This window comes from Taudactylus pleione, unplaced genomic scaffold (genome assembly GCF_031769625.1).
Source record: "Taudactylus pleione unplaced genomic scaffold, aTauple2 ptg000120l, whole genome shotgun sequence".
NCBI lineage: Eukaryota > Metazoa > Chordata > Amphibia > Anura > Myobatrachidae > Taudactylus > Taudactylus pleione.
This window is the reverse complement of record NW_028284522.1, coordinates 7716396-8004753: the sequence shown is the minus strand read 5'-3', so window position 1 is coordinate 8004753 and position 288358 is coordinate 7716396. Positions and strand designations below refer to the sequence as shown.

The 288358-nt window shown below is 43.9% G+C and overlaps 3 protein-coding genes across 5 annotated transcripts; all 3 read left to right on the top strand.

The window, feature by feature from the left end:
• The first annotated feature begins 68775 nt into the window (after positions 1–68775).
• Positions 68776–227740, top strand: LOC148524217 (uncharacterized). Of its 3 annotated transcripts, XM_088472061.1 has the most exons (13): positions 68776–68856; positions 98689–98824; positions 107093–107246; positions 108644–108797; positions 113109–113315; positions 129773–129925; positions 136556–136643; positions 140212–140383; positions 158865–159027; positions 178460–178630; positions 196389–196473; positions 205592–205876; positions 227696–227740. In XM_088472061.1, exons 2-12 carry the CDS (start codon positions 98725–98727, stop codon positions 205837–205839), a joined length of 1695 nt encoding a protein of 564 aa, XP_088328187.1. In that variant the 5' UTR covers positions 68776–68856; positions 98689–98724; the 3' UTR covers positions 205840–205876; positions 227696–227740. The 3 variants fall into 3 exon arrangements, with proteins under 3 accessions (XP_088328187.1, XP_088328186.1, XP_088328188.1); XM_088472060.1 differs by lacking the exon at positions 227696–227740 and having other exon boundaries at positions 205592–207656; XM_088472062.1 differs by lacking the exons at positions 129773–129925; positions 227696–227740 and having other exon boundaries at positions 205592–207656.
• LOC148524216 (transmembrane 4 L6 family member 1-like) lies at positions 224843–233917 on the top strand. The gene is made up of 5 exons (XM_088472063.1): positions 224843–225158; positions 227696–227785; positions 228347–228489; positions 231600–231786; positions 232682–233917. Exons 1-5 carry the CDS (start codon positions 224982–224984, stop codon positions 232694–232696), a joined length of 612 nt encoding a protein of 203 aa, XP_088328189.1. The 5' UTR covers positions 224843–224981; the 3' UTR covers positions 232697–233917.
• Positions 233918–259796: 25879 nt separating this feature from the next.
• LOC148524215 (transmembrane 4 L6 family member 1-like) lies at positions 259797–282972 on the top strand. The gene is made up of 6 exons (XM_088472074.1): positions 259797–259973; positions 268443–268532; positions 268618–268755; positions 279106–279113; positions 279222–279405; positions 282889–282972. The coding sequence occupies exons 1-6, from the start codon at positions 259797–259799 to the stop codon at positions 282970–282972; spliced, it is 681 nt and encodes a 226-aa protein (XP_088328200.1).
• Positions 282973–288358: the final 5386 nt, after the last annotated feature.

The window sequence follows — 288358 nt, the reverse complement described above, 5'->3', positions numbered from 1 at the left end:
AAAATTGTTTGTGTTTTCTCGGTAGCATTTGTTGCTTACATTTGGCCTCAATTTGACGTAGTGTGCGCAACGTCGTTTTGCTCTTTGCCCAAATGTGTGTGTCTCCCCTTTTATGTTTTGTCTTGCTTAAATTTTTGGAACAGAAATGGCCAGCATAAAATGATGTATATTTATGTTGTGATTATTTCCAGTTTCCACATATCATGACAATACCCCGGCATGTAAGCATCAATGGATGGTATCTTCAAGCTAAGTCAAAATTTTTATTTTTGGGGGGGTTAAAAAGCCTGACATTCAAATCTTGCCATTTCAGGTTGATATGGGTCGGATTGTTCTGGCCCTGCTCCCGGAAGACGACCAACCTCAATCTCGTCCCAGGCATAGGCATCGTAGGCGTGCAAGGCCCCAGATATTTCGGACACGTGTCACCCTTTTTGGAATGCCCGATGATGAGGTTTTAAGACGCTACCGTCTTCCTCCCAAAATCATTATAGACACTCTCTCATTAATAGTGATCTTGAGTGGCAAATTGACAGTCCTACAGCAATACCACCACTTACGCAATTTATGGCGGTGTTAAATTTCTGTGCCTCAGGATCGTTCCAAACAACGGTGGGAATAGTGGCGGGCATATCACAATCCTCCTTTTCCCGGATCCTGAGGGCAGTGATGGAGGCACTTTTCAAGCACCTCCATCATTTTATTCAAATGCCTTTGGATATGGGTGCCCTTAGTGTGGCCAAGGCCAATTTTTACCAAATATCTGGCTTCCCACACATCATAGGGGTTGTGGATGGTACTCACATACCACTTCAGCCTCCAGCATGGCTGGAGGCAATCTTTAGAAACCGGAAACACTATCACTCCCTCAATGTAATGGTGGTATGTGATGCCTCCCTCCAGATCCTGTCCCTGAATGCAAAATTACCAGGAAGTGCACATGACTCCTTCGTCATCCGACAATCAGGGATATGGCACAAATTAACCAACCTACAAGCTGGTGATGCGTGGCTTCTGGGTAAGTGGAGACCTTTAGTACATAACAATGTTAAGCTTCATACAGAGTGATCCTGATGTTGACTATTCTTTTTCACAGGAGACAGTGGCTACCCTTGCACGCCCTGGCTGCTCACTCCTTATTTGGCTCCCACACCAGGGCCACAAAGTGAGTATAATTCCACACTTACAGCCACCAGGCAAGTGGTGGAGCGCTGTATTGGCCTTTTAAAAGGCCGATTCAGATGCCTCCACCGCTCTGGTGGCGAGCTCATGTATTTGCCGGATATGGTTTCGAAAATTGTGGTCCTGTGTGGGATATTTCACAACATCGCCATAAGGAGTGGTGTCCCAATGCAGCCAGAGGATGCCTTACCTGAGGATTGCCCCCCCAAGGTTGGTCGGAGGTCAGTATATGGGGGGGCCATACGCGATGATGTGGTGGCCAGATTTTTTAGGTAATTATTGACAAAACAACAGTGTTTATACCTAATGTGGTAGGGTTTGTTTGAGAACATCTAATTTTTTATTTTTATTTTCTCCATCTTCTGTTTTTTCACATAATCTTTGGCACTCCAACGATGACTACTTCCTGCTACCCTTAAAAAACCTGTATGTGGACATTTTGGGGATATATTATGGAACCCATATTGCAACGCCATATTTGTGGAATCATGTTGGCATGGTCCTTCGTCAACCAGTTCTTGATTTGTTGTTTTTTTATTTGATTTTGTTGGTATGTGTTGTATTTGTGATTATCACTGTGTGTTTTGTTTGTGAGTGACCACTTTGATTTTTCAGTTATGTTGTGAATAAATGTTTTGAGAGTGAAATGTTGTACCTTTTTTGGAACGTTACAAGCAAGTGTAACCAGGTTCACACACGTTACATTTGACTAAGGGGTAATCCAGTACTGACGCCAGTTGAGCTAAAATGTAATATGTTTTCAGGGTCCAAACCAACACCCAAAGGAAGCCTGTACAATCATTTGGCTTCATAAGATTGGCCTAAGCAGCTTGCACCCCAACTAGGAACCTGTAAAATGTAGTAATATCTAATTGTGACTACACCAAAAAAGGGAAATGAGATTGTTACTGTTAGGTGTTTCTTGTGGCTGTTTTACATAAAAATACAACACAATCTTAGTGTCAAAAATTGGTAATCCTTGCAGGAACAGTCTACTTATGTCAGGGTAAACAATCTGTGATTTAGAAAAAACAAATGAGCCAGAACGTTACTTAGAAAATAACACTTTATTTATAAAATGTGCAAAAAAAAAAAAATCCCTAAGGAGGACCGACATATGGTCAAGGACCACCAGCACACCGATTATATTGTGGCGCATCCGGGCCACACAGGCGGATAATTCTGCCCGACACCTCTGTTCCTCTGTGGGTTAGAAAAGTGTGGGGATTAATAAAACAATACTGAAACCACATTAAAAAACAAGCCAAAACCAAAAACCAACAAAAATTTAAAAAATAAAAAAACATAATTACACCATTAAAACACATCAACCAAAAATGGTGTAGGCCAAAAATACAAGGCCAATGTACAAATTCCGACAGGTGTGATATGTGTATGTTGAAATCAGCAGTAACAGGTAAAGGCAATCGGCAAAATCCCCAAAAGTGTAGCCAAAAACCCCCAAAAAAGGAACCACACATGATTACATACAAACAGTTTGTGTCGATAAAAAATCGCAAAGAAAAACATACCGGAAGATACAACGCCAGCTCCGGAAGGCCCTCCATCGTCCTCCTCGGAGGTGCCTCCATTCCTCAAAGATTGGGGCGGGGTAATTACCGACTCTGGGGAGGGGGTAATTCTAAGACGGGTGGTTGGAGGAGAGGGGGAATTGGGACGGAGGGGAAGGAGCCCCGAAATTTCTGCCAGAGGGTCTTGGAAGGCTGGGGAGGAGTGGGGAATAGGGGAATTAGTGGTAGTGGAGTGTTGGCTGGGGGTTGGGGAGAGTGGCCGTGAGCGCCGTCTGGCCGGACGATGACGGCGTAGTCTTCGCTGGGCCCTAAAAGATGTGAAACAAATTGTGGTTAGTTTCAACACAAATCCATGAAAAACACCATTTTCGAATCCCCCCCCCAAAAAAAGGACCATGCAGATATGAGTACAATGAATAAATATGAAATACAGGGAAAACATGCACACGCAGTTAGGGCCACAAAGACAAACATGAAAACCACAGTCCATAAAACTTACTTTCGGCGATCTGCATGCGAAAGCATGCCAGCAAGCGGGGCATCCACCGTTGCAGGTCCGACCACCTGCGCTCCAGCTGCCCGATCTGGTGGCGTGAGCCGAAGGAGCGCAGGCGGGCCCGTACCTCCGCAAATGCGGAACGCTTTTCGCGGTTGGTGATGGGTGGAGGCTGGCTGGTGATCCGCCTATCCATGACCTCCGTTAGCACCAGCAGCTCGCGCCTGGTTGAATGCGGAGGCTCTCATGATGGCAATGGTGTTTTTAATAAAAATCATTTTTAATAAAGTGCCCCCAAATTTTTTGATTGGCTAATGTATTTGGGTAATTAACAGGACCAATTCTATTGGTTAGTGTATGAGTCATGTGTTCGACAGGGCCAGAAATCTCTTGAGACTTATGATAGGCTTGATGCAGTGACATGCGTAAGCAAATTTAAATAAAGAAATGAACTCCGGGAAATATGCGGGTAGAAAAACAAATAGAACAATTATTTAATTGGGGCTAACATGTATTTTGACAATTAAAAGCGAATGTTTAAGCCGTACGTATTCTGCGGGTAAACACAAACACGGACATGAATAAAGTTTATTGCATTGTGTTAAAAAAAAAAAAAAAAACAATTTAGCGAATTGATATATTGATTGGCATGATACGATTGAGGGAGGTAGGCAGAATAAACGAGCAGTTAATCGAAATCTGACAGTCCAACTTCCGGGTAGTACTAGTGCGTGCGTTCCTTTCAAGCCACTTCGGGGATGTATGCTCGCTATTTGGCACGCTCGTTAGTTAGAGGAGGGGTCGCTTGAGTTTGGGGAGGATGTTTGGCTGCGTGCGAAAATACGAGCGAGTGCTTGAATTTAAATATTTTTTTACGTACGCCGAACGTACGAACGGCCACTTGCGTCCGGGTCTGAATGAGGGCCTAAGAGAACAACTCAAAATAACCCCACATTCAATCTCAATAAGCAAAAACACATTCCAACCGGAAATAAAATAACCACTCCAATCTACAAATGATTAAACCTTACGTATCAACAATATATGTCTAAATTACACACCAATAACCACACAAAAAACACAATACCCTCCAGGACAGAGCAATACCCGATTGAAGATATAACGACATCAGAATCAGATTTCTCATTTTCAGTTTACGAGATAGAAGAAGTTCAACATTATGAGGGTTTAGCCAGGCTATCCTTAGAGAAAGGATGAACTAACAGTAGTCTACTAATCAATAAAAACACTGAACCAGATAATCTACTAGAAACAGCAACAACAATACTGACATCAGACATAGAGAGAGAGACACACACCAAGATTCATTACAGTCCCTCAAGGCAGGACAATATCCAATAATATCATTGGAAAAGAATGTGCCTCCCAAGCTTTTTTAGAGGCACGCCCACAAACACACACTCCCCCATACACACCTCCAATCACAGGGAAAAGAAAATTAGAAAGACAAGAAGAGGATGTAGGGAGAAGAAAAGAATAAAGAAAACAATAGACGACACAGAACAGAACTTTGGGTAGGGATTTTCAACCTAAGTGACGTGACACTTACACAATAACAGATCAAATTGCTTGATAAAGGACTAAAATTCACCCCTGTTAACAAACTAGACAAATTCCATACATATCTGGATTTACAGAGTTTCGAACGGAAACTCACATTGAGAAAATTCTTTGCTTCTACAACACCAGCCCCAACTAGGAATGATCCATGGACAGCCACATGTAAACATACGCACCATAGGGCACCATCTAACTTTTATCCTAATCGTGTACAAGGAGCCCAAATTGAAACATTTGTTAGAATGGTAGAGAAAGACATTGAAAAAATGAGCATTCAAACAAACAAACAAAATAATTTAACCTACAAAGAGAGATCAGCCTTGCAAGAACTACAGTATAATCACCAAATCATAATTAAACCAGCAGACAAGGGGGGAGGGACAGTAATCCTTAATAAAAATGATTACTTAAAAAAAGCACATAGACTTCTAGATGATGAAACCACCTACATAATACTTAAACAGGACCCAACGACAAATTTCAAAGCTCAACTAGATAAACTTTTGCAAAAAGGTTTGAATTTAGGCATACTAACCAACAAGGAACATAAATTCATACAACCACACCATCCAATAATTCCGGTATTCTACTATCTTCCAAAATTTCCTAAAAACTCCACCACCCCACCAGGCAGACCCATCATATCGGGAATAGGGTCATTAACATCTAATCTATCAGAATATTTGGATCACATCCTACAGCCATATGTACAAAAACAGCAGTCATACCTAAGAGACACCACATCTGCCCTGAACTGTTTGAAATATATCAAATGGGATGATGATCTTTGGCTAATTACAGCCGATATTACATCTCTCTCTCTGCCTGCTCCCATCTTGCCCACCTCATTAACCTCTCCCTCTCATCAGGCACTGTTCCTTCTGCATTCAAACATGCCCTTGTCTCCCCCATTCTTAAAAAACCTACCCTTGATCCTAACCTTCTTTCTAACTACCGACCCATCTCTCTCCTCCCCTATGCCTCCAAACTCCATGAGCAGATTGTCTACAACCGCCTTACCACTTTCTTTCCTCCCACTCCCTCCTTGACCCTTTTCAGTCTGGCTTCTTTTCTCTCCACTCCACTGAAACTGCCCTCACAAAAGTCAGCAATGACCTCCTTGCTGCCAAATCCCAAGGCCACTACTCTCTTCTCAGTCTCCTTGATCTCTCTGCTGCTTTTGACACTGTGGATCACCCTCTCCTGCTGAATATCCTTCACTCCCTTGGTCTACATGAATTTGCCCTCTCCTGGCTGTCGTCCTACCTCTCTGACCGATCTTTCTCAGTTTCCTCTCACGACTCCACTTCCCCCCACAGCCTCTTACAGTAGGTGTTCCCCAAGGTTCTGTTCTTGGTCCTCTCCTATTCTCCCTCTATACTTCCTCTCTAGGTGAACTCATCAGCTCTTTTGACCTCCATTATCATCTCTATGCTGATGATACTCAAATCTACCTTTCCTCCCCTGATCTCTCCCCCTTTCTGACTCGTATCTCCAACTGTCTCTCTGCTGTCTCTTCCTGGATGTTCCCAGTGTTTTCTTAAACTTAATATGTCTAAGACAGAGCTGATCATCTTCCCACCCTGCCACATCACCTCACTTCCCACTATTTCTTTATCAATTGATGGAATAACTATCTCATCTAGTCCTAAGGTGCGCTGTCTTGGAGTTATCCTGGACTCATCCCTCTCCTTCAAACCACATATCCAGAACCCTTCACAGTCCTGTCATTTCCATCTCAAAAATATTTCTAAGATCAGACCCTATCTCACCCAGGATGCTACTAAAACCCTCATACACTCACTGGTCATCTCCAGATTGGACTATTGTAACTTCCTCCTATCTGGCCTCCCCAAATCCCATCTCTCTCCTCTCCAGTCTATCCTTAATGCTGCTGCATGGCTTATCTTCCTCTCCAAGCGCTCTACATCTGCCTCCGATCTCCTACAAGCTCTACACTGGCTCCCCTTCCCTTTTAGAACCCAATTTAAGGTTCTCACGCTTGCTCACAAAGCCCTCACCCAATCTTCTCCCATATACATCTCTGATCTCATCTCCCTTCATGCTCCTCTCCGCCCTCTTCGCTCAACTAATGCACGCCGCCTTTCATGCCAGCTGATTCCTTCCTCCCACTCCCGCTTCCAAGATTTTGCCCGCACTGCTCCCCACCTCTGGAACTCTCTCCCACTCCCCATCAGACTCTCCACCTGTTTGCAATCCTTCAAACGGGCTCTCAAGACCCACTACTTCATCAAAGCCTTCCAGCTATCATTCTAACTCCTTGCTACATGCTCCTTCGTCCCCATCTACCCCATCTGTGTCAACCCAGTTTGTCTTCCCCCACCTTTTCAGAATGCAAGCTCTCACGAGCAGGGCCATCTACCCTCTTGTGCTTCTCCTTACTATAGTGTCATTTACTTCTTACTCACCACTAGGGCACCTAACACTTGGTTGCTTATGCTCTGTTGCTTATCTGGGTGATATGGTCGCTAATGTAGCAATATATATTATCCATGTCCTGTATTGTATTGTTCTGTAAGTCACTTGTATACAATTTGTTTTTGTACTTTGTAAGGCGCTGCAGAACACTTGTGGTGCCATATAAATAAATGATAATAATAATAATAATTATTATACTCTATTATAGATCATGAACAAGGAATCACTAGCATTATGTACCATCTGAACAAAGACACAGAAATGGAAGAAACACAATGAAAATTCACACTTGAATGTATCAATTTCATCCTCAAACTCAACTTCGTCTGGTTCGAGGACCAATTCTATTTGCATACTACTGGAACCGTGATGGGTACGAGATTCGCCCTGTTACGCCAACTTATTTATGAGTTGGTGGGAAGACCACCATATTTGGCCTGACCAAACACTTGGGGTGAATCTCGTACTCTGGAAGAGATATATTGACAATATATTGATTATCTGGTGCGGAGATGAACAACAACTACAGTCTTTCTTGAACAGACTAAATAACAATGACAACCATCTTAATTTTACCGCCACCTTCAGTAAAACACAAGTAGCCTTTTTAGATTTAGACATCTATGTAGTAAACAATGAAATACACACAAAAACATAAAACAAGAAAGTTGACGTCAACAGTTATATTTTATCCAGCAGCTGGCATCATCCATGCTGGCTAAAATCAATCCTGAAAAGTCAATTCATTAGATTACAAAGGAATTGATCCACAAAAGAGATGTTCGATACACAAAGTCAAGACTTGAAAAACAGGTTCCTAGAGAAAGAGTACAACCCCATCATTATTGATCAAGCCCTAAATGAGGTAGGAACCCTAAACAGAGACCAACTTCTTAAATACAAAGCCAAAAATGCTAAAGAAACACATACCCTTTTCATCACAGATTTTTCCAGACAATATATAGATCTTCAAACAATCCTGAAAAAACATTGGCCTATTCTGTTAACAGATGAGATACTAACAGACTTTATACCATCACAACCTACTATAATATACAGAAAAGCCCCTAATCTTAAGAAAAAGCTAGTTCACAATCATATCCCCCTGAAACAATATAAACAAACAACAATTTATGGTAAAGATCCCACCAATGGCTTTTTCTACTGTGGGACATGTGTAGAATGCTGCACTGGAAAGAAACAAAGCACTAAACCAATCAAGACCTTTTCGTCCAATCAAACGACAAATACATACACAATTAATACAATAAACTGTAACAGCAAAGGACTAATATACCTTCTAGAATGCAGATGTCAAAAATAGTATGTGGGTCGTACACTGAGATCTCTGAAAGTGTGAGTATATGAACATATACGCAATATAAAAAAGGACAAGATGAGCATAATTTATTCAGACATTTCAAAGAACAACACAACAGTGAGCCTTCCACACTACAATTCATAGGTATACAAGAGGTCCCTCACAATTGGAGAGGGGGTGATTACCTAAATAAAATCAATAAACTTGAATGTAAATGGATGTATGAACTAAAAACATTTGCTCCACGTGGTCTTAACAAAGATAATGAGTTCAAATCAATTATTTGTAAATAAGCTTAACTTTCCTGACCAATATGATTGACCATTGATATATGATTATCATACACATTCTCAATATTAATATTATAAGAGTTATGAAGTACCCGACTTTGGAGATAGATCTATAGTAATATAGGTCATACATACAGAAAGACTCATAAACTTTAACTGTTAATATGAGAGCATACCCAATATATCATATTATGTTCCCAATAAGACAGCATTATATTTGTTTCTTGATTTCTTTTCAATTAACTGCTATAATAGCATTTACCCCTCCCCTTTTGATATTGCATCTTTTTAGTTTCTATGCAGAGAAAAAGTTCTTTTCACTTTTCATATTTTCACTTTCAATTTGTCCTTATGCATGTTGGAATGTAATAAATTTATTAGCAATTTTTTTTCTACTATGCAATTTTTTTCAATTTATCATGGACTATGTTATATTTCAATTACTTAATCAGCTCATTTATACTTTTCCGTTAATTCTGTTGTTATTCACTTTACTCTGAGGAGAGCAGAGCCAGTATATATCTTTGCTGATTAAATGACCATCCAGAACTAATATAACAGACAGAATGAATGCCCAATTAGAACATAGGGTTGTCAACCTATCAGAGGCAGACACTACTAATTTGCATAGCCTGAAGCAGGACTTGACTATAAATGTCCATTAATATATCCATTATACACACCAACTCCCAGAGGAAGGCCGCAAGAGGCTGAAATGCATTGGGGTATCCACAATTGAGTACTCGTGCACACACAGAGGGAGAAGCTCTTTGCCGGCATCCAGACAGCTGAGCGCTCATCGGCTGACGCACTTACCCGGAAGTACGGAGGATCACCACAAGCAGACGCCTGAAAAAAGAAGACGGTAAGGAATGAGGAGATCAGTAGAGGACACCTTAGAGGATCGAGTGCAAGGGTAAGTCTCTGTCAGGCAGTGGTTCGTCTGGCAATCAGGTCCGGTGGAGCTCTTAGTCACGACTGAACCCCCTCAGACCATAGCCGGCCAGCTGTAGAGTCAAGGTCCCAGTGTTAGGCCTGTGACCAGGCTTAGCACAGTGACCGGACCTACAGTTACACCCAGCTTGGCCCGGAGCACCTACCACCATCCAGGGTCCAATCGAGAAGGGGGTGGTCTCCCATTGCTGAGAACATCACCAGCTGCAACGGTATGTGCACGGACTTTAACAAGCACTGAACAAACTAGCGGGATGCCGCAGTCTATGCTAATATCTGCAGTGCTACACATTGACATCTCATTGAGCTCCCCTAAGAAGTATTGTCTCAGAACCTGATCGTATTTCAATAATTTTTTGTCGCATCCAATCAATAATCAAGAGTTCGGGACTATACTATTGATTTATTTTGATTGGTTTCAATTGTTTCCATTCTATTTCCATCTTTATTTTTATGAATGTATTGTATCTTAACCCAAACAAGCTACCTTATTTCCTAAGTTATCTTGAGGACCTCTACTGCTTTTATCTTTTTCAAGTGTTATTCAATATTATTATAGTTTCAGTAAAGTATCTGTACTAGATCCTCATTGCATTCACTATTTTTTCATATAGAGGGATTAAGAGGAACACATTCCAGCCATCACTAGGTTGAGCACCACACTTAGTTATTATTTGTCGTTGAATTTATACCTGTAGGCAGAGGGTAGCCTACAAGTGTGAGCAGCTCAATACCAATCTACTTGCTCAGTGCGCAGAAACCATCATGTTTATAATAATAATAATAATAATTTTATTTATATAGCGCTTTTCTCCTAAAGGACTCAAAGTGCTTTACATTTACAGTACAAAATACAAAACAAGCTTAAACAAGGGACATTAGTGAAATGCTTGGGTGAATAGGTGAGTCTTGAGTCTATTTTTGAAGGATTCTAGAGTGGAGGCCTCTCGAACTGTGCGGGGAAGTGAGTTCAATAAGGTTGGAGCCACAAAACTGAAAGCTCGACCCCCAGACGAATTCCGTGACATTCTCGGTACTGTTAATAGTCCTTCGTCAACGGATCGCAGTAATCGAGTGGGACAGTAGGGAATCAGAAGCTGCTTCAGGTACCCTGGGCCATGGTCATGAAGGGCTTTGTAAGTTATTAATCCAATCTTGAAAGCAATTCGCCATCTGACAGGCAGCCAGTGAAGGGAGTAGAGAATGGGTGTTATGTGGCTGGAACGGGGCTGGTTGGTTAATAGCCTGGCAGCTGCATTTTGTACCATCTGCAAGCGGTGTAATTCTTTTGCTGGGAGACCGAGGTAGAGGGCATTGCAGTAGTCTAGGCGTGATGATATAAATGCATGTATGACTTTAGGCAGATCTTCTGAGGGAATTAAGTGCTTGATTCTGGCTATGTTCCTCAGATGATAGAATGAGGATTTGATTGTGGCTGATACCTGATGTTTAAGTGTCAAGCCACTATCCAGGACAACACCAAGATTCCGCACATGTTTAGTGTTTTGTAATTCTGAACCCCCAAGCGTAAGTCCTGTTGGTTGGCTATGCTGTAGCCCTGTCCTGTGACCTATCATAAGAACCTCTGTTTTATCAGGGTTCAGTCGCAGCCAACTGGCACTCATCCACTCCTGAAGCTCAGCTAGGCAGCCATTTAGGATTGTTATTGGGTCATTTGTACCTGGAGCAAAGGACAGGTACAGTTGTGTATCATCTGCATAGCAGTGGTAAACCAGGCCATGATGTCTGATTATTTCACCCATTGGCAGCATGTATACTGCAAAAAGAATGGGAGATAGTATAGAACCCTGTGGGACACCGCATGGAAGTGACACTGGTGATGAAGAGTTTACTCCAGAAGAAACTCTCTGTGACCTGCCAGTGAGAAATGATTTGAACCATCTAAGGACTGTGCCATCCAGTCCATAGAAATTTTTCAGGCGCTCAATTAGAATCCCATGGTCCACAGTATCAAATGCTGCTGAGAGATTCAGAAGGATTAAGATTGAACAATCACCTCTGTCTCTTGCCATCAGAAGATCATTAAGCACACATACCAGGGCTGTTTCAGTGCTATGTCTTCTCCTGAATCCTGACTGGAATGGATCATAAATATCATGGGTAGACAGGTGGGTTTCCAGTTGCATTGCCACCACTTTCTCAATGACCTTTCCTAGAAAAGGAAGGTTTGATACTGGTCTATAGTTGGTCATGCAGTCGGGGTCTAAATTAGGTTTTTTAAGAAGTGGTCTAACAATTGCTTCCTTTAGTGGTTCTGGAAAAATGGCTGTTTGCAAAGAGCATTGAACTATTTTTGCAATTACAGGGCCAATAATGTCTATACACCCTATGAGAAGCTTGGTTGAGGCAGGGTCCAGATCACAGGTGGTGGGTCGCAATATTTTGATAATTTTAGCAATGTCTTTTGCATCCATTATGTCAAAGCTGTTCCAGGGAGACTGATGGCTTACCTTGGCAGGCTTGGTAGTTTGGCACTCCTTTGATGGCACTGTGGGGATTCCAGCCCGGATGGAGGATACTTTATCTGCAAAGAATTTTGCAAACTCATTGCATCTTGACTGGGAGAGGGTTTCATCATGCTGCAGGCATGCTGGTTTGCAAAGCATCTCCACTGTACAGAAAAGCTGAGCCGGCCTATTGTTTGCTGCCTTGATCTCATTTGAAAGGAACTCTGTTTTCTTACGGGTGATTGTTGATTGATATTCTCTTATATGTTTGATTAGTGTTAACTTATCCTCTACCAGGTTCGTCTTCCTCCATCGTCTTTCAAATCTACGCCCCCTTTTCTTGAGTTCACTAACACTATTGTCAAACCAAGGGGCTTGACGGTGTGGTATGAGGGGTCGTATATGCACAGGGGCAATTATATCCATTGCAGCTGTCACATCCCTGTTATAGTAATGGACAAGAGAACAAGGATCTTCACAGGCCCCCATTACCGCAGAAAGATCCAGGTTTGCTGCAAGAGCCTGGGGAGTCATGCCCCTCCTTGGACGATACCTTGTCAACTCCATGGGTAAAGTTCTATTTTGAGGGGTTACAACTGAGAAGTGAATTGAGTGGTGGTCTGACCACGTGACTGGGTTTATATTTAGGTCAGAGACATCTAATCCAATCTGGAAGACAAGATCAAGAGTGTGACCACTTATATGAGTAGCCGAAGGGATGACTTGTGTGAGGCCCAGAGCATTCATTGTGCACAGGAGATCTTGGCCAAGGTGTGAGAGCTCATCATCAACCCATGCATTGAAATCCCCAAGGATCAGCCATCTTTGATGCTCCAGAACTAGTCCAGCAACAATATCTGCAAATTCTTGTAGAAATATCTTTCCATCTCCAGGGGGGCGGTAAATGAGAAGTACTCTGAATCCTAATTCTGTAGAACTCCGAGCAGCGATGCACTCAAATGAGTGAGTCATTTCCATTGGGTGGACCCTAAGTTTAAGTGCTTTTCTAAAGCAGATGGCCACTCCCCCTCCCCTGCGGTTAAGTCTTGGGTTGTGAATGACAGAATAATTTGTTGGAACTGCAGCTTCCAAGATAGGTGCTGCATTTTCATCTAGCCAAGTCTCTGTAATACAGGCAAGATCTGCAGATTCAATAAGGTCAGCAATTGTGGCAGTCTTGTTTCTTATAGATCTGGCATTACAAAGGACAGACCTGATTGGGCATACCGGAGTGCCTGTAGTTTTCTTTATATTGAGTGTGGGAGCTCTGGGGATGTCAGTCACAGAGCGGGAGTTTAATGATCTGTTCTTCCAAGCACAGGGCCGTTTGATAGGTACCACTTCTATTTGTCTCCTATATGAGACTGGTGAACCTGAAGGCAAGGAACTTACGTGGTTACAGCGAATAAGAGATTTTTGTCCTCGCTTCCCACGACTGCCCCGTTGAGTTTTTTTGAAAATGCCAAGGGATTTAAGAATGGAAGCCTGTGCTGGATCAATAGGAACTGCTGCTCGTGGTGGGCGGAGTGAAAGCATAAAGCTGGGGGTGTAAAAAATACATTGGGTCATCGATGAGAGAGCATGAATTACATTTGATGATGAGAGAAGATCAAGTAGTTTTCATTTTTCTGTTTTCTCAACTCTGTGTATGATCCAGAAGTTATAATGGGATTCATGAGCAGACTAATATAATTTGGCCATTGCTATGTCCAGTTGCTTCTCTCTGCCTTTACATTTACATACTAAACCATTTTCCTAATATACATAATATACCTGGCCATGTCCTCTATGCATTTCTGCTGACACATTTGCTCATATGTTATTATGTGGAATGTTAAGCAGACACATGATGGCTGTGTAACTATACATACACATACCAGACACTATTATAGGCTTCTCAGTTTATGATTTAGTTACACAAAGTATTCCAGGGCAAAGCAGGCTTGTGGAAAGGTGTTAGAAGCCATTCCTATTGTATAGGTGTGAAAATCCCAGTGTGAGACTCCTTTTGAAGTAGATATTCTGTGCAAGGGTAAAGATAACATGTCTCCAGGGGAAAAATAAAAAAAATGGGATCCTGTGTTTTAAAATGACCAGACTTCCAGATTTCAGAGACTGGGGATACTGTATTTTAGATTATTCGTGCAAAAAAAATCAGTTATATGCTGAGCAGAGAACAGAGGTGAATGATGTCTTAGGGGGGAGCTGGAGCCAAAGATAATTTGTATTCCACAGTACCTTGCTCTGGGGTGTCCACTGCAGAGGTAATGCCAGTCTGGGTTCTGGTGGAGAGGGCAGAGGTTTCAATCCAATCCAATGTGAATCTCAGTGCAGGGATGCAATCCGTTGATTTTGGAGAGATGTCCATGTAGTGCAGTACAAGATAAAGGTAAGTCCTTGGATATTTCTTGTGCTTCTAATGTCACTTTTGTAGAATTTAAGCTGTTTTATGGAGATGTTCAGGAGCATGTAAAAGGTGAGGCAGCCATCTTGGGCGCCTGTCTGTAAGTTGGGTGCCTGTGATGTTTAAGATTAAAAAAAAAAACTTTTTGTAACCCTATAACTTAAAAAAAAGGTTTTCATTGCAATATTTTTGCAGTACTTTGACAGACAGCAACACAGCACCCAAACGCAGCTATGCCGATGACAGGTGTGGCTGACCCGCACACAAAAAAAATGTTTATTTATTATTTTGGGCAACAGCCCCTCGACAGACAGGAGCACAGCACCCCTGCACGCCGATGACAGTGACAGCCATGTGTAAAATTGATAATAAATTAATTAAAAAACAATTCGTTGAGTGCAGCCACTAGCTGTTAAATTGATCATAAATTAATTTAAAAACAATTCATTGGGTGCAGCCCCTGGCTGTAAAATTGATAATAAATTAATTTAAAAATAAATCATTGGTTCCTAAACCAACCATAACATTAATTTAAAATGTCAGGCAACAATGCCCCAACCAGCACATAATGGAAAGGAAAAAGGTGCAAGAAGGAATAGTCCTTGGGCCCTCCCACCCACTCTTATGTTGTATACGAAACAGGACAGTTTAACAAACCAATCATTTCAGCGACAAGGACTGCCAATTGTGGCTGAAATGATTGGTTTGTTTGGACCCCATAAAACAAGCTGCCAATGTGCATTGGACATGGAAATGAAAATGATCCCATACACAAACTGGCTTTACATTACAAGTTGTCCTCGTCCTTGTCCTCATCATCCCCATCAGTGTGTACATCCTCTCCTTCACACAATATTAATTCATCCCCACTGGAATCCACTATCGATTCCTACCTATCTACACACTCTAAAATGTCGCTATTTAGCGTTATAAGTCGCACAAGAAATAATTACTCTTCAGACTTTGATTGTGTTTCCAAAGCACAAAAAGATATTATTCACCAAAAAGCAGATAGTTACACGCTGTGATCTAAGTACAATTAGCGCAAACAAATTATACACTCACAAGGTACAGTCGCTCTGGATCCAGATTTCCAGCATCAAATGTGAAGCCTCCATCAGAAGAAAGAACAAGCAGACTAACTACTGGAAATAGAGCGTCCGTATATGTACCCTTACAGAGAAAGGCAATGCAATATAACAAGTTGGCATAATCCCATTGGTTCTTCCTCCTGGTTCTTCTGTTACAATACAGTACATAGGTCAGTTTGTATGATCACAGTCCAGCCTCCAACAGCCCTTTGTGTCCATTTTCCCACTGAGGAACAAGTCTATACTGGCTGCATTACAGAGTACATTTTAATGCCTAACTCTCTATAATCCATAATTCCCAGCACATGTTGCGATTTCTTTGCCGATGGGACCAGAAGCCTGTAAATACATAGTGGTTTAGAATAGCACCAAACACGGTCTGTTTATCATGTACTAAACCTGAGATCTTAAATACAGTCACTTTATTACATACTTAATAATAAATAAAACCTTGAATATAAACCTTTATGCTAGGGAACATTTTTATGTAAGTGTGCAGTGTGTAAGTGTAAGGATATTGAATATAGTCACAAGTTAGTGTTGTGCATCTATGTGTTTGTGAAGTACACTGTGGTACGTGTTTTGCAGGGTTGTTCATATTATATGTTTCAGTAAATGTATGTATTTGTATAATGAGGACTTTAACATGGGGCAGTTGCGGACGCACGACGCTAATAATCATAACAGCGTCGTACACGGGGTATTGGATAGTCGCTACCATGTGTGTTGTGTTAACAGTGCAACTGTGCATCTGGTATATCGTATGTATAATTTAATGTGCATATAGGGCATGGTGGGATGTTAAACAATATGCGGTAGCAGTGTAATCGCACGATGCTAATAATAGCATCGCCGTATGTACTGATATTGCGAGATTCGCTAAAATGGCGCTGGGCGGCCACTCGCAAAATGGTGTCTTGTTGCCATTCGCAAAATGGCGTCGTGCAGATTTTAATTTTAACAGATTCTGTCTCAGCCAATCATCTGGCTTCGACACCACCATAGGCGCCTCTGTAATTTTTTAATGAAATTGTTGGTAGAGGTCTTCCTCGTGGAATTTGCAAGTCATTTTAATGAACATCATCTTTTCCATATTTTGAGGAAGTAACCTCCTACGCCGATCACTGACAAGGTTGCCAGCTGCACTGAAAACTCTTTTGGAGTACACACTGGAGGGTAGGCAACTGAAGTAATGCAAAGCCAGTTTGTGTATGGGACTCCAAATTGCCTCTTTTTCCTGCCAGTACTGAAAGGGACTGTCTGACATGTCTATTAGGATGTTATCTCTGAAATAGTCCTCCACCATTCTGTGAATGGAGACCGTAACACACATAGTCACGGTAGCAGACATGTCACTAGTAGGCAGTTCTCTCAGGCCCGACCAGATGTCATTTTTTGGTGAATGATCTGCATGACCAGCAGGCATTCTGAAAGGAAACTTGAGTTTTTTTCCTGGCAGCTGTTGAAACTGTAGAAGGAGATGATGGCGTTTCACATGTGGCTGCAGCTGACAATATTTTGACCAACAGCTCTTTGCATAGTTTTAGATTTTGGTCTGTTGGAAAAAAACTCACAAGGTAGGACTTAAACCTAGGATCCAGAATGGTGGTCAAAATATATTTTTCAGATTTCAATAGATTGATGACTCTTGGATCCTGGTGAAATGAATTAAGGGCTTGATCCACGAGTACGACATACTTTGCGCAATCGCTCCGTTTCAGCTCCTCCTTCAGTTTCTCCAGCTGTTTTTGCAAAAGTCTGATAAGGGGAATGACCTGACTCAAGCTGGCAGTGTCTGAAATAACTTCACGTAAGGCAAGTTCAAAGGGTTTGAGAACCTTGGACAACACGGAAATTATTTTCCACTGCACTTGAGTTAGGTGCTTTCCCCCTCCACGGCCTATGTCATAGTCCATTGTATAGCCCTGGATGGCCTTTTGCTGTTCCTCCATCTGCTGAAATATATAGAGGGTAGAATTCCACTGAGTTACTACCTCTTTCTTCAGCTGATGGAAGGGCAAATATAACAGTACCTGCTGGTCATTCAATCTTCGACAAGCGGTCGCCGAATGTCTAAAATGTCAGGATATTTTGCGGGCCACTGAGAGCATCTCCTGCACGCCCCTGTCATTTTTAAAAAAATGTTGCACCACCAAATTAATTGTGTGAGCAAAACATGGGACGTGTTTGAATTTGCCCACATGTAATGCTCTCACAATATTGGTGGCATTGTCCGAAATCACAAATCCCGAGGAGAGTCCAAATGGGGTAAGCCATTTAGCAATGATTTCCCTGAGTTTTTCTAAGAGGTTCTCAGCGGTATGCCTCTTAGTAAAACCTATTATACAAAGAGTAACCTGCCTCTGTATCCGCTGTCTTTTGGTAGATGTTGCTGCTGCTGTTGCTGTTGTAGGCAATACACCTACCCAGTGGGCTGTCACAGTCATGTAATCCTTAGTTTGCCCTGTCCCACTTGTCCACATATCAGTGGTCAAGTGGACATTGGGTACAGCAGCATTTCTGAGGACATTAATAAGGTTTTTTTTAATGTCCTTGTACAGACTTGGAATTGCTGTTCTAGCGAAGTGGAATCTAGAAGGGATCTGGTAACAAGGACACAGGACCTTATTTAACTGTTGAAAACCCACTGCGGTAATGGCGGATACTGGACACACATCTAATACCAGCAAAGCTGTTATGGCGTCAGTAATCTGCTGTGCAAATGGGTGATTGCTGTCATACTTGTTTGCCCTTGCAAACGATTGTTTGACAGGTAATTGTTTTTTGGAGTATACGCTACAAGTAGTCTTCTTCCTGGTCCCCTTCTGGAATGAAGATCCACTCACAGCAACAGCAGCAGCAACAGGCATAGTCATCAAGGATCCTTCTGAGGAATCATGGATAGGAGAGGAGTCAATCATGCTTCGAATACCAACATTGGATGCAGCAGGACTACTTCCGATGATGAATGAGGAAGTTGATGATGCAGGTGTTGGTGTTGGAGATCAAAGGCACTTGGATCTTCCAGAGAGGGAGCAGGTAGGTGACACTGGACTTGTTACGTTTTGAGTTTTGGAACTTGGCGACGTCCACTTTGATATTTGATGAATGCGCTCCAAGTGACGTAACTTGGAGGAGGTTCCTAGGTGGTTTAGGTCCCTCCCTCTACTCACTCTTTCATGGCAACAGTCACATATGGCTTGACAACTGTTGTCAGAATGGAAATAATTCCACACGTAAGAAGTAGATTTTTTTGTCTTTTGTCCCGGCATGACAACAATGGGCTTTGGCTTTTTCAAACCTTGGGCAACAGCTGTTGCCTTACTTACACAAAGGACATCCTCGGCATCAACATCCTCATCACCAACATCTTCATCATCAACATCCTCATTATCCTTAGCACCTTCAACTACCAAAATATCCTCCTCCTCCATGTGCAATTCCACAGAAGCATCCTCAATGGCTATGTGTGCAAGATGTTGACTGCCCTTCCCCACATTTACAGAGGGCACACAAATGTTGGAACTTGGAGGATCCTCCAGTACACTAGTATGTAGTTCGGGCTCACACACGGTAAGCGCGGACACACTTGCACTCTCCTCGGGGATTTGTGATTTCGATTTCTCAGGGCACACAGTTGGTTTTTCCAGAGCTGTTTTAACAACTTTCACATTTTTTATTGGACCACCACTACTACTACTACAAGCAGAAGGGCTATCAGCATCAGCAGTCTTCATAAAGAAAGGCCAAGGCCTTATCCTTTCCTTGCCACTTCGTGTAGTGAATGGCATATTGCCAATTTTTTTTTTATCTAAAGGCAAATATCCTTTAATGTTTTTTTTCTTAACTTCAGTAAAACTTGCTTTACTATATCGATGGCGTGACTTAAGCCCTGGGGCATGGGCCTTCATAGAGGAGAAGGACATTGATGGCCTTGCACTGCATTGCTCTCCTGTCATGTGACAGCCCTCCATTTTTTCTGCAGTCTTGAAGCAGTGTCACAATCATCAATAGTGTAGCCAAGGTGCAGTTACAAAATTTACACACATGCACCCTCCCTGTTCAGTCTCCACAGATGGAGTGAAATGGCATCCGTCGTGTGGTCTACATTGATCATAGAGATGAAGGCTCGCGAACTGCGAGATTTCCGACTCTATGGTTTTGCCTCGGTTTCGAGATCCGAGTCATTCGGGAATGCCAAACCTACTTGGATCCGACTTGGTTATGCTAAATTCGGGTGGGTTTGGATCTCTGGAATCCGAACCCTACACATCACAACCTACCATCTGCATCATCCCTTACAGGGTTAAATTCCAATCTACAAGAATAATATATTGCAATTGTGTTGAGAGAAGGAATCAAATATCCTCTTATTTGCATAAACCGTTGTCAACACTGCTGGAATGTAAATAAAGATCTTGTATACTGAATAGTGTGGAAAGTTCCACTGTAGAATAGATCAAAGTATATGCTTTACAGACAACATGGAATGAGGCGTCCCTCAGATAACAATATTTTCAGTTGAGCACCGTAACAGATGTTAAGAATCGAATAAAGCTATAGAGAATAGTAAATAAATAGGCCATGTATTTACACTCACTGGGATCTGCTTTTTCCAGTCTTGCTAAGCATCTAACTGGAAATGAGAGTCCCGTGCAATGGCACGGTGAAGAAAGATAGACCCGTTTCTGCAGCCAGCTTTAGATTATGAGCTGAATTCTGTTGCCAAGCATTGCAGGATAATTGCCCATATCACAGCTGGTGAGAGAACAGGGGAAACTTAATCATGTATCTAAGGGATAGCAGACAATTCCAAGTGTGACAACAGTCAGAGATGTATGCATTTTAACCCCAATATTATTCTGGGTTTATAATCACATTCATGTGCAATAAATGTAGACAATCCATGGCGAAATATTCACTATCAATTATAAAATAGTATGAAGCAAAATCGCTAACATGTATACATCGGTTTGTACCCTCTATATGTTACCAACATAAAAGGTTGCGCCTGTAAAAGACGCAGTTGGTAAAAAACTTCTAATTGGTCATGAGAGATTGAGAGGTTAATCCACCCTTGGTGATCACCCATACTCGCAATGATCCTGTACATCCTTCAATTATGTGGCCACTAATCGGCTGTAAGTGGTATGGAGATGAAATTCCGGGTATTTCCTATTGAGAAAAAAACCTCTAATTTCAACAAGGAAAACCACCTATCATGTGAAAAAAAGAAAGGTGGATGTTTTAATGCTTATCCAGCAGTATCAATATTTGTTTTAACAGACCAATATTAATGTATTATAAATGTAGCAAATGAAATAATACCACGTGTAACAATTCAAGTTTGGTTGTGAATAGAAACAATCAGTTGATACATTGAATTGTGATGTACAACATTTCACATAAATGTATTTGACCAACCAATATGGTCCAGTCTTAGTTTCATGATACTAAACTCAAACTGGCAATCTATTAAGTAGTTAACAAAAACAGTTGCTGGTATACAGCGCACTATTAAACCATGACACTCACGCTGTGTCTGTTGAATGCCCACATGTCAGATCGCAGATCTATCAAGTAGTGCATATATCGTAAAACAAAGAGGTGTACAAACTGTTTGCTGGGGTGTCCCATGCTACGCAGCCATGGACACCCTTCCCCGATGCGCGTTTTGCCATTCTGGCTTGCTCACGGAGAGATGATGTGTACACGGAGTTGCCCGTGAGCCTGGACTTTAGGCAGTGAGGCAGCCAATGACCAGCCTGCTCACCTAGACTGCCATTTCCTGCAACCTATCATACTTTGTCACAGTGACATCCAATTGGAGTAGGAGATCCCTCCTTCCTTTGAAGCTAATCAAAGGGAAACTCCCTGGTTAGTACAGCCTGTTAAGGGGTATATGTGTTACATCTACACTCTCTCATTCATCTCATTAACCATGTAACGGATGAGTTAAAGTGAGAAACGGACTATAATAAAGCTGGTTGATGAATATATTGTTACATCTGCACTCTCTCATGTTATATTGTTACATCTACATTCTCTCATTCATTGCATTAACCATGTAACGGATGAGTTAAAGTAAGAAACGGAGCTACAGTAAAGCTGGTTGAGAAATATATTGTTACATTTGCGGAGGACTAGTTCTTAATAGGTGATGTCCATATGACAATGATAGGATTGTCATAAAGATAAGTTGCAAATAAGATCAATATTTGGTTGAAATAATAAAATAGAATGTAAAAATAACAGAATATCCAAAATAGGAATATTTCTTAGTATCATAATCATAGAAAATCTCAATGTTAAATATATATTAAGTGTTTACCAACTAGGTAACACACACTCTGCTGATATATAAATCGTGTGTACCCTGAAACTTACAAGGTAAAGGTGCCTTGAGGGAATAATAAGTGTATGTATTTACCTTTTAATGACTAAGGGGTATTGGTTAGAGCTATTGTGATCCTTGTGATATCTGTGTATAAGAAAAGGGGATATAATTAAAGTAAGCGCTATACTTAGAGTGGGGTGAAAACGTGAAGTGCAATATTACTTAAGTGTTGAAACATAAAATTAAAATATAGAAGTGAGATCAAGTTTGTGTAATGTGAATGTGTTAGGGGAAAATATATTTAGTGGTTATGTGTGAAGCCTTATATAAAAAGGTGAGAAAACTAAATGATCTGACTATATTAGATCTCATAAATGAAATCAAATAAATATCTTAATAGATCATACATACATATAGGTGTCCTAAACAATTATTATTATCTTACTGCCGATCTATGTATACTAATATGTGTTCAACCTACATTTGTATAATTACTTATCTAATTAAATGTTTCTAGTTGGTTAGATGTAGATCAACCTATCAATGTTAGATTACTACCAATAATAGATTGTAAGAGAAGAAAAATTGCCATATTATAGAAAGGGGCTGAAGCTGTTGTACTCATTTAGTCCTTCCGGTGTTAGGGTTCCCAATTTGAATATCCATTCCATTTCCCTTTTGAGGGTAGTGTTGAGATCCCCTCCTCTAATACCTGTCACAAGCCTGCCGAGACCTCCGCAACAGACCCCGCTGCTTACCTGTCCGGGCGCTGTCCTGCAGTGCTCCGACTCACCGCTGATCCTCTGCTGCTGCTGCCCCTGCACTTGCTCCTGGCTGGCCGCTGTTCTCTCCATTCCCCGCCGGCACCTGCACTCCATTTTCCTCTGCTGGGCTATCATCCACGAGTGCTCCGACTGCTCTCCCAGTGGACATGGGTGCAGCCATCTTGGCCCTAGACATGTGATGCTGTCTCCACCAATGGAGCAGCTCCCCTTCTGGATCTGGCAAGTCAACTTCCAGCAGCTGGTATAAAGGGACCTCCTGTCCCTCTAGCAAATTGCCAGTGCAACTAGTTTCTTAGTTTACTAAGTGAGCCTTCCCACTGCGCTCCATAGGTGTTTATTGCTATCCAGCTTAGTATTCACCTTACGGCTACCAAGCCGCTCCAAGTAGCGTCTGAGCTGCCACTGTCACCTTATGGCTACCCAGCCACTTCAAGCAGCGTCCGAGCTACCACCGTCACCTTATGGTTACCCAGCCGCTCCAAGTAGTGTCCGAGCTACCACCATCACCATACGGCTACCCAGCCGCTCCAAGTAGCGTCCACGCTACCACCATCTCCATACAGCTCCCTAACTGCTCCAAGTAGCTTCCACGCTACCACCTCATGGCTTCTCAGCCACTCCAAGCAGTCCATACTGCCACCTCGCCCCTCACGGCTTCTCAGCCGCTCCAAGCAGTCTGTACTGCCTCCTCGCCCCTCATGGCTTCGCAGCCGCTCCAAGTAGTCCGCACTGCCACCTTGCCCCTCACGGCTTCTCAGCCACTACAAACAGTCCATACTGCCACCTCTCACCTCATGGCTTCTCAGCCGTTCCAAGCAGCCAATACTGCCACCCTTCACCTAGTAGCTGCCCAGTTGCATCAAGCAATCTCCAAGTTGAACCAAACTCTCCACCAGTCATCTGTATCCTCTCATGCAGAGAAACTTCATAAAATCAAGGCTCCTCCAGAGAGCACCTGAGTTGAGTAATCCAGGTCCAAGGCCCAGCCCGGGAACACAGCCTCAAAATCCCACGATTATGACAATACCCATTCTCATCCTTTATAAGTAAACTGTTTAAATGACATTGGGTTAGCTTGATGTATATGTAAAAAATGCCTCACTACTGAAGTAAGTTTCTTCATCTTATCAGCATCTTTTTTAGCATTTCATATGTTGCCCACATGCTCTAAAATGCGGGATTTGAAAGCTCTCATTGTCATCCCAACGTATTTGAATCCACACTCAGCACAGACAATAGACGACTCCCACTGTTTTACAATTAAAGAAATCTGATTGTCACACGAGGATTGAGTTCTTGTAGAGAGTTTATAGGAGCAGACATCTGATATTGAAAAGACGCTGGTCTGAGATGTGTGTTGCTCATGGATGGCCCACTGATGAGGAATAGATACAGGTGACGAGATACACTCAGAGCGGACTGTGGATACACACAACAGGTAACTGGGACATCTGGGAGGGTCACAGACAGTCAGGATAGCTAAAGCAGGGCTCCCTCTGGGGGGTGGTAGTAGAACCGCTGGTATGCAGAGTGTCTTGGAGGCTGAAACCTGGAGCAATATATATGTGAGACTCAGCAGGAACAAGGTATAGCAAGGAGCTCAGAGAACTAACACCCAGCTTGGCTGGGAACAACATTGCACTGGCAATGAAAGGACTGCAGATCAGCCCTTAAATACCCGGAGGAAGTGCAGGATTGGTTACTAGGGACTCCCAGGAATGCTCTAACTGGATTGGCCTAAAGGAGTCATCTGACCACATCCAAGATGTCGGTGCCCATGTTGAGCTGCAGTGCTGCCAAGGTGTGCAGTGCTCACACTAGCAGCCAGGACACTATGCCTCCAGACCCCTGTAGCATGCAATGCGGACCTCCATGTGCCTGCACCCCTGCCAGAAGGACCCCCAGCCAGAGTGTCCAGACAGGTAAGTGCCGCTGACCCCGACCCCTCACAGCCCTGGTCGTGACACTTATATTTGTGTCTTCTTGCCAAACCTGTCCTGTACTCCTGTAGTTTTACTGAGCTTGTGCGACAATCCTTCCCCATTTTTTCCCTTTCCCCATTTTTACAATTTATATTTCTGAGTCATCTCAGTTTCTTTTTGTCAGCACAGCACCTAATATCAGGTGACGCTTTCCCATCATAATTAATGTTTACACCATGGCAGGCTTTAATCTAAAAGAAGAATTATATACTAAACGGAGAACAGCCGAAGACTTTATCAAACTGAAAAATTTATTACATAAAGAGCTAAGAGTGAATTGGGACCTGTCCTCATTGGAAAATTACCAAAAACATAAGATCTCACCAAGAGGTTTGAAACCTAAGGTCTTTCCCTCTTTTAACCAATTTACCACTAATTTACAAAAAGAATGGGAGTCCTGTCTCATTAAATGCTCTCAGGATTTGATGCTGGTACTCATCAAACATAGGGCCTGATTCAGAGCCGCTCGTAAGCGGCCGCTCGTTCGCTCCGAGAGATGTTTGCCCAACTGCGCATGCGTAGGGATCATTATACGCATGCGCGAACCAGTCAGTGCGGTAGAAATTCATGTGCTCGCAAAATAGCGAATGCCTGATAATTTGAGTGACAGAATGAGGCGTATGTGGGTGGTAACAGGGGAAGGTGCTTAAAAACGGGGAGTGGAGATCCGAACGCAGGCATGCTTAAAGGTCAAAACGGGCGTTTTATGGGTGTGCATAATTAAAATAGCAGCGTCATTGACCATGTCACTGGGTTTTTTTATAGCCAGAACTGCTCGCAAGATTGTGGTAGCAAAAACCAACCACAAGAATAGCGAGCAGTTCATACGCTGGTCGATGTACTCGATTAATCTAATAAATAGCGGACATGACGTAGGATGCGAGCGGCCAAGGGGCGTTATTTTTTTAAAAAACGACCGCACGTTTTGTTCGCTCGTTCATGCATAGAGGCGTGAACAGACCGCAAAGAGCGAATGGTTCATTTGACTAGCCACCCCCTTTTCCTGAATGACCGTCCGCAAATTGCGTCCGGCTCTGAATCAGGCCCATAATCTGTTAATACTAGAAAAATATGACAAGGAAATAGAACATTTGGGAAAAAGACTGTCGCAATGGGAACAGGATAAGCACTTTAAGAAGTGCTTTGACAAAAACATAAAGGATCTGGAGAACTTTGAAAAGATTATTATAGAACGGAAACACACCAAATTTAGGTGTGTTTCCAATCAGACAGGAGGGATTTCTCCACAGGTAGAGTGTTTTAATGGAGTCAAAATGTTAAACCCATGAATATAAGACATGACAATTACACCTCACATTATTCTGCATCAGACGTAGAATCCTCTGAAACTGATGAATTTCCAGACACACATAAAGATTTGAGATCTTCCTCACTAAGCTCTGCGGTCTCTTTTTTAGAAGATATGAGGGACTCCAGAGGGAGATACCACATAGGAGGGCAACGAAGATGGGAAGAAGAGGAAGGAGTACCCAAGAATGGGACCTGCCACTACCCCCACGACAATCAGCCAGGACAAGCAGAAGGAGGTAACAGATCCCACATTCGAATCTGAACTTGAAATTATTAACCTTACCGACCAAGTACTCACATTGGCACAAATTTCTTTGCTGAAGAAAGGACTTTTTCTCCCAATGTGAGCTTCAATAGATTCCTTTGGGAGAAAGATTTACACCTGTTTGGCAGGAAACTTCTCCTGACCAAATTTTTCTCAAATCAAGAAAAGACGAAGGAACTGAATAAGAATCTACAACTGGATATGGATGGTGATATTACAACATCACAACTTGCACAAGAAACCTGGACACTGAGATGAGATCCTAGAAGAATTAGCAGAGCAATCTACATTGACCCTTACATCCACTATAGAAAGTAAAAGGCCAACATGTAAAAAGAAATCAACTTTTTTCCTCCAGTAAATACATGTTTACTGGTACAAATTTTCATGGATCTAGTGTCTCAAGATTTTGACAGAATATTGGTAACAAGATTGCAAAACTGCCAGGTGAGTCAAAATCTGACTGAAGATGAGAAAATTGCTCTACAACAGATGCAGGTTTGGAATTCTGTCATAATAAAACCCTTAGAAAAAGGGGGCAATTTTGTCCTATGGCCAAGGGACAGGTATGTTAAAGAAATCTTAAGACAATTACAGGACAAATCCTGCTATTCTCTACTAATGTTCGATCCAACAGACAACTTCCACTCCCTATACAATATTATGATTAAAAAAGCTTATCAGGAGGGAATAATCACAAGATGATTATGATTATGAGTTTTTACAAATCCAAACTCCTAGGATACTTACATTCTATGCACTCCCCAAAGTGCATAAGAACACAAGGCATCCTCCTGGGAGAACTATAGTCTCTGGTATAGGGAGTTTGATGGAACAAGGCAGCAAATTTGTAGACCTACACTTAAGGGAACATGTACTGTCTCTTCCCTCTTATCTGAAGGATACCAGGGATGTGCTCCAAATTATACATGGTATTGTGTTGTAATAACATCATCTCCTTGTATCAATAGATGTAGAATCCATATATACCTCAATCGGGCACCAGGATGGCTAAAGACCAATCAGGTATTTCTTGGAGATGGCAGGTACTAGTGAATTTAATTCATTTATTATAGACCTGCTATCATTTGTTCTTCATAAAAACTATTTTACATTCCAGGATAAATATTACCTGCAAACAAGGGGAACGGCGATGGGTTCCACGTGTGCCCCCACCTATGCAAATTTATTCTATTTGGTAGTGGGAAAGAGAAATAGTCTTTTCAGAGTCCAACGAGAGATACACACAACAAATTGTGCAATGGCTAATGTACATTGATGATGTATTTGTAATATGGGCCGGTAGTGCATAGGAATTTCTGGATTTTATGACTATACTAAACACCAACCAAATCAACTTGAAATTCACATGGGAACTCAGTGAAGAGAGTATCTCATTTTTGGACTTCAAGATACTCAAAGAGAATAATGGAGAGATTACTACCAACTTATATAGGAAATCCACGGAAAAAAAAAAGTTGCCATTTTCCACCCACAATTTCAAACTTACCAAAAGAGGAATTTCTTCGACTCAGACACAGCTGTTTCAATTAGGAAGAATTCAAGATCCAGTGTGAAGATCTTTCTTTTAGGTTTAGAAAGAGGGGTTAGAGCAACCGCTTGGTCAAGAAGGCCAGGCACATTGGCCCTCATTCAAAGTTGGTCGCAAGATGCGATCAGTCACCTGCAAAAAGGGGCCGGGTATGCAAATCAAGCAATCGCTTTTTGCGCTGTAAGGATGCCCTCTATGTCTTTGTGAGCGATGGCAGTTAGTGTACGCTGGACTATGAAACCTCCCACCTGTCACTCGCAGCACACATCATCTCTGAGAAGAGTCTGATTAATCGTGGACATCGAGGGCCATTGGAGCTGCTCGCAGTGCTTAGGGTTGACCTAACCTACCCCAAGCACTGCGAGCAGTTCAGGCTAAAAAACAACCAAGTCACATGTGCAATGATGCTACTTTGCTAATTATGCACACCCATCAAATGCCGTTCTGAAGGTCAGACACACCTGCGTTCGCACAACCACTCCCCCATTCACAAGCACCTTCCCCTGTTACCACCCACAAACGGTGCTATCTGTCACTCAAAGCAGTGACCTGAAAGTGGCTTGCGAGCTAGCAAGATCAGATCACAATGAATGACATGTGCATGCACACTGCGAATTATATGCATGCGCATATGTGTGATTATCGCTCCCTGCGAGCGAGCGTGCCCTAACAAGAGACTCTGAATGAGGTCCATAGTGTCACAGATTGATAGGGACTCCTTAGTGTTTCCCAAATCTAAAATAACTGATGAAAAGACAGGGATCAGATTTTTAGGAGATTACTGTAGAGAGTGGGAACAATTACATGGTATTATACAAAGTCACTGGAAAGTATTACTTTTAGATCCAGACCTAGGGACCCGATTAGGGAATAACATTTCAATGAGTTGGAGGAGAGCTAAGAATTTAGGAGACCTCCTCACTCACAGCCACTATGAACATCTTCCTAAGAGCCTACCTAAGATACAAGGGAATTGCCCCTGTGGAAAATGCAAGGCCTACATTTACATCAGCAAAACTACAGAAGTACAGGAAAGGTTTGGCAAGAAGACACAAATATGAGATTTCTTTGATTGTAATACAGTGGGAGACGTCTATTGTCTGCACTATGAGTGTCGACTCAAATACATTGGGATGACAACGAGAGCTTTTAAATCCTGCATTTTAGAGCATGAGGGCAACATATGAAATGCTAAAAAGAATGCTGAGAAGATGAAGAAACTTACCTCAGTAGCGAGGCATTTTTTACATAAACATCAAGGTAACCCAATGTCACTCAAAGCATTTTGCTTAGAAAGGGTGAGAATGGGTATTAGAGGATTGGATCTAAACACTACCCTCCTCAAAAGGGAAATGGAATGGATATTCAAATTGGGCACACTAACACCGGGAGAACTAAATGAGTACAACAGCTTCAGCCCCTTTCTATAAGCTGGCAAATTTTCTTCTCTTACAATCTATTATTGGTAGTAATCTAACATTGATAGGTTGATCTACATCTGACCAACTAGAAACATTTAATTAGATACGTTATTATGCAATTGTAGGTTGAACACTTATATTAATATACATACAAAGGCAGTAAGATGTTAATAATTGTTTAGGACACCTATATGTATGTATGATCTATTAAGATATTTATTTTATTTCATTTATGAGATCTAATATAGTCAGATCAATTAGTTTTCTCACCTTTTTACTTAAGGCTTCACACATAACCACTAAATATATTTTCCCCTAACACATTCACATTACACATATTTGATCTCACTTCTATATTTTAATTTAAATTTTATGTTTCAACACTTAAGTAATATTGCACTTCACGTTTTCACCCCACTCTAAGTATAGCGCTTACTTTAATTATATCCCCTTTTCTTATACACAGATATCACATGGCTCACAATAGCTCTAACCAATACCCCTTAGTTATTAAAAGGTAAATACATACACTTATTATTCCCTCAAGGCACCTTTACCTTGTAAGTTTCAGGGTACACACGATTTATATATCAGCAGAGTGTGTGTTACCTAGTTGCTAAACACTTTATATATATTTAACATTGAGATTCTCTATGATTATGACACTAAGAAATATGCCTATTTTGGATATTCAGTTATTTTTACATTCTATTTTATTATTTCAACCAAATATTGATCTTATTTGCAACTTATGTATATGACAATCCTATCATTGTCATATGGACATCACCTATTAAGAACAAGTCCTCCGCAAATGTAACAATATATTCATCAACCAGCTTTACTGTAGTTCCGTTTCTTACTTTAACTCATCCGTTACATGGTTAATGCAATGAATGAGAGAATGTAGATGTAACAATATAACATGAGAGAGTGCAGATGTAACAATATATTCATCAACCAGCTTTATTATAGTCCGTTTCTCACTTTAACTCATCCATTACATGGTTAATGAGATGAATGAGAGAGTGTAGATGTAACACATATACCCCTTAACAGGCTGTACTAACCAGGGAGTTTCCCTTTGATTAGCTTCAAAGGAAGGAGGGATCTCCTACTCCAATTGGATGTCACTGTGACAAAGTATGATAGGTTGCAGGAAATGGCAGTCTATGTGAGCAGACTTTTGATTGGCTGCCTCACTGCCTAAAGTCCAGGCTCACGGGCAACTCCGTGTACACATCATCTCTCCGTGAGCAAGCCAGAATGGCAAAACGCGCATCGGGGAAGGGTGTCCATGGCTGCGTAGCATGGGACACCCCAGCAAACAGTTTGTACACCTCTTTGTTTTACGATTTATGTACTAATTGATAGATCTGCGATCTGACATGAGGGCATTCAACAGACACAGCATGAGTGTCATGGTTAATAGTGCGCTGTATACCAGCAACTGTTTTTGTTAACTACTTTATAGTTTGCCAGTTTGAGTTCAGTATCTTGAAACTAAGACTGGACCATATCAGTTGGTCAAATACATTTACAGTATGTGAAATGTTTTACAACACAATTCAATGTATCAACTGATTGTTTCTATTCACAACCATGTGATGTGTTGTCTTTTACAAATAAGCCAATGTGATATGAATTTTGGTGTTTAGAGGCAATATTTTATTTCACTTCTATATTAAAAGTTATGTTTTAGATATATAATTATTCAGTATCAAGAGTACTCACATAACAGAGTTTCTTTTCCTCTTTATTTGCATTCTCCATAGTAATTGTATTAGTCACTATGGTTATACTTGCAAGTCGCAACCATGGTACTATAAAATATAATGATCTCTAGTTATAAATTTCTCATAAGTATAGTTCCTTTTACAAATGGAGGGTGTGGCCCCTGGCTCATGTCTTCTTCCCCTAAATATATTGCTTTTGCAAGATTTGGGGACTGCTTGGCTTACTCATATTAATTTTCTTCTAGAGGAAGAAGTAGCATATTATAGGGGTCTATTTACTAAGCAGTGTTAGGAGACAGAGTGAAAAGTGATAAGGTGCCAGCCAACCAGCTCCCAACTGTCATTTTTCAAACCCAGCCTGTGAGATGACAGTTGGGAGCTGATTTGCTGGCACCTTATCACTTTTCACTCTGTCTCCTAACACTGCTTAGTAAATAGACCCCTAATTCCTTAAGTATTGCCCACAGATTTATGAGTAGATATAAATTTCAGACTCTTGCCATTGTGAATTGTATTATATACATGGCATATTAAGTAAGGGGAATGAACTCCAATTACCCTGCTAGGATAACTGGCAGCGGTGGCTCTTACCATCTTTGAGGGGGACTGCTGCTGCTCACTGGCTCCTGCCTCCTCCTGGCTGGGTCTCGGTGCCTGCACAATCGATCTGTCAGGCACTGGAACCTGCACATGCGCACTAGTGGTGGGGAACCGCCATGTGCATGTCACCGACTTCCAAAAGGCTGCACTGTCTGCAGCCCCAAGGAGACAGTTAGGGCTTGTGGAAAGGCAGAGTAGCGGATTACTCCTGGATTCCTCCTGGGCACCCACAGCTTAGAGAGCGGACAGGAAAAAAATAAATACAAAATACTCCCCGCCCTGATTCAGAGCGTGCGCTCGCAAAGAGCTAGCGGCTCTGAATCAGGCCCAATATACTGTACAATGTATAATGTCAATGTAAATCATAACAATATATATCATACACATCGTATAGGGTGCACGCCAGACTGCACGTTCACAAGGGTCAATCTTAGTATCTCCTGTGTTGCACAGCAGATGGAACGTTGCAGTGAATGATGCCAGTGCTGTTGCATGGAGCATGTAATGATACATTTCACTGTTGTACACCGGATCAAGCAGTGGGTACAGCGCACACAATGTATCATTACATTGCATCGCACCGTTGCTGGGTGCACACATTGTATAGTGTGTACCTAGTTTAAGCTAGGGGTTCTCAACCTCAACCCTCGAGTTTTCCTAACAGGTCATGTTTTGAGGATTTCTCTCTGTGGAAGCAGGTGAGATAATTACTGACCTGTTAAAATAGATTAACTAACATGTGCATGATTAAATGAATCCAAAAAACATGGCCTGTTGGTGGTAATTAAGGATTGGCATTGAGAACCACTGATCTAAGTGAAATCTGGCCAGGTCAAGAGAGTTTTGGGGCAGGATACATGATGCATCGCACTCAGAATGGCAAGCATCCCGTCGGTCTTTGCATGCATACCGGCATTGGTAACACCGGCATGCATGATGATAGCCACAAAGGATCGCTCTCTCGGTAAGAGTGGCCCTTTGCGATAGAGGGACTTCCGGGTCTATGACCCAGAAGCCCCTCTGGCGTCCTTCTGCGCATGCAGAGATGGATGTGTGCACCGTGGGGGTGCTGGGAGGTATCCGATTGGATCCCTCTCACTGCACTCTGTGGAAAGAAGCCCATAGGCTTCTATGGGTAACACCATCAGGAAGCTTTCGTTACCCACCGCAACCAAGCCCCAAAGTGCATTGCATTCCGTGGCTTGGTGCATATGAGAAATGCAGTCAAATTGTCATTTTCATGGTTTGACCACATTTCTCACCATGCTGCATCCCGCACTAGAGGTAAGAGATAAGTGAGAGAAGGGGGTTTTATGGTGTGTGAGGTTTTGCATGTTAAGGGAATTTAGATTTTCATTGGAGGAGCAGAAATAATTGAATCAAGATGTTGTATATGAACAAATGGTGATCCAAGAACTGGAAGGAGCAGTTAGTGATGGAGAAAGTAGAGCAAAGGAGATTGATCATGCAATAAAGAGAGTGGCCATCTTCTTGTGTATGAAAATTAGTTTATTTGGGAAGTTCAAAAAGGTTATTGAAAGTATTTTGAGACAGTTGAGTGATATGTATTATTATTTGGATATAAATTGTTCCCATTATAATGCTATGGTCAGGAACGCAACCACCAGGTCCCGATGCAAAGCCCAGTCTGCTGCGTACCTCCGGTCTCTGGTTCATGGGGCTGAGCGGCCGTATGTCATCTTCGCGGCAACACCCCAGGTGATCGGGTGCAGGTCTCTTCATCTCTGATCTCCTCTCCTATGCCGACTGGAGTTTCTCGTGCAGTATAGAGTCATCCTCCAATACTACGAGCGGGGTCTCTGGTTCATGGGCGTGGCCATCTTGATTTAGTCACAAGATTCAGGATCTTCCAGTCAAATCAGGTTCTCAGGTCAGCTGAGAGTCAGTCGCCAATCAGCAACTGGCACTGCGCATATAAACTCTTCATGGACGTTCATTCAGTGCCTCTATATGTACTTTATCGCTTCCACTTTTTCTCTCTCCAAGCTTGATACATCTCTCCCTTGGCTTGAAGAATGAGTGTAAAAAACTCAAGGGGAGGGCAGCATATTTATTATTACATTTTTACACATTACCCATTAATTTTAAAGATGCTGTACAGGGTACAGTGGAATACTCCATCCATTAATCATATAGACCAGTTTGAAATAGTGGATGGGATTATTAGAATATTTACTTTCAAGCACTTTTTAATACGGGCCTGATTTTAATGATTGTGCATTTTTATACATATGCGGTTTTGTATGACTGCATGCTACAAGTCGTTTTTTAATTGACATACTCCTGGGGGGTATTACTGTGTTAAATGAATAAAAATTATCTTTTTTATTGGAACATGTTTTGTGCCAGCGCATGTATAAGCGCCACCTAGATTTGTAATTTATTTCCATACCTCTCCTAGATGTGCTGCTATTATCACACCCTATTAAATGATTATTAACCTGTCTGGCACCTCAATTATATACATATTTTTGCTTTTCTCAAAATACTATAGATGGTTTATTCCCTCCTCATAAATCAAGATGATTAATTGATCACCTCATGCATTACAAGCCTTTAATTCTTTTAAGAATATGTCTTAGCTCCAGTAATTCATCACCGTAATAGCCATTCACCCTTCTTTATGGAAGTGGATGCTTCTGAAGTTGTTATCTCTAAATTTGATCCAGTCACTCAGAAACATTACCCCTGTGCCTATATTTCTATAAACCTTTCCACAGCCAAACACAATTACAATGTTGATAACCAAGAATTGCTGGCAGTTAAGTGGGCTCTTCAATAATGGTGCCACTGGTTGTAGGGCACAAAACACACTATTACCATTTTAACTAATCATAAGAAACAGATGTTTATTAAATCTACAAAGAAACTCTCCCCCAGTGGTTTTTATTGTTTACAAGATTCAACTTTGTCATTACTTATTGACCTGCTTCCAAAAAATCTTTATTGTCATGCCATTACACCAGGCGATAAGACTATTCTTCCATTAAGCACAATGCAAGTAGCCCTGACTCCTGATCTTTCTGATACATTAAGCAGATGTAAAAGCTGGTTCCATCTGAGACTACTAGGAATCTGCTGTTTTCTGTATGCTATGCCGATGTTCAATTAGTTGAGCAATTATTTGCTACATCGCATGCGCAAAACCATGGGCGTTCCTGGGTGGACTCAGGGAGGTGACCAAAAGTGTTCATTAAAGGAGGCCGTTCCGTTGGTGTATTATGGGAGTTCCAAGGGTGTGTCTGCAATCACGGCTGCTTTCCCAATCACAGAACCAGAGTCTCAGAGGCCAGTTTTAGATTGAAAGTTGACCCGGAATCTATGCATTTAATAAATATAGAGTAGTGGGTACAGGCGCCTAACACTTTATTGCTGCAGATAGGAAGTCACCGCAGTACCACCCTTAGATACTGAATAATAGCAAATAACATAGGTTGTGATGACTGTATGTGCGCACAGTGTTATGATGGAAAATAAATATATAATATTTCCCAAATATAGTAAGGTATGTAGATCTTGCAAATAGATGTCAATAGATGGTATCTCCGTGGACATGAAAAACATTAAAATATGTACACAAAGTGTGATATAGTACAAACAAATTTATTTCAAATTCACACTGAAGAAAAATAAAAATAAAAATAAAATGAAATAAAATAAATGGTGTCTTTCAAGACAAACTTGATAAATAATTCAATAATTTGTATACCAAGTGTATGAAAAAATGGTATGCATATATGATATCCTTTTGTGATATTCAATATAGAATTACCAGAAGTCCAACTTTCTGAGGGCTCGTAGATTTTAAAGGTGGAGGTTTTCCGGATAACCTCACGTCAACTCCTCGTCAGGGGGTTTCATGTAGTGTGAGTCTCACAGGTCAGAAGATCCTGCCACTAGATGCCCATGATTGTGCATTTTTATACATATGCGGTTTTGTATGACTGCATGCTACAAGTCATTTTTTATTTGACATACTCCTGGGGGATATTACTGTGTTAAATGAATAAAAATTATCTTTTTTATTGGAACATGTTTTGTGCCAGCGCATGTATAAGCGCCACCTAGATTTGTAATTTATTTCCATACATCTCCTAGATGTGCTGCTATTATCACACCCTGTTAAATGATTGTTAACCTGTCTGGCACCTCAATTATATACATATTTTTGCTTTTCTCAAAATACTATAGATGGTTTATTCCCTCCTTCTCTTAAATCGAGATGATTAATTGATCACCTCATGCATTACAACTCAAGCCTTTAATTCTTTTAAGAATTTGTCTTAGCTCCAGTATTTCATCACCTTAATAGCCATTCACCCTTCTTTATGGAAGTGGATGCTTCTGAAGTTGTTATCTCTAAATTTGATCCAGTCACTCAGAAACATTACCCCTGTGCCTATGTTTCTAAAAACCTTTCCACAGCCAAACACAATTACCATGTTGATAACCGAGAATTGCTGGCAGTTAAGTGGGCTCTTCAATAATGGTGCCACTGGTTGTAGGGCACAAAACACACTATTACCATTTTAACTAATCATAAGAAACAGATGTTTATTAAATCTATAAAGAAACTCTCCCCCAGTGGGTTTTATTGTTTACAAGATTCAACTTTGTCATTACTTATTGACCTGCTTCCAAAAAATCTTTATTGTCATGCCATTACACCAGGCGATAAGACTATTCTTCCATTAAGCACAATGCAAGTAGCCCTGACTCCTGATCTTTCTGATACATTAAGCAGATGTAAAAGCTGGTTCCATCTGAGACCACTAGGAATCTGCTGTTTTCTGTATGCTATGCCGATGTTCAATTAGTTGAGCAATTATTTGCTACATCGCATGCGCAAAACCATGGGCGTTCCTGGGTGGACTCAGGGAGGTGACCAAAAGTGTTCATAAAAGGAGGCCGTTCTGTTGGTGTATTATGGGAGTTCCAAGGGTGTGTCTGCAATCACGGCTGCTTTCCCAATCACAGAACCAGAGTCTCAGAGGCCAGTTTTTGATTGAAAGTTGACCCGGAATCTATGCAGCCCAGGACTTACTCAAGGAGTGGGTACTACGTTGTTGGTTTTGTGTTCTCTACCTCCAGAGTATCTGCACACTATGCAGATAGGGGAAGTGGGTGTAGCAACATTTGCTCAGTCCATCGCACACTATTTCGGGTGAGGAGTCTGTTAGCAGACATAAGTTTTGAGCGCAATCGCAGCTGTGAATGCAATAGCATACAACTATGATTCAGGCCCTATGTTCTGCAATGAGATATGTTACCTCAATAAAGTTCTTTGAACCATTCCTTATGGTCTGTTGATTCTTCTACCAGTTCCAAAAGGTCCGTGGTTGCATCTGTCCAGGATTTGTATCGATGAATTTGGAGCCTCGAAAGAGTTCACAATTATTTGAGTATTGTCGACAGAATAAACAAATTGGCTCAATTCGTACCACTCTGTTGAATTCCAACTGTTAAGCTGTTAGCTTCTTTATTTGTTCGTATTGTTTTAAGAATATATGGAATTACTATAAATATTATTTTTGGTAGAGGAGTACAATTTCTGGAAAACTTTTGCATGAATTTTCTCATAACATGCACAGTCCAACAACCCAATGGAGAAGGTTCCTGGAGCAGTTTCTGAGATGTTATACACAACTTTAGGATGATTAGGTGGAACATCTGCCATGGGCTGAATTTGACCATAAAAATTCCCCATATTCTGCTTTATGCATTACTCAATTTTACTGCAATTATGGCTACATCCTAAACACCCTAATTCTCCACCTATTATCCTGTCAGTTCATCTAAAAGTTTTGAAATTGCTTAAGTCCATAAGTTGTTTGCATGGAAATTTAGAAGGTTTTGTCACGTACTGCAGTTCAGGCCAAACATTTTTTGACCAGCATCACAGACAATTTAGGTTTAGTATTGGTGATTATGTCTGGTTATCCACCAAGGACATTTGAAAGAGAACTGAAAAACTAGGACCCAAGTTTTTTGAGCTTTACAAGATCAATAAAATATTAACATTATTACTGTGCAATTAACTTTGCCCAGGACTTTAAACATTCCTAGCTCTTTCTCCTGTTCATGTCTGAAATCTGCTTACTGATCCAGAATTTTCAATTGAAGACTAGCTTCCATGTAGCCTTAACCAGTTTTGATGGAAATATCTATTGAGTTCAATGTTGAAAAAATTATTGATTATTTATAAGAGATCTACATTCCAGTACTTGTTCATTTGAAGAGCTATGGCTAAGAATAAAGGTCATGCAGTGTTGTCCTGCCAGAGATATCCATGCAGACAGGTTAAAAACCAAATTCCATCAGTTATTCCTGGGTAAGCCTTGTTAGACTGCTAAAATCTGCATATGATTTGAATATGATATTTTTCTATTTTTACTCCAGGCATTATTGATCATATGCTTTTTTTTGTCTTCTATTTTTTTATGGTCACTTGCTCTTTACATCTCAAGTGTTCAGTTCTTGAAAGCATTTCTTGTTCCTGTGACTTCTGACTTTGGATTTCAATATCTTCTGGTTCTGACTACTAATATTGGATTTGGTGACCTTTGGCTCTGACTTAAGTTTTTGGATTTGGTGAGTTCTTGCACTGACTGCTGGTTTTGGATTTTGGTGACCTTTGGCTTTGACTACTGGTTTTTGGATTTGGCGAGTTCTGGGTCTGACTACTGGCTTTGGATTTGGTGAGTTCTGGCTCTGGGTACTGGCTTTGGATTTGGTGAGTTCTGGCTGTGAGTTCTGGCTCTGACTAATGGTTTGAATTTGGTGAGTTCTGGTTCTGACTACTGGTTTTGGATTTGGATCTCTTTGATTCTGGCTCTGGCTGCTTGGCTTAATGTTCATACTTCCACTAATTTCTTTCATACTTGCATTAATACTTGCATACTTTCATACTTGCATTAATTATCCACATGCATTACCAATACAGTAATTTATCCAATCTTTAAGCTGTGCCAGTATTCCTCGTGGTTCATACTGAGGAAGGGGCATATCTATAATGGGTGCAGGGTGTGCAGTGCACACGGGCCCCTGGGTCCATGGGGTGCCCACACCACATACCATGCACCCATATTTTTTACTACTTACCTCTCCGAAGTCCTGCGTCGGCTGTAGTAGCACTGCGTTCATTTTCCCAATATTTTGCGCATGCGCAGTGGGGAAATCATGCGTAGTAAACTCTGGGCACAGACTAGTGCTCAGAGTCTACTACTGCGGTCAGTGCGCTGCCAGCCCCAGGGGAAAGAGGAGGGTGCCCCAGATGGGGAATGCACATGGCCCCCTCCTCTCTTAATACGCCCCTGCACTGTGGGGTCTCATGTTTGTCTCAGTCAAATTCACTGCATTACTCTGCTCGATTGACTTATGGGGATGTAGTCATGTAACAATCCCGACAGCGGGATGCTGGCTAGGGATTTATAATAGGTATCAAAATACCAACGCCTATCATAATCCCGATGCCGGAATGCCGATGCCGAAATCCCGGACGAAGGTCTGGGGCGTCCTTAGCATTAGCCGCGGGGGGAGGATTGGGATTAGGTAGGCTAGCGGGTTTAGGGTTAGGGTTGGGGGGGAGATTAGGGTTAGGCACCCCTAGGGGGGAGGGTTAGGGTTAGGCACTCCCAGGGAGAGGTTAGGGTTAGTAACCCCCCTCCCTCGGGAGGGTTAGGTTTAGGGAGCGGTAAGGGGGTGTTACGGTTAGACACCTCCGGGGGTAGGTTAGGGTTAGGCACTAGGGGGGAGGTTAGGTTTAGGCACCACTAATGGAGGGTTAGGGGGGGCAGGGGAGGTTAGGGTACTTACTGCCTCTGTCAGGATCTTGATCCTGTCGGGCATCTGGTGTCGGGATTTAAACCGGCGGCTAAACAGCCACCGGCATTTCAATCCCATTCCAAATTATGCATCTTACAAGTTGGGTTTCGGCCCTCAATTTATGAACTAAGGCCCTCATTCAGAGCCGGACGCTCTGAGCAGAGCGCTCGCTCTGAATGAGGGCCGTCCTCCATAAAAATGGAGCGTCCTCCTGGACGCTCGTATAGCTGTGGGTCACCACCCACAGCACATACGAGCGTGCAGGATGATGGTCGCGATGGTCTTGACCATCGCGACCATCGCCAGTGCGACTAGAAGCGACTAGAGCCAAAATCACTCCCACTGACATCACTAGTGATGTCAGTGGGGCCGGCTTCTGACGGTAGGCGTTCCCTTGGGAACGCCTCCGTCTGGCAGGCACGCCCTCGGCACGCCCACCAAAGGGGGTGTGTTGTCAATCAACATCGACAGTACGCCCCCTTTGATCAGACACAACGAGCGAAGGAAAGTCCTTCGCTCGTCGCGTCTGGCACATGCGCACCATCGACCCACTTGCGAGCGGACAGCCGCTTGCGAGTGGGTCTGAATGAGGCCCTATATTACTATTGCCTTTACCAGTCATACTGTGAATACATCATCACCATAGTGTCTACAGTATACAGCACAGTCAGTGTGCTATCCAGATTCTGACAGATTTCCATATTGCCTTGCCTGTAATGTATGCATATTGATTACCAGTCATTGGGAAATCTGCCTTGACCATCTTTTATATTGTATTATATATCTTCCATTAAATTAATATTGTTTTTGCATTTTTCAACTTCCTAATATACCTTGCCTACTTCTACCTATCAGCTATGTCCCTTAAATAAATACGTTATATAAATTGCCTTTCTGTGATGTTCTGTGTCATTATAAAGGATCAGATACAGTATAATTGTGCTAAGATGTATGACTAGCTGCTGTTCAAGGCCATGTTACTGTGCAATGTTGGTATTACTCATCTGTTGCTATTTTTGCTTATCACACTCACATATAGGTCATTAACTATATATATTTGTCACAAGGAATGACAGGACTATGTGCTATGCACGAAGCATAATTATCTCGATAAGGGAAACCATGTCACATTTGGGAGTCAAATGGTTCTAAGCACCAGCTTCTCAAAACCGAAATAAACAATGTATGTGCAAATTAATGTTATGCCATTTAATATTAATTTTTATTATTGAGCAAAACTAACTTATAATCAAGTTTATTCAGGCTACAGCTTTCAATTAATTTTGAAACAGTCAGGGTGATAAATACTAAATATATTAAAATAATAATATATTAAAATATATATATATATATATATATATATATATATTAAAATATATAACTATATTTGGATTAAACATACTAAAACATTTTGATGGTAAGATAGAGTTCAGCTAAAAATGATATGTCCGAGCCAGCATCGGTGCAACATATGCGACTGGATTACACCAAGTCACCATCATCACCGTGCGTGTGCTGCTGCTCCCTAGCAGGTGCTAAAGATATGCATCGCAACGGGCATATTTATGTATCACCATGAGACTCATTTGTGTGAACACACCCTTACTCTACTCAGCCAGACTGAGACCTCCCCTTCCACCCCTAGTTATATCTCTCCAGTCAAGGAAGCACAAGTGTTAGAGGAAGCACTCGGGAAGCCGACGGACGGAATCCCGACCACCGGCTTCCCGACTGTCTAATCCCGGCAAGGCACTAATGACAGGCGTCAAAATCCCGACGCCTGTCATTAGACCTATGCCAGGAGCCCGACACCCGGCTTACCGATCGAAGGTAACCCGGGCGCCGGGTACGGACAGCCGTGGGGGGAGAGGGTTAGGTTAGAAGCTCCCGGGGGGGACATAGGGTTAAGCACCCCCCCCGGGGGTTAGGGTTAGGCTCCCCCGGGAGAAGGTTAGGGAAAGGCAACCCCTGGAGGATTTAGGTTTAGACTGCGGGGAGGGGGGGTTAGGTTTAGGCACTTACGGGGGGTTAGGGTTAGGTACTTGGGAGGGAGGTTAGGGTTAGGCACCCCTAAGGGAGGGTTAGGGTTAGGGGATAGAATATAATTAGTGAATACTTACCTTATTATGATGATTTGGATTTTCACCCCTGCCGTGCTTCCACTGTCGGGCTGATGCGGCCGGCGGTAATTCATACTGATTCCAGTCTTAGATATGCGCAAGTCTGTATTGGCACATTTGTGTCCGTTCCCTTTATGAACAAGCACAGTGTGAATTTGTGTAATTCATTCTGCACAAACTGTCATAATATAAAATGAGCATTTTATGTACAACAGACCGTTCTATGGGCTAAATGTAATAGAGTTTGAATTTGTTAAAAATGTGAGTTTAGCACTAAACTCACATTTTTTACTCACTAGCACATGTAATAGGGTGGGATTATAGTAGGGGTGTGCACCGGCCACTTTTCGTGTTTTGGTTTTGGATCTGGATCTTTCTTCGTGTTTTGGATCTGGATTGGTTTTGCCAAAACCACCCTTCCGTGTTTTGGGTTCTGGGTTTTGTGTTTGGATCTGTATTTTTTTTTAAAAAGCATGAAAACAGCTAAAATCACAGAATTTGTGGGTTTTTCTGCTCCTATGCTATTATTAACCTCAATAACCTTAATTTCCACTCATTTACAGTCTATTCTGAACAACCTCACACCTCACAATAGTGTTTTTATGTCCAAAAGGTTGCACCGAGGTAGCTGGATGACTATGCTAAGAGATACGAGTGGGCGGCACAAACACGTAGTCCATCTAGGAGTGACACTGCAGTGGCAGACAGGATGGCAGTTTGAAAAACTAGGCCCCAAAGAGTACATAATTCAAAGAAAAAAAAGAGGTGCAAGATGGAATTGTCCTTGGTCCCTCCCACCCACCCTTATGTTGTATAAACAGGACATGCTCACTTTAACAAACCAATCATTTCAGCGCCAGGGTTTGCCACACGACTGTGGCTGAAATGATTGGTTCGTTTGGGCCCCCACAAAACAAGCTGGCAATTAATCTGTCCCTGCACAAACTGGCTCTACGGAGGCAAGATGTCGTCCTCATCCTCCTCATCCACCGATTCCTCACCCTCTTCAGTGTTGTGTACATCCTCATCCTGACAGAGTATTAATTCTTCCCCGCTGGAATCCACAACCACAGGTCCCTCTGTACGTTCTGGAGGCTGGCCTCCCTGGAAGAGTTGATAATTCATTTTATAAACATCATCTTCTCCACATTTTGTGGAAGCAACCTCCTACACCTTTCGCTGACAAGGTTCCCGGCTGCACTAAACACTCTTTTGGAGTACACACGGGAGGGGGGGCAACTCAGGTAAAATAGAGCCAGTTTGTACAGTGACCTCCAAATTGCCTCTTTTTCCTGCCAGTACAGGTACGGACAGTCTGACATGCCTACTTGGATGCTGTCACCGATGTAATCCTTTAACAGACAGATGCATGCTTGTCGTTGCTGCTTTGAGGATGCAGGTGCGGCTACAGCCCACACAATTCACAAAGACAGAAAAAAAATAAGAATTTTTTTATTGTTTGTGGAGCGCACTTTGAGACTTTGAGGGTTACACCACCCTTTAACAGACAGACGCACGCTTGTCGCTGCTACTTTGAGGATGCTGGTGCGGCTACTGCGCATACATTTCACACACAAACACAGAAAAAAAGAAGATTATTTTATTTTGTTGGAGCGCACTTTGGGGGTAACACCACCCTTTAACAGTCAGACGCACACTTGTCGCTGCTGCTTTGAGGACAGTATCATATGCAGTGACAGTAGACTTGTCAGAAATTGTTGGCACGTCCTTCAGTCCGGACCAGATGTCCAAACCGGCCCTTGACTTATGACACAGGCGTACGCTTGGCGCTGCTACTGTGTTGATGCACGTGCGGCTACATCACACACAAGTCACAAACACAGAAAAAAAAATGTTTTTTTATTTTTGGAGCACTTTGGGGGTTACACCACCCTTTAACAGACTTATGGGACACAGGCGCACGCTTGGCGCTGCTCCTTTGTTGATGCACGTGCAGCTACAGCCCACACAATTCACAAAGACAGAAAAAAAATAATTTTTTATTGTTTGTGGAGCGCACTTTGAGGGTTACACCACCCTTTAACAGACAGACGCACGCTTGTCGCTGCTGCTTTAAGGATGCAGGTGCGGCTACAGCCCACACATTTCACAAAGACAGAAAAAAAATGAAGAATTTTTTTATTGTTTGTGGAGCGCACTTTGAGGGTTACACCACCCTTTAACAGACAGACGCACGCTTGTCGCTGCTGCTTTGAGGATGCAGGTGGAATATAGACGGGATTTGGAACTGGGGACACACTACCTCCATCAGTTGTCTAAATCCCACTGCTCTAATGGCGGATACCGGACGCACATCTAACACCAACATAGCAGTCAAGGCCTCAGTTATACATTTTACTTCAGGATGACTGCTGTCGTACTTCATCCTCCTCAATAGGGACTGTTGGAGGGTCAATTGTTTAGTAAAAGTAGTGGTGTTCCTACTTCCTCTCTGGGATGATGAACAACTCCCAGCAACAGCAACAGCACTAGGAGGAAGTGGTTCTTGATCTTTCCCTATTTTATTTTTATCGGAGAAAGTTTGGTCCTCCATTTATGTTATATTGATATATACGTGCGGCTAAGGCGCACACAAACGCAGAAAATATTTTTTTATTTTGTTTGGAGTGTACTTTGGGGGTTACAGCACCCTTTAACGGACAAGCCAGCCGGCCCTTTACTTATGACACAGGCGCACGCTTGGCACTACTTTGTTGATGCACGTGCGGCTACTGCGCACACAATTCACAAACACAAAAAAATATATTTTTTTATTTTGTTTGGAGTGCCCTTTGGGGGTTACAGCACCCTTTAGCGGTCAATCCAGCCGGCCCTTTATTTATGGGACACAGGCACACGCTTGGCACTACTTTGTTGATGCACGTGCAGCTACTGCGCACACAATTCACAAACACAGAAAACATTTTTTTATTTTGTTTGGAGTGTACTTTGGGGGTTACAGCACCCTTTAGCGGTCAATCCAGCCGGCCCTTTATTTATGGGACACAGGCGCACACTTGGCACTACTTTGTTGGTGCACGTGCGGCTACTGCGCACACAATTCACAAAAACAAAAAAATATATTTTTTTATTTTGTTTGGAGTGCCCTTTGGGGGTTCCAGCACCCTTTAACGGACAAGCCAGCCGGCCTTTTACTTGTGGGACACAGGCGCATGCTTGGCGCTGCTCCTTTGTTGATGCACGTGCAGCCACAGTGCACACAATTCACAAACACAGAAAAAATATTTATTTTTTTAGCATTTGGGGGGAGCACCCCTGACGGACAGAGCACCCCCTGGACAACACTACAGCACCCCTTTAGGACTGGGACACTGCACAGGACTTTGGTGTGGACACAGCCCCTATGGACAACTGACTGCACAACACAGTCCAGCCAGCCCCTATGGACTTTGAAGTAGTGGACACAGCCCCTATGGACAACAGCAGCACAGCGCAGCACAGCACAGCACAACACTACACTGCACTACACTACACTACACTACAACACTACACTACACAGCCCAGCCAGCCCTAACTCCCACCCTCCCTCTTCACTGTCCACAGCCGAGTGAGAAAATGGCGCCGACGAGGGTACCTTATATAGGATCCAAAACCCACGAGACCCGGAAGGCGGGATGATGACGTTTTGCCTCGATTTCAGATCCGAGTCAGGCGGGAAAAGTCGAGCCTGACTCGGATCGGCCTCGGATCGGGGGGGCTCGGGGGGTTCGGATTTCAGAAATCCGAACCTGCTCACCCCTAGATTATAGTAAAACTCGCATTTTTCAGACTTTACTATAATTTGCAAAAAAGCATCTCGCATGTTTTCCCTTTCTGTGTGTACATATGAAAAAAAACATTTTGTAAAAAAAAAAATTACATGCACCCCCTTCCAAGAGCATAACCAGCCCAGGACTCTGTAGAGCCTGTGCTGGTTTTTAAAATACAGGGGACAAATTGCGTAGGGGTCACCTGTATTTTAAGTACCAGCACAGGGCTTTTCTGAGCTGGTCCTGGTTGTGGAAGTACAGGGGACAAAATTAGTAGGGGTCCCCTGTATTTTCCATAACCGTCACTGGACTATTTCTAGCTGGGGAGTAATGCCACAGCCTCTGGAACCTTTCACTGGGTCCACCGGCCAAAGCATTACCCCTAACCGCTAGTCAGCCCTGGCCGGGGATCCATGGGGAGGTGGGGACCCTCCCCAATAAAGGGGTCCCCCTCTCCAGGAACCCCAGGCCAGGGCCGATAGCCCGGTACTATCCCCAGCACCCCTGGCCGGTGGGTGCCGGGTTGATAGTGTCTTGATAAAAGAGCTTCTATCTCTGAAACATTGGCTATTACAATAGTGGCATCGCCTGTGTTCTATTAAAATTGCTGAGACCCCGAGTGCCATCCAGGGCAAATATAGACAAATCTCAAATCTGGCACTCACCCTTCCAGAGGTATTGAACATTAGTGCTCTGCCAGAAAAACAGACAAACAATCCCCAAATAGAGGCACCCCAGGACTTGCAATAGAATAAACAGCAGCACTGCTTTGCAATGTTTCTGTTTATTGTTTAATAAAGGCATGGTGACGATTTAAACAATAAACCAAAAAGTTGCAAAGCAGTTTATATATATATATATATATATATATAAAAAACAACACATTTAGATATATATTATACATAACACATACACACTTCTTTCTGATGCAGCTCAGCAGCTGCTGCAGGTTGCTGACAGGGACGGGCAACTTGCATACTTAGGCCCCGCCCCTCACAGCATAATCCCGCGATTCACAAAGAAACAGGAAGGAGCTAGCCATATGGGCTCCACCCCCTGCATGTGGTCAGCGTATGGGGACAAAAAAAAGTGTGTCCTTTCCGCCCCTGCCACTCCCATACCTGTGCCAGCAACCTGTGTTCATGCAGGTGAGCTCCTTGTAAGTGTTCCCAGTCGGCGCTGCCATCTTTCCGTTGCTGTTCGGAGACATGGCACATGCGTAGTAGAGAGAAAAGAGTCTGGAACAGTGCCACAGCCTTTGCTTTCTGTTCTGACGGCACCATATTTCCGCATACATTATGGAAAGATGGTGCACGCGGATTATGTTATTGGTGTAGGGTGTGTGGTGTGGGGCTCTGCTGGACACAGGGGCTTACACCCTGCACACATTGTAGCTACATCACTGCCTGGGCCCCTCCAGCAAGCCTGGGCCAGGGTAATTGCCATCACCTCCCCCCTCTCGGCACCCCTGGCTATTGCTTAATAATACAGGAAGCATTTTTATTATTTTTCTACTATGAATAATACTATTCACAGGTTTTTAATCAGTTACTTGCAGACAGAATCTATTATGGGACAAGCAACGATGATACTATTGGGAACAGTTTACATAAATCATATGGAGTTTCTAATGCATTGGATATAGGACATGGTGAATGTGTATATGAATAATAAAAGACATTGCTGAGGTGTATATGTATAATATAAGACACGGTTGATGTGTATAGATGATACATAACTTTCTTTTTTTTTTTTTTTTAAATGTATTCATTGAATTTTTTTCAATTATATATAATATACAGATAAACAGTTGAAAATAAAATGGACAATATGAGAAAATACAAATACATTAACAAAATATAGTTAATGGAAGATAAAATATACAAAAAAAAAATTGGCAGATGTAAGTTGTATTACAACAATTAATAAACTGTATTTTCAATAAGAAAAAAGAAATTTAGTATTGGGGAAGGGTGAGAAAAAGGAAAAATGGGGGGAAAGCGAGGGAGAAGAGCAGTCGGTGCATGTCATATAGAAATACAGAAAGCGAACAAAGTTAAATTATGGATAAAGGAGGTTCGGCCTCAAAATAATTTGTCCATGGAGTCCAGATTTTAATAAATGTAGTAGGGGTGTCATGTAGGAACGATGTGATTCTTTCCATTCTATAGACGGACCATATAGCTTTAATTGTAGCTGAAATAGAGGGAGGTGCAGTAATTACAAGCCCATTACTTAGAAAATTTCATTTTTTCCAAATACAAAAAAGACAATGTATCAAAAACTTATTTTTATAATCTCACTTCATGGAATCATCTCTAAGGCTACTACATCCTTTACTCTTCCTGCAGCTCACCCTTCTGTACATATTGCTACCTCTTTAATCTACTCACCACTTATGAACACACATGAGCTTTTAACTTATCTATACACACTGACAATAACATCCACAACCTGTCGCCATAAAAATCTTTCAGACAAATCCAACAATTATATTTATATGTCTCTCCTGCTGCTTCTATTAGCTGGTGACATATCACCAAATCCAGGCCCAACCCACAATCCACACCCACAACGAACTATAAATCCAGCTAACCTCATAAACATTGCGTGCCTCCCTTCACCATCCAAGTCACTAAAATGTGCCTTATGGAATGCACGCTCTGTCTGCAATAAGCTAACCTCCATCCACGACCTCTTTATTTCAACCAACCTCAACCTTCTGGCAATAACAGAAACATGGCTTACACAATTAGACACTGTCTCTCCTGCTGCACTTTCACATGGTAACCTACACTTCTCACACTCCCCAGGCCTGGTAATTGTAAAGGATGTGGGGTAGGAATATTACTCTCCCAATCTTTCACATACACAATTCTCCCACAGGTACATCCACTCACATTTACATCATTTGAAGTACATTCTATCAGGACTTTCACCCCTTTCTCTCTGCGAGTTGCTGTTATCTGTCGCCCACCTGGGCCACCTCAACAATTTCTGGAACATTTTTCAGCCTGGCTCCCTCACTTTCTATCCTCAGACATCTCCACCATCATTATGGGTGATTTCAATATCCCCATTGACAGTCCACAATCTCCTCATGCCTCCAAACTACTCTCTTTAACATCCTCTCTTGGCCTCTCACAATGGACTGACTCCTCTACTCATCAGGAGGGCCACTGTCTTGATCTTGTATTCACCAGACTATGCTCAGTTTCTGATTTCACTAATGCTCCTTTCCCTCTCTCAGATCACAACCTTATCACCTGCACACTCTCCTCCATTACATCAACATCATTGAAATCAACCAAACCTAAACCTAAATCCCGTAGAAATATTAATGCCATTAACCTTCAACAACTATCTACCTCTCTACAACAACAACTTTCACCAATTTCTACATTCACTTCTGCTGAGACTGCTGCATCACACCTAAACCAGATTCTAGAAAAAGCCCTCGATGAAGTAGCTCCAGCTACCCATCACACACCACGTAGAGTTAGACGTCAACCGTGGCATTCTAGCTTAACAAGGCATCTACAAAAACTCTTGTGTGAAGTTGAACGTCAGTGGCGAAAGTCTCATACTCCAAGTGACTTCCTCACATATAAGACTATCTACAACTCTTATCATAATGCTCTGGACACTGCCAAACAAACATATTTCCAATCTCTAATCTCTGCTCAAGCTTCTAACCCAAAGCAACTTTTTAATACATTTAAACTGCTTCTTACCCCTCCATCACCCAAACCACCTGCTACTATCTATGCACAAGATCTTGCCTCCTATTTTAGGGACAAGATTGATAAGATCAGAAAGGAAATGGTAGACTCTTTCTTAGCTAGTGACCTGCTCAATTCCCTACCTGAACCCTCTGGCACATTCTCTTCATTTGATCTCACAAACGAAGATGAAGTATCTACACTCTTCTCATCCTCCTACTCTATTACCTCTCCTCTAGATCCTATACCCTCACAAATCAGTAAAGCTCTGTCTCCTGTGCTTATCCCAACCCTAACTAAAATCTGTAATCTCTCTCTCTACTGGCAACTTTCCATCACTGTTCAAGCATGCAGTGATTACTCCCATTCTGAAAAAACAAAATTCTGACCCTAATACTCTCTCTGAAATTATTGTCCTATCTCCCAGCTCCCATGCCCCTCTAAGCTCCTTGAGAGACTTGTCTACACCCGCCTCACACACTTTCTTAACTCGCACAACTTATTGGACCCACTTCAGTCCTGCTTTCGTTCCCAACACTCCACAGAGACAGCGCTGACTAAGATAGTAAATGATCTTGTCACTGCCAAGGCTAAAGGCCATTACTCACTCCTAATTCTTCTAGATCTCTCTGCTGCTTTTGACACTGTTGACCACTCTCTTCTCATACAAACACTGCAATCCCTAGGTCTTAAGGACACAGCTCTTTCTTGGTTTTCTTCCTACCTATCTGATCGCTCTTTTACTGTTCGTTTTTCTGATTTTGCCTCCTCTTCGCTACCTCTATCAGTTGGAGTACCGCAAGGCTCTGTCTTAGGTCCTTTACTATTCGCAATCTATACCACCTCTCTTGGCAAACTAATCCGCTCTTTTGGATTTCAGTACCATCTGTATGCGGATGATACTCAAATCTACCTATCCTCTCCAGATTTTATCTCCATCTGTATTGGTCCATGTCACTGAATGTCTTTCTGCCATTTCATCTTGGATGTCATCTCGCCACCTGAAACTTAATATTTCTAAAACAGAATTAATTATATTTCCACCGGCCAATAACAGTTACCACCTGATCTCTCTATCACTGTTGATACCTCGACCATCCACCCCACCCCACAAGCTCACTGCCTTGGTGTCATCCTTGACTCTGAACTGTACTTTGTTCCCCATATTCAATCTGTGTCAAAATCATGTTACACACACTTAAAAAACATATCCAAAATTCGACCATATCTCACACAAGACACTGCAAAAACTCTAATCCATGCACTTATTATTTCCCGCATTGACTATTGCAATAGCCTCCTTACTGGTCTTCCCAAAAACAGACTATCACCATTACAATCCATTATGAATGCAGCTGCAAGGCTTATCTTCCTTGTGAAACGTTCTTCTTCTGCTGCCCCGCTCTGTCAGTCCCTCCATTGGTTGCCAGTTTTCTACCATATTCAATACAAAATACTTTCACTTACACATAAGGCTATTAACCAAACCACACCAACATACATCTCTTCACTCATCTCAAAATATTTCCCAACCCGACCTCTCTGCTCAGCACAAGATCTACATCTATCATCCCCGTGCATTACTTGCTCCCATTCACGGTTACAGGACTTTCTTTGCGCTGCACCCACTCTATGGAATAACCTACCTCGCACAATAAGACTTTCCTCTAGTCTCCAATCCTTCATGCGTTCCCTGAAAACTCACCTCTTCGGGCAAGCTTATCAGATTCCAGAACCTCCCACATAACCTTCATAGCTTCCATATTTAATTACATCCCCTTCTACAGTCCACACACAATATCACACATCGTCTTTCTCTCACATCCTCTTGACATTTGGTTGACATTCCTGTGTGACTGGATCATGTAGCCAACCAAGAAACTGTGCATTCTGGCTGGACCAAAATGCAATATATAGCACCTATCCTTGTGTACCAATGCCTATTTCCCTATAGATTGTAAGCTTGCGAGCAGGGCCTTCCTATCTATATATCTGTCTGTTATTATCCAGTTTTGTTCTATTAATGCGTACAATTGAAAAGCGCAACAGAATATGCTGCGCTATATAAGAAACTGTTAATAAATAAAAATAAAAATAAATTTCCATTGCGCTGCAATATGACATTTGGCTGCATTTAATATATGTCTAATCAATCTCTGTGTGTGGCATGGGAAAGATGGAATAGGTGTAGATAGTAAGAAATAGAGAGGGGTATCTGGCATTTGCAGTCCAGTTATGTATAATTTTCCAAAAAGGTTGGATGCAGGGGCATGTCCACCAGATGTGCAACAGGGTTCCCGGCTGGCCGCACTGTCACCAACAGAGGCTGGAAGTAATAGGATATATTGAGTGAAGGCGAGTGGGTACTAAATACCAACGGAAGTATAGTTTAAAATAATTTTCTTTAATATGAACAGAAATGGAGCTTTTGGCAACAGCCAGTCTAATTTTGGACCACTCCTCGGGGGTTAGAACCTCACCAACGTCATGCTCCCATGCCAACTCATGTGCCTCCTTCAGAGGTTGATTGTGGGATAGTAACAATTGGTATATGAAAGAGATAAGCCCCTTAGTATTCTGAGAATGTCTGCATAGGTATTCTATGGGGGAACTAGAGATGGGGAGAGAGCCCCGTGGGAGTGTTTAATAAAAATGTCTTATTTGTAGAAATTGATAGAAAATTCTATGTGGGAAAGAATAGCATGTTTGTAAACTAGCAAATTCTGGGAAAATATTTAAAGGTGCAATGTCTAAAGGGAAAAGAATATTCTGGCGGGTCCAGAAATAAAATACTCTATGGTCCATGCCTGGTGGAAAGGCAGGGTTATTCCAGAGAGGAGTTAATAGGGGATGGAAAGATCGAAGATTATATAATCTAGTGCAAAGATCCCAAATGGTCAATGTAAAATGAAGTCGGTAACATAGATCTGGTGATGGGGCGGCTAGTAGGAGGACACCAAAGGAGGCTAGATGGTGAGTTTAATGATGACACATTGACTTCAATATATGTCCAAATTTTTTGTTCCGGTGGGACATGCCATTGTATACATGATGCGAGGTGTGTTAGTCGATAATATTTGAGAAGACCTGGCATTCCCGCACCTCCAGAAGTATGGTGTTTTTGTAGCAAGCGCATCTTAACTCTAGGTTTCCTACCCGCCCAGATGAATTCAGATAATTCGCCTTGTAGAAGTTTTAATGTTTTTGTGGGTATATGTATTGGGAGTATTTGCCAAAGGTAAAGCAGATGGGGTAGAACATTCATTTTCACCGCGGCCATACGACCGAACCATGATTTAAATGACTTGTTCCAGGTTGATAAATCGGATCTGAGAGAAGCTATAAGCCTCGGAAAATTGGCAGCATATAGATCAGTGTAATATTTGGTTAAATAGACCCCCAAGTACTTAAGTTTATGAGGTTGCAATTTGAATGGGTAAGAGGTTTGGAGGGCAATGAGGTCTATGGAGGAGATATTGAGGTCTAATATTTCAGATTTGTCAGTATTTATTTTATAGTTGGAAAGCCAACTACTGTATATGTCTCTATTTTGTCAAACAAACTGGAAAGAGATTGTCGGGGATTAGTCAGAGTTAATATTACATCATCAGCATATAGCGCTATTTTATGGTCGTATCTGTCAATGATACCCGAGATTGTAGGGTTGAGTCTGATTCTAGCAGCCAGTGGCTCCATTACTAAGGCAAACAGGAGAGGGGAAAGGGGGCAACCCTAGCGAGTGCCATTTCCTATGGTAAAGGAGTCAGAAGACAAGCCATGGACTAGCACACTCACCGAAGGGTTACGGTATAGAGATATAATACCCTTATAAAATGGACCTGTAATTCCCATACATTGAAGTGTTTGATGCATGAAAAGCCAGGCGACCCTGTCAAAGGCCTTTTCTGCGTCAAGAGCCACCACCAGGGCCGACAAAGACCTCTGTTGCGCAATATGAATAAGATTAATCAGACGTCTTGTATTGTCTGAAGCTTGTCTATTTGGGATGAAACCCACTTGGTCTGGGTGAATAAGAGATGGCACCAATGGGGCCAATCTGTTGGCAAGAATCTTAGCATATAATTTAAGATCAACATTTAAAAGGGATATTGGTCTATAATTACCCATAGATAGTGTGTCGCGATCTGGTTTGGGGATAACTACTATGTCGGCCCTAGTGGTGGCGTCATCAAATGAGTTACCCTCAAATAAGGAATTAAACAGTGATCGGAGCATAGGTAGGAGAGGGGCAGTAAATTTCTTATAGTACAGGGCTGTGAATCCGTCAGGACCTGGGGCAGCAGATCTGCGGAGTTGTTTAATTGCCGCAGTGATCTCCTCTTCAGTAATAGAAGAGTTAAGAGCAGTCATTTGGGTTTCAGTGAATTTAGGGAGGGAGCAGGAATTTAAATATTGATTAATAGTAGCTGTGGAAGAAGGTGAAGCTGGGGCTATAGAAGGTAAGTTATATAGCGATTCATAGAAGCTGCAAAATTGTTTGGCCATCTCGCAAGGATCATGAGTAGTGGAGCCATCTAAGCATTTTAAGGCATGTATGCGATTATGAGTACGTTTGGCCAGCAATTTTTGGGCTAGCAATGCATCTGCCCTATTAGATTTCTCATAAAACCTCTGTTGTGTCCATAAGAGTATTTATGCAGCTTTTTTGGATAGTATTTGAGATAATTGCCCTTTAATTGCTAAGAATTTTTAAGTAGGTACGTCTCTTGGGATTGTGCTGATGGAGCTGGGTTAATGTAATAAGGGTAGATTCTAGGTCTAAGAGGCGTGTAGTCTCAGCTTTTTTGTGCGCGGCTGATAGGCTGATGAATATCCCCCGCATAGTGGCTTTGTGAGATTCCCAGAGTGTGGAGAGGGAAATTTCAGGAGTAGCATTAATTGAGTAAAAGTCAGACACTTCTTTGGTAAGGTCATGAATATTGGACGGTTTAGATAATAAAAGATCATTTAGGCGCCATTTACGGGTGGACGTCAGAATTCGCGGGACGACAACTTCTAATTCTATGGCAGAATGGTCGAACCAAGAAATAGGAAGAGTCTGAGCCCCGGGGAGATTTTGTGTAGTCGCTCTATCAACAAAAAAGTAATCTATACGCGTATAAAGGCTATGGGATGGGGAGTAATGAGTAAATGCCCTGGCAGAAGGGTAAGTGATTCGCCAAACGTCATATAGATCATAAAGGGAGAGTTGGGACAGAAGAGATTTGGAGAGTTTAGCATGCGCAGGGAGAGAAGAGTTTGTGTGAGATCTATCTAGAGAGGGATTCAAAGTGGCATTGAAGTCACCTCCAATAATAGTAAGACAGCGAGGGAGATGAGCGAGGTGACTAAAAAAGGCGGAGTATAGGGAACCCTGCTGCACAGGTGGGGTATAAACGGAAGCCAGTATAATTGATGTGTGATTATAAGTTCCTGTCAGAATAAGAAAACGGCCCTGGGCATCAGAAATGGAATCTTGTATAATAATAGGGAGGTTGTGGTGGAGCATGATAGCAGTACCTCGGCGTTTGGCCTACATAGAAGAGTAGTAGACGTGAGGATATCGCTTACAGGCCAGCGAGGGGTGCGGGTCTTTGAGATGAGTCTCCTGTAGCATAACGATATCAGAGTTACATCTGGAAAAATACTGAATAGCCATGGCACGTTTAGTAGGGGAGGTGAGACCGTTAACGTTAAGGGTAAGAATTTTCAATTTGATACATAACTTTCTCGAGAATGTAAATGTTAATTATAGAGCAATGCTGTATATAATTATGGAGTTGTAGTAACACAGTGAAGTGTAATCATGTATTTTACAATCTACACTAAAATGTTTTATATTACGTGTACGTTTGTAATTGAGCATTGTTATGTTAATGAGAAAATATTATATCTTAAGTGAAGCTCCACATCTTCATGCTTTCTTTCCTGATATACAGATATGGACAGATTTGTTTGTACTCATACAGCTCATTGAAACAGTGCATCATTTATAAAAGTGATGAAATTAAAAGCTGTTGTCTCATATATACTTAGAATAAAGCAAAGTAACTGTGCAAAGAGATAAATTATTTCTTAAGCTGCATACACACAACGATTTTCTAAATGAACAATTTTAGTAAACGATTTTCATTCATTTTTTCAAGGGAAAAATGAATTAAAATCGTTTACTAAAATCGTTTATTTACAAAATCTAATGAACGATTTTTTTGAACTACATACGATTTTTGTAACTTTCCCTTAATGAAAATCGTTAAGTTGTTCAGTCAGAATGGACGATGAACAACAAACTACAAATGTGAACGCGAATGAACGATAATCGTTCATTTTGTAGGCTAAAAAATACAACAATTTTTTTAAACGATTGAACAATAACGATGTCGTTATAGTTAAATTGTTCAAAAAATCATTGTGTGTGTACACATCTTCATCCTTCAAAGATATTGTAAACTCGCCTGGACAGATGTGTCAGTACCCCTTAAGCTGGGCATCCACTATACAATTATCTGTCAGATATCTGTCCAATCTGGCTGGTTGGAATGAAAACCTGGTAATGTATGGGAGCAAATGACAGTCGTCCATTTGCTCACAAACACTGGAAAACAGACAAAAGTGATTGTTCAGACAAATTGGTTAAAACTAGGGGTGAGCGGGTTCGGATTTCTGAAATCCGAACCCCCCCGAGCCCCCCCGATCCGAGTCCGATCCGAATCAGGCTCGACTTTTCCCGCCTGACTCGGATCTGAAATCGAGGCAAAACGTCATCATCCCGCCTTCCGAGTCTCGCGGGTTTTGGCTCCTATATAAGGTACCCGCGTTGGCGCCATTTTCTCACTCGGCTGTGGACAGTGAAGAGGGAGGGTGGGAGTTAGGGCTGTGTAGTGTAGTGTAGTGTAGTGCTGCTGTTGTCCACTACTTCAAAGTCCATAGGGGCTGGCTGTGTTGTGCTGTGCTGCTGTTGTTAATAGGGGCTGTGTCCACTACTTCAAAGTCCATAGGGGCTGGCTGGACTGTATTGTGCAGTCAGTTCTCCATAGGGGCTGTGTCCACTCCAAAGTCCTGTGCAGTGTCCCAGTCCTAAAGGGGTGCTGTAGTGTTGTCCAGGGGGTGCTCTGTCCATCAGGGGTGCTCCCCCCAAGTGCTAAAAAAATAATATATTTTCTGTGTTTGTGAATTGTGTGCGCAGTAGCCGCACGTGCATCAACAAAGTAGTGCCAAGCGTGCGCCTGTGTCATAAGTAAAGGGCCGGCTGGCTTGACCGTTAAAGGGTGCTGTAACCCCCGAAAGTACACTCCAGTCCAAACCAAAAAAAAAATTATTTTCTGTGTTTGTGAATTGTGTGCGCAGTAGCCGCACGTGCATCAACAAAGTAGTGCCAAGCGTGCGCCTGTGTCATAAGTAAAGGGCCGGCTGGCTTGACCGTTAAGGGTGCTGTAACCCCCGAAAGTACACTCCAGTCCAAACCAAAAAAAAAATTATTTTCTGTGTTTGTGAATTGTGTGCGCAGTAGCCGCACGTGCATCAACAAAGTAGTGCCAAGCGTGCGCCTGTGTCATAAGTAAAGGGCCGGCTGGCTTGACTGTTAAAGGGTGCTGTAACCCCCAAAGTACACTCCAGTCCAAACCAAAAAAAAATGATTTTCTGTGTTTGTGAATTGTGTGCGCAGTAGCCGCACGTGCATCAACAAAGTAGTGCCAAGCGTGCGCCTGTGTCATAAGTAAAGGGCCGGCTGGCTTGACCGTTAAGGGTGCTGTAACCCCCGAAAGTACACTCCAGTCCAAACCAAAAAAAAAATTATTTTCTGTGTTTGTGAATTGTGTGCGCAGTAGCCGCACGTGCATCAACAAAGTAGTGCCAAGCGTGCGCCTGTGTAATAAGTAAAGGGCCGGCTGGCTTGACCGTTAAGGGTGCTGTAACCCCCGAAAGTACACTCCAGTCCAAACCAAAAAAAAAATTATTTTCTGTGTTTGTGAATTGTGTGCGCAGTAGCCGCACGTGCATCAACAAAGTAGTGCCAAGCGTGCGCCTGTGTCATAAGTAAAGGGCCGGCTGGCTTGACCGTTAAGGGTGCTGTAACCCCCGAAAGTACACTCCAGTCCAAACCAAAAAAAAAATTATTTTCTGTGTTTGTGAATTGTGTGCGCAGTAGCCGCACGTGCATCAACAAAGTAGTGCCAAGCGTGCGCCTGTGTCATAAGTAAAGGGCCGGCTGGCTTGACCGTTAAGGGTGCTGTAACCCCCGAAAGTACACTCCAGTCCAAACAAAAAAAAAATTATTTTCTGTGTTTGTGAATTGTGTGCGCAGTAGCCGCATGTGCATCAACAAAGTAGTGCCAAGCGTGCGCCTGTGTCATAAGTAAAGGGCCGGCTGGCTTGACCGTTAAAGGGTGCTGTAACCCCCAAAGTACACTCCAGTCCAAACCAAAAAAAAAATTATTTTCTGTGTTTGTGAATTGTGTGCGCAGTAGCCGCACGTGCATCAACAAAGTAGTGCCAAGTGTGCGCCTGTGTCATAAGTAAAGGGCCGGCTGGCTTGACCGTTAAAGGGTGCTGTAACCCCCAAAAGTACAGTCCAGTCCAAACCAAAAAAAAAATTATTTTCTGTGTTTGTGAATTGTGTGCGCAGTAGCCGCACGTGCATCAACAAAGTAGTGCCAAGCGTGCGCTTGTGTCATAAGTAAAGGGCCGGCTGGCTTGACCGTTAAAGGGTGCTGTAACCCCCAAAGTACACTCCAGTCCAAACCAAAAAAAAAATTATTTTCTGTGTTTGTGAATTGTGTGCGCAGTAGCCGCACGTGCATCAACAAAGTAGTGTAAAGCGTGCGCCTGTGTCATAAGTAAAGGGCCGGCTGGCTTGACCGTTAAAGGGTTCTGTAACCCCCAAAGTACACTCCAAACCAAAAAAATATATATTTTCTGTGTTTGTGACTTGTGTGCACTGTGGCTGCACGTGCATCAACAAAGGAGCAGCGCCAAGCGTGCGCCTGTGTCCCATAAGTAAAGAGCCGGCTGGCTCATTTCTTAAAGGGTGGTGTAACCCACAAAGTGCACTACTCTCCAGCAAAAATAAAAAAATATTTTCTGTGTTTGTGTGCGCTTTAGCCGCACGTATATATATCAATATAACATAAATGGAGGACCAAACTTTCTCCGATAAAAATAAAATAGGGAAAGATCAAGAACCACTTCCTCCTAGTGCTGTTGCTGCTGCTGGGAGTTGTTCATCATCCCAGAGAGGAAGTAGGAACATCACTACTTTTACTAAACAATTGACCCTCCAACAGTCCCTAGCGATGAGGATGAAGTACGACAGCAGTCATCCTGAAGCAAAACGTATAACTGAGGCCTTGACTGCTATGTTGGTGTTAGACGTGCGTCCGGTATCCGACATTAGTGCAGTGGGATTTAGACAATTGATGGAGGTAGTGTGTCCTCGGTTCCAAATCCCGTCTAGATTCCACCTGCATCCTCAAAGCAGCAGCGACAAGCGTGCGTCTGTCTGTTAAAGGGTGGTGACACCCTCAAAGTGTGCTACACAAACAATAAAAATATTCTTCTTCTTTTTTCTGTCTTTGTGAATTGTGTGGGCTGTAGCCGCACCTGCATCCTTAAAGCAGCAGCGACAAGCGTGCGTCTGTCTGTTAAAGGGTGGTGACACCCTCACAGTGTGCTACACAAACAATTAAAATATTGTTCTTTTTTTTTCGGTCTTTGTGAAATGTGTGGGCTGTAGCCGCAGCTGCATCCTTAAAGCAGCAGCGACAAGCGTGCGTCTGTCTGTTAAAGGGTGGTGTAACTCTCAAAGTGCTCCAAAAAATAAAAAACTATTTTTTTAATGTGTTTGTGACTTGTGTGCGATGTAGCTGCACTTGCATCCTCAAAGCAGCAGCGACAAGCGTGCGTCTGTCTGTTAAAGGGTGGTGACACCCTCAAAGTGTGCTACACAAACAATAAAAATATTCTTCTTTTTTCTGTCTTTGTGAATTGTGTGGGCTGTAGCCGCACCTGCATCCTTAAAGCAGCAGCGACAAGCGTGCGTCTGTCTGTTAAAGGGTGGTGACACCCTCAAAGTGTGCTACACAAACAATTAAAATATTGTTCTTTTTTCTGTCTTTGTGAATTGTGTGGGCTGTAGCCGCACCTGCATCCTTAAAGCAGCAGCGACAAGCGTGCGTCTGTCTGTTAAAGGGTGGTGACACCCTCAAAGTGTGCTACACAAACAATTAAAATATTGTTCTTTTTTCTGTCTTTGTGAATTGTGTGGGCTGTAGCCGCACCTGCATCCTTAAAGCAGCAGCGACAAGCGTGCATCTGTCTGTTAAAGGGTGGTGACACCCTCAAAGTGTGCTACACAAACAATTAAAATATTGTTCTTTTTTTTTCGGTCTTTGTGAAATGTGTGGGCTGTAGCCGCACCTGCATCCTTAAAGCAGCAGCGACAAGCGTGCATCTGTCTGTTAAAGGGTGGTGACACCCTCAAAGTGTTCTACACAAGCAATTAAAATATTGTTCTTTTTTTTTCGGTCTTTGTGAAATGTGTGGGCTGTAGCCGCACCTGCATCCTTAAAGCAGCAGCGACAAGCGTGCGTCTGTCTGTTAAAGGGTGGTGTAACTCTCAAAGTGCTCCAAAAAATAAAAAACTATTTTTTTATTGTGTTTGTGACTTGGGTGCGATGTAGCCGCACTTGCATCCTCAAAGCAGCAGCGACAAGCGTGCGTCTGTCTGTTAAAGGGTGGTGACACCCTCAAAGTGTGCTACACAAACAATAAAAATATTCTTCTTTTTTCTGTCTTTGTGAATTGTGTGGGCTGTAGCCGCACCTGCATCCTTAAAGCAGCAGCGACAAGCGTGCGTCTGTCTGTTAAAGGGTGGTGACACCCTCAAAGTGTGCTACACAAACAATTAAAATATTGTTCTTTTTTTTTCGGTCTTTGTGAAATGTGTGGGCTGTAGCCGCACCTGCATCCTTAAAGCAGCAGCGACAAGCGTGCGTCTGTCTGTTAAAGGGTGGTGACACCCTCAAAGTGTGCTACACAAACAATAAAAATATTCTTCTTTTTTTTTCTGTCTTTGTGAATTGTGTGGGCTGTAGCCGCACTTGCATCCTCAAAGCAGCAGCGACAAGCGTGCGTCTGTCTGTTAAAGGGTGGTGTAACCCTCAAAGTGTGCTCCACAAACAATAAAAATATTCTTTTTTTTTTTCTGTCTTTGTGAATTGTGTGGGCTGTAGCCGCACTTGAATCCTCAAAGCAGCAGCGACAAGCGTGCGTCTGTCTGTTAAAGGATAACATCGGTGACAGCATCCAAGTAGGCATGTCAGACAGTCCGTACCTGTACTGGCAGGAAAAAGAAGCAATTTGGAGGTCCCTGTACAAACTGGCTCTATTTTACCTGAGTTGCCCCCCCTCCAGTGTGTACTCCGAAAAAGTGTTTAGTGCAGCCGGGAACCTTGTCAGCGAAAGGCGTAGGAGGTTGCTTCCACAAAATGTGGAGAAGATGATGTTCATAAAATGAATTATCAACTCTTCCAGGGAGACCAGCCTCCAGAACGTACAGAGGGACCTGTGGTTCCAGCAGGGACGAATTAATACTCTGTGAGGATGAGGATGTACACACTGAAGAGGGTGAGGAATCGGTGGATGAGGAGGATGAGGATGACATCTTGCCTCCGTAGAGCCAGTTTGTGCAGGGACAGATTAATTGCCAGCTTGTTTTGTGGGGGCCCAAACGAACCAATCATTTCAGCCACAGTTGTGTGGCAGACCCTGGCGCTGAAATGATTGGTTTGTTAAAATGTGCATGTCCTGTTTATACAACATAAGGGTGGGTGGGAGGGCCCAAGGACAATTCCATCTTGCACCTCTTTTTTTTCTTTGCATTATGTACAGTTTGGGGCCTAGTTTTTCAATCCCATCCTGTCTGCCACTGCAGTTTCACGCCTAGATGGGTCATGTGTTTGTGCCGCCCACTCGTGTCGCTTAGCATAGTCATCCAGCTACCTCGGTGCAACCTTTTGGACATAAAAACACTATTGTGAGGTGTGAGGTATTCAGAATAGACTGGAAATGAGTGGAAATTAAGGTTATTGAGGTTAATAATAGCATAGGAGCAGAAAAACCTACAAATTCTGTGATTTTAGCTGTTTTTATGCTTTTTTTCAAAAAAATACAGATCCAAAACACAAAACCCAGAACCCAAAACACGGAAGGGTGGTTTTGGCAAAACCAATCCAGATCCAAAACACGAAGAAAGATCCAGATCCAAAACCAAAACGCAAAACACGAAAAGTGGCCGGTGCACACCCCTAATTAAAACACACAAATTTAACCAATGTGAACAATTTTTTGTCCTTTTTTTGAGTGTTTAAAACCATATGATCGATTGTCATTTGCTCCCATACATTACCAGGTTTTCATTGCAAACAGCCAGATTGGTCAGATATCTGACAGATAATTGTACAATGGATGGCCAGCTTTTGAGATAAGCAAAACTATTTGGTTTATACTGGTATTTAAAACTAATTGCTTTTTAAATTAGCGTCACACATGGCTTCAGTCTTCTAATGAGTTATTTAGCCTATTTAACTGGAGAAAAGAAGTCACTCTGCTGTTTACTATAATTGTGTGCATCACACTGAACATGCACCAGAGAAGCAAAGGAGAGACAAGCATGTTAAAGGTAAAGGCTAAAAGACCATCTCCAAGCAGTGTCTCATCGCACCATCCAACAGTGGGCTCCAAAGAAAAAGACCAAAGAGGACTCCACTTTTGAAAAACAACATAAAAAAGCAAGAATGGACTTTGCAAAAATGCATATTTACAATAAGCCACAATGCTTTTGGGAAAATGTCCTTAGGACAGATGAGTCAAAATTGCAGCTTTTTGGCAAGTCACATCAGCTCTATGGGCCTGATTCAGACCCGGTCGCAAGCGATGAACGCTCGCAACCGGGTCGATGGTGGCCCAGAGCGCATGCGCACGACGGAGCCAGCTCCATCGTGCGCATGCGTGAGACCCGGCAATCCGTCGCTCGGGGTCTCGCACCAAAGGGGGCGTGCTGTCAATGTTGAGTGACAGCACACCCCCTTTGGTGGGCGGGCCTGGGGGTGGCTGCCCAGACGGAGGCATTCCCATGAGGATGCCTACTGTTTGGGGGCGGTCCCACTGACATCACAAGTGATATCAGTGGGAGAGCTTTCGGCTGTGTGTGAGCCGAAATCTCTCTGGGGCTTGCGGCCACGAGACCCTACCACAAGGGTATTGTCGCAAGCCCGATGGTCGCAATGGTTTTGACCATCGCGACCATCATCCTGGCCGCTCGAATTAGCTGTGGGTGGTAACCCACAGCAATGCGAGCGGCCTGAAGGCCACTCCATAAAAAAAAAAAGATGCCCTAATTCAGAGCGAGCGCTCTCTCAGACCGTCCGGCTCTGAATCAGGGCCTATGGGCCTGATTCAGAGCCGGATGCTCTGACCAGAGCGCTCGCTCTGAATCAGGGCCCTCCTACCTAAACTTGGAGTGGCCTCTTGGATGCTCGCATAGCTGTGGGTTACCACCCACAGCTTATGCAAGCGTCCATGATGATGGTCGCGATGGTCAAGACCATCGCGACCATCGGGCTTGCGACGAGACCCTGCTTTCGGCTGTGTGTGAGCCGAAATCTCTCTGGGGCTTGCGGCCACGAGACCCTACCACAAGGGTATTGTCACAAGCCCGATGGTCGCAATGGTCTTGACCATCGCGACCATCATCCTGGCCGCTCGAATTAGCTGTGGGTGGTAACCCACAGCAATGCGAGCGGCCTGAAGGCCGCTCCATAAAAAAAAAAAAGATGCCCTAATTCAGAGCGAGCGCTCTCTCAGACCGTCCGGCTCTGAATCAGGGCCTATGGGCCTGATTCATAGCCGGATGCTCTGACCAGAGCGCTCGCTCTGAATCAGGGCCCTCCTACCTAAACTTGGAGTGGCCTCTTGGATGCTCGCATAGCTGTGGGTTACCACCCACAGCTTATGCAAGCGTCCATGATGATGGTCGCGATGGTCAAGACCATCGCGACCATCGGGCTTGCGACGAGACCCTGCGGTAGTGTCTCGGTGACCGCAAGCCCTGGAGTGATTTTGGCTCTATCAGAGCCAAAATCACTCCCACTGACATCACTAGTGATGTCAGTGGGGCCGGACCCAGACGGTAGGCGTTCCCATGGGAACGCCTCCGTCTGGCAGCCACGCGCCCGGCACGCCCACCAAAGGGGGCGTGCTGTCAATCAACATCGACAGCACGCCCCATTTGGTGCGTGACCTGGAGCGACGGCTTCCCCGTCGCTCCCCGGGTCTCGCGCATGCGCACGACGGAGTTCCCTCCGTCATGCGCATGCGCAATAGGGCACCATCGACCCGCTTGCGAGCGCTCAGCGCTCGCGAGCGGGTCTGAAACAGGTCCAATGTTCACAGACAAAAAAAACCGAAGCTTTCAAAGAAAAGAACACCATACCTACTGTGGGACATGGAGGAGGCTAGGTTATGTTTTGGGACTATTTTTTGCATATAGCACTGGGTGCCCTGAATTTGTGTAGGGCACAATGAAATCTCCAGACTATCAAGGCATTTTGGAGCAAAACATACTGTCCAGTGTCAGAAAGTTCTGTCTCAGTTGCAGGACATGGGTCCTCCAAAAGAATAATGACCCACAACACACAGCTAATAGTACCCAAGAATGGACAAGAACAAAGCATTGGACTTTTCAGAAAGTGGCCTTCTATGAGCCCTGATCTGAATCCCTTCAAACACCTATGGAAAGAGCTCAAAAATGCAGTCTGGAGAATGAAACCTGAGACAGCTGGAGCGGTTTGCTTAGGAAGAGTGGGACAAACTACCTGTTGATGGGTGCAGATATCTCATTGAGAGCTACAGAAATAGCGTGATTGCAGTGATCACCTTTAAAAGGTGGATCTACAGAATACCCAGACCGTGACAGGGGGCAGTACCATGGCAGGATGACTGCATCATGTAATTTAATTTAGTGGCCAGACGTGAACTGATGTAATGTTGAACATTGAGCATGGTGTATGTAAACTATCTTTCCACTTACCAAATCAATGCTGGAGTTTCTCCCACATCATCTTCCTCTTCTTCGACTAACCTTGGGTCCTGCTGCTAACGTGAACGTCATTAAGTTATAGTACCATAGCATTGATGACTTTAACAGCCTAACGACCAAATGACGCACGATATATTGTTTGATCATTTGGAAGATTGCACAGTGTGTATGCACTATGGTCCTCATTCAGACCCGGTCGAAAGCGCTGTGCACTCACAACCGGGTCGATGTTTATGCCCTGTGAACGTGCAGCGGCCGCACTGCGCGTCTGCAAGCCCTGCAGCGAGAGAGAATTTTTCTCGCTCCGGAGCTCACTGTAGGCGTGGCGGGGGCTGGTTTCACAAACGGAGACGTTCCTTAAGGAATGCCTGCCATTTTGTGGGCGGCCGCACTGACATCAGCAGTGATGTCAGTGGGGAGCTTCCTGCTTGATCAGAGCAGGAAGCTCCCTCGAAATCGGGATGACCATTCTGTTGTTTGCACATCGTCTAATGTTTACTTTGCTTAATTATCATTATCCCTGTGATGCATTATTTGTGTCTAAGGGACCCATTTATCTATCTATATAAAATCAAATGTCCTGACTGACTGATTCACTGACTGACTCACTGACTCATTAACGCCCAGACAAACTCCTGGACCTAGAAACATGAATATTGGGGAGAATATTCCTTCCATGACGTAGGTACCCACTAAGAAGTGATTTTTTGAAATTTGACTCCTAAGGGGATGAAAATGGCTAAAATATTTCCATCTCCTGTGCACTGTCCCGATTGTCTCATCGTAGCTACAGCAGAGTTCAATATTCAAACACCAACTGTCATCACAATTGCTGCCAAACATCACTGGCAGTTGGTGTAGCTCCCCTTTTTGAATAGTAAGAGGAGAGAATGTGTTACTACAGAGGTGAGGGAGGGGAATGTGTTAATACGCAGGTGAGGGAGGGAAATGTGTTACTACACAGAGGTGAGGGAGGGGAATGTGTTACTATAGAGGTGATGGAGGGGAATATGTTACCATAGAGGTGATGGAGGGGAATGTGTTACTATGCAGGTGAAGGAGGGAAATGTGTTACTATACAAGTGAAGGAAGGGAATGTCAATTGTGTTACTACAGGGTGAGGGAAGGCAATGATACAACACGGGCGAGGGAGGGGATTATGTGACTACAAGGCTGAGCTTGGGTAATGTATTACTACAGAGGTGAGGGAGGGGAATGTGTAAGTCCAGAGGTGAGGGAGGGGAATGTGTAACTCCAGAGGTGAGGGAGGGGAATAAGTTACTACAGGGGTGAGTGAGGGTAATTTGTTACTACAGGTGTGAGGGAGGGATTGTATTTCTATACAGGTGAGGAAGGGGAATGTTGAATGTGTTATAACACGGGCGAGGGAGCGAAATGTGTTACTACAGAGGTGAGTGAGGATAATGTGTGACTACAGAGGTGAGGTAGTGGAATGTGTTAGTACACAGGTGAGGGAGGGTAATGTCTTACTTTAGCAGTGAGGGAAGGGATGCATTACTATAGAGGTGAAGGATTAATGTGTTACTGGAGTGGTGAGATGGAAATGGTAATATGAAATATCTAAGGTCTACTTGGGTGACACCGGATACATTAGCTAGTCCTTGTATATTTACAGCTTAATCCCATAAAACGGGTGTTAACCACAAATATTAAGTTTCCCCCAGATGTACTCTATTACAGAGGGACCTCTCCGATACCTGTTGCGATCCCTCCATTCTCGCTGGCAACGATGCTGCCATATTTATCAACTTCCGGAATGTGAGGAATGGCCCCCACAGTTACCGTCACCTGAAGAGTGCGGTAGCCCCTTGTAGCCTACTGGCTACACATCGTGGATCCAGCTGGTAGAGGGTTTCCCTGGAACCCTCCCCAGAAATGTACGCTGTATATGTGTGGTCAGCGGGGCCGCTCATGCGCAGCAATCCTGGTCCCTGCAGGTGCTCTATAATACATCCCGCCGATGTAATCATATTCTGCAATGTCATAATGGAAGCTAATATCACGACCAGATCGCATTGAAAATGTGATTAATAATAAATGCAACCCTAAGTGTACATGGTTATTCATCCTTACTGTATAATGTATAGCAGAATATGTGTGTAAGTGTCTGGAATTAATTATATGAACTTTTTATATGATTGTAAGTCTGATAACATGGAGCATAAGTTCATGCCAGATGCATGGATGCAAAATAGGTGGTGGTGCCCCCATAGGTGGCTCCAGACAGCCACTTTCTGTCTCTCCAGATCACCAGTGACTCTCCAGGCCGCACCAGTTTCTCTCCAGCTCCAGCCAGTACTGTTATGTCTTTCCAGCTCCACAGTGTCTCTTCAGCTCCAGACAGTCCCCTACTGTCTCTCCAGCCACACAGTGGGGATGATTCAGCAGTGTATGCAAGTGTAATGCTAAAAGCAGATTCCCGATTATCGGGAATCTGCAAGTGAGCAGGAGCCATTCTGCGAGTGAGAATTACGCAGAATGGATTCTGCGTAATTGCACGCAGCCCCTTCAATGCCTCTGCCTGATTGACAGGCAGAGGCATTTAAGGGGCAGTGCGGGGATGGGCGATGTTCTTGGAAACGGGGACATGTCCGCCCTGTTTTCCGGGAGTGACAAGGCCAGGGACTGTGTCGTTGAACAGAATTTCCAAATCTTCCAAGCCGACCAGCCTGAGTAAGCTGAGGCTTACTCAGCTGGCTGGAGGCTCGGCACCTTCCACCATCACGACTATTGACCAGCGATGGTCTCGAGGGTGACCCCAGCCTACGTCCTTGGTCGCAGTGCTGGGATTGCAAATGCAGCAGGTGGTGTCATGTGTGCAGCTTTGCAATTCCGTCCAAGGCTGAATCACCCTAGTGTCTTTCCAGCTCCAGTGAGCCCCATAGTGTCTTTCCAGCCCCAATCCCTGCATCTCTCATGCTCCAGCTCAGACACCTTCTTCTGACTGCTGCTCTCAGCACCGTGGGTTTGATATGTGACATTACCAGGGCCGGACTGACCATCGAGCACTTCTGGCAAATGGGCCAGATGGGCCAGTCTGGCCGAGCGCAGGCTTACCCGGCTGTTGTTCACCTGTTTTTTTACTATGTGCTGTGGCCGCATCATTGCGTGATAATGTTGAAGAAGATTAGATAGTGTTCACTGGTGGAGGTTGGAGGCTGGATAGTGTCACGTGCGGCCACTGTGATGTCAGGACATGGCCGGCCCAGGTATAAAAAGCACTGTGTGGGCGGGAATCTGTGTGGGTGCCATCTGCAGACCTCATGATGCCAGGGTATTACTGTGTGTGGCATAATGTGTTATAAGGGGCATTATAGTGTGTGGCATAATGTATAAGGAGCATTACTGTGTAGTATACTGTATAAGGGGCACTACTAATGCATGGCATAATGTATAAGGGGCACTACTACTGTGTGGCATAACGTGAATGGGCTCTGGGTGGCATAACGTGACTATGGGGCTCTACTGTGTGGAGTAATCTGAATAAGGGACACTACTGTGTGACGTAACGTGAAGGGACACTGTGATGTAACATGAAAAAGGCACACTACTGTGTGACGTAAAGTGAAAAAGGGACACTACTGTGTGATGTAACGTGAAAAAGGGACACTACTGACTCCCTGCTGCTTATTTTGACCGTTATGATCTCTAATGCTGCATTAATATTCTTGTCATGTATTGTATTGTACTGTAAGTCACTGGTTTCTTGTTCACTTATTTGTTTATGTACTTTGTAAGGCACTGCAGAACACTTGTGGCGCCATATAAATAGAGGATAATAATAATGTGACTAATGGTGCGTACACACGGGATGATCGACAACAATAACAATATCGTTGTTGGATCTCCCAGGTGTGCTGGATGATCAATATCAATCATCCAGCACACCACTAACTCATCAACGTCTATAACGATCGCGGGTCTCTATAATAACCTGGTCGATATCGACCAGGTTGGCCTGCATGCACGGGCGATGGACGATATCAATATCGTCCATACGTGCCCACGCATCACAGATTGTTGGGCACCAAAAAATGTACGATATGAACGATAACGATATGATCGATATAGTTATCGTTACATAGATACATATAGATACATATAGTATATTCTAATTATTGACCAACAATGAAAAAATATCAAATTGCTAAATCGTAACTGGGAATGTATGGTCTGAAAAACATACACCCTAAATTATATTGTGTCTTAAACTGTAAAACAAATGCTCACTAATCAACCTGGGTTTGATCTTTAAATGACTGCTACTTTAAAACATCGGGCAGTCTCGCAAGGAACTCACCGATGCCTGCAGTCCTCAGACTGTTACATTTACTCCTATAACTGCTTGAATATTGGAGTTCTCCTGCCTCAAAAACTGTCTGTAGTCCTCAATACAGCAGTGTTTGTTCAGTGGTCAGTACAAGCTGAAACACTAGTTAAATTAACGGAGTTAATTGGAGCTACGTATTTCCTCCTCAGTGTCAGCTTACCACACAAACTGAGGGCAAAGTGCGTTGTGCTGTCTGAAACATTGGTAAGTTGTTTTCGGTATGTATTTGCATGTGGATTAAACTAACATAATGAAAAGATAAAAGTGTATGAGCTGCATAATCAAAACACAGGCCTCAATCTGTGACTAATGATTTGTTCTGCCACTGGTCTGTATGCTACAATGACATTGGAAAGTCTGCTATAAATTCATGCTTATTTTACTTTCATTCAGCGCAAAACATTTTCTGTAACAATATTTGTTTCTATTACCGAATGTCCTGTATCATGTGACTTCCTGTGCCTAATGCATCTATTAATAATATAATTCAGCATAGGGAAGTTTTTGTTAAAAACAAACTCAAATACAGACTTGTTTATGTGCTCTTGATATAATGCTGCCCTTCTAAATATATATCTTTATTATCTATATGCATTAATTTAACAAGGAATGCCAGAAAGCAAGGACCTGATTGCAGACAGGGGTGTAGAATAGCCATAGCAGTACATTCAGCTGCTGTGGGCCATGTGAGTTTTAAGTCCCTAAAGCTAACTGCATACTGCTACTTTGCATGCCATGTTTAATATCCTAGGAAACCCTGCACTTTTACGCTGCTTTTCCTTCTTATAGCAGCCAGTGTAAGGCCTTCCTGACACTGTCGACAGTTCTTGCAGAACAAATTGTGCTCAATGGTGAGTGTGTGTGTGTTCACAGCTGACTTGCTTTGGGCACTCTGCGGCATTGGGTCCTGTCACTCGCAGGTGCCTTGCCTATGCATTAATTGTTGTATGTGATATTTTCAGATGTTTGTTTTTTCTGGCTGTCATGTGATGGTGACTTTGCAATAGGGCCCTAGGGTACTGATGGCAGCATGGGAATAAAACAAACAATATTTTATAAGGACACCTCCCAACCAAATTCATGTTGACATTGTGATAATACTCTGATTCGCCTCATTTATTTTTCAACTAAATTAACCTGGTTGAATTAAGTAATGATTAAGCCAGGCTAGACGACAATCTGGCTGCCTCTTACGGGAGAGGCAACCAGCTCGGCACAGCTGGGGGGGGCGTGTCACTGTTTTGAGGGGGCGTGGTGGGGGGGGGCGTGATAACGCGATCCCATCATCGTGGCCCCGGTACACAATGGCGAGATTACCGGCATTGTGTTGCCGGGGGTGGGGCCACAATGACGCGATTCTGCACGAATCGCGTCATCAGCTGCCCCTGGTTTGGCTAGTTATCAAAGGCAGGAGCAGATGCAGGCGGGGGTTGCTGGCGGGCGGCGCCGCCCAGGAGACTTGCTCACTTTTCCGGAATGCCAGGACTGACATTCGATTTTCGGGAGGCTCCCAACCAGTTCGGGAGAGTAGGCAAGTATGGATTAAGCATTCATTCAATCTATTGATAGGTTGGAAAATAGGTGGGAAAAGCAGAAGCATACCGTTAGAGCACAGTGAAGAGGTGTTAGGGTGACACGTATATAACTGCATAAAGCTATGAGTTATTTCTAGCTTTTAAAGTCACCTCTCAAAACATTTTTTTTACTCTTTAATGCTGAAGAAATTACTTATTCGCAAACTCAACTGTGTTGGTTTGCTTTTCCAGTTATACTGTGTTTACCAAGGATTAATATGCTGCATAAAAATGGACATATCACCAGACCCAAATTAGTAGAAAGGCCACATACAGTATGGGTGTGATAGAATTACAGTGCCCGCAGGCTGCTCCTTAACTTACTGCTCGCAGATTATGGCCCTGATTCAGAGCCGGACGCAAGTGGCTGCTCGTTCGCTCCGAGCGATGTTTGCCCAACTGCGCATGCGTATGGATCGAAATACGCATGCGCGAACCACTCAGTGTGGCCGAAAATCGTGTGCTCGCAAAATAGCGAATGCCTGCTATTTTGAGTGACAGAATGAGGCGTATGTGGGTGGTAACAGGGGAAGGTGCTTGAAAACGGGGAGTGGAGATCCGATCGCAGGTGTGCTTAAAGGTCAAAATGGGCGTTTTATGGGTGTGCATATTTAAAACAGCAGCGTCATTGACCACGTCACTGGGTTAATTTAAAGCCAGAACTGCTCGCAAAATTGTGGTAGCAAAAACCAACCACAAGAATAGCGAGCAGCTCATACCCTCTTCGATGTATTCGATTAATCTAATAAATAGCGGACATGACGTAGGATGCGAGCGGCCAGGGGGCGTATTTTTCCAAAAAACGAACGCAAGTTTTGTTCGCTCGTTCAGACCTAGAGGCGTGAACAGACCGCAAACAGCGAACGGTTCATTTGAATAGCCCCCCCTTGTTTTAGAACGAACGACCGCAAATAGCGAGTGGCTCTGAATGAGGGCCTATGATTCAATATCTTTTATTTTTATTATTCTTTCTTTCCTTTGTCCTGACATCAAAAACAATTGATTGTTTTTACATTACACCGTTCTAAATGCAGGAAAAAAGGGGATGCAGTACCCATTTCATTAGATATAGCAATGAATCACATAGGCCTATTTATGAAGCTTTTCAGGCCCAAAAATAATGCAGAAACAATAGTTACTGCAGGTTTTTATTCATAATTAAGTATACATTATTTCCTATTTACCAAGTGTTTAATGCAGGAGATACCACAGATATCTCCTGTGTTAATGTCAGCATTGGGGCACTGAAGCACACCACCACCCCATGCAATCTATAGGAAGGCTGCAATGGTGCTATTTATCAAGCTAAAAAAAAATGAAAATGATTCAGAGCTTGGGGCCTATTTCTAAAATAATATTTGCAGGATATCTCCTGAAAACATAATTTTCGGCAGGTACCCACAAATATATTAAGGATCCCTTGGATGTACCAAAGCAGATATCTCTAATATTTGGCGAGGTCATTCCATTTCCGACAGCAGAACAGCCCCCAATGCTTTCTATGGGGCAGCTAGGCTGTCTGCTTTACAAAGCTCTGGAATGCTTTGCATTACGTAGCTGGGTCTTGTCAGCTAACGCTATCTTTAGATGGGCTACATTCGCAAAATGTATAGAGAAAGGGATCCGTAGGATGCCTCCATGCTGCTGGATGAAAATTCAAATAATAACGTAACGTCCTCCTATAATCAAACATCCAAACATTGGAGAAAGCAAATTGAGATGGGGGGCATGGGGCCTGATTCAGCAAGGATCGCAAGTGCAAAAATGCATACACCCGGTCGATTGTTGCATTCTGTGCATGTGTATGCATCGCAGGGCGCGTGCGCGAACTAGCCATTGCGATCGGGACTGCAATTGCAGTGACTAGGCAGACTCGTTGCAGAGTGATTGCCAGGAAATACCGTTTAGGGGTGGTGACGGGGGAGTGGTCCGGGAAATGCAGGAGTGCCAGTGCATTTCAACGCTGTTACAGGGGTGTGCATTAATTAGCCACAGCGTCGGCATACGCTGCATGAGCTCTTGCTGCATACAGGAAGTTTAGCAATTTCTGGGTAAGGTCTGATCTGCCTTAATTGTGCGTGAGGCTCAGATGGTACTCGATGGTACTGATGTTTTCGCAGACTTGCAAGGTATTACGGATGTGAGTAAAGGGAAGTGGGCATCTTTATGTGCTGTGATGGCAGTGCAATCGCAGTCATTTGCATAATTTTGCAGCAGACCTGTGTACGCACTTGCTGCCATGCTCGCATCAGCGATCCTTGCTGAATCAGGCCCATGACCTCTTAATAAGAGTAGCCATGCCATACTTGCCTACATCCTGGCTGCTTCCTCTGGGAGGAAGCAGCCAGGTCAGTGTAGCAGGGGGGCGGGGCCTGTATAGAGGGGCGTGGCTGGACACTTTACCAGCATTTAGGGGTGGGACTGGGGCGGAGCCACACGATAGCGTCATTTAGGCTCCGCCCCCCACAACAAAATGCCGATATTTCCGGCATTGCTATGCGGGGGGTGGGGTTATGATGACGTGATTCAGCGCGAATCGCGTCATCAGCCCCTCCGCAGCGGGGGTTTACCACTGCATTGCGGGGGGGACTGGAAAAGTCGGGAGGCCTGCCTATTTTTCCGGGGGGCCGGGAGCGGCACCCGATTTTCGGGAGGCTCCCGGCCAAATCTGGAGAGTAGGCATGTATGAGCCATGCCTCAGGTGGATGTGGGTCACCCCGACAGGCACTTTCACAATAAAAATGCCTTATTTCCTGCTTCGTTTATTGGAATGCCTACTCCCCTCCACCGTGAATAAGGATGGAATGCTGACATAAGCCTGGAGTGGCTTAAACCACAAAGCAGGGGCTGACTTGAGTGATGATCACCTCTTATGTTTGTAATAAAATAGTGTTAGGGGTGTGATTTGTTAATGTTATCTAAGCCACTGGCTTCAGGGCTCAGGCATCGTTCCTTGAAGAATATTCCCCAACCTCCCTCTTATTTCTTTGTCATTGAAGTTGTTAGCTATTAGGAAAGTATGGCTAATGGTTGGGTGCACTCACCTTCATGGAGATTGTATGGAAAGTCAGGAACACTCTCACGGGGACAGCAAATACAACTTACCGGGTGGAATAGTTATGGTGGAAGGTTGAGTTGGATACACTAGTTTTGGTTTTAAAGGTACCCATTGCGTGGTCACCACATGCAATTGTGGTTGTTGGATTTTGCATTTTTTGGGCTGTGTTGATTGTGGACAATTCTTTCATTGTCGCCATACATTTCTTGATTTATTATAAAAAAATATTATTACGTAAAAAAAAAAGATAGATTATTTATTATAAAAAAACAGCTGTCCTATTTAGACTTTATTTGTTGCATCATGCAGATCCAGAGGGAAGTGGGGGGGGGTGATCAGGGGTTTGCATAATGCACAACCCTTCTCCTTTTGGTGACCGCAGCCTCCCCCTTCTCCCTGGAGCCGTGCTCTCAGAGAAGCTGACTGAAATCTTGGCCCTAGAGAGAAATAAGGGGTGATCTTCCTGATCCCCCCTCCCCCGACCAGTTCCACCTCTGTGTGTTTGTTACATACACACACAACATGCCATTAGTGGGTTTATTGTGTGGTGAGAGGGGTGGCCTCTCACCTGAATTGCCCACTTTCTGGTGGGATCAGCTCCCTCCAAGAGAGAGGAAAACAAGACTGGCACATTCTGCACCTGCAATAGTAGTTTGGATCTCCGGGTTTTCTGGACTGCACAGCTCAAACTGGATATATAGAATTCCTCCAGGTTTTCCAGGTCGCCCAGAGCCAGCAGGAAGTCAACAGCACAGGAAGGGTTTAAAACTCTCTCACACACCTCTTTGCTCTTTGCCCTGATGCTGTCTAGCGGCCAGGTAGTAGGATTATGTGTTTGTAGTGCCTGGGAAAGGGCTATGCTGGGAGAGCATGGTCGATTGTGGCTGCAAGCCACTACTGACTACTAAGCACGAGGAGTGCTGGGAACTTTTGTTTTTATTCATTTATTTTCTGTTATGTGCCTGTGTGTGTCCAGGCCTATACTCATGTATGCTACAGTGCAGTGTCTGCTGCCATTAAAAGATGCTTCTTTACCAAATACCTGCCTGTCTGAATTTTTATTTCTACACTCCATGTTACATTTGGTGGCCCGTATGGGGAACTGCACTGCTGTGTCGCAGCACAATCGCTAGACTCCTATGGCGTAGTGAAGGAACTGACAAGACAGAATGGTCGGTATATGTGAGTACAGTTGGCGATCCATAAAAACTGCAGTTATATTAAGGATTCTGTGTAACTCAATATGCATTGTAAGAAAGGCTGTTTGTGTGTATACTAACAAAACTGACAAAAAGTTACTTTCCTTTTGTTTGTTTTTTACTAGGGTACTTGAGACATATAAAATGCTGATTAGTGTTTACAACAGCTAGTGTTCATGCTGTGTAATTAACTTCACCTGTTGTTTAGCAAGGCTCACATACTGCAGTGTTGTTAAGGTACGGGTATTATCCTTTGAAGGTATAGTCCTGCAACAGCCTTGAGGGCTGGATCACTTGGCTAGCTGTGGCCGTGGAGCAGCCTTGAGGGCTGGTAAGTCTTTGACTAGTCGAGACCCGAGGGTAGTGACATAAGATGCGGCCTTTGAGCTGTGTAGCAGCCTTGGCAGGCTGTGGCCTGTGTGCCGTAGAACAATATGTGGCCTTTGGGCCATGTAACAGCCTTGGCAGACTGTGGTCTGTGGGCCATAGAACAATATGCAGGCTTTGGGCATTGATGCGGGCTTTGACACAACCGGTGGTACCCTGGATTTCGTACTTTGGATGCTGGGTTGCGGCCTGTGTCGCCGGGATGACACAAGCAGTGGTACACTGGATAGCGTACTTTGGACGCTGGATTGCAGCCTGTGCCGCCGTGTTGACACAAGCAATTGGACTCTGGAGTGCGGCCTGTGCCCCCGGGTTGACACAAGCAGCTGGACGCTGATGTGTGGCCTGTGTCGCTGGATTAACACAAACGGCAGAGCTTGGATATGCAGACCGTGCTGCCTAGATGACAATAACGGCAGGTAACAAAAGTAGACAGGACAACTGGGTACTCAACTGGATAACAGGAGACATCACCAAAACTGGAAACACTATCACCAGCATCAGAGCAGCGTTCGCACCAGAAGGAAATAGCCGCAGGAACCAATTCAGAACAGAGCCGGGATGATGGACAGTTGATGGGAGGAGTTTAGTGAATGGTCCCCCACATTCGCATAAGCATCTTGTGACAGTAACCCCCCTTGACGATGGGTTAAGGAACCACTTAACCATGGTTTCCCAGGAAAGTTCTCAAAAAACTTTTTCTTCAGGATAGGAGCATGTAAGGCTCTTTCGGGAATCCAGGAGCACTCCTCTGGTTCATAGCCCTTCCAGTGGACTAAGAATTGAAGGCTGCCCTGTAGGAGTCTGGAATCAAGGATCTTCTCCATCACAAACTCCTGGCAACCCTGGACGAGGACTGGGGGAGGTCTGACTGAACATCTATGGAGAAAACCTGTAGGAGAAGCACACAAGCTTAAGAAGTGTAGAGTGAAATGTATTATTAATCCTGAGTGTCCTGGGTAACTGTAATCGAAATGCAACTGGAGTGATTTGTGTGAAATGATCCTGAATGGGCCAATTAATTTGGGAACCAGTTTTTGTGATCTTTGATGAAGATTAATGTTCCTTGAGGACAGCCACACCAAGTCTCCCACTTTGAACTTACATGGTCTACGATGCTTGTCAGCCCAGTGCTTGGAACGACCAGTCGCTTGGAGAAAGGTGTGCTGTACATTCTTCCAGACTGATTGAAATCTTGAAACAGATGAAGATGGTGGAGCTCCAGTTGAAGTGATTTCAAAAGAGTTACTTCTAGGATGAGTCCCATGATTACAGAAAAACAGAGAAATAGAAGAAGCAGAATGCCAGGAATTGTTGAAGAAAAATTCGGTAAATGGCAACAGAGGAACTCAGTCATTTTGATATTTCGAGACGAAACAGTGGAGGTACTGTTTCAAGGACTGATTGGCCGCTCCATCTGTCTGTTGGATTGTGGATGATAACCCAAGGAAAGACTCACATTGATACCCAGGTCGGAACAAAAACATCTCCAAAAAATGGGCAACAAATTGAGATCCACGATCTTGGACAATGTCTGATGGAAGCCCATGAAGTCTGAAGACATGCTGTAGAAATAATACAGACAATTCCTTAGCTGATGGTAATTTGGTAAGAGGCACAAAATGAACCATTTTGGAGAATTGGTCAACAATCGTCCACATGACAGAACAGCGGGAAGGCAATGGCAGGTCAATGACAAAGTCCATAGCAATATGGGTCCAAGGCTTATAAGACACAGGTAAAGGACATAGCAGCCCTGAAGGAGTAGTCCAGAGAGTCTTATTCCTGGAACAGTAGGAGTGATGTTTTTTTCCAAAGTAATTGAAGGCTGGTTGAAGGATAAACTTTGGGAAAGGGCGTACACCTTTATATTCTTAGACCCGGGCAGGAAGGAGATAATATAATTAAACCAGGTGAAGAACAGAGCCCAACAAGCCTGCCTTGTGTTCAACCTCTTGGCCATTTCAATGTAGACCAGATTCTTATGGTCCATGAGAACCATCACCACATGATTAGCCCCCTCTAACCAGTGCCTCCAGACCTCAAATGCCCATTTAATGACTAGAAGCTCCCAGTTGCCAACATCATAGTTCCTCTCTGTGAAGTAAAATTTCCAGAATGCTCACGGATGAAACTTGCCATCTTTGAGATCCTTCTGAGAGAGGATAATACCCTCTCCAATCTCAGATGTGTCCACCTCAACGACAAATGGCAGTTCTATTTTGGGATGCCGAAGAACAGGAGCGGACACAAAAGTGCTTTGAAGGCTTGAATGTCAGTAGTTGACCAATTAGCAACCTCTGCTCCTTTTTAAGTTAATTCTACGATGGGCAAGACCATGGAGGAGAAGGCTTTAATGAATCTGCGATAGTAATTCGTGAAACCCAAAAAACGCTGGATGACCTTTAATGTAGTGGGTTTACCCCAATACAAGATGGCCTTCATTTTGCCAAGGTCCATGGAGAAACCTTACGACTAAATAATGTAGCCCAAGAATGAGACCTCCTCCACGGCATTTCTCCAGCTTGGCATACAAGTTGTCCAATAATCTTTGCAGGACCTGCCTCACATGCCTATGATGTTCTTTCAGGGACTTGGAATAGATGAGGATGTCATCTAAATAGACCACTGCAAAGACTCCCAGAAAATCCCTTAACACCTCATTGATAAAATCTTGAAAGATTGCTGGGGCGTTGGAGAGGTCAAACGGCATAACTAGATATTCAAAATGTCCAGAATGGGTATTAAATGCCGTCTTTAACTCATCTACTTCTCTGATATAAATGAGGTTATAGGCGCTTCTAAGATCAATCTTTAAAAAATGGAAGCCTCATGCAGTTGGTCAAAGAGAACTTAGATGAGCGGCAAGGGCTACGCTTTCTTGACTGTGATCTTATTCAGTCCATGGAAGTCAATGCAGGGTCGGAGTGATCCATCCTTCTTCTGGACAAAAAAAAAACCTGCTCCTACTGGGGATTTAGAAGGATGAATGAATCCCTTGTCCAGAGCCCCCTGAATATATTCCTGCATGGCTTTATCCTCCGGGATGGACAATGCATACAATCTACCCTTTTGAAGTCTGGTACCCAGTAACAGATCAATGGCGCAATCAAATGATCGGTGAGGTGGAAGGATGTCAGCTTTTTTTCTTTGAAAACACTTTGGCTAGGTCACGATAAGGAGCAGGAATGGATGACTGTTCTGACAAGATGGCAGCAGCAAGGCGAATGGGGTGAGAAAGGCACTGGGCGAAATAAGTCAATCCCCACTTGAGAATTTCTCTGGTTTGCCATTGGATGCTTTTTCAGCCAAGGTAATCCCAACACAACTGTACCCAGTGGACATTGGAGTAGGAGGAAAGGCAACTTTTCCAGATGCAGAGCCCCACTGGATAATTGTAATGGAGGAGTCCGAAAGGCAACTGAAACTTTAGAAAGACTTTCGCCATCCAGACCAATAACAGACACAGGACTGGATAAGGACTTGGCATTCAGTCACAATGTTCTGAAAAAAGAAAGGTCCATAAAATTATCCACAGCACCGCTATCCATGAAGGCAGGGATGGAAATTTGAGCATTGGGCAAATTGATCACTGTGGTGATAAGGACAGAATTTTCAGGGGAGATGGATACAAGGCCTAGATGTACCTCCCCTAGCTCATCTAGACCTTGCCTTTTCCTGACTTTACTGGGCAAAGTTGGGCTAAATGTCCTTTACCACCACAGTAGAGGCAAAGACCCAATGAACGTCTCCTACGTTTCTCTTCGGCCGGAAGACGAAAACGCTCCCAGTTGCATGGGTTCTTCAGGCTCAGATGAAACCATCCATACCGGAAATTGTGGAGCCAGAGAAGGCAAGTTCTGTTCTACTCTGCGCTCCCAGAGTCGCCGGTCAATACGAATGGCCAAACTCATGAGGGTCATCTAAGGAATCCGGAGAAGGATGTTGGACTAGGATATCCTTTGTTTGATCAGACAGACCAAAACAAAACTGTCTTTGAAAAGCTGGGTAATTCCAACCCACATCAACGGCCCATTTCCGGAATTCCATGCAATAGTTCTCGGCTGCTATTTTCCCCTGTTTCAAGGACCTGAGACTCGCCTACGCCATTGCCGCTTTATTGGGGTCATCATAAAGTAGACCCAATGCAACGAAAAAGGAGTCCACAGTCTGTAATGCCATACTAGTGGAGGGAAGACCAAAGGCCCAAGTCTGAGGGTCTCCCTGTAATAGGGAAATTATGATTCCAACTTTTTGGACCTGCAAGGCCGAGGATCTGGGCTGGAGCTTAAAATAGAGTTTGCAACTCTCCTTGAAATTTAAGAAATCCTTCAGATTCCCTGAAAACCGGTTAGACAGATTAAGCTTGGGTTCAATCACTGCTGGGGCTGGAGCACCTCGAGTCTCCTCAACACGAAGAGAAAGCTTCTGCACTTTCTGAGTTAGTGCCTGAATCTGTATGGCCAGAATTTGAGCAGGATTTTGTGAGGGATCCATGCTTGATGAACAAAAGAAGAATACCCTAATATGACAAAAAGTCTCTGTTTGGCCGGTGATAATGTTAGGGTATGGGTATTATATTTTGAAGGTATAGTTCTGCAACAGCCTTGAGGGCTGGATCACCTGGCTAGCTGTGGCCATGGAGCAGCCTTGAGGGCTGGTAAGTCTTTGACTAGTCGGGGCCTGAGGGTAGTGTGATATGATGCGGCCTTTGGGCTGTGTAGCAGCCTTGGCAGGCTGTAGCCTGTGGTCTGTAGAACAAGATGTGGCCTTTGGGCCATGTAGCAGCCTTGGCAGGCTGTGGCCTGTGGGCAGTAGACTGAGATGTGGCCTTTGGGCCATGTAGCAGCCTTGGCAGGCTGTGGCCTTTGGGCTGTAGAACGAGATGCTGTCTTTGGGCCGTGTAGCAGCTTTTGCAGGCTGTGGGTTGTAGAACCAGATGCTGCTTTTGGGCCATGTAGCAGGCTTGGCAGGCTGTGGCCTGTGGGCCATAGAACAAGAAGCGGCCTTTGGGCCGTGTATCAGCCTTGGCTGTGGTGGTCTGAAGAAGGAGCTGTGCCGTTGGGTTGACACAGGTGGTGGTACGCAGGATTGTAGCCTGTGCCGTCGGGATGACACAAGCGGTGGTACACTGGATTGCATACATTGGATGCTGGATTGCGGCCTGTGCCGCTGCGATGACACACCAGCGGTGGTACACTAGGTTGCATACTTTGGATGCTGGATTGTGACCTGTGCCGAAAGGTTGACACAAGCAGGTGGATGCTGTCATGTGGCTTGTGCTGCGGGGTTGACACAGCTGGATGCTGAACAGCGCACTCTGGACACTGAGCGCTGTCTGTGCCACCTAGATGATGCAAACAGCAGGTAACAAGTTGACAGGACAACTGGGTACACAACTGGATAACAGAAGACAACACCAAAACTGGAAACACGTGAAATGGTATCACTGGCATCAGAGCAGCACTTGCACCAGAAGGAAATAGCGCAGGAACCAAACCAGAACAGAGCAGGGATGATGGACAGTTGATGGGAGGAGTTCAGCAAATGGTTCCCCGGCGTTTGCATGAGCGGCTTGTGACAAGTGCTGAAAGAGAAAATTTTTTTTTTCCTTGTGTTCTGTTTAACCCCTGCATTGCTGAAGGCAAAAAAACCCAGTGTTTTCTTTTTCTGTGTTAAACTTGAATAACAGTTGCTTTGCTGAAAGAAATAGATATATTCATTTGTGTAACTGGCGTGTTCTCTAAAAGCTCCCAGACTTGTGTATACACCTTCTACTGTAAAAATTAAGGAAGTTTTCTGTACTATAGCAACTTTGTTGGCCTCTCATCAAAAGGCAGAGGAACAAATGTTGCAGCTGATGACCCAGTCAGTGGGCACGACAAGTGCAGGGCTTTTTAAGAAAATGTCTGCCTCAGATGACCCAGAGGCATATTTGCTGATATTTGAAAGGGTGAAACATCGCTTAATCTGGCCAGCAGACACGGCTGATATACCTGCCCCCTATCTCACTGGTGAGGCTCAGAAAGCCTATGCTGATTTGTCCTCTGCTGATACGGAGAAATATGACCTAGTCATAAGTGCCATTCTGGCCAGGTCAGGTCTCACTCCTTCTGGGAATTTACAGAGCTTCCACAAATGGGCCCTTCTACCAGGGGTACCTATTCGGAAGCAGGTTGCAGAACTCTCCAGACAGGGGCAAAGTTGGCTCCAGCCAGAAGGACACACTGCTGCTCAGATTGTAGAGATGGTGGTTGTTGACCAGTGTATAAGATTCCTAGGGCGGAATATGCAGCGCTGGGTCATACACGCAGATCCTCAGAATTAAGAGGAAGTAATTACAGTATTGGAGAGGTATGAGACCACTGTAGATATGACAAAAATGCCAAAAAAGAAGCCAGGGAATGGGAGAACCATTAATATGGCACCCCATTGGCCTGTGACCCGACTGTCACTCCCTCTCAAGGAAACACCGATGGAGATGCCAGGGTCATTTCCTATGAATGCCGAGAGCTAGGTCATGGACTGTCCCAAAAAAACAGTGCCTATTGAGTGTGGTGTCACTAGTAAGGGTGCTACATACCCGACTTTTTGCACGATGGTACCCCTGGATTGCAGACCCTCATTAATGTGGGAAACTGTGTTACTGAATGGCTGAAAACTCCCAGCTATTAAAGACTCAGGGAGTGAGCTAACCCTGATCTCAGAGGCTGTCCTGCCCAGGGCAGTAGAAAAGGTTCCAGGGTTAGTTGAAGTACACTGTGTTCATGGATCCACAGAAAACTTCTCCCAGGTGCAAGTGAGCCTTGCCATAAAGGGGTGCGCTTATGAGGTGGTTGCAGCGGTTGGTCCTAAGCTCCCCTTTCCTGTCATATTGAGATGCAATTTCCCAGGATTTGATGAGTTCGTAAGGGAAGCACAGAGACAAAGCCAATGGAGTCTCCAAGGCCCTACCTCGGAAAAGGGAGAAGAGTGCAAAAGCACAGTCAGTCCTCTTTGGAGAGGAAAACTCTGCAAAATTAATGTCTGAGGAAAGAGATCCGCAACACTTTGCCCGGTTACAGCCAGACAAAAATATTGTCAGAGATGTTCTTCCCAATACAGATGTTGTCATGGATGTGCTGGAAACTGTTCCTGGTGCCGCTGTAGTTTGTCTGGCCCTACAGAAGTTCAGCTGGTGGACGACTTAGCAAAACAGCGAAAAGAGCCGAAAGCCTTAATTTGCAATAATCTAGATGTGTTTTCCTCCCTGCCAGGGCGCACTGCCTTAATAGCGCACAAGATAAATACCCCTGCAGGAGTGGGTGTAAAGCCACGACCGTATCACATTCCAGAGGCACGGCAGCAAGCTATCCGGCAAGAAGAAAGTCCAGTTCCTGTACTTCTAGCTAGACCGCTCGGATGTCGCACTGATTCTTTGAGGGATACTTTGTCTGCGGGGCAGCAGAAAAGAGCAGAATCCGATGTCCGCAAGAAAAAAAGGATGGTTGCTCCTCTGCCAGAACACACCATGTTCAGGGGGTATGAAGAAGACACACCTGGAAAGGTGGTTTGGAAGGCTGAATGGGCTTGGCTGTCATGAAAGGGAAAGTGTGCTTCCCCAAGCTTGGAAAAGCAAAAGGTAGGGATATGTGGTGAGAGTGGTGGTCTCTCACCTGTATTGCCCACATCCTGGTGGGATCAGCTCCCTCCAAGGGAGAGGAAAACAAGACTGGCACATTCTGCACCTGCAATAGTAGTTTGGAACTCTGGATTTTCTGGGCTGCACAGCTTAAGCTGGAAATATAGAATTCTGGGTTTTCCAGGTCACCCAGTGCCAGCAGGAAATCAGCAGCACAGGAAGGGTTTAAAACTCTCACACACCTTTTGCTCTTTGCCCTGATGCTGTCTAGCAGCCAGGTAGTAGGATTATGTGTTTGTAGTGCCAGGGAAAGGGCTATGCTGGGAGAGCATGGCCGATTGTGGCTGCAAGCCACTGCTGACTACTAAGCATGAGGAGTGCAGCGAACTTTTGTGTTTATTTATTTATTTTCTGTTATGTGTCTGTGTGTGTCCAGCCCTATACTCATGTATGCTAAAGTGCAGTGTCTGCTGCCATTAAAAGACACTGCTTTACTGAATACCTGCATGTCTGAATCCTCATTTCTACACCACGTGTTACAATATATATTTATCTCATACTCTGAATTTATCACCTCTTCTTTCCACACATGTTGTTTGAGATGTACAGTCAGATATTGTTATTGATCCAATCTCCATTGACATATCCTTCTCTATGGTATCTACAGCACTTCTGATGTTGTGTTAAACTGTCTTATGGATGTATGATTCCTAGGGGTAAATTTACTAAAGTGAGAGTTTTTAGAAGTGAAGATATTGCCCCTAGCAACCAATTAGATCCTAGCTATTATCTAGAATGTGCTAGTTAAATGTTAAGTAAAATCTGATTGGTTGCTATGGGCAACATCTCCACTTTTAAAAACTCTCACTTACCCCCTAGTGTTTTCTGTAGTCTGCTAAGTACATATATCCTCACATAGATGTGTCCTCAGACATCTTTGCTGCAGTCGAAACACTACCCCTCTTGGTGCGCCAGGTCCTGTGAGACTCTGTTAGAACCGGGCGTGTTTTTACATCTTTTTTTGTCGAAAATGACCCAGCACAGAGATTCATCTTAGCCTGTTTGTGAAGCCTGTCAGCAGAGAGCCAGACGGGCATTTGCTTCACACTCCGGCCAGGTGCTTGCAGATCCCGACTACACGAACCTTATATACTGTACTACATCAGCAAACAGAAAAAGCCCAGCATATCAGCGCTACTCCGCTTCCCTGGGATATACCGATTTAGCGCCAAGAGCATTCAACCCTGCCAGAGAAGACTGTTAGCAGAGGATCACATTGACATCTGTTCCAGCACTCCGGCCAAGTGCTCACAGCTCTCCTCTACTTGCACTTTGCATATCGTATTAGTGATCAGGTCAGTGATTTTTATGCCACCACACCATTGCCTGCATCACTAATTATAGAGACTTGTTGAGTCCGTATTATACTAATAGACAATGGCTGTGGGCAGCGCAGTTATAAACTGACTGTTATACGGAGAGCGGTATACACTGAGATACTGTTGCCAACTAGGCTATTACATTGTTTCAAAGGAGCATAGCGCCTGATTCAGCAAGCAACACAAAGGAGAGAACGCACGCACTTGGCCGATGGTTTTGTACTGCACATGCGTGTGCATCGCACTGCGTGTACGCAAACTGGTCAGTGCGAATGGGTAAGTGTATGCAGACTACATGCAGTGTGCACTCAGACCCCTTCCAATATTGATTGACAGGAAGTTCCGTTTGTGGGTGGCGACAGGGGGTGGTCGGGCGAACGCAAGCTTCCCTGTGCATTGGGAAGCATTTTAGGGTCGTCCATAATTAAGCCAGTGCGGCAAAGGACGCAGTGATGAGACTTCGTGCACACAGGAAGTTGCCAAGATCCTGTGCAAGGTCTGGTCAACCACTATTATGCAATGTGGTCGATGGTTCTCGATGTTACCGATGCATACGCTATCTTGCGTACTGATCAGGCTTTGCGTAAAGGGAGATGGGCGGGTTAATATAAGTCTGGGCGTCCGCATCTTGTGCTGCTGTCTCCGTGCATATGCATTGATTAGCATATCTTCACAGCGGATGGGTGCGTGCGTTCTCTCCTTTGTGTTCCTTGCTGATCAGGCCCATAGTCTCATAACTTCTGCAGTCATTTAGCACTACAATAAAAGTATCTGGTGATTGGGACTAGAGACTTGCTCCTCACCAGTGGAGTAACTAGGGTGAGTTGAGCAGGGTGCCGTCGGCCTGGGTCCAGGACACTGTTGTCAGTGTAGTGCTGACCGGACAGATTTCGGTCAGCACTACACAGTAACAAATACACAGCCGCCGGTGCTAGAGGCTGTGTGTTTGTTTAAATAAGCAGCAAATGAGAGTCAGACAGACTCTCATTGACTGCTGCGCCCACTGCCAGAGCGGGGCTGTAACTCACTCATGAGCTCTACCTCCTGCAGTGGGTGATGGGAGAGACGTCATGACATCTCTCCCATAATGCAGAGCGGGCCGGCCTGGCAGGACGAAGGAGCGGATGGTCGCAGGAGCCGGAATTCAGGTAAGTGTTTTTTCCCTTTTTTTACACGTGTCTTTTTCTGCACTGCTGGGGGAACTACCACTGGGGGCACTACATCGGGGAACCAATACCAGGGGGACTGCATAGAGGGGGACTACTACTGGGGGCACTACATAGGGGAGGACTACTACTGGGGGTACTGCATTGGTGGGGACTACTACTGGGGGGGCTACTACTGGGTGCACTGAATGGGGGGACTACTACTGGGGGACTACTACTGGGGGGCACTGCATCAGGGGACCACTATTGGGGAGACTACTGCTGGGGGGACTATAAAAGGGGCACTGCATAGGGGGGACCACTACTGGGGGCACTATATAAGGGGCTTACTACTGGGGGCACAATGGGCACTGCACAGGGGGGACCACTACTGGGTGCACTGTTTAAGGGGCACTGCATAGGGGGGTATCCCTACTGGGGGCCTGAATAAGGGGGACCACTACTGGGGGCACTGCATAGGGGGATCACTACTGGGGACCTGCATAAGGGGGACCACTACTGGGGGCCTGCATAAGGGGGACCATTACTGGGGGCACTGTATAAGGGGCATTGTATAGGGGGGATCACTACTGGGGTCCTATCTAAGGAGGACCACTACTTGGACCCTTGTGACCACGCACATAGGGGGAGCTCCATTTTTCAATTTGCCATCGGCTCCAAATACCTTTCTTACGCCACTGCTCCTCATTGAGAACTTTTAAACAGACTTTTTTTTCTCAACTAGTAGAGTATAACACTTAAAGAAATATTCCATCTTGCCACTGTTTCCTTATTTTTATCATTGCAACTATATTTTTTGTCTAGGTACCTAGCATGTGAGCAGTACTATATTACTCTACATCCACAAGATATGTCATTTTCTGATACTAAATTATTGCCCTGTGAAAGGTTTTTTACTATTGTGTGTGTGTGTATATGTATGTGTGTGTGTGTGTGTGTGTGTGTGTGTGTGTGTGTGTGTGTGTGTGTGTATTTTACTAATGTTGTCATTAAATAGTATGTTTTTTAACATCAGAGAGTCTGGGTAATTACCCTGAATTTAGTTGATGAATCAATTAAAACATTTAAGGTCTCAATAATGTTAGTACAATTATATGTCAATTACATAAAAACACAAATATAAAAAGCATCCGTAAAGAACACTCTGTATGATGCAGCAGAAAAAACCTGTATATAGAAGGTCTCTGAATATTGAAAAGGGTGTAAATAAGTATTGCACTGAGGGCCTGATTCAGAGCCGGACGCAAGTGGCTGCTCGAGCGATGTTTGCCCAACTGCGCATGAGTACGGATCATAATACGCATGCGCGAACCAGTCATTGCGGCCGAAAATCGTTTGTTCGCTATATTGCGAATGCCTGCTATTTTGAGTGACAGAATGAGGCGTTTGTGGGTGGTAACAGGGGAAGGTGCTTGAAAACGGGGAGTGGAGATCCGAACGCAGGCGTGCTTAAAGGTCAAAATGGGCGTTTTATGGGTGTGCATAATTAATACAGCAGCGTCATTGACCACGTCACTGGGTTGTTTTATAGTCAGAACGGCTCGCAAAATTGTGGTAGGAAACAACAACCACAAGAATAGCGAGCAGTTCATACCCTGGTCGATGTACTCGATTAATCTAATAAATAGCGGACATGACGTATGATGCGAGTGGCCAGGGGGCGTAGTTATCCAAAAAACGACCGCAAGTTTTGTTCGCTCGTTCAGACATAGAGGCGTGAACAGACCGCAAAGAACGAACGGTTCATTTGAATAGCCACCCCCTTTTCCTGAACGACCTTCAGCAAATTGCGTCCGGCTCTGAATCAGGCCCTAAATCAGGTATATTGCAACAATATATTCTCTCACTTGTAACATACCGTATATTCATTTCTGCAGTAACACTGATACGATGTATAGCTTATATGATATTATGAGCAGAAACCCTTCAAACAGGGAGTAAGCTGATTATCCTTTAAGCTTTGGTAACAGTGGACCTGATTCAGACCCACTCGCAAGCGGGTCGATGGCCGGGCAGTGCACACGCGCGAGCGAGAAATCACTTGCTCCGGCACTCGCATCCAAAAGGGGCAGCTGACGATGTTGATCGACAGCTCGCCCCATTTGCCAGGTGGGTCAGGGGGGTGGCCTGCCGTTTGGGGGTGGCCCCATTAACATCACGAGTGATGTCAGTGGTGAGCTTCCGGCTCTATTAGAGCCGGAAGCTCACTGGGGCTTGCGGCAGACGAGACCCTACCACAAGGGTCTCGTCACAAACCCTGATGGTCGCGACCATCACCTGGCCGCTCACTAAAGCTGTGGGTGGTCACCCACAGCTTAGCGAGCGTCCAGGGGGCCGAACTGAAAAAAAAAAAACGCCCTTGAGACCTGCAAGCTCTGAATCAGGGCCAGGGTTCCTATACAGGAAAATAAAAAGCAGCCAGAGAAAGTTCCACTGTTGGTGTAATAGTAGTGAACACTCCCTATTAGCGCAGTCACTTTAAGGTATAGAGTCTAAGGGGCATATTCAATTTGAGGCGAAAAGTCCGTTGCCGGACTTTTCGCCGTCATCGGAGGTTTTGGAAGTGAAAATTTATCGTGCTCATCCCCGCGATTCCACATGTTCAATTTAATTTCTGCGAACACGGGACCCAGCAAAAAGAAAATCGTCAAAGTCCTGTAATTTTAGGGGAAAGCAGCATGACACCCCCCAAAAGATTCTCTGACAAGGGGTATCACTATGGGTACCCCCGAATAGCCCTGCTAAAGGTATGTGGGGTCTTTAAAAGGTCTAAATAGGTGCTGTATAGCGTCTTTGGGAAAGTGGTGAAGAATAGCATTTAGCAACTTTTTTGGGGAAAAATAAGGTGTCTCATCAAATTTTGGGTACATGAAAATGGGTACTAGCATATTTTAAAGTGGCTAATGTGAAGTTTTAAAAATCATGAAAAATCCACCAGCCGCAACCACCTGCAATAAAAAAAACACCAGCAGCATACTTGGGGAACCCCCACCCCCCTGAGTCTATTTAGCTAGTGTAGAAGTTTGTCCCCCAATTTTTTTTCACTCCCAAAATGAAATTTACCTTTTTTGGGGTGTCCTGTTGTCCTTTTTAAAAATATTTTGACACAAAATAACTTTGGAGGACTGTCCAAGGGGTGCAGGGTGGTTTTTGGAAGTCTACACCCCAAAACCCCAATTCTGCACTTGTTCTCGCCACCTATTCAGTAGTGATACTTTATCGCAGGTCCCAAAGCATAGACTTTTTGCTCCGGCGAAAAGTCGGGAACATTGAATAAGGGGATAACTCAAACCTGCGAAAGTGATGTCACCGGCGATAAAGGATCACCAATAACGGGTTTTCGCAGTCTAACTGAATATGGCCCATAGTCCAAATGTTCTCTGGTACATAGAAAATATTTCTGTCCTGTGAGCAGTCACTTACGTAGCCACTTGGCACTCCTGTTTAAATACGTTGGCTCAATTCTTTGCAGTTCACCGTGATGCTATTAGCAATCAGGTAATTCCATGGAGGGTTCCGCCGATAACAGCTGTCCTGGGGTGAACGGCTGAGCGGACAGACAGACAGGATCCCGGTAAAGTGCAAAGCAAAATCCTAGATGTTCCTGTAATCTTAACGTGTTTCTTGGGGTATTATGACCCCCGGTTTCATCAGAAGGCAAGATACTGTGTATTAGCCAGAAAGAGATATTTATAGCAAAGACCTCCTCCCTCATTTAAATAAGGAACAAGTAGTACCTGTGTTTAAAGGACGTGTGCTTGGATATCAGAGTTATAAGGGTATTTTCTCACATTATTAGACATTTTATACACCATGCAATAAAACATTAAAACATTCTTATGCATGTAAACAGATGTAAATATAAATAAAAATATAAATTAATTTTTTGTGCTTTTTGTGGGGAGCAGATCTGATTAGTGGTCTGTGAAGTTGATACAGAGCGCACCATTACTCCTTGTGTCTGGTTAATTGTTCATATAGAAGCAAGTATGCACTAGTGCAGTTAATACTTTTCTAGAATTACTTATGCCGAAAATGAGTCTACGTCGCGATGCGACTAGGTCGTACCAGGAGACTGTGCTGATTAATTTGATATATGACACTTTCTGCACATAAATGATCCTTGGCTAAAATGTAGTTGGGGGAGACTCTCAAATTATATGAGACAAATGATAGACCGTTACGAGAACATTTCTTGTGTGCAATTGTCAATTCTATGAGAATGGAGTGTGTGAGAGGCTCTATACAGAGGGCCTGATTCAGCAAGGATCGCAGATGCTTTTACGTACGCAGATGGCCGATGTTTGCTTTCTGGGCATGCATCAGAGTGTAAGTGCGCAAGCGGCTCACTGCGAACGGGAAAGCGATTGCAGAGATCATGCAGATTCATTGTAAAGTGATTGACAGGAAGTGGCGTTTGTGGGTTGTTACGGGGCGTGGTCGGCCGAACGTAGGTGTCAGTGTGTTTGAACGCCGTTACAGGGAGTACATAAATTAGCCACTGCGATGCCATACATAGCTTGAGTGTTCACTGCGTACATGAATGCTACCAATTTATAAGTGAGGTCTGATCTGCATTAATTGTGCGAGTGGCTCCAATGGTACTCGATGGTACTGATGTTTTGGCTGGATTGCAAGGTATTACGGATGTGCGAGAGGGGAAGTGGGTGTCTGCATGTTGTCCATGTGAGTGCTTTGCAATTGCAAACATTAGCATACTCTCACAGCAGATTTGCATACGTGCTTGATGCCGCGATCGCATAAGCAATCCTTGCTGAATCAGTCCCCAGATATTTTAAGAGAGGAAGATTTCCAAACTATCAAAGGTACTATCTGAGATGCCAAAGGTACAATGCAGAATTCATTGACTAACACACATTGCCAAAGCCTTCCACACTTGTTATCTATCACCGTGCAATCTCTTGCCAATTCAATCTGGCCAATATATCACAGCAGATAATTGTCAATCTGTCAAGGATTTCCTCAGCACCTATAACACCCTGAGTTTAGTTCAGGCAGACTTGAGTTCCTCTCTGCTTGACATCTGTTCTTCAAGTTCAATTTGTTTTGCCAAAGGAGGACAAGGGTTGAACATAGCGCTTCAGTTATCTCCCCTTCCTACTATTAAATGTAGACTTTTTTTAGATTGCTAGCCAATACAATGAAGCCGATTTTGCTGTCATTGTTACACCTGGATCAGGCATGCATTGTGCTTAGCCTTAAGTAGGAAAGACAGGGATAAAACCATAAGGACATTGAACCTGTAACACTATGAGCTTAACCAAGGACTTGAGGTCAGCCTCTTGTCAACATCTGCTGAAATGGTAGTCTTAGACGTTATGTCACTTCAGAGATTTATGTTGTGGAATCCTACGTTGGAATGGATCATTGCGTTCTTCTCATGTCCGTATGCCAGAGTCTGTATGAATGGGCTGTATGAATAGGAGTCCATAAAATCTCTCTAGATTTCTTTGACATGGTCTCCAAGCAGCAAATCCATGTACACAGGGTACAAGCAGGAATAATTATGTCACAATCATTGTTTTATTCTAACACTATCGTGTGGATGTCAGAACTAATTTTATGAAGACTGTAGTAGCATCTAATATTGTGATGTATATATTTATTTATGGTTTACAAAGCTGTAAATGTAATATACAAAACAGAAACGTAGTGATTAATGTTGTCATTAGAACAAAACAGAAACATAGTAATAACAAGTAATAAAACTGGTGACCGCAAAATACAGTAATTGAGCTTGTAACATTTTAGCTGTGAGAAATAGAAAAGTAAAGAAAAGGAAAGAAAAAGAAAGTGTATGTATGAGGGGGCTCTATTAATAATTAAGCCCAAATCCGAAAATTAGCATTACTTTTGATTGAAATACCGGCAGCTGTTTACTCCCGACAGCGGATGCCCGACTAGGGGCAGGTCAGTACTCTAACCCTCCCCTGTCCCCGCCCCTAACCCTCCATTAGTGGTGCCTAACCCTAACCTCCCCCCGGGGGTGCCTAACCCTAAACCCTTCTTACCACTCCCTAAACCTAACCCTTCTGGGGGGGGGGGGGTTGCCTAACCCTAATCTTTCCATGGGGGTGCCTAACCCTAACTCTCCCCCCTAGGGGTTCCTAACCCTAATCTCACTCCCCAAACCTAACCCCGCCAGACTCCCTTATCCTAAGACCCACAGATAACGCTAAGGGCACCCCATATTTACTATTGTTCTGGCTGGCATCATCGGCGTTCTGGCGTTGGGATTAACATATGTATCGGTATTTCGACGCCTATGTTATATCCCTTGCCGGGATTCCACTGTCATAACTACATCCCATAGGGGGAGATGTAATAAGCTCTAGAGAGAGATAAAGTGGAGAGAGTTATAAAGTACCAACCAATCAACTTCTGTCATTTTTCAAACAGCCTATAAAATTACAGTTAGGAACTGAATAGCTGGTACTGTGGGACTCATTCAGCTTGGACCGCAACTGCTAAAGCGCACGCAGATGGGCGATTGTTTTGCACTGCGCATGCGTATGCATCGCAGTGTGCGAATGCCTCACTGTGTTTGGGACTGTGATGTGTGTACACAAACTCATAGAATGATTGACAGGAAGTGCCATTTGGGGGTGGTCACAGGGGGTGGTCGGGTGAATGTAGGCGTGCCAGTGCGTTTCATCGCCGTTGCAGGGGGGGTGGTCGGGTGAACGCAGGCGTGCCAGTACATTTCATCACCGTTGCAGGGGGGGTGCTCGGGTGAACGCAGGCGTGCCAGTGCATTTCATTGCCGTTGCAGGGGCGTGCATAAGTTTGCTACTGCGATGGTCTCCGCAGTCTGAGTTCTCATAGCGTGCCTGGTTGTTAGCTATTTAGTGGTATGGTCAGACCTGCCTTAAATGCGTGAGTGGCTCCGATGTACTTCGATGTTACTGATGTTTTGGCTGGATTGCAAGGTATTACGGATGTGCGAGAGGAGAAGTGAGTTTATGCATGTTCTGTGTGCGAGTGCTTTGCGATTGAACATACAGTATTAGCATACTTTCGCAGCAGACCTGCATGCGCGATTGCAGCCACAATCGCATCAGCGATCCATGCTGAATCAGGCCCTATATCTCTCACCAATTTATCTCTGTACAAGGTTTGATACATCTCGCCCTTAGCAGTGATTTTGAATGTTTTTCATAGTTGTTTAATAAGGGGCTCATGTCAGAGGCCCAGATGAGAGCATCTCCCTGCAAAGAGAAAATAGTCAAGTGATATTAATTTTACTGCTGGGTTGAGACCTGGCTTGTCTAATGGAAATAAGCAGCCATTAGGTTGTGTATGTGAAAGTAAAAAAATGCCTTTAAAAAGTAGCCGTACCTGTGGCCTGATTCAGAGTTGGATGGAATTGCAGAGATGCACACAAGCGGCTGTGCAAATCCGCCCATCTCGGATGCAAATAGAGATGGAGGTGTCAGACACCTCCTTGCTGCATGTGCGATCCCAGCACTGTGACCAACGTCGCAGGCTGGGATCACAATTGCAACCATTGTGACTGATGGTAGCAATGACTTTTGGTTAGGCTGCAGGAGCTGAAGCTTCCCACAACCTGACCGGGTATTGGTCATGTAAGAGGCCAGGAATCTGTTTCCGCCGACGCACACCCTGATCTCGTCCTTCCCAGAAAATGGGGCCGACACACCACCATTTCCAGTTATTGTGACATCCTGCGCACACCCGGAAACATTAGAGATGTACGAACATCATTGGATGAAAGTATTGTACATCTCTGAATCAGGCTCACTATATATAGATGGCATTAGCCATCAGGGGGGTCAAGCTCCAAAAAGCTTGGAGAAGCACATATTTGAAGCTGCACTGGAGACGACCGCAGTTCCCGTAGTAAAAAATGGGGACTGCAATAACCGGCAATACTTAAGTGAATATAGGAGGAGATCTCTGAGATATCCTGTGAACAGTTCTTGGCAAATAGAAGTGATACAAAAATCATGTGGAAACTACAGTAGGGGAAAGTTTAATAAATATGACCCTATGGGCTTGATTCTGAGTCTCATACAAAAGTGAACAAGAGACTTTATGCTAATGCTAGTATCAGCTCTTCCCCTGGTGCACAAGCGTGCAAGGACTGGGACGCCTACTTTCTGCATTTAGATGCTTTAGTATAGCTTACTGTGTCTTTAGACACCATCATAAGTCGCACCATTGAAACTTGCACCAGTCCTATGGCAGGTGCAGACTGTCCATGAAAGTATGGCCTCCAATGTGAGCAATTAAGCTTCTGTGTACACAGCCACTTCGGTGACACGCCTGCGACACTCCCGTAACCCGCCCATAAGACGGACCATTTACGTGCATCAGAATAGCCACTGCCTGGAAACACCTAGCGCATTTCCAGTGCATTTCTGATACTGTGCATCTCAATTGCAACTGCGTCTCTGAGCACACACACAGTGTAACGCATGCACCGTACCAGTTTACGTGATTTTCATGCACACTCAGAAGCAAAATAATTGCTCATCTGTGTGAACATCGGCATTGTGTGCATCTCAGAATCAAGCCCTACAGTACGTGTTCTCAGGAGTACCCCACCCACCACACCCTGCAGAATGAGTTCACCACTGTCATCCCAGCTGTTTTTCATAGGGCCTGATTCAGAGATGCATGGAATGCAGATATTTACACAGATTGAGGGATTGTTTGCCAATGTGCATGCGAGTAAGGCGCACTACGCCCGCGCAGTGATTGCTTTGTGATTACGCTCGCACAGAGGAGTCAATCGCAAAGTGAGTGACAGTCAGCATTTGGGGTCAGTAACGGGTGGTGGCTAGGCAAAGGCTGGCGTGTCTGACCATTAAATGCCAATCCGGGGGTATGCATAAATCTGCCAATCTGCCATTGCAATCTCCTACGCTGCATGAGAGCTCTCTGCATGTTAGGATAGATCAGGGGCGTTTCTAGAGAGGAGGGGCCCATGTGCAGTCTCCGACACTGGCCCCCTCCTTTCTGCCTGGTGGCCGGCAGCTCGGCCAGCGCCGGAGTTATAGACTCTGGGCACTAGAGTGTGCCCAGAGTCTATAGTGTATGCACAGATCACCGGGAAAATGGCCGTGATGGCCATTTTCCCTGTAGTGCACATGCGCAAACGACGGGAAAACAACCAGCGCCGACTTGGGACACCGGACAGGTAAGTAATATTATGGGTGTGCAGTGCGGGGCCCCCTGGACCCAGGGGCCCGTGTTCCCCGCACATCCTGCACCCATTGTAGATACGCCCCTGGGATAGATACAGTGTATGAGACAAGTCAGACTTGCCGCATATGCTGCATGGCTGCCCGATCTGCGTCGATGTTACGGCTTGCGTGCGATGTTGGACGGATATGAGAAGGCAGCAGTGGGAGTCCTTATGCTCGGGCAAGCTTTGGTAATATTAGCATATTTTAATTGTGGGCAGCTGCGATTACATTACCGTACATCTCTGAATCAGGTCCATAGACAGTATATTACACAAAATGTGAAATTACAAATACAGGTATTAGGGTTAGGCTAGGGAAAGGGGGGTTAGAGTTAGGTGCCACTGGGGAGAGGTTAGGGTTAGGCACCCCCCTCCCCGGAGGGTTAGGTTTAGGGTACGGGAATGGGCGGTTAGGTTTATGCACCCCCGTGGGGACTTAGGGTTAGGCACTACCCCGGGAGTTTTAGGGTTAGGCACCCCCAAGGGAGGGTTAGGGTTGGGTGGGGGGAGGCGAGGGTGATGATACTTACCAGCCAGCGTCGGGATCTCCTCCTGTCGGGCTTCCACAGTCAGCATTTTCAATCCCATTCCATCAGGAACATTGAGTAACATTGGCCCCTCACGCACGATTACAACAGGTCTGACCTTACTCAGAAATTGCTAACTTCATCGCACGCAGTGAGTATTCAAGCCGCGTATGCCGTTCAAATGGACAGACACGCCTACGTTTCTCCGACCACTCCCCTGTCAGCACCCCCAAACGCTGACCTGACGTCACTCACTCTGCGATGGCTTTGTATCTGCGTGAGTGATAGCAGATAGGGGTGTGCACCGGCCACTTTTCGTGTTTTGGTTTTGGATCTGGATCTTTCTTCGTGTTTTGGATCTGGATTGGTTTTGCCAAAACCACCCTTCCGTGTTTTGGGTTCTGGGTTTTGTGTTTTGGATCTGTATTTTTTTTTAAAAAAAGCATAAAAACAGCTTAAATCACAGAATTTGTGGGTTTTTCTGCTCCTATGATATTATTAACCTCAATAACCTTAATTTCCACTCATTTCCAGTCTATTCTGAACACCTCACACCTCACAATAGTGTTTTTATGTCCAAAAGGTTGCACCAAGGTAGCTGGATGACTATGCTAAGAGATACGAGTGGGCGGCAAAAACACGTGGCCCATCTAGGAGTGGCACTGCAGTGGCAGACAGGATGGCAGTTTGAAAAACTAGGCCCCAAACAGAAAATAATGCAAAGAAAAAAAAGAGGTGCAAGATGGAATTGTCCTTGGGCCCTCCCACCCACCCTTAAGATAACCGAGGTTCGGATAGATCAGAGGGCACATAAAACCCCTAGGCAGGGATGCGTGGGGTTAATAAAGTTAGGTAGGGGAGTGTTAGTTTTTTATGGTCAGATTGTCATTAGGTTAGGATTGGTGGAGTGTTGTGTAAGGAGTGTGGTTAATAGGAGTGTAGGTAGGTCAGAAATGTTACACTGCCTCTTTGGAAACTGATCTCCCACCCTCCCTCCCCCTTTTTTCCTCTTGTGTCTTGTGTCGGCTTTATTTCAAGAGCGGGAAAGAACGGCAGTATCTATAAAGCGTCCACCTTGCTGCAGTATGAGCGGCGCGCCCCCTTCTATGCATTGGTTAGGCTGATTTTACCCTACGGGGGTCAGCGGCACCTCTCGTCGGAGAGGGATAAAATAGTGCATTGGGATGGGGCTGGATACCGTCTCACTTGCCAGAGAGGGATATCGGCCCTTGCAAGTTTTATATCACTATTACACTTGAATTGGGATAGTGGCCCGTTCAGTGAGTGTTTTACATCTTTGCCTAAGTCAAGTGTGGGCGTCAGATTTCTGGCCGTTCTTTCTTATGCCACCATACTCTGATTGTAAAATAAATAAAGCTGACCATATATTTTTGATCGCATATATACTTGGTCTGTCTCTTTATTTTATTTAAGTTGGTTAAATAACTTTAAGATTGCACGCATTATCTGCCGATGGGGATTTTATGTTGTATAAACAGGACATTCACACTTTAACAAACCAATCATTTCAGTGCCAGGGTCTGCCACACGACTGTGGCTGAAATCATTGGTTCGTTTGGGCCCCCACAAAACAAGCTGGCAATTAATCTGTCCCTGCATAAACTGGCTCTACGGAGGCAAGATGTCGTCCTCATCCTCCTCATCCACCGGTTCCTCACCCTCTTCAGTGTTGTGTACATCCTCATCCTCACAGAGTATTAACTCGTCTCCGCTGGAATCCACCACTACAGGTCCCTCTGTATGTTCTGGAGGCTGGTCTCCCTGGAAGAGTTGATAATTCATTTTTATGAACATCATCTTCTCCACATTTTGTGGAAGCAACCTCCTACGCCTTTTGCTGACAAGGTTCCCGGCTGCACTAAACACTCTTTCGGAGTGCACACTGGAGGGGGGGCATCTCAGGTAAAATAGAGCCAGTTTGTACAGGGGCCTCCAAATTGCCTCTTTTTCCTGCCAGTACATGTACGGACTGTCTGACATGCCTACTTGGATGCTGTCACCGATGTAATCCTTTAACAGACAGACGCACGCTTGTTGCTGCTGCTTTGAGGATGCAGGTGCGGCTACAGCCCACACAATTCACAAAGACAGAAAAAAAAAGAAGAATTTTTTTATTGTTTGTGGAGTGCACTTTGAGGGTTACACCACCCTTTAACAGAGAGACGCACGCTTGTCGCTGCTGCTTTAAGGATGCAGGTGCGGCTACAGCCCACATATTTCACAAAGACAGAAAAAAAAAGAAGAATTTTTTTATTGTTTGTGGAGCGCACTTTGAGGGTTACACCACCCTTTAACAGACAGACGCACGTTTGTCGCTGCTGCTTTGAAGATGCAGGTGGAATCTAGCCGGGATTTGGAACCGGGGACACACTACCTCCATCAATTGTCTAAATCCCACTGCACTAATAGCGGATACCGGACGCACGTCTATCACCAACATAGCAGTCAAGGCCTCAGTTATACGTTTTGCTTCAGGATGACTGCTGTCGTACTTCATCCTCCTCGCTAGGGACTGTTGGAGGGTCAATTGTTTAGTAAAAGTAGTGGTGTTCCTACTTCCTCTATGGGATGATGAACAACTCCCAGCAGCAGCAACAGCACTAGGAGGAAGTGGTTCTTGATCTTTCCCTATTTTATTTTTATCGGAGAAAGTTTGGTGCTCCATTTATGTTATATTGATATATACGTGCGGCTAAGGCGCACACAAACACAGAAATATTTTTTTATTTTTGCTGGAGAGTAGTGCACTTTGTGGGTTACACCACCCTTTAAGAAATGAGCCAGCCGGCCCTTTACTTATGGGACACAGGCGCATGCATGGCGCTGCTCCTTTGTTGATGCACTTGCAACCACAGTGCACACAATTCACAAACACAGAAAATATTATTTTATTTTGTTTGGAGTGCCCTTTGGGGGTTACAGCACCCTTTAACGGACAAGCCAGCCGGCCTTTTACTTATGGGACACAGGCGCACGCTTGGCGCTGCTCCTTTGTTGATGCACGTGCAGCCACAGTGCACACAATTCACAAACACAGAAAAATATATTTATTTTTAGCACTTGGGGGGAGCACCCCTGATGGACAGAGCACCCCCTGGACAACACTACAGCACCCCTTTAGGACTGGGACACTGCACAGGACTTTGGAGTGGACACAGCCCCTATGGACAACTGACTGCACAACACAGTCCAGCCAGCCCCTATGGACTTTGAAGTAGTGGACACAGCCCCTATGGACAACAGCAGCACAGCGCAGCACAGCACAACACTGCACTGCACTACACTACACTACAACACTACACTACACTACACTACACAGCCCAGCCAGCCCTAACTCCCACCCTCCCTCTTCACTGTCCACAGCCGAGTGAGAAATTGGTGCCGACGCGGGTACCTTATATAGGATCCAAAACCCGCGAGACCCGGAAGGCGGGATGATGACGTTTTGCCTCGATTTCAGATCCGAGTCAGGCGGGAAAAGTCGAGCCTGACTCGGATCGGCCGCGGATCGGGGGGGCCCGGGGGGGTTCGGATTTCAGAAATCCGAACCCGCTCACCCCTAATAGCAGAGCAATCGCAATGATAACTCAGGCATGCGCAGTACGCAACAATCGGCCGTCTATAATTCACTATAGCAATAGCGACCAATGCTGTATCAGGCCCACAGTGCAGAATGGTATTCTGTAAAGGAAAAAGTCATCTGATTTTCTACCATTGCCCTAATAATCCTGCAAAGATTAGTGACACAGTGCAAGTAGAGATGTGTATAAAAGCATTTTAGTAACACCATCATATTATACATGTTTAGTATCAACATATTTTAATTTCTGTTCCTGTTTCTATTTTGTTTGTTTTTTTGGTCCTTATTACAGGATTTATTGTTACCAGATTTCGCAGCTTGACTTGCAATGATGTCTACATCTGACTTCATTTCCAGAAGATCTCCCATTGTCTGCACTGGGGGATGTGTAGCGTCCAGCCAGCCACTTGCCACTTACATCGGCCTAGGTATTCTTTATCATTTATATTTACATATATTTTGGACAAATGGAAACTATATCCTAGAGCTACTCATACACAACAAAGTTAATGTGGTAGTTTATAACCAAACTGACAACTCTGTCAATGGCTTACATACTTCTCTTTGTTACATATACCAATAGATTATAGCTATCTATCGTAAGATTTATCTGTGTATCCCACAAAATTCAGACATGCAGAATCAGGACAAAATAAGCACTCCACCCTTATTCCCCCATCCAGATCATCCCGCAAATACCCACTATTGGTGGAAACTGCTTATTTTTGAGCAAGCCTTCTGTAGTTTGAGGTTTGTGATGCAGATGAAATTCACTGTTATTAAAAACATTAAATAGTTACTACCGTCATCTATAACCTTTCTATTATATACCTTTTTATTATATAGCAATTTAACAGATCTAACACACACATTTTTCTTAATGATATTAGTATATCTTTGGTGTCTAAAGCAGCCTTTAGGTACAGTCCTCAAGCAACAATAGTGCAGATCTCCTCCGAACACAGGTTCTCAAATTCTGTCCTCAGGACCCCAAACAGTGCATGTTTTCTAGGTCTCCTCACAGAATCACAAGTGAAATAATTATAATCATCTGTGGATCTTTTAAAATGTCAGTCAATAATGAATACACATGTTCTCCAGCAAGAAGTTATGGAAAACATGCACTGTTAGGGATCCCTGAGGACAGGATGTAGTCATTAGGTCGACATGCATATTGTTGACAGTGATGTCGATGTGTTATTGAAAGGCAACATTTCGACGTTCTTAGAATGTCGAGATGTGAAATGTTGCCATCTTCAGAATGTCGATATTAGGGTTAAACTGCAGGACGTGAGGGTTAGAGTAAGCCTTTGGCTGAAGATTAGTGTTTGGTTATGTGGGGTTAGTGTGAAGCATTGGAGGGATTGTCAGGGTTAGGCTTATGGGGAAGGTTAGCATTAGGTTATTGAGGGGAGGGTTAGGCTTTAGGGAAAGTTTAGTGTTAGGTTATGGGGCGTTAGTGTGAGGCATGAGAGAGCACCACTCTGTAAGATGCTTCCGTGGAGCCGCTGCAATCATTGGAAGTGGGTAAGTCACTGCTGGCCCACCAGGGACGATATGTTGAAATGTCATCAGTGTCTACATGATGAATGTCGACATGGTCAGTGTCGACATTATGTCGACATATCATACCACACACCCTGATGACTGGTGCTGAGAAACACTTATCTAAAGCAGTGCATCTCAAATCCAGTTCTTGTGACACACTAACAGTGCATGTTTTCCATATCTCCTTGCTGAAGCACAGGTGTATTCATTACTGACTGACACATTATAAAAGATCCACAGGTGGTTCTAATTATTTTACTTCTCTCTGATTCTCTGAGGAGACCAGGAAAACATGCACTGATAGTATGTACTGAGGACTGGATTGGAGAAATCCTGGCCTAAAGTATAATCCTGCATTTTTCCTGTATTTCCAATATTTTGAATTTATGTAAGTATAGAAAGTTAATATTTGTCATTGTGCCTGGGAACCATTGTCCACATTTCTCTGCTATAGGAGAACAAACAGAACTTTGTATCAGTAGATAGTGAGATAAAACTGACACCTGCAGTCTGACATAAGCAGCCATTGTTCTCTCCGTGTTATATAACTTCTCCCTATCACCAGGTTAATAATATACTATAATCCCAATAATAGCCATGTTCTTGAATTAAGTTTGATAAAGGAACTGTGCTTAAAACATGTAAAAGAATCATCTGTTTGTTATAGAGATTGATCTGATTTACAAAGGCTGCATATTCACATAAGGGAATTGTTAATCTAATCTTCTCCTATGTGACTGGATCTATATACTAATATCCCAAATAATAAAATAATTTTCTTGCTTTAAATTTGGAAAAGGATTTGTGCTTAAAATCATGTCAAAGGTTTATTATATAGATGGGTATTGATTTTCAAAAGTTGAATATTAATAATATTATAGTGAAATTTGATAGAGCAGTGTTGCTATAAGACCCACAGGAGTACGACTAAAGCCCAAATCACTACCCTGTGCTGTTACTAACATTTACATGGCTAAAACTCAGTGCATTTGGACATGACCAGTGGGATAACATGGTACTCGATTGGAGCAAAAATTGAATACCTCCACTTCCTTAGATGGCAATAACAGAACAAGTTTTGCAGCCACTATCTTTATTAAATAGGGTTCACGTTTGCTACAAGATGAAGTTGTTGACTGTCAAACACAACAAATGTTATTGCTGGAGGTAACCCCTTCATAAATAACATAAATCCCCATCGTTGGTGAAAACACTGGGCTTCCAAGTAATTTATCTAGATCCACTCCCATCCTCCTCCTAGGAATTAAAAAAATACTTTTGCCATGTTGCAGCTATAGAACAAAGTGACAGTGGCATGCCATCTCCATGATAAGGGACACTTCTTTGAATAGGTCAGAGAAAACTAAACTTCCTCCTGCTTGAATACTCCTATCTTATTTTTCCCCATGAGAACCCTCTTGGACGTTTCTCCTTCCCTATTACATGGGAAATGTTACACTGTTCTCTAGGGTCTAAACTACAAGGCAAAACCATAGAGTCACTCCGTAAGACTTACTGTCACAGTACCTGCTGTGCAAGTCTTGACGGAAGGCCTCATCCCCTCCTCCCTGTTGTTACCTGTGAATAAGAGGCTGTGGGTTATATTTACTAAAGTGCAGGATTTTAGAAGTTGAGATGTTGCCCATAGAAACCAATCAGATTCTATCTATTATCTTGTATAAAGTGCTAGATAAATGTAAAGTAGAATCTGATTGGTTGCTATGGGCAACATTTCCACTTCTACAAACCCACACATTAGTAAATATACACCAGTGACTTCACATCGGTACAACATCTTGGCCTGAGTGTGTGTGTGTGTCCCCAGCGAGAAGAGGACGCACAAGAGAAGCCATCTAGCCAGTGGCAGCCCTGCTAGTATGCTACGGATCACTTAGGTATTGCTCACTCAGTCCCTCCTCCTCCCTCTGATCATTCACTTTGCAATATTTCCGGGGAGTACAGCTGACAGTGGGCAGTTGGAGGAAGTAGGTCTTGGCATGTGCTGCTCATGGCTTGAGGGGAAAGGGACAAGCGGGGGGGGGATTGCCGGGACTGGAGTCCCAGGCCCGGACAAGCGGGGGGGCGCTCCGTACCCCCTGCTACTGCACTGTAAATGTGTGTGCCGGCTGCCCTCCCGCTCTTCCTTCCTACACCGTGGTTGGCACAAACATCCCTTGGAAAAAAGTGAGTTACAGGCCCGGCATTGGCCCGCTCCTGCCAACACATTGTGGCCACCTACCACTACCCCCAGAGGCTGCCATGGTGCCGCCAGTACTCTGTAGCCAGATGCTGCACACACGTGCAGGACCCAGCCTTCAGTGTAAGTGAACACGCCGGCAATCACATCTGCCACCGCGGCCTGGAGAAGCTGATTCAGAGAGGGGGCTGAGCACTGTGAGCAGGACTGGAGATTACTCCTCGGATATTTAAGTCAGTGACCCGAGGAGTCTTAAGTAAATTGAGCTGTTTGCTTCAGACTCCTCTGATCACTGACTGAGAGAATCAATGAATCATCAGGAAGCTCCGCCCCCACCACAGTCAGTGCGGTGTTCAACTTCTCCGAGGACAACGGCAGCCAGCGTCAGGCATAACAGCACAGCAGACTCTGCATGCTGAGGAGCCAACTGCCAGGGAGCAGGACTGGCCACCGTTGTTGTAGGCAAATGTTGGAGGGTTCCGCAGATCACAACAATCAGACTGCTGTTTGAGTGCCCCCTGCTGTCTTTGGTGCCAATAAAGCATCTTCAAGTAATCTATATGCAGACATAGACTAAAGGCCTATTGTTTATGAATCTCCTGTCTAGGAAATTGCTTTTCCTGCTAACAGGATACCATAAGGGATGAACTACACCAGCCTCCAACTGGTTTACTGAGTGTGATTAACTTCTAATTACCTGTGTGGATTGAATTTTAACAGAACATCACAAGAACATAACTTGCAATATCCTGAGATATACCCATAATTTCTGCAGGGACTTGTCTCATATCTAAGAGCTGATTATAGATATCATTTTGAAGATGGATATTTTGGAACTACACTGAGGTGTGAAGGGGTGCATGAAATTGGGGGACAGGTAATATATTGGAGAATTGGGTGATAAGGTGCAAAGTGACTGGTATTAACTTGGAGAGGTAAGTGGAGTATTATGGGTACAGGAATCTGGAAACACATGTTACATGTGGCAGGATCTTATAGGGACAGGTATGCCCTGGGAGTGGTGACTAGGGGTGAAGGGACTCTGGAATCTGATGGTGCCTTTATAGATAATATGTAACAATATGTTACAAAAATACATAAAATACAACAATACAGAAAATAGGTGCCCTGGTAGCAGTGAAAGTGTGTTGGGGGGATCCACCTGGGCTCACCACTCACTGGTTCCTCCAATATTGTCTATATTTAGGTGTTGATTCAAGTGCACGCAAGATACTGCCAGAACTGATTTTGAAATGTTCTCTTGCTCGTTTCTGCTCACGGAGATGCGAGCAGAAATTCAGGAACATTTCCTGAATAGGAAACAGAGCTCCAATGGCACATTGCGTGTAATTAAATCTGTCCCCTAGTCTAGTTTGTCTAGACTGGCGTTTTGTGTTATTTATTTTACAAATATATAGTCATTCATTGTGTCTGTTGAGAGAATTAATTTGGCTTGCCTGTCTGTTATAGTGTGTTTATATGAAGAAGCCGGGGAAACCATCACTGTGAGTCCAGCCGTGACCACCCCTTGAACCTTGCTTATGTAAAACCTGTATCTTAATTACAAGTTATACTTAGAACAAAGGAATCCAGGGCGTTACAAGGACAGTGGGGTCTTTTCATGAAGTAATGAAAAGTCCTGTTTAACTGAAAACAGGGCTTATCACTGCTTTGTTCTATACATGAAGCAGATTACCATAGAAAAGTTAATGATATCTCCATCTGCGCCCCCCCGCTCTGTGGCTTGATCACTTCCCCATGGGGAGAGCGATTCATAGAAGTATGGAAAGCTTAGCTTTCTGTTTCTCTGCTGTGTACAGATCCGCCATCTCAGGATGGCGTAATCTGTACTGTGAAATAAAAAGAGCAGGGAAGTTGAATACTTCCCTGCTCTCTGTCTGGCACCTGGTACTGGCTCCGCCCCCTTTAGACCAGCGGCCTTTGCAGCATGTCTGATGTAACCTGCTGATCTCAGACGCAAACAGTAGGAAGAAAACATATCTGGGTCCCGATATTTCTGCCTTCGCACTACCGGTGATATTATTGCCAGTATGTACCCGATAAGTGGCAAAATGTACAGCATCATGGATGCGATTCTTAGCTCATCCCGCTCTTACACTGATAACAAAAGTAGTGATAAGCTGACCTGGGGGTACTATAGTGGGTATTTACTCTGAAGGACCAAGAAGTAGGTTTGTGGCAATGGTTCTGGCACCATTTCTTACTGTGGTGAAAAATTAATGTGGAAATGTAGCTTAATAATTAATGATATTTATGTACAAAGTACAAAGAGCTCACAGTTATCTTCTGATATATCCAAACAGAATGATTCAATGTGTGCTGTTTCCTGCTACTGTGTACTGATACGCCATATGCACATATATTGACAAGGCACTTAACTCCAAGTAGATAATTATACAGATGGCAGTTATAACAAAAATGCAGTAATTAGCATTATTTTTTAATATGACTATTTTTTTAATGGTAGTTGTTATCTATGGACTTGATACAGAATGGGTACTATACCAGGTGCTGTAGCGTATTTTGCATGATTTTGAACTGGACATGCTCAGAAGTGAACACGCGTAAATGCTCTATTGCAGACCTGCACGCATTGGGCATGTAGAGAAGTAACGGGGAAGGAAAGGGGCATTTTTATTCATGCTAAGTGCATCAAGGCCATTTTAATACAAACCTGCATATACATGTCCACTACTAGTAAGTGTATCTGTTGTGGGTGCCTAAGCCCTGGTACAAAGATCTACACTAATGATGATAATCATCAAGCATCCTTGCTGATAGGTTTTAAAAATGTGCCCATGTCTGTTCAGCACAGGGCCGAACTCCCATTGGCCCCCTCTCATATAAAAACCCATTCTATCTGACGTCTCTCCAATTGGCTTGAAGAAGCTAAACCAATGTGGGGTTTAGCTGCAATGAAGAACTTGTACTTTATTCACATGGATACAAGGTAAATTGTGGCTTCGTTTGCGTCCACATATTTTGGGCATAACATACATTTATCTTGCAGCTGTCTCTACGTCAGCTCCTATATGTGTAAATTGCATTTTCATAATGCTATACATCATGTATTATTGTGCTTTACATTTTCAATGAAGTGCAAAAAACAGACCTGGAGAGTCCTCAAAATAAACCACCTGCACACAACTAATGAAAAGGGCAATTTTAAAATCTGGGAAGCCCGAGACTCTGCTTCCTTGCTAACCAGTCACATTGGTCTCTTGTGATTGGCTGTCAGTGAAGGGGGAGTGCTGGGGGCTCCAGGCTTATGAAATTTGACTTCAGAAGAAAGGAAAATGTTATTTTAGGTTTAATAACATTTAGTAAGGTCGTGAACAAGGTTCTTTATACTCTTTTTTTTTTTTTGGTATAAGCCGTATATACGGGACCCTGTCCACTATTGTGAAAACAATGTTTCTACCCAAGTCTCCATGGACAAGGGGGAGTCCTAAAGATGAATAACACATTTCACTTTTGCACTGGTACCTGTGGCTGGCATCAAGCCCTGACCAAATTGTTGGTGGCTTTCACTATAGTGGAGGACTTTATACTTGTGGTCTCCCTGTTGTAATGCGGACCAACAAGGCCAGTCTGTCTACCTCTGGGGCTGATTGACAGTGGAAATCTTGCCATTTTTTTAAAATTAAATCTGTTTTTTTCTACTTGCTGTACTTGGGGACTTGTGAAGCTGAACCATACTTGCCAGCTTTTTACTTGCTTCCTCTGGAGTGGCGTAGCCAAATTGACAGTGTGGAGAGCATGGTACCACGATCGGATCACCATGGCCCCCCCACCCCTGCTATACATTGCCACTTGCATTATTAAGGTTACGGACAAGACTACAATGATGTGATTCAGCACAAATTGCATCTTCAAGCTACAGAGATCACTCCCTTCACTCTGGGAGACTTGCCTAATTTACCAGGTGTCCGGGGGAGAGATCCTCAAGACATGGGAGTTCTGGTAGATTAGTCAAGTACTGCATGAGCTAAAGTGGAATTCACACTATTACAAAATGTTCTGTTCCCCCCACAAAAGTTGGTTTATGCAATATTTAGCCCCAGTGCTCCAATCTCTAGCTAACTGGGTCACACTTGTTACAGTCAACCCACTTTACCTGTCTGTTAGTGCACAAGCATGCTTATTATTATTAGGTAATTGTTTACATCCTGGCAGATGAATTCGGATTTAATTGGCTCTAGTATTATTGCTTACTTTACTTGTAACTTCTTGTAACTTCTTGCTACTTTACTGATGGTTAGACTATTTCACGTTTTATGTGGTAACAGGTGAGAGGGCAAGAACTCCACAGCTCCAAAAGCTTTAACCCATGGGGTAAATTTACTAAAGTGAAAGTTTTTAGAAGTGAGTTTTAAAAGTGATGTTGCCCATAGCAACCAATCAGATTCTAGCTATTATCTTCTAGAAGGTGCTAGTTAAATGTTAAGTAGAATCTGATTGGTTGCTATGGGCAACATCACTTTTAAAATTCACTTGTAAAAAGTCTCACTTTAGTAAATTTACCCCATGGAGTCTTTTATTTACTTATAATTGAAAAACTTGGCTTCTTCTTGTTATATGTTTTGTTACATGTTTGTTTTATTTCCTAAATACTGATTACTGTTTATCACTGCTGTTTCCTGCTTCTTTGGTTCTAATAAAGAAAATGTTACTTCACATAAGCCAGCAGCTCTCCCAGAAGCCGAAGGATAACCTGCATAATGAGCATATTGATATAACTGTATTTGCTTTCACAGAGGTCACTGAAGGACTAAAAACAGACCAGTAAACTAATTGTGTCTGCTAACTATAAATACAGTATGAGCTGGAAACAAAGACTCGCTGTCTATTCTGCATTCCCAATAAATAAAATTAATTTCCGTGTACATAATTGGGTTATACAGTAATGACATTTTGTACCATTTTGTAGATATTCTGAAGAAAGGTGGGAATGCTTCTGATGCTGCAGTAGCTGTAGCTGCTGCCCTTAATGTCACTGAACCCACCAGCACTGGGATCGGTGGCGATTGCTTCTGTTTGTATTACGCAGCAGACACCAAAAAGGTCTATGGACTTAATGGAAGGTACAGTTCACCAATCCTTGCATTTCATTAGGCCTTTGTTATACATGAAACAACCTGAACACTAAACCTAAAATAACATATAATCCATAATGACGGGGCATCTTGTAACATTCACAAATATATAGCTAAAAGGTAAAATGTTTGATGCTGTTCACAGTCTGATGTGCATAGAACAAAATGTTCCTCCACAGTCAGAGCTCTATTTCAAATTCCCTTATGTATGATAAGCTCCTGAAAGCTTCACATAGGATGTATACAGTATATGTTACTAGTATCTCATTGTACTGTGGATTTTATTTAGCATTTGATAAGTCAGTGATTAGGTGACCCTTTTTTCATATTGCAGGCTATATAGTGCCTGATTCTGTCATATACAAGTTAAAAATATATATATATATACATCTAGTGAGAATATGCAAATAGTTTATGCACCACACCATGCGTATACACCTTGATGGAGGTTACAACCGCGGCCGGTTCCCTCTTTTCATGAAATGGGAATTTCTAGGTGTCAACAGGGCAGCTACCTTGTGCAACCATGGGAGTGTGGCGGGCATGTAGCCATATTCTGTGCTACTCTTAAGGCATGCGTATGGCGGGCCGCCTGTTTCAGAGAAATCTCTTGCGCCCAGCATGGGCTATGTTATGTATGTGTTAATATTAATGATGCGGTTGTGAATAGAAAAACAGTGGGTGATGCCACTATACTGCAGTAAGCATGATGCCATGTTGATAGCAACATGAGCATTTGGTACTAAGGGGGAGATTTATTACAGCTTGGAGAGAGATAAAACTGGAGATAAATAGCACCAACCAATCAACTCCTAACTAATTTTTTAAATACAGCCTGTAAAGTGACTGTTAAGAGCTGATTGGTTGGTGCTATTTACCTCCAATTTTATCTCTCTCCAAGCTTTATTAAATCTCCCCCTTAATCTGGCCGTGCAGCGTTTCAGACTTCCCGCCAATTTGTGTGCTATGGCATAACAAATTTTACCTTCCATCCAACTCTAAAGGTGCGTACACATACAACGATGTAGGTAATGAACGATTTTTGTTGAACGAAGTTGGTTTACTTTACATAATAATAAACGATTTTCTGTGTGTTGAAGGAAAAATGTTGAAACTTCTATTGAAAATCGTTCAGTTGGTCAGTCTGACTAAACTACAAACTACAATCGACAAACTTGAACGCGCGTGAACGATAATCATTCATCATTTATCGTTTTATACTGAACGATTTTTTGAACAATAACGACGTCGTTATAGTAAAATCGTTCAAAAAAAATCGTTGTGTGTGTACGCACCTTTTATTATTAAGCCATTTTAATTAGTTCAGTCACTTGTCATTAAACAATTATATTCTCTAATCCAGGCATTTGTTTACTTTTGTGCAGTGGAAGGTGTCCAAGGGCACTGAACCTGGAAGCTTTGAGTCAGCAAGGTTTTAATGAGGACAACCCTCTCCCTCCCACTCATGCTCACAATGTTACTGTGCCGGGTGCTGCAGCTGCCTGGGCTGACACGGTCTCTCTCTTTGGAAGTAAGAAGGTAATCTGCCATACAGCATGTTCTATCAAATATGTAAGGTTGCAATCATTTGGTTTTACAATAACCTCAACAATATATTAAACAACACTTAACTCGTAAAGGCCTACATTTGGGAAAAGCCCACAAAGACCTATGCCCAAGGCACTGGCAGGAGGTTTGCCAGGGCGGCACCCAGGGAAGTAAAAAAAAATATAGTGAATCCCGTACTTTAGGTGGCCTTGGCCACTTGTGTAGAGGGTATGGCTAAACCTGACATGGCCACATCACGCTTTAGGAGACCTAGCCAGGCCTGGCCTGTGGAGATTTGGCCTATTAATAGCAAAGGCTGAGAGGGGGAGGCATGTAGCAGCCCAGAGAGAGTGACCCTGATAAGCTGTATGCATTGTGTACCTTTCAGGATATGCGTTGCTTTTAGGCTGCAGTGCATCTATCGCCGTAGGTGCATCAAAACCTTAGGTTTTACAGGATACTGTACATATGTGAATAGTTCTTTCTTCTTAGGGCCTTATTTATTAACGAGTTTTATCACCAAAACGAGTGATAAATGTCACTGTGTATGATAAATGGTGCTCCAGCCAATCAGCTCCCAACTGTCAACTGTTAGAAAAATGACAGTTGGGGGCTGATTGGCTGGAGCACCATTTATCATACACAGTGACATTTATCACTCGTTTTGGTGATAAAACTCGTTGATAAATGGGGGCATAAATATATACCACTGTAGCTGAAGAACCTAATTTCTTTAATGTCACACTGAATGGTTTAAAATATAATGAATTCTTGCTTATAGAGCTTGTGGACGAGGCTGAATTTATACCATTTTGCATAGTGTAAAATCCACAAATTAGTTCTGCTCATGCCTGCAAACAGGCCATATGCAAGTATGCAGATTTTCTTGTAATCTCACAATTGTGTCTGCTCCCGACTGGAGAGGTAGGAATGGGGTGGCAATTTTCAGTCTAATATAGACAAGGTACTGTAAAGCTGGGTACACATTGTGCAGACTGATCCTCTAATGGGCGGGTCCAACAACACAGTGGCCGATCAGATAAGCGATACAGACTCACTAATTGGCCGCTTGATGTGTGTTCCCGGACATTCACAACTGGGCAGGCATTTCAATTTGCCCGCCCAATTGAGCAGCCAGTCAATGGCGGTTCCTGACAGAGTATACAGGCTGCCGGAGCATCAGAGCAGAAGCGATAGGTCTGTGAACTACAACGTTGTACACAGACATATTGTGTGTTGGCAGGGGTACACACCCGCCGACATGCTCGCGATATATTTCCCACTGTGTACCCAGTTTAAGAATGTGTTTGCGTAATTACGAGAAGATACAAATCTGCACAGAGAAGCATATTCAAAACCTTATCAATTGCAAGAGCCTGAGGCAGGTACAAATACACACTGATGATGACATATGAAGTAAACCTGGCACATGTGACACTACTGCAGATCTGCATGCATCTTGTGATTTGACCATCTCTGTATATGCACAACATATCCAAGCTCAGCATAAGACCTCTTATTTAGGACCATTATTAGAGTTGATACTACCTTAGACATTTCTACTTAACACTAAATTATTAGAGCTATAACCATCTAATGGCTATTAATATGGTATGCATTCGGGAAGCCGTCGGACCTAATCCCGACTGCTTAATCCCGGCAAGGCACTAATGACAGGCGTCGAAATCCAGACGCCTGTCATTAGACCTACGCATGGGAGCCCGACATCCAGCTTACCGATCAAAGGTAAGCCAGGCGCGGACACCCGCGGGGAGGGGAGGGTTAGGTTTAGGGCTCCCAGGGGGGACTTAGGGTTAGGCACCCCCCCGGGAGGTTAGGTTTAGGCTAGGGGAAGGGGAGGTTAGGGTTAGGCACCCCCAGGGGGAGGTTAGGGTTAGGCCCCCCCACCTGGGTGACTTAGGTTTAGACTGCGGGGAAGGGTGGGTTAAGTTTAGGCACTTGGGGAGGAGGTTAGACACCCCTAAGGGAGGGTTAGGGTTAAGGGGTAGAATTAGGTTAGTTAGTACTTATCTTAGGAGGATCGGTATTTCCTCCTGTGTCGGGCAGCCGCTGTCGGGATTTGTCGGTAAATCATACTGATTCCGTTAATACAGAGTTGCTAAAAAATCCCTTTGTGCGGTCCAGTGGAGCCTGTATGGCACCATATATAAATAGTGAAACTTAACAAGTGCATGAACAATATGTTGATTGGTTTCTTTGGAACTTGTATATATCAATGCAGTTTAAATTTAAAGACTGAATTTAATATTTTAGAATGTAACGAAGAGCCTGATTCAGTACAGATCGCAATAGTGATTACGCACGCAGTCTCACTGCGAAGATATGCTAATGTCTGCGATCGCTATGCCATACGCAGCCTAACACAAGGAAGCCCACGTTACCTTACACACATCCGTAATACTTAGCAAGACTGCAAAATCATCAGTAACTTAGAGTACCATTGCAGCCTCACACACTATTGCACAAGGTCTGACCTTACTCGGGAATTGCTAACACCATCGCACGTAGTGTAATACCAAACTGCGTATGGCATCACAGTGGCTAATTTATGCACGCCCCTGTAACTGCTTTCAAATGCACTGGCATGCCTGCATTACGCTGACCACCCCCCCCCAGGGGCTGTGAGTGTGACCCTGTAATTGTCCCTATTGCTCGGTGCTATCCAAATGCACAATATGCTTTCTCATTTTCTGCTAGATAGATGTCATTTGAAATATATTCTTATTCTCTAACTTTTGTAAGCTATTATTTATTGAAAAGGGTATTTAAAACAGAAAAAGGTAATTTAAATCAAACTATATCAAACTTAATGGCATGGGGCTTATAGTGATCCCATATTTATTTCACGAAGGACACCCACACTGCATCTCTGGATGTTTACTGTAAGAGGTTACACATGATTCAGCAAATGTGCCTTCAACTTCCACATATATTCTATATTGACTGAATCACCTCTAAACAATTTTTTTTTAACACCCATACACACCTATTTCTGCCACCACTTATTGAATGAGGGCTCTTAAAACCGTTATAAAATGGTACATACTATAGACAATGTGCTCTTTCTTTCTTAACAATTAACACAGCAGCAGGTCTGTGATTGTACGTACATAACAGCATTTAATGTCCTAGCATGCCATGATTATAACAAGGTTAGCATGATGAAGCTGTTATTCTCTTCATAAAAGACATGGATGTTTTGGAGTAACAAGAACAAGACTTATTATATTTTAGATTTAATATAACAAGGTGCAGGACATTATATATAATAAATGACATACAAATGTGCAGATGCACCCATAAATAATAATGATGTAAAACAAAACTACAAAAGTGTAACACATACCTAGTGTAATATGTATACCTGTGGCAAGGTGGAATCAAATGGACACTTGTTCGATCCAATTTTATTCACAAGGTATATAAACATTTTTGAATATGGCAGACAATTAGAAAGGTAGGGGCAGATTTAATGGCCACTATGTGTGCTGTGAACCATAGTTGTTCAAAATTTAGTACAAAACCTTCTCATTGTATAACTTTCCTTTGATATTTCAAAGACATGACTCCCCCATCAATACAATGGGCATAAACTCCCACACACTTTTGATATAAAAAATTTATTTTTATGGCAGTAATAAGCTTAATTCCAGAAGCTATGGGGTTACTACGAGTTCTCTATATATCAGTCAGTTAAAATTCATACATGTCTGTATTTGAATATAAATTGGCCCCTGATTTTCCAAATTCTGAAAGATCATATTTTCTCAATTAATGTATAAAGCCACCATATTTTGTGTAGTTCCCACACATCTCCTTGTTAGTTGGCAGGAAGGACACTGGCTGATAATGCTACTGTTACAAATCATTGGGAAACTGATTTGAAATCACAGGCCTGTGGATGTACAGCACAGTGTGGCCAATTGACAGAGATATGTACCCGACCACTTGCTCTTCTTTGGAATGGCTAGCTATGGTAAGAGAACATTAGACTTTAATAATCTTGTTGATATTGTGACATTCAGATGTGAGTTTTTGGAAAGTATTTAGCATTCAGTTAACTGCTGGTTTGCTGGAAGATGGCAAAAAGAACATCTATGGACTTTTTTGTCAGTCCCTGAAGATAGTTTGGTGCTTACTTTCACAAGCTAAGCAAAAAGTGGTGCTAGAAATTATTCTGAAATTTGCCAAGTGTGTGAAATGCATTAATAAAAACATTAGAGGAAAAATAAAGTGAATAGTATACACACGCTGTTCCATTATTTCATGCTTTCTTTATAGTTGAGTCTGGAAGAGATTTTACATCCAGCTATTGAATTAGCAGAATTCGGCTTTCCAGTGTCTGAACTTACTGCTTTCATATGGAATAAAGTCTCCTACAAGCTCCAGGCTGTCAATAACAAGTATGGGGCAGACCTGCTGATCAATGGACAGGCTCCGAAACATGGACAACTCTTCAGAAATCCCTCACTGGCAAACACATTCAAGGTACAGGTTTCTTATACAATTATTTGCTATTATTACATTTAAGTACATTTTTCAAACAAGGTGAGCCCATGAGCCTAGCAGTGTTAATGAAAAAAATAGTGTATATGTGACTGACTGTACAAAAAAGGTGCTGCATCCCATAGCAAGTAGTTAGATGATTACAGTTACTGTGGATTGCCACATAGAGTGGCACTGTTAAATGGGCATTACCTGTGCACTAGTATTGAAGATGCCAGCTCCACAAATATTTTTTTTAAATATATCATACAAAGAAGTACGATGTGTAACTTAGCTAGGAAAAGTGGTTCCCTGTACTGGCTCAGGGGTTGGGAGAGGAGCAGCGGGATGTTGGACTTTGAGATATGGGATAATGAACTCGTGCCACTGAAAAGTGCTGAGCGAGGCTCAGTGGGCCTGGATCGGCTAGTACTGATGATGATTGCCGCGATGGACTCGGTAACGACTGGACTGGCTAGTAATGGTGGTAGTAGTTGCCGTGATGGACTCGGTGACGACTTGACTGGCTGATACCAGAATAGTTGCAGAGGTGGACACGGTGACAACTGAGGCAGAACCAAGAATAACAGCAGGCTCTCTGAATGAAGAGTTACAGACTGCAACACTGTAGCCTAATAACGTGGCGAGAAGTGACGTTGCACAGGTACCTTCCTGCTGACCAGAGATCCCTTAAATACTCCCTGCTGATATGTGATGGGATGGGCAGAATTTGCTTATTCATAGTGACTGAGCCATTGGTTCAGATGCTGTCAGGTGATCAAAGGAAGCTGGCGATGTTCATGGAGTGGAGCTGCCAGGGAGTTCCTGCGGTCCGCCGGCAGAGTCCTCTCTCCAGTAGTGGGAAGATCGCGGCCGTCGGAGTCCAGAAGGAAGATGCGGCCAGAAGATACTCCGTAGAGGTAGCAGGGTGCGCAGCAGTGTGCACTCAGCTGCTGAGGCCTAACATACCGCCGGGGAGTAAGAGGCGGCTGCTGGGACCTGACATGCCCCCCGGGAAATGAGAGGCGGCTGCTGGGTTCTGACATGGTTAGTTCTAGAACATACATGATGTTCATGATGTCACAACCAAGTGACCCATGACAAAAGGGAGAGGGGCAAAGTTCAGAATGGGTGCCAAAAGTGTCCCCTCGTGGACTAGCTTCGCTCGCCATGCTTTGGGCACGGTGGCTCGATTCGCTCACCACAGGTTAATATTCCCCCTCTATGCCCACGTGGATAGTAACACTGGTAGCCGACCGGCCCTGCTGCAGCAGTCGCGTGGTTGTGATGTCAGAGGTCCTTTCTTCAACTTGGATCTAGCAACAACCATCCCGACATGCCGCTGGGAAGTGAGAGACAGCTGCCGGGACGTAACACGATGTAGTGAAGAGGACAAGGATGTGTAGATGTATTCACAAAATTGATTTAGAATACTTAATCATGTGTACTAAAAGTATTCTTAGTTTTGATCTAATATACTGTACTTTAGGCAATTACAGCATCTTATTAGTTTAACATACGCCTGATTAGTTGTTATGGGTTACTGTACATTTGCAGTTTACAATAGAACTAACACCCCAAAGTCTATTTAAAGAATTTGTTGTCCTAACAAGAACTACTTATAAATGTATTGTAGTACATAAGGGATATTAAAATAGCTGTGGGATCTTGGGCACTTTACCTGGGAGCTGAAGCCACACGGTAAAACCTGTGATTAATTGAATCTTCCCCATCATAGTGTTACTACTGTACTTCTGTGGACTTGATAATACCAGCAGTGATCAGAGCACTAGCATTCCTATAATACCACTTGGCACATTCCCTGCATGGCCACCAAACTCTTAATACAGCAAAAAAGACCTAAATCCATTATGATTACTACCACTTACAACCACCTTGTATAAAGAATATAGAAACGGCACTAAACTTTGTGCATCATGCACCAATCAATAAAGAGTTATTATTTACACTCCCCAGACAACCACAGGCCTTGCTAACAACCATAGAGCTCAAGCTTTTATGAAGGCTAATCTTCTCTAGGACAGCCACTGACCTATTTCTGTTGTCTACCCCTGAAAATAACTGGCTTCGTCCCTTCCCGTGTAAACTGACTACTCACTCCCTGACAACCATTAAACATCTCCCTCATAAATTTACTTCGGAATCAAAAAATGAAATTACATTTTCTACCAATCAACCCTTCCTGGCCCTGCCTTCAACTACATACATACTCCAACTCCCTCAGGCCTCTCTTGAATAATAAAAACATTTTGTTTCCTAATGTGCCATGTTGGAAGTTGAACTGCCACATGTTTGTGCTGCCCACTGCTGCCGCTTAGCTTCGTCAGCCATCTAGCTTGGTGCAAATTTTGGGCCTAAACAGGATGAAAACAATATAGTGAGCTGTGAGGTGGTCAAAATTGACTGAAAACGAGTGGAAATAAATGTTATTGAGGTTAATAATACTGTAGGAACAAAAACAGACCCAAATGATGTGATTTTAGCTGTTTTTAGAGGCGATCCAGATCCAAAACCAAAACACGGGGGTTGGCACACATCCCATATATATATATATATATATATATATATATATATATATATATATATATATATAATTTTTTTTTTTAGGGGTGTGCACCGGCCACTTTTCGTGTTTTGGTTTTGAATCTGGATCATTCTTCGTGTTTTGGATCTGGATTGGTTTTGCCAAAACCACCCTTCCATGTTTTGGGTTCTGGGTTTTGTTTTTGGATCTGTATTTTTTTTTAAAAAAGCATAAAAACAGCTAAAATCACAGAATTTGTGGGTTTTTCTGCTCCTATGCTATTATTAACCTCAATAACCTTAATTTCCACTCATTTCCAGTCTATTCTTCACACCTCACACCTCACAGTAGTGTTTTTATGTCCAAAAGCTTGCACCGAGGTAGCTGGATGAGGATGCTAAGCGACACGAGTGGGCGGCACAAACACGTGGCCCATCTAGGAGTGACACTGCAGTGGCAGACAGGATGGCAGTTTGAAAAACTAGGCCCCAAATAGTACATAATGCAAAGAAAAAAAAGAGGTGCAAGGTGGAATTGTCCTTGTCCCTCCCACCCACCCTTATGTTGTATAAACAGGACATGCACACTTTAACAAATCAATCATTTCAGCACCAGGGTCTACCACACAACTGTGGCTGAAATGATTGGTTCGTTTGGGCCCCCATAAAACAAGCTGGCAATTAATCTGTCCCTGCACAAACTGGCTCTACGGAGGCAAGATGTCGTCCTCATCCTCCTCATCCACCGATTCCTCATCCTCTTCAGTGTTGTGTACATCCTCATACTCACAGACTATTAATTCGTCCCCGCTGGAATCCACCACCACAGGTCCCTCTGTACGTTCTGGAGGCTGGTGTCCCTGAAAGAGTTGATAATTCATTTTTATGAACATCATCTTCTCCACATTTTGTGGAAGCAACCTCCTATGCCTTTCGCTGACAAGGTTCCCGGCTGCTCTAAACACTCTTTCGTAGTAAAAACTCTGGAGGGGGGGCAACTCAGGTAAAATAGAGCCAGTTTGTACAGGGGCCTCCAAATTGCCTCTTTTTCCTGCCAGTACAGGTACGGACTGTGTGACATGCCAACTTGGATGCTGTCACCGATGTAATCCTCCACCATTCTGTCAATGGTGACAGTATCATATGCAGTGACAGTAGACATGTCAGAAATTGTTGCCAGGTCCTTCAGTCCGGACCAGATGTCCAAACTTGGTCCTGCCTGCCCTGCATCACCGCCAGTGGGTTGCTTAGGATACCTAAGTTTTTTCCTGGCAGCCCCAGTTGTGGGAGAAAATGAAGAAGGAGCTGTTGACGTGTCACGTTCCGCTTCAGCTGACAGTGTTTTCACAAGCAGGTCTTTGCACCTCTGCAGGCTTGTGTCGGCCGGAAAGAGAGACACCACATAGGCTTTAAACCTAGGATTGAGCACGGTGGCCAAAATGTAGTGGTCTGATTTCAACAGATTGACCACCCTGGATTCCTGGCAAAGCGAATGAAGGGCTTCATCCACAAGTCTCACATGCCGAGCGGAATCGCTCCGTGTTAGCTCCTCCTTCACTTTCTCCAGCTGCTTCTGCAAAAGCCTGATGAGGGGATTGACCTGACTCAAACTGGCAGTGTCTGAACTGACTTCACGTGTGGCAAGTTCGAAGGGCTGGAGAACCTTGCACAACACGGAAATCATTACCACTGTGCTTGAGTCAGGTGCATACCCCCTTCTTTGCCTATTATATAGGTGGATGTATAGGCTTGAATAGCCTTTTATTGCTCCTCCATCCTCTGAAGCATATAGAGGGTTGAGTTCTACCACGTCACAACCTCTTGCTTCAGGTGATGGCGGGGCAGGTTCAAGAGTGTTTGCTGGTGCTCCAGTCTTCGGCATGCAGTCGCTGAATGGCGAAAGTGGCCAGAAATTTTTCGGGCCATCCAAAGTGTCTCCTGCACGCCCCTGTCGCTTTTCAGAAAATTATGCACCACCAAGTTTATTGTGTGAGCAAAACATGGGACGTGCTGGAATTTGCCCAGATGTAATGCCCGCACAATATTGGTGGCGTTGTCAGATATCGCAAATCCCCAGGAGAGTCTACGTGGGGTAAGCCACTGGGCGATGATTTCCCTCAGTTTCTCTAAGAGGTTGTCGGCGGTGTGCCTCTTACTGAAACCGGTGATACACAGCGTAGCCTGCATTGAAACCAGCTGGCGTTTCTGAGATGCTGCTACTGGTGACGCTGCTGTTATTGCTGCGTAAGGCGATACATCTACCCAGTGGGCTGTCACAGTCATGTAGTTCTTAGTCTGCCCTGTTCCACATGTCCGTGGTTGAGGGGACATTGGGTACAACCGCATTTTTCAGGACACTGAGGACACTTTTTCTGATGTTTCTTTACAGTCTCAGTATTGCCTGCCTAGTGAAGTGGAATCTAGATGGGATTTGGAACCGGGGAAACACTACCTCCATCAATTGTCTAAATCCCACTACACTAATGGCGGATACCAGATTCACGTCTAACACCAACATAGCAGTCAAGGCCTCAGTTATACGTTTTGCTTCAGGATGACTGCTGTCGTACTTCATCCTCCTCGCTAAGGACTGTTGGAGGGTCAATTGTTTAGTAAAAGTGGTGGTGTTCCTACTTCCTCTCTGAGATGATGAATGACTCCCAGCAGCAACAGCAGCAGCGGCAGCAGTAGGCATAGCAATGCAGGATCCTTTGGAGGAATCCCGGATAGGAGAGTCAGTCATGCCAGTGACATGGCCTGCAGGACTACTTACGATCCTGGCTAAGGAGGAAATTGACGAGAAGGGAGTTGACGGTGTGGTTTGCAGACGCTTGGATACAACAGGACAACGGGATTTAGGTGTCCCTGGACTGCTTACGGTCTTAGCCAAAGTTTCTGAACTTGACAGTAACTTTTTATGAATGCGCTGCAGGTGACGTATAAGGGAGGATGTTCCTAGGTGGTTAACGTCCCTACCCCTATTTATTTCACCTTTACATATGGTAGATATGGCAAGACAGTTGTTTTCCGGATTTGGATAGAAATATTGCCAGACCAAAGAGGTGGAATGTTTGGTATTCTGCCCAGGCATGACCGTGATGGGCATTTTCATCCCACGGACAACAACTGTCTCCCCTGGAGCCTGATTTAAGCAAACCACATCACCATCAGAATCCTCCTCGCCAACTTCCTCCTCAGCGCCAGCTACACCAGTATCCTCATCCTGTTGTACTTCAACAGTGACATCTTCAATTTGCATATCAGCAAGTGGACTGTGGGTGCTCCTTTCAGCACTTGCAGAGGGCGTGCATATGGTAGAAAGAGCCACCTCTTCCCGTCCAGTGCTGGGAAGGTCAGGCATCGCAACCGCCACCACACTTGGACTCTAATTGGGGATTTGTGATATCTTCTTAGAACGCACAGTTCTTCGCAGTGCTTTTGCCAGCTTAACTCGTTTGATTTTTTTAGCGGGATGAGGGCTTCCATCGTCATGTGATGCTGAACCACTAGTCATGAACATAGGGAAAGACCTTAGCCGTTCCTTGCCACTCCGTGTCGTAAATGGCATATTGGCAAGTTTACGTTTCTCCTCAGATGATTTAAATGTTTTTTTAAGGTCATTTTGCTGAACTTTGTCATTTGGGATTGTATATTCCCACTACTATGACATTGGGCATCGGCCTAGGCAGACGACGTTGATGGCATGTTATCGTCTATTTCATGACTAGTGGCAGCAGCTTCAGCACTAGGAGAAAGTGGTTCTTGATCTTTCCCTATTTTATTTTTATCGGAGAAAGTTTGGTCCTCCATTTATGTTATATTGATATATACGTGCGGCTAAGGCGCACACAAACACAGAAAATATTTTTTTATTATTGTTGGAGACTAGTGCACTTTGTGGGTTACACCACCCTTTAAGAAATGAGCCAGCCGGATCTTTACTTATGGGACACAGGCTCATGCTTGGCGCTGCTCCTTTGTTGATGCACGTGCAGCTACAGTGCACACAATTCCCAAAGACAGAAAAAATTTATTTTTTTATTTTTTGTGGAGTGCACTTTGGGGGTTACAGCACCCTTTAACGGACGAGCCAACTGGCCCTTTACTTATGACACAGGCGCACGCTTGGCGCTACTTTGTTATTGCATGTGCGGCTACTGCGCACACAATTCACAAACACAAACAATATTTTTTTATTTTGTTTGGAGTGCACTTTGGGGGTTACAGCACCCTTTAATGGACAAGCCAGCCTGCCCTTTACTTATGGGACACAGGCGCACGCTTGGCGCTAGTTTGTTGATGCATGTGCGGCTACTGCGCACACAATTCACAAACACAAAAATATTTTTTTATTTTGTTTGGAGTGCACTTTGGGGGTTACAGCACCCTTTAACGGTCAAGCCAGCCGCACGCTTGGCGCTACTTTGTTGATGCACGTGCGACACAGTCTCTATTTTGTCTGGAGTGCACTTTGGGGGTTACAGCACCCTTTAACGGTCAAGCCTGCTGACCCTTTACGTATGACACAGGCGCACGCTTGGCGCTACTTTGTTGATAATCGTGCGGCCACAGTGCACACATTTCACAAACACAGAAAATATTTTTTTATTTTGTTTGGAGTGCACTTTGGGGGTTACAGTACCCTTTAACGGTCAAGCCAGCCAGCCCTTTACTTATGACACAGGCGCATGCTTGGCGCTACTTTGTTGATGCACATGCAGCTACTGCGCACACAATTCACAAACACAGAAAAAAAAAATATTATTTGGAGTGCACTTTGGGGGTTACAGCACCCTTTAACGGATGAGCCAGCCGGCCCTTTACTTATGACACAGGCACACGCTTGGCACTACTTTGTTGATGCATGTGCAGCTACTGCGCACACAATTCACAAACACAGAAAAAATATTTTTTTTTTACACTTGGGGGAGCACCCCTGATGGAGAGAGCACCCCCTGGACAACACTAAAGCACCCCTTTAGGACTGTGACACTGCACAGAACTTTGGAGTGGACACAGCCCATATGGACAACTGACAGCACAACACAGCCCAGCCAGCCCCTATGGACTTTGGAGGAGTGGACACAGCCCCTATGGACAACAGCAGCACAGCACAACACAGCCAGCCCCTATGGACTTTGGAGGAGTGGACACAGCCCCTATGGACAACAGCAGCACAGCACAACACAGCCCAGCCCCTATGGACTTTGGAGGAGTGGACACAGCCCCTGTGGACAACAGCAGCACAACACTACACTACACAGCCCAGCCAGCCCAAACTCCCTCCCTCCCTCTTCACTGTCCACAGCCGAGTGAGAAAATGGTGCCAACGCGGGTACCTTATATAGAATCCAAAACCCACGAGACCCGGAAGGCGGGATGATGACGTTTTGCCTTGATTTCAGATCCGAGTCAGGCGGGAAAGGTCGAGCCTGACTCGAATCGGCCTCGGATCGGGGGGGTTCGGATTTCAGAAATCCGAACCCGCTCACCCCTAATATATAATATATATGTACATATATATATATAGATATATATATACAATCAGGTCCATAAATATTGGGACATTGACAGAATTTTCAGATTTTGGCCTCTATTCACCACCACAATGGTTTTGAAATGAAACAAACAAGATGTGCTCTAACTGCAGACTTTCAGATTTAATTTGAGGGTAATTACATCCAAATCAGGTGAACGGTGTAGGAATTACAACGGTTTCTATATGTGCCTCCCACTTTTTAAGGGGCCAAAAGTAATGGGACTATCAACTCAAAAGCTATTTCATGGACAGGCGTGGGCTATTCCCTCATTAGTTAATTATCAATTAAGCAGGTAAAAGGTCTGGAGTTGACTCTAGGTGTGACATTTGCATTTGGAATCAGTTGCTGTCAACTCTCAATATGAGATCCAAAGAGCTGTCACTATCAGTGAAGCAAGCCATCATTAGGCTGAAAAATCAAAACAAACCCATCAGAGAGATAGCAAAAACATTAGGTGTGGCCAAATCAACTGTTTGGAACATTCTTAAAAAGAAAGAATGCACCAGAGAGCTCAGCAACACCAAAAGACCCGGAAGACCACGGAAAACAACTGTGCTGGATGACAAAATAATTATTTCCCTGGTGAAGAAAAACCCCTTCACAACAGTTGGCCAAATCAAGAACACTCTCCAGGAGGTAGGTGTATATGTGTCAAAGTCAACAATCAAGAGAAGACTTCACAAGAGTGAATATAGAGGGTACACCACAAGATGCAAACCATTGGTGAGCCACAAAAACAGGAAGACCAGATTAGAGTTTGCCAAACAACATCTAAAAAAGCCATTACAGTTCTGGAACAACATCCTATGGACAGATGAGACAAAGATCAACTTGTACCAGAGTGAGGGGAAGAGAAGAGTATGGAGAAGGAAAGGAACTGCTCATCCAAAACATACCACCTCATCATTGAAGCATGGTGGTGGTAGTGTGATGGCGTGGGCATGTATGGCTGCCAATGTAACTGGTTCCCTTGTATTTAATGATGATGTGATTGCTGACAAAAGCAGCAGAATGAGTTCTGAAGTGTTTTGGGCAATATTATATGCTCATATTCAGTCAAATGCTTCAGAACTCATTGGACGGCGCTTCACAGTACAGATGGACAATGACCCGAAGCATACTGCAAAAGCAACCAAAGAGTTTTTTTAAGGCTAAAAAGTGGAATGTTATGCAATGGCCAAGTCAATACCCTGACCTGAATCCGACTGAGCATGCATTTCACTTGATGAAGACAAAACTGAAGAGAAAATGCCCCAAGAACAAGCAGGAACTGAAGACATTTGCAGTAGAGGCCTGGCAGAGCATCACCAGGAATGAAACCCAGTGTCTGGTGATGTCTGTGTTCCAGACTTAAGGCTGTAATTGCCTGCAAAGGATTTGCAACAAAGTATTAAAAAGTGAAAGTTAGATTTAGGATTGTTTAGTTTGTCCCATTACTTTTGGCCCCTTAAAATGTGGGAGGCACATATAGAAACCGTTGTAATTCCTACACCGTTCACATGATTTGGATGTAATTACCCTCAAATTAAATCTGAAAGTCTGCAGTTAAATCACATCTTGTTTGTTTAATTTCAAAGCCATTGTGGTGGTGAATAGAGGCCAAAATATGAAAATTCTGTCAATGTCCCAATATTTATGGACCTGACTGTGTGTATATGTGTGTATGTATATATATATAGATATAGATATAGATAGATATATATATATATATATATATATATATATATATATATATCTATCTAACACCATATTTAAACTTTTAAGTCAGAGAGGGCACTCACCACGTTTAGAAGAAAAATTTCTTTTAAAATAGATAATCCATCTCACCAAGACAGTGTTTCAATCGATGTTTCAACCCCACTGGGTCTTTATCAATACAAGTCACCGTGTGTCATCCATCCAGCATGCTGACCCATGGTCATGCATACCATATTGAAATGTTTTAGGAATAGGGCCCAAATCTAAACACAGAATGCATTTATGTTTTATATGCACCTTATACACACAGGGCCTGATTCAGAGCCGCTCGTAAGCGGCTGCTCGTTCGCTCCGAGCAATGTTCGCACATCTGCGCATGCATATGGGTTGTAAAGCGCATGCGCCAACCAGTCAGTGCGGTCGGAAATCGTGTGCTCGCAAAATAGCGAATGCCTGCTAATTTGAGTGACAGGATGAGGCGATTGTGGGTGGTAACAGGGGAAGGTGCTTGAAAACGGGGAGTGGAGATCCGAACGCAGGAAACGGGCGTTTTAAGGGTGTGCATAATTAATAAAGCGGCGTCATCGACCACGTCACTTGGTTGTCTTTTAGCCTGAACTGCTCGCATGATTGCGGTAGGAAAATGCTACCACAAGAATAGCGAGCAGTTCATACGCCTTTCGATGTACTCGATTAATCTAATAAATAGCGGAGATGACGTATGATGCGAGCGGCCAGGGTGCGTCTTTACAAAATAGCGAGCGCATGTTTCGTTCGCTCGTTCAGACATAGAGGCGTCAACAGACCGCAAAGAGCGAGCGCTCAATTTAAATAGCCAGCCCCTTTTTCAGAGCGAACGTCCGCTAATAGCGTCCGGCTCTGAATCAGGCCCACAGTCTGAAGATAATTTTATACAATATTTTCAATAATTTTGTGGCTCAAACAAAGTTTGTGTACATACATGAAATTCATTTATGTTTCATATACACCTTATACACATAGCCTATAGGTCATTTTATACTTTATTTTGTAACAATTTTGTGCCTTAAACAAAGTTTGTGTACATTGAATCATCAAAAAGTAAAGGTTTCACTATCTCAGTCATGTTAAAAATATTACGTATTTCGGAATATTCCGTATTTCGGAATATTTGGATATGTGAGACTCAACCCGTATACACACAGTACTGTGCAAAAGTTTTAGGCAGGTGTGGAAAAAATGCTGCAAAGTAAGAATGCTTTCAAAATATAAGTGTTAATAGTTTATTTTTAGCAATTAACAAAAGCTGGATTCATGCTTTTAGCAGAATGGATAAATATGCATGCATTTGTGTGTCTAAATGTATACCAAATATAAGGCACTATCACAATGTTGCACAAATCGTAACATAAAATGTAAAAAATAATTACTTTATTGGGTAAATGTTAAAAACACTTCAGATTAGGACATGAATAAAAGTCTCATTAAAACCAATGATTCCCTTATACTCACCAACTAAACATAATAATTTACACATTATAACAGTGTTTCCCAAACTCATTCCTCAGGGAGCAATAACAGTGCATGTTTTCTAGGTCTCCTCACAGAATCACAAGTCAAATAATTAGCTCCACCAGTGGATATTTTAAAATGTGTCAGTTAGTAATGAATACACTTGTGCACCAACTAGAAATAATTAAAACCATGCACTGGTAAGCTGGCCACACACTAGACCAACATTCATCCAACCATCCAACTCGTGATTTGTTCTAATTGATAAGTATTTGAGTAGGATTAAACAAGACAGGAGTAGAGGGGGTTCTCTGTTTTTCCAATTCCCAGCTATAGAGAAATTTAGCGCTTTTGAAATTGACCTAGAGAGAAGGGAGAAAGAGAGACATGAAGGGTACGAAATCCGGGATGCCGGCAGTCAGAATACAGTCAGCGGCATCCTGACAGTCCAGAATCCCGACACCCGAAGGGAAGTCCCTTTACCCTAACCACTAACACTCCCCCTAACCATCCTTTTCTGCAGCATAACCTTCCCGCTAGTGCCTAACTTTAACCCCTAACCCTCCCCCTAACCCTAATACTTACTGTCGGGATACTGGTGTCGGTAGTCCAGCTCCTTCTGCCAGATGTCAGGGCTATTGAGCGCATACGTGACCTGTATGCGCACTAGCGCTCCGAAAGGAGCAGTGAAGCTGTTCGTGGGACAGCTGATTTTCAGATCAGCTGTCTCATCGTCGTAGTAATGCTGAACTGCTCTGGATTCCGCGGCCAGTTAGACTGCTAATTATTCCCAATAATTAACATCATGAATAGACCTCTAAATGTGATGTTATTCTCTTTCCTAGTAAACCCACCATTAGAGGATAACCAGTGCCAATCCATGTTCTTTTCAAGCATGAGGGGGTCGAGGTTTCAGTGAATAGTAAAATGTAATTATTGCACCTAACTGGTCATGCGCCATGGTAAACCATCAGGTGCCAGTTTGTATCTGTATTTTCGTTCCTTAACATAACATTAACTGTACATTGACATGTGCTGCCAGTAAAAGATTACTTATTTACTTTAGACTCAATACTTCTCACGACAGAAGTGGAATGTCACCTACAATACAAGATTCAAACGGAAATCCCACAGTTTGCCTGTTGTGTAGAATGTTATCTTATATTCACTATCTAAAGCAGTTCCCCTAAGGAGTATCACCGCTGAATCACAGTTGTTGCAATTAGTGCACAGATAAAATATGCTATCTGAAGAACAAAGCCATATATATGTATGGATAGCAGGAGAAATATGTTGATGAGCAAATTCCTTGTAAATCCTGTGGCAATTTTCTGTTTCAACAGTATAGGATTCTTTATGTAGAGTGAAGCTGCTATTATTGTGCAATTAATCATATGGCCTGTACAGTTATCTTAAATTAATGTTATCTGGAAGACCTTAGTACTATTAAATGTTAAAGTCTAATTTTCATGTTTATTCATCACCTACGTGTTCACAAACTCAATTATAACAGCCATAATGTGAATCATTTGCTCCAGACATAGCGTGAGGAGTTAAGGAAAATGCTGATCAATGCTGATATCAGAATGAGTGCAACTCTTTTATTACCATGTATAGAAGAGATTATCAATTCATCTCTGTCCCTAAAACTAGATGATTGTCAATTATTATTTAGATTAAAAAAAAATAATCCTCAAACCTAGTAATACAATCTGTACCTTCAACTCCTGACTAATAATATAAGAGGCAATAACGCATAAACTCTCTAATGGCTGATGCCGGTATGTTTAACCCCTTTAATTCAACACTTGAACATAACCTCTTATCTAATTAATATAATACACCACAACAGTACTTGGATTCAAATTAGATCAAATTTATTTGATATAATTAATATGATGTTACTTAAGGTTAGTAAGATGACAGACAACAAGAACCGACCACATAAAACATAAAACATTCATGCATTCCAAAATCAGTCATTGGTGTACAAGTCCCCAAATCAGACACACCCAGATGGGCAGTGCCAAATGCCCTGATGGAAGTAATCAATATAACTATATACCATTGGTAAAGGAGAGCGCACCCACAAAAGGAATTAACTATGAACTCAACACAACCGTTCTTACAGCCACCACATAAAGATAAAAAACACCCAGCGAAAATGTGGTGAGAGAGGGAGATTTTTCCACAAAGGCAAGAGACCTAAAATGGATGCCTGACACTCAAAACATTCACATAAACATGCCTACCTAACTGTGAGGCCGTTCCCCCTCCCCATATTCATATTTCAGTTAACTAATACAAATCTCTTAAAGGGTCCATACACTAACAGCCTCGTGGTTTAATCTTGCTCAGACCTAATTGTTCCTATGCACCAATTCCAAAAGGATGTTACAGGGCTATAGATCAGGAGTTACCTCGTTTTCAGTAATTAATATAGAAGGTTTTATTAACTGAAGGGAAGATTGTATGATTTAAATGTGCGATATAGGTAACAAGTGAAGTGATATCTGGTAGATGATAGCAATCTGTTTTAAAACACTATAATAATGTGTCACATATTCAAGGAGTTGTATTCTGTGAATAAATTGTTGCTGCAGGTTTTGTTTTACCATATATCAACATGTAATGATATGTATAAAAAAACGAATGCATAGAACTATGAAATATCACTGAACTACAACTCAAAACGATTCCAACAACTTTGCTATCTAATTGTTTTGTCTCTACCTTTCCCCCTGTACTTTTCTGAAGCTGGGTAGCAGGGGTGTATTTATAATGGGTGCAGGGTGTGCGGTGCACACGGGCCCCTGAGTCCAGGGGGGGCCCGCACCGCACACCCAGCACCCACATTATACTTACCTCTCGAGTTCCGCGTCGGTGCTGGTGTCTGCGCTGTAAAAAACAGCTGGAAAATGGCCGCTACGGCCATTTTCCCAGTGACCTGCGCATGCGATGTAGACTCTGGGCACACTCTAGTGCCCAGAGCCTATAAGTGCGGTACTGGCCACGCACCGTTCAGACCCAATGACGGAGACTGCACATGGGCCCCCTCCTCTCTAGAAACACCCCTGCTGGGTAGACACCGTTCATCCCAGCAATGCAACATTATGATACATCACGCTTGCCGTACACAGTTCACAAACCCGTGTTATGGTGCATAGACACTGTCAGACTTGCTAGATGAACAATTTTACCAAGGATTTAATTAACGATGAACGATTTCTGACAGCATTTAAATGAATGAAATCATCAAAATCTGACTGCAAACACAGTCAATGTCAGATATCGTAATCTGACATGCGGGCACGCACATCGTTGGTCGATCATGCCATACATGTCAAAGATATGAACGATTTTTACAGTCGTTATCGTTCATATCTGATAAGAAATCTGACCGTGTGTATGCAGCATAAGATGGCGCAATGGAATGTTACATGCTAATGTGCAGAACAGCAGTTGGGCTGATGTTATTATCAACTGCCATGGACAACGAAACGGGCCTACACACTATACAATGTGTACAATATAATGTTCTGATCCATGACGGAATGATACAGTATATCATATTATACATTGTATAGTGTGTACCCAGCTTAAGTTCTGTAATATTCCTCCATCTGTCTAGCTGTCAACTTCCTCCACACCATTCTCTTCTTTATCTAGTAGTGGCTCAAACCTTCTGAGACTTCAGACATTTGAGAAGAGGCTAATTAAAAAGCATATGGGGCTTGCGGTTCTCGGTAGCAGTTCCATAATGTCGAGATGGGGTATTTTATCCTTATTTTTGCTGCCTTATAGCTACAACATCATTCATCATATTTGTTTACCTAGTAATCACAATTTTAAATACTAGTTGTATGTTATGGTAACATTTGTGAATCTGGTAAGTAGAATATGTTAGGGGTATGCACCGGCCACTTTTCGTGTTTTGGATCTGGATCTTTCTTCTTGTTTTGGATGTGGATTGGTTTTGCCAAAACCACCCTTCCGTGTTTTGGGTTCTGGGTTTTGTGTTTTGGATCTGTATTTTTTTGGAAAAAAGCATAAAAACAGCTAAAATCACAGAATTTCGTTTTTTTTTTTTGTTCCTATGCAATTATTAACCTCAATAACATTAATTTCCACTAATTTCCAGTCTATTCTGAACACCTCACAATATTGTTTTTAGGCCAAAAGGTTGCACCAAGGTAGTTGGATGACTATGCTAAGCGACACAAGTGGGCGGCACAAACACGTGGCCCATCTAGGAGTGGCACTGCAGTGGAAGACAGGATGGCAGTTTGAAAAACTAAGCCCCAAATAGTACATACTTGGCGCTGCTACTTTGCACTTGTGGCTAACGTGCACACAAACACAGAGAAATAAATAATTTTTAATTCTTTAATTTTTGGGGGCACTTTGGGGGTTACACCGCCCTTCAACAGACCAGTCGGCCCTTGACTTATGACACAGGTGCACGCTTGGTGCTGCTACTTTGTTGATACACGTGCGACTACAGCGCACACAAGTCACAAACACAGAAAAACATTTTTTTTTCAGGGACTTTGGGGGTTAGACCACCCTTCAACAGACGAGCCAGCCGGCCCTTTACTTATGACACAGGCGCACGCTTCTTTGTTGATGCACATACGGGTAATGCGCACACAAACAGAAAAAAAATATGTAATTTTTTTGCACTTGGGGGGAGCACCCCTGATGGACAGAGCACCCCCTGGACAACACTACAGCACCCCTTTAGGACTACAGCCTTTATGGGACACTGCACAACACAGCCCAGCCAGCCCCTATGGACTTTGGAGTGACACAGCCCCTATGGACAATAGCAGCACCAGCACAGCAAACTCCCACCCTCCCTCTTCACTGTCCACAGCCGGACTGAGAAATGTCGGGGACCTTTTATAGAATCCAAAACCCGCGAGAATCAGACAGCGGGATGATGACGTTTTGCCTCGGTGTCAGATCCGAGCCAGGTGGGAAAACTCAAACCTGACTCGGATCCGGCTCGGCTCCAGGAGGTTCGGTTTTCAGAAATCCGAACACGCTCATCCCTTGAATATATACATAATGTAATAGCATAATAACTAATAATAACAATAATAATGACAAAATAAAAACTCACAAAGAACTGTATCAGGCGTGCAAGTTCTTTTTCATCCAAGTTTCACAATCATGTCATTACAGGCATTGTCTACAGGGGGGAAAAAGGGATTCTATGAAGGGCAAATTGCGCACGCCATTGTCCAAGTTGTACAGAGCAATGGTGGGGTTTTGGAGCTCAACGACTTGTCAAGACATGAGACAGAAAAAGTGCAACCAGTTTGCACAACATACAAGGTAAATGAAAGACAAATTAGTATTAATAGAATTAAAGGTCAGAAATAACCCATTTGACTTGTAAGGCATAATCATTGATACCTTCATTGTGGAACCCTGCAATGTCTTAGGGACACCATCCCCTGCAAGTCTAGACTCTGATGTACCAAAGGAGATGCTTATGTTCAGCATGCACAGCTTATGTCTTTAGAATCCTGATAAAACAATTGTAGGTGGCAGATTTTTATACAGCACTAGCCAGGGCCGGCCCTAGCCCAAATTTTTTGGTAAGCGAGTATATTTTTGGCGCCCCCCTATGCTTTGCCCCTTTTACAGTGCCCACAGTAGTGGTCCCCCTGTGCAGTGCCCCTTGTGCCCCCAGTAGTAAGCCCCTTATATAGTGCCCCCAGTAGTAGTCCTCCTATGCAGTGCCCCCAGTAGTGGTACCCCCTATGCGCAGTGCCCCTTATATTGTGCCCCAGTAGTGGACCCCCTGTGCAGTGCCACTTGTGCCCGCAGTAGTAAGCCCCTTATATAGTGCCCCCAGTAGTACTCCCCCCATGCAGTGCCTCCAGTAGTGGTACCCCCTATGCAGTGCCCCTTAAATAGTGCCCCCAGTAGTAGTCCACCCATGCAATGCCCCCAATAGTGGTACTCCTTATGCAGTGTCCTTTAAACAGTGGCCCCAGGTGTAGTCCCCCCCCCCTATGCAGTACCCCCAGTATTGGACTATAAATAGTGCCCCCAGTAGTGGTCCCTCGATGCAGTGCCCCCAGTGGTACTCCACCCCTTGTAGTGGTTCCCCCCTTTCAGTGTCCCTAATAGTAGTCCCCCCCTTGTTGTGCTCCCAGTGGAGGCTCCCCCCCTATGCAGTGCCCCAGTGGTAGCCACCCCCTTGTAGTAGCCCCCCCTTGTTGTGCCCCCAGTGGAGATTCCCCCCCTATGCAGTGCCCCAGTATTGCCCTTTATATAGTGCCCTCTTGTAGTGGTCCCTCGATGCAGTGCCCCCAGTGGTAGTCCCCCCTTACAGTGCCCCCAGTGGTAGTCCCCACCCTTGTAGTGGTCCTCTCTTCTAGTAGTTCCCTCCTTGTTGTGCCCACAGTGGAGGTTCCACTCCTATGCAGTGCCCCAGTAGTAGCCACCCCCTTGTAGTAGTCCACCCTTTGTAGTAGTCCCCCCCTTGTTGTGCCCCCAGTGGAGGTCCCCCCTTATGCAGTGCCCCAATAGTAGCCACCCCCTTGTAGCAGTCCCCCCTTTGTAGTAGCCCCCCCCTTGTTATGCCCCCAGTGGAGGCTCCCCCCTATGCAGTGCCCCAGTAGTAATCCCCCTCCAGAGTAGACACACATGTAATACAAATTAAAACACTTACCTGTGTCCCCACTCCCGCTCCGGCCACCGCCATCCGCTCCTGAGGAGTCCTCAGTCCGTCCTCCCGGGCCAGGCCACTCTGCATTATGGGAGAGATATCGTGACTTCATGACATCTCTCCCATTACCCACTACGGGAGCTGGAAAGCTCCAGCCCAGCTCTGGCAGTGAGCGCAGTAGCCAATGAGAGTCTGACTGACTCTCATTGGCTGCTAATCAAAACAAACACACGGCGCCGGCGGCTGTGTGTTTGTCCCTGTGTAGTGCTGACCGAACTCCGTCCGCAGAGACACAGTCTACCCGCAGCCCGTATGGTCGCAGCTGAGGCGCCCTCCACTATGTGGCGCCCTACTCAGCTGCATACCATGTGTAATGGTAGAACCAGCCCTGGCACTAGCTGATGTACCTGGTTTCACCCAGGTAGACCTTAGATACTTACTATTTCTATTTCCATCTCACCACTCTAGTTACACATTAATCCTTCACCTCTATAGTAATTCATCACTGATTTAGTAAGACATTACCCTCCCTCACCTGTGTACTAACACATTCCACTCTTTCACATCTGTAGTAACACATTATCCCCGCTCACCCCTGGGGTAACATATTCCCCTCCCTCGCCCATGTTGTAACATATTCCTTTCCCACACCTTTAAAGAAAAACAATCCTTCACTCACACCTGTAGAAATTTATGCCTTTCACTCACACCTGTTCATACTTGTAGTAACTTATTCCCCTACCTCACCTCTGGAGTAACACATTCCCCTACCTCACCTCTGTTGTAACATATTACCCCCGCTCACCCTGTAGAAAAACATTCCCCTCCCTCATCTCTGTAGTAACACATTCCCTTCCTGCATCCGTGTTGTAACACATTCCCCACCCTCAACTCAGTAGTACCACATTCTCCTCCTTCACCTCTGTAGAAACGCATTACCCCGCTAACCCCTGTAGTATCACATTTTCCTCTGTAGTAACATATTCCTTCTCTCACTCCTTTACTAACACATTCCTTTCCCTCACCCGTGTTATAACACATTCCCTTCGCTCACCCCATAGTAACACATTTGACATTCCCCTCCCTCACCTGTGTAGTAACACATTCCCTTCCCTCTACTCTATTGTAACACATTACCCTCCCTTGCCTCTATTCTCCTCTTACTACTGTTGTAACACATTTTCCTTTCTCACCTCTGTAGTAGCACATTCTCCTCTCTCACTACTCAAATAGGGGAGCCACACCTACTGCCAGTGATGTTGGCAGCACTTGGGATGACAGTTGATGAATATTCAACTGTGCTGCATCCACAATGGCTGTGATTCAATTGAATGCGATGTTGAATAGCTCGGGAGGGAGCTCCCGGGTCTATTCAATTTAGCGCGCTGTTAAGTCGGAGAATGCCGGTTCTGGGTGTTTAGTCATAAAAACCAGCATTCTCTGACTAATTTGCCAGCCACCCAGAGAGAGAGAGACTCACTCTCTGTAATAAAAGTGTGTAATCTCTAATACCAGCATCAGTAGTGTCAGGATTCTAAGCAAACAGTAAGATTTTACAGCATGAAAAGCATCAGTCGCTCACCAAGTCTCCCCATTTTATTGCCTATTTTTTTCTTCTATGGTGGAGATGACCTAATAATAGCCTAATGTTTGTTCCTAGCATTTTTAATTTGTTTACTCTATAAGGATCAGGTTAGTTGTGTGTGTACCAAGAATAGAGTTCTAGTCAGTCTGATCTATATCATTTTTATGACAAACGTAAAAATATAAATAATCTTTTCTTTATACATTAGTTCTTCTTTAATCATTTATTTTTTATATTGAACTAAGATCATATATTGAGCTAAGATCATATATTGATATTGATTTATATTGAGCTAAGATCATATATTGATATTAATTTATATTGAGCTAAGATCATATATTGATTTATATTGAGCTAAGATCATATATTGATATTGATTTATATTGAGCTAAGATCATATGTTGATTTATATTGAGCTAAGATCATATATTGATATTGATTATATTGAGCTAATTACAGACCGGAGAAAGATTCAGAAGGTGCACAGACCATAAAAATTGTTATTACAGTAACTTGATCCTTTTTAGTTACATGTTATAAATATGCACTACATACATACTTTGAGAGGTAAAGCAAACCACTCTGAGAGGTAAAGCATACCATAATTTTGTATTAAATAATCTAACCTCTTCTCATGCCAGAGACTCTCATTTGTCACCCAGGCACATGGGATAGACACACCCAGCTTGATTCCCTTGATACTGCTGTCTCCGTGGTCAGAATACAATAGGAATGTAAAAGTAACATAGCAACCAATTGGAATTCATTACAATATCCATGGAGGAATATTAAAGGCTAGTTTTGGCTGGGATTACAATGCACCTGATTACAATGACAGTTTTGTCTTGAGTACAAACTGTCTGAGTCAGAGTATCGGCTTCTACATCCACAAAACAACCTGTTATTTCAATAGCCACACCTACCAAGGGTAGTGTATGAAGTTTCATCATCAGGACATAGAAGTGAGCATTTGTCAGATTAAAACAAACGTTTAATATTACACTAAAATGTCAAAGTGGTGACCATTTTTTTACATAAAAGAATTTACATTGTAAACATTATAATGCACACACACAATTAGATAAACTTATTGCTATTGTTGCATTTAGCCATGAAGGTGCTTTGCATAAGCAGATTGTGCTTCCTTTAGACAATAAACTGGCCATGGTAACTGATTACACAACTCATGAAGAGAAAATGTGCCAGAGTAAACCTGAGTATATCTCATCCTATTTATAAACTGGTGTGAATTGACCTGTAAAATGCATACTTCCAAATCAGCAGTAATTCAGTTACTTTCTGGTCACAACTGTATTTTATTTGTAATATTCTCAGAACAGTATAGAATGCAGAAATTAGTCTGTAAATTGTGTGTTGCAATCCACTAAAGTTGATTTTCCAACATTTTTACATTTTATTAATATCACTGGAAATCAGTGATATTCTCTCTCAAGACTCTAATCTATAAATAATGATTTTTCAATGATTTCCATTTATGAATTTGCAAGTTATGAAAACATGCCGCAATAAACCTGAGTATATAGATTTTATCTCCTAATATTAAATCTAGTAGCTTTACGCATTCATTTCAATGTGCTCCATATTTTAATGGTGTTTCCACCCCATTGAAAAATGTGACTGTATAAGAACAGTTCCATCAATGGAATTCTCCATTAACAGCCAAAGGGCTAGTTATAGAATGATATGACATTTGAACATATTTTTATATTTGTCAGGTGACTACTAAATTATCTTACTTTTTATGTTTGTGTTTCCATATACTCTGAGCTCCGCAGTAGTATTGATTTTTTCCCTACTTCAGTTCAGATTTGGAAGTCTATAATTCAGTGGTTAAATCAGTTGTTAACGATTTGTGATTTATGCTAAATACTAGCTTATGTACTCGGTTTTACTTGGGTAGACCTTACTGTTTCCATTTCCATCTCACTACTCCAGTAACACATTAATCCTTCACCTCTATATTAATGCATCCCCTTCCTCCCTGATATAGTAAGACATTACCCTATCTCACCTGTGTACTAACACATTCCACTCCTTCACCTCTGTAGTAACACATTAGTCTCACTCACCTTTGTAGTAACACATTTCCCTCCCTCGCCCATGTTGTAACACTTTCGACATTCCACACCCTCACCTGTCTAGAAAGACAATCCCTCCCTCACCTCTGTAGTAGCACATTCCCCTCCCTCACCTCTGTAGTAACACATTCTCCTCCCCGTCCATGCTGTAACACAAGCCCTTCCCTCACCCCATAGTAACACATTTGACATTCCCCTTTCTCACCTGTGTAGTAACACATTCCCTTCCTTCACCTGTGTAGTAACACATTCCCCTCCTATACCGGTGTAGGAAAACATTCCCTTCCCTCACCTCTATAGTGGTACTCTCATCTGTGTAGTAACACATTCTCCTACCTCATCTCTATAGTAACACATTCCCCTCTCACTGCTGTAGTAACACATTTTCCTCTCACACCTTTGTAGTAACACATTCCTTTCACTCACTTTTCAAATACGGGAGCCACACCAACTGCCAGTGTTTGTCAGCACTTGGGGTGACAGTTTGAATATTGAACTATGCTGCAACCAAGCTGAGTCAGTCAGGACATTGCACAGGAAAAGGAAACATTTTCGCCCTTTTCACCCCATAGGAGTCGAATTTCAAAAAATCCATGCTTAGTGGGTACCTACATCATGGAGGGAGTATACTCCCCAATTTTCATGTTTCTAGGTACAGGGCATTGATAGTCAATGAGTCAATCAGGACTATATATATATATATATATATATATATATATATATATATATATATATTAGATAGATTGAAAGCATTTACTGCCAATACATTACAGAATTAATAGTAATGTTTTCAAAGTTTACAAATTATTTAACTACTAAATGATGTGGATAAAAAAGACTTAACACTGCTGGGTCCTTTGCCCAAAAGTTGCCAGCCCTCCCCCTTGTATATGCATATGAGTATTTTTTTTGTTTTCATCTCGCTAGTTTTAAATTCATCAAGATCATACAATCTCAGTGAAAACAGTTTTGGGGCTACTAGATTAATTGTTAGATTCGCCTGTTTATATATTTTGCAATTAAAAAGTGATGTCAGTAACTTTGATATATATTGCAATTTTTGGGAAGATTTTGAATATTGGTGAATTGTGGGTTTAGTGATTAGGAAATCTCTAATTTACAGTGATTTTATTATATTATTACTTTTGCATAGCAACCTTTAGTAGATGACCCATTATTTTTATTATATACATTTCCACAGGGGAAGTATTTCATTTTTTCAGTTCTTCAAACTCAATATACTAAGCACATACAAATGAACAGTGTAGTATTACTGATAATACAATTGGGCAGTTTGTCAGTGAAGAGTACTGTGAATGAAGGTCTCCTTTGGGAATGGATTGTCTTTTACTGTTATCTCTAGATCTTTACTTTACTTTAACTGTTGTTCGGAAGTTTTTTTCATGCTGATAAATGTAAAATATTAGAATTGCTGCAGTAAAGATACTGCATATCACATATAATTACAGTTCACAATGATAACATAAAGAAGATCTTGTTGAGCAATACTGATCCTGCAATAGCTGTATATACACATACCATACACACAAAACAGGACCAGTTAATAATACTGATGATATTTATTATAATATTTTTCATAGGGAATAAAAGTTTGGGAATTACCACCCAACAGTCAAGGCATCACTGCTCTAATGGCTTTGAATATGTTGGAAAACTTCTGCGTCACAGGTATATTATAAATAAGTAAAAACCACCACAGTAAATGTTTGTTTGTTGAACTTCCCCAAAACTAAGAAAATTATAGCGGTTCAACATCCTAATGCACAGAAACTTCTGTACTGACTCAACTGGAAAGGGAAACTTGACTGACTCATTCAGAGTTTTTTTTTTTATAAATGCCAATGCTTATTAATTACCTCTCAGTTAATTGAGGAAGAGTACCCAATAATGATAACTGTTTTTACTGTATTACAATTATTTTAGATTACTCATGGTATGTTTGTTATATCAACCCACTGCTTCCAGAATGTAACCATTTTTGCCTACTCTACCGGAATGTCCAGGAGACTCATGATTTCAGAATGGTCTCTGGGAATAACAGACAGGGCCTGATTAAGAGTTCCAGCTGCCCTAGCCTAATACACTCGTAGTGACCTCATAAATATTTTCATTTGAAGTCACACCAACATAGAAATGTTAGGGCCCTATACACAATAGAACTAGCATCCCTGAGACAACCATGCAATAGAGAGAGCAAAGCAGAGACCACCACACAATAGGGAGAGCATCATAGTGACCACTATACAATATTTAGAGCATTCAAACAATAGAGATACCACCCTAGTGACCAGTATACAATACAAAGAGTATCATAGTGATGATATACATTACATAGAGAATAAGGAGTACCAGTCTTTTCTATTTAATAAACTTTGAGGTATATTAGGTCCACTATTTTATGTACATTGTTATGCATTGGAACATTTGGTGCTTGAATAAAATGGGTAGTACATTTCATTCATCCACTGAGGGTACGCTTATTAAGCTATTTTAACAATTTTAAGCACTGTCTTTAATTTTCATAATGGAAAAGAGCATTGACAATTCTGCTAATAGTTTAATTTAAAAAATCCTGACCCACCTAGGAGACAGGATCTCCTGCACAGAACAACTGGCAGCAGCACAAGACTTTAGCTTATCTCACTTAAAATACAATTTTTAGATTTTAGTTCAGGAACACAATGGTTAAATTATGATAGGTGTACTAATGTTTCCTTTTATATCATGCTCCCACCAACCACCACCTCCACATCCCCCTAGCTCTCAAAAGCAATTCCATGATTCAACTGCTACGTTCAGGTAAACCACCCCAGATCAATCCTCCAATCAAATCCCCTCCCCCTATTGCTGTTACCTAAACCAATGTGATACTTTTAATATCATTTGAAATCACTTATAGTGCCCACATTGCTCTATGTTTTGATTATTTATATTCCCAGCTTCTCAGGCTCCTCTGCACAGCACAAGGACAGCAATGCACCATAATTAGAAGACCTTGACTGTGACTCTGAAATGTACAGGCCATGAAACCAGATGTTCCCCCACCTTACCATCTCCGTCTTCCATCTGTATCTCTCATCTCTGTCCTCCCTTTGTCTTTCTTTCATCTCTCTTCCCATATCTGCCATTTTTCCTTCTCATCTGCCCAACCTCTCCCATTTCACTTTAATTTCTGCCCCCCTTGTCTGTCTCTTTCATCTTTCTCCCCTCTCGTCACCCTCTCTCACATCTGTCCCTCCTCATCTCTCTCTCATCCCTGTCCCGCTAACATCAACTCTTAAGTCTGCCCCCATCTCTCTTTCTCATTGCTGTCCCCCTGGTTCACCTACTCCCTTTGTCTCTCTCCCATCTTGGTCACTCTCCCCCAATATGTCTCATCTCTGTCCCCCTTCCCAGTCTCTCTTTCATCTTTGTTCCCCTTTCCCTCCATTCTCTCATCTGTGTCGACCCCCATGGAAGCTGCTGGTATGGGTGTCTTGGGTGGTGGGAGGGGCATGGGCGAACTGGTTACGGGTGCTAACAGCAGGGAACAGACCTTTATATCCATACACCATTGAGGGAAGAAGAGAGGCTGTGTCCAGGCATCAAGCATCCATTCTCTTTTCTTCAGTGTATGTGAACTGGGGCAAGACCTCACTCCATTTCATGCCTAGCAGTCAGAGAGCTGTGAGAGGGGCAAGGCCTCCCCTAGGCTCTAGTGTGCAAATGTTAGACAGTTATTTTAGCCTATTATATTATATTATAGATTTTTAACTTTTTTTAAAAGGCACCATAAAAAGTCTGCAGTGCTTTATAGGGTTAATATAGTAACATTTTAAATTAACAGAGTATCAGAGCATAAAGGCAAACCACAGTGGTAGACCACTGCATAAGTACAGTGCATAGCAAAGGTAATAAACACTAAATAAACAAAAAGTGGGTAAGACAGAATACAGGGCATGAGTGAGGCAACTTGCTGCAGCCAGCTAGTGTCACAGATAGGAATCGATTCAGTACTCCTATGATCCTGAACCCAGTATGGGTTGGCATGAGAGCAAGTAATTGTGCACCTGAACAAACCATGTTACAATGCAAGAGGTGCAAATACATTTTTTTTTTGCATGCAGGGTAAGTACTGGCTGATTTTGCATGTAGCCCTCACAATCGGGACAGCTTTATTTTTACGCTGCAATTTAGATTTGAGTTTTGACACTTTTTTAAATCTAAATCTCTATACACATTTTAAAGCTGCCCTGCCTGCAGTGCAACATGACTTTGACCAAGTGCACAGTTACTTGCTCACTTTTACCTCACAATCAGGCCCAGAGTTGGTTAAGGAAAGAAGGATTATGCTAGAGAAGAACTCCAGAGGGGAAGGCCCTCCCAGTAAGAGACCATATACTGTACTAAGGGGAACAGGTGGCAGGGCCAGATCCAAGATGGGGTGATCACAAGCCATAACTAGGGCACAGTGCACCGCAGTGAAGGGGGCCATGTTCGGCTGCAGATGTCAATTTTCCTGTTTTTATAATGATTCTCACTTGGAGATTTCTCTTCTTTGATCCCTGGCATCTCCAGGCCATCCCTGATTCCTCTCTGTCTGACTCCCCTTCCATCTGGCCACCTCCCCTACAGTCACATCCTCCTTTATTTAACGCACACATTTCAAAATGCTGTCACACTCGGGACTCACTCATCGCCCATAATTATTGTGTATTATCACTGCAGCCATTGGACTCACACTGTATTTCTCAGTGACACCTGGATAACAATGGGTCTGCTAGTTTGTACAAAGGGATCAGTACCCCTTCATCATAGTATGGGGCAAATCTGATTTATCATGCTCCTTCCTCGTGAGGCCATGCCCCTTTTTTTGGGTGTGCGCCTTATGTCCCTATTTGAAAAATTGGGAGGGGTGGTGCAAATGCTCTTACAGGCCCAGGGCACCAAAAAAGTCTGGTTAAGGCTCTAGGCTATCAGTGCAATTGCCCCCTCCCCTAACACCGTCTACCCCTTCACTGCCACTGGCTGCTGTATACTAGCGCACTAGCACATCATGCAGGGAGAGAGGAGACTGCTGCTACACAGTGACGGCAGCTTCCCAGCCCAGGGTTGATCCAAGAAACACATGATCCACAAAGGTTGAAAACACTGAAATGTATTAAGCCTGGCTTACATAGACAGTTAAGGTTTTAGAACATTTGTATTTTAACTCATTCCATAATATAATTTTGATAACTAATTTATCATTTTACAGAGATGGGACATAATACTGCAGACTATGTTCATGTCATAACTGAAGTTCTAAAACTAAGTGTTTCAGATTGCCAGTGGTACAGTGCCGATCCTGCATTTTATCCCGTGCCCATAAATGACCTCATTAGTAAGGTGTATGCTGCAAGACAAGCAACAAAAATTGATTTGCAAAAGTAAGTGTTACTGTATATATAAGAGCTACTAATAATCTTTACAAATACATCAGGCCGTTATTAGATGATTTGTCTACTGAATGACACATAGGGCCTAATTTAGAGGTACCAGCAGTTGCCTCAAGATGACCACTGGTTGCAGCCCTAATCCTTCTCAATGTGCCTTTAGACGCACCATCAGTCGTACTATGAAGCTTGCACCAGCTCTAGGCATGTGCAATTTCTCCATCTGACCATGGCATACTGTGCCAGCACAGTCGCTCTCGGTGACATGCCCGTGTCTACCTAATCACGCCCCTGTCCTCCCAGAAACCCCCACTGAAATCCCAGGCTCTTGCATCCAAATTCGCTCTGCGTCTCCCTGTGGTAACCATAGAGACACATGAGCATCGTGACTCAGGTGCATGCACAGTACTACCAACATTGACTAACTACATGAATATCCGCACTGCGTGCCGTTACAGTAGTGTGCGCCCCTGAATACTGCCAGAGACTTTTAGAGATTGAGATGCCGGAAAGCACCGGACAATGACATGCAACTAGGTGGAAAGTTTTACATACAATATAAAATATCTGAACTCTCTTCAGGGTATATAATGATTTATATATCCCACATGTTCTCAAACGGTCCTCAGGACCCCACACAGTGCATGTTTTCCAGGTCTCTTCACAGAATCAAGACTGAAATAATTATAACCACCTATGGATCTTTTAACCTGTGCTCCGGCTAGGTGACCTGGAAAACGTGACCTGTGTGGGGTCCTGAGGACCGAGTTTGAGAACCACTGGTATATCCTTTAAAAATAAAAAGTTTAAAACTTTTATTTTTTCAATGGTTCTAATTTATTTTAAGCATAGTTTCTTTTTAAAGTAAAGGAAATATTTTTGTTTACCAGCCTCTAAAAGATAGCAATACTTTTGCATATGTTTTCATGTTTTTCTCACAATTGTGTGCCATAGGATATGAGGATAGCACTGTTATGTTGGGTACACACTAGTAGATACATTGGCCCTGATTCAGAGCCGGACGCTCTGACCAGAGCGCTCGCTCTGAATCAGGGCCCACCTCCATTAAAATGGAGCGTCCTCCTGGACGCTCGTATAGCTGTGGGTCACCTCCCACAGCATATACGAGCGTCCAAAAAGATGGTCGCGATGGTCTTGACCATCGCGACCATCGGACTTGCGAATGAAACCCTGTGGTCGGGTTTCTCAACCGCAAGGCCAGGAGTGATTTTGGCTCTATCAGAGCCAAAATCACTCCCACTGACATTACTAGTGATGTCAGTGGGGCCGGCTTGAGACGGTAGGCGTTCCCATAGGAACGCCTCCGTCTGGCAGGCACGCCCCCGGAACGCCTACCAAAGGGGGCGTGCTGTCAATCAACATCGACAGCACGTCCCCTTTGGTGCGAGACCCGGAGCGATGGAAAGCCCTTCGCTCGCCGGGTCTCGCGCATGCGCACGACGGAGCTCCCTCCGTCGTGCGCATGCGCAGTGGGGAACATCGACCGCTCGCGAGTGGGTCTGAATGACCCCCATTGTTCATTCCAGCGATGAACGATATATCTGTAGTGCATCGGCGGGTGGGCGCACCTGATATGTCTGTGAACAATGTAGTTCACAGACATATCAGGTTGACCTTGCAGCACTTCCAATGCTGATATATAATGCAGATACATTGGTGCATCTGCATGTGTGTATGGGTGCCCCACCGGCCACCCATACACTGGCCTCGGGGACCGCCCACACTGATATCACAACTAGGCGGTCAACTTTAAATGCCCACCCAGTTGAGATGTCTGGCCAGACATATCGAGTGGTAAGTGTATATAGCTTACCAAATCGGTTGCTCAGTCGACCGCTAAGTAGAGTGTGTACCCGTAACCAGGGTTGGACAGGCCCACAGCTGTACAGGGGAAATCTGTGGTGGGCTCCACTGCCTGAGGGCCGCACCTCCTCTTCTAATGTTAGGTTTCAGACAGTGCACTTGAATATACTCTTTTGCAGGGTCAGTTACCCGATAGAACAGGAACATGGATAAACAGTCAATGCACTGTAGTATCCATACTCTCTGCAGGCTATGTCCTCTATAATGGTTGGCCAAGCCTCTTTGGTGGCTTGCCACAACCTTTAAGCATGGGGCCCCTACCATTGCCCATCCCTGGGGGGCCCTTCCTGCCCCAGTCGCACACTGCCCGTAATCCAACTTTACTTCCTTACTACTCTTTGTTTCATTGCTCCTGTTTATGGACAGGTCCACTGAGTACCACAGCAAAGCAGCATCTACAGTAATGCAGGATGAGCAACTGTTTGCAGAGTATGATGAAGGGGTTGGGTACGAAATCCCAGCAGTGACCATCTCGACAGTTACAATACCTGCAGCGGAATCCTGGCTGTCAAAACCCAGACAAATATTAGTGTGTATTCTAGCCCGAAACCCTAACCCTAATCCACCCCTTCCACAGCCTAACCCTAACCATCCCCTACTGCAGCTTAACCCAAACATTCGCCGCCGTCTGGATTCTGCTGCTGGTATTGTGTCCCAAAAAAAATAGTTATGGCACAGGCACCTATTGCCATCCAACACAAATAATTAACAGGGCGCTGGCGAATTACTATAGGAGGTACCAAAATGTAGAAATAAATCTAATAATGAGAATTTCCATTCGCTGCAGGTCCAAAAGAACCAGCTGTGAGGGTTCTAAGGCAATTGAAAACAACAGAAGGAAATATAAGACCTGCGCATAGGAAATTCACATAAACAGAAGTGTCTCATAAGTATATTAATTTAATAAACAGAAAAAAGAAAAGTTATCAAATAAATAACATACAATCCAAAATAAAATTATATAGACATCTCAAGAAGGTATGAAAAAAAAAATTAAAAAAATTACCAGCAGTCTGCTAAACCAGAGATATCCTGAAAAAAAAAAAAGTTCAAGTGTTCATGAGTCAAAAAATAAGCAAGATGTCATGGCCTCATCAGCGGCATTGATATAAATATATTCCAATGTATCTGGACTGAAGTATAAATGGATTAAAACTGTGGGTATGAGTAAGAAAGTCTCTCTATTATCAGCAAATGGCAATAGGTGTATAGTTCCTCCGTAAAGATCTAAGGTTCCAGTGTTAATAGGCAGACTTGTTAAAACAGTCTCACAGTTTTTATCCCCTCCGTCTGTCTCTGGAGTCCCACTCATGGAATTGAGCAATCCAGCGCTTGTTGTAGCGGGAAACCGGCTGCCTTAATAACTGCAGCCGGCTTTTCGACTGTCATATCCCGGTGAGGGTGAAATGCTAGACGTCTAGATGTAGACGATGTATTTATTTGATAACTTTTCTTTTTTTCTGTTTATTAAATTAATATATTTATGAAACACCTATTGCCATCCCCTGATTGAACTCTGCCACTACTTTCAGTGGGTCAAAAATTCCTTAACAAGGGTGCATTTTCAGAATAAAAGCATTTAGATGTGCACTTACTGTACAAAAATCAGTACATTATAACTAGATATATGAAATGTTATCATTTGAAATAAGTCAATGACTTCTGTATGTTTTAAGTCAAGAGTTATTTAAAATATTTTTGAGTATGAAATGGTCAGCATTTATGGAGAATTTTTTTTTCTTATTATCCAGGAATTGGTCCAAATGTGTTTGTATGTGACATGTGAGATTGTATATGCCATTTATATGTAGTGGGGTGATGTAGCATATGTATGTGATATGTGAGATTGTATACGCCATTTATATGTAGTGAGTTGATATAGCCTAAGTATTTGTCATATTACATTGCATGAAACATTTATATGCTGTGCTGACCTCCACATACCCACACTTTTTGTGGTCCCTGAATCCCCTCCATATGGCCCAAATTTCCAATTCTTCCTTGACGTGGACCTACTACATGAAATATCCTGTCAGTCTCCTGGCTGGTACAGTACTGGCTATCAGGGCTGCCACCAGAAATTGGGGCCCGGTACTAATAAAATATTCTGGGCCCCCCTGGGGAAGAGCATAGGGCAGGGAAGGCTGAACCTTATTGGGGAGAGACAGGTTAAGAAAGGCTGGAGAAGGGGGAGGCACATGGGAGGGAGGGCTGTTAGGAGGGGGGGACAGATGCACAGTGAAAGGCTGGCTGCATTAGGACGACCTATGTACTTACTTCAGCTGGTCCGGATAGAGCGGGGGCCCAGGTTGCAGGGCTGCAGCAGTGCAGTTATGCACCGGCAGCTATCAAGAAAGCGTTGGTGGCATTTCAAATAAGGCACTGGCCGCGAGCCAATCACAGCTCGTGGACTGGCAGCCAATCAGGAGCGTCCACTGTTGATTGGCTGCTCGTGGACCGACAGCCAATCAGGGGCTGCCGCTGCTGATTGGCTGCTCGCAGGACCCCCTCTCTCTCCGAGCTCGGGACTATAGGGCCGGCAGTCTCTCCCCTGATGGTGGCCCCTATTGTACTTTATAATTTTTTTTATGGCAGGTTTCAAAAATTTGCAAATGAGACCCAAAGGCTATCTGTTACAAATCTGATCTTAGATCTAACTACTATTGCCTGAATAGGATTCTCGTTCTTAGGGAAGTTGAGTGTAGGTCAACCTAGAGAAGCTGGGTGTAGGTTGGGTACAGGGCCTGATTCTGAGTTGCACACAATGTTGATGCGGTTTTCTATACTGCGCATGCATTTAAGTATTTAAGTCGTACTACGCATGTATCCACAGTCTGTACACATGGAGTCGCAGTTGCTATTGAGACATATAATCTAAGAAATACCTTGCAAATGTACAGGGCATTCCAGGGAGGTGAGAGGGAAGTGGCTAAGTGGTCGCAAGTAGATGGTCCATCTTATGGGCTTGTTATAGGAGTGTCGCAGGCGTGTCACTAAAGTGTTTGTGAACTCAGAAGCATAATCGCTCACACCGGAGGTCATTCTGCACCTAGCATGAGGCTGGTGCAGGTTTCGATGGCATGACCGATGGTTAAATGTAATGATGCACCAAATGGTATTTGAGCGTCTAAGGATGCTCAAAGTGGGTGCCTCAGTCCTTGCACATGCTGACGCATGGATGTACACCAGGGACGGGCTTGTAGTGGTATATGCATAAAGTCACAGAAGCAATACCAGTAGAAATAGCGCACATGGACGCTGCAGAGTCCAACTCAGAATCAGGCCTCCAGTATGTGGAGTGGAAACCAAAAATGTAAGTAAAAGTTGGCACCTATGGAAACCACAAGTGACTTATTGGGTGTCTCAGTATATTAAATAATAAGTGAAAGGGATCCGGTCAAAATACAGACAGTCAGGATGGCGGTGCTTAGAATGCCTGCGACGGGTAACTGACTGCTTTTAAAATCCCAGCGACGGCATCCCGACAGTAAGTACTGAGGGTAAGGGCTAGGGTTAAGCACTAAGGGTGGAGGGTTAGGTTTAGGGTGCATCGAGGGGAAGGTTAGGTTTAGGCACTGGGGGAGGGTTAGGTTTAGGCACTGGGGAAGGTTAGGCTTAGGCACTGAGGGAGGGTTAGGCTTAGGCACTAGGGGGAGGTTAGGCTTAGGCACTGGGGGAGGTTAGGCTTAGGCACGGGGGGAGAGTTAGGCTTAGGCACTGGGGGAGGGTTAGGGTTAGGCACTAGGGGGAGGGCTAGGCTTAGGCACTGGGGGAGGTTAGGCTTAGGCACTGGGGGAGAGTTAGGCTTAGGCACTGGGGGAGGGTTAGGGTTAGGCACTAGGGGGAGGGCTAGGCTTAGGCACTGGGGGAGGGTTAGGGTTAGGCACTAAGGGTGGAGGGTTAGGTTTAGGGTGCGTCGAGGGGAAGGTTAGGTTTAGGTACTGGGGGAGGGTTAGGTTTAGGCACTGGGGAAAGTTAGGTTTAGGCACTGAGGGAGGCTAGGCTTAGGCACTGGGGGAGGTTAGGCTTAGGCACTGGGGGAGAGTTAGGCTTAGGCACTGGGGGAGGGTTAGGGTTAGGCACTGGGGGAGGGCTAGGCTTATGCACTGGGGGAGGGTTAGGGTTAGGCACTAAGGGTGGAGGGTTAGGTTTAGGGTGCGTCGAGGGGAAGGTTAGGTTTAGGCACTGGGGGACAGGCACTGGGGAAGGTTAGCCTTAGGCACTGGGGGAGGGTTAGGGTAAGGCACTAGGGGGAGGTTAGGCTTAGGCACTGGGGGAGGGTTAGGCTTAGGCACTGGGGGAGGGTTAGGCTTAGGCACTGGGGGAGGGTTAGGCTTAGGCACTGGGGGAGGTTAGGTTTAGGCACTGGAGGAGGTTAAGTTTAAGCACTGGGGGAGGGTTAGGCTTAGGCACTGGGGGAGGTTAGGTTTAGGGAGAGGGTTAGGGTACTGACCGACAGATGTCGGTATCCTAACCCTGTCTGGATGTCGGTTTTAGGATTCTGTCCACCGGGATCCCAAGCATCGGCATCCCGTTCCCAACCCAAGTGAAATACTATATTTCGTTTAAAGCCATTTTAACTCTGGTGTTATGGAAGTCTCTTGAGAGTCGTATGAAGCTGCTGTAAGCAGTGTACTTTCAATAATTACATCAACCTGCTTACTTTTATTTGTATTAAGAGGAAATTAGGAGAATATGACCTCTATGTACTTATTTAAAAAAAAAAAAAAAAGTCTTGGAAAGAGATTTTTTTAACCAAATTCTTTGGAATAAATGTAATTAAATGTCATCATTTTGTACTAAACACATAAACCTTACTGAAAGGTAAATTGTTGTTCTACCTTCTGCCCTTTAGAGCTGTTACATTTTACAGGAGGATGACTGTATGATCACAGAGTGCCCTGTGATGCTGGTACCAGTGTGTGTAAGACAGCTTTGTGTGCTTTAGATAAAAATGTTTACTCAACCTAACTAACTGGGTTGCACCATGTAAATTACATGGTCATAAATGGACTGCAGACTTTGGAACCTCTTTGCTTTTAGGTCAGAGAACAGACCTTTTTTGTGACGAGCCAAAACATGAGACTGCAGTGCCACCTAGGAACTCCACCCAAACAGCAGAAACATTTAGTCCATTTCTACATTCTTAATTACATTTGTATTTAAACATTTGCTTTGTGTGTTGTGTGTGTGTGTGTATATATGTGTATATATATAATATAATAAGGGCACGGTAGTGCCCTTATATTAAGGCTGAATAAAAAGAAAACTGAACTCTCCATAGAGAATTCTGGAGGAAGGGGGGGGGGTGTTTAAGGGGCTACATCTTAAAAGCTATTGGATGTACCGAGCTGAAATTTGGCATGGACGGGTAGTACTGTCTCTCGGTTCTGCATGCCAAAGGTAAAAACATAAAAAATTAGGATTTGGGAGTAATCTAAAGTTCCAACTCTCAGTTTTTTCTGACACTTATCAGTTAGTACCACATTTCTGCTGTCCTCTATGGGGGATTTAGGGTTATGCACCCCCGGGTGGAGGATAGAGTTAGGCACCCCCCTGGGAGACTTAGGTTTAGGCTGTGGGAAAGGGGGGGGTTAGGGTTAGGTAGGCACCCCTAAGGGAGGGTTAGGGTTTAGGGGGGGGGATAGGGTTAGTTTTACTTACCTAAATCCCCTGTTGGGATCCTCAATGCTGCCGGTCTTCCGTCGTCGGGATTTAAACATACTCATTCTGTTCCAGGGTAGGGCCTTTTTGGGTTTAGGTAATTGAGAAATTTGCAGTTTTTAAACTATTACCTCACAATTGCACCATTAAAGAGATAGGAAGCTTCAATTCGATGCACAGCCTCAGTAGGTGCCTTCAGCAGGTGTGGTCACTGTGGCTTCACCTGGGTGCACCAAGATGGCTGCCTTTTGTTGGTGTAAGCGGCGGGGTGACGTGGCAATGCCAGCAGCGGAACCGATGGCAGGGAGCCGGCGGCTGTGTGGGTGTTGGCAGTGGGCCTGGATCTGAGAGGATACAATCCCTGCCAGCCATTCTGCCGAATTCAGCAGCGGAGCCCATTTATATAAGCCAGCACGAGGAATCGGCATGACAGTCTGGCAGAGGAGCGGGAGCAATGAGGAGCTCCTGAAGAAAGAAGACTTCGGAAGTCCTAGTGGGCGGCAGCCATGCAAAAGAGCTTACACAGGCTGCCACCCACTAGGTGAAGAGGACAACAGAAGCCCTAGGGAGGTGGCAGCCATGGAAAAGAGCTAACTGGCTGCCACCCCCTAGGTAAAGACGATGAAGCCCTGGCAGGTTGGTGCTGGCCAGGCGAAGACTCCGAAGTCCTGGGGTGGTGGTGGCTGTGCAAAAGGGCTTAAAGGTCGCTGCTCCCCAGACGAAGAAGCTGGGGCCCTGGCAGGTTGGTGCCACAGGCGAAGATGCCGAAGCCCTGGCAGATTGCCGTTTGCCAGGCGAAGTCGCTGAAATCCTGGGGTGGCGATGGCTGTGCAAAAGATCTTAAAGGCTACCGCGCACCAGACAAAGACGCCGAAGCCCTGGCGGGTTGGCGCCTGCCAGGTGAAGACACCGAAGTCCTGGGGTGGTGGCGACTGCACAAAAAAGCTTAAAGGTTGCCGCCCCCCAGGTGAATGTGCTGACTACAGCAAATTTTTTTTAAATAATTTATTTAGTCTGTTTATTTTAATACTTCTTTTACAGGTGTACCAGTGGGCCCTAAATGACCTGCTTGCTAGCACTTGTGGTTCTTCAAGTACCAGCATTCGGGGAGGCTTGCTGGGACCTATAGTTTACCGCAAAAGACAATGGGCCTGATTCAGAGCCGCTCGTAAGCGGCCGCTCGTTCGTTCCAGGCAATGTTTGCCCAACTGCGCATGCGTACGAATCGTTATACGCATGCACGAACCAGTCAGTGTGGCCGAAAATAGTTTGTTCGCTAAATAGCGAATGCCTGCTAATATGAGTGACAGGAGGAGGCGTATGTGGGTGGTAACAGGGGAAGGTGCTTGAAAACGGGGAGTGGAAATCAGAACGCAGGCATGCTTAAAGGTCAAAACGGGCGTTTTAAGGGTGTGCATAATTACTACTGGAGTGTCATTGACCACGTCACTGAGTTATTTTATAGCCAGAACTGCTCACACATTTGTGGTAGCAAACACCAGCCCCAAGAATAGCGAGCAGTTCATATGCTGTTCGATGTACTTGATTAATCTAATAAATAGCGGACATGACGTATGGTTCGAGCGGCCAGGGGGCGTCTTTTTCAAAATTACAACCGCAAGTTTTGTTCGCTCATTCAGACATAGAGGCTTTAACAGACCGCAAAGAGCGAACGGTTCATTTGAATAGCCATTCCTTTTTGTTGAACGAATGACCGCAAATAGCGACCGGCTCTGAATCAGGCCCAATATTCTTACAAATGCACCACATTACACAATCAACCAGGCACCCACTGCCCAGGGGTGCCAGGGATAGCCCCGGGCTATCAGCCTAGGCCTGGAGTGCCCTGGAGAGTTGGACAACTTTTTTTGGTGGGTCCTCTGCTCCCCAGGCATCCCTGGCCTAGGCGGTCAAGGTTGATGCAAGGCTCCCATTGCTGTGGCATTAGCCCCCCACTAAAAAAAAGTCTGGTTCTGGACAATACAGGGGGGCCCTACTCTTTTTTCCCCCTGTATTTCCAGAAAAAGGACGGGCTCAGAGCCCAGTTCTGGTTGCGCTGAATACGGGGGACCCCTACATTGTTTGTCCCCTGTATTTTGGCAACCAGGACAGGTTCTGATTAGACCAGTGCTGGTTGTGTTAAATACAGGGGACCCCTATATCATTTGTCCCCTGTATTTTCACAACCAGGACCGGCAGTGAAGAGCCCGGGGCTGGTTGTGCTTTATGGGGAGGGGGCCACTTTACACAATCAACCTGGCACCCACTGCCCAGGGGTGTTGGGTATAGCCCTGGGCTATCAGCCTAGGCCTGGGGTGCCATGGAGAGGGGAACCCTTTTTTGGGCGGTCCTCTGCTCTACAGGGATCCCCGGCCTGGGCTGACTAGCTGTCAGGGTTGATGCTTCGGCTGAGGGACCCGGTGAAAGGGCTCCCCTGTCTTTAGCATTAGCCCCCACTAGAAATCTTGGTGCTGGTTATGGAAAATACAGGGGACCCCTATGCTTTTTATCTTCTGTATTTCCAAAACCAGGATCGGCTCAGCTGAGCCCAGTGCTGGTTGTGCTAAGTGCAGGACCCATATGTCTTTTGTCCCCTGCATTTTGACAACCAGGGCTGGCTCTAAAAAGCCCAGTGCTGGTTGTGCTAAATGCAGGGGTCCCCTATGCTTTTTGTCCCCTGTACTTTTACAACCATGACTGGCAGTGAAAAGCCTGGGGCTAGTTGTGCATTGGGACAGGGGCACATGTCCTTTTTTATGTTACATATATTCAATATTTAACATAGATAGATCTCACTGATACATCCATGCATCTGAATTTTATTGATTTTATTTTCTCAGATGCATCCCAGCACCAGTGAGCCCCTCTGTTGCCTGCTGATGCCCCTGTGCACTGCCCCACTCCTCTGCACCCCTGCTGTTACCGCTACCCCGCACACCTGCAGCCCGCCTCCGCAGCCATCTCTCCCTGTGCACCCCCAAAACAACTGTGTGACGGCCTTCCTCCACCTGCGTTACTGTATCATTTTGTTGCCCTTCTCCCCTGCAGGTGGCCCGGGATGCTACGCCAAACCCTGTTAGTTAATAAATTTTAAAAAAGCAATAAAATTCCATAGCCAAAGAACCTTACGGTTTCATATGTCCCATTAAGGTTTCTTAGCCACGATCTGAAATTTCACACAACCTAGTGTGTGTTCCCTCATCCACACCAATCTGTCTTTCCCCATCTGCACCACCCTGCATCTGTATCACTCTGTTTCCTTCTGCACCGCTTCCTTCCCCCCCCAGCCATGATTCTCTGTCTTCTCCCATCTGTGCCACTCTATCTTCCTTCATCTGCACCACTCTGTCCCTCCCAACCGTGCTTTTCTGTCTCCCCCCCATCTGCACCAATCTGTCTTCGCCAATCCCTACTGTTGTGTGTTCTCCCATTTGTGCTAATCTGTATTCCCTCCTCTGCACCAGTCTGTCTTTATCCATCTGCACTGCTCTGTATTCCCTTGTTCATGCCACTCTGTACCTCCCATCCAGGTCACTCTGTCCCCCCAAACTGTGCCACTCTGTTTCCCCCCATCTGCACCACTGTTTTCCACTCACCTGCATCACTTTGGCTCCCCCCCTCTGTACTGCATAATCTTTCCCCCTCTACATGCCTTTATGTCTCACCCATCCATGCCGCTCGTTCTCCTCCCCCCATCCACACCAGTCTTATCCCATCTGCGCAGCTCTTTATTCTGCTCAGACCTCAGTAGCATAGACTGCATGTGTGTATTCCAATGAGCACACAATTCTGGGATTTAGCAGCTCCACTATTTTGTGAGTAACGGCAATCTCACTCCGTTGGATTGCTGAATCTTCAGTTAACCACAGGGTGTGATGGCATACTATATCTGTATTGCGCAAGGAACATGTCTATTAAGCCGTCATCCTTTATGATCAGAATTTCATTGTTTTTTTAAGTCTGAGTGGCAGAAATTCAGTAGGTTTTGAGAAATTTTCAGATCATGTCTAAGAAGCCTTAATGCAGGGGTGAGGAACCTTTTTTTCTGTCGAGGGCCATTTTGATATATTTAACATTATTTGCAGGCCTGGTGCAGGCTACACCCCATTTGTGTGATGTCACATGGGGGCGGGGCCACAATCGCTGGTGATTACAGCAATGCCCGGCTCCGGGGAGCAGTAAGGGCAGCGTTGTGACCATCTGAAGTGTCCTAAGGACACTCCAGGTGGCACTGCTGCATAGATTCTGGCTGCAGGATGTCATTCTAGGCACCCTGCTAGCCAGATGAGGCTAGCAGAAAATAGCTCCAAGGGCCAGACCAAATGATTCCGCAGGCCTTATATGGTCCCCAGGCCTGAGGTTCCCCATCCCTGCCTTAATGGGACATTTGAAACCGTAAGTTTTTTTGTCTATGGAATATACAGTATATATCCTTTAAGAGCTCAACAAATATTGGGAAATTGCATCCCAACTTAGGACCAACCGCGGTGACCACCTCATAAGCGTACCCCTGTATGGTGAGGCTCACTCGCACTCTGTAATAGTTTTCTGTGGATCCATGAATACAGAGTACTTTAACTAACCCTGGCACCTTTCCACTGGCTTGGGCAGGACAGCCTCTGAGATCAGGGATAGCTCACTCCCTGAGTCATTCAGTACTACAGTTTCCCACATTAACGGGGTTCTGGAATCTAAGGGTACATTTATGCAAAAGCAGGAGTATGTAGCACTCATACTAGCAACCCCATACTCCATAGGCTCTGTTTTTCTGGGACAGCCCCACCTTATATGACCTGGCTCTCTTCACCCATAGGAAATTACTCTGGCATCTCCAGTGACGTTTCCTTGAGGAGGGATGACAGTCGGGGTCACAGGCCAATGGGGTGCCATCTTAACAGGTTGCTCAATCCCTGGTTTCTTTTCTGGAATCTTTCTTTTCTACAGTCTCATACCGCTCCAATACTGTAATTAATTCTGCTAAATTCTGGGAATCAGCGTGTATGACCCAGCGCTGCATATTCCGCCCTGGGATCTTATACACTGTTCAACAACCATCTTCTCTACAATCTGAATGTCAGTGCAGTCTTCTGGCTGAAGTCAACTCTGCCCCTCTCTGGCGAGTTCTGCAACCTGCTTCCGAATAGAGACCCCTTGTACTAGGGCCCATTCTTGGAAGAGCTGCGCTTTCCCAGAAGGAGTGAGACCTGACCGAGCTAGAATGGCACCTTTGACTAGGTCATATTTCTCTGCATCAGCAGAGGATAAGTCAGCATAGGCTTTCTGAGTAGAGATGACGGGTTCGGTTCCCAGAGAACCGAACCCACCCGAATTTACAATATACGAGTCGGAGGTTCCCGTCTTACTCGGTTCTCGAAACTGAGGCAAAACCATAGAGACAGATATCTCGCGGTTCACAAGCTTTCGTCTCTATGATCAATGTAGTATATAAGGGACCACGCGACGGACGCCATTTCCACTCCGGCTGTGGAAAGTGAACAGGGAAGATGGGTAGTGTAGGGCTGGGAGAGGTGCTGGTGCTATCTGCTGTGTCCTGGGCTGGTGACTGCTGATCCATTCTGGTCTCTGGTCACGGTGCTGTCACTGTCACTGTGCTGTCTGGTGATCCATCTGGGCTGTCTGCTGTGTCCTTGGCTTGTGCTGTTTCCATCTCTGGGCCCAAGTTCTGGACTCCAAAAAAAAAAAAAAGTAAAAAAAAAAAAATCTAAGTGTCTTTAAAGTTTTTATATTTTTCTGTGTGTGTATGCGCCGTTAACAGGCTTAACCACAGTAGCGCACAAGAGCCAGCCAGTAACGTAAGTTGCAACTTTGTGCTGCCTGACTCCAGTCGTTCTTAAAAAAAAAACAATAAAAATGTCATATTTTTTTCTTGGTTGTGTGGGTGGGTTTTCGCCATAACCGCAGTAGTGCACAAGATCCAGCCAGTAACGCAAGTTGGAACCTTGTGCTGCCTGACTCCAGTCGTTCTAAAAAAAAAATACAATAAAAAATGTCATTTTTTTCTTGTTTGTGAGGGTGGGTTTTCGCCATAACCGCAGTAGTGCTCAAGATCCAGCCAGTAACGCACGTTGCAAGCTTGTGCTGCCTGACTCCAGTCATTCTCAAAAAGAAACAATAATAAAAGTGTCATTTTTTTTATTGTTTGTGTGGGTGGGTTTTCGCATTAAACGCAATAGTGCACAAGAGTCAGCCAGCAACGCAAGTTGCAACCTTGTGCTGCCCGACTACAGTCGTGATCAATCGTTACTCTGGGGCCAAGTTCTTCTGGAGCTGACAAAAAATATAAATCATCATTTGTCATTTTTTCTAATATTTTTGTGTGTGCGCACGACTGCACGTGTGTGAATTTTGTAACCGCACCTTGGCTACACTATTGGTGATTGTGACACTGCTTGTAGACTGCAGAAAAAATATGGAGGGCTGTCACATGACAGGAGAGCAAGGCCAAGAACCAAATGTTTTAGCTGCCGCCAGCAGTGCATGGCCGTCAACTTCCTCGATCTCTAGGAAGGCCCATGCCTCAGGGCTTAAGTCACGCCATTGATATGGTAGTAATAGTAAAGCAGGTTTTAATGAAAATAAGAAAAAAAATTGAAAGGATATTTGACTTTAGATAAACAAAAAATTGGCAATATGCCATTCACTACACGAAGTGGCAAGGAAAGAATAAGGCTTTGGCCTTCTTACTTTATGAAGAAGACTGCTGATTCTGATCGCCCTTCTGCTTGTAGTAGTAGTGGTCCAATTAAAAATGTGAAAGTTGTTAAGACTGCTCCGGAAAAACCAACTGTGTGCCCTGAGAAATCTAAATCACAAATCCCTGAGGAGAGTAAAAGTGTGTCTGCAGTTGCCATGTGTGAGCCCAACCTAAATACTAGTGTACTGGAGGATCCTCCAAGTTCCAACATTTGTGTGCCCTCTGTAAATGTGAGGAAGGGCAGTCAACATCTTGCACACGTAGTCATTGAGGATGCTTCTGTGGAATTGCACATGGAGGGGGACCCTCTCAAATATCAGCAAACACTCTGGGTCAACTGAGGCAGACATTTTCTTCAGATGCCCAGCACCTATTGTGCCCATTGACTGGGTCACTAGCTGTAACATTTGTTACTCTGTCTTTTGGTGATAGGCCAACAAATTTACTATAGTGCAAAAAACTTTCTCCATTTTTATTGTGGGAGGGGTATGTACAAGTGTAGATGCTTTTAGATAACAAGCCAGTTGATACAAATAAATATATCTCTTTCTTTCTTCAAAGCAGTTGTAATTCATTAACACAGAAAAAGAAAACACTGATTTTTATTTCCAGCAATGCAGGAGTTAAACAGAACACAGGAAAAATATCCAGACCCCCATTAATATGGGAAACTGTGTTTCTGAATGGCCCAGTAGTCCCAGTGGACACAGGGTCTCATTCAGACCCGCTCGCAAGCGCTGAGCACTCGCAAGCAGGTCGATGTTGAGGCCCTGCGCACGCGCAGTGGCCACACTGCGCGTGCGCAAGCCACAGAGTGAGAGAAAAATTATCTCGCTCCGGGGCTCCCTACAAAAGGGACGGCTGTCGATGGTGATTGACAGCTCGCCCCGTTTTGTAGGCGGGGTGGGGGGGTGGCTGTCCAAACGGAGGCATTCCCGAAGGAATGCCTGTAATTTGGGGGCGGCCCCACTGACATCACTCGTGATGTCAGTGGTGAGCTTCCGGCTCTATTAGAGCTGAAAGCTCACTGGGGCTTGCGGCAGATGAGACCCTACCACAAGGGTCTAGTCGCAAGCCCCGATGGTCGCGATGGTCTTGACCATCACGACCATCAACCTGGCCTCACGCTAAAGCTGTGGGTGGTCACCCACATCTTAGCGAACGGCCAGGAGGCCGGCTCTTTACAGAGAAGCGGCCACCCTCATTCAGAGTGAGCGCTCGCATTTTGCGAGCGGCTCTGAATGAGGTTCACAGTGTTGTAGTGCCAGGGTCCAAGGGCTATGCTGGGAGGGCATGCCTAAATTGTAGGCTGCAAACCACTGCTGACTGATTAGCAAATGGAGTGCTGAGACTTTAATGTTTGATTGTTTGTTTGTGTATTTTATGTTATGTGCCTGTATGTGTGCAGGCCTATGCTCACGTATGCTAAAGTGCAGTGTCTGCTGCTATTAAAAAGACACTGCCTCACTAAGTACCTGCCTGTCTGGAGTCCTCATTTAAATACCCTGTGATATATATATATATATATATATATATATATATATAGTTGTCCAGTGCGTTTTAAAGACATCACTTTTTATAGTCATAAGTGGGAAAATTAAGATTGCTTGAAAAATTAATTCTAAAAATAAAAACGTCATGTTTGTGTTTGTCAAGACATATGAATTAATTGTAGAACCCTAATCCTGGACTTTCTCAATGAACAGATGTTTATAAACATTCAATAGAGATACTGTAGTTGCCATGTGCACCTGACTGTTTCACAATGGGACTTCTGCTGAGGCATCAGTTAGGGGCAACAAACTGTTTTACTGCCTGGGTAGCTGTTCATGACATCCAGCATTCATGTACTTCCACGTCCTGCAGGGGGAGCACTGTGACATCACATTGTATACACTTTGAGGTAGACCCAGGAATATGAGCCTGGTCTCCCTTATATAAGTATTATATTATTAATCTAGCGAAATATACTGTATCTATGAGAAATTGGCATAAGATGTTACAAGCTTGTTTCTTCTCAGTCACTAATAGTTGCAGTTAACAGTTATTATAATTAGTTCACCCTGAATTAACTAGAGCTGGAGATAGGAGAGACCGAATTGAGTCTCCCTTGGTTATAACTAAAAATGGTTTAAAAACATATAGTACTAAAAAAGTCTAAGGACTGGATGTATTATGTATCAAATGCAAATGCCTTGTAATACATCACGCCCCTATTCGCCGGGACAGCTCATCCAACAGAAAGCTGATGCAGCAAAGAATTGACTTCTGGTTCTATGACCCATGAGTCCTTATGTGCATGGGTGGCCATCGGCGCGGGGGACGGAGATGGATTCTTTTGAAAGGAAGCTCATAGGCTTCTACATTCAACGCCATCTATAAATTTAGTTGCCAACGGGCTAAAGATTTCCACATCTTGCTGCATATTGGTACATCGCAGTCCCATAAAATCCTATGGGTACTGCTGTGCCAGCAGATATCTTTTTAATACTGTAACTTTTTAATACATATGGGGATCCATATTTATTTTGCGGGAGTCCTCAGAAAATTTAAATTTTCTGAGGTTTTACCGCATTTTACACTTTGATGCCTCCCACCCTAAAACTGAAAAGTGATTTCCATAAACTTGGCTCTGGACTCCTAACTTTAGCATTGAGTATTGCAGTTATATAACAGCATCCACATGCCTTTTTTCCTCAACACTGGAACATGTTCAGCTGATAATATATAGCTGCAGAACTGTGGGAGAGATGTATTCTCTCCCCCTATCATAAGTGGCTTACCAGTCTTTGTGTCCGCCAGCAAGTAACAAGTTCTTCTTACCGGGAAAACTCTTCCGATATCCAGCTGTCCCGGTAATGGAATAACTTCAGGGTTTCTGAACGTGTAGTTGAAATGCACAAGTGCAGCACTCGGCATGCGCTAGCGGCAGGTTACAGTACATTTTGTGGAAAGTAGCCCATAGGTTACATTAGTTAATGCCATCTAAAGACAAAGCAATGCTTTTTTGAGCTTAAAATGTATGTTCAGATCATAGCCCCCTATGGGGATTGCTCCACAGCAGGACCACAGCGGACCTTAATAATACATATGGAGATCCATAAGTGATGCAGTAATCTTCTGAAGAGAAAACAAAAACCACTGTTAACCAAATAACAAGGAGCGCAGAGTACAGTTTTCTGTGAAAAAACCACAATCATGCATTTGAAACATATCGCCCTGTGTCTGGAAAGCCATTCAGCCAGTGGTCCATGCTTGCTGACATTCTGACGGTCCCCTCCGGGAGAGGGCAGCCTGGTCAGCATATTGGAGAGGTGTGGCGCATTATAGAGGGCATTGCCGGAGACATTACCCGGCATTAGGGGCAGAGAGGAGGGCATGACCAGGCAATTGTGTCATTATGGCTCCGCCCCCGCTACACAATGCCCAGATTACTGGCACTGTGAAGCAGGTGGTGGGGCCATGATAACGCGATTCAGTCCGAAACGTATCATGGCCCCCCGCTGCGAGGGTGTGTGCGGGGAGGTCGGGGGTGAAGGCGGCCGGCCAGGAAACTTGCCTGCTTTTCCGGGTGGCCGGGAGGGCGCCATGATTTTAGGGAGCCTCGTGGTTGTTCTGGGAGACTAGGTAAGTATATAATGGACCCAATACCCATTGTGGGCTCGTTAAGAAACCAGAATAGCTTCTGAGCAGTGGCGGCTCCAGAGGTGGGTCTGCAGCATAGTCCAAAATTCAAATAGGGGAGCCACACCAACTGCCTTTCCAACCGTTGCCAAACATCGCCAGCCAGGACTCACTGCTAGTTGTTGTGGCTCCCTTTTTTGAATTTTGCACTGTGCTGCAGCCCCACCTCTGGAACCACCATTGCTTCTGAGTACATTCCTCTAGGCTGTAAGCTCTCTCGCAGACTCTCTCCTATTGTCTCATCTACGTAATTATGGAACTTGAGGGTTGTAATTATGTTTACTTGTAAACTTGTCTGCAGTAGCCTTTTGTAATGTTATTGTGTTGTATATTCTGTCTGCTATGTACAACGCTATGGAAACCTGGTGTTGCATATAAGTAAAAGATAATAATTATTCCTGTAAATAAACTGGAATATTAGTAGGCTTTGACAATATTACCTTTAATATACAGTATTCATGATTATTAGAATAGTTAAATTTATGTATGTATGTAGTATGTTCACATTGTACTTATCTGTTTCATTAGAGCATCAGAAGGCAATGAACATGGAAACCCTTTTGAAACGGGGAGTGACACAGTTTACTTTTCTGTGGTGGATTCACATGGCAATGCCTGTTCATTTATCAATAGCAATTACATGGATTTTGGTACAGGACTTGTGCCACGAGGCTGTGGGTTTACTTTGCAGGCAAGTCACATAGTATATTAACAGTTTTGTCTAGGTAAATATGCATATCTGAAAGAGCACTGATATACTGATGTACATTTTTATGAAGTTGCCCTTAGAAAATAATTACTATGACCCTATATAATACTCCTTTGGGTCTGTTTATGGACCTACAGTGCCAGGACTGATTCTCTGTCACTGCTTGTTGTTGCTTTATCTCACATGTGCAATGTACTGGAAGCCCTGACGAGCTTTCAGCTGCAGGTTCATTACAAAATTAAAATTAGAAAAAGTTCAAATAATAATAGAAAAATATTTTTTTATATATTTTCAAAAGGAAATAATGCTTTATTTTAATAACTATGCATTTGTTATGGAACAGGGTTCTCTGCTAGCATCATTTCAGGATAGGAGCCTAGGAGGACAGCTGATGATATTTGTTCCCAAGGCTGCCATTAGATATGAAGAGGGAACATGGGCCCCTTTTCACAGATGCGGCACCGCCTGTGGTGCTGAAGGGGGCATGTCTACATAAACACAATTCCCAGTAAGCGCTTAGCCAGTGATTGAGAGAAGCACTATATCATTAGTGTCAATTCAGCAGCTGCTCTGAAATGGAACTCTGCAAGACCACAAAAAACAATCCTACAGTACAAACTAAATAAGAGCTGCGCTGATTTGACCATAAAATGAAGTGCACATAACATATAAAGAATATAACAATTTATTAAAATATACACTTGTTAAATGATATAAGATGCATGGGTCCAAGCATAAAAATAAAAATAATAAAGAAAAAACTTAGACAATATAAATGTATGCAGATAATGAGTGTGCAAATATCTTCACAGAGAGGACCCTTGCTCTATTCCAATCAGTAATACGGAGTACTGAGATATAAATGTCCTTTAGATGTCCAAAATGAGTAAGTAATCCTGCATTACCAGAGTTCCAAATGTTGGATACAATTAAACAGTTGTTTAGAGATCTTTATTTTACGTAGAAGAGAGACAATTCTCTAATGAATATCAGCTCCACTAAATTGCAACAAAGTTATAACATTGGCCCTCATTCAGAGCCGTATGCTCTGAGCAGAGCGCACGCTCTGAGCAGAGAGCACGCTCTGAGCAGAGCGCACGCTCTGAGCAGAGCGCACGCTCTGAATGAGGGCCGCCCCCCATAATTATGGAGCGTCCTCCTGGACGCTCGTATAGCTGTTGGTCACCACCCACAGCCTATACGAGCGTGCAGTTTGATGGCCACGATGGTCTTGACCATCGCGACCATCGCCACTGCGAGCCCGAGCCTGCGGTTGAGTTTTTCAACCGCAAGGCCCGGAGTGATTTTGGCTCTATCAGAGCCAAAATCACTCCCACTGACATCACTAGTGATGTCAGTGGGCCAGCTTCTGACGGTAGGCATTCCCTTGGGAACGCCCCCGTCAGGGAGGCACGCCCCCGGCACGCCCACCAAAGGGGGTGTGCTGTCAATCAACATCGACAGCACGCCCCCTTTGATCAGACACAACGAGCGAAGGAAAGTCCTTCGCTCGTCGCGTCTGGCGCATGCGCACGACGGAGCTCCCGCTGTTGTGCGCATGCACAGTGCACAACATCGACCCACTTGCGAGCGGACAGCCGCTTGCGAGTGGGTCTGAATCAGGCACATAGATTCCAACACGAATGTGTCACTATGAGTATGGGTAAATGTTCCAGGTTGCTTACCCAGAAGATGGATGTACTGTGTTCCCGTTTCTCTTCCGTCTCCTTTATATTGATTATATATGCTGCCTCCAGGGTCCGTGTACAGCGTTGGTGTCTCCGTATGCTCACTAGGATGAGACCGCCATCTCTATCCTGTGGGGGAAAGTGACAGCCAGATGATCACGTATTCCACCGGAGTTCCCGAGTTTCATGGGGAACTTGTATAGTTTGCAGCAGAATCAGTTTGATGGTGATGGTGAGGATTCCGAACAGCCACTTGTGCTTATCGCGGTGGGTGCAAGTACTGCAGATCAAATTTAGGGGCCTATTCATCATTGGAGGCCATAAGGCCCCTACTAATTAAGGAATGTTCTCACTGCAAGGGATACTTAAATATCCAACTCACAGCGGGGGAAACTTGACACCGGCGCAATTTATTATTGCTCCGATGCGGGGACACCTGGTACGAAAAGCAGCTGTCCCCTTTGTTAGTATCGCAGCTACAGAAGTCATGCTACAGAAGACCCGAGGTCACGCATGCACAAATCCGCCAGGGAGGTAGTGAGGAGGCAGCAGAAGGATCCTCTCTGATCCCTCTTCGCATCCCCAGAACTGTTTCCCATAGGAAGGAGCGGGGATCCAAGAACAAGCGCCGTCTGAAGATGGCGATTGTTCTCAGCAGTATACTCCGAAAACTTTCATTTGCGGAGTTTGCTGAATACCAAGGGGGTCCTACCGGACCCTGATGATGTATAGCCTGGTAACCTAAATTTGCGGAAACTAGCATTTATCGTTTGATGAAAAGGCCCCTTAGACTCTTGGTAGCACAAATAGGAGGGGCATTCCTGGACAGTGACTGGGAGGTAAAAGGGGGTGGCTTAAAAAAAAAATGTATGGAGAGGTTACGTCTTATAGGAGTGTTGCGGGTGTGTCACGGTCATGTCGATGAAAGTGGTTGCAATCAAAAAATCCAAGCTGCTCACATAGGAGGACATACTTAGATGTCCTCCTATGTCCATGGCTGTACTGCACCTGCCATGGACCTGGTGCAAGTTTCAATGATGTGACTGATGGTGGTGTCTAAAGGTGATGGTGGTGTCTAGCGGTATTTCAGATTCCATGGACGCTGACAATGGCCGGCTCAGTCCTTGCGCATTCGGATGCATGGATTTGTACTAGGAAAGGACACTGTAGCAGCAAAAGCAGAACTACTGTGGCAAAGACTCAGAATCAGGCCCTATATTGGTTGTGTAACTATACTTTAACAACCTCAAGTACTCATTCAAATCCATCTTGTAGTCTGTATTTAAACCTCACCTCCCTCCAGTCCTATCCCCCCGCATGTGCAGTCCTTTTGAAGTAGTCATTCACTGGGAATAATTGCTAGAGGTAGTCAGACATATCGGTTTAATAAATATACCCTTTATGTCTTGAACATTCATGTACCTCCAGTTTTGAAAGGGAAGTGTTTTATATGCAGATATTAACAATGGTCTCTATAGGAGCTAAGTAGAAGACCTTTGTCTCCCACTATATCACTCTACACAGAACAAAGTAAAGACAAAATGGCCCCTGCACATGCTCTAGTGATCTCGGCAGCCATCTTGGAACAGGGCATGAAGCCTCCCTGGAGGGACAGGAAGACTGGAGTCTGTGCAGTAGTACACTTTTAAAGCTGTACATTTGCACAAAAACACACTAACCTCAAGATAGTTGGCTGCACAGGTTCCAGTGCTGTCAGCTGGTCCATGTCCTACTTCTTCTGCTGAATTTGGTCTAGAGGTTCTCTCCCGCCTGCACACCTGATTGCCAGTGGCTGCTCCTTTCTCCATCCAGGACTCTGAGTCTACCTCTCTCATTCAAACAACAATATACTTACCAGCTCTCCTTTGTCCCATGTGCTCTCTCCTCCATCCTTTAGCTTTATCTCCTGCTCTTTCCCTTCTTTATCTTTCTGTTCTCCCCAGCTCTCAATGTCCCCCCCCCCTTATTGTTCTCTTTATCCTCTCCCCCCTCCCCTCTAGCTAAACCTCTCAGTTCTGGTTGTAACCCGCCTGCTGCCTCTCCCGCACCTGCTAACCCTCTCTCTTCTCCTGTCACAAACCCCCAACCAGGGCAGGATTAAGGGGGGGGGGGCGACAGGGGCGGTCGTCCCTGGGCCCCCACACACGGAAGGGCCCCCACTAGCAGCGGTGCGCTGTCTGCGCCCACCGCTAGTGTCCCCTCCGCTAGTGTAGTGTAGACCGCGCAGTGAGCGCGGCCACACTACACAGTGACATACACACAGCCACCAACGGCAGCTGTGTGTATGTTACAGCAGCCGATGAGAGTCACACAGATTGGCTGCTGCACAACAGGCAGGAGCCGGCTCCCCCCCGCAACTGGTGATGATGGGAGAGATGTCATGACGCTGACGTCTCTCCCAACTGTGCAACAGAACAGCCGGGACTCGCGTCAGGAGCGGGGATTCAGGTAAGCTTTTTAAAAAAAAATTATTTTGTGTGTGTGTGGGGGGGGGGGGGCACTGTCACTGCATATTGGGAGCATTACAGGCGTCCCTGTATAGGGGGGCCACCTCATGGGGGCACTGTATAGAGGGGGTGTTTGCTACTGGGGGCAATGCATAGGGGGGGCTACTACTGGGGCACTGTATAGGGTGGGGGCTACTACTGTGGGCAGAGCATGGGGGACTACAACTGGGACACTGTATGGGGGGACTACTACTGGGGGCACTGTAAAGGGGAGGACTACTACTGGGGGCAGAGAATGGGGGGGACTACTACTGGGGGCAATGCTTTTGGGGGAATTCTACTGGGGGCACTATATAAAGGACACTGCATAGGGGTGGATTATTACTGGGGGCATTATATAGAGGTGGACTACTACTGCGGGTGATGCATAGGGGGGAACTACTACTGAGGGCATTGCATAGGGGGGAACTACTACTGAGGGGACTGTATAGGGGGGACCACTACTGTGGGCATTATATAAGAGGCACTGCATAGGGAAGACCAATACTGGGGGCACTGCATAAGGGGCACTACTACAGGGGGCACTGCATAGGGGGAACCACTACAGGGGGCACTGCATAAGGAGCACTGTATAGGGGGGACCATTACTGGGGACATTACAAGAGGGGCATTAAGGTGAATAGAAAGAAAAAAAATCCTAGGGTGACGAGAAACGGTGGTATATAGGGGCCCCCACAAGTTTGTTGCCCAGGGGCCCCCACAGACCTTAATCCGGCCCTGCCCCCAACCCCCTCCATGCTGCTCTCCCTCTCTCCCCTCAGCCTAATTTCTCCAATTACAGAAGCCTCAGCTTTATAACAGCGAGTCACTCTGCAGGGGAGGGCTGTCTGTCTGTCTGAATATGTATAAATGTGTGACTATGTATGTGTGTGACCTATGTAGGTTTATGATCATCTGTGTTATAGTATGTATGTATAGATGTGTGACTGTACTGTATGTGTGTGTGTGAATGTATGTGTACATGTGTTTGACTATATATGTATGTGTGTGTATATGTGTATGTATGTGTATATATATATAGATATATATATATATATATATATACACATAACCCCCAACCTGTTGACATGTAATTAAATGGTTAAACTCTACAAGCTGTCTCTTAGCTGAGTGTTATTGTGCATGACTCATCAGTCGCAATAACATAACATGTCTGAGTTACCAGACTTAAAGGTCAGGCTAATTTAAACCTACACCCACACCTCCTCCTCATTCCTTCCGTCCAGGAGCAGCTCCGCCTCATCTGCCTCCTTTCTGCCCTATCACTGCTGGTCACAGTGATTGGGCAGTAAAGAAACAGTATATATATATATTATACATATATATATGCAGTGTGTGTATGTGTGTGTATATATATATATATATATTGTGATAGGATCACTGGTAAAGTAGTCTGTGGCAGGTACATTTGTCCCAGATTCCTGTCTTATGTGTTTTAAACCCCCAGGAGAAAGTCTGCAGTGTAGCAGGCTTGAGTTTCGGCTTTTTGAAAAGCCGGTTTGGGACCTGGGGGTTGTGGGTGAGAGGAGAGGGAGGGCTCCACCCACGGCCACTCCAGGTTTTGGTTCTCGCAGCCTGGTAACAGGCTTGTTAGGGTTCCCACCTGAGGGTGTCCAATTTAAGCCTTGTGTGTTTAGGGCTGAGTGTCTCACCTGGGAGAGCAGACAGGGAGTTTGCTCAGAGAGACTTGAAAACCTATCTGTGAGTGTTGTGCTGTGCCTTTGTTGCTGGTGAGGGCATTAGGCCCTGCCAGGTTCTGGTAGTGAGGGAACTACCTGTGAAGTTAGTGCCCCGACAGGGCTAGGATTTATGTTTATGTTTTCTTTGTGTTATTTCTGACGTTGTACAATAAAGACTGGCGCCGACCAGCTTGTTCTCGCATCCAGACTGGTGTGCTGCTTCCCTGCTGCTGTGTGTGTGTGTAAGGAAGGAGACCCCTACCCAGGAGAGGGACCTCCTAATCTGACTGTGTCACAATATGGTGGAGAATGCGGGCATTCACACACACTGAAGTTGCAGCAAGAGGAAAACTTTCCGGTTTAAAATTAAAGGGACAGACACCCAATTTGTAAGTGTGGAAATAACGCTGTGTCCTTGGAGTCCCATAGAGGAGGCGTCAGCTAATGCTCAGAGAGGCAAGGTTCAGCTTCCAACCTACACCCCAGGACAAAATGGAGGACATTATTAAGGCCTTGCTCCAAGCTACAGCAGCTCAGCAGGAGACTAACAGACTTCAACAGGTCGCCATTGAGGAAACCCGCCAGGCCTTATCGGAAAACAGCCAGGCCATAAAAGAGGTGTTACAGCACCTGGTGCCCGGCCCAGAGATGTTACTACTGGTCCTCCCACCACCACTCACTCCATACGAGCCAGTCACTTCCTCCAAAAGATGACTTCGAGCGATGATGTGGAGGCCTACCTCACCGCATTTGAAAGAACGGCCGAAAGGGAGAGTTGGCCCAAGGAGCAGTGGGCAAGTCTGGTGGCACCTTTTCTGTCGGGGGAGCCACAAAAGGCCTATTTCGACTTATGCCTGGCTGATGCCAAGGACTATAAAAAACTAAAACAGGAGATCCTAACTCGCTTGGGAGTCACCACCTTTGTTCGTGCCCAACGGGTCCACCGCTGGGAGTTCCATATGGACAAGCCTCCACGTTCGCAGATGCATGACCTCGTCCATCTGTCCTCAAAATGGCTACAGCCCGAGACGCTGATGGGACCACAGATCGTGGAAAGGGTCGTGATGGACCGGTACCTGCGATCGTTACCTGCGACTCTGCGCAAGTGGGTGAGCCATGCAGACCCTAAGTCCGTGGACCAGTTGGTCGAGCTGGTGGAGAGGTACGTGGCGGCTGAGGAGCTGATGAGTATGCCCCACCGAGCCCCGATGGTGCACCGGCGAACTCCCACAGACACTGGTAAGACTGTTCCAGGGGAGAAGGGTGCTGGGCGGTGGAATGTACCTAAGACTGAGGGTGTAGAACCTGGAGACAGGCCTGCCAGGCCGGGAAGGTTCTTGCCCCGTAAACGACTAGACATTAATATGACTCAGTGTTTCCGATGTGGTGGCTTCGGCCATATTGCCGCTAATTGTTCACTTACAACTGAACCTATGCAATGTGATACTGCTCATGTCTACCGCAGGGGGTCGTTCTTTGCACAGATAGCCTGTACGGCTGACCGGCAGGCTGAGACTGATAAGCACATGTGTGTACTCACTGTAGATGGCAACCGAGTAGAGGCACTGTTAGACTCTGGTAGCTTGGTGACACTTATAAAAGCTGAGCTGGTGAACCCCTTGCGGCATGAGGGGAAAACTGTTGGTGTGACCTGCATACATGGGGATACTCGATATTATGTTACTGCCGAGGTGAACATCGAGACACCATGTGGTTCTGCTATAGTTTCTGTAGGTTTGGTGCATGGTCTGATGTACTATGCAATATTGGGGAGAGACTTTGCTCACTTCTGGAAGTTGTGGGAAAGCCGTTTTGTTCCAGAGGTGAACAACCCTGATCCATTTGAGAAGGTTGTCGATGTAGTGGAGGAGGGAGTTTCTTCTGAGTCAGAGTTATTCCCTTTTTCTACTATGATTGGCGAACTAGGGAATGCGGAGCGTGACGGTGGCCCGCCAACTGATGTGCCTCCCATTGAGGTGGGAAGTGTTGTTGGGCCAGGTGATCGTCTGCCTGATTTAGAGGTCAGAAGAGAGGTCTTTGCCGTGGAGCAGTTGAATGACCCTACTTTGGTAAAAGCCAGGGAGAATGTAAAAGTAGTTGATGGTAAACCCGTAGACCCTGATAGTCCTTTGTCCTATCCCCACATGGCAATGTGGCAGGATTTGTTATATCAGGTGACTAAGAAGGGGGAAGATGTTGTGGAACAACTAATAGTTCCCAAAGCCTACAGAAGAACAGTGTTGGATCTGGCCCATGGTCATATAACGGCAGGCCATCTAGGGGTAGAGAAAACCACTGAGCGAATAATGCAGAGGTTTTTCTGGCCCGGGCTTCATAAAGAGGTATCTGACTTTTGCGCATCCTGCCCTGAGTGTCAGTATCATGCTCCCAGGCCACATTTTAAGGGTCCACTAGTTCCATTGCCTATTATAGAGGTGCCGTTTGAAAGAATAGCGATGGATTTGGTTGGACCCTTAATGAAGTCTGCCAGGGGACACCAGTATATTCTGGTCATAATGGATTATGCTACCAGGTACCTGGAAGCGATCCCATTGCGCAATACGTCAACCAAGACCATTGCCAGAGAGCTAGTTCATGTCTTTAGCAGGCTGGGTATTCCTAAGGAGATACTAACTGACCAGGGTACACCGTTTATGTCCAAAGTCATGAAAGAGTTATGCCGCCTGTTCAAAATCGAACAGTTAAGAACTTCGGTTTATCACCCCCAAACCGATGGGCTGGTCGAGAGGTTTAACAAGACGTTAAAACACATGCTTAGGAAAGTGGTCGACAAGGATGGTAGGGATTGGGATTACTTATTGCCGTATTTATTGTTGGCCATAAGAGAAGTTCCCCAGTCCTCCACCGGGTTTTCACCCTTCGACTTGTTGTATGGGAGACACTCAAGGGGGTTACTAGACATTGCCAAAGAGACATGGGAGGGGCAGTCTAGTCCTTACAAAACGGTGATTGAGTATGTTTCTCAAATGCAGGAGAGAATTGCTGCGGTAGTGCCGATAGTGAGAGAGCACCTGGAACAGGCTCAACAGGCACAGCAGAGGGTATACAACCGCAATGCTCGGTTACGCAGCTTTGCTCCTGGGGACAGAGTGTTAGTATTGGTTCCCACTGTGGAAAATAAACTTTTGACTAAATGGCAAGGGCCCTTTGAAATCTTAGAAAGAGTGGGGCAGGTCAATTACAAAGTTTACCAGCCGGGGAAAAGAAAGCCGGAACAGATATACCATATAAATCTGTTAAAGCCCTGGAAAGATAGAACGGTACTGTCGACCGTCTGAGACCCTCCAGTAAATCCAGGGCCCTTAGTTCCCGAAGTGACAGTGGCAAAAACCCTGTCGGCAATTCAACAACAAGAGGTCAAGGAGTTTCTGATCAGACAAAGGGTGCTGTTCTCTGACGTACCTGGGAAAACCTCGGTCATTAAACATGACATCATCACTGACCCAGGGGTTAAAGTTAATCTAAAGCCCTATAGGTTACCAGAAGCACAAAGAGAATCGGTGTCGAAAGAAATTAAAAATATGCTAGAGTTAGGGGTTATTGAAGAATCACATAGTGAATGGTCAAGTCCCATTGTGTTGATTCCAAAGCCCGATGGGAGTGTGCGTTTCTGCAATGACTTCCGAAAGTTGAACAGTGTTTCAAAATTCGATGCCTACCCGATGCCAAGAGTGGATGAACTGATTGAGAGACTAGGGACGGCAAGGTATTTAACCACTCTTGACCAAACCAAAGGGTATTGGCAAGTACCGTTAACCGAGAGCGCCAAACAAGACAGCTTTTTCAGCGCCAGAGGGCTTGTTTCAGTACAAGATGTTGCCTTCGGGCTACATGGGGCACCTGCTACCTTCCAAAGAATGATGGACAGGATTCTAAGGCCCCATAGACGGTATGCGGCTGCTTATCTGGATGACGTGGTCGTTCATAGTCCTGATTGGCAGTCTCACTTACCCAGGGTACAAGCAGTGTTGGACTCCATCTATAAGGCAGGTTTGACAGCCAACCCAAAAGAGTGTTGTCTAGGCATGGAGGAAGTAAAATATCTGGGATACACCATTGGCAGAGGCCTGATAAAGCCTCAGCTCAATAAAGTTGATGCCATACAAAACTGGCCATGGCCTCTGAATAAGAAGCAGGTGAGAGCCTTCTTGGGAACTACGGGGTACTACAGGAGGTTTATACCCAACTTTGCCACCATGGCAGTCCCACTGACTGACCTGACCAAAGGCAAACAAAAAGTCATGGTAGAATGGAGTCCTGAGGCAGAGAAAGCTTTTCAGGAGTTGAAAGTAGCGTTGTGTTCCCAACCAGTCCTGATGACTCCTAATTTTGAAAGGGAATTCATAGTACAAACCGATGCATCAGAAGTAGGTATAGGAGAGGTCCTGTCCCAGAACAAGGAGGGTGAGGAACACCCTATTTTCTATCTTAGCAGAAAGTTGAATGTACATGAGAGAAACTATGCCACAGTGGAGAAGGAGGCGTTGGCCATAAAGTGGGCGTTAGAGGCTCTCAGGTACTACTTGGTCAGAAGAAAGTTCAAATTGATCACTGACCATGCCCCTCTGAAGTGAATGTCTGAAAATAAGGACAGTAATGCGAGAATTACGAGATGGTTCTTGGTGTTACAAACTTTTACATTTTCAGTGGAACACAGGCCGGGAAGCCAGCTGGCCAATGCAGATGCGTTGTCACGCGATCATTGTTTGGTGGGCTTCAGTTGTTCCACCCCACAGGTCGAAACAAAGGGGGGGGATATGTGATAGGATCACTGGTAAAGTGGTCTGTGGCAGGTACATTTGTCCCAGATTCCTGTCTTATGTGTTTTAAACCCCCAGGAGAAAGTCTGCAGTGTAGCAGGCTTGAGTTTCGGCTTTTTGAAAAGCCGGTTTGGGACCTGGGGGTTGTGGGTGAGAGGAGAGGGAGGGCTCCACCCACGGCCACTCCAGGTTTTGGTTCTCGCAGCCTGGTAACAGGCTTGTTAGGGTTCCCACCTGAGAGTGTCCAATTTAAGCCTTGTGTGTTTAGGGCTGAGTGTCTCACCTGGGAGAGCCGACAGGGAGTTTGCTCAGAGACACTTGAAAATCTATCTGTGAGTGTTGTGCTGTGCCTTTGTTGCTGGTGAGGGCATTAGGCCCTGCCAGGTTCTGGTAGTGAGGGAACTACCTGTGAAGTTAGTGCCCCGACAGGGCTAGGATTTATGTTTATGTTTTCTTTGTGTTATTTCTGACGTTGTACAATAAAGACTGGCGCCGGCCAGCTTGTTCCCGAATCCAGACTGGTGTGCTGCTTCCCTGCTGCTGTGTGTGTGTGTGTAAGGAAGGAGTCCCCTACCCAGGAGAGGGACCTCCTAATCTGACTGTGTCACAATATATATATACAGTCAGGTCCATAAATATTGGGACATTGACAGAATTTTCATATTTTGGCCTCTATTCACCACCACAATGGTTTTGAAATGAAACAAACAAGATGTGCTTTAACTGCAGACTTTCAGATTTAATTTGAGGGTAATTACATCCAAATCAGGTGAACGGTGTAGGAATTACAACAGTTTCTATATGTGCCTCCCACTTTTTAAGGGGCCAAAAGTAATGGGACTATCAACTCAAAAGCTATTTCATGGACAGGTGTGGGCTATTCCCTCGTTATTTCATTATCAATTAAGCAGGTAAAAGGTCTGGAGTTGATTCTAGGTGTGACATTTGCATTTGGAATCAGTTGCTGTCAACTCTCAATATGAGATCCAAAGAGCTGTCACTATCAGTGAAGCAAGCCATCATTAGGCTGAAAAATCAAAACAAACCCATCAGAGAGATAGCAAAAACATTAGGTGTGGCCAAATCAACTGTTTGGAACATTCTTAAAACACCAAAAGACCCGGAAGACCACAGAAAACAACTGTGGTGGATGACAAAAGAATTATTTCCCTGGTGAAGAAAAACCCCTTCACAACAGTTGGCCAAATCAAGAACACTCTCCAGGTGGTAGATGTATATGTGTCAAAGTCAACAATCAAGAGAAGACTTCACAAGAGTGAATATAGAGGGTACACCACAAGATGCAAACCATTAGTGAGCCACAAAAACAGGAAGACTAGATTAGAGTTTGCCAAACAACATCTAAAAAAGCCATTACAGTTCTGGAACAACATTCTATGGACAGATGAGACAAAGATCAACTTGTACGAGAGTGATGGGAAGAGAAGAGAAGGAAAGGAACTGCCCATGATCCAAAACATACCACCTCATCAGTGAAGCATGGTGGTGGTAGTGTCATGGCGTAGGCATGTATGGTTGCCAATGGAACTGGTTCCCTTGTATTTATTGATGATGTGACTGCTGATAAAAGCAGCAGAATTAATTCTGAAGTGTTTCGGGCAATATTATATGCTCATATTCAGTCAAATGCTTGAGAACTCATTGGACGGCGCTTCACAGTGCAGATGGACAATGACCCGAAGCATACTTCAAAAGCAACCAAAGAGTTTTTTAAGGCTAAAAAGTGGAATGTTATGCAATGGCCAAGTCAATCCCCTGACCTGAATCCGATTGAGCATGCATTTCACTTGATGAAGACAAAACTGAAGGGAAAATGCCCCAAGAACAAGCAGGAACTGAAGACATTTGCAGTAGAGGCCTGGCAGAGCATCACCAGGGATGAAACCCAGCGTCTAGTGATGTCTATGCCTTCCACACTTAGTATATATCTATATGTATATGTGTGTATATATATATATATATATATATATATATATATTATACAGACCCAGTATATCTGTATATTAATACAGTATGTGTGTATATATATATATATATATATATATATATACACACACACACAGTATGGGCCTGATTCAGAGCCGAATGCTCGCTCTGAATCAGGGCCCTCCTCCCTAAAAATGGAGCGGCCCCTTGGACGCTTGCATAGCTGTGGGTTACCACCCACAGCTTATGCGAGCGTCCATGATGATGGTCGCGATGGTCAAGATCATTGGAGACCATCGGGCTTGTGACGAGACCCTGCGGTAGGGTCTCGCTGCCGCAAGCCCTGGAGTGATTTTGGCTCTATCAGAGCCAAAATCACTCCCACTGACATCACTAGTGATGTCAGTGGGGCCGGCCTCAGACGGTAGGCATTCCCATGGGAACGCCTCAGTCTGGCAGCCACGCCCCCGGCACGCCCACCAAAGGGGGCGTGCTGTCACAAACCATCGACAGCACGCCCCCTTTGATGTGAGACCCCGAGCAACGTATTCCTCGTCGCTCGCCGGGTCTCGCGCATACGCACGACGGAGCTCCCTCCGTCATGCGCATGCACATTCGGGCACCATCGACCCGCTTGCGAGCGTCCTTCGCTCGCGTGCGGGTCTGAATTAGGCCCTATGTGTGTATGTGAATGATATATGTGTGAGTGTATATATCTATATATATTAGGGGTGTGCACCGGCCACTTTTCGTGTTTTGGTTTTGGATCTGGATCTTTCTTCGTGTTTTGGATCTGGATTGGTTTTGCCAAAACCACCCTTCCGTGTTTTGGGTTCTGGGTTTTGTGTTTTGGATCTGTATTTTTTTGAAAAAAAGCATAAAAACAGCTAAAATCACAGAATTTGTGTGTTTTTCTGCTCCTATGCTATTATTAACCTCAATAACCTTAATTTCCACTCATTTCCAGTCTATTCTGAACACCTCACAATAGTGTTTTTATGTCCAAAAGGTTGCACCGAGGTAGCTGGATGACTATGCTAAGAGATACGAGTGGGCGGCACAAACACGTGGTCCATCTAGGAGTGGCACTGCAGTGGCAGACAGGATGGCAGTTTGAAAAACTAGGCCTCAAACTATCCATAATGCAAAGAAAAAAAAGAGGTGCAAGATGGACTTGTCCTTTGGCCCTCCCACCCACCCTTATGTTGTATAAACAGGACATGCACACTTTAACAAACCAAACATTTCAGCGCCAGGGTCTGCCACACGACTGTGGCTGAAATGATTGGTTCGTTTGGGCCCCCACAAAACAAGCTGGCAATTAATCTGTCCCTGCACAAACTGGCTCTACGGAGGCAAGATGTCGTCCTCATCCTCCTCATCCACCGATTCCTCACCCTCTTCAGTGTTGTGTACATCCTCATCCTCACAGAGTATTAATTCATCCCCGCTGGAATCCACAACCACAGGTCCCTCTGTACATTCTTGAGGCTGGTCTCCCTGGAAGAGTTGATAATTCATTTTATGAACATCATCTTCTCCACATTTTGTGGAAGCAACCTCCTACGCCTTTCGCTGACAAGGTTCCCGGCTGCACTAAACACTCTTTCGGAGTACACACTGGAGGGGGGGCAACTCAGGTAAAATAGAGCCAGTTTGTACAGGGACCTCCAAATTGCTTCTTTTTCCTGCCAGTACAGGTACGGACTGTCTGACATGCCAACTTGGATGCTGTCACCGATGTAATCCTTTAACAGACAGACGCACGCTTGTCGCTGCTGCTTTGAGGATGCAAGTGCGGCTACAGCCCACACAATTCACAGAGACAGAAAAAAGAAGAAGAATATTTTTATTGTTTGTGTAGCACACTTTGAGGGTGTCAGCACCCTTTAACAGACAGACGCACGCTTGTCGCTGCTGCTTTGAGGATGCAAGTGCGGCTACAGCCCACACAATTCGCAAAGACAGAAAAAAAAGAACAATATTTTTATTGTTTGTGTAGCACACTTTGAGGGTGTCACCACCCTTTAACAGACAGACGCACGCTTGTTGCTGCTGCTTTGAGGACAGTATCATATGCAGTGACAGTAGACTTGTCAGAAATTGTTGGCACGTCCTTCAGTCCGGACCAGATGTCCAAACCAGCCCTTGACTTATGACACAGGCGCACGCTTGGCGCTGCTACTATGTTGATGTACGTGCGGCTACATCGCACACAAGTCACAAACACATTAAAAAAATAGTTTTTTATTTTTTGGAGCACTTTGAGAGTTACACCACCCTTTAACAGACAGACGCACGCTTGTCGCTGCTGCTTTGAGGATGCAAGTGCGGCTACAGCCCACACAATTCACAAACACAGAAAATTATTTTTTTTTGGTTTGGACTGGAGTGTACTTTGGGGGTTACAGCACCCTTTAATGGTCAAGCCAGCCGGCCCTTTACTTATGACACAGGCGCACGCTTGGCACTACTTTGTTGATGCACGTGCGGCTACTGCGCACACAATTCACAAACACAGAAAATAATTTTTGTTTTGGTTTGAACTGGAGTGTACTTTGGGAGTTACAGCACCCTTTAACGGTCAAGCCAGCCGGCCCTTTACTTATGACTAGGGGTGTGCACCTGCCACTTTTCGTGTTTTGTGTTTTGGTTTTGGATCTGGATCTTTCTTCGTGTTTTGGATCTGGATTGGTTTTGCCAAAACCACCCTTGCGTGTTTTGGGTTCTGGGTTTTGTGTTTTGGATCTGTATTTTTTTGAAAAAAAGCATAAAAACAGCTAAAATCACAGAATTTGTAGGTTTTTCTGCTCCTATGCTATTATTAACCTCAATAACCTTAATTTCCACTCATTTCCAGTCTATTCTGAATACCTCACACCTCACAATAGTGTTTTTATGTCCAAAAGGTTGCACCGAGGTAGCTTGATGACTATGCTAAGCGACACAAGTGGGCGGCACAAACACGTGACCCATCTAGGCGTGAAACTGCAGTGGCAGACAGGATGGCATTGAAAAACTAGGCCCCAAACTGTACATAATGCAAAGAAAAAAAAGAGGTGCAAGATGGAATTGTCCTTGGGCCCTCCCACCCACCCTTATGTTGTATAAACAGGACATGCACACTTTAACAAACCAATCATTTCAGCGCCAGGGTCTGCCACACAACTGTGGCTGAAATGATTGGTTCGTTTGGGCCCCCACAAAACAAGCTGGCAATTTATCTGTCCCTGCACAAACTGGCTCTACGGAGGCAAGATGTCATCCTCATCCTCCTCATCCACCGATTCCTCACCCTCTTCAGTGTGTACATCCTCATCCTCACAGAGTATTAATTCGTCCCTGCTGGAACCACAGGTCCCTCTGTACGTTCTGGAGGCTGGTCTCCCTGGAAGAGTTGATAATTCATTTTATGAACATCATCTTCTCCACATTTTGTGGAAGCAACCTCCTACGCCTTTCGCTGACAAGGTTCCCGGCTGCACTAAACACTCTTTCGGAGTACACACTGGAGGGGGGGCAACTCAGGTAAAATAGAGCCAGTTTGTACAGGGACCTCCAAATTGCTTCTTTTTCCTGCCAGTACAGGTACGGACTGTCTGACATGCCTACTTGGATGCTGTCACCGATGTAATCCTTTAACAGACAGACGCACGCTTGTCGCTGCTGCTTTGAGGATTCAAGTGCGGCTACAGCCCACACAATTCACAAAGACAGAAAAAAAAAAGAATATTTTTATTGTTTGTGGAGCACACTTTGAGGGTTACACCACCCTTTAACAGACAGACGCACGCTTGTCGCTGCTGCTTTGAGGATGCAAGTGCGGCTACAGCCCACACAATTCACAAAGACAGAAAAAAGAAGAAGAATATTTTAATTGTTTGTGTAGAACACTTTGAGGGTGTCACCACCCTTTAACAGACAGACGCACGCTTGTCGCTGCTGCTTTAAGGATGCAGGTGCGGCTACAGCCCACACATTTCACAAAGACCAAAAAAAAAAAGAACAATATTTTAATTGTTTGTGTAGCACACTTTGAGGGTGTCACCACCCTTTAACAGACAGACGCACGCTTGTCGCTGCTGCTTTGAGGATGCAGGTGGAATCTAGACGGGATTTGGAACCGAGGACACACTACCTCCATCAATTGTCTAAATCCCACTGCACTAATGTCGGATACCGGACGCACGTCTAACACCAACATAGCAGTCAAGGCCTCAGTTATACGTTTTGCTTCAGGATGACTGCTGTCGTACTTCATCCTCATCGCTAGGGACTGTTGGAGGGTCAATTGTTTAGTAAAAGTAGTGATGTTCCTACTTCCTCTCTGGGATGATGAACAACTCCCAGCAGCAGCAACAGCACTAGGAGGAAGTGGTTCTTGATCTTTCCCTATTTTATTTTTATCGGAGAAAGTTTGGTCCTCCATTTATGTTATATTGATATATATACGTGCGGCTAAAGCGCACAGAAACACAGAAAATATTATTTTATTTTTGCTGGAGAGTAGTGCACTTTGTGGGTTACACCACCCTTTAAGAAATGAGCCAGCCGGCTCTTTACTTATGGGACACAGGCGCACGCTTGGCGCTGCTCCTTTGTTGATGCACGTGCAGCCACAGTGCACACAATTCACAAACACAGAAAATATTTTTTTTTTTGGTTTTGACTGGAGTGTACTTTGGGGGTTACAGCACCCTTTAACGGTCAAGCCAGCCGGCCCTTTACTTATGACACAGGCGCACGCTTGGCACTACTTTGTTGATGCACGTGCGGCTACTGCGCACACAATTCACAAACACACAAAAAATATTATTTTTTTAGCCCTTGGGGGGAGCACCCCTGATGGACAGAGCACCCCCTGGACAACACTACAGCACCCCTTTAGGACTGGGACACTGCACAGGACTTTGGAGTGGACACAGCCCCTATGGAGAACTGACTGCACAACACAGTCCAGCCAGCCCCTATGGACTTTGAAGTAGTGGACACAGCCCCTATTAACAACAGCAGCACAGCACAACGCAGCCAGCCCCTATGGACTTTGAAGTAGTGGACAACAGCAGCACAGCGCAGCACAGCACAACACTACTCTGCACTACACTACGCTACACTACACAGCCCAGCCAGCCCTAACTCCCACCCTCCCTCTTCACTGTCCACAGCCGAGTGAGAAAATGGCGCCGACGCGGGTACCTTATATAGGATCCAAACCCCGCGAGACTCGGAAGGCGGGATGATGACGTTTTGCCTCGATTTCAGATCCGAGTCAGGCCGGAAAAGTCGAGCCTCACTCGGATCTGCCTCGGATCGGGGGGGTTCGGATTTCAGAAATCCGAACCCGCTCACCCCTAATATATATATATCTATATATATATATATATATATAGATATATGTATATATCTATATATATATCTATTTATACATATACACACACATTAGGGATGGCTATTGACCATCGATGTTTTGCAAACCATCGATGGTCTAAAAAAAAAAGTAGTTTTGCCCTGCTGACAGGCACCAATGCTGCACATCGATATCAGCAACATCGATTGCTGTGGTCTCAAATAATCAATGAACTTTTTATTGATGGTTTCCCCGTTGACCATCGATGATACACTTGTCAATAGCTACCATTACAATATACCATAAAAATTGCTATTGTGATGGTATACTGTGTTAAAAAAAAATAAAAAATTATAAAATCGCTTTAGATAAGTCTTAAAAAAGATGTTCTTGACCTAATTCAAGCATAAAAAAACCCGACAATTTCTGAGCTGTTTTTGGAAAAATAATTTGTCAGTTAAGTGGTTAAGGGCATTGGTCTGGTGCATGTCAGAGTGACAGGCTGCACAGCTCAATATTAAACTTATAAATTAAGAGAAAGGGTTGTGCCTTTGTTAGTGTCCTACATACTGTACAGTTTTCCTTTAACATCCTGTCGGTATATTGACACAATTTACAATGTTGAATAAACATGATAAGTTGGAACCTGGGAGTGGTCTGATATCATTCAGCTGATGATTGCCCCAAAAGTAACATACACAAGTGCACATACCTATTTACCTCCTCCTAAGTCTACACAGTAATGAAAATAATGAAGGATTTGATTGCCATTTTATGAACAAAATACATATGAAATTAAAGGATCAATAGCCTAGAGAGCAAATTGTTCCAGTACTAAATCTGAAAAATATATGTACAGTAGGACTTACTGTAACGTTATAGGAGAGAATATATTTGATTCTGCAAAGCTATTTAACAGGATTTGATGCCCCAAAAGGTTTAAACAAATGTATAGTAATGCATGCTTTGCATAGGGAAACTTCACAGGAGTCCCCCAGCAACAGTTAACACCAGATAACCTGTGACATTGGTCAGCACACAGAATGGAGATTTTATAAAGACTATAGGCAAAATCCTGCGAAAATGTCTGGCTACGTCATCCAAATTAACATTAGTGTGGGCACTCGTATAAATAAAGCGGGATACACAAATTAGAGTTATATTAGCGCTTGTGGTCCTGAACACTTAGCACATCCAAGGATATAATCAAAATTGTTCAGATTATATTTGAATTAGCCTGAAAATCCGGCGACCTTCTTTTGATACATTGTACTCTGACTGAATGAATAAGACCTACATGTCGTCTGGCCACTAGGGACGAGTAGCAGCATATACCTTATGAGCAATGTTCAGACTGTATAGATATCCCAGAGACAGCAAGGGAAACTATTTGTTAACAAAGGGAAAATATCAATAGCTTTTTCTTTGTAACATTGCCATTCTAATATTGTGTATGATATTACAGAACCGAGGGAACAATTTCTCTCTGTCTCCTGCACATCCCAATTGTCTGTCACCTGGAAAACGTCCTTTTCACACAATCATCCCAGCTCTGGCCACCGCTGCCCATAATGATGACTTGTTATGCACCTTTGGTGTGATGGGTGGCTTCATGCAACCACAAGGTCATGTGCAGGTAAGCCTGGCTCTACTGAGTATAAAAAAAGCTTTTGTAAATTAAAACAGCTCATATAACATTGACAAACTCCCTCACACTCTATATGTAATGGCTCTGTAATTGTATGTAACCACTATAAGATTTTGTGTGGATCTGTTTCATTAGATCCATACCGTACTAATTAAATTGTTGGAATCACCTCACTGCTGCGGATTGGGTACGGGATGCAGGCGCTCGGGATCCTGGCAGGCAGAATCCCAATGGTGGCAACCCACAGGGTTAGGATACCAACACCTGTCGGTAAGTATCCTAACCCTACCCCTAAACCTAACCCTCTCTCCGCGCAGCCTAACTCTCCCCCCCCACAGCCTAACTCTCCCGCTCTGCAGCCTAACCCTAACCATGCCTCCGTAGTGCCTAACCCTGCTCCCCTAGTGCCAAACACTAACCCTCCCCCTAGTGCCTAATCTTAACCCCGCCCCTACTTACCTTCAGGATGCTGGCGCTGGTAATCTGACTGCTGCCTGGATTCCGGCACGGGCATCCCGACAGCCGGGTTATAAAGTAGGGGTGTGCACCGGCCACTTCTCGTGTTTTGTGTTTTGGATCTGGATCTTTCTTTGTGTTTTGGATCTGGATTGGTTTTGCCAAAACCACCCTTCCGTGTTTTGGGTTCTGGGTTTTGTGTTTTGGATCTGTATTTTTTTGAAAAAAAGCATAAAAACAGCTAAAATCACAGAATTTGTGGGTTTTTCTGCTCCTATGCTATTATTAACCGCAATAACCTTAATTTCCACTCATTTCCAGTCTATTCTGAACACCTCACAATAGTGTTTTTATGTCCAAAAGGTTGCACCGAGGTAGCTGGATGACTATGCTAAGAGATACGAGTGGGCGGCACAAACACGTGGCCCATCTAGGAGTGATACTGCAGTGGCAGACAGGATGGCAGTTTGAAAAACTAGGCCCCAAACAGTACATAATGCAAAGAAAAAAAAGAGGTGCAAGATGGAATTGTCCTTGTCCCTCCCACCCACCCTTATGTTGTATAAACAGGACATGCACACTTTAACAAACCAATCATTTCAGTGGCAGGGTCTGCCACACGACTGTGGCTGAAATGATTGGTTCGTTTGGGCCCCCACAAAACAAGCTGGCAATTAATCTGTCCCTGCACAAACTGGCTCTACGGAGGCAAGATGTCGTCCTCATCCTCCTCATCCACCGATTCCTCACCCTCTTCAGTGTTGTGTACATCCTCATCCTCACAGAGTATTAATTTGTCCCTGCTGGAATCCACCACCATAGGTCCCTCTGTACGTTCTGGAGGCTGGTCTCCCTGGAAGAGTTGATAATTAATTTTTATGAACATTATCTTCTCCACATTTTGTGGAAGCAACCTCCTACGCCTTTCGCTGACAAGGTTCCTGGCTGCACTAAACACTCTTTCGGAGTACACACTGGAGGGGGGGCAACTCAGTTAAAATAGGGCCAGTCTGTACAGGGGCCTCCAAATTGCCTCTTTTTCCTGCCAGTACAGGTACAAACTGTCTGACATGCCTACTTGGATGCTGTCACCGATGTAATCCTCCACCATTCTGTCAATGGTGACAGTATCATATGCAGTGACAGTAGACATGTCAGAAATTGTTGCCAGGTCCTTCAGTCCGGACCAGATGTCCAAACTTGGTCCTGCCTGCCCTGCATCACCGCCAGCGGGTTGCTTAGGATACCTAAGTTTTTTCCTGGCAACCCCAGTTGCGGGAGAAAATGAAGAAGGAGCTGTTGACGTGTCACATTCCGCTTCAGCTGACAGTGTTTTCACAAGCAGGTCTTTGCACCTCTGCAGGCTTGTGTCGGCTGGAAAGAGAGACACCACATAGGCTTTAAACCTAGGATCGAGCACGGTGGCCAAAATGTAGTGGTCTGATTTCAACAGATTGACCACCCTGGAATCCTGGCAAAGCGAATGAAGGGCTTCATCCACAAGTACCACATGCCGAGCGAAATCGCTCCGTCTTAGCTCCTCCTTCACTTTCTCCAGCTGCTTCTGCAAAAGCCTGATGAGGGCAATGACCTGACTCAAACTGGCAGTGTCTGAACTGACTTCATGTGTGGCAAGTTCGAAGGGCTGGAGAACCTTGCACAACACGGAAATCATTCTCCACTGCGCTTGAGTCAGGTGCATACCCCCTCCTTTGCCTATGTCATAGGTGGATGTATAGGCTTGAATGGCCTTTTGCTGCTCCTCCATCCTCTGAAGCATATAGAGGGTTGAGTTCCACCAAGTCACAACCTCTTGCTTCAGATGATGGCGGGGCAGGTTCAAGAGTGTTTGCTGGCGCTCCAGTCTTCGGCACGCAGTTACTGAATGGTGAAAGTGGCCAGAAATTTTTCAGGCCACGAAAAGCGTCTCCTGCACGCCCCTGTCGCTTTTCAGAAAATTCTGCACAACCAAGTTTATTGTGTGAGCAAAACATGGGACGTGCTAGAATTTGCCCAGATGTAATGCCCGTACAATATTGGTGGCATTGTCAGATATCACAAATCCCCAGGAGAGTCTAAGTGAGGTATGCCACTGGGCGATGATTTTCCCCAGTTTCTCTAAGAGGTTGTCGGTGGTGTGCCTCTTACTGAAACCGGTGATACACAGCGTAGCCTGCCTTGGAACGAGCTGGCGTTTCTGAGATGCTGCTACTGGTGACGCTGCTGTTGTTTGTTGCTGCGTAAGGTGATACATCTACCCAGTGGGCTGTCACAGTCATATAGTCCTTAGTCTGCCCTGTTCCACTTGTCCACATGTCCGTGGTTAAGTGGACATTGGGTACAACCGCATTTTTCAGGACACTGAGGACACTTTTTCTGACGTTTCTGTACAGTCTCGGTATCGCCTGCCTAGTGAAGTAGAATCTAGATGGGATTTGGTACCGGGGACACACTACCTCCATCAATTGTCTAAATCCCACTGCACTAATGGCGGATACCGGACGCACGTCTAAAACCAACATAGCAGTCAAGGCCTCAGTTATACGTTTTGCTTCAGGATGACTGCTGTCGTACTTCATCCTCCTCGCTAAGGACTGTTGGAGGGTCAATTGTTTAGTAAAAGTAGTGGTGTTCCTACTTCCTCTCTGGGATGATGAACGACTCCCAGCAGCAACAGCAGCAGCGGCAGCAATAGGCGTAGCAATGCAGGATCCTCCGGAGGAATCCCGGATAGGAGAGTCAGTCATGCCAGTGACATGGCCTGCAGGACTACTTCCGATCCTGACTAAGGAGGAAATTGACGGTGTGGTTTGCAGGCACTTGGATACAACGGGATTTAGGTGTCCCTGGACTGCTTATGGTCTTAGCCAAAGTTTCTGAACTTGACAGTAACTTTTTATGAACGCGCTGCAGGTGCCGTATAAGGGAGGATGTTCCTAGGTGGTTAACGTCCCTACCCCTACTTATTTCACCTTTACATATGGTACATATGGCAAGACAGTTGTTGTCTGGATTTGGATAGAAATATTGCCAGACCAAAGAGGTGGAATGTTTGGTCTTCTGCCCAGGCATGACCGTGATGGGTTTTTTCCTCCCACGGACAACAACTGTCTCCCCCGGAACCTGATTTAAACAAACCACATCACCATCAGAATCCTCCTCGCCAACTTCCTCCTCAGCGCCAGCTACACCAGTATCCTCATCCTGTTGTACTTCAACAGTGACATCTTCAATTTGCATATCAGCAAGTGGACTGTGGGTGCTCCTTTCAGCACTTGCAGGCAGCGTCCAAATTGTGGAAAGAGCCACCTCTTCCCGTCCAGTGCTGGGAAGGTCAGGCATCACAACCGCCACCACACTTGGACTCTCCTTGGGGATTTGTGATATCTTCTTAGAACGCACAGTTCTTCGCTGTGCTTTTGCCAGCTTAACTCGTTTGATTTTTTCAGCGGGAGGAGGGCTTCCATCGTCATGTGAAGCTGAACCACTAGTCATGAACATAGGGAAAGACCTTAGCCGTGTCATAAATGGCATATTGGCAAGTTGACGTTTCTCCTCAGATGATTTAAATGTTTTTTTTAAGGTCATTTTCCTGAACTTTGTCATTTGGGATTGTATGTGCCCTCTACTATGACATTGGGCATCGGCCTTGGCAGATGTCGTTGATGGCATGTTATCGTCTATGTCATGACTAGTGGCAGCAGCTTCAGCACTAAGAGGAAGTGGTTCTTGATCTTTCCCTATTTTATTTTTATCGGAGAAAGTTTGGTCCTCCATTTATGTTATATTGATATATAGGTGCGGCTAAGGCGCACACAAACACAGAAAATAATTTTTTATTTTTGTTGGAGACTAGTGCACTTTGTGGGTTACACCACCCTTTAAGAAATGAGCCAGCCGGCTCTTTACTTATGGGACACAGGCGCACGCTTGGCGCTGCTCCTTTTTTGGTGCACATGCAGCTACAGTGCACACAATTCACAAAGACAGAAAAAAAAGAAGAATTTTTTATTCTTTGTGGAGCGCACTTTGAGGGTTACACCACCGTTTAACATACAGACGCATGCTAGGCGCTGCTCCTTTGTTGATGCACGTGCAGCCACAGTGCACACAATTCACAAACACAGAAAATAATTTTTTATTTTGTTTGGAGTGCACTTTGGGGGTTACAGCACCCTTTAACGGTCAAGCCAGCCGGCCCTTTATGTATGACACAGGCGCACGCTTGGCGCTACTTTTTTGATAACCGTGCGACCACAGGGCCTGATTCAGAGCCGGACGCTCTGACCAGAGCGCTCGCTCTGAATCAGGGCCCTCTTACGTCTTTTTGGAGCGGCCTCCTGGCCGCTCGTATAGCTGTGGGTGACCACCCACAGCTATAGCGAGTGGCCGTGATGAAGGTCGTGATGGTCAAGACCATCGCGACCATCGGGCTTGCGACGAGACCCTGCGGTAGGGTCTCGTGGCCACAAGCCCTGGAGTGATTTTGGCTCTATCAGAGCCAAAATCACTCCCACTGACATCACTAGTGATGTCAGTGGGGCCGGCCCCAGACGGTAGGCGTTCCCATGGGAACGCCTCCATCTGGCAGCCACGCCCCCGGCACTCCCACCAAAGGGGGCGTTCTGTCAGTCACCATCGACAGCACGCCCCCTATGGTGTGAGACCCATAACGACAGCTTGGCTGTCGCTATGCGGGTCTCACACATGCACAATCGGGCACGATCGACCCGCATGCGAGCGTCCTGCGCTTGCGAGCGGGTCTGAATTAGGCCCACAGAGCACTCAATTCTCAAACACAGAAAATATTTTTTTATTTTGTTTGGAGTGCACTTTGGGGGCTATAGCACCTTTTAACGGTCAAGCCAGCTGGCCCTTTACTTATGACACAGGCGCACGCTTGGCGCTACTTTGTTGATGCACATGCGGCTACTGCGCACACAATTCACAAACACAAAAAAATATATATATTTTTTTTTGGGAGTGCACTTTGGGGGTTACAGCACCCTTTAACGGACAAGCTAGCCGGCCCTTTACTTATGGGACACAGGCGCACGCTTGGCGCTGCTCCTTTGTTGATGCACATGCAGCCACAGTGCACACAATTCACAAACACAGAAAATAATTTTTATTTTGTTTGGAGTGCATTTTGGGGGTTACACCATCCTTTAACAGATAAGCCAGCCGGCCCTTTACTTATGGGACACAGGCGCATGCTTGGCGCTGCTCCTTTGTTGATGCACGTGCGGCCACAGTGCACACAATTCACAAACACAGAAAATATTTTTTTATTTTGTTTGGAGTGCACTTTGGGTGTTACAGCACCCTTTAACGGACGAGCCAGCCGGCCCTTTACTTATGACACAGGCGCACGCTTGGTTCTACTTTGTTGATGCACGTGCGGCTACTGCGCACTCAAACACAGAAAAAATATTTATTTTTTTGAACTTGGGGGGGAGCACCCCTGATGGACAGAGCACCCCCCTGGACAACACTACAGCACCCCTTTAGGACTGGGACACTGCACAGAACTTTGGAGTGGACACAGCCCCTATGGACAACTGACTGCACAACACAGTCCAACCAGCCCCTATGAACTTTGAAGGAGTGGACACAGCCCCTATGGACAACAGCAGCACAGCACAACACAGCCAGCCCCTATGGACTTTGGAGGAGTGGACACAGTCCCTATGGAGAACAGCAGAACAACACAGCCAGCCCCTATGGACTTTGGAGGAGTGGACTCAGCCCCTATGGACAACAGCAGCACAGCGCAGCACAGCACAACACTACACTGCTCTACACTACACTACACAGCCCAGCCAGCCCTAACTCCCACCCTCCCTCTTCACTGTCCACAGCCGAGTGAGAAAATGGCGCCGACGCGGGTACCTTATATAGAATCCAAAACCCGCGAGACCCGGAAGGCGGGATGATGATGTTTTGCCTCGATTTCAGATCCGAGTCAGGCGGGAAAAGTCGAGCCTGTCTCGGATCGGGGGGTCACGGGGGGGGGGTTCGGATTTCAGAAATCCTAACCCGCTCACCCCTTATATAAACTACTGTACATACCCTCTGCTGCTTTTAGAATACTAATACATTGAACTCTAAAATATCCCTTGTAATAATTTCTGCTCACCACTTTTAAATGGCTACTGAGTGAGGATGTGAGAGGGCCAAGGACCAATCAGAAGACTGAAATCTCCGTGATACCATGGAGAGTGTGGTTTACACTGGACTGCCCAGTATTACTCAGCCTTCATTTTCGGTCAGGGTCATGAGACCAAGCAGGAATTTTGGCAACCAATTCCGTGACTGCAAAACACTGATAAATGTAGAAACTTTAAACTTGCAGAAACAGTTTGTTCATATAAAGATAGCCCTATTATTCAAATAAGCTAGCAAAATAGTCACCCCCAAATATATACTAAGTTTGCACTGATAGAGTATTTCATAACATGCATGGCTATAACATAAATGTTATAGCCTGCAACTTATAGGAATTATTTAAAGGGCCAACCATTTAAAAATCAAAACCATCCTGGTTTTGCCTTTTATATGATTGCCCCTTTAAAACATTGGGCAGAGTCGCTGGGAATTTGCTGATGCTTGCAAGTCACAGACTATTACGTTTACCTCATCATGTGAAATTGGGTCTGTTTATGATGGTACAAATTTCCACCAATCATAACATAGCTAAAAAAAAAGTGCATTATAATTATAAGGAACAACACACAACTCAGCTGTAAATTATTACATATAGAAGCCTATTCATCATCGCTTAATTTCTACAAAAGCAGGTGAAAATGAACATTTTCACCTGCAATTGTAGAAATTAAGTTATTGGGCCATTCATCAAGAAGGTAAAGCAGGAGATATCTCAGATATCTCCTGCTTACCTTCTCTTGCGGAATGGCCGGCTTGCGAAGAGGGATCCTTTTGGATTCGCCCACCCCTGTGTGGCTCCTTCTGCCGGACTTCGGGGCTTTTGTGCTCATGCATGACCTGTAGGTCACGCATGCGCACTGGTGTCACTGCTTCGAAAGGGGCTGTGAATATATTCACTGCTCCTTCCGGAGCAGTGGAGCCACTTGCAGAGACAGCTGATCTTCGGATCAGCTGTCTCTGCGCCGGAGAAATCAGGAATTGCTCTGGTGCTTCACAGTGAGTTAGACCCTGATAATTAACATCATGAATAGATCCCGTAGGGATGCTCAAAACCACTGCAGATATTTTGTAAAAATCGGTTTGTCAAATCATTACATAAATTTGAAAAATCATTGGAATTTATTGAATTTCAGTTCAATTAAAAAAATGTAGCTAAATTTGAGAATTGTTTTTTTATCTGCAATCAGTATATAGTACATTTAAATGAAAACTTAGAACACTTTTGGGTTTGATGTTTGATTGAAATGTTAAAATAATTTTCTTATTGTTTAAAAATATCATTAAGATCGTGTTTTAAAAACAAAAATATTTAAATTACTAATTTTATTACAAGGTAAATGCAAACATTGAATGTGAATTACCTATTCAAATCTGGGTCTTTTGAAGAATTCACTGCGAGTTTGTGGCCATTGAACATTTGATAAGCTTTGTGACTTTTGCTCTTGTACTGAATATGTATTAAATCATCTGAGACTTCTCTATATTTATAAAAAAAAAACATAACTGTCCGCATATTCAATGGGCAAATACTTTTTTCCCCTTTATCATATATCATATCATTTATTGAGGCTGTTTACCAAGAAATAACAAGATGTAACATATATATATATATATATATATATATATATATACTGTGTGTGTATGTATATGTGTGTATATATATATATATATATATATATATATTCGTTGACAAATCTCAATGACACTTTCTAATTTCTAATTTGTTACATGCTATGCACTTTGAACAGAGAGCTGTGAACTTTAACTGAAAACTTTGTGACGAAATCTATGATTCATTTCCAAAATGGCATCTGCAGTAATGACACACCTATAATTACTGCAGCCCCACCTGTGTAACACTGAAATGTTTATATTTGCTCAATACATAATTGCTACTGCCAATGCTAATGGAAATTGTTATGAGATATAAGAGATGTAGAAACATGTTGGTTGTTGAACTTAACACATTAAACAAGAATTTATAAAGATCATTTATTGGATTTCACTAATGTTTTAGTAAAATAGATTCAATGTTATTTCTAATTATTTACTGTTCATAAGTAACTTTACTTTTTGTGTAGATCATTAATCTCACATGAGACAGCTAGGCCCATTAATTTATACATCTGTCTATTGTCTTGAGCCAACAGTGCTGATATTTATGAAAATTAGCAACTGTAGTTGTGGCTCCCTCCCCTTGACATACCTGGGTCTAATATGGCTGGGTGATTTCACAATGAATTCTGAAATTGCTACAAATCACAGTAAACCATGCAAACGCATTACATTTAATGTAAAATGCAAAGCTAAAGCAGATGCAGTTATATATATCTTTTATTTTTTTAATAACAATACCTTAAAATATATTTGTAGGCTTTCCCTTGCCCAAGGGAGTATGAGGCATTCGATTTGTGGAAAACAACTGTGTACTAAAGTATAAAGTCACTGTTGCAATAAGTTTAGGATTTTTGCATAAATGGGTGTATTTTCACAATGTGCGACCACTCATACTAATCATCATTATAATTACACTTACACCAGGGTCGGAGCACCCATATCTCGGACCCCTCCAGACCTCTATGTTTTTTATTTTACGTTGGTAATTATAGTCGCATTTCATGACCACACCACATCTTTACTGTACTTTTCTACATGCCCACTGCCTACATATGCATGCCCACTCCACGAAAATGCCCATTCCAGTCCTAATCCTTGGCCTGCTAGTTGTCTACAGTTATAGGTAGAGATATGAGCGGACCCCTGTGTTTTGGGTATGATTATAATTAGAGATGTGCTCCGACCCCCGTGTTTTGGTTTTGGATCTGGATTTTTCCTGGTTTTGGATCTGGATTGGTTTTGCCAAAACCTCACCTCCGTGTTTTGTTTTCGTGTTTTGGTTTTGGATCTGGATTTTTTCTTTAAAAATCAAAAAAACTGCTAAAATCACATAAAATGGGCCTTTTTTTTCCCTACAGTATTAATAACCTCAATAAAAATTTATTTCCACTCATTTCCAGTCAATTTTGACCACCTCACAGTATTGATTTTTTCATCTAGTTAAAGGGCCAAAAGGTTGCATCCAGCTTGCTTGCTCAAAACTGATTGATATAATTATTAATAGAGTTGAGGACTGTGCAAAGATGATGGTTGGGATACCCTTGAGGATTGAAGACTTGATAGTTGATAGTTGGTGCAGCCACTGGCTGTAAAATTGATAATAAATTCATTAAAAAACAATTCATTGGTGCAGCCCCGAGCTGAATAATTAATAATAATTTAATTAAAAAGTAAAAAACAATTCATTGGGTGCAGCCCCTGGCTGAATAATTAATAAAAAGAAAGTCATTGGTTTAACCCCTGGCTGTAAAATTGATAATAAATTAATTAGAAAACAATTAATTGGGTGCAGCCCCTGGCTGAATAATTAATAAAAAGAAATTCATTGGTGCAGCCCCCGGCTGTAAAATTGATAATAAATTAATTAAAAAACAATTAGTTGGTGCAGCCCCGGAATGAATAATTAATAATAATTTAATTAAAAAAGTAAAAAACAATTAATTGGGTGCAGCCCTGGTTGAATAATTAATAAAAAGAAATTCATTGGTTTAGCCCCTGGCTGTAAAATTGATAATAAGTTAATTTAAAAACAAATCACTGGTTCCTAAACCAACCATAACATTAATTTAAAATGTCAGGCAGCAATGCCCCAACCAGCACATAATGGAAAGGAAAAAGGTGCAAGATGGAATAGTCCTTGGGCCCGGCCACTCATCCATATGTTGTATACTAAACAGTACATTCACAGTTTAACAAACAAATCATTTCAGCGACAAGGACTGCCAATAGTGGCTGAAATGATTGGTTTGTTTGGACCCCATAAAACAAGCTGCCAATGTGATATGGACATGGAAATGAAAATGATCCCATACACAAACTGACTTTTCATTACTAGTTGTCGCCATCCTCGTCATCCCCATCAGTGTGTACATCCTCTTCTTCACACAATATTAATTCGTCCCCGCTGGAATCCACCATAGGCGCCTCTATAATTTTTTCATGTAATTGTTGGTAGAGGTTTTCCTCGTGGAATTTGTAATTCATTTTAATGAACATCATCTTTTCCACATTTTGAAGAAGTAACCTCCTATGCCGATCACTGACAAGGTTGCCAGTTGCACTGAAAACTCTTTCGGAGTACACATTAGAGGGTGGGCAACTTATGTAATGCAAAGCCAGTTTGTTTATGGGCCTCCAAATTGCCTCTTTTTCCTGCCAGTACTGAAAGGGACTGTCTGACATGCCTAGTAAGATGTTATCTCTGAAATAGTCCTCCACCATTCTGTGAATGGAGACCGAATCACACATAGTCATGGTAGAAGACAAGTCACTAGTAGGCAGTTCTCTCAGGCCCGAGCAGATGTTATTTTTTGGTGAATGATCTGCATGACCAGCAGGCATTCTGAAAGGAAAATTTTGTTTTTTCCTGGCAGCTGCAGAAACTGAAGGAGATGATGGCGTTTCACGTGCAGCTGCAGCTGACAATTTTTTTACTAACAGCTCTTTGCATAGTTTTAGATTTCGGTCTGTTGGAAAAAAAACTCACAAGGTAGGACTTAAACCTACGATCCAGAATGGTCGCTAAAATATATTTTTCAGATTTCAATAGATTGACGACTCTTGGATCCTGGTAAAGTGAATCAAGGGCTTGATCCACCAGTCCGACATACTTTGCGCAATAGCTCCATTTCACCTCCTCCTTCAGTTTCTCCAGCTGTTTTTTCAAAAGTCTGATGAGGGGAATGACCTGACTCAAGCTGGCAGTGTCTGAACTAACTTCACGTGTGGCAAGTTCAAAGGATTTGAGAACCTTGCACAACACAGAAATTATTATCCACTGATCTTGAGTAAGGTGCATTCCCCCTCCATGGCCTATATCATAGGCCATTGTATAGCCCTGGATGGCCTTTTGCTGTTCCTAAATCCGCTGAAGCATATAGAGGGTAGAATTCCACCGAGTTACTACCTCTTGCTTCAGCTGATGGCAGGGCAAATTTAACAGTACCTGCTTGTCATGCAATCTTCAACAAGCGTTTGCTGAATGTCTAAACTGTCCGCATATTTTGCGGGCCACGGAGAGCATCTCCTGCACGCCCCTGTCATTTTTAAAAAAAGTTGCACCACCAAATGAATTGTGTGAGAAAAACATGGGACGTGTTGGAATTTGCCCAGATGTAATGCTCTCACAATATTGGTGGCATTGTCGGAAATCACAAATCCCGAGGAGAGTCCAAGTGGGGTAAGCCATTTAGCAATGATTTCCCTGAGTTTTTCTAAGAGGTTCTCAGCAGTATGCCTCTTAGTGAAACCAGTTATACAAAGAGTAGCCTGCATTTCTGGGGACATTAATATTTTTTTAATGTCCTTGTACAAATTTGGAATTGCTGTTCTAGCGAAGTGGAATCTAGAAGGGATCTGGTAGCGAGGACACATGAACTCAATTAACTGTTGAAACCACACTGCTGTAATGGCAGATACTGGACGCACATCTAATACCAGAATAGCTGTTATGGCATCAGTAAGCCGCTGTGCAATTGTGTGACTGCTGTCATACTTGTTTGCCCTTCCAAACGATTGTTTGACAGTTAATTGTTTTTTGGAGGATACACTACAAGTAGTCTTCCTCCTGGTCCCCTTCTGGGATGAAGATCCACTGACTGCAACAGCAGCAGCAACAGGCATAGTCATCAAGGATCCTTCTGAGGAATCATGGATAGGAGAGGAGTCAATCATGCTTCCAATAACAACATTGGATGCAGCAGGACTACTCCCAATGACGAATGAGGATGTTGATGATGCAGGTGTTGGTGTTGGAGATCGAAGGTGCTTGGATCCCACAGAGAGGGAGCAGGTAGGTGACACTGGACTTGTTAAGTTTTGAAACTTGGTGACATACACTTTGATATTTGATGAATGCGCTCCAAGTGATGTAACAAGGAGGAGGTTCCTAGGTGGTTTAGGTCCCTCCCTCTACTCACTCTTGCTAGGCAACGGTTACATATGGCTTGACAACTGTTGTCCGAATTGGGGTGGAAATAATTCCACACGTGAGAAGTGGATTTTTTTGTCTTTTGCCCGGCATGACAACAATGGGCTTTGGCTTTTTCAATCCATGGGCAACAGCTGTTGCCTTACTTACACAAAGGACATCCTCGGCATCAACATCCTCATCACCAACATCTTCATCATCAACATCCTCATCATCCTTAGCGCCTTCAACTACCAAAATATCCTCCTCCTCCATGTGCAATTCCACAGAAGCATCCTCAATGACTACGTCTGCAAGATGTTGACTGCCCTTCCCCACATTTACAGAGGGGGCACAAATGTTGGCACTTGGAGGATCCTCCAGTACACTAGTATTTAGGTCTGGCTCATACATGGCAACTGCAGACACACTTGCACTCTCTTCTGGGATTTGGGATTTCGATTTCTCAGAGCACACAGTTGGTTTTTCCAGAGCTGTCTTAACTTTCAAATTTTTAATTGGACCACCACCACTACTACAAGCAGAAGGGCTATCAGAATCAGCAGTCTTCATAGGATAGGCCAAGGCCTTATCCTTTCCTTGCCACTTCATGTAGTGAATGGCATATTGCCAATTTTTTGTTTATCGAAAAGCAAATTTCCTTTCAATTTTTTTTTCTTAACTTCAGTAAAACTTGCTTTACCATATCAATGGCGTGACTTAAGCCCTGGGGCATGGGCCCTCATAAAGGATGAGGAAGTTGACGGCCTTGCACTGCTGGCAACAGCTACAACATGTGGTTCTTGAACTGGCTCTCCTGTCATGTGACAGCCCTCCATATTTTCTGCGGTCTTGAAGCAGTGTCACAAGCACCATTAGTGTAGCCAAGGTGCGGTTTCAAAATTCACACACATGCAGTTGTGCACACACAGACAAATATTAGACAAAAAAATTTATTTTTATTTTTTTTCTGGTCCAGAATTTGGGCCCAGAGCACCGATTGATGACGACTGGAGTCGGGCAGCACTAGGTTGCAACTTGCGTTGCTTGCTGGATCTTGTGCGGTTAAGCCTAACGTGCACACACACACATAAAAAAAAGACAATTTATTTTTATTTTTTTTCAGCTCCAGAACTTTGGCCCAGAGCACCGATTGATGACGATTGGAGTCAGGCAGCACTAGGTTGCAACTTCCGTTGCTGGCTGGATCTTGTGTGGTTAAGCCTAACAAGCACACACACACAGAAAAAGATTATATAAAAAAGACACTCTTAGTATTTTTTTTTACAGGTCCAGAACTTTGGCCCAGAGCACCGATTGATGATGACTAGAGTCGGGCAACACTAGGTTGCAACTGCCATTGCTGGCTGGATCTTGTTTGGTTAAGCCTAACATGCACACACACAGAAAAATATTACACAAAAAGATACTTTTATTGTTTTTTTTTTTTTTTACTATATATATATATATATATATATATATATATATATATTATTATTTTTTTTGAGTCCAGAACTTGGGTACAGATGGACGCAGCACCAGCCCAGATGGACACAGCAGACAGCACAGCAGACAGCATAGCAGACAGTACAGCACCAGCCCAGAATGGATCAGCAGTGCACCTGCCCAGAACACAGCACAGCACCCAAGCAGGAGCACGAGCACCAGCACCTGCACCTCTCCAAGCCCTACACTACCCACCCTCCCTGTTCAGTCTCCACAGCCGGAGTGAAATGGGGTCCGCCGCGTGGTCCCTATATACTACATTGATCATAGAGAGGTAAGCTCGTGAACCACGAGATATCAGACTCTATGGATTTGCCTCGGTTTTGAGATCCGAATCAGGCGGGAAACCCAGAGCCTGCTTGGATCTGGCTCGGATCTGCTAAATTCGGGTGGGTTCTGATCTCTGAGATCCGAGCCCGCTCATCTCTATAATTCATTGTCGTGTTTTGGGTTAAACAAAACCACCCTCAAGTGTTACTCATCTGGATTTATTTAAAATATTTAGTAAAACAGCTAAAATCATGTAACTTGGGCCTGTTTTTGTTCTACAGTATTATTAACCTCAATAACATTAATTTCCAGTCAATTTTGACCACCTCACAGCTCACAATATTGTTTTCACCCATATTGCCAAAGGCTGCAGTGAGCTGACCGGCTAAACTAAGCAAAAAATCAGTAACACAAGCACATTTAGCACATCTACTGTAGAAAACAGAGAGGCACATTAGTGCCAGGCAGTATGGCAGTTTAATATAAAATAAACAATGTTTAAAGTATTAATGAAAAAAAAAATTACATGGGGTCCCCCCACGCCAGGCTCTTTAACTCAGTGATGGTTCAAAAAATATGGGTTAAAATTGTGTTGGTGTCCCCTATATTAAATAAATCAGCACCGGTCTTTTTTGATCTGACAGCACTGGTCTCCACTAGTGCCCGCATGGCGGAGTAATGCCACAGCTAAGGGACACACTGAAGGGGGTTCCCCAGCCACAAAGCTTTCATCCCCCCCAACTAGTAAGTCCAGGCCAGGTATTCCTGGGGAGTTGAGGTTCCCCCTCTCCAGTGTACCCCAGGGCGGGGTGGTGGGTGCGGGGTTGATAATTGTGTAGAGAATACATTTAAATTTATTTTGTCTTTTACATTAAGACTACAGGTCCCAGAAAGCCTTTGCCACATGTCTGTATTTGGAGAACCACAAGTAACATCATGCGGGGCATTAAGGGCCCGCTAGTGCCTATAGTCTTCCAGTAAAAGAAAAATTACAATAATGACAGTACACACACACATGAAAGGTTTTATTCTTTTATTACATATGCACTCACTCATTTACTCAATCACACTTGCCCCCACTAACACTACATACTTACCTTATCCCTGGCGCCAGTCAGTTCCCAAATCCATTAGCGTCCAAGGTGAAGATTGGTCCTCTTCTCCAGTAGGCCTTCTTGGGTAAGATTATAACAAACCATGCACCTGAACCAGACAGACATAGTAGTGCTATATGTACATGCTGAACATATAGCGCTGTTCGCAAAAGTGACAGGAGCCATGTGTGTTCCTGCACTTAGAGCCCACCAGCCAATCAGTGGCTGCTGCCATGGGAACAGGCCACTGATTGGATGTGAGACTGTCTCTTGGCCAATCAGCGGGCTGGCCATTGATTGACAGAGACAGTCACTCACAGCCAATCAGCGGCCTGTTCCCATGGTAGCGACTGCTGACTGGCACCAGGGATAAGGTATGTAAGGTGTAGTCCTAATATAAAAGACAATATTGCTTTCAATCTATTCTTTACACCTATCAACCGTGCATCCACTGCCCAAGGTTTGGGGATAGCCCCAGGCTTCAGCCCCAGCCTGGGATACACTGGAGAGGGAAACCCCTTTATTGGGGGTTCCCACCTCCCCAGGAATTCCTGGCCTGGGCTAGTTGTGGGGATGAATGCTTTTCGGGGGACCCCATCAAGTGTGACCCCTGGCTGGGCATTTCCCCCCCCCTGCTAATGGAGCCTGGTGCTGGTTCTCAAAATACGGAAGACCCCTATGCAAATTTTTACCCATAATTTTAGAACCAGGACTGGATCCACGAGCCCGGTGCTGGTTCATTAAATACGGGGAGCCCTTGCATTTTTTTTTCCCTTATTTTTTGAACCAGGGACGGCTCAAAGAACCCGAGGCTGGTTATGTTTGGGAGGGGGGAACCCACGTCCTAAATAAAAATAATAAATAACACTTTAAGGCTTAAAAATAACCCTATGATCTGTGCATGCTTCTCCCAAACTCCTGCTCCTCCCAAGCCAGGGGAGGGACATAAATCCAATCCAAAGCTCGAGTTCGGTTTTAAAATCAGAGTTCCAAAGTCAATGCAGAACCAAACCGGGACTCAGTTTCGACTCAGAACCCCACAGTTCGGGTGTGTTTGTATTTCAGGAAAAAAAAACCATATATCTCTAGTTACAAATCATATGTATGCATGGAAAAAATAAGCTGAAAATTGGCACGTTTACATTAAAAAATAAAGCAGCTTGCAGCCACAAAAACCCAAAAATTCTATTTACATCTCTTAATAAGGCCACCATCTGTTTTATATACATATAATCAGTGGTGAATTAAAATTAGTGCAAGCCCTGAGATGCAATCCAAGTTTAATATCCCAACACTTGAGTTATTTTATGGGGTCCCCACAAACTAGTCTATGTCACTTGGATGCCCAATGTTTTTTTGCAACTCCTATGTATTGCCTTCACTTGCTTCTTTCCTTACCTATATGCTGGCTTCTCTGACGAAATTGAGCCTTCCTAGGCAGACACTGAGTGGCTCTCTGTCTGTGGGACTTCTGTACAGGGCCTTCCACCTACCATTAGAGGTGACGGAACTCAGTTCCATCCCATTCCTGCCCACTTTAACCCCTGGGTGTGGCTGCAAAATTAAGTGGAGGATTCTGAATTACACGGAACATACACAACAAGAGAAGTTGCACTGTACAGTTGTTGATTCACACAGCATAAGAACGGGGACTGATACTTATATTCAACAAATACAGCATAAAATATTTGCAAATTTAGGAAATGGAACCTCTAGTTCTGCCACAGTTCCAAGTCCCTTGTGCTTGGTTTGGCTCAGTAGTGGGCATATGGGCCCTGAGCAATAGTTTCCCTACTGCTCTGGGCAGTTGCTCCATCTGCCCCTACTATGATCTGACATTGTGTCCTAAAGCCATCTCCTATTTTAAGAAAATGTTGGCCTTTGTCCATCTGGATCTTTATTTAATCTGTAATCCTACTATCTATCTGGGACTGGTCTCCAAGTCTGTTACATTCATATCCGGTCCTTTCTCTTGTACTAATATTAACAAACCTTGCGCTTTGTACACTTACATCTTTATATCATCATCAGCTATTATTTGTAAGACACCACAAAACTGCACCTCCTGCAGTAGATAGCACATACAAGGTTGACATAGGTTAGTTCTAAATGAGGCCCAGAAAGTAATTCTTGTTCATGGATATTGTTGTTATAGCTCTCTGATGTACTCCAGTGGGTACAGCTTCTTTAACTCCTTTTTCACCACACTTTATTTATATTTTTATAGGTTCTTCTAAACATGTCAGAATTCGGAATGAACCCTCAACAGGCTGTTGATGCCCCACGAATTTATGTGGTGTATGTTAAAAAAGGTAAAGGTTTACAGATTCCTGGTTGAGAAGTACTGTATAATCTGTGTTAAATACTAGATTAAATATAAAAGGACTCTCATCTATCGACACTTCTACCTTATTGTTCTATTTTAATGATGTAACAAGTGTCTTCAGCGTAAACAAGTGATATTGTTAAAACTCCCAATGGGTTTCTGCAAAAACAGATTTTTGGAGTTTTCCAATGGTATAAAGTTAGTTTCCTACGGCATATACCAGAAAGCGTGGGCTATGTTAAAATAAGGGAATGGACATATTCTACCCAAAAAAATTTGGGAGCTAAAGACTGTCAGAAAATTATAACAATAAAGAACTACATTGATTGTTGCTCCAGTGACTTTAAGAACAGGTTTTTCCCCATTTCTTGCAAATAACAGACAATGCATGGGGTGGACATTGATGTTGTTGGGGAGACAAAGAGAGTTAGCAACACATCAATGCTCCTTATATGTGTGAGAAATGGGCAAATGCAAGATTTTTACGGGGGGGGGTTCTAATATTATATATAAAATTAATTGGTCTGTTTGTTTATTTGTTTGTCTGTCATGCATTCAGACACCCCATGCACCGATCGGAATGTGATCAACAATGCAAAGTGATCCAGTTAAATCCTGGCCAGGTTTTAGGGGTGTTGAGGTCCCGGTCGGTCCTCCTGGTGGTGTATGCTGGGCAGAACTTTGACCCTGGGATTCTGTTCTGAGCCTTCCACTGGATGGATGAAAATTGGATCCCAGAAAACGTACTAGGGGGTTGAGGTCCTGATTGGACCTTCTGTTGATTTATGCTGGGGAAAACTTTAACCCAGCGATGCTGGGCAGAACTTTGACATGGGGATCTTGTTCTGCACCTTCCACTGGATGGTTTTGGATGAAAACTTCACAGAGGAATTGCAATTGGCCTGGGATGTCAACTGGAGTGGTTGGAGTCTCGGTTGGACCTACTGAGGAAGTGCACTGGGCAGAACTTTGATTCAGGAAGCCTGTTCTGGACCTTCAACTGGATGGATTTGGACAACATCACATAATTTGGATGAAAACTTCAGAGTGGTAACATTGGATCACAAAAGACATAAGCTCCGCAAGGGGGCGGAGCTTAATAACATGGTGCCCGCTCTTTCGTCTGTCAGGGGAGGTGTATCTGGGTACTCAGAAACCCCCCTGTGTTCGCAACTGAGAAATGGGGTATATAAAGTTTATACATGGATTTCAATCTGGTATTCAGATGAAAACCTTATAGACTAAAATACACTGGCGCATGACCCACCTGGCTACTGTAATGGAAAGGGATCATAGCCAGTGTATGGGTTTGTCCAACTACCAAAGGAGGAGGAGCTAGTCACCAGAGAGGTGAGGCGTGGGTGTGGTCAGCCCACAGAATAAAGTTTTTATTATTGTTTTAATACTTATGGACTTATATTATATGGACGCCACTCTAGCTACTCTTAGCTTCTTTCTCCACTCGACCCGGGGCCTCAACCACTCCATTAGGCATTCCAGACCAATTGCCACCCCTCTGTGATGTTTTCATCCAAATCCATCCAGTGGTAGGTTCAGAATAGGCTACACTGGTCAAAGTTCTGCCCAGCAACCCCCGGGTCAAAGTTCTGCCCAGCATACACCAATGAGAAGTCCAACCAGGACCTCAACCCCCTAATATGTCTTCTGAGATCCAATGTTACCACTCTGTGAAGTTTTCGTCCAAATCCATCTAGTGGAAGGCACAGAACAAGATCCCTAGTTCAAAGTTCTGCCCATCATACACCAACGGGAGTTCCAACCTGGACCTCAACCACCTAGTATGTCTTCTGGGATCCAATGTTAATGAGAAGTTTTGTCCAAATTATGTGATGTCCAAATCCATCCAGTGGAACAGGCTCCCTAGGTCAAAGTTCTGCCCGGCAGACTCTGCTGTGAGATCCGACTTGGACCCCATCCACCCCATTAGGCATCCCAGACAAATCTGTGAAGTTTTCATCCAAATCCATCTAGTGAAAGGCTCAAAATAGGTAACCCAGGTCAAAGTTCTGCCCACCGTACATCAATGTGAGGTCCAACTGGGACCTAAATCCCCTAATATGTGTTACGAGATCCAATGTTACCACTCTTTGAAGTTTTCATCCAAATCCATCCAGTGGAAAGCACAGAACAAAATCCCCGGGTCAAAGTTCTGCCCATCGTACATAACCGGGAGGTCCAACCGGGATGTCAATCCGTTAGTATGTCTTCTGGGATCCAATGTTTCTACACTGAAGTTTTTGTCCAAATTATGTGACGTCGTTTTAATCCATCTAGTGGAAGGCCCAGAACAGACTCCCTCGGTCAAAGTTCTGCCCTGGGCACTCCGCTGTGAGGTCTGACCACGACCCCAACCACTCTATTAGGCATCCTAGACCAACTGCCACCACTCTGTGAAGTTTTCATCCAAATACATTCACAGGAGGTGCAGAACAGGCTCCATGGGTCAAAGTTCTACCTAGCATTCACCAAAGGGAGGTCTGACCAGGACCGTAACCTCCTAGTATGTCTTATGGTAGCCAATGTTACCACTCTGTGAAGTTTTTGTCAAAACTCAAAAAGTGGAATGACCAGAACAAGCTCCCACAATCAAAAGTTCTGCCCAGCGTACACTAATTAGAGGTCCGACCAGGACCCTAACCCTCTAAAACCTGGCCAGGATCCAACTGGACCACCTCGCATTAGTTTAACCCCAATCGGTGCAGGGGTGTCCGAATGCATAACCCGAGAGACAAACAAACAGACCAATTTTATATATAACAAAAAGATTTTGATCCTTAGAAACTTGATAGAAAAAATAAAGTGTGTGTGTGTGTATATAATATATATATATATATATATATATATATATATGCACACAAAAATATATATATATATATATATATATATATATATATTTGAGATTTTTGCAAATTAAATAAAAAAACAACTAAGAAATCACATGTACATAAGTATTCACAGCCTTAGCTCAATACTTTGTTGATGCATCTTTTGCAGCAATTACAGCCACAAGTCTTTTTGAATATGATGCCACAAGCTTGGCACACCTATCTTTGGGCAGTTTCACCCAGTCCTCTTTGCATCACCTCTCAAGCTCCATAAGGTTGGATGGGAAGCGTTGGTGCACAGTCATTTTCAGATCTCTCCAGAGATGTTCAATCGGATTCAAGTCTGGGCTCTGGCTGGGCCACTCGACATTCACAGAGTTGTCCTGAAGCCACTTCTTTGATATCTTGGCTGTGTGCTTAGGGTCGTTGTCCTGCTGAAAGATGAACCGTTGCCCCATTCTGAGGTCAATAGCGCTCTGGAGCAGGGTTTCATCCAGGATGTCTCTGTACATTGCTGCATTCATCTTTCCCTCTATCCTGACTAGTCTCCCAGTTCCTGCAGCTGAAAAACATCCCCACAGCATGATGCTGCCACCACCATGCTTCACTGTATGGATGATATTGGCCTGGTGATGAGCGGTGCCTGATTTCCTCCAAACATAACGTCTGGCATTCACACCAAAGACTTCAATCTTTGTCTCATCAGACCAGAGAATTTTGTTTCTCATGGTCTGAGAGTCCTTCAGGTGCATTTTGGCAAACTCCAGGCGGGCTGCCATGTGCTATTTACTTAGGAGTGGCTTCCGTCTGGCCACTTTACCATGCAGGCTTGATTTGTGGATTGCTGAAGAGATGGTTGTCCTTCTGGAAGGTTCTCCACTCTCCACCAAGGAATGCTGTAGCTCTGATAGAGTGACCATCGGGTTCTTGGTCACCTCCCTGACTAGGGCCCTTCTCCCCTAATCGCTCAGTTTAGACGTCCGGCCAACTCTAGGAAGAGTCCTGGTGGTTCCGAACTTCTTCCATTTACGGATGATGGAGGCCACTGTGCTCTTTGGGACCTTCAAAACCGCAGTTATTTTTCTGTAACCTTCCCGCATATTTGTGCCACGAGACAATCCTGTCTCAGAGGTCTACAGACAATTCCTTGGACTTCATGCTTGGTTTGTGCTCTGATATGCACTGTCAAGTGTGGGACCTTATATAGACAGGTGTATGCCTTTCAAAATCATGTCCAAACAACTGAATTTACCACAGGTGGATTCCAATTAAGCTGTAGGAAAATCTCAAGGATGATCAGTGAAAACGGGTTGCACCTGAGCTCAATTTTGAGCTTCATGGCAAAGGCCGTTAATACTTATTTACATGTGATTTATTTGCAAAAATCTCAAAAAAACTGTTACACATTGTCATTATGGGGTATTGCGTGTAGAATTTTGAGGACAAAAATAAATTTATTCCATTTTGGAATAAGGCTGTAGCATAGCAAAATGGGGAAAAAGTGAAGTGCTGTGAATACTTTCCGGATGTACTGTGTGTGTGTGTGTGTGTGTGTGTGTGTGTGTGTGTATATATATATATATATATATATATATATATATATATATATATATATATATATATATATATATATAATACAGTGCTCGAAGTGTGCCGGTATGAAACGGCATATCATACCGGCACTTCATTTCATCACCCGGCGCTGAGACTGTCACAGCGCCCTTTAACAAGCGGCTGTGCTGCCTGTTTACACTTGGCTCCGGCCACGAGCCAATCATGGCTCGCGGACCGGTCGCCAATCAGCAGCGACCTGCGGCATATTGAATTTGGCGCCGGCCGCAAGCCAATCAGGGGCGGCTACGTGGCCGCCCATAATTGGCTGCCGGTCCAAGGCCGAAGCTAAATTCAATATGCTGCGCCGACGAGGAGTGAGGAGAAGAGGCGGGAGTAGCGCTGGTCAGAACTTGAAGAGTGCAGAGCGGCACTGGTCAGCAGGGTGCAGCGCTGGTAAGCAGAGTGCAGAGCGGCACTGGTCAGCGGGGTGCAGCGGCGGTAAGCAGAGTGCAGAGCGGCATTGGTCAGCGGGGTGCAGCGCTGGTAAGCAGAGTGCAGAACCGCACTGGTCAGCGGGGTGCAGCACCGGTAAGCAGAGTGCAGCGCGGCACTGGTCAGCAGGGTGCAGCACCTGTAAGCAGAGTGCAGCATGGAGTAGTGTGTGCTGGAAGGGACCTGGGAGGGACTTGGAAGTGAGTTGGTAGTGGTGTGAGGGTAGGTGAGCGGGTAGTTGTAATGGGAGGTATGAGGGTAGGTGAGATGTGAAGGCAGGTAAGCTGAGAGCTGTGTTGGCGGTGCAGGAGAGCTGTGCTGTGAGGTGGGAGGGCAGGTGAGCTGGGGCTGTGGTGGGAGGGCAGGTGAGCTGGGGCTGTGCTGTGAGATGGGAGGGCAGGTGAGCTAGGAGCTGTGTTGGCGGTGCAGGAGAGCTGTGCTGTGAGGTGGGAGGGCAGGTGAGCTGGGTCTGTGGTGGGAGGGCAGGTGAGCTGGGGCTGTGCTGTGAGGTGGGAGGGCAGGTGAGCTGGGAGCTATGTTGGGGGTGCAGGATTGCTGTGCTGTGGGGTGGGAGGGCAGGTGAGCTGAGAGCTGTGCTGTGAGGTGGGAGGGCAGGTGAGCTGGGAGCTGTGTTGGGGGTGCAGGAGAGCTGTGCGGTGAGATGGGAGGGCAGGTGAGCTGGGAGCTGTGTTGGGGGTGCAGGAGAGCTGTGCTGTGAGATGGGAGGGCAGGTGAGCTGGGTCTGTGGTGGGAGGGCAGGTGAGCTGGGGCTGTGCTGTGAGGTGGGAGGGCAGGTGAGCTGGGAGCTATGTTGGGGGTGCAGGATTGCTGTGCTGTGAGGTGGGAGGGCAGGTGAGCTGAGAGCTGTGCTGTGAGGTGGGAGGGCAGGTGAGCTGGGAGCTGTGTTGGGGGTGCAGGAGAGCTGTGCGGTGAGATGGGAGGGCAGGTGAGCTGGGAGCTGTGTTGGGGGTGCAGGAGAGCTGTGCTGTGAGATGGGAGGGCAGGTGAGCTGGGGCTGTGGTGGGAGGGCAGGTGAGCTGGGGCTGTGCTGTGAGGTGGGAGGGCAGGTGAGCTGAGAGCTGTGCTGTGAGGTGGGAGGGCAGGTGAGCTGGGAGCTGTGTTGGGGTGCAGGAGAGCTGTGCTGTGAGATGGGAGGGCAGGTGAGCTGGGAGCTGTGTTGGGGGTGCAGGAGAGCTGTGCTGTGAGGTGGGAGGGCAGGTGAGCTGGGAGCTGTGCTGTGAGGTGGGAGGGCAGGTGAGCTGGGAGCTGTATTGGGAGGTGGGAGGGCAGGTGAGCTGAGAGCTGAGCTGTGAGGTGGGAGGGCAGGTGAGCTGGGAGCTGTGCTGTGAGGTGGGAGGGCAGGTGAGCTGGGAGCTGTATTGGGAGGTGGGAGGGCAGGTGAGCTGGGAGGTGTGAGGGCAGGTGAGCTGGGAGATTTGAGGGCAGGTGAGCTGGGAGATGTGAGGGCAGGTGAGGTGTGAGGGCAGGTGAGCTGTGAGGTGGGAGGGCAGGTGAACTGAGAGCTGTGCTGTGAGGTGGGAGGGCAGGTGTGCTGAGTGCTGTGCTGTGAGGTGGGAGGGCAGGTGAGCTGGGAGCTGAGCTGTGAGGTGGGAGGGCAGGTGAGCTGTGAGGTGGGAGGGCAGGTGAACTGAGAGCTGTGCTGTGAGATGGGAGGGCAGGTGAGCTGTGCTGTGAGGTGGGAGGGCAGGTGAGCTGGGAGCTGTGTTGGGGGTGCAGGAAAGCTGTGCTGTGAGGTGGGAGGGCAGGTGAGCTGGGGCTGTGGTGGGAGGGCAGGTGAGCTGGGGCTGTGCTGTGAGGTGGGAGGGCAGGTGAGCTGGGAGCTATGTTGGGGGTGCAGGATTGCTGTGCTGTGAGGTGGGAGGGCAGGTGAGCTGAGAGCTGTGCTGTGAGGTGGGAGGGCAGGTGAGCTGGGAGCTGTGTTGGGGTGCAGGAGAGCTGTGCTGTGAGATGGGAGGGCAGGTGAGCTGGGAGCTGTGTTGGGGGTGCAGGAGAGCTGTGCTGTGAGGTGGGAGGGCAGGTGAGCTGGGAGCTGTGCTGTGAGGTGGGAGGGCAGGTGAGCTGGGAGCTGTGCTGTGAGGTGGGAGGGCAGGTGAGCTGGGAGCTGTATTGGGAGGTGGGAGGGCAGGTGAGCTGAGAGCTGAGCTGTGAGGTGGGAGGGCAGGTGAGCTGGGAGCTGTGCTGTGAGGTGGGAGGGCAGGTGAGCTGGGAGCTGTATTGGGAGGTGGGAGGGCAGGTGAGCTGGGAGGTGTGAGGGCAGGTGAGCTGGGAGATGTGAGGGCAGGTGAGCTGGGAGATGTGAGGGCAGGTGAGGTGTGAGGGCAGGTGAGCTGTGAGGTGGGAGGGCAGGTGAACTGAGAGCTGTGCTGTGAGGTGGGAGGGCAGGTGTGCTGAGTGCTGTGCTGTGAGGTGGGAGGGCAGGTGAGCTGGGAGCTGAGCTGTGAGGTGGGAGGGCAGGTGAGCTGTGAGGTGGGAGGGCAGGTGAGCTGGGAGCTGTGCTGTGAGGTGGGAGGGCAGGTGTGCTGAGTGCTGTGAGATGGGAGGGCAGGTGAGTTGGGAGCTGTGCTGTGAGGTGGGAGGGCAGGTGAGCTGGGAGCTGTGCTGTGAGGTGGGAGGGTGGGTGAGCTGAGAGCTGTGCTGTGAGATGGGAGGGCAGGTGAGCTGGGAGCTGTGCTGGGAGATGGGAGGGCAGGTGAGCTGTACTGTGAGGGCAGGTGAGCTGGGAGCTGTGCTGGGAGGTATGAGGGCTGGGAGGGCAGGTGAGCTGTGCTGTGAGGTGTGAGGGCAGGTGAGCTGTGCAGTGAGGTGTGAGGGCAGGTGAGCTGGGAGCTGTGCTGTGAGGTGGGAGGGTTGGTGAGCTGAGAGCTGTGCTGTGAGATGGGAGGGCAGGTGAGCTGGGAGCTGTGCTGGGAGATGGGAGGGCAGGTGAGCTGTACTGTGAGGGCAGGTGAGCTGGGAGCTGTGCTGGGAGGTATGAGGGTGGGTGAGCTGGGAGCTGTGCTTTAAGCTGGGAGGGCAGGTGAGCTGTGCAGTGAGGTGTGAGGGCAGGTGAGCTGGGAGCTGAGGTGTGAGGGCAGGTGAGCTGGGAGGGGAGGAAGTGGGGGTATGGAAATATAAGGGGGGCTCAGGATTGGGCCTGCCTAAGTAAAGCCCCCCTGATTTTTCCATACCCCCACTTCAAAATTTCCACTTCGACCACAATATATATATATATATATATATATATATATATATATATATATATGAGAGAGAGAGAATAATGTATATATTGCTAGCAATAAACAAAAATACTGTATATGAACTTACAAAGTTAATGTCTTGTAATATCTTCTTATTATCTGTTTTGTTAGTGCAGCTATAAAAGCAGTGTGCATATTGACCATTCCAGATTCTGGTAGTGTACAATGGTGTCAGGTTAGGTGCAGCAGTCAGAAGGAGAGATGTGTTGGTGAGGCTAACGACAGCTTGGGTGACTTGCAAAGTAATCAACTGGGCAGGTTGGATATCTGACAGCAGTGAGGGGAAGTGTGGAAGTTGGGGTGTTTGGCAACATGGAGGATTAGTGTGGCAGTCTTGTAGCAAGGAGGGAGAGTGTGGCAGGTATGGTATTTGGAAACATGGAGGGGGGAGTGTGGCGTGAAGATACTTTGGTCCTTCAGGAAGGTGCCCTAGAATCTTATGTCAAGTGCTCTCTATACTGTGTACAATATGCCACTTTATATATCACTCTGTTTTTTCTACTATTACACAAGTGTCTGGAATACTGTAAGGTGATATTTTATATTACATCACGAATTTGGGCTATGTACACAAATGGATTGCTACTTGAGATGACTGCCTGTTAATGAGTGTGACATAGAGATTTCATAGATGACACCGACACTATTTTCTTAGGTTGACATTAGAACAGATTAGTGTGTAGATGCCTGTAAAGGATTGTAAGTTGTTCATAGAAACAGGCCAGACAATGTTCATGTGCTCCAGAACAATGAATCCCCTTAGGTTAAATTTGTAGGATTTAAAATGACTGTATCCAATTGTAAGCGGTTTGTACTGTTTAACAATCAGAAACATACAACTATTTTGCTGTAAATAATTACCTAATTACTAATTAGTGGATAATCTAAAACTGTCAGGTAACACTTTTTGTGTAGTCATCCATTATGTATATCCTCTGTTTTCTTTCCTGTGTAGACCAGAAATGGCACCTGTATCTTGAGGAGGGGATTGCAAGGGATGTTCAGGAGGATCTGAAGGCAAGAGGCCACGTCGTACACTGGCCAATAAGTGGCTATGACAGGAGCCTGTTTGGACGTGGACAGATTATCACCAAAGGGGAGTGGTGGAGATCACATCAAATTCCCATTAGCAGCAGTAAGGTGTGGTGGGCTGGATCTGATCCCAGAGCAGACGGCTGTGCAATGGGATATTGTGTGGAGTAGGTGCAGATAAAAGTGCTTACATAAAGGCTCAGCTTTGGTAAATGAATATTGTCAATGAAAACATGCTTTATTTACTGTACACCCAAACAGAGGTTTTAATAGCAAATGTTGCTCCGTCTAAGTAAGCAAATGCTAAGGGCCCCATGACTGTGACCCTTCCAGTTTAGGAGATTATCCCTGAGCTTTTCTAATGGTTCATTTTTCTGCCACCATAGTCATTTTTAAAATTCAGTGTTTTTGAGTCAATCATCGCTCAGGATACATGAGAAACTAATTTGAATTTAAAGCATTCATTTTCCGAAATTCCCCTCCTACTGGGCAAGTGAATCAGAGTAAGAGTGCCACCACAGGCAAGGTGGGTATCTCCTCAATGACAGAAGCCCTGGACCTCACACTTCAGGGTTTGGATGCATGCACATAATGCAGAGGCTAATTTATCTGTCACTGTGTCAGAGTCTTAGCTCTCTTCTATGCATGATGTGCCTCATTCCAGATATAGGCCCAGAAATATGGTGCTACCGGGAAGAGGTATGGGGAGAAGAGCTCTGCTCGTGGGGTACCCTTAAAACACCCCTGAAATAATGGGGTTTATTACTCAACTATATATTTGGGTGGACATTTGCTTCACACCACAGACATTTGCTTCACACCACTACATAGGAGCACAAGTAATTTAAATTAGGCATTTCATTTTATCCTAAAGTCACAGGAAAAATCTACCATCAAAGTAAGAACAAAACACTGGAAACAAAAATTAGAACAATAATGGACAGAGGGGGCGATTCAGACCCGGACGCTAAGCAGCGCACTTTCACTGCCGTCAGGGGCCAGGTATGCAAATTCCGCGATCACACAGCCAGGCTTAAGGACACCCCCTATGTCTTAGAGAGCGACGGCAGAGTGAACGCACGCCGGTATAAAGACACCCACTTTTATTTCTTAGCACACGTCATTCTCCAGGAAGTGTATGATTAATCGGTAACATCGAGAGCCATCGGAGCAGCATGCAGCCCTTGAGGTAGATCCTACCCCGCCGCAAGCACTGCGATCACTGCAGGCTGAAATCTAACCAGGTGATATGTACGATGACGCTTCCATGCTTATTATGGACGCCAATTAAACGCCGTTTTGACGCCCAGATATGCCTGCGTTCGCAGCACCGCTCCCCCGTTAACAAGCACCTTCCCCTGAAACCACCCACAAACAGCACATTCTGTCACTCAAAGTAGCGCTCAGTCTGTGTACAATGAGCGCACGATTCCCGATCACAGTGACTGGCTTGCGCACGCGCACTGTGATGCATGCGCAGACGGGCAACAACCGCCCAACCGAGCGATCGCGGCTTAGCGTCCGGGTCTGAATCAGGCCCACAATTTTGTTGATTTAAAAGCTAATTAAAACAGTTTCCCATAAAAATGTATATTTGACCGTAGACATTGTATGTAAGTTTGTTATACAAGTATTACCTAGAATGTTGTTTGAAACTTTTTTTCTCTTTACAGTTCTAACTAAAAGAGCTGTTGTGCTTTTATAGAGCGCATAAAGTATGGATTTGCAGACCTAGAGTAGAGGGTGTGGGCAGTTGGCACAGTAGTCAGTCTAAACACACAAAAAGAAAATATAGTAATCTGCAAAATCAGTAGTTTTCATTCAAGGGAATTTGGATTGTTTTCAATGCCGAGGAATTATCCTGCTGTAGGGTTACAGTGCCTTACATATACCGAATAATGTTATTTAACTCATAATTTTGAATAACCCCTACACAGGCATTTTAAATCATTTGGCACTCATCCGACCAAATGACTGGGTCACTTAAACTGGGCATCCACTATACAATTTTCTGTCAGATATCTGTCCAAACTGGCTGGTTGGAATGAAAACCTGGTAATGTATGAGAGCCAATGACAATCGCCCATTTGCTTACAAACACTGGAAAATAGCCAAAAATGGTTGTTCAGACAATTGGTTAAAATACACAAATGTAACCAATTTGAACAATTTTTTTGTCCTTTTTTCAGTGTTTAAAACCATATGATCGACTGTCATTTGCTCCCATACATTATCAGGTTTTCATTCCAACCAGCCAGATTGGACAGATATCTGACAGAAAATTGTATAGTGGATGCCCAGCTTTAGGATCCACATACATCATGGTTATTGGCCAAAAGAATGTTCTTGCTTAACCACTCAAATTATAAATGATGCAAGTCAGATTTTTGGTATAATTACTAGTATTGAATTGTTCTTCAATTTGGACCAAGACGCCACCAAGAACACGTTTTCCCCTAGATGTGTTTAATTCCAGAACAGATTAAAGTGATAATATTTCATGAACTCTTCCCTTTCCTCGTAAATTGTGATAATTACAAGTGCAGTCTTCAAATAGTGAAAACTGCTGGTGTAATCATTTCATCAGTCAATGAGGTGCTACAAATTTGTAAAAACATTGAAGACCTAAATTTCAGTGCAATGTCATCATAAATAAGTTGTAAAAACATATATGGAACATCTTTTAAATAATGACTTATTGCATTTAAGTGATTCTATAATAAAGTATTTAGCGATCCACAGCCTTAAGATTTTTTTTTGCATATACAGTAAATTATAAGATTGGACCCAGTAATTCTATAGATGACGCTTATTGAATAGAAGGGATACTCTTAGGAATATGCTTTCGGTCACACATATGGAGCCAGTGATGCCATCAGGGAGAGTACATGTGGTACACATGTATGGGGCCCTGTGGCACAGATGATTGCAACCTGTTACCGATATACTGTAGATATATATACACATATATACATTTGTCATGCTGGCAGGTCTGACCAGAGCCGTTACTAGACTTTTTGGTGCCCTGTGCCTAAAAGATCATTGCCCCCCCCTTTTTTAAATAGGGACATGAGATAGTGCACTTGAAAAAGAGCCATGGCCCCATAGGGAAGGGTCAGGGAAGAGATAGGGGAGGTCAGGAGATGCTGTGGATAAAACAAGAGGAAGCTACAAGTGAGAATGATAATAAACAGGAAAATTTACAGGCCCAAACAGCGCCTCCTGCCCTGCGGTATGGCACTGGTCGCTCCACCCTGTCTGACGATAGGTGGCAAGGTCTGAGCAGAATGCAAGGCACATGTGGGAGATCAGTAGGGATTCAGAGAGATCTGGGAAACATATGGAGAGGTCTACGGGATATGTGGGGCACACAAGTACCATGTGTGCCCCACATATCCCGTACCAGCTTCATTACATGCGTTTCCTGATCCAGGTACCAGAGCTCAACACGACATATCAGTCCACCAGGCCTTTGGGCAGAGGGGGAGGGAGGGTGTGTGGAGGGATCAGGGAGGTGGGGGCTGCATTTTTTATTTTTACTGAGCCCATGATTTCTGGTGGCAGCCCTGTATAGAGCTCTGTCTATGTTTGGCTGGAATCCCTTCATGCTTCAATCTGAATAATGTGTAGTAGTATCTCTATTCAAATCATAGGAGAGTAAAGAAAGAAAAACAACTATTGGTACTCTAGTTTTAACAATCTGTTAATGGAATTCAGCAAAAATAAAATAATCATTATAATAAAATAATAAAGTTGAATTTACAGTACATGCATTTTACACTATGCAGACCCATCGCAGAATGATTGACCGGAAGTACCATTTCGGGGAGGTGACAGGGGGGTGCTCGACGAAAAGCAGGTGTGCCAGTGTGTTTGAACGCTGTTGCAGGGGCGTGCATCAAATTAGCCACTGCGATGCCCACTGCAGCTTGGGCTTTCACTGCGTGCGATGTGGTTAGCAATTCCTGAGTAAGGTCAGACCTTGTGCAAGTGTGCTGCAATTGTACTCTATGTTACCGATGGTTTCGGAGTCTTGCTAAGTATTACGGGTGTGTGTAAGGTAAGGTGGGCGTCCTTATGTTGTGCTGCAACGGCATAGTAATCGCAGAGGATTAGCATGTCTTTGCAGTTAGACTGCGTGCGTAATTGCTATTGCTATCGCAGTTGCGATCCGTACTGAATCAGGCCCATAGTCCTTTAGCAGGGGAGAGTCTCTGAGCTCAGCTGTCATTGTATGCTAACACATAATTTAGCAATAGAAAATGTAAAATGAAATACACAGATATATGATACATCATAGATACATTATACGAGAATGGTAAACACACCTAAACATAAGTAACACATTGGTCCAGTCGGATACAAGTGGAAATGCAGATGGATGTCATGGATTTCATCATACTACGCATGCGCCAAAATAAGAAATTGGCAAGTGCGCATGCGTCAGAACAGGAATACGCACATGGACGGAGATCGCTAGTGCATACGGATTAATCCATGCGTTGATGTACCACACTTTCCATGACATGGGTGCCTCTGGGCAGTGACTGAGCGGTGACCATGCACACGTATGGAACTGTTCAATCTTGTGGAAGTGTCATGTGTGTGTGTTCCGGCTTCCGTGTTCAATTGTAGTGTGCAGATGAAAATTGGACATCTGATTCAGATAGGTAATTTTTTACACAGTGTGTGGAGTGAGCAGAGTGCTGCAGTAGGAAGTACAGAACTGCCCGAAGCATCCTTAGGATGCTGCAGGCACCTGTACAGGCTGCAGTGTGCCTGGAACGGCACCCTGCAAGGCAAATGTAGGTACTATGGGGCAACGGCTGTACCATCCCCAGGACCCTGTGCCCTTGGCGACTGCACCGCTCGGACACACCTCTAGTTACGGCCCTGTGGGTGCAAATACACATACTAATGATGACAGCTGTGGACATAAAAGAGTGGGCAGGACAGCCTTGCACATGCAGACACATGGATCTGCAGCATAGACGGGTGATTTATCGCATTACCATAAGGAGGTAAGTAACCTGTCGCGGCCAGATGAAAAAGCCGATGCGGATGTGACCAACTCAGAATTCGGCCCTTTGTTATGGCTCATAAGGTTTATTCATTTTGCATAGATTTAGATACTTTAAAAGTTACCAAATGTTGGTGGATTACAAAAGACCATTACACAAATTTCCACAGGTGGCATTTGCAGAGACCACTCAGAAAAACAAGATATGTCACCAATGTTTTAGTGCTAGAGATGTGCATGTTTGGTTTTCGGAAATCTCAACATACTCGAACTTAGGGGTCTCTGAGTTTAACTGAGATCTGGCTCGGGTCTTCCCAACAATTTTGGATCTCCGAATGAGGCAAAGCTTAATTTTCCCGGGATTGTCGGATCTAGCATGTTTTGGATTGCATATAACAGTCCCTCCCTCGTGATCATGTGCAATTTCACACAGGATAGTGTAGGGAGAGGGTGTAGGTCTGTTGTTCTAAAATAAACTGCCATTAGGAAGCCATTAGGAGGAGAAAGTGAGTTAGTAGTAGGTAGGAAGGGTGACTGGCTGCAGGCATCTTTCTCAGTGTGAGTGTTTGTGTGTTTGTCACCCCTGCTGCTAATTCCCCCCACTGTACTGGCACATTGCCAGTACAACTTGTCTCACTGTTAGTCAGTGGCTCTGTCTGCCGACTTCTCCTGTCTTTCACTCTCTGAGTCTATCCAGCATTCCTGCATATCCTTGGCACTGGCCTAGTGCTCTCCTATGGTGCGCAGCCTTTCCATACACCAGTGTGTTCCTGCCTGCATTCACCTAGATCTACTAGAAGCCTTGTCACATTACCTGTGTATCACAGCTTGTATCATCAACCTGGAATTTCCTGCACTTACCAACCCACGGACTAAAAAGTTCCCTGTGTGCAGTCTTCACCAGTATATTCCTGCAAACAGCTACCATCTTCTGCTAATTCAATGCAAATTCCTAACTACACTTCTGTGTACTGTTACTTTAGCTAAAACTCCAGCGACACCTGTATACAGACATTCAGCTTCCATTACAGATTATTCCTACAGAGGGAGCATGTAATAGAGGGTACCCTGTTCTTCATCAGATTAACACATGGTTCTTAAAGCATCACACACCTTCTAGTAGTTGAGGGTTCGGCAGTGTTCAGCCACAATCAGGCAGTTCACCAGTGCCTCTACCTAGGTATTGTCTGTCCTACTTTACTGTTCCTGTGAGCTTCACCTTTGAGTAAAAACATCGTCCATGCATCAAATTTTACAAGTTCTCACCAATTTTGCCCAGTAGTCTCAGTTCTCTGAGCACAGCATATACAGAGTTTTGACACACAGTACTTCTTTAACCACTTAACGGGCAAATTGTTTTTCTAAAAACCGCTCTAACATTATCAGGTTTTTTATATTTGCATTAGGTCAAGAACATCTAATTAATACTTATCCAACATAGTTTTATATTAAATATATATATATATGTATATATATATATATCAGAAAAAAAACGGGAGGTGCACAATGGTGAATCAATTAGAAGCAAATTTATTAAACAATATCTGAACACTCACATCATGGAGTATAACGTAGTAAGGCAATCTTATTGCTGCTCGGGCATCAGCCGCATACAACAGCGCTGCTCTCTGTGTCACTGGCGCAGTCCTACATCTTGATCCCAGTGCCGGGTCAGCTTCGTCAGCCTAGCTCACAGCCAATGGACAGTGCGATCAGCGTGATCACTCCCCCCATAGGCATAGGAGACTGCTTCGACTGCTTTAGTAGCCATGAGCAGTCTCCCAGTGCAGCCCAGCACACAGCAGCATGTGCTGGGCTGCTGTGACTTAAGAGGGATGGGGAGCAGTGCTGGACCCGGGCCCCTGCAGCAAGCCCGGGCCCAAATAATTTGTACCCGCTCCCCCCCCCCCCTCTAGGCACCCCTGGTTGTATGCGGCTGATGCCCGAGCCAGAATAAGATTGCTTTGTGACCCCACTAGTTACTCAGCCAAATGGGCGGGAGGAGGCGATCACACAGCGCAGAGGGAGCTCATAGGTAAGATCAAAATATCAAGTTCTTTTGGGTCTGTTAAAGTCATGAATGTTCAAATTGCTATATCAGCTTTTGAGAGGGAAGACCCGCGACAAGATAAGCCTGTCCTGTCAGCTTCCCTGCAGCTGTAACATGGACTGCTTCCAAAGGAGGATTCGTTCTCATCCCCAGACAAGGAGGAATATTAATTGTGCCATGCCATTTACCAGACCCAGAGTTTTTGTTTGGACATAGAGAGAATGGTTCCAGCTGAGGAAATGCTGGGTACTGAACCCCAATGCTTGCCTGCCATTGGGCAGCTGTTATTTGCACAATTAGGGGAAGTGGATAGTACCTGCTATCTTGATGAAACAGAGGTAAAAGCAGTGAAGTATGCAAACCAAGAGCTTCTATTACAGGCTGCACCACCGTTGGAACCAGCGGAAACCCCAGAGATGCACATTATGTATCAGAATTCAGAGGGGGCATCGCCAGAGTGTCCAACATCATCCCTGGGCTCAGCCTCTAAGGAGTCTCAACATTTCTCTGCAACCATTGTTGGAACGAGAAGAACCATTGATGGTATGAACCTATGCTACGTCATAACATCAATGGTTTCTACCATTGAAGTTCTGCACATGCGCAGATACCCAAAGAAGAAGAGACGCACATCCGCTGAGACTCTCTAATTGCCGCTACTCCTGCCCTGCAGTTCTGCGGGGCACAGCCAGGAATGTACTTCTGATAAGCCTCCAAACCTCCCCCCCCCACACCACACTTCACTGCACTCTTTGCAGTGGCCACCACTTCCCACTCCTCAAGTTCTCTCCTACTACCCTCAGAGTCCCGGCGTGTTACACAGAGCTGGCACTTTCCAGTGTGGCACATTACTCAGCCGCATACCTGACGTAATGGTAGAGATGGTCCATAATGACAGGGATGGAGCTGGTGATCACTATTACTTGCAATAACCCATGCCTTTGATTAGAGTGCCTTTGTAAGGATAAGTCTATATTGCAATGCAATACTTGTAGCACCACCAGACATGAAAATTATTTTTCAAAATTATCATTTGACAAAAGCATTTTTTTAATCTTTTAAAGGTTATTTTTTTAATATTATATACCTATGTCTCTTGTGGCCTGCAGTATATAGACCGCACCATATGAAAGTTGAAAACAAGGATTGGAGAGCACATACAGTAAATAACATAAGGAAAGGTTTGAAAACCCAAAGTGTCTTCAACCATTTATTGCACTATGAAAAGTACCCCAAGGACTGAAATTTCTTGCTATCAAACATGTGCAACCAAATTGGAGAGGAGGGGAATTTTTAGATAAAAATATCAAAATCTGAAACCAAATCTATATATTATTTCCATGAGACCTATTTTAGGAGAAAAGCTGTACGTATAAATAAGGTTGCAGTATCAAAGTAACGGTCTTACCATGTAGATGTGCCAATCAAACAGAAAAATTAGATTGGGATAATGGTTAGGGCATGGCGGAGTGGCAAAGTTCCCATGTAAAGTAGTTTGTTATAATGACAACATACCCACTAATATGATTGGACACATTAGATCACATGACTGTGCATTATTTCTCAATGGCCGCACAATTCCCAGCGTAACCGCTCACCTGAACTACTTCCAACTGTCACATGACCATCTGTAAACAAATCCACCTGTAAACAATAGCATTACTCATACAGACACTACTCACAGGAAAGTAGCACATCCCTGCCTCACTGACAGGGGCACATCCCTGCCTCACTGACAGGGGCACATCCCTGTCTCATTGACAGACATACACTTTTCTGTTGCATACTTATCCGTAACAGAATATTTTCCCTGCAGCAAAAAAAAACAAAACGTAAGAGCCTTACTGGAAGGCATGAGTTATCAATGGGTTGCAACTATATGTCTCAGACAAGAGATACTTAGAGATTTTCATCAAGTTCTAACCGTAGTCCCTCACTCAACACCCAGAACCATTATCGAGAACTGTCTGAAATCGTGGCCACACTTCGAAATGTATCTTCTGACACAGAACATGTGTACAAACCATAACGAGGTTGCATTCACCGAATTTTCTATCTGCGGTTGGTTCTGGCCATACCAATGTTCCATTTTCGCCTTTCATTCAAATACCAAATGAAATGTTATGCAAGGGTGACATTATTGAAATAATATATGGCATAACATTCAAAACCTGTCTGAATACGAACTGAAAGATAGAGCATTCCTTTGCCCAAAGAATTTCCACTGTTATGAGATCAACAACAATATCATTGAATAACTTCCAGACGAAGAGTGCAATTTCCAGTGTCTCGACACAGTTATTACTGAAGATGATAGTGAAAGAATTGGCTATCCAGTTGAATTTTTGCACGCGATCGAGATGAGTGGACTTTGGCCTCACATTCTACAACTGAAAAAGGGTGCAGTCATAATGCTCATTAGGAGGATACAAGGAAAGGTTTAGTCAGTGGCACACGTACAGTATGATCATAAAGTCGCTCTTCCAAAATACAATTTCTGTGGAAATTTTGAGCGGAGAACATAAGGGGTCGCTGCACACCTTGCCTCACATTCAGCTGACTCCAAGCAACAGCACTTCCCTTTTATGATCAAATGGATTCAATTTCCAATCATATTGTCCTTTGTGATGACAATGAATACGAGTCAAGGGCTGACACTTGCCAAAGTCGGAATAATCCTGCCATAACCAGTCTTCTCACGTGGTATACTCCATGTTGTTCTATCTCGAGCAAGATCAAAGGATTCTGATTCTGTTAAATATCACTCACGACAAAGCACCAGGATTACCTGTTGCAAATGGATGGACTCAAAATATTGTCTTTACTGAAGTCTTTAAATGAATTTGTAAAAAATTTTTGTCAATCAAATAAAGTTTACATTAGTTGCTTGATAGGAGTTTGTTCTTTTAAAAGAAAAAATAACCGTTGATTTTGACGGATTTTTGACTAGAGGATTTTTAAAATTGGGGAACCTAATGGACCTAATTTAGATTTAGATTTGGAAGCCTTTTAAAAGTCTGAAATATATCCATATCCTTAATATTTTAATATTTGCTAAAACCAAATTCTAAACATACAATTTCATATAATTCATTTATACTCCGTGTAAATCCAGACTTGTTGGTAAGTCTGTTACAATGTATTAATTGCTGAAGACACTCAATTTGATTAGCCACAATTATATCATATTATTTTTAACAAAGAAAAAAAAAATCCAATATATTTTTTACATTTTTATTCATATTTTTTTTAAAATAAGCCTTCTAATGCAAACATAACAAAGATTTAAATAGAATTTTATTAAGGAGATCAGAACATAAAATATACTTTTATTTTTGGTATCCACCTGGTAACCAATTAAAGGAGACATATGGGGTTAAAAGACTAGCATTAACGCAAACCAGGCACCGTGACAAAGTCACGCATTAGTGCCGAAATGCGTTGGTGAAACCTGCTTACGGACAGTCATTACATACATGCTGACGCCATACCACACGTGGAGCACAGGAAACTGGCATTGAACTACACAGGAGATTGGCTGGAGCTATGCCTGATAACCATTTGCAGCGAAGGTGACTGGCTCCTCTGGAACTGATCCAACCCCATTTATACCATCAAGGGGAGCCTGAAGCAGTGGGTATTATGTTCCGGACACCGGCGATTACAAGCAGGGGAATGTAGGGAAAGGTACAACACCCGCTTTCTGTGGACATTCAGTGTTTTGGATTTTATAATCACACAATCCTTGTACAAAGGGGCTTTAAACATTTTATTGTGTTTGCTTATATCCAGATACTTTGTCCACAGAGCACTTTCAATCTGGCTTCACACATTATATGCATTTTATACAATTATACACTTGTTGTACACATATTAATATTTGCTTTTTTTAGATAGACCAAGCGCTTCCTCTTTTTATGGATGTTGCTTGAACCAAAACCAAACCTGCGTACTCACTTATCTGTCAGCAGGTGGAAGGACCATAAGGTGCAAATTGATGTTTAAAAATAAAGGTAATTCAGAAGGGAAGGGCTAACTGGGGACAGAGGGCCTGATTCAGACCCGCTCGCGAGCGCTGAGTGCTCGCAAGCGGGTCGATGTTGCCCAAGTGTCCATGCGCACGACGGAGGCAAATCCATCGTGCGCATGCGCGAGACCCGAATAACGATGGCCAAGCTGTCGTTATGGGTCTCGCACCAAAGGGGGCGTACTGTCGATTGTGATTGACAGCACACCCCCTTTGGTGGGCCTGCCGGGGGCATGACTGCCCAGATGGTGATTGACAGCACGCCCCCTTTGGTGGGCGTGCCGGGGGCGTGACTGCCCAGATGGAGGCATTCCCATGGGAACGCCTACCGTCTGGGGACGGCCCCACTGACATCACTAGTGATGTCAGTGGGAGTGCTTTTGGCTCTGATAGGGTCAAAAGCACTCCAGGGCTTGCGGCAGCGAGACCCTACCGCAGGGTCTTGTCGCAAGCCCGATGGTCGCGATAGTCTTGACCATCGCGACCATCATTTTGGCTGCTCGCATGCGCACTTGGGCACCATCGACCCGCTTGCGAGCGCTCAGCGCTCGCGAGCGGGTCTGAATCAGGCCCAGAATTTACAAGTTATTAAGGAAATTGGGTTAAGTAGACAACGCCACAGCTATTGAGAAGGGGTGTTGGAGTATAGCAATAGGTAAAGGCTGAATATCCCTTGAGAAGCTGTACTGGAGGGACATTGGGTGGCACTGTGGACCTGATTCAGACCTGCTCGTTAGCAAGCGATCGCTCATTGCTGGCGATGTTTGCAATTGTGTGCATGAGTATAGTTCACAGTGCGCGTGCACAAACTAGTACGAGCGCGCTCACTCACCCTGCAAATACAGCCCAGTGGAATCAGTGACAGGAGAGGCCGTTTGTGGGTGGTAATAGGGGCAGGGCAGTAGTAACGGGGGGTGTGGAGTTGTGGACACAGGCGTGCCTGAGTGTTTAAATGCCGTTTCAGAGGCGTGCATAATTAACAGGCAGCGTCATAGTACACATCACCTGGTTGAATTATACACTGAAGGGATCGCAGTGCTTGCAGGCAGGTATAGTCAACCTCAAGCACTACGAGCACATCCGATGATGCTCGATGTACCAATGTTTTCATGCACTTCCTGGAGATGACGTGCACAAGTGGGCGTCTTATGAATGGCTGGTGGGCGTCTACTTACAAAGTGCAAAGTGATCGCTCGTCAAACATAGTGGTCATGCTAATGTCTTGCCGAGTGATTGCCTGCCTTGCTGGGCATGCACTGGATTTGCATACGCTGGGAGCGAGTGATTGCATCTAGCGAGCAGCTCTGAATCAGGTCCTGTGTCTTAAGTTGTTACTGTTGAAACTTCTATTTGTTGTGCATGTGTGCTCTCTTATACCAAGTTCTTTGGTAATCCTCCATGTTATGTTGTAAAGTTTTACATGTACTGGTCCCAGTAAAGTTTATCCCATAAGTCTGTTGACATTCAAGCATATAAGGCAAATGGCACATGGGTGCTTTACATCCCCATGTATATTAAGTTGCCCAAGGCTAATAAACGTGGCTATCACAGAAACGTGTTGTGTGGGGAGGTGTAGAGGAGATGGGTCCCTCTTTTATATCTAGTTTTAGCAATACCTACTTCATAGAGAACCAGGGTTGGACTAGCCCACAGGGGTACAGGGGATATCCCCGGTGGGCCCCACTGCCTGAGGGCCCACCACTTCCTCTAGAAGTCAAATCCTAGACCGTGCACTCTAATTATACATTGTTACTCTATAAAAATGCCAAATACTTGGTGGGGCAGGGCTACTAATGTACATGGGTGCTTGGTTTGCTTCTATAGAAACTACTTCAAGATACGGAGAGTGATTAGTGTAATATGAGCAGTGCTTCCGCTGGTTAACATGAACATTCTCGTGTATGACTAATAGATTAAAGGGAGTTACTTAAATGACTCAACCTTCTGCGGTCTTTCCTGAACCACTTGGCTCTACAATGTAATTTGTAGGTAAGGAAACTAATTTTGGCATAGCTAAGTCTTGTGATCTAAGCTGCACAGTCATTCAATACCATTTGTAAATTGCTTATGCTATGGATAATTACAGACCTACCAACCTGAAAGTGAGATATTTTCTATCTTTGGAACCCATGCGTAATGATATATATAATGTGGGCTGAGCTTTCTGTGTTATTATGAGCTCAATATTTCAAGGGGAAACCCCAGACTGGTCAGACAATGTAGCAGAGTAAGTATGTAAAACATATTTGTAGTAGCAGGTAATACATTTTTGCACTTTTAAATAAAATAATTCTACCAAACAAACGTAATACTGTACTACTCTATAGATGAGTGTAAATGGCCAATAGTTAACTTTTAGGGATAATATAACTATTCAGCAGTTTTGACGGGGTTTTGTAAACCACTGTTAATGTCCTTCTGTTTTATGGCAGTTTTGTGGTGGTTGTTGCCTGGGGTTTTTGTCCAAATAACCACAGAACTGCCGTAAAACCACATTAAGACCCGCATATACTGTATCTGGGCAAACAGAAGGAAAAAAATCACAATACACGTATAGGGCCTGATTCAGTGTCGCATGCAATGATATTGTTGATGGAGTTGAGCGATTTCTTGATACTGCTCGTGCACAAAAATCGATAAACCCCTACAGCACATGTGTTACACAAAGTTTACACATAGATATGCTGTTGCACTTGGGAGTTTCTGGGCAATGGCTGGGCAGTGGCTAAACATGCATATGTAGATGGTTCATCTTATGGACATGTTATGGGAATGTTGCGGGTGTGTCACTATAGTGTTTGTGTACTCAGACGATCAATCGGTCACATTGGAGGCCAAATTTAGACAATGAATCTACACCTGGTGCAAGTTTTGATGGTGCGACCGATGGTGGAGTCAAAGATACACCAGGCGGTATTACAGATTGTACGAATGCTTAAAAAATGGGAGTCTCAGTCTTACACATTTATATGCACAGATGTACACCAGGGAAGGACTATGTAACGGCATTTGCATAAATTGCAGATGGGCGATCGCTAAAAGATAGCCGCGTCTGGGTTCACCTTTGAATCAACCCTATAATGAGGGCAATTATTATGTATTGAATAATGAGGAAGATACTGTAACACTGATAATTCCCTAATAAGGGAAATACTATTTTATTAATATAAGTGGAAAATGATTGTTTAATATTATTAAGAGAGTAGTAATATTTATATTAAATGGGCAATATTAATTGTTCATTGGTCTAAAAAATATTTCTAATGATGGGGGGAGCTTTTATGATGTAAGCACATTTATATAGCATAAAAAAATAAATGTCCCACAATAAAGATATTTATGATGAATTATTTTTGCCCTTTATTATAATAAATAATTAATATTACTATTTTATTAAAATGAAACAATTTTCCTCTAATATATTAATAAAATAGTATTGCCCCATAAGAGAATTATCAATGATATCTACCCCATTATCTATACACAATAATTGCTATCTCGTCTGTCACAACCACCTCATTTTTTAGGGCGGGTTTGTGTCAGTTTGTTAGCAGGTTTGCATCAGTATCTAAACCCGCAGCTGGTAAATCAGGGGTTTCTACACTTTAGTATATGTAAATTGCATATATGCTTATACATACATATTTGCAAATTATCTTGCATCTTGTCATTTATGATTGCAAATGATGTAATGTTTGCCTGCTTAGTTGACACACAGGATTAAATTAATGTGAATTATTATATAGTCTCACTAATCCTAATTATGTATGATATATATATATTCCTTTTAAATTCCCCCATGTGCACCTTAGCTGGATATGCCAGCTCTCTGGCACACTTTGGGCGTGCAATGGATGCACATGCTCCAGGTGCTGTGGCCACAAGCTACACCTCTAACTGTGGACAATACTGTGTTTGAAGTTAGTCATTTGCTGATTGCATTTGAGGTTTGCAATTTAAGCACATGAATTAAAACAAGCTATAACATTTGTAGGCTGTTTCAAATTTAGATAAATTCAGACAAATTTTTAAACTGATTTGACAAACTTGTTTGAGAAACCATATACAACCAGTTTGAATATATGAACTCATGACCTCAGTGCTGTGAGGCAGTAATGTTAACCACTATGCTATACGTGCTGCCCGAGGACCTGCCTATGGTGCACCCAGCTCATACCGGACAACTTGATTTTCAAGGATCTTGGAAATCAGAATGCCAGAGAGGCCTGTCGATACACTGTTTGGTCTCGCTGTACCCCTTCATGGATTTCAGTGAACACTCTGGTTCTCCCTGGACCCATCTCTCCCTAGAAACCCTGTCAGCTCTCCCTGGAACCTCTGCCTGTGGATGTCCTGATTGAGCCTGCCAGTCTGTATAAGTAAGTAAGGGAAATGTAATTTATTGTGCATCTTTTACACATACTGTGTGGCCTGAATCAGATATCTACCTTAATGCAATCGCATCTGCGATTTCGCACAGAACGCAGATGAGGAAATATGCTAATGTTTACAAAACTTAGCCGAGAATAGGGCTGTCCACTGCTACCTTCTCATATCCGTCCGACATCATGCACCAGCATAAACATCTACAGTCATTGATATAAAAAGAGTCTCCCTCTATGAGCTCTTTCAATCCCTGCACCTTATAGTTCACAAATTAATAGTTCAACCATCTATTTCAAAAACACTGTAAAAATATATAACTGTCATGATCTGATGCAAGAGTTCCTCTATGGAGGACGATGAGCTGAGGAGGTTCGGATGGCTAAGGAAGTGAGAGTCCTAGTTTCCTTAATAAAGGATAAACCCAGGTGTTGGCAAGACCTAGCCAGAGGTCTGGTTTCTAACCCACTCGGTGGTCTTCACCAGTGACCCCTCCAATTGGGATGTGAGTTTCGCCACACCGAGTGAGAAGGTCGCGGCCCCATGGCTAGGTACCTGGGAGAGATGAGAAAACTAAGGAATGACACTGTAATACTTGTACACAGTAGATGAACTGAATACTTGAACACAGGAGATTAACTGAATACTTGAACACAGGAGATGAACTGAATACTATATGGATAAGCAGATGTGCTGTATGGCCACGGAACCTCACCATGGTTAGTGCTGCTGGTCTTCCTATTTTGGTACGGGACGTGGGTAACGCGGCAGCCGCTTCCTCCACTCTAAATGCCCACCGTAGGTCTGTACTCTTCAGGCAGCCTAATGATGTTAGATAAGACAAAGTCACCGTGTCCACCTTGTGCTGCTAACACGTTTCAACCCATGTGGGTCTTTCTCAAGGTATGATAGGTGAATTTCCAGTTGCCCAGAATATCCCACTGGCCCAGTCAGTGGCTGGAATCATGACTGCTATAGCAGTAGTATATAATATGATTTTATTAGAGCTGCATTATAAGGGATGGAATTGTGCTACCAAGTGGCAGCAACTTCTCCCACTAAGTCTGCTGTGTGTGGATCTAAGTGTTTATTCAGCACACCGGACCACAGATACTAGACAGCGGCTGCCTGCAAGAGACAGGAATCTTAACATGAGATGGCAGAATGTGTGCTTAGAAATCTCAGTATTGTCTCTTACTGATTTTGTTCATATGTATGTGCTATTGGTGGTAAAATGCAGAGTATAATTGCAACAGTAGCAGAGTCCAGATGTACTAGACAGCCCAAGTACTTAACCAGGTGTTAGGTTTATTTATTGAAGTGTAGTAGAAGTTGCTTGTGCAGCCATAATCACAGTTATACACTTGGTAATCTGTATGGAGCGGAGCTTGAGTGGAACATACAGGTATCTAATAGATATATGCAGGGTAATGCATGCCATATGCAGGATTACTCAACAGGGTCTCTTGAGCTAAGTGGAACACGTCTGTGTTCCAGTGTGGCATTCATAGACAGTGACAAAATGGAGTCGCGCATGTGCAGAAGACCAGATGGCGGCCATCTTGTAATGGAGAATGCTTCATGAGCACTCATTAAGGCAGCGCAATAGCACATTCCATATTTCAACAGGTTTTTTTTTTTTATTTATGTACAGTACTGTATATTTATTATACAATGTTTAATTGTTTCCTGACAACTTATGATGCTAGGTGCTTCTGGTGCTCCTCAAGACTCCCAGACTTGGTCCAATGCTCCACAGAGCAGAGGACACGTTGTAAAATGCTAACTAAATCCTGAAAAAAAACACAATATTTAGCTCAGACAGACATGACTTACCATGATCACTAACCCGTATCTGTACTTTGTATAAGGTAGATTACATCTTATTATGTGCTAATTATGCCCTCTTCTTCAAGGGCAGAGCCGGTTTAAGGGCAACATGGACATGGGGCTGAAAGTGATCAAGGAAGTTTAGGAGGTGTGGCCAGTGCTGTGTGGACGTGGCCAGTGCTGTGTGGGTGTGGCTAGTGCAGTGTGGGCGTGTACACTCCCTACACTATCAGCCTCAATATTTCCCTAAATACATAAAAATAGAAATATTGCAACATTTGGTGAGGAATACTGAAATACAGTTTTAATACTTAGAATTTATATCTGACGTGGTTGGCTAGTAATCATACTGTCATAATGATGGACCTATTTTTGTGTGGAGGCCTGGAGCTGTAGTCCTATTAGCCCCATTGTTAATCAGGCCCTGTTAATTGGCTGGCCAAACTCACTCTAAAATCAAGCATTGGAAACCTTCCCAATAGAAATCCTGCATTTGCCCCTGATATTTAATATTTCATAATATAAGCTAAATGTACGAATGGCTGGGTCTGTTCTGTACATATTACTTATCTCAACAATTGCTGGTTTTCTGGGAAAGATTGATGTGAACTTACTCTCATCCTCCACAATGTGGCATTATGTGAAGTACAATGTGTGATAATGTGAAGGTGGCACACTACAGTAGGGCTGAAGTGGGGGCACTACAATGTGGCATAATGTGAAGTGGGGGCACTACAATGTAGCATAAAGTGAAAAAGCTCTCTCTAAAAGCTTTGGTGTGGGGTTCCCTTCAGAATGTTGCTATGGGACTAACACAATTTTCATTACACCCCTGCCAGGGCACAATAAATCAATTATTGTCAAATAAAGTTTAGTTTTTCTAGAAAATCATGTTGGATAAATATTAAATAGATGTTCTTGACCTAATTCAATTATAAAAAATGACAATTTCTGAGTGTTTTTTGGAAAAATGTTGCCAGGTTAGTGGTTAAGCACTGCTTATCCCTCATAAGGAAGAAATGTGAGCAGGAACTGAGCGGTCATTGGAACTAAGCTGTTTCTCAGGATGAACTATTAGGTGAAAACAAAACTCAGATTTCTATTTGTGCACAATGTATTCCTAAAAAATAATCTGCACAAGAGAAAATTAAATGGAATCACAAATAATAATTATGAGATTATGGATGATCAAAAAAACTGTTTATTCAATGTATTTAGGTTGCATTGAGTAAAAGTTATACCTTCACCGTGAAGTAAAACATAATAATAAATACTTGGATTAAAAGTTTCAACTAGTTCATTATGGATGTATAACGAAGTTGTGAATATATACAAGTCTTGACCAATACAAAGGAGTCTATTTACTAAGAGGTGTTAGTACTCGGAGTCAGAGTGAAAAGTGATAAGGTGCCAGCCAATCAGCTCCTAACTGCCATCTCACAGGCTGTGTTTGAAAAATGACAGTTAGGAGCTGATTGGCTGGCACCTTATCACTTTCACTCTGTCTCCTAACACTGCTTAGCAACTAGACCCCAAAAGCTTGCTGAGCATTTATCACTACGTACACACTAACCATTGTTGTCAAGGGATAAAGGTAAGAAAGCTAGTAACATGTAATGTCTCTGTAAATAGCAGAGAACATTAGTAAGTATGCAAACATGCATCACATGAGAATTAATCTCATTGAAAGCTACGTAAGAGCAATGTGATGTCACGGTTTTGGCTCAGGGAAAGGTTTTGCTTAGAAATAATGCAAATAATAATTAGCCTAACTCTCCCTTCCTTTTTGTTTATATGGTAATGCCAAGTTCACAAGGAAAAAAAAAAGCTTCAGTACTGAGCAATCGGTGCTTGTACTAATACGTCTCACCCTGGTGACTAACTCCGATTTGACTTCTGGGTATTTAAGAGGTAGAACAAAGGGTTCACACTATTTCTCATTAGGTGCCAGCAGTCATCACTTTCTTGGGAAGGAGCACATCTCAGTCACAGAAGCAGCAAAGATGTGTTTTGGCAGGTGTGCGAAATGCATTGGCTATCACCTTCTCATTTTGGCAATCCTTTGCATTGTGGCAAACATCTTGCTATATTTTCCCAATGGAGAAACAAAATATGCTCATGACAACCACCTGTCTAGATTCGTCTGGTTTTTCCATGGCATTGGAGGAGCTGGAATTGTTGTAAGTATTGATTAATCCTTTGTTCAGTGTAATTACCCTGGGAAAGTGACAGTTGTAGTGTTCTGTAACTTTGTGATGTTGTGAGCATTTTGGGGCAAGTTTCATGTTTTAGCTACGTTTTACAATAGACTCTTTATTATATTCTTGAGCTATTTATTTTTTTGTATCATTTAATTAATCTAATCTGTGGAAACAATCTGTTCACACTATTACAAGCGCCCACTGGCAGCGCATCGTAGCTTATAAATTCCACCGCTCTACATGCAAACTCTACACTCCTATAGAATGCGCAGAAATTTCTGTAACGTCAATAAATGCTAGACTGGAGACTTACATATATTTTTCTGTTTAATGTTGGGCTCCTAATTATATTCAGCATTATACACAGAACAGCTCAGGCCCATTTTACATACATTTCAATGACTGTAGGGGGTGAATTTACTAAAGTTAGAGTTTTTAGAAGTGGAGATGTTGCCCATAGCAACCAAACAGATTCTACTTAGCATTTAATTAGCACCTTCTAGAAGATAATAGCTAAAATCTGATTGGTTGCTATAGGTAACATTTCCACTTCGAAAACTCTCACTTTAGAAAATTTACCCCTGTGTGTTATAGACTACTAAGGGATTGATAAAAGTGATATAATTCAGTGAATAGTGTAATTCGTTACTTATGATATTAGTATGGCAGCTAATTGCTGCTGTGCCATCATTTCTTCATCTAAAGGTGCCCATACACGGGGCGATTTTTCACACGATATGGCCACTTTCGACTGATCGTAATGACCAATCGTGTGAACAGTAGTGTTTTCATACATGATTACGATGCGGTGCGCGTCCCGGCGTCCTGTATCATTTCACTATTGCTAGTAACACCTTCACCTTTTGTCGTGCTCTTGCTCTATACTGTATTTAAAACCTACTCTGCTGCTACGGTATGTCATATAAGTTCTCCTATATACCTCCAGCTTTAGCCATGCTTATGGCACTCTGATTCCCAATTCCAGTTCTATACTGTACACAGCACACTCAAGGCAATGGTTACTGCTGGCATATTGTACAACTGGGACAAGTAGTTCTGTTATGAAAATTATGACTGGCTCATTACGTTAAGCTGTGAACAGTTTAATTCAAATGTAGCATATGCAGAATATTTTGCATTCCAGTTTAAAGCAAAAAAAAATTGTACAAAACTGATATTTGTAGATTAACATTTAAATAATGTCTGTATTTGTGTAGTGTGGATTCTTTTGTGAGTTGTTTTCCGTAAACCAAAAACATATTGCGTTATATACAATATCTAATAATGCTAAAAAGACAGACCAATACAGTTTGCAGATACATAGGCTTTGGTTGTCACACCCCGATAGGTAGATATGTAGAAAGAGCACCCGGCTTAGAAAGGCAAAGTTGTAGATGGTGACATTTTACTTTGCACATTGATTTGCATGTTTTTGTTGTCATTTGTATAGGAATAATTTATTATTTACATTATATAAATATTTAGGTTTAAAGATAAATGAGGGCAGCCTTATTAGGGTTAGGGACTTAGGGGTGGAGCCATGGCTATGCATGGTTGTAGGAGAATGTGCAGCTGTTCCATAAAAGTGGCCTGAGAGACAAAATATAACTCTGGACCTGATTGAGAGAGGAGCCCTATTTATATATTGTTTATTAACAGTTACTTATATAGCGCCTGCATATTCCGCTGGGAACCTTCTAGTCTGCAACTGTATACAATAGATTGCAGTGGTGTAGATTATTATTATTATTATCATTTATTTATATGGCGCCACAAGTGTTTTGCAGTGCCTTACAAAGTATATAAAAAAATATAAGAAACCAGTGACTTACAGTATAATATAATACAATGCAGGACAAGGACATGGATAATATGCATATCAAACCCTTATTATCAATTTGATATATTGTTATTAATTTGATATTAAATTAATTTCAAATTAATATTAATTTGATATCAAACATTATCAAAGGGGGCGTGATAATCAAAGGGGACATTACCACCTGTCACAAAAAGTTTGAAGAAAACTAGTTTTATCTACTAGTCTACTGGTACACACTAGACTAATAGATAGAACCACTAGACTAGGCATTTCTTTTCGGCTGCTATTCATACTTTATATACATTTCATATAATAATTAAAACACTATTCAGTAACAATGTAAATGTTACAATTACTGTATTTGGACTGCATTCTTTTATAACTAAAATATCTAAAATAATATCAAGTAAACATTTTGTTTTCCACATTAAACTATTGTTATTTCCATTATTTAAACTGTAATGAATGACTCTGCCAGTAGATAGGATTATTCTTTAGTTGGCCCTGTCCTCTGTTCACAGTGTTCACAGTGGAAGCTGCCTTCTCATGTATATTTGCTCAGTCTGCCTCCAGTGAGCTAAATCAATATATCAAGTGTAAATTATATAGTTTAGTGTGTACTATATAGTTTAGTATTCAGAAAAATGCTATGTACTGTATGATAATCACTATATATGTTATATCTGTGTTCTAGATGTTGCTTCCAGCGTTTGTGTTCATTGGGTTGGAGGAAGAGGATTGCTGTGGATGTTGTGGCAATGCAACCTGTGGGAGAAGCTGTGCAGTAAGTTATCTTATTGTTATAATTAGTCTTATTCAGTGGCAGATTTTACCAACGGGCTGTGGAGCTGCAGTCCCCCCGGTAAAATCTGCTACTTCAGTGAGCCAGTTGCAGTCCGTGACTGCACTGAATTCACTGTGAGTGGAGGTGGTTTCTCATCGGAAGCGCCACCTGCCAGTCACACAAAGGACAGGCAGCCCCAGGGGAAGGTGTTTCCTTGGCCTGGGACTGCCATTCCGGGCTGTGATTAGGTGAGAGCTGCTTCCAGTGGAAGCCGCAGCTCTACATTTCGGGCAGCCGTACAGTGCTTCTCGGGGCTCCAACCAATGCAGTCCCCAGAAGCCGGTGTTATGCACATGCTCAGCACCACCGCCGCTCATGTGCATGCGCCGGTCCCGGTGCCTGCCAGATTCATTGCGCAGGCTCTGGAATCCGTCCGACCATGGCCAGACCATCAGCAGCGGCAACCCCCCCTCTGGTAAGAGGGCAGGATTCGCTGCTGGTCTTATTTATTCCCTGACAGCACTGAATATCAGAGGGTCTCATTGTCATTATTTATTACAGATGCTGGGATCGGTTGTGGCAGCCATAATCGGAGTTGCTGGTGCTGGTTACTGCCTTATCATCGCTGCACTGGCGTTAGTGGAGGGACCATTGTGTCTTAAAGATGGACAGTGGGTCTATCCATTTGCAAATACCAAAGCATAGTATGTATCCATTTGTAAAGAAATTATTGTTCTCTAATAACTCACAAAATATGTTATTCATGGTGTTTTACATGATGATATTGGCTACTAACAAGCTGCAAGGGGTGTGGTAGACTCTGTCAACATTCAGAGTGTCGATATTTAGAATGTTGACACCAGAATGTAGACATGTCCTAAAATTCCTAAATGTTGACATTCAGAATGTACACATGGATGGGAGTTGACATGTCACATATTGACTTTTACATAGTATCGACATTGCCAAAATGTTGACAGGCAGCATACTGAGCATTCAGATTTCCATTCTGGAGGTGAGTATTGCTGATCCTAACCCTAAACCTAATGCAGCCGAACCCTAATCGCAACTTCACCCTAAAATTGTCCAAAAACTGTCTGTCAACATTCTATTCTGAATGTCAACATTCAGACCATGTCGACATACCAGCTGTAGGAAATGATAACACAAAGTACCAACTTTGGAGAGGAAAGTAATTTATAGCATCATAAATGTGTTGTCATGTACTGAGCCTATTTTACCCAAATCCTCCTCTCCCCACCTGATTAGCAGAACAGTGGGTCTCTCTGTGTTGGCATATAGCTTGCTGAGATGACAATGAGAATAACAGGACAATGTATTAAGTACAGTGTCCAGCATATAAATCAAGCAGACAGGATGTATTACAATGGACACTGATACCCCACATGAAGTATATTAAACAATCGGTAACATCGGACCCATACGCAGCACTTGTGGCTGACCATACCCTACAGCAAGCACTGCGAGTGCTGCTCTGTGTAATTCAGCCATGTGACATGTATGCTGATGCTGCGTCTTAATTATGCACACCCCTGAAACGGCGTTAAGATACACAGACATGCCTGCGTTCGCACCCCCTGTCACCACCCACAAATGGCTCGTCCTGTCATTCATGCTTGTGGAGCATTTGTGTACATGGTGCAAATGCTTCCCAATCACAGGGACTAGTTCGCGCACTTGCACTGTGTCTTGTATGCATGCGCAGATTGCAAACATCGGCAGGCTACGTGCGAACGCAGCCTAGTGAACGGGTCTGAATCAGACCCTTTCTTCCAAAACAGCTGCTGAGCAACTCTGCTCAACATCTGATCAAGAACAATCGCATAATAATAAAAGGGTCTTAAAACAGTTTCCATTGGTTGACTGAACTAACTGTACTGCAAATAGGCTTCCTCCCATTTGGTTACCGCTAGTTTTTCATTACTCTGAGCGAGCAGATCTGCTAATGTAAGGGCAGGTTTGCACTTTGTCTCTTCTCCAGTATTGCCAATGTAACTTGACACTGAAATCAGAGAATATCATGATTATAAGTACTTTATTTTATTGCAAGGACTACCATCATTAGCTATTCAAAGTTAATAAATGGATAATTTAATATTACGGGTTTTAATCAATTTTGTAATAGAGAAAGAGTGAGGAATATCCTTCAAAATATTAATTCAAGAGTGAACACCAATAATTACACAAATATATAAAAAAATATATATATGTAAACTGCTATTTATTTAGAAATAGAGATGCTCCAACTATTCAAGCCACTTTGAAATTTGACCCAGTAGCCCAATTTCATGAACTCAAACTTTTGGGAAAAATTAATTTTAAAGTTTGAACCCAGAGCTTTAATTTGCAGTTTGCATTGAATTCTTTAAAAAATATTTAACAGATTAACCATTTAAACTTGAATAAGCTTGATCCTGTTTGAACTGACTAAAACATGGTCAAACCTGTCCACCTTGCTCAAATTTATACATTTGTATTAGTCTACCTACAGTCCAATAATTTATTAACCATTTAGAACTTTTAGATAGATTTAATAAACAGGTTAAAAACACAATTTTAAACAGTTTCAGCATTTCTATTGATACCCAATAAGTTATATGCAGAAAATCATTGAACAGAAAGAGATACTGATGCACTCAGCAGCCCAACAACAAAAGAGAACTAGCAAAAGTAATAATAATAATAATAATAAAATAATATACGAGTAGTAATTGGCTATCTCTTAGGCAGATCATATTGGTGTAAATAACCTTTGATACATAGCTCTGAATATTAAGTGATTTGTCTATGTACATATATATTACATCACTCCTGTGCTATAGTTTTATGGCTTAGTAAAGTTATTGAGGCTTATAAGAATGTTTTCTTGCTGCTCTTGTGATTAATAGTTTGGGTGGAGCTGAATTGTGACTTTTGGCAGTCTGACAAAATGTTGCATAGAAAACCTGCAGAACCAGACTACAATGCCCACCTTTATAGATATAATGATACCACATTGTTATTTTGTCTAAAGATAAGGAGTTTCGATCAAGTGCTATTCATTATAATAGAGAGAAAGGTGGAGTAGGAGAGTAGTGAGAATAAAATAAGGTACCACAGTAGAGTCACAGAAGGAATGGGGAGAGCCCAATAAGTTTGAGGATAGTGCGGTGAACTGTAAGTGCTGGTAATGGAGAAACACGTTTGGAATAAAGTGAAGCTCATCAGCAGACGGTAGAAGCAAATGATGACAAGGTCCCTCTAGAATAAGGTCATCATACTATTAAAACTGTGCGTAAAAACAATACACATACTAAACATGTGGATCACCAGTGTATGGTCTTCCGGACAAAGAGAATAAGAATAGAACAATGCATTAGATTTTCTTTGACCTGCCCAAAGGCCATTCTTGAATGAAACAATTATGGAATTTCATGGTATTGTCTGAATGTACATTGGGGTAAATGTCATAAGTGTGAGCTGGCACTGATGTGGGAATAGATGCAAGTATTCCCATTTTTTAAACAGCAAGCATGTTAAATGCAAAACCAGCTTGCTTTTACATGTAACATGCTTGCTGTTTTAAAAAAAAAATGGGAATACTCGCATCTCTTCCCGCATCGGTGCCGGCTCACATTGTATTACATTTAGCCCATTATGTTCTAGATTACTAACTACAAGTTTGGTTTCAGGGCAGACAGAGGGAGCCACAGAAACACTATAATGTCTAATGATTTAAGTGCATGATGTTTGTTACTATTATATAGTTATGTTGGAGTAGTACAATTCCTAACTAAAATATTTTTTTCTACAGCTATTTGAGTGATCATTCTACTTGGTCACAGTGCACTGAACCACGTAATGTTGTTGTCTGGAATGTCACCCTATTCTCCATCCTGTTGGGTCTGGCTGCAATCCAGATCATTTTATGTGTAATCCAGATCATCAATGGTTTAATTGGTGGGATATGTGGTGCTTGTTGCGGTGGACAGAAAACCCAGGTAATTAAATTAGCAGTTTTTGTTTAGTCAAAAATGCAATTTTTTTTTACATGTTATTATATTTTCATTGGAGCAAGTAAATTCATGTGTGGGACTCTAATTGCATAAAAAGCATTGGGTTATGGGAAGGCATCCCTTCTTCATTGGCTACTTGCCCACACCAATCAGGAACAGTGTACATTTTCTATACACAGACATAGTCTGTGTATAAATACAGTGTAACAGAATTGTACGTGTGTAGCGGTCAGGTCATAGTGGCAATGCATGTCTTGTTTGTGCAAAGTAGGACTACCATATTTTGAAATTAAAACGTTGGACATCCATGTTACCAGAAGTGTGCATAGGCTATATAGGTACCAGATACTTTATCAAATCTTAAATAGAGCTAAATAGTTATAGAAGTCTATCCGTGTCATAATACACAGTGTTTTTCATCTGTATGCCCTTAATATGATCATCTCCAATGCTAATACTGTGTTAGGTGTATGAGTTGTCCCATGTCTACGTAGAGCATGATAAAATTCTATTATTACGTTCAGTATGAACCACGTCATGCTGGGTTTGTGTAAATGTGCAGTGGGTGGGTCATGTTGTTCAGGTGTAGTGTTCAATATAAAATACTATTGCCCACTATGAAATATATCATTATGGCAGTGACTAAACAGCAAAAGTTTATATTTCAAACCGGATGAAATTCAGTGTAACATGTATACCTCTCACATGTGTGAATAAAAATAACTTAAAATAGGAGGTTTTTTTATTTGATTTTTCTTCTAAATTTACTTTTTTTACGGCCAGTTGTCAACATATTAGAAATCCCGAGCAGAGATTATTTTCTGTTTGTATTGTGTTTCTAATTTTTTTTTTAAAACATTTTTGACATTTGTTTTCGCAGTCATACGTTTGCTGATGAAGTTTGCTGGAATAGGCGGACATGAAGAATTGCATTTTTTTTGCCTATTTAACTTGTAAATGTAATTGTACAGAAAGCTGTATTTAATAACTTTTTTTTTTCTTGGAGATGTAAAAATGCAACTTTTATATTAAAACTGTACTAGCAGCACCTATGGAAAATATTTAATGTGCCCCAGCCTCTGGCCAGAGCCTCGAGGATGCCAAACCAAGGCTTTGCCAGTTTTGTAATTACCAAATCAACAGAACTTGCCACTTAAAAATAGCAGCAGACGGAGAGTGTCAGTGGAGAACCAATCACAAGCTGTCATTACTTGATGACGGCTTGTGATTGATCATCCCAACCACTCTCTCCCCTGCACTAGTATATGGCAGGGCTATAAGAGGAGCCTCATTGTAAGGACTGCAGGTACAGTAAACGTCCTTTTTTCCCTGACTAGGGGGATAGGCATATTAGTAATGTCCTTTTCATAGATGGTAGTACCAATACTTCTAGCCAGAGGTGTAGCGTGGAGCCACAACACCCGGATCAAGTGTAGTGCCCCTTATTCACATTACACTACACAGTAGTGCCCACAAATCATGTTGTGCCACAGTAGTGCCTCTCATACACATTATGCCACAGTAATGCCCCTTATTGGCATATGGCATCAGAGACAGGCGTGACCTCACCAGACTCGCCGCTCATGCTCTTCCCAGTGACTAGCTCCACAACCTGTGCTCTTAGCAGCAGCTCAGGTCTACCTTAAAAATCAGGGACGTAACCACCATGTTCCTTCCTGTGTGACTGGCACTCAATCCCTGTGATCTGGGCCGGCTGATGTCAGGGCCAGGGTGGGAGGTGGGACCCAGCTCAGAGGAGGGAAAGTGAAGGAGCCTCCCTGTCAGGGTGCACAACATGCATACACAGGACGCAGGTACAAAGCAGAGTGGATGAAAGGGTGCGCTCACTGCATAAAGGAGAGCACTGAGTGCCGCTGTTTTATCTGCTCAGCTGTGATTCAGACTCACAGCTGAGCAGGAGCCCGTAGAGCACCTAACAGAGTGGCTGGTGCCTGAGGCATGAGCTCCAGCTGCTCCATCCTCATCCAGTCCCTGATTCTAGCTCTAGTTAACATTGCAAGAATCGACTGAAAATACAATAGAAACAATTGGCCAGGTGGTCTTTCAAGAGTCAACCTTAATAAGTATAATACTGTACCTTTATAACACTGTATTTTGTTAAATGTTCAGTACTTAAAATACTAAGATACTTTGTAATATGAACAAATACACATATGTATGTAAGATAGATTATTAAAAGTGTTTATGATTTTTATACTTTCTTGTATTAAACATATTGCAATATATATGTGACTACTTATTTTCTATGTACTTGACTTAACAGAGCACTTTAAAAAACAAATGACACAGGTATCTGTACACAGAACATTTGTCTCCCAACCACAGTACACACTAAGAAAGGTTTCATGTGTCTGCAAATGGTACTGAGTATTTGAAAGGTTTGTGTAAGCTACAGGCTGGGGCTCCAAGCCAGTCATGATCATTGTTTCAGCGAGGGACTGAATTATAGAGCTTGTAGTCAGTGGTGGTAAAAGGACAGTGGACCTCATTCAGAGTCGGTCGTAGCGGCCGCACGCCACCGATGTTCGCTAAACTGCGCATGCATAAAGTTCGCAATGCACGTGCGCAAACTAGCTGCTACGATCAGAAGTTTCTCTCTCCTTGAACACAGCCAGGTTGGTAGTTTGAGTGACAGGATGAGGCGTTTGTGGGTGGTAACAGGGGAAGGTGCTTGAAAACGGGGGAGTGGAGATCCGAATGCAGGCGTGCCTAATTTTGCGAATGGCGTTTTATGGGAGTGCATAATTAACAAAGTAGTGTCATGGTTTTTACACTGACTTGATCGTAGTGCTTAAGAGAGGGTATGGTCAACCTTAAGCTCTACGACCAGTTCCGATGGTTCCCGATGGTCTCGATTAATCCTTATATGCCCGGAGATGACGTGTAATGCGTACGAGAAGGGGGCGTATTTTTTGTCTTACAGCCGCATCCTCCCCTTGGTCAGCCAGCTAACGATCCGATCTTAAGGACGCAACTTGTGAGGGCATCATTTGCATATCCGGCCCCTTTTCCCTTACGACCGTGCGGCCGCAACGACCGACTCTGAATGAGGTCCAGTGTGTAATACAAAACATTGAGTGGTAATAGAAGGAGATTAATTTGAATTATGTATTTTTACATAGTCCTCAACTATCAGCTTTGCTCTATTCAGCAAGGTCCCAAAGTTACAATGACTGGAGATGTCTGCTGAAATAATATCCGAGCACCTGGAAAAGAGAGGGTTAATCATAGGGCTACATTTACTATCCAGCGCTTTTCAAAGTGGCCGCATCTTCAGCAGTTTTGGCCACTGGATGTAAAGGGGCAATTATATTCAATGCACAACATACCTGGTTTGTATTGAATACAATCGTCACATTAAATTCAGCTCCTGAAACGACTGAAGGTGCAGTGGTTTCAAAAAAGTACTACATAGTATATTTATCCCATAGATTGCCCCAGTAATCACACAGAGCATAAATCTGAGCAATTCAAATGTCATGAGGGTATCAGTGGAGGGACTCTCACAAGTGTAGGAAATGGAGGAAGTTATACAAGTTATACAAATGTTTTAAGGACAAAATTGAAAAAATTAAAAACTAATATGGTAGCTGCTTTATTACTACAAAATAATCTTTATTTTGAAAATTGGTCATTGTTTGTTGTAACACCCCTTTGGTACCTGCCTTTTGAGGGGTGTTGTGTACATTTGTTACCCAGATGTACTCTAAATGCAGCTTAGATAGGCTTACAGATACGGGCCTGATTCAGATTTGGCTATAGAGTAAGATAGAGCAAGTAATTGTGTACCTAGACAAACCATGTTACAATGCAAGGTGTGCAAATACATAATTTTTTTTATTATTATTATTTGCATGCAGGGTAAATACTGGCAGCTTGTGCATGTAGCTCACACATGCTGGACAGCTTTATTTTATACACTGCAATTTAGATTTTAGTTTGGACACAGGGCAGGGGCGTTTCTAGAGAGGAGGGAGCCCGTGTGAAGTCTCTTACACGGGCTCCCTACTCTCTGTCCGGCGGTCAGCTGCGCCCTGAGCAGTGCGCGGCCGTCGCCGCACTTATAGACTCTGGGCACTAGAGTGTGCCCAGAGTCTATAGCGCATACACTGGTCACCGGGAAAATGGCCGCGGCGCCATTTTCCCTGTACTGCACATGCGCAAACGATGGGAAAATGGCCGCGGCGGCCATTTTCTAGTCATTTTTTTACAAGCGCAGACACCGGAGCCAATGTGGGACTCCGGAAAGGTAAGTTTTATGGGTGCAGGGTGTGTGATGCGGGCCCCCCCTGGACACACCCTGCACCCATTATAGATACGCCCCTGACACAGTGTGATTACGCATGCAGACGGTCGATTGTTGCGTTCCGCGCATGCATAGCAGTGCGTGAACACTCCACTACGATTGGGACTGCGATCGCAGTGGCATGCCTGAGCAAAATGCCGTTTTGAGATCCAAGTAAATCCGAGTAAATCCGAGCCTGCACATCCCTAGTTTTAACGCCGTTATAGGGGCGTACATACACTAGCCACTGCGTTGCCATATGCAGCCTGAGCTTTCACTGTGTACCATAAGGTTAGCAATTTCTGAGTAAGGTCTGACCTTGTGCAAGTGTGCGTGAGGCTGCGATGGTACTCGTTGTTACCGATGGGTTCGCAGTCTTGCTAAGTATTACAGATATGTGTAAGGTAAAGTGGGCATCCTTATGTTGTGCTGCGATGGCATAGCGATCGCAGTTTATTAGCATATCATCGCATTGATACTAAATCAGGCCCACAGCCCTCTCAAATCTAAGTCTCTCTGCACATTTTACATCTGCCCCACCTGCAGTGCAGCATGGTTTCACCAAGATGCACAGTTATTTGCTCTTTGTTACTCTATTCCCAAATCTGAATCGGACCCACAGATGCACTCTGGATGCATCTTGAATAGTTTTGAAATGTCCTGACAACCTCTGAATGCAGCTTGAATGAGTACAAATGCACTTATATACGCTGAAGGCAGCTTGAAAATGTAGCAGGCACTTTTAGAGCATAATTTGCCAGCAGGGCCGCCATCAGGGGGGGGACTGCCGGGACTGGAGTTCCAGGCCGAGAGAGAGAGGGGGGCCCAGGGGCAGCAGTGCAGATTTGCACTGGGAGAAAAAGTGTCGATGGCATTTCAAATATGGCGCCATCCACGAGCCAATCAGAGTTTGCGGAATGGCAGCCAATCATTACCTGCCACTGAGTCCATTCCTGATTGGCTGCTGGCTTGTGGCTGGTGTCATATTAAAAAAAAAACACCTGCGCTGTTTCTCCATGCAAGAAGAAACCAGGTAAATAGAGTCCTGCCCTGTGCCCCCACTTAGTCCAGCCAGCCTTTCCTGCCCTGTGCCCTCCCTTGTCCAGCCAGCCTTCCCTGACCTGCCAGCCAGGCTGCGTAAGTCAAACACTGTATATCTTTGTGCTGTGATAGTGAATTTCCTTTGTGTTTCCTGCAGCATACCAAGCCAGCTTTTCATATCTAACCTTGCCTCTGTCTGTTCCTTAATGTTCATTTTACCTGTCTACCAAACATCCACATCAGAATTTCACCAAGCCTCACTAAACTCGTGGTCAAGGTCCAGTTCCAAGGATTTGGTGCATTAAGGGGTCTATTTACTAAGCAGTGTTAGGAGACAAAATGAAAGGAGATAAGGTGCCAGCCAATCAGCTCCCAACTGTTATTTTTCAAACACAGCCTGTGACATGGCAGTTAGGAGCTGATTGGCTGGCACCTTATCACTTTTCATTTTGTCTCCTAAAGGTGCCCACACACATAGCGATATTTTACACGATCTGGCCGATTCTGATGAATTGGAACGACAGATCGTGTAAAATATGGGCATATCATGAGGAAATCGTGAGTCCCCACTCACAATCACGATGCGCGTCCCCGCTCGTCGTACCTGGCATCCTCTGATCTGCCGAATTTGACTGACAGCTTCCTGTGCACGCCCCATCGCCATCTTGTGCAGCATTATGTATGGAGGAAGATAGATGCACATTCAGGAGCCTGCACACTGAAGTGTTGTTTTGTCTGAAGTTTGGTGAGTATTTGTACAGTTTTAAGCAACCACACTGACCACCAATATGTGCTCCCCCACTGCCCACCTATGTGTGCCCCCATGTAATAAATTCATAACCCAGCCACCGCCTGCCGTAATGAGGCGGGCGGTGGCTAGGTCATGCATTAAGCTCCCACTGCCCACCAATGTGTGCCCCCAGGTAATAAATGCATGACCCAGCCACTGACCGCCGTAATGAGGTGGGCGGTGGCTGGGTCATGCATTAAGCTCCCACTGCCCACCAATGTGTGCCCCCTACCTAACCACTAACTGGCCACCAATGTCATGGGGCCACCTAATAATTAATTAGTAAAAAAAATAAATTTTTTGTAAAATGAATAGACAAAAATATTTAATCAAGATAAACAAATACATTCCAGGAAGATTATTCATATTGAAATAACATAAAATATTAATAATAAACATGTTTAAAAATCAATTCAATACAGATAAAATAAAAATAAATTTTAAGTAATATAACAAAAAATAAATAAAACACACATGTATTTAACAAAATAATCACCAAACATTACATTTAAAAACACACATAATTTAAAGCTGGGGTTTTCTACCTTTTTTCTACCTTTTGGCCTCCAGCTGTTGTGGAACTACAGATCCCAGGATGCCCTGCCACTCACCCTTGGGAAATATCAGCATGTTAAAACTGGCAGGGCATCCTGGGATCTGCAGTTCCACAACAGCGACAGGCCCAAAGGTGGAAGACCCATGCTGTCAAACAAAGAAAAACATTATATTACCAAGAAACACATGACATTCCTGTAAAAGAAAACACAATTACAATACCATTACAAACCTTTAAAAACCTGTAAAAAAGAAAATATTAAAACATTAAAAATGTTAACCATAACAACATTAAATTTAACAAAACTAAATACACAAATATTTAAATGTCCTTTTTTTTTTTTCCTCTTCATAGATATGTCCATGGATAGTGAACGTGAATTCGTTACAGGATTCATCGAATCCTGCACTCGAAAGAGTGTCTGTGGAAGATCAGTTCTCGGAAGTACCACAACAAGTCGCAAAAGTTGTCCACACTAGAGGTGCTCTTGGAGTATACGAAAAAGTACATCACTGATGCAGACCTGAAAACTGGAAGGCAAAAGATTCAAAATCTCAGGACAGTGTACATAAAAGTAAAAAAGAAGGTGGATGACTCCAAAAAATCAGGAGCGGGCACAGATGATATATATATATATTTTATCTCTCTCATATATATATATATATATATATATATATATATATATATATATATATATATGAGAGAGAAATAAATTATATATATATATATATATATATATATATATATATGCCTGCACTCTGGTACTACCATATGATGTCATTCATCAGTGATCAAGAGCCTCAATGGGAATCTATTGTCTTGATGGCTGAGCGTGAGGGAGAAGAGGAGGTTGCAGAAGTCTTGGTAAGTAGTGACACAGTTTAAACCAAAATCCTTAATGTTTATGTTGTTAAATCCCAAATGTCCAATTTAGTCAGTAGTTCACAAACAGTCCTCCTGCCATGGCACAGCACCTGGTCTGTTAAAAAAGGCCATGTACTCCTCCCCCACTTTTTTGGCACGTGCGGTGGATGTTGTAATTGGTGGTGCAGACACAGATGTAAAATGTCCAATGTCCTCCAGGGGTCCTACATCTTCTGCTGTAGCTGGGAATGGTCCTCATTGGGTAGATTTTCTTCACAGAAAGTTGTGCAGCACACAGCACGCCATCACAACCCAGTCTATCTTCTCCGCACGTAGATTGATGGTGGTGTGGAAAATGCGGAAGCGGTTGCTCATTATTCCAAACGCCCGGGATAGATGGTAGTTGTATATCCTCTTCTCTCTGGTCAGGCCCCTCTGTGCAAATGGCTTCATCACATGTTCATGTAATGCAAAAGCCTCGTCTGCGACGAAAATGTAATTTAGGCCGTGCTTTGTCTGTTTCAGTGAGGGCAAGTTGAGGGTTTTGTTTGTGAGTCTCAGTTAGAAAGTCGTCTGTTTGAAGGACCCACCATCCAAAGCACGGCCATTTTTGCAGACATCCACAAACAGAAATTCGTACTTTGCATTCACCACTGCCATGAGAATGATGCTGAAGAATCCTTTGTAGTTGTAGTAATATGATCCGGTGTTGGTAGGTGGGTTGATGTGGATGTGTTTCCCATCGATGGCTCCTCCGCTGTTAGGGAAATTCCAATGTTGTTCAAAATCTTCCGCGATGCTGGTTCACTCCTCCATGGTGTTAGGAAACTGTAAAAATAGTAAAAAAAGGGTTAAAACATGACTATAATATTTTATTTTTCTTTTTTCCTATATAGACTCCCACCCAAGACCCTGATTTAGTATCCACACTGGACCTCAGTCTGCTCGGTGGTGACAGTGAGCCAGAGAATATCACACAAGTGGAAACTCCACTTCCACCTGGACCCTCATCTTCTTCCTATAAACCGCAAAAAAAGAAAAAAAAACCTGGGGAGAAAGGAGAACCTTACTGAACGTGAGGACAATTTTTTCCAAAATGCAGAACGGCTGCTGCAGAAACCCCCTGATGCAATAGATGATTTCACAGTTCATGTCAACAGCACTTTGAGAAATATGGATACAGATACCCAAAGAAATTCTCTCAGGTTAAACTACAAACTTTTGAGTCGCTGTATGAGCAAAAATATCAACAATTCTACGTACATAGCAGACCCAATTCTATTTTCCCCTGCCCCAAATACGTATGTCCACCCCCCCCTCCCCAGTTAGATATTACTCCCCCACCAAGCACCCCAAGCACCAGTACGACCTTGTTTAATGCTCTGCTGGATGCAGCGGATGAATCGCCCCATTATACAGAGATGTAATTTTTTTTTCTTGCTTTTAATATCACCAAATTTTATGAATTCCAATAGGTGCTTGCTGCATGGTATAGGGTGGTGCTGACGCCATTTGGACAAGGTCACTACACACATGGCACAAGTACACATTGCTGGAAGCCGGGGCCACAATGTATACTTGTGCCATGTGTGTATTGGCCTGTTCAAAATGGCGTCTGACCCACCCTATCACATACAGCCAGCTACCTATTGGGATTCATAAAATTTGGTGATAATGTACTTTTGTAAAATTGTTACAAAATATGTATATTGCACACAGTTTAGTGCACACTTTCAGTTGCCTACAGGTCAGTGCACATTGTACTAAATGCAGGCTATTTTTTGCTATTTGTTAAGAAAAAAAGAAAAAAAAAATTTCTTTAAACAAGAAACAAATGTGTGATGTGTTTTTTTTATTTACCTTGCAATACTGGTACTGTAGCACTTTAACGATGACTTTGCTGGTCTCCGGAATGATGACGCCCAAGGACTGAGGTGAGATGAGTGTCCCAAACTTCAGGTCTTCAAATGACCTTCCTGTAGCCAGGTACCTCAGGGTAGCCACCAGTCTCTCTTCAGCAGGGATTGCCCTCGGACACCTTGTGTCCTGTCTCTGGATGTGGGGGGGGTCACCATACTCAGCAATTCCTGGAAGGTGGTGTCATCCATGTGCAGGTAGTTGCGATAATTCTCCGGGTTGTTTTCCTTGATCTCCATTAGCAGGGACATGTGAGAGCGGGTATCCCTTTCTAGCAGCCACTCCTTGGTCCAGCATGCTCTCGGCCTTCTTTGCTGGGCCCTCTTCCTAATCTCCCGGACCCCAGCTTCAGCGACCAACACTCTATACTGATAGGGACTTTTAGGTTTTTTTTGGAGTGGGGCTCTACCTGTTTCACATATATCGGGCCCCACAATTTCTGATGGCAGCATTGGGTATAGTGATCAATAGCCTCCACACAATAGTTTACTTTACCATCCAACCCAAAATACTTGTACGATGTTGGTATGGCAAAATTGGTATTTCCTTAATCTGGGTTGTCGTAAAACCAGAGAATTACCATTAGGACAAATTCAAAGTTTTGAATGGACAATCTCCAAAAGTGACCTATACAGGTACTGTTACAGCTGTGAGTTTTTCAATAAAGAAATACCTGGGGAAATAGGTGTGCTTTATGTGGCACATGTAGGCCCTGTAAATTCCTGACTTCCATGGACATAACGGGGCAAACTTATCTTTTTCTCAACAGTATAATCAAAGGAACTTGACCTGTATCACAAAGAGATTTTATGGTAATGCAAGCACTATCATCGGATTTGGGAATGGTCCACTCATGTGTTCCAATACAAATGTGAACATACAGGATGAGCTACATGTTTTTGGCTTAGAAGGTGGACTCTTGAATGTAAAACACATGGCAAAAATAGGAATCGCCATCAGATCACAAGATGACAAGTGTATTATTGGGGCATCTTTAGAGAGGAGGGGGCCCTTGTCCATTCACCATTCGGGGCCCCCTACCAGTGGCATAACTACGGAGGGTGCAGGGGGGCGGTTGCTATGGGGCCCGGCGGCTTAAGGGTCCCGCCGGCCCAGAGATCACACCCCCTGCACCCTCCATTTGCCGGGCGCCCACTGAGATTGTGTTACCAGCGGGAGCCCGGCTCCTTCCCTTCTCTTTCCCTCCCCCGGCTCCAGCAGAACCCGGATGATGGAGCTCACTCCTGAGCTCTGGCTTCTAGGTCCTGCAGTGCACTATGGGAGTGATGTCATGATGTCACTCCTATAGTTCCGAGGACCGGGTGCCAGGCATGGATGTCAGGAGCAGGCACTGGAGCTGGGTTTAAGGTATGTTTTTTTATTTGTGTGTGTGCATGTGTGTATGTCAGTGTGCGGCGGGGGGGCCTCACTACTGGGGGCATAATATGGGGGCATTACAGGGGCTTGCCTCACTACTGGGGGCATTACAGGGGCCTGCCTCACTACTGGGGGCATAATATGGGGGCATTACAGGGGCCTGCCTCAATACTGGGGGCATAATATGGGGGCATTACAGGGGCCTGTCTCACTACTGGGGGCATAATATGGGGGCATAATAGGGGCTTTACTACTGGGGGCATAATATGGGTCACTACAGGGGGCATTACAGGGGCCTTACTACTGGGGGCATAATATGGGTCACTACAGGGGGCATTACATGGGCCTTACTACTGGGGGAATAATATGGGGGCATTACAGGTGCCTTACTGGGGGCAAAATATGGGGGAATTAAAGGGGCCTGCCTCACTACTGGGGGGCATAATATGGGGGCATTACAGGGGCCTGCCTCACTACTGGGGGCATAATATGGGGGCATAATAGGGGCTTTACTACTGGGGGCATAATATGGGTCACTACAGGGGGCATTACAGGGGCTTTACTACTGAGGGCATAATATGGGTCACTACAGGGGGCATTACTACTGGGGGCATAATATGGGTCACTACAGGGAGCATTACAGGGACCTTACTACTGGGGGCATAATATGGGGGCATTACAGGTGCCTTACTACTGGTGGCACTGCAGGGGGCACTACTACAGGGGGCATTACTTTTAGGGGCATTATTACCAGGGGGCATTACTACAGGGAGCATTATTACTACTGGAGGCACTGCGTAAGGGGCACCATTACAGTGGCCATTGCATAAGGGACACCATTACAGTGGGCATTTAGTGTTTTAGGGGAACTACTGTGTGAGCAATGTGTAAGACCTAAGTTAGGGGGGCCCCTTAAAAATGTTGCTATGGGGCCCAAAAAGTTCTAGTTACGCCCCTGCCTCCTACTCTCTTCCCAGTGGCCGGCAGTTGACTGACGCTGCTGGCCGGCAACCAGAGCATTAGTAGACTTTGAGCACTAGAGTGTGCCCGGAGTCTACTGCGCATGCGCAAAACGCCGGAAGAATGGCCGCGGTGGCCATTTTTCCAGCTTTTGTACAGAGCTGACACCCGGCGCGGGACCTTGGAGAGGTAAGTTTTAAACAATATGGGTGCACGGTGTGCGGTGTGGCCCCCCCCCTGTTCCACCCATTATAGATACATTCAGGTTAATACACAGGGGTGTAAGAATATGATAGAGCCAAAGTGAATGAACACCTGCATTATCTCAACATTATAAAAGAACAGATGCACTCAGACAGCATAATTACTTTTATATGTGGCATATATCCCCGTGACGCAGGCACCTGGAAAGCATACAGGAATTGTAGAACCAGGACCTGAAAAAGAATATCATAATATAGTCCAGAAATTATGAGATGTGATTGTTGCATGAAAGCTAAAACCACAAGAGAAACTATTAAGATATTAAGGGCTCTATTTATCCATCTTTATTTTACTAAAATATTGTGAAAATGGGTGTTTTGTTTTCACACCCTTTTCACATTAGTTTCACTGAAATGTATTAAAGGGCTTTTGGAGCAGTTTTCATGAAAAAATATTCCAAGCCCTTTCATTTGCATTTGTTTAGTAAGCAGATCACATTTCCCATACTTGTAATGGGAAATGCAATCTGCTTGAAATGTACTACGGGGAGCCCTGCGATAACAATGCCATTTGGAGATGGTGTTAAACAGAATTTCCCCCGATTTCCCAAATCCTGCTCTACTCAGACATTCAGAGCAGTGCTGAGAGCTGGCTCCTGTGATCAGCTTTATGGTCTAATTAGACAATCAGCTAATGACTGTAAAAATAAATTAGTTTAAAGAAAAGTGAATATTTTTGTGAAAAATACAGTGAGAAGTGTGCGGTGATGTTACGCGGGGACAGAGCTTTCTTGAGAATGTTAATACATTTTTGTGATAGTTCCTAAATTCGCAAAGCGAATTTTAAGCGAAATTATCACACTACAACAGCATATGAAAATCAGTTTGTAGTAAATAGGGGCCTAAGTAAGAGAAGAGCCTCAAGAGCATTTGATCTTTTACACCGTGTGCTATGTGAACCTATGAAACCATGAGAACTGATACATAGTTACTATTATATATGATTGTTCAAGAGAACCAGTCACCTATCTAATGAAAATCAAAGATGAAGCATTGGACAAATTACAGGCCTACGTAACAATCACAAGTATCAAGTTTCAACAAAATGAACTCATATTTCAAAGTGACAATGTAGTTGAATTTATAGAATGTAAAATAGAGAGCGTCTTCAGACAACAGAGTTTCGAGGGCCTGATTCTAAGTAATGCAAACACAATGCCAGATGCCTGCGTCTGAGTCTCACACATCTATGCAATCGCACCTCCCTAGTCCCCGTTCCATGAGAGCCGCCATCATCACTATCTTTATCACTTACTCCTACCGCATGCTAGGTGCAGGAGATACGACTTACAGAAAGGAATGAACAAAAGCAGTGGAGAAGGATGTTGCATGAACAGAACCAAACCTGCTTACTTACTGATCTGTCAACATGGAGAAAGACCATAGGGTTCCAATGGATGTTTAAAGATAAAGATAATAGGGTTTAATGGACAACGCCACAGCTATTGAGAAGGGGTGTTGGAGTACAGCAATAGGTAAAGGCTGAATATCCCTTGAGAAGCTGTAATAGAGGGACATTGGGTGGCACTGTGTCTTAAGTTTTTACTGTTGAATCTTCTATTTGTTGTGCACATTTGCTTTCTTATACCATGTTGCTTGTTAATCCTCCATGGCATGTTGTGAAGTTTTACATGTACTAGTCAGAGTACAGTTTATTAGAATATCATATTCTGCAACAGGAAAAACATTGTATTTTGTACTCACTATTAACCAAGCATTGAAATCGGTATCTGAAGGCTTACATGCAACCAGGGGTGTTACACCAGACATTTCAGCCCATGCAGCTGCTAGGGTACAAAGGGTCTGGTGACATTCAAGCAGATAAGGCTAATGGCACATGGGTGTTTTACATGCCCATGTATATTAATTAGCCCAGGAAAAACTATGCTTTGGCCAGGAGTTTAGCGATTACATAGCTTGATATGTACCTGAAAACACACAGAAAAATGTTCCGTGATCACTAGGATAATACATGTGGCTATCACATGATGTGTGGGGAGGTGTAGAGGAGATGGGGCCCTCTTTTATATTTAGTTTCAGCAATACTTGCAGCATAGAGAACTGTGTATTACTATTGATCCCTATAGAACTCCACTGTACATTACCAATCATCAGTACTTCTGACCTCTACAGGCAACAACTACATTGACACAGGAAAAGTGACTGTGTAATTAATGCTTGTTAGTATGTGTGCTGCTCATATCCATTTCTTTATATTAGTTATTGAACTATTGACATCAAAGAGTGTTTAATGCTTTACGAACATATATTAAATGCTTAAAATTGGAGATGTGCTCCAGACCATTTTTGCTGGTTTTGGTTCTAATTCATCGGCAGGTTCTGGTTTTGCCAAACCGCCGTGACTGGTCTTGATTTTGTATTTTTTTCCAAAAATGTACAAAAAAATCTAAAATCACATAATTTGAGCCTTTTTGGTTCCTAGAGTATTATTAACCTCAATAACATTAATTTCCATTCATCTCCAGTCAATTTTGACCATCTCACAGATCATAATATTGTTTTCAATCAGTTAAGACCAAAAGGTTGCACCGAGCTACCTTGCTGACTAAGCTAAGCTACACCAGTGGCCGGCACAAACATGTCAGTTCAACTTCAACCATGGCACATCTAGAAAACAAAGTGGCACTGCAGTGGCAGATTTAATGGCAGTAAACTGACCCCATAGAAAGAAACGAAGAATGTTTTCATTAATCAAGAGGCCTGAGGGAGATGGAGTATGTATGTAAATGAAGGCAGGGAAAGGAAGGAAGGATTGATTAGTTTGTAAATAAATGTTATTTTTTGATTCTGAAGAAAATTTATGAGGGACGAGGGGTATCCGACGGGGCCTGAGCCCCAGCTGGTGTCTTCCCACCAGGCTCGGATTAAAAATCGAGGCAAAACTTCATCATCCCAGTGTTGGATTTCATGGGTTTTGGATTTGATATAAGTCCTTATCGCAGTGATTCGGGCGCCACTTCACACAGAACCATTGGAAAAAGAGCTCACACTAGACTGCCAGGGCAGAAATTAATTATTACAACTGGGTGAACATGTCCCATGGTTTGCCCACACAACAAACTTGGTGGTTCAGAATATTTAAAAAAATTAAAGGAGCATGCAGGAGATGCTGTCTGCTGCCATAAAAATTTCTGTACATTTTTGGCATTCATTAACCACATGTAGAAGATTTCAGCAGCTGTGGCAGTTCAACTTCCAACATGGCACATCTAGGAAACAAGAGTGTCACTGCAGTGGCAGACAGGATGGATGTTTAATAAAGTATACAACCCCATAGAGAAACCAAGAATGTTTTCATTAATCAAGAACTTGATCAGAGGTCCGCGGGAGGAGGAGTATATATCTAGTGGTGGAAGGTAGCTAAAGTAAGGAAGGGTTGATTATTTAGTACATTTAATATTATTTTACTTCCGAAGAAAATTTATGAGGGAGAAAGGATAGAATTGAAAACTGGGTTAATTTGAACATGTCCCATGTTTTGCCCACCCAATAAACTTGGTGGTTCAGATTTTTTTTTTAAATGAAAAGGGGCATGCAGGAGATGCTATCTGCTGCCATAAAAATTTCTGGTCATTTTTGGCATTCATTAACCACATGTAGAAGATTTCAGCAGCTGTGGCAGTTCAACTTCCAACATGGCACATCTAGAAAACAAGAGTGTCACTGCAGTGGCAGACAGGATGGATGTTTAATAAAGTATACAACCCCATATAGAAACCAAGAATGTTTTTATTAATCAAGAACTTGATCAGAGGTCCGCGGGAGGAGGAGTATATATCTAGTGGTGGAAGGTAGCTAAAGTAAGGAAGGGTTGATTATTTAGTACATTTAATATTATTTTACTTCCGAAGAAAATTTATGAGGGAGAGAGGACAGAATTGAAAACTGTTAATTTGAACATGTCCCATGTTTTGCCCACCCAATAAACTTGGTGGTTCAGATTTTTTTTTTAAATGAAAGGGTCATGCAGGAGATGCTGTCTGTGGCCATAAACATTTCTGTACATTTTTGGGATTCATTAACCGGATGTGGAAGATTTCAGTGGCTGTGGCAGTTCAACTTCCAACATAGCACATCTAGCAAAACAGAGTGGCACTGCAGTGGCAGACAGGATGGCAGTTTAATGAACTATAAAAATGTTTGTCATCTATGCAAAAAGACAGTCAGCAATGCCCCAATCAGGGCATAATGCAAAGAAAAGAAGTTCAAGATGGAATTGTCCTTGGGCCCTCCAGCCTACCCTTATGTTGTATATATTAAACAGGACATGTATAGTTTAACAAACCAATCACTTCAGTGACAGGGACAGCAACTTGTGGCTGAAGTGATTGGTTTGTTTGGACCCCCACAAAACAAGATACGTATAGACTTAAGGTAGCTAACAGTATTGATAATCTTCTCTACAGCTGGAAGAGGTCATTCTTCTCATCTGATTCCTCACACTCATCAGTGTGTACATCATTCTCACAGAATATTATTCATCCCTGCTGGAATCCACCATTGCAGGTGCCTCTGTATTTTTTTTTATGTAATTGGTGGTAAAGGTCTTCCTCGTGGAATTTTCAGTTTATTTTGATGAACATAATATTTGGTAAAAATAATGTCACAAATAAGAGGTGTAATTGTTGGTCCTATGCCCAGGCATCACAGTGGCCTTCTTCATATCATGGGCAAGAGCTGCTACCACTGGTGCCTGACTTAATCAAACAACATCCTCATCATAAACATTTTCATTAGCACCAGAGTCAGCTACACAAATATCTCCCTCATTCTCTTGCACTTCCTCGGTGGCATCCTCATTTTTATGTCATCAGCTATATTTGTGCTTCTCATCCCCACATTTGCAGAGGGAGCAGAAATGGTGGAAGGTGGCTTCTCTGAAACGTCAGGCTCACACAAGGACACAATTAGACTCTCCTTAGGGATTTGTGACATCTGTTTCTTAACACAGTTTGTTCTACTGCCTTGGTTTTCATTTTTTACAACTCTTCTAGACTCTGAGTGAAAAGGTCTTTCATCATCATGAGAGGCAGAAGATGTCTCACTGACAGTTTCAGAACCATCACTCATAAATAAAGGCCAAGGCCAGAGCCTTTCAATGCCACTGCATGTGGTGAATGGCATGTTGCCAATTTCATGTTATTCTGCACTAAAATTTCACTTCATTACACATGTTTTTTCTTTACCACTGTATATTGGGTTTTTGATATTAGATGTCCTATCTATGCCCTTGAGCATCGGCTTTAGTAGATGACATTGATGGACTAGTATCGTCATCATGACTGGTGGCAGCAGCAATAGTATTTGCTTGCTCATCTCTAAAGTGATCATTATCCATTTTTCTATTCACAGATCAATGCAGTAATTCTGAGGGCTTCCTTTTATATGTACATGAATAATATATGCACAGAATACAGTGCGCCAGAAGGAGAGTACAAAAATAGAATAAATTTATCACTTTGCAGATCAACTTAAACTGGCAATTCAAAGAGCTTCCTATTATATGTACATGCATAATAAAAGCACAGGGGGACAGTGCACCAGAAGAAGAGTACAAAAAATCTAACAATATATTTTTCACTTTGCAGATCAACCTAAACTGTGGCAATTAAAAAGGCTTTTATTATATGTATAGCAATAGTAAATGCACAGGGGTACAGTGTGCCAGAAGAAGAGTACAAAAAAATAGAACAATACATTTTTCACTTTGCAGATTAATAACTTAAACTGCGGAAAGTGAAAAGGCTTTTATTATATGTATGTGAGTAATAAACACACAGGAGTACAGTGCGCCAGAACAGTACAAACAATATAGTTTTTAATTCTGTTTTTTCACTCACAGTTTGGCTCACACTGCATGGAGTCAGACTGCACACTGGAGTACAGAGTGTTCTGGGGTGCAGTGCACAGAACAGTACAAACAGATTAAACAACTATATATAGTCGGGATAGGGGTCCCCTTCCTGGGGTAGACAGACTCCCTCTTTACACACACCGCCGCTGGAGAAACAGGACACAATTCTGGGGTTCTCGTACAAGCTGGTCAGAGCCAGTCTTTATTGTGCCAGGTACATAAATAAAACAAAACAAACAAAATCTTAACCCATCTGGGTTCTAACTAGACAGTAAGTTCCCTCACTATCAGAACACTAAACAAAATCCCCGTCCACAGTACCTTCTGGTTTACAGCCAAGAGTGTCTCACAGCAAGGTAACTTGCTCTCCAAGGTATGAGACACTCAGCTACAACTGAATACAGCTTAAATAAGCCAGTTCCAGGTGTAAGCCCTAATGAGCCTGCCACCAGGCTGAAAGGCCAAAACCTGGAGTGGCCTGTGGCATCCACACCCCCAGGACCCAAACCGGCTTTTCCAAAAGCCGATACTCTCGTCTGTTTACAAAACAGACTTCTCCTGGGGTTTTGTAGAACACATAGGCAAAAAGCTAAGACAAACGTACCTGGCACTGACCACTTTACCAGTGCTTCTATCACAATATATATATATATTAGGGGTGTGCACCGGCCACTTTTCGTGTTTTGGTTCTGGATCTTTCTTCGTGTTTTGGATCTGGATTGGTTTTGCCAAAACCACCCTTCCATGTTTTGGGTTCTGGGTTTTATGTAGAGACGTGCGTCGACCCTCGTGTTTTGATTCTGGATCTGGATCCCCCCTGGTTTTGAATCTGGATTGGTTTTGCCAAAACCTCTCCTCCGTGTTTTCGTGTTTTGGTTTTGGATCTGGATTTTTTTCTTAAAAACCATAAAAACAGCTAAAATCACATACAATGGGCCTGTTTTTGTTCCTACAGTATAATTAACCTCAATAACATTTATTTCCAGTAATTTCCAATCAATTTTGACCACCTCACAATATTATTTGCTTCATCTAGTTAAGGCCAAAAGGCTGCATCCAGCTAGCTGGCTGACTATGCTAAGTGACACAGTGGGCAGCACTAACATGTAGCAGTTCAGCTTCTAATTTTCAACACAGATACAGTGTGTTATACAGTGTGGGTTGGATACACCAATAGTGCACTTACTGTGACAGCAGTGTCGACAGAGCGAGGTTGCTGATGGTGTCCTCAGTAAATGGAATGGCAGTGCTGCGGGGCTGGGAGTGTCCTCAGTGAAGGGTACCAGTGATGTCGGCAGTGCGGGGGTGTCAGTGGTGTCTTTAGTGGAGGTTTGCTGACTGTGTCAGCAGTGCGGGGGTTGCTGGCAGTGTCCTCAGTACATGGAATGGCAGTGTGGGGGTGCCAGTGGTGTCTTTAGTGCAGGTTTGCTGACTGTGTCGGCAGTACAGGGGTGTTCTCAATGCATGGTGCTGGCGGTGTCGGCAGAGTGGGAGTGCCAGCGGTGTCCTCAGTGCATGTGTGCTGACAGTGTCGGCAGTGCAGGGGTGCTGATGGTGTCCTCAGTGTGGGAGTATCAGCAGTCTGGGGGTCGCTGACGGTGTCCTCAGTACGTGGGGCAGCAGTGCAGGAGTGTTGGCAGCTGTGGTGTCGGCAGTTGGGGATGCTGCCAGTGGGGGTGCCCGCTGCCGGCGGTGTCAGGCGGCGGAGGATGGCGTGCGCCATCTTCTTTTTCTCTCTCTCTGTGCATTTTCAATGGGCTTAATGCTGATTGCCTGAGAGCCATGACAGACGGCTCTCTCAGCCAATCAGCATTAAAACAAAACCTTGCGACCCCACAGGGGCAGATTGGGATGGAAAACCAGCCCGGGAAATTTATAGAAGCAGCCCTAAAGGGGGAGGGGTCTGTATAGGAGGCGGTATACTCATAACGCATAGTACCTTATTCTGAGTGGGAGGCAGTTGCGGTCTTCCTTGTGTCTTTTGCTACAGTTGCGTCTGAGACTTTATGCTAATGCCACTACACAGCCCTTCCCTGGTGCACATCCATGCCTCCTAATATAAAAGGAATGAGACACCCACTGTCAGTATCTACAGACTCTGCAGCCATCCTTTGTGTGTCTGTATACTCCACCACTGGTTGCACCATTGAAAATTGCACAAGCCATATGCTAGAAAATGTAAAGGCTGGCATATCAGGGGCAAGCAAGTCTGTTAGTAGAAAGTGCGTCCAGAGGATATCGGAAGATGGTTCCTGGTTTAAAAACAGAGCTACAGCGCTTTCTACCAACACACTTGTTTGCCCCTGATATGCCAGTTTTTAACTTTTCTGATGTACTTCTAACATACTACACTATCTGTGCCCCATATTTCTTTTTGTCTTTGATATAAATATACTGTATATATATAATTTATAGATTTGCCTGCTGACAGCGTCTCTAATCCGCCACTTGCATACAAAAACACAGCAACGGACGCACATTAAACTTCTGAGCAGCCCCATAGTCGCTCAGAAAGGCTGTCAGCACTAGATTCCGGGGTCTTTACAGCTGCGTACGAATTCTGAGACACGTCCCCGAGACACTCACAACATGCCTGCGTTTTACTCGCCACCCCTGTTACCTATCACAAACGCTTCCTGTCTGTTATCACTCTGCAACTAAGCCCTCACTATGACCTCCATCGGTAATCAAAGTTGGCGCATGTGGAGTCCAACAAAAAAAAAATCGCTCAACTTCGCTAACCTTGGCGATGCGTCAGCATATGAATCAGACCTTTATTTTCCTAGCAGCTATGTTCAATTCTATGCCCACTAAGCTGCCGTGCACCATTATAGTTATGTCCCTGGTCACCTCTTAGTACACATTGCATTATACACAGGCCCCCTTCCTCCATGTTACCCCAAGTACACACAGCACCCATATTACAATGCATTACATGCAGGCCCCCCTTCCCCATATTACCCCCAGTACACACAACACCCCCATATTACACGCAGCCCACTCTGAGCCTGGTAGGAGGGGCCAGCCACTGAGAATGAGAGAAGCAAGGCTCTAGTTGCTGGCCTGGTCATTTCTCATAGTTGTGTACAGACAGCACATCTTAGCTTTCAGCACTGCAGTGCAGACCAGCTGTACTGCCGGTTATTCCCCCAGACCCTGCACTGATCAGCTTTAAACACTGCCCAATCGGAGGCAGTAGTAACTCAGCTCGGGAGGGGAGAGCAGACGGCCCGGCCCAGCGGGAAATGTCCCGACTTCCCGGCGGCCCAATCCGCCCCATGCGACCTGACAAGCGGGGTCACGAGGTTTTGCCTCAGGTCGCCCCGGATCCCCAAAATTCTGTATTTGGATCTGTATTTTTTTGCAAAAAAGCATAAAAACAGCTAAAATCACAGAATTTGGGATTTTTTTTGTTTCTACATAATTATTAACCTCAATAACATTCATTTCCACTCATTTCCAGTCTATTCTGAACACCTCACAATATTGTTTTTAGGCAAATAGGTTGCACCGAGGTAGCTGGATGACTATGCCAAGCGACACAAGTGGGCGGTACAAACACGTGGCCCATCTAGGAGTGGCACTGCAGTGGCAGACAGGATGGCAGTTTGAAAAGCTAGGCGCTGCTACTTTGTTGATGCACATGTGGCTAACGCGCACACAAACACAGAAAAATAAATAATTTTTTTAATGCTTTAATTTTATTGAGCACTTTGGGGGTTACACCACCCTTCAACAGACCAGCCGGCCCTTGACTTGAGACACAGGCGCACGATTGGCGCTGCTACTTTGTTGATGCACGTGCAGCTAATGCGCACACAAACAGAGAAATAAACACTTTTAAAATGTTTTAATTTTGGGGGGCACTTTGGGGGTTACACCGCCTTTCAACAGACCACCCAGCCCTTGTCTTATGACACAGGCGTACGCTTGGCGCTGCTACTTTGTTGATGCACGTGCGGCTACAGCGCACACAAACAGAAAAAGAAAAAAATGTTTTTTTGCACTTGGGGAGAGCACCCCTGATGGACAGAGCACCCCCTGGACTACAGCCTTTATGGGACAGTGCACAACACAGCCCAGCCAGCCCCTATGGACTTTGGAGTGGACACAGCCCCTATGGACAACAACATCTGCACAACTCCCACCCTCCCTCTTCACTGTCCACAGCCGGAGTGAAAAATGGCGCCGAGGCGGGGACCTTTTATAGAATCCAAAACCCACGAGAATCCGATAGCGGGATGATGACGTTTTGCCTCGATTTCAGATCCGAGTCAGACGGGAAAACTCGAACCTGACTCGGATCCGGCTCGGATCAGGGGGGTTCGGATTTCAGAAATCTGAACCCGCTCATCCATAATATATATATATTTATTTTATTTATTTTTTACTGGCAGCTTGGCTCCCACTGTGTGGAGTCAGACTGCTTTTCCGCACAAGCACTGGGGTACAGAGCGTACTGGGGTGAAGTGCGCAGTACAGAACAAACAAATTGTACATTACTATCATTATTACTTTTTTTGTAACTTTATTTAATTTGTATTAGTCACTCTGGACACAGCACAGCCACTTCAAACAGCAGAGCAAAGCATACAGCAGAGTGCCTTATGAATAGCCACTTGTATTAGTCACTCTGCACTTATAGTTATACCATACTTTTTATCAACATATATATTGTATCTATTTATACTATAGACAGAATGAGATAGACATACTATAGCACTAGTGTCAAACAGGACCATAACTAGGGTGGGGCGACATGTGCCATGGCACAGGGCACCGCAGGGCAAGGGGTGCTGTTTGGGCCTGTCAATTTTCTGTTTACTGTATATTCATTCTTGCTTGTAGCTTTTTTTATCCCCTGCATCTCCTGGCTGCTCGCCCTTCATATGGCCACCACCCCAAGCACCTTCAGTCACATCCTTTTTTATTTAATACACATTTCAAAATACTGTCATACCCAATACTCAAACCTATCACCTCTCACGTGACAGTCAGACACATGGGGCTATCTGCCACACAATTTCTGACGGCAGCCCTGAACACAGCCACCAAATCTCGAACCAGTTGTTACCAGCAAATCTTGATTATCCTTTCCGCTGCAGCATACATACAGTACACATATCTCCCCGCTGTTGATATATGCTGCATATACACTACAAGTAGAACTCTCTCTATACCTTCAGTCGGTAATCAGCCATTGGACTTACTATAGGGGGAGATGTACTAAGCTCTGAAAAGTGATAATTTGGAGACTGATAAATTGTCAGCCACTCAGCTCCGGTCATGTTACAGGCTGTGTTTGAAAACTTACAGTTAGGAGCTGATTGGTTGGTCATTTATCACTCTCCAATTTATCACTTTTCAGAGCTTAGAACATCTGCTCCAATATACAGTATTTGGCAGTGATACCTGGATAACCGTGGTACAACAGGATTGGTACCCCTTCATCATCATACGGGGCAAATCAGATATGTCATGGCCCTTCACTGTGAGGCCACACCCCTTTTTTGGACGTGTGTCTTATGTCCCTATTTAAAAAATAGTGGGGACGCCAATGATCTTTCTGGCCCAGGGCACCAAAAAGTCTAGTTACGGCTCTGGTGTCAAACCCACTTTGACTTTAGCACAGCCACTTCAGCACAACCACTTTAGCACAGCCACTTCAGCACAACCACTTTAGCACAGCCACTTCAGCACAGCCACTTTAGCACAGCCACTTCAGCACAGCCACTTCAGCACAGCCACTTTAGCACAGCCACTTCAGCACAACCACTTTAGCACAGCCACTTCAGCACAGCCACTTTAGCACAACCACTTTAGCACAGCCACTTCAGCACAGCCACTTTAGCACAGCCACTTCAGCACAGCCACTTTAGCACAGCCACTTTAGCAGAGCAGAGCGCAGTAGAATGCCTTGACTGAGTCACCACCGCAGCCCCCTTATATATCGAAACCAAACCCTGCGAGAATCCGCCGTTAGGAGGATGATGTTTTGCCTCGATCTGCAATTCGAGTCTGGCGGGAACACCCGAGCGGTGGCTTGGACGGACTCGGATGTTGAAAGTTTGGAGCGGCTTAGATTCCAAGGAGCCCAAACCGCTCATCTCTACTTAAAATAAAATGTAACATTTTGGTGATCATCCTTAATAAAGATGACGTAAAACATATTTTGTCTATGATCATAACCGGATGAAGAAAAATCACAAGTGTGATTAGTGTAATATGAGCAGAGCTTCTGCTGGTTAACTTGAACTTAATCATTTATGACTCTAATTAATAGATCCAAAGGAGGTACCTAAATGATTCAACCTTTTGTGGCCTTTCCTGAAGCACTAGGTTGCCCAATATGATTTGAATATAAGGAGATTACTTTTGGCATAGCCAGTGGCGTCACAAGGGGGGTGCGGAAGGTGAGGGCTGCACTCGGGTGTCACCCACCAAGGGGTGACACCAAGGTGCAGATTCCCCCTCAGTGACAGGAGCCAGGTGTTGCACTGTATAATTAAGTGCAGCACTTGGCTCCTGACACTGTGAGGGAGCCGGTACTTCAAACAGGGCAGTCACTCGCACCTACGTCTCCCCCCAATCCCCACTGTCTGCATTTAATTATACAGTAACCACGGTGGTTTGGGCTGAGAGGCTCCGCCCCTTCCTAAGCAGTCACACCCCTCCCACGTGCCCCCACCCATGCCCGCAAGGCCACGCCCTCTTTTCATTGGAAGCCATGCGCACATTATCCCTACCAGGTGACACTGCGGCGAGGGATGACACTTGGCATAGCTAAGTCTTGTGACCTAAACTGCACAGTCATCTAATATCATTTGTATTTTGCTTATGCTGTAGATGATAATTACAGACCTACCAACCTGAAAGAGTAATGTTTTGTATCTTAGGAACCCGTGTGTAATGATTATTTAATTTGAGTGGAGCTTTCTGTATCATTATGAGCTCTGTTCAGCCCCCTTATAGTGTTATAGTTACACAAACTAGAAGATTCACTGCATGTATATTTACAACCAAAGTTCACCTCCCAAATTTTCTAGATTTTCAATGCATCGAGAAAAAACTAAAAGAAAACACATCTAGCATATTACCCTTATTAGTTTTAAAAACTTGAATGGGAAAAGTCACACTTACGATATAGAAATATTATAGAAGTACATCAATAGGTAAATTTTAAAGCCAAGCCATTGATATAGTGGAGTGTTCCAGAGTCAGACTACACATAGACATTGCACTGAAAAGCTCAGGGATGCAGGTGTGCTATCAAAAGTCGACATTCAGAAGGTCAACGCCAGAATGTCAACAGACAAAATGTCGACATGGACTTTAGGTTTAAAACATGTGTACATAAAAATTGTCAACATTGGTAAAATGTCAACAGGTTCATAATGTCTATGTTTTACATGTTGACGAAAGAAATGTCGATATACAGTTTTTTACTCACTTTAGCCTAACCTTAAATTTAACCGTAAACCTAAGCATAACCCTAAACCTAACCCTAAACATAACTCTATTCTTAACTCTAACCTTAAACCCATGTCAACATGCTGAGTATCGGCATTGAGAAGCTGTCGACATTCTATTGTCGTCATTCTGAATGTTGCCCTCATGACTGAATTCCCTTCCCGGCAGTCTAAGTGAAGAGAGTCTTCGCTGTTCTTCGGTACTAGGAGAAACAACCACCATTCCACCAATGCGTTTTGACCAGAAAAGGTATTTTTCAAGGTGTATCTCCCGCTAATGGAATCCATCCTTATATACTCAGACAATAAAAATCACCTAGGTTACATCTCATGATTGCCAACTGGAAGTGGAAAAGACTTATGTGTTCCAAGCTTTTCTTGTGCATCTGTTGCTCAAAGTCAATTGCAGTATATAATATATCATTTCTGTCACAATGACACTGCATATGAACTGCAACACAGGTTATTCATGTAGAGAGATGGTTAGTGTAGCTACTGGGAGGCAGGGGCACCGATGATAGGGCGGGGTTAGTGGTTATATGGGTCCAGGCTTGTTGGAGAGGGCTGGCAGGGGCATGAGTCAGCTGCTGAGGGATAAAAATGTCCCCCTTAGCAGCGCAGTGCCGCTCACTGCGCTGCACAAAGTAATATTTTTGGGGAGAGGGGCATAGCCACACCTCCCAGATTTGCCCATACACCCCCCATACAACAGCCCTATTTAGCTCTCAGCACCCCTGCTTATGGGCAAACAAAAGGGACATTACATTCACCTGGAACCTCCCACTAGCCCGGCCAGTGGCTCTAATCATGTCCGCAATAGCAGTAGTATATAATATCATTTTACTATAAGTACGACCACAACATGCATTATAAGGGACAGAATTGAGCTGCCAAGGGACAGCAGCTTCTCCTACCTAATCAGCTGTATGTGTGGATCAGAGTGATTACTCAGCACGCTGAACAGTAGATGCCAGCGAGAGACGGGCATCTTCATATGAAACTGCAGAATGTGTGCTTAGAAAGCTCAGTATTGTCACCTACTGGTTTTACTATGTAAGTTCCTGACCACTTATGATTAGAGATGTTCGCAATTGGATTGCTGAAATCTGAAAACACCCAAACTTGGGGTTTCTGAACAGATCCAAATCCGAGGATGGGACTTCCCACCAAGTTCAGATCTCAGAATGGGGCATAATGTGAAGTGAGGACACTACAATGTGGCATAATGTGAAGTGCAGGCACTAAAATGTGGCATACTGTGAAGTGGGGGCACTGCAATGTGGCATAATGTGAAGTGGGGGCACTACAATGTGGCATATTGTGAAGTGGGGGCACTACAATGTGGCATAATGTGAAGTGGGGGCACTACAATGTGGCATAATGTGAAGAGGCTATGTGGAGCGAGGTGTCTCTCTAAAAGCTTTGGTGCAGGGTCCCGTTCAAAATTTTGCTATGGGGCCAATAGAATTCTCATTACACCCCAGCCAGGGCCACAAGAAATCAATTATTGTCAAATAAAGTTTATTGTCAAATAAGATTGATAGATACCCTGTAATTTAGTGGCTGGTATGCTCCACAATCATCTACCTACATCTGCACTATTGTTACCCAAAACCTATCACTCAGAAGAAGCATTAAAGTGCACCCATTTATGTGACATATGGCATTTCTGAAGCCCCAATGTAAAAAGACTTATGGTATTCCACTGAGAAGGTTTGCATCACAGTAACCCTCACTGTACTGAAAGGGTCAAAACAAAACTCAGATTGTTATCTATGTACAATGTATTTCTACTAAATAATCTCTAGAAAATTAAATGGCATCACAAATAATAATTATTAGCTTATGGATGATAAAATAATGTTTATTCAATGTATTTAGGTTGCATCAAGTAAAATAAATGCTTTCACCCTGAAGTAAAACATAATAATAAGTACTTGGATTACAGGTTTCAACTAGTTCATAATGAATCTATAAAGGTGTGAGTACTGTATATACAGTATAATCTGGGGAAGTCTTGATCAATACATAAGCTAGCTCAGCATTTATCAATATATACACACTGACGATTGTTGTCAAATAATAAAGGAAATAAATCTTGTAACAGGATATAGTCGGCATCCAGGTGTGCGGGATGTTGACGGTCTGAATACCGGCGCCGAAAATCCCGACAAGTCTGGATCCCGGCACCAGTATTCCGACCGCCGGAACCCCATGTAACATGTAAAGTCTCTGTAAATGGTAAAACATGCATTGCATTAGAATGTATCTAAATAAAAACTACATAAGAGCAATGTGATGTCTCGGTTTTGGTTCAGAAAGGTTTGCTTAGAAATAATGAAAATAATAATTAATAATAACTAGCCTAACTATCCCTGCCTTTTTGTTTATATGGTGATGCTAGGTTCACCAAAAACAAACAGTACTGAGCAATTAGAGCTTGTATTAATATGTCTCACACTGATGACTTCTGGGTACTTAAGAGGTAGAACAAAGGTTTCACACTATTTCTCATTAGGTGCCAGCAGTCATCACTTTCTTGGGAAGGAGCACATCTCAGTCACAGAAGCAGCAAAGATGTGTTTTGGCAGGTGTGCGAAATGCATTGGCTATCACCTTCTCATTTTGGCAATCTTTTGCATTGTGGCAAACATCTTGCTATATTTTCCCAATGGAGAAACAAAATATGCTCATGACAACCACCTGTCTAGATTCGTCTGGTTTTTCCATGGCATTGGAGGAGCTGGAATTGTTGTGAGTATTTATTGAGTAATCCTTTCTTCATTATAATTACCCTGGGAAAGTGACAGTTGGTCAGTAGTGTTCTGTAACTTTGTGATGTTGTGCTCGTTATGGGGCAAGTTTCATATTTTAGCTACTGTACGTTTTACAATATACTTGAACTATTGCTTTTTTGTATCATTTAATTAATCTAATCCATGGAAACAATCTGTTCACACTATTACAAACGCCCACTAGAAGCATATCGTAGCTTTTAAGTTCCATCTCTCTACACGTAAACTCTGCACTCCTATAGAATGCGCAGAATCATTCTGTAACATTATATATTATTATATATTTTATCTATAAATGCTAAATGCTTTTGGCACTAGGGAGAGGGGGGTTATGCTGTCTAATACATTTTTTTTGGCTGTGGGGGATATATAAAAAATTATCATTACATATGTAGTGACACATGGGGAGGGGGGACTAAACTGGGGACCCACTGTCCCTGGGGGGTGAGGGCGGGGGCTCTGCCATGGGGACCTATTACCATTAGAGGGTGGGTTTGATATTGCTGGGGATCTTTTGACACTGGAGGCGGTATATTTGATGGGGGATGGGAAGTGAAATTACAATAGGGGCCTACAGAGACAAGGTTTGGGGGGGTGCAAAAGATACCCCTTTTTTAAAAATAAAATATTTAAATATATATTTTTTGAGAATACTTTTTAAACTCAAATAAAACAAAATGACAATTTCTGTGCCGTTTTGATGAAAAAAAATCATCAGTTAAGTGGTTAATATTGTGCTCTTAATTATATGCAGCATTATACACAGAATATCTCAGGCCATTTATATAAATGTTGCCAACTTTCAATTATGATTGAAAAGAGTGATACAATTCTGTAGATAGTTGTTACTTATGACATTAGTTTGGCAGCTAATTGCTGCTTTGTCATCATTTTTTGAATGACTGAAGAAGAAAATATGTTCCCCACAAAAAAATTACTAGAAGGATCGATGCTAGGGTTGTGGGAATTAATATAATGATGGTTATATTATAAACATTTGAATTTCCTTTAATCTTCTTCACAGCTCTAGGGGTTTGGAAAATACTAATATACTGTAGGGCCGGATTCAGAAATAGACACAATGCGACGGATGCATCTCTATAGACAAGCTGCGAATTTCCCAGCGGCTGCGACGATAAATTCCCAGCAGCGGCAACATTAACGTTCATCTTCGAATCAGGCCTATTGTGCAATAAATAGTGTAAATGTTGAAGTCCTTTTAGCAGTCAGTTAGTAATTAGCTTAGTTAATACAAGATGTATAGTAGCTGGATGAGTGCGCAGATGTTTATTTTATTCATTTCTGAATTGATTTGACTAATTTCTTCCTATTTCTGGAACTACGGTACAAAGCAAAGAAAAGGATGTATTATGAAGGTGTATTGATCGGCAGAGAAGTAAATTATTATTATTATTATTAACAGTGTCTTATATAGCGCAACATATTCCGTTGCGCTTTACAATTGGAAACATTAAACAAAATTGGGTAATAACAGACATACAGTACATAGAGGTAGGAAGGCCCTGCTTGCAAGCTTACAATCTATAGGGAAAAAGGCATTGATACACAAGGATAGGTGCTATATATTGCATTTTGGTCCAGCCAGAATGCAGAGTTACTTGGTGGGCTGTATGATCCAGTCACACAGGAATGTCGGCCAAATGTCAGGAGTATGTGAAAGAAAGACAATGGGCTCTATTTACTACAATCCACATATTAAATGCAGATTGTAGTGTGATATTATCGACTGAATTCGCATTGCGAATTCAGGCAATATCACAGGGATTTACTACAAATCCTTTTCAGGGACAGAGCTTGCGATAAAGCTTTGTCCCTGCAAGTCCCCTCCGCACACTAGTCACGGTATTTACGCAAAAAATACTGTGACAAAGTGTCCGCACATGCGCCGACCGACCGCCGCTGCTTCCTCCCAGCGCTAAGCCCCGCCCTCAGTGCTAAGCCAAGCCCCCCATGATCACGGACCCCCCACGACCCACCCCCCTCCGTTAATAGCACTTACCTGCATGATCCGGGCCTCAGGTGATGTCCTCCATGCGTCCGATCAGGTGATATCCCATACTGCACTGGGACCCGATCACCTGATGACCGGGCCGCAGTGCACTATGGGAGACCAGTTGACCAGAGGGGAGACATCACCGGAGGCACGATCACCGGTCCCTGGAGTCAGGTAAGTAAAAAAAAATTTGACAATTTTTTTTTCTTTTTTTTACAGTAATCAGCTTGCGGTCTGTTTAGACCACACAGCTGATTACTGGGACCGGCTCCCGGCTCTGCTCTCCCCGTTAGAGCAGAGTAGGAGGTCGGTAGCCGGGGAGACCCTGGATAACGCTACCTCCAGGTGGCGTTATTATCACAGGGCTTTCCCCGGTATTTTTTTACAATTTATTTTTAGTAACTTTGGTCAGATCACATTTCCCATTACAATTATGGGAAATACGATCTGAATACTAAAAATAAGTGATACTTAGGGGTTGGAGTAGGATTTTACGAATTCTACTCCAATTGCCCTGTGATAACTATAGGTGATAGTAAAATAATGTGAAAAGGGTGTGAAAACACCCTGTTTCACTTTATTTTAGTAAAAATAATGTTAATAAATAGAGCCCAATGTGTGAGGTTATGTGTGGACTGTGAAAGGGGATGTCATTAGATATGGAAGTTATGAAGGTTATGTGGGCGGTTCCGGAATCTGATAAGCTTGGCTGAAGAGGTGAGTTTTCAGGGAACGCTTCAAGGTTTGGAGACTAGAGAAAAGTCTTATTGTGCATGGTAGGGCATTCCACAGAGTGGGTGCAGCCTGAATTCCAATATTAAAATATTTATTGTTCTATAAAGTAAATACACCAAATAACCTAAAAGGGCGAAATATAAAAAAATATATACAGAGTAAAAAAAAAGAAAGCAAAATTGATTAAAATAGCTTTAGATCATTGAATGTTAGTCCAATGTATATGTCTACTGTATTGTTCCAGGTGTATAGGTAAGTATATGTGAGTTAGTAGATGTTGTGATTTGCTTGATTCTAGTGCAGTATAAATTTAATTTATTACTACACACAAATCAGTAATTTATTGTTTCTCATACAATTCAGAAAGTGTTATCTCACACAAATCTGTAAGCAGATGTGGTTGTCTGCTAAGTGTCATTGTAGTGTGGAGCTTCTATTGTGTCTCACATGCTAAAAACTATTAAAAGCTAAATAGAGGTTCTTATTTGCTGCTATTCAAATGCTAAAGGTGCATACACACACAACAATGTAAGTAATGAATGATTTTCGTTCAGTTTTTCCCTTGAAAAAGTGAACGAAAATCGTAGTTGGTTTTACTTTACATAATAAACGATTTTCTGTGTGTTGAAGGAAAAATGTTGCAACTTCTATTGAAAATTGTTCAGTTGGCCAGTCTGACTGAACTGCAAACTACAAACTACAATCGACAAACGTGAACGCGCATGAACGATAATCGGTCATCGGGTAGAGGGTGCGGAGGGTGCGCTCGCCCTATGGGTGTAATGCTGGAGTAATAGTGTGTTGTGGTCTTTTGTGTTCTATGTTGTTTGTGGAGTGATGGGGTGTAGGGAGGGAAGGGGGTCTAATGGACTGGAGGTGGTGGGTGAGGAAATGAAGACAGAGGCAGAAATGGGGGCCAAAGGGTTTATTGGAAAAAAACAGTACTAATCCTGTTTGGTCCCAGGCACCCAGGTGGGGTGAGCGATCCACTTGGGGGTGTGTGTGGGTGGAGACTGGGGAGGTGAGTGGACCCTTTTAGGGGGCTCCTTTCCGTGCAGTTCAATAGACCGGCATGTTACCCCTGCTGGACCTTTGGTCAACAGTCTTAGGATGTCTCGGGGGGAGGGGAGTGGTGGGTTGGCAGCGAGTCTGGCGGTTGTGGATGTACACCCTGGCGGCATCCCGCGCAGGGGTATAAGTCACCTTTTAGGAAGGTGCAGCACCCCGACACAAACAATACATCTCACATCCCATCTGCCCATACAGCAGAGCGCAGTTCTAACCCATCATTTGCGATAATCGGTCATCGTTTATCGTTTTACACTGAACAATTTTTTGAACGATTTGACAATAACGACGTCGTTATAGTTAAATCGTTCAAAAAATCGTTGTGTGTGTACGCACCTTTAGACTAGAGATGTGTGTGGATACCTGTGTTTTGTCAAAATCACACTCAAGTGTTTTGTTTTGGATTTGGTGTTGGATTGCTTTAAAAAAAGCTAAAATCATGTAATTTATTTTAAACCTATTTACATGCAATCCAAAACCGAGGTTCGGTTTTTAAATCCAAGTTCCAAACTTACATCAGACCCGAACCGAGACTCAGTTCTGCTCAGAACCCCAAAAGTGATCTAAGCCGGAAGAGGATTGACTCGGAGCTCCTGTAGATCTGTAGATCCAACAGGTATATAACAGCACAGGGCATTATTCTTATTTATAATCTACATATGTTTATGCCATACAAGCATATTTAGAATAGTCATAAATCAGAAAAAAAATTTACATCTACAATCTCACCTGCAGACTGAAATCGGAGTACAGTTTTAATAAACCTTTTAAAATAGTGGAAACCATAAATATATTGTATAGAAATACAGTGCTAATTTAACCAGTATATAATATACTGGCTTTCAGTGCTTAGCGCTGGTTACGTGTAGATAGAGCTAGAGTCGGATTAGCTGTGTGAAAGTAGCACATTTGCACTTACTTTGTAAATGATCACCACTGTGTTAAATATTATGTGGGAATGTATTTAGAATATATACAATACAAATAAAATGGAATATGGAAGGCACATAGTATTTGAAATATTCACATTACTATAATTAAGGTTTTATTTCCAAACTTGAACTTTGACAATTATGGCAAATGTGTGCACCGGTAATTAATGATATGTTCTCCATTAGAGGTGAATGTTGGTAGTATTAAAAAAAAAAATCTAAAATAGTTTGAACATTTTTAGTAGTGTTACTTTTGCTATTGTGCAGCCAGCCTGTAACAGTTTTTGTCCTACTATTGCTCTATACTGTATTTCATACTTTATCTGCTGCTGTATGTCATGTAAGTACTTACCACACTCTGGTCCACAGTTCCAGGTCTATATTGTACACCGAATGCACCCAGCTACTGTAGGCAGTGGTTAGTGCTGGTATATTGTAAAAATGGGGCCAGTGGGACAACTAGTTCTGTTATGAAAATTATGACTTTTTCAGTTTTTGGAAATTACTTTATGTTATGCTGTGAACAATTGAATTCAAATGTAGCATATGCAGAATGTCTTGCAGACCACTTGAAAGCAAACAACTATACAAAACGGATATTTATAAATTAACATTTATAAATGTCTGCTTTTTGTGTAGTTATGATGGTTTCATTTGTGAGCTGTTTTCCAGTAAACCTAAAACATATTGCTTTATATATAATATTTGATGATACTAAATAGAGATGAGCGGTTTGGTTTTGCTGTAAACTGAACACACCAGTACTTTGGGGTTCCGAGTCAAACCGAGTCCCAGCTCGGATCACTTCGGGGTTCAGAGTAGAATGAAGTCCCAACTTGGGCCTTCTCGCCAAGTTGGGAACTCGGATCGAAAACCGGATTGCATTTATTGTAAGTCCCTCCCTCGTAATTTCAGGTGCTGTGAGGTAGTCAAAATTGACTGGAAAGGACTGAAATTTAATGTTAATGATACTAATAATACTTTAGGGAAAAAACAGGTCCAAGTTACATGATTTGAGCAGTTTTTATAAAAATGTTTTTAAAGTAATCCAAACCTAAAACCAAAACACTTAAAGGTGATTTTACCTAAACCAAAACACGATGATAATTTAAAACTAAAACCAAAGCCAAAGAACAGGGATCTGCGCACATCTCTAAGGGGCAAATTTACTAAAGTGCAGGTTTTTATAAGTGGAGATGTTGCCCATAGCAACCAATCAGATTTTACTTATCATTTATGTAGCACCTTCTGGAAGATAATGGCTAGAATTTGATTGGTTGCTATGAGCAACATCTCCAATTCTAAAAACCCACACTTAAGTAATTATACCCCAAATACTAAAAAGACATACTAATACAGAAAGGCAAAGTTGCTATGGGGCCTTTATACAGTACTTTGCCCATTGATTTACATTTTTGTTATTTTCATTTGTAAAGAAATAATTTATTATTTAGATTTTATAAATATTTAAGTATAGGACAACTTTATTAGGGTTAGGGTTGTAGGTTGCATGGTTGTAGTAGAGTATGGAGCTTTGCCATTAAAGTGGCCCGAGAGACAAAATAAAAATGTTTTAGTAGGTGTTAGTAAGTGTTACATCAAACACTAAGTATACTGGAAAAATAGAAATTGTGATTTAACACACACAACATACTCATTTCAAGGACTGTCACTAGACCAGACATTATCGCTGCTATCCATGGTTTATATAAATTTCACATAATATTTAAAAAAAACTATACAGTAACAATGTAAAGGTTACAATTACAATGTTTGGATTGTATTCTTTTTTACATAAAATATATAAAGCAAACATTTTGCTTTTTACATAAAGGACATTATTGTTATTTCCATTATTTAAACTGTAATGAATGACTGCCAGTAGATAGGATTACTCTTTAGTTGGCCCCGTCACCTATACACAGTGGAAGCTGCATTCTCATGTATACAGGTTGAGTCTCCCATATCCAAATATTCCAAAATACGGAACATTCCGAAATACAGATTTTTTTGTAGCATGACTGAGATAGTGAAACCTTTGCCTTTTGATGGTTCAATGTCCACAAACTTTGTTTAAGGCACAAAATTATTAAAATATTTTATAAAATGACCTTCACACTGTGGACCTCATTCAGAGCCGCTCGCAAAAAGTGAGCGCTTGCTCTGAATGAGGGTGGCCACTTTTTTTTTTGAAAGCCGGCCTCCTGGCCGCTCGCTAAGCTGTGGGTGACCACCCACAGCTTTTGCGAGCGGCCAGGTGATGGTCGCGATGGTCGTGACCGTCGGGCTTGCGATGAGACCCTTGTGGTAGGGTCCGCATTTTGGAATAATAGGGCCGGAAGCTCACTACTGATATCACTGGTGATGTCAGTAGGGTCGCCCACAAACAGCCACCCAGCTGTTTGTCCAGCCACCCAGCCTCCAAAACGGGGCGAGCTGTCGATCAACATCAATTTCTCACTCGCAACGGGGGTTGCGCACGCGCATTGTGCACACCGTGCGTAATGCACAACCATCGACCCACTTGCGAGCGAATAGCGCATGCGAGCGGGTCTGAATGAGGCCCTGTGTGTATAAGGTATACCAACGAAAAATGTACAAACCCTATGGTGCTACTCTCCACTTAGGGTCTCTCACTTGCGCTCTGGATTGTTAAAAACGAGTCAACAATAAGTCCATCAAAGGAATTGTCCCACGTCCTCCGGTACAGGTAATTCTCCAGTATAAAGAAGAAGAAATGAGAAACAGAATCTAGTGTAATAACGTCACTGTATGATGTAGCCACCCAGGGATGTGCATATGAGGAGAATATGGTGGTCTATGAAGATCTTCTCCCGGCTTAGTATGATCCCAACCCCCATAAGAATCACCCAGATGTGAATGAGGATGTCTCGTGTGGAGTTTCTTACATGTATGCTTACTTGTAAGGGCAATGTATGGACATATAAAGGTATCTTTATTTTCAGAAACCTCGACCTGTGGTCCTTAACGGAATGTGGGGGCTTTCAAGTCGTGATAGGACAAGGTAAAAAGAAAAAAACGTCATCCAATACCATGAAAGACAGCTATTTATTATAAATAAAAACCTGCAGAAGATGGACCCGGATCAGTAAGGGTAAATGGGTAGCATATAGAATGGATGGGATACTACATACAATGGATGAAGCGACACTCTTCAAAGCATTTCGGCACACTGCGGCACCTTTTTCAAGATGAGTGTGCTTTCACTCCCTGATGCAAGCTGGTGAAACAGAGCTTGCATCAGGGAGTGAAAGGATATTCCGATATCCAAAATACCCCTGGCCCCAAGCATTTTGGATACGGGAGACTCAACCCATATAGGCTCAGTCTGCACAGTTCCTCCAGTGAGCTAAATCAATAATAATATAGTTTAGTTTGTAATATATAGTTCAATATGCAGAAAAATGCTATGGCCCCCATTTACTAACGAGTTTTATCACCAAAATGAGTGATAAATGTCACTGTGTATGATAAATGGTGCTCCAGCCAATCAGCTCCCAACTGACATTTTTCTAACAGTTGACATCTGGGAGCTGATTGGCTGGAGCACCATTTATTATACACAGTGAAATGTATCACTTGTTTTGGTGATAAAACTTGTTAGTAAATGAGGCCCTATGTGTGATAATCACTTTATATGATATATCTGTGTTCCTAGATGTTACTTCCAGCGTTTGTATTCATTTGGTTGGAGGAAGAGGATTGCTGCGGATGTTGTGGCAATGCAACCTGTGGGAGAAGCTGTGCAGTGTTACCTTATTGTTATAATTAGTCTTATTTATTCCCTGACAGCACTGGATATCGGAGGGTCTCATTGTCATTATTTATTACAGATGCTGGGATCGGCTGTGGCAGCCATAATCGGAGTTGCTGGTGCTGGTTACTGCCTCATCATCTCTGCACTGGCGTTACTGGAGGGACCATTGTGTCTTAAAGGTGGACAGTGGGTCTATCCATTTGCTTATAGCGGAGTATCGTATGTATCCATTTCTGAAAAAAATTACTGTTTTCTAATAACGCACATGATCTGTTACTCATGGTGTATACATGTGCTATAAACATTCTGCAAGGGGTGTAATAGACTTTGTCAACATTCAATGTCAGTGGATGGAAGGTTGACATTTAACATATTGATATTAACAAAATGCTGACAAGTGGCATGTGGAGCATTATACTTTCCATTCCAGTGGTCAGTATTGCTGATCCAAACCCTGACGCTAACTCTAATCACAGCCTAACCCTTATCACAGCCTAAACCTAACTTCATCTAAAAATCTTCTGTCTATTCTATTCTGATTGTCAACATTTAGACCATGTTGACTTTCTTGTGTTGATATTCTGAATGTTTCAGTTCCAGGATTTTGACTGCCGGCATGCTGTGCAGCGGCCAACTAACTACATCCTGTATATACTGTATATATAACAGTGTGTGCTGTGTATGTGGCACAAAATGGTTAATATGGAACCATATTGTAACTGACTGTTAACTTGATGCCCCACATTTTACCTGGAGACATTTACCCATATACATATATGTACTGGTGCAGGTAGTAGGTGGTGAGCCAGCAGCAGGTCACATGACCTGGTACCAGCTTCAGGAGGCTAAGGTGGACAGTTATGTCAATTATACCGCTTTCACACCACATTGCTAGGACGCACCAAAGATTTTGTACACGGGTCCATCCTGGGTGTGACACAGCTAAGACCCCCTTTCAGACTGACTGCCTGACCCGGCTTATTGGCGGGTTGATGACGTCACCACCATCAAGTGCCAAGTTCTTCCTATGCTATAAACGGGTCCCGGGTCACATTGACATGTATACCCATTCACACTGCATGACGGGCATTGTTGAACCTGTGTTCAACCCTACTTGTTACCTTGATTGAAATGCCAAGTCACTCAACCTGGATTATTTCAACTGGACCCTTTCACACTGAGCAATGTCCATGGTTGCTGTGCGTTCACGTGAAATAACCAGGGTTATTGTTGGAAGGGGTATTACAGAGAGTCCTGAGAACCTTCTCAGAGAGTAGACCTGCTCTCAAAGCCTTACCGGTTACTGTGAGAAACGGCAGCTGTCAGTGTTGTGGTCCCTGCTATAGGAGCGGAGCTGTGTCACTAGGGGATTCCCTGCTCCCCAGAGTCTAAGTGGTGGCATCCAGCAAAGGTGGTGGTAGAGGTGGATCAGAGAGAGACAAGCACCTGCCTTCCTTCATATCCTTAAGTGAAGGAGGTAGTCCTGAGGTGGAGCTGAGGAAGATCAAGCCAGACTTTCCACCTCCAGAGGCCAGCAGTAAGATGGACCTTAGCCCCTACAAGGTGGAGAGGGGGTGGCAGTTAGTGTCACATACCTTCCCCAATGGGCGACTCAGCAGGAGACAGACTAGATCAGTGGTTCCCAATATGTGCACCCCAGTTCCCTGGGGCACCTCAGCACTGTCAATGGGATGCTGCAGCTGGTGGCCTAATGAGGCTGCCCAGAAGCTGCCTGATTTCTTCTTTGTTTTCTGCATAGCATGAGAGGGTTGGGTTGGTGAGCAGAGCAGGGGGTATGTGAGCATGCAGGAGTATGCCAGTGCTGTTAGTGGTAAGCAACAGGCAGCATGGGGGGCTGCAATGAAAGACATTGAGGAGGCAAAGGGAGAGACATGGAGGGGACAAAGGGAAGGACGTGGAAGGGGAAAAGGGAGAGACATGGAGGGGGCAAAGGGAGAAAGATGGAATAGACAATGGGCAAGAGACATAGGGGGTAATAGGACAGATGTGGGGGGGCAAAGGGAGAGACATGGATGGGGAAAAGGGAGAGACATGGAGGGAGCAAATGGAGAGACATGGAGGGGTAAAGGGAGAAACATGGAGTTTGCGAGAGATGAAAGGAGCAATGGAAGAGAGACAGAGGGGGCAAGTGGAGAAAGATGGAGGGGACAATAGGATAGAGACGGAGAGGACAATGGGTAAGAATAGCACAGTTTTTCCATTTTTTTCCTCTTTCTTATTTAAATAATTATTACATTATTTTGCCATGAAAAAAATATAGAGACCCTAAGGGTGCCTCAAACTGAGAAAGCTTTGGAACCACTAGGTTAGACAGACGGAGTGACAGTGAGACTGCAACTCCATTCTGGAAGTTCGGAGCAGTCAAGAGTGATGTCTGTAAAACACTTGAAACTGGGTCCCACACACTATACCCACCATTCAGCCATCAGTCCTGAAAGGGCATTGTTAATTACAGTCAGGCACTGGTCATTGAGAGACTTGACAAACTTAATAAGTCATACATCTTCAAACTCCTACTGTCCTCATAGGAAAGTCCCTGTAGGAAATAGCCTCTGCATATTTCCACTTCACTAAGGGGTCTATGTACTAAGCCTTGGAGAGTGATAAAGTGGATGGAGATAAACTACCAACCAATCAACTTGTAACTGTCATTTTTCAAAGCACCAGTTAGGAGCTGATTGGTTGATACTTTATCTCCACCCACTTTATCTCTCTCCAAGACTTAGTACATAGACCCCTAAATCTATTCAACCTTTCCTAGCAAACTGCTACTGCAGAGAAAAGGATTTAGGTGCTTTTGAATTACAATTTCTTCTGGAACTCTTCCCTAACTGCCTTTAAAAAAGTCATAGTTTATTAGGTCAATTTGTAGTTCACCAGAGGTAGTGTGTGTGCTAGATGCATTTACAGGAACTATTCCAGTGAAACAGTTTTCTCCATGTAAAATAACCCAGGCAGCGGCTACATCATATTCTCCATCAGCAGTTCAAAAACCTTGTCAACTAAGTTGGTACCAACAGGGTAATTGCTTAAAGTGCACCACCACTACAGAAAGAGCTGGACCTTATTAATGAAAGTAATTCACATGCATGCAGTAAACTTATTTAGGTAAATAGGGAAAATTAGTATTGAATATATTTAAGAGTGCATTGTACTGTAAACTTCTGATGTATTGTAAGTATATTCTTGCTCCAATTGAGAGCATTGGCAGGTACAGTAAAACCTTATTTAGGGCTTTATTTATTAACATAATTTTTACTAAAAAAAAGTGAAAAGGGGTGTTTTCACACCCTATTCACATTATTTTAGTATCACCTTTAGTTATTACAGGGCAATTGGAGTAGAATTTGTAAAATTCTACTCCAACCCCTAATTATCACTTATTTTTAATAATCAGATTGCATTTCCCATAATTGTAATGGGAAATGTGATCTGGCCAAAGTACTAAAAATAAATTGTAAAAAAATATCGGGGAAAGCCCTGTGATAATAACGCCACCTGGAGGTGGCGTTATCCAGGGTCTCCCCCAATTACCGGGCTCCTACTCTGCTCTAACAGGGAGAGCATAGCCAGGAGTCGGTCCCAGTAATCAGCTGTGTGGTCTAAACAGACCGCAAGCTGATTACTGTAAAAATAAGAAAAAAAAATTGTCAAAATAAAATTTTACTTACCTGACTCCAGGGACCGGTGATCGGGCCTCCAATGATGTCTCCCCTCTGGTCAGCTGGTCTCCCATAGAGCACTGCGGCCTGGTCATCAGGTGATCGGGTCCCAGTGCAGTATGGGAGATCACCTGATTGGAGGCATGGAGGACATCACCGGAGGCCCGGATCATGCAGGTAAGTGTAATTAAGGAAGAGTGGGGTCGCGGAGGGATCCGAGATCATGGGGGTAGGGCTTAGTGCCGGGGGCATGGCTTAGTGCCGGGGGGGTAGCAGCGGCGGCTGGTCTGCGCATGCGTGGGCACTTTGTCACGGTATTTTTTGCGAAAATACAGTGACTAGTATGCGGAGGGGATTCGCAGGGACAGAGGGCCTGATTCAGAGCCGGATGCTATTTGCGCTCGCTCGGTCCGAAAAAGGGGCCGGCTATTTAAATTGAGCGCTCGCTCTTTGCAGTCTGTTGACGCCTCTATGTCTGAGCGAGCGAACAAAACATGCACTCGCTATTTTGTAAAGACGCCCCCTGGCCGTTTTCATCATACGTCATCTCCGCTATTTATTAGATTAATCGAGTACATCGAAAGGCATCTGAACTGCTCGCAGTGCTTGTGGTAGGTTTATCCTACCGCAATCATGCGAACAGTTCAGGCTAAGAAACAACCTAGTTACGTGGCCGATGACGCTGCTTTGTTAATTATGCACACCCTCAAAAAAACGCCCGTTTTGACCGTTTGGCACACCTGCATTCGGATCACCACTCCCCGTTTTCAAGCACCTTCCCCTGTTACCACCCACAAACGCCTCATCCTGTCACTCAAATTAGCAGGCACTCGCTATTTAGCGAGCGCTCGATTTCCGACCGCAATGACTGGTTGGCACATGCGCATTACGACCCATACGCATGCGCAGATGTGCGAACATCGCCCTGAGCGAACGAGCGGTAGCTTACGAGCGGCTCTGAATCAAGCCCAGAGCTTTATCGCAAGCTCTGTCCCTGCAAGGAATTTGTAGAAATTCCTTTGATATTGCCTGAATTCGCAATGCGAATTCAGTCGATAATATCACGCTACAATCTGCATTCAATATGCGGATTGTAGTAAATAGAGCCCTATGTGTGAACAGTTGCACATCATTTTTCTTAAATATATATGTGTGTTAACTAAGTAACCCATTACTATCTACAGCTTCTCATGGTTGCTGTTTTCTCAGATCTCAGGAGTATTCTGCCATTCCGTTGTTCCAGTATAATAAAACAGTCATTTTGTTTGTAATTTACTAGTGAATGTGTAGATGTTAACATTATTGGTCCTCTGTAATAAATTGTGACCATAACTTGAAACCTGTGGTGGTAACTTCCTGTGCTAGTATTAAACTCCTTACCTCTCAAATCCACCAAGAAGAAGCTAGAGACTCATTCAGTTCTGGTAAGATTAGTAAACCTCAAATCGCACATTACACTTTCCTTCGGGGTGTTACATATGTCCATAGGCCTCCATTGTAAAATTACCTCCCACCTCCATCAGAAATAGTCTCCCCAGTGGCAAAAAATCCCCATCATTATCAACCACACCACCTAATGGTAATAGATCTCTGTGGCAGAGCCCCCACCCCAGTGTCAATACAACCCCCCTCCCTATGTGTCACTATATATTAGGGATGTGCAGGCTCGGATAGGTTCGAGTTTGCACGTGGAGTTCGGATTTTTCCCTCCAAAAAAACGGAACTCAGAACGAGGCAAAACGTCATCTTACATGGACGAACATCATCATTCCTGGTCTTTTGTCCAGGAATGATGATGTTCGTCCATGTAAGATGACGTTTTGCCTCGTTCTGAGTTCCGTTTTTTTGGAGGGAAAAATCCGAACTCCACGTGCAAACTCGAACCTATCCGAGCCTGCACATCCCTACTATATATGCAATTCTATATTTTTATTATATGTCGAGACCAGTGGCGTCACTAAAGGTGGTGACACTTGGTGCAGCACTGAGGTAATCGTCACACGGGCCTAATGTGCTCAAGTGAAAGGGGGCGTGGTCTTGTGAGTGCGAGGTCATTTACACAGAAGTGTGCCATTTGTTGCCCAGCACTTCGAGAGCTGCTTGGCAGCACCATATAGCTCCGTACACAAGGGAGTGTGGATAACGTGCATTAACGCATCATCCATCACCTCTACTGCCCAGCAACACCATCAAAGGTGGTGATAATAAAATAGCAGAGCCTCTCTGCTATTTTAGTGTCGCTCCATTGTACGGTGTCATCCAGTGCGCCCCACACACCCTGCCTCCTCTTAGTGACACTCCTCTCCCCTCCCCAGCCAAAAAAACTTTTTTGTGGGCCAACATAACCCACTTCCAGTGCCAAAAGATAACCCCCCCATTACTTCCCCTCCCCGGTGTCATAGCCCCACCCCCTCACCTTATTGCAGAGCACAGCAAAGTGCGGTGCAGGAGGCACGTTTAGTAGTTTAGATGCATGTGCCCCAGAGTGCCGTTCACATGGCATTCTGGGGCATGATTTTGGGAGTGATGTCGGTGATCACAGACTGCAATAGCACTCCCAAAGATCTGCAGTAGGAGCAGAAAGGATTTCCTTGATACAAATGGGGGAAGCGGAAGCAGAAGGGCGGCACTAACGCATGGGATGCAATCTGGTCAGATAAAACACTCCTGGCTGCAGTTCCATCTCATGCATTAGTGCTAGGCAAGTGGTCAAGCTGCTCACACATTATTTGAATTTCACACACTGGCTTCAATTCTCTGTGTATATTGGGCCTAATTCAGCTTTGGGAATAAAGTGAGACAGAGCACATAATTGTACACCAGGACAAACCATGTTGCAATGCAAGGGGTGCAAATACATATATTTTATTTTGCATGTATGGTAAATACTGGCTGCTTTTGCATGTAGCCCACAAATACTGCACAGCTTTATTTTTACAGTGCAATTTAGATGTCAATTTGGACACACTACTCCCAAATCATTATCTCTCTGCACATCTTACATCTGCCCCACCTGCAGGCAGTGGCGTAACTAAGGGGGGTCAAGTAGGCCATGTGCCCTGGGCGCCGTATGACCGGTGATCTGGGGGGGCGCCGCCGGCCACGGTACCGGCTCGCCCTAGTTAGGCAGTGTAGCGCCGACCACAGTGTGTGTGGTCAACGCTATACATTTACACAGGGCTGGCGTTAGGCTTCCCTGTGCTCAGCGCCGGTCCTGTGCTGCACAGCCGAGCCCCTTCACTCCCCCTGAGCGCTTACCCAATAGCGCCAGGAGGAGGGTGGAAGGCGGGCTCAGGCTGTGCAGTTTACACACACATTGCCGCCAGCGCGGCAGCGATGTATGTGTTAACCAGCAGCCAATGAGAGCCAGACAGACTCTCATTGACTGCTGCATCGCCCACTGCAAGAGCCAGGCTGGAGCTCACTCATGAGCTCCGCCTTCCGGCTCTTGCAGTGGGTAATGGGAGAGGCGTCATGATGTTTCTCCCATAATGCAGAGCGCGCCAGCCCGGGAGGACTGACGTGCGGCGGCGGGAGCAGTGGCCAGAGCCGGAGCGTGGATTAAGTGTATTTTTTTAAATTTATTTTTTACTTGTGTGTCTGCACTCCGGGGGGGGGCGAAATTACTACTGGGGGGGGGGGAATCTACTGCTGGGGGCACTATATAAGGGGCTTACTACTAGGGGCACTGCACTGGGGGGACCACTACTGGGGGCACTAAATAGGGAGGACCACTACAGGGGGCACTGTTTAAGGGGCACTGGATAAGGGGGATCCCTGCTGGGGGCCTGCATAAGTGGGACCACTACTGGGGGCACTGCATGGGGGGACCACTGCCGGGGGCACTATATAAAGGGCACTGCATAGGAGGTACCACTACTGGGGGCACTACATAGGGGGGACTACTACTGGGGGCACTATATAAAGGGCACTGCATAATGGGGTACCACTACTGGGGGCACTGCATTGGGGGTACTGTTACTGGGGGCACTATATAAGGGGCACCACTACTGGGGGCACTTCACAGGGGGGACCACTACATGGGGCACTGCATAAGGGAGACCACTACCGGGGGTACTGAATAAGGTGAACTAATGAGGGGCTGCATAAGGGGGACCACTACTGGGGGTGCTGTATAAGGGGCACTACTATGGGCCTGCATAAGAGGGACCACAATTGGGGACATTGCATACTGGGGGTACTGTATAAGGGGCACTTCTGGGGTTAAGGTGCAAATGGAAAGGAATGTTCATAGTGACGATAAAGGGGTGTGTGTCATGTTGACATGCCCCATTGTTAAGTGGCCATGCTCACTTTTCGCCGTGCTCGCACATAGGGGAGGGGGGCTCCATTTTTTAATTTGCCCTGGGCTCCAAATACCCTAGTTACGCCACTGCCTGCAGTGCAGCATGATTTCACCAAGAAAATCAGTTACTTGCTGTTTCTCACTGTATTCCCAAAGCTGAATCAGACCCATTGTTCAAAAACAGCTGCTGTGCTGGTGCTCAACATCTGATCAATAACAATCGTATAATAAAAGGGTCTTAAAAACAGTCATTAGATAAGTTTCCACCCATTGATCACCACTGGTGTTTCAGTACTGTTTTTTAAGGCAGGTTTGCACTTTATCTCTTCTCCAATATTGCCCATGTAACTTGGAACTAAAATAGAAGAATAGGATGATTATAAATACTTTACATTCATTCAATGCTATGAAACACTATACTATACTCTATACTAATATAGAAAAAGTCAAGAACATCGTTTAAACTATTTAAGCCAGTTTGAAATTTGACCAAATCAGCCCAATTTCATAAACGCAAACTTTTGGCCAAATTAATTTTGAACCCAGAGTTCAAATTTGCAGTTTGAATGGAATTTTTTTTAAAAATAATCAAGAGTAACCATTTAAACTTAAATAAGCTTGATCATGTTTGAACTGACTAAACATTGTCAAACCTGTCCAACTTGTTCAAATCAGTTTTTATTAGTCTATCTACATTTCAAGGATCTACCGTGTTTCCCCGATAATAAGACACTGTCTTATTTTTTTTTTTGGTCCAAAAACCACCATAGGGCTTATTTTCGGGGTAGGGCTTATTTTAATTTGGATATTTAATTTAATGTTGAATGCAACCTGTGCCCTCCCTCCCCCCCTGTTGTTGATTGCAGCCTCTGTCTCTCTCTCTCCCCCCCTATTGTTGAATAGCCTGTGCCTCTCCAGCCCGAACCCCCCCCACCTCCCCACCACGGTGTTGATTGCAGCCATTTCCCACTTACCTTTTTACAATAAGAAGAATCGGGAGGCGGCTTCTTCATCCACGATACGCGGCTCATCCGTAGTCCACCTTCAGAGGCGCGTCGTGACGTCATGATGTCACGTGCGCTGACTCCAGCAGTCTGACTACAGTACCCATAAGCTGGTGGAGGAGCGGCCCGAGCGGGCCAGGTAGCCTCCTCCAGCTCTTTCATTTACCGTAGTACCATACGGTACTACATGCAGGGGGCGGAGCTGGCTAGTGTAGTGCAGGGACCCGTAAAAATTTGATTTTAATAGGTCTTACTTTCGGGGTAGGGCTTATTTTGGGCCATCCATCAAAACTAAGGATAGGTCTTATTTTCGGGGTAGGTCTAATTATCGGGGAAACACGGTAGCAACAAAATGTTTCACTTTTAGATTGATTTTATGAACAGGTTCAAAAAACACTTTAAACATTTTGAGAATTTCCATTTATACCGTAAGCTGGATGCAGCAAATCATTGAACAAACCAAGGAAGAGATACAGAAGGCATTCAGCAGCCAAATAATCAAAGGAAACTAGTGTAGCATATAGCAATAATAATAATAATAATTGTCATAATAATTGTCATAATAATAATAATAATAATAATAATAGTCAAAATAATGAAATCAGGTAAGCAATTGTCTTTCTGATAGGCTGGTCATATAAGTGACCTTGGATTCATAGCTCTGAATATTGAGTGATTTGTCTACGCATATATATATATATATATATATATATATATATATATATATATATTACATCACCCATGTGCTATAGTCAGATGGCTTAGTAAAGTTATTGGGGACTATTTACTAAGCAGTGTTAGGAGACAAAGTAAAATGAGATAAGGTACCAGCCAATCAGCTCCTAACTGCCATGTCACAGGCTGTGTTTGAAAAATGACAGTTGGAAGCTGATTGGCTGGTACTCATTTTACTTTGTCTCCTAATACTGCTTAGTAAATACACCATTGAGGCTTATAAGAATAAAAAGGAACTTTTAAATTGCTGTAAACCAATGTGCTTTGTGTTAATGAGCCTTGGATATATGTATGTTTTCTTGCTGCTCTTGTGATTAATAGTTTGGGTGGAGCTGTTTTGTGACTTTTGGCAGTCTGACAAAATGTTACATAGAAAACCTGCTGAACCAGACTACAATGCCCACCTTTATAGATATAATGATACCACATTGTTATTTTGTCTACAGATAAGGAGTTTCCATCAAGTGCTATTCATTATAATAGAGAGACGTGTAGAGTTGGAGAGTGATGAGAATAACATAAGGTACCACTGTAGAGTCACAGAAGGAATGGGGAGAGCCCAATAAGTTTGAGGATAGTGTGGTGAACTGGCAATGGAGAAACACATTTGGAATAAAGTGAAGCTCATCAGAAGATGGTAGAAGGAAATGATGATAAGGTCCCTCTAGAATAAAGTAATCATACTATTAAAACTAAACATATACTACAAAACAAGTGGATCACCAGTGTTTAGGCTTCCAGACAAGCAGAATAAGAACGGGACAATACCTTTCTTTGACCTGCCCATTCTTGAATGAAGCAATTGTGGAATTCCATGGTAAGATCTTTGGTTTTAGGGCAGACAGTGGGAGCACAGAAACACTATATTGTGTAATGTTTTAAGTGCATATTGTTTGTTGTTATGTTATCGTGTTGGAGTAGTACAGTTTCTAACTAAAATATTTTTCTACAGCTATTATGATGCTACTACTTGGTCACAGTGCACTGAACCACGTAATGTTGTTGTCTGGAATGCCAGCCTATTCTGCATCCTGTTGGGTCTGGCTGCAATCCAGATCATTTTATGCTTAATCCAGTTCATCAATGGTTTACTTGGTGGGATATGTGCTCCTTTCTGCTGTAAACAGAAAATCCAGGTAATTCATTTAATATTAAACGCAACCTACATAGTCATTGATACAGTTTTTGTTTAGCCCCAAAATCATCTTGTTTATTATATTTTCATTGGAGCAAGTAAATTCCATTGTGGGACTCTAGATGTGTACAAAGCATAGATGTATACAAAGCATTGGGCTATAGGGCTCCTTGCATGCACCAATCAGGAACAGTGTCCATTTCTGAGGCGTTTAATGGTCAGGTCGTATGAGATTGGTGTAGTCTTCTACAGTATATCTAAATACAGTGTATTAGAATTGTATTAGTATTCTAAGTGTCAGAAGTAAACAGTTATAGCAGCCTATTCAGGTCATGCTATGAGACACAAGGGTATATTTACTAAAGGGTGGGAGATGTTGCCCAATCAGATTTTAGCTATTATCTTCTAGAAGGTGCTAGATAAATGTTAAGTAGAATCTGATTGGTTGCTATGGGCAACATCTCCTCTTCTAAAAACATGCACTTTAGTAAATATACCCCACAGTGTTTTTTATCTATATATCTTTAATATGATCACAGGGCCTGATTCAGACCTGCTCGAGAGTGCTATGCGCCTGCGAGCGGGTTGATGTTAGGCCACTGTACATGCGCACGCTGGAGCCGGCTCCGACGTGCGCATGCGCGAGACCCGGCTAGTGACGGGCGCTCCGTCGCTCCGGGTCTCACACCAAAAGGGGGCGGCTCGCACCGTTTAGGAGGCGTGGAATGGGGGTGGCTTCCCAAACGGAGGCGTTCCAATGCAAATGCCTGCCATTTGGGGTCGGCCCCACTGACATCACTAGTGATGTCAGCGAGAGAGCTTACGGCTCTATTAGAGTCAGAAGCTCTCTGGGGCTTGCGGCCACGAGACCCTACCACAAGGGTCTTGTCGCAAGCCCGATGGTCGCGATGGTCTTGACCATCGCGATCATCACCTGGCCGCTCGTAATAGCTGTGGGTGGTCACCCACAGCTATGCGAGCGGCCAGGAGGCCGCACAAAAGAAAAAAAACGCCCTGATTCAGAGCGAGCGCTCTTTCAGAGCGTCCGGCTCTGAATCAGGGCCACTGTTCATACTGTGTTTGGTGAATGTGTTGTCCCATGCCTACTTAGAGTACTGTATGATAAAATGATGTTATTATTACATTATGTCATACTTGCCTACTTTTGAAAAAGCATTTCACGGAGATCGTGCAAGCAGCACCTATGGGCGCGGCGGTAAAGCGGGCGTGTCCTGCTACATCTGAGAGGCATGTCATAACATTTCCTTACATCCAAATGTAAATGAGCCCCAAAGCAGTTAGTAAGATCTATTTGGTGATAAAAACACACTGATACTTCTCAGATAATGCATGTAGCCATAGGGATCATTGTGCCTTAAAAACCAATGCAGGGAAATTATACTAATGATCCCATTTGAATGTAAATATCCATTTATTTTTATATATAACATCTTCATAATGGGGGTAAGGTAGAATCAGGGAGATTGCTAGGCTCTTCAGGGAGACAGGGAGATTGCTACTGTTTCAGGGAGTCTCCCTGACAATCAGGGAGAGTTGGCAAGTATGCATTATGTACAGTATGAACCATGTCATGCTGAGTTTATGTAAATGTGCAGTGGTTGGGTCATGTTGTTCAGGTGTAGTATTTAATATAATATTCTATTGCCCACACTGAAATATATCATTATGGCAGTGACTAATCAGCAAAATGTTATATTCCAAACCTGATGAAAGTCATGTAAAATGTATACCTCTCACATGCGTGAATAAATATAGTTTGAAATAGGAGAGTTTTATTTTATTTTTACTATTTCAGTTTTCTTCTAAATTTACTTCTTTATATCTCTTGCGGCCAATCATTAACATATCAGAAATCCAGAGCAGAGATTACTTTGTGTTTGGGATGTGTTTCTAATGAGTTTTTTTTTAACACTCTCTTTTGTATTGTTTTTGCAGTCATACGATTGCTGATGAAGTTTCCTGGATAGGTGGACATGAAATATTGCATTTTCTTTTGGCTATTTAACTTGTAAATGTAATTGTACAGGATGCTGTATTTAATAATTGTATTTCTTTGACATGTAAAATTCAACTTTTATATTAAAACTACACTACCACCTATGGAAAAGATTTCATTAATGTGCCCCAGCCCCTGCCCGGGCATCGATGATGTTGCATGTAGTTGTTTTTAACAAGATATTGCCAATTTTGTAAAAAGCAAATTAACAGAACTTGCCACTTACATATGGCGGCAGAGGGGGAGTGTTAGTGGAGGACCAATCACAAGCTGTCATCACTTGATGATGTCTTGTGATTGCTGCTCCGAATCACTCTCTCCCCTGACCCAGTTTATGGCTAGGCTGTAAGAGGAGCCTCATAGTAACGAGTTGTTACTAACGACGATATGTAGAATTCCCTTTTTTTCCGACTGGTGAAAATGGCATATTAGTAAAATCCTAGGTGGTAGTACCGTATTAACTAATGCACATATGTGTGTAAGATACTGTAGATTAGTAAATGTTTTCAAAATGTTTATATGTTCTATTATTAAATATATTAAAATATATGTGACTATTTATTTTCCATGTACTTGACAAAGCAGAGTACACAGAACAATGACACAGGCATCTGCACACAGAACATTTGTCTCCCAACCACAGTGCACACTAAGAAAGGCTTCTTGTGTCTGCAAATGGTACTGAATTGTTAGAAGAGTTGTGTAAGCTACAGACTGTGGGTCCAAGCCAGTTACGATCATTGCTTCAGAGAGGGACTGAATAATACAGTAGAGCTATAGGCAGTGGTGGTAGAAGGCCAGTTTGTAATACAAAACATAGGCCCTCATTCAGAGCCGCTCGTTAGCGGCAGTACGCTCGTTCCGAGCGATGTTTGCACATCTGCGCATGCGTACGCTTTTTAGTACGCATGCGCGAACCAGTCAGTGCGGCCGAAAATCGTTTGTACGCTATATAGCGAGTGCCTGCTATTTTGAGTGACAGAATGAGGCGTATGTGGGTGGTAACAGGGGAAGGTGCTTGAAAATGGGGAGTGGAGATCCGAACGCAGGCGTGCTTAAAGGTCAAAACGGGCGTTTTATGGGTGTGTATATTTAAAACAGCAGCGTCAATGACCACGTCACTGGGTTATTTTAGAGCCAGAACTGCTCGCAAATTTGTGGTAGCAAACACCAACCACAAGAATAGCGAGCAGTTCATACGCTGGTCGATGTACTCGATTAATCTAATAAATAGCGGACATGACGTATGGTGCGAGCGGCCAGGGGGCGTTTTTAACAAATAAACGAGCGTATGTTTTGCTCGTTCGTTCAGACTTAGAGGTGTGAACAGACTGCAATGTGCGTACGGATCATTTGAATAGCCACCCCTTGTTTTTAAACGAACGACCGCAAATAGCGAACGGCTCTGAATGAGGGCCATTGATAGAAGGAGATTAATTTCAATTATGTATTTTTACATTTCTTTAGTCCTCAACTATCGGCTTTGTTCTTTTCATCAAGGTCCTAAAGTTACAATTACTGGAGATGTCTGCTAATCAGCCCCTGAAATAATATTTGAGCACCTGGAAAAAAGAATGTTAGCCATAGGACTAAATTTACTATCCAGCACTTTTCAAAATGGACGCATCTTCAGCAGTTTTGGCCACTGAATTTAAAGGGGCAATTATATTCAATGCACAACATACCTCAGAATCTGGTTTTGTGTCTCAGTAATCAGGAATCTGTTCAGGGCTGGATTAGGGGCCACAATGGCCTGGAGCTGAAAACCATCAAAGGCCTATTGTGAGAAGCAGAGGAGGTGTGACCAGTGCTGTGGGGGCATGACCAGTTGCTGTGTGGGCGTGTACATCCACTACACCATGCCAGGCCAACCTGTGGCTCTCCAGCTGTTGTGAAACTACAAGTCCCAGCATGCCCTGCAAAAGTTTTGCTATTAGGGAATGCTAAAACTGTGGCAGGGCATGCTGGGATGTGTAGTTTCAGAACAGCTGGAGAGCCACAAGTATGCCAGGCCTACCCTACACTATCAGCCGCAATGTCGCACTGAATATGTAAAAGTAGAAACATTACATCATCTTGTGAGGAAAATAGAAATACAATGTGACTACTTTTGATTTATGGCTATTCGTGAGGCTAGGTGGGTGATTGGTCCTCATCATGGTTGTCATGATGATTGGCCTATTTCTATGTAGAGGACTGTAGTCCCTTCTCCCCCATTGTAAATCTTGCCCAGTAGGGGAGGAACCCTCAGAAGTGGAGGAAATGGGGGAGTTATACAAATAAAGGACAAAAATTGCAAACATTGAAAACTAATAGCTGCTTTATTACTGTAAAATAATCTTTATTTTCCAAATTGGTCATTGTTTATATCTCACAAGGCAAACATTTATAGGTTGCCAGGCGCTTTTGCTACTGTTGTTTTTTTATCATTTAAGAGGAGTAACCAAGCACTATAATACCGCTTTTACGCCAAAGTCTCGGGTCTGATCCTGGATTTGAAACATGTTTCCAACCCAGATCAGACCCAGGACAGCCCCCCTTTTACACTGCGGCGCCGGGTTGGCACCGTTCACACTGACCCGGCTCTCTGGTGCAGGTGAGCGAAGCTTCTTCCCCTCCCTCCCCCTCCACGACCTACTTACCTTACTCCGCAGCAGTCCCGAAGCAGGCTGCTCCACTCTGGTCGACCCAGCAGTGGACGCTTGGAGATGATGTAATCTCCAAGCGCCATTGAAGCCGGCTATTCAGGCAGCATGCTGTATGACCGCGGTCGTCATGACCTGGGCCGCGCCGTTTACATTGCAGAGTGACACGGGAACAACCCGTGGTCAACCCTGCAAGCTAGCCGGGTCGGATCCCCAGGTCACTGGACCCTGGTTGATTCGTTTACACCAACTAAAATCCTGGCTTATGCCAAATACCTCTATTGTATTTACTGCAAAATGTATTTATTTATATATAGTCAGTTAATTTGGAGTTGTGCACCTGTATTTCTTCTTTGTGTAACATTCCAAAGGGGTTTCGTGGTCAACCTACACCAGTTGCACATGAAATCTCTCTGGTGATACCAGTTGGACATGTTCCCTGTCTGGTTTATCCCCTTCTATCTCCCTGGCTACCCTGTACATGAACAATTTCCACCAGTTTCCACTCCCTGTCCTCATTCCTGTTACAAGTCACTACTTCTACTTCCGCCTTCCATACGGGAACTGCACCATCTGTTGCTAAGCGATTTTGACGCCAGACGACATCACGTGTTACTGGGAACACAAGATGATCTTCCGTTGCTTTGATTGATTCTTCATCTTTTTTATACATGGCAGCATCCTCACGGCCTTGCCGGCTATAGCATCTCTGTACGTGCCCTTCTGGTTCCTGTAACCTGGACTCTGTCACAGTGTTGTTCCAAGTCTCTCCTCGGTCTCCAGGCTGCATCAATTCCTCTGGCTGTAATAGCCGTTCCATGGCTAACCAAGCCGCACCTCGATCTCCAGGATGCATCAATTCCTCCTGCTGCAATAGCCGCTCCATGGCTAACCAAGCCACACCTTGCTCTCCACAAGGTCACATCAATTCTTCCGGCTGCAATAGTCGTGCCACAGCTAAACAAGCTGCACCTCGGTCTCCAGGCCACATCAATTCCTTCAGCTGCAATAGCCACTCCATGGCTAACAAAGCTGCACCTAGGTCTCCACAGGGCCACATCAATTCCTCCGGCTGTATTAGCCGCACCTCGGCTAATTAAGCTGCACCACAGTCTCCACAAGGCCACATCAATTCCTCCAGCTGTATTAGCTGCTCCACAGCTAACCAAGCTGCACCTCAGTCTCCACAAGGACACATCAATTCCTCTGGCTGTATTAGCCGCACCTCAGCTAACTAAGCCGCACCACAGTCTCCACAAGGCCACGTCAATTCCTCCGGCTGTATTAGCCGCACCTCGGCTAACCAAGCCGCACCACGGTCTCCACAAGGCCACATCAATTTCTCTTCAGCTATACCAGCTGCATAATTACCACTGGCTGCACAAGCCGCATCAATTCCTCATCCGCTATACCAACTGCATCAATACCACTGGCTGCATAAGCCATATCAATTTCTCATCAGCTATACCAGCTGCATTAATACAACTGGCTGCACAAGCTGCATCAACTCCTCATCAGCTATACCAACTGCATCAATACCACCGACTGCAAAAGCCACATCAATTCCTCATCAGCTATACCAACTGCATCAATACAACCGACGGCACTAGTCGCATCAATTTCTCTTCAGTGATACCAGCTGCATCAAGACCACTGGCTGCACAAGCCATGTCAATTTCTCATCAGCTATACCAGCTGCATTAATACAACTGGCTGCACAAGCCGCATCAACTCCTCATCAGCTATACCAACTGCATCAATACCACCGACTGCAAAAGCCACATCAATTCCTCATCAGCTATACCAACTGTATCAATACAACCGACGGCACTAGTCACATCAATTTCTCTTCAGTGATACCAGCTGCATCAAGACCACTGGCTGCACAAGCCACATCAATTCCTCATCCGCCTATACCAACTGCATCAATACCACTGGCTGCATAAGCTGTATCAATTCCTCATCAGTTATATCAGCTGCACCAATTCCACCAGCAGTATAAGCTGCATCAATTTCTCCAGCTATACTAGTTGCATCTATCCTCCTGGCTGTTCTAGCCGCATTTCTTCTCAGCAGCTCCTATTGTGTCACATGAATCTCTGGTTTTCCTAGGTTGTCTGCGTAAACCACTACTACTCTGAGTTTAAGTCCAGATGGCCACCTATGTACCGGTGAACATAACTAGTTCTAAAGGAACAGCGGGTGGCTGTTATTGGCAGAAGACCTCATCTTGGTTAAGTTCTAGAAGGTTTACGCAGTGTTGCCTAGAAAACCATAACAAATCTGGAAAGGCAATTGCCAGCATGGCACCTGGGGCATTCCAGGGATGGGTCAGAGAACTGAGCTTCCCTAAACTCCTGCATATGGCCCTTATTTTCTCCTAAGTTCAGACATTGTACAGGGGCGGTCTATCTTGGGATTGCTAGGGTCAGTCTGACTGGGGTCAGTCATAGGGAGGTCAATCTGGACATTTATACCCACCACCACATTTGGCAAAGCACTAGAGACAGGAGCAACACTGGGCAACCCCACAGGAACCAACAAGTTAGAATCAATGTCCTCTATGTTACCAGGTGATGTAGGCATACCAAAGGCAAAAGGCATGCTGGGTAGATGAGCTGACCTAGATGCTATGGTTTTTTACTCTGGGCTGGTTAATGCTGTGGTTGGCTGTGCTGGCAGTTGTCTTGCCACTGTGGTCTTTTTCTCTGGGCTGATCTGTGCTAGTCCAGTTGATTAAAACTGAACCCAAGCAACTCCAGGTAATGGCGTCAGCAAACATGGTAATGATTTAATCACCAAGATCATTTCCCAGGACCACAACAGTTGGGAGGTCATCCATGATGGCAACACCTCTCAACTCTTGGCCAGTTCCCCATTCCAGGAAGACCCTTGCCATAGGTACCTCTCACTCCAGTCCATCTGCCTTGGTAAGTTTGGCACTGCAGTCCTTCAAAACTACAGCAGGATCAATAATGAGGGGGCACACTACAGTGATTGAGGCCCCAGAGTATCTTAATCCTTTTTGCTGCAGGAGCCCCTCTTAGACCAGCTGCAGGTGTCCCCGCATATTCTGGGGTGGCCCTTGGTCACGCAAGTAACTCTCTCCACAGAGTTTGCCTGCTTTTCAACACACTCCTTCCGACTAAATGGAGTGAAAACAGTCTCTTTGGGTTCACCTTCACAAGTTAAGCAAGCAAGCCAGGCTCCATTAGTCAGATTTGGGGCATTAGTCTGGTGTTTTTGGGGCGTGGCACAGTTCATCCTTACATGTCCACTTTTCCCACAGCCATAGCACTTTTGGGGTGGTGCTCTGATGATTTTTGATAACTTGCAGGAACAGGATGAAGTGGTTGCTGGCCAAATTCACCCAGGTTTGAGTATACTTGCTTTGGGGGTGATGAGCAGAAGAGGGGTGCCCCCCTGTTTGTACAGCACTTTAGCGTTGGTTCCTGGTCAGATACTTGTACACTTGTGGCAAAGTTGCTGCACATTTGTTGGCTAGCTGGGTTGCCATCTTCAAGATGGGTGGCTCTCGGTCTTGCACCCACTTCTTCACCTCTGGGGCATACATGCAATTTAACTGCTCCTGGCAACTCAGGTCAAACAGTGCAATCCATGTGGTGGCACAAAATTAGAGATGTGCGACAAACCCAGTGTTTTGGTTTTTGATCCGGATTCATCTTTGTGTTTTGTGTTTTGGTCAAGACCATCGCGACCATCGGGCTTGCGACGAGACCCTGCGGTAGGGTCTCGCTGCCGCAAGCCCTGGAGTGCTTTTGGCTCTATCAGAGACAAAAGCAGTCCCACTGACATCACTAGTGATGTCAGTGGGGCCGGCCCCAGACAGTAGGCGTTCCCATGGGAACGCCTCCGTCTGGGCAGCCACGTCCCTGGCACGCCCACCAAAGGGGGCGTGCTGTCAATCAACATCGACAGCATGCCTCCTTTGGTGCGAGACCCCTAATAACGGTCTCGTGCATGCGCACTTGGGCAACATCAACTCGCTTGCGAGCGCTCAGCGCTCGCGAGCGGGTCTGAATCAGGCCCAGTATTTCACAGCCGCTTCAGGCCCACTATTTTGAAGCACCAGCTACAGTACAATCAATTAACATACACATTGAGTAGAACGCAAACCATAATTAAGGAAAATAACCATTCCATAAGACAAAAAAAACAGCAAAATGTATTGTATAGGGCTCAATATGAGTATATTAATAAAAATAAAAAAAATACAAAATAAAAAGCATAAACCATTGTATAATATAAACATAAACAATAAACATTTATTA

What these genes read in the sequence shown, in the direction of transcription:
- LOC148524217 (XM_088472061.1), top strand. Translation starts at nt 98,725, where the DNA reads ATGATGTCTACATCTGACTTCATTTCCAGAAGATCTCCCATTGTCTGC. An exon ending in CTCTCTTTGGAAGTAAGAAG is followed by an intron (nt 108,798 to 113,108) that starts GTAATCTGCCAT and finishes CTTTCTTTATAG; the next exon opens with TTGAGTCTGGAAGAGATTTT. An exon ending in TGTGGTGTATGTTAAAAAAG is followed by an intron (nt 196,474 to 205,591) that starts GTAAAGGTTTAC and finishes TTTCCTGTGTAG; the next exon opens with ACCAGAAATGGCACCTGTAT.
- LOC148524216 (XM_088472063.1), top strand. Translation starts at nt 224,982, where the DNA reads ATGTGTTTTGGCAGGTGTGCGAAATGCATTGGCTATCACCTTCTCATT. An exon ending in CCTGTGGGAGAAGCTGTGCA is followed by an intron (nt 227,786 to 228,346) that starts GTAAGTTATCTT and finishes TATTTATTACAG; the next exon opens with ATGCTGGGATCGGTTGTGGC. An exon ending in TTTGCAAATACCAAAGCATA is followed by an intron (nt 228,490 to 231,599) that starts GTATGTATCCAT and finishes TTTTTTCTACAG; the next exon opens with CTATTTGAGTGATCATTCTA.
- LOC148524215 (XM_088472074.1), top strand. Translation starts at nt 259,797, where the DNA reads ATGTGTTTTGGCAGGTGTGCGAAATGCATTGGCTATCACCTTCTCATT. An exon ending in CCTGTGGGAGAAGCTGTGCA is followed by an intron (nt 268,533 to 268,617) that starts GTGTTACCTTAT and finishes TATTTATTACAG; the next exon opens with ATGCTGGGATCGGCTGTGGC. An exon ending in GCTGTAAACAGAAAATCCAG is followed by an intron (nt 279,406 to 282,888) that starts GTAATTCATTTA and finishes ACATTTCTTTAG; the next exon opens with TCCTCAACTATCGGCTTTGT.